The 252591-nt window shown below is 39.6% G+C and overlaps 1 protein-coding gene and 1 pseudogene across 1 annotated transcript; one reads left to right on the forward strand and one right to left on the reverse strand.

Moving 5' to 3' along the window:
* Positions 1-67968: 67968 nt before the first annotated feature.
* Positions 67969-230005, reverse strand: LOC110173710 (urotensin-2 receptor). Its single transcript, XM_055150629.1, has 4 exons — positions 229943-230005; positions 215626-216332; positions 176968-177346; positions 67969-68012 (listed from the first exon to the last, which is right to left on the reverse strand). Exons 2-3 carry the CDS (start codon positions 216313-216315, stop codon positions 176969-176971), a joined length of 1068 nt encoding a protein of 355 aa, XP_055006604.1. The 5' UTR covers positions 216316-216332; positions 229943-230005; the 3' UTR covers positions 67969-68012; position 176968.
* Positions 230006-235984: 5979 nt separating this feature from the next.
* On the forward strand, positions 235985-236102 carry LOC129407948 (5S ribosomal RNA; annotated as a pseudogene).
* Positions 236103-252591: the final 16489 nt, after the last annotated feature.

Raw genomic sequence — 252591 nt, forward strand, 5'->3', positions numbered from 1 at the left:
TCGTATCGTGGCCTACGTATCGAGATATGTATCGTATTGTGGCCTACGTATCGAGATATGTATCGTGTCGTGGCCTACGTATCGAGTTATGTATCGGATTGTGGCCTATGTATCGAGATATGTATCGTATTGGCAACTTCTTAATGATACCCACCCTTAGCAACATGTCATCATTACTGACCTAAAACAGTGAGTACATGGTCAAATATGTTGAATATTTTTGTTCTGTTTCTTACCTCGTGCGGTTGAATGCTGCTCCTAGTCTGTGTAGTTTTTCTTCTAAAGCAGTTGAAAACCCTGAGGAGAATCAAAAAACCCAAAAGGCCTCGGGCCGCAGCAACATTCCCAGGAGGGTGCTCAAGGAATGTGCAGATGTGTTCTAACAATAGACTGTACGAAGAAGTGGACTAATCGAGTGTGACGTCACCCACAGTGTTCAGCTCAGCTCACATGAACCTCATAGTTATGGGGGTGAATTTGAAGCCAGGTTCTATATTACGAATAAGATTTACTTTAAAGGACAAAATAGTGAAATAAAAACACCAGGATCATGTGGAACAGGTTAATACGAACATTTTAAAACCAAGGGACGACAATATTTTAATGTAAGTCAATGGGACCCAAAGTCAGAAGGAGCTGGAAGAGCCACATTAGAACTTCCCATTTGACTTCCATTAGCTATGTCTGTTTATTAAATATATCCAAATCTCACGGTACGATATTTACTGCAATATTCTGGAGAGGCTGATATAATTGTAGATTGGATACTTTTTTGCTTTTAAAATACCTTGACAAGATTTTGGCGTGAATTATTATATAATCTCAAGAATTCAAGTAAAAAACATATTTCTTCATGTTGTCTGCACTGAAATGAATCATGGGATATGTAGTTCCTTATGTTTATTGGCAACTGTTACCATGCATTTAAGCAAAGGATTGTGTAATTCGATATATTGTAATGCCCCACAGTATTATTGTGAAACATGATGTCATGATGTTTCAGTTACTGTTACATCCCTACTGTTTATATATAAATAGTCTATTTACAGTATCTATATTATATACAGTCTATGTACATATACAATTCATGTGCTCTAACTACATTTTAAACATCTCTCTAAGTCAAGCTACAGTTCCAATCTTAAGACTGCAACTATCATTCCAAAAAACCCACAAAAGTTTGGTAAAGGACCACATAGAGAGTGTTCTGCATCTCTATGTGAAGTGTAGGCTTTTCTGACTCTGACCTTTGACCAGAATGTGAGCAGAGTAGTGAGGACCACAGAGAAGATCATTGGAACCACCCTCCTACTGTTCAGAACATGACCCCAAAGCTCTGTCCTGTGACTGAAACATCATGAGGGACTTGTTACACCCTCATCACTGTCTGCTCTCACTGCTGACCTCTGGAAAGAGATTTTGCAGCATTCAGGACATCCAGGTTCTGTAGTTTTTAATCTTACGGCTGTCAGACTGCAGACCTCTTCTTAAAAGTATAGCCACTTTACTAAGCACTGCTGCACTTGATGATTTAAAGCAGAGGTCACCAAACTTTTTTTCTCTGGAGGCCACATTATCGCTCCTGACTGTGATCCTAACAGAATTGTTTGACGCTGGCGATGCAGATTATATTCTTTGAAACCCATAACCAAACCGCCATACTTTCTTTAAATATCAGACAAACTGCACAGTCCTTACACTGAACAAAAAAAAAAGAATGGGTTGTCCATTGTTCTTTGAAAACTCTGCACACTCTATCAACTTTTCGTACTTGAACACTCACCATTTTACTGTCTTTAACTGCAGTACAGAACTCTGGGCTACAGAACTCTGCACATGCATCGACTGTCACTGTTTGATCTCGAGCTTGTCACGTGACGAAAATTCAGCTGCAACTGTAAATATGTCATATAATAATTTAAATATAAATACTCACATAAATATATATTTTTTAATTGAAAAAAATCAACATAATACATGATGCAGACGTGTTATTATTTGCCAAAAAGTAATTTTTAAAAATAGGCCATGACAACTTTTGAGGATTGTCTCACGGGTCAGTGGCGTGGGCCAGTGGTGGGGTGTTACAACCCAGTGCTAGGGACAAAGGAAAGTAACACAAACCAGATATGATGTAAAGTAAATGGCTTTTATAAAGTGAATGTAGGTAAGTACAATAAAAAAAAAAAAGTTAAATCAGAATTTCCAAAGGTAACTAAACAACTCCTAAAATGGGGTAGGTTAACATCAAACAAAAAACAACTGCCCAAGGTTCTGAATAAACACACACTTTACAATAACAAATGGAAGGCAACTATCTCACGTCTGTCAGTGAGAGTGGCAAACTGAAACTGTCATCCAGCCGCCCAGAGGGACAGGCGCACAGCACTTTTATTGGTCGAGGGGATGGATGTGTAGGGAAGCGATTGGAGGAATGGGACATCAATCCTTCAACCACAGCACAATGGACATTGAAACCAGCTCACAGAGACAGAACCACGTCCCACCAATCAGATGGCAGGTACCACACAGGACATGGAAATATGGAACATACACGTGGTAAAACAAATGGGGAGCGCCAGGCGATGCGGAGCTGGAGACAGTAACAGGGGGCAGAGGGGCTGGGAGACCAGTCAAAGGGGAGTAGGATGACCCCTGATTTAAAGCTAAAAAGCATGCTTTTATATAATATTATGCTACTGATGTTTTAATTCTGTATGGGGAACAATCTCAGTCCTGTGTAAACTTTTGTATGTGACAATTACTGTAAATTCTGTGATAAAATAAGTCATGATTCTAAATGAACATTAGTGAGGGGGATATGTCTTACCCGTATGTGTAAATGACCAGAAGAAACGGCTCAAACTTCAGTAGCCGGACATCCATTCATACTTGATTGATAGAACTAACCCCACCCCCGAGAGAGTCTGAAATCTGCAGAAATCCTCCAAGACACTGACATGATACAGACAGAACAGAGGCTCTTTCTGCAGGAGACATGTACAGTAGAGTGTGGGGAGAGACGGGATGATGTGCCGAGGAAGATGCTCATTAGATTGTGTTTTGAACAGTTATTTTGCGCTTCATACACACACCCTCCTCATGGAAAACACACAAAGAAACGCAGATGATGCGGCTTTTAAGTTAAAGGCAAAGGCTGTGGAAGACGGAAACAGAGCTGCTGCAGGTGAGTTCGGCATCAGTGAGTCGATGGTGAGATTTTGTTGACGGCAGCGTGACAAACTGATAATCCAGTTCACTATTTACTTTTGTGGGAATTTTGGGGGGATTTGCTAAACTATATATTTTTGGAAAAGTTATAGTATATATTGAGTCAGAAAATCTATTTTTGCATTTGCCCAGATGTCTACATGGCGGCCATATTGAATTAAAAAAAAAGGCCTCCAAAAAACTCTTTTTGAAATATCTCAGCCTCTGAATAAATTGAAATGTTGATTTTAACTGCTAAACCCACATTTTCAGGGTCAGCGAAGCAAATGGTGCTAGTTACAAAGCTGTAAGACCTACCCACATTAACCCTTAGGTGCAGAAGTGGGTCAAAAATGATTCGATTTCATTGTAATATTCACATGTAATACTCCATGTTCCTCCACAAAAATGTTTTTTTTTATTTTTTTTATTATCCTGTTGAAATACATCAACAATATGGGTAAAACAAACTATAAACATCACATGCAGTTGGTCAGATAATTCAAATAGTTTAAAAGTAGCTAACATAAAATTTGGATGTTGCATGTCAACATACACATTTAGACACAATATGATTACGCAACATTTTTAATTAGACATTTTCTATACTTATCTTGTGGTTCGTCTTTCTGTAACTGCTATGACTGCAAAAAGACGACAAAAGATTTCAGAGGCGATAAAAGCAGACGGTCCGAATTTGAAAACGTTCTTGAAGACGTGGACACCTGCTACTTATATTCAGGTGCGGCTGATATATGTACAATATTTAAATTTTGTTAAAATATAGTTGATGCGATGTATATTCAGGTGCGCTCAATAGTCCAGAAAATACGGTAAGTCAGTCTAAGTAAGTCTAGTTTGATTGGACTGCTCTGTTTCACACAGTGTGAATCTGAGTAAACACTGAGTTCTCCAGATGTGTTTTTGAGATCTAGAGATTCCAGCCATGACACCTCAGTTGTAGTTCTTGGATTTACATACATTTTGAAAAATCTGTTTAATTTTCTTGCCGTGTACATAAACACAGTGACTTTAAGGTTCCTAGTGTGGCTAGAAACCATCTGTCCAAGAGCTAAAAACGAAAATACGTCCCAACATGTGTCCACACACAGCAGCTCCTCCTCTGCGCTGAAACGTATCCAAAGAGTTTCAATTCTTCAGTCGCACTTGAAAATAGATGGTACTTTCATATTTTTATGGACTGTTGAAACCAGAAGATCATAAATCGCAGCAGGACCAGCTCATAAAAGTGTAATATCTGTCTCATTTGTGTCAGCTCGTTCATCACATCCTCTTCTGTGGTATGAAGGATTGTCACCGTTTGCTCCTCTGCTCTTTGGCCGCAGTGCGACGAAAGGAGGTCATAACCCCAATTTACTGCATGTCCTTAAATAACAGTTAAATAATAAATCACGAGTGCAGCGTAGCATCGTTTATCACGGGAAATACTGTCTGCGATGCGCTGTCCTGGTCCTTATAACGTTATTGAAGACTGTCCCTCTGTTGGGCTACCATCCGTGCTACAAGATCCGAGCTTCTGCGTTTGAGTAATGGGCATGTCACAGTCAAGGTAAAGAGCATTAAAAGCATCGCTGGAGTTTGAGGTAACACCAGGACTAAACCGGGTTATACCAGGATTGAACAATACTGCTACAGATAGGATTTAAGATGAGTTTAAACAAATATTATAGAACAATTATCACAGGTACCGTATTTTTCGGACTATAAGTTGCACTTTTTTTCATGGTTTGGGTGTTTCCTGCGACTTATACTCCGGTGCGACTTATATATTAAAATTTTCAGACTGACAATCGCGAGAGGGCGCTCTAGGCTTGTGTGTCAGTATCTAGTACTACTATTACTCCTGTACCACTGTCACTTCGCAATCTACTGCGCATGTCTCCTGTAGAAAAAGCTGCTGTCTTGCTGCAAGTAGTGAAATATTCAGACGAAAATGGTAATCGAAAAGCAGAAAGAAAGTTTGGAGTGAGCGAGAAACTTGTCATTAACTGGCGAAAGCGGAGATGGAGAACACAGCTTCATGACAAACGGGAGGGTGCACCATGTTTCCTGGAAGTCACTGGATGAATCGACAAAGCCTGAACTTCAGTGACAATCGAAACTGTCGGGATTCAGAAAGGCCGGAATAATTCTAACTGGAACTGATGCTGACTCTGATGACAGTGACACAGAAGAGGAAGCGGTGCTCTGTTTACATCATGGATCTATGGTTTATCTCCAGAGGTCGTGCAGAAGTGACACCAAGGATGAAGAATTCAATGGATTTAGTGATTTGGAGTGAGATCGTGAGTTTGGTAAACTTATGTTATGTTGTTTATGCTGTAATTATCTGAATAACTGCTAACTATTCAGTCTGTTGTTCTCTATTCTAATGTTATTACTATAATTTGCCTTTCTAGATGAAATGTCAGTTCCAGGTCTCTGATTTTACAAAATACATTTCCCCAAAAAGTGTGACTTACAGTCCGGAAAATACAGTAAAAGGTGTTCATTGAGTTTGTTGTATAATTCATTTGATTCATTTGAATTCCATATTTGCTTATAAAACTTATGTTAATCCAATTTTCTTTTTACAGAAAAGAGCTGTAAGAATTGTCAGCGGACGTGGATACTCAACAACAGTGTTGGGAGTAATGCGTTATATAAGTAACGAATTAATGTAATGCGTTGCTTTTTGCTGTAACGCAGTAATGTGGCATTACAGGGAAAACATTTTAATATTTTCCTCGGCGTATACATTTTTAACCTGGATTGAAGTGGTAGGTTTTCGTTTTTCTTCATATGAAATCACTGTGATACCAGCAGCAGTGAAACGTCGTCGTTACGGTTCTGAGTGTCGGGACGGGCCCGGAGATGCACCCGCGTAGACCGTCGGGTGACCACGGGCAAAAGGACAGACGCAGAACTCAATGCTCCACAGGGCTAAACGCAACTGACGCCCGACTGCACTCTGAGGACGCCCTGCTCCACAGGCTCAGGGTTCTCTCAGGAGTGGTCCTAGGTTCCAAGTCCTAGTCCAAGATTAGTCCTGGTTTGGTCATGTTTTAGTCCTGGTTTAAACCTGGTTTAGTCCTGCTTCATTTCCGGTTTAGTCCTGGTTGAGTCCTGGTTCAGTCCTGGTTTAGACCTGCTTCAGTCCTGGTTTAGACCTTGTTTAGACCTGGTTTAGTCCTGATTCAGTTCTGATTTAGTCCTGCTTCAGTTGTGGTTTAGTCCTGGTTCAGTCCTGCTTCAGTCTTGGTTTAGTCATGGTTTAGACCTGGTTTGGTCCATATATGAAGCAAAAGTTCAGCATCTTCATTTGCTGATTGTTATTTGACAATCAACGACAGTTATTTTGGTGAGAGTATGTTAAAGTGCTGCAATAGTCGTGTAATGTCTTACATTTTAAATACAATAATTTTATAATGTAACTAAAGACTTTGAAATAACAGTAACAAGTCATAAATAACACATTACAGTTTTGAAGCAACTTACCCAAAAGTGCTCAACAAACCCAATATTTTTTCATCTGAAGGTGCTGAAATTCAACAAATTGGTAGAACTTCATGTTTTAAAAATGATGTTCAAAGCAAATCAGCAGATCTTTTCCACCAATCTCCAAAGAACATTTCCAAGGAGAGAAAGCCATTATACTTTGAAAAGACTTGAAATCTTGTAAAAAACACATGTTCAGAACAACAATGGAAAAATGTGTTTCAATCAAAGGTGTCAGTCGATGGAACAGTCGAAATGAAAAACTCAAAGCTTCAAAATCTATTCAAATGTTAAAAAAGAAATGTCAGACATGATGTGCCAAAAAGTATGAAGTATGAACTGTGCTTTTGTGTTCATTAACAAGTATTTAATATTGTGTATGTCACGTAAATAAGTTGCTTATGAATGTAGTGTGAACTGTTGAAGTGTTAGAAGTGTTTTACTTTGTGTGAAAAGGGGGCAGATATTAAGTCTATATTTCTTTCTGCTTCTTTTCATTCACATTGATGTATGAAACCATGATTTTGTATTCATCTTTCACAGTGGTGTAGTGGGGAGTTTTTAAAGGTTGTATGGAGGATTTTTTTTGTTTCAAATTATCAGTGATAGCATTATAGAGGTGCAGTAGCCTTGTAATTATGATGACCAAAAAAAAGACAATAAAAATTCATCAACTCGGGACGTGGTGGGGCTAAACATTTGCCAATAGATAACGACACTGCCTCGTTATCTGTGAGCTGACAGGCTGTCAATCAAACTCCCTACGTTTCTAGCATAACTGACTTGCCTGCGCGCTGCCATTGCGTGGTTTACGTACGACTGTCACACAGTCCACAGATGCACAGACGCTGTTTACTCCACCAACGCAACAGTTCTTAGCGGCTTTTTTTGACCTATATCTTCCTCGCAGTTCGCACAAAGTTTGTTGCAATGGCGACAAGAATCCAGGAGCAGTTAGCCGCAAAAGAAAGTCCGTTTTTGAGATCGCTGAAAGAAGAAGACAAGGGGAAAAGCAGCGAAGCCAAACTAAGGTGATTCTTGGAGATTCATTCCAGCGATGGCGCGACTGAAGCAGACGAAGGGTCTAAAGACTGACGCACTGGTCCACAAATTACTCCTGGACAGGAAACTTCTGCTTATTATGAAAACGTACTTTATTTCCAAGAGCTAGTCAAACGTTTTTCAGGACACGAAAGCGATATCCTATGTCTGAAAACGTAATTTTCAAGGCAAAGAAAGAGTCCGCTTGCTGCTGCGTGTTGTAGCTAGTTCATTCACACTGAATCTCCGCGCAACCTCTGCACCCCTTTCCTGCTCCTGTCCCCGCTGCCCGTTCCGCTCTTCCCCCTGCTCCTCACTTCTCCGGGCACGGAATCTCCGCGCACCGCTCCCCTCTCCTCTCCTCTCTCTCTCCCTGCTCCCTGCTCCGCTCTTCTCCCTGCTCCTCACTTCTCGTCCGCGAACGAAATCTCCGCACACCCGCTCCCCCCGCTCCTCACTTCTCCGTCTTGCCTAACCAACACTGTAGTTAGTTGTTTACAAGTCATGTGCAGTTCACCGGCTGTAAACAAACCTGTTTCTGGCGTAAGGAGGAGGAGGGAGGAGGCGTTTCTACGTAGGAGCTGTAGGGGAGGGGGGTGGTTTCACGCATGCGCAACATTTGAAAAAGGACAAACAGTCGCTGGATTTCTCGTTCCTTGGAAAATCCTCTATACAACCTTTAAGTGGGGTACAAGATTGGTGACATCATCGATCCCCCAAACAAACATAAAGGCTCAAAATGATGTGGAATCATGTTATCATAGACTACAACACATGAACCAGGACTAAAACAGGTCTAAAACAGGACTAAACCAGGACTAAAAGAGAAGAAAACCAGGACTAAACCAGGTTTAAACCAGGACAAAACCAGGACTAACCCAGGACTAAACCAGGTTTAACCCAGGACTAAACCAGGATTAAACCACAAGGAAACCAGGTGTAAACCAGTACTGAACCAGGTCTAAACCAGGACTAACCCAGATCTAAACCAGGTGTAAACCAGGACAAAACCAGGACTAACCCAGGACTAAACCAAGTCTAACCCAGGTCTAAACCAGGACTAACCCAGATCTAAACCAAGTCTAAACCAGATCTAAACCAGGTCTAAACCAGGACTAAACCAAGTGTAAACCAGGACTAAAACAGGTCTAAAACAGGACTAAACCAGGACTAAAAGAGGAGAGAACCAGGACTAAACTAGGACTAAACCAGGTTTAACCCAGGTCTAAACCAGGACTAAACACGATGAAACCAGGTGTAAACCAGTACTGAACCAGGTCTAAACCAGGACTAACCCAGATCTAAACCAGGTGTAAACCAGGACTAAACCAGGTTTAAACCAGGACTAAACCAAGGAAAAACCAGGACTAACCCAGGACTAACTCAGGACTAAACCAGGTCTAAACCAGGTCTAAACCAGGACTAAACCAAGGCAAAACCAGGTGTAAACTAGTACTGAACCAGGTCTAAACCAGGACTAAACCAGATCTAAACCAAGACTAATCTTGGACTTGAGAGCGAGAGAGAGAACCCCAATTTTGTGGAGCAGGGCGTCCGCAAAGTTCAATCGGGCGACGGTTGCACTTAGCCCCGTGAGGCGCGGAGCTCTGCACCGGTCCTTTCACCTGCGGTCACTGAACGGTCTACACAGGCGCACCTCCGAACCCATCCTGACACTCAGTCCTGGTTCGGTTCTGGTTTATTAGTGGTTTAGACCTGGTTTATTCCTCGTTTAGTCCTCCTAGATTCTGTCCTGGTTCAGTCCTGGTCTGTCATATGTCATGTCTCTATAGGACAGTAGTGCAGATATCATGAGTCTGTGCAGGTTGTTTTCACTGTCGCCAATAGTTCTGGTTGTGCTATTTTAAACTTGTGAATTGAATCGACAGCCAACGCAGCATATTTAGATCAGTGTTGCCTTTTACTTGCTATATTTGTCCAAAACAACAAGTTACAATTAGGGTTGCTCTGATACTGATACTGGTATCGGCAACACCTCTGATACTACACAATTTTCAGGTATCGGTATCACAGAGTATTCGGACCAAATCAGTTGCTGTGGGAATTATTTTCTGTGTTTTTTTTTTTTTGTTTCATTCATGTTAATTCAATCATGCAATATGGAAGGGGTGTAATCTTCTTGTACATGTGTCATAAAGAGAAGTCAAGGTCTGAACTTTAAAGTGTCAGTGAGGTTGGGACATGTTATGATGGACTTTGTGATGTATACGAGACATAAAGAGGGAGTGTCTGAACTCTTTAACATATGCCAATGTATGATAACACTGTCTGGGTCAAACATTACTGTGAATTTCCTGCAAAAAACAGTTATCGTTAGTCAATATTTTGTCGAGATGGTCGAGTATAAAGCTACTTGCTCTGCTGTAACAAGGAGATCTCTTTTAAGACTCTTTTCAGTCCCCTCCAGGAGAAGCTGACAATTCTAACACACGTTGTTTACTCTGCAAAATTAGAAATGTGCAACGAAGATGAGCTTTTTTCTTTTTACAGGCCTCGCTCTGTGATATAAAGTGACAAAGTAGAAAAGTAAAAGTGCTTAAATCAACAAGCTCATTATACATTTGACTCTACTGCTTTAGTCCTCAAAATCTCATTCTTGTAGATTTTCTTTACAGGTTGCCTTTTAGTGGAGTTATTTTTTGCTCTTGCGCTGTAACAAAATTCACACTATGCACTATCAGACTGGTATGAGTATCGCTGAATACACTAAAGCCAAATATCGGTATCAGAGCCCCCAAATAAAACAATAATAATTACATTTTAATGCTCAGAGTCCCGCTCTCTTTGTATTTCATATCCTGTAAAACACTTTGACTTACTTTGTGTACAAATTGTGCTGTACAAATAAACTTGCCTTGCCTTGCCTTTGCTCCGAGCGCTCACTCCCCCTTCAGAGCGCTATCTCCACACACGGCGTCAGGTTTGTGAAAGTGTATTGTTCTGTATCCTGCTTTTGTATATTTATGAAAAATGATTGTGCGGGAGCATAGGTTGTGTAGGCTCGTGGGCGGAGCTTTGTACAGAATCGCGCTGCTGTCCAGAAGGAGGTCAAATAGGTCAGACTAAAAAGGGTGTACCGGAAAAAAAACTAAGAACAAGATGGACTAAAACAAGTCTGTAGTGGGATTAAACAAACTCAGCAGATTGGACCAAAGTTTTAATCAGAATTAAACCAGGACTACAGGGCAGACAAAAGCAGGTCTATTTATACTAGGGATGTAACAATATCCAAGTCTTTCGATACGATATTTCTACGATATGCATCCCACAGTACGATATTTTAAAAAAGGTTTACAAAACTGTGGTAACACTTTATAATAACTACACCTTATTTAGCCTTAATAAAGCATGAACAAAGGCTTAATTAATAATGAACAAAGACTTAATTAATAATGATTCACACTTAGTAACTACTTAATGACTACCTTAATTCACACTTGGACTTAATTTGCCTGTGCTGTAAATAGTTACTCATAATTATTTCATGCTTAATTACTCATGAACTAACGATTTGAGCATTTATTAATGATTAGTAAACTATGAGAGAATGATTTACTAATAATACAATGCAATGATAATTCAGGCAGCTGTTATCTGTTAGTTAAGTCTTTTTGAGAGCTTTTCTAAAGTGAAGACAAATCATCCTTTATTAAGCATTTACTAAGCGTGAATCATAATTAATTAAGTCTTTGTTCATTATTAATTAAGTCTTTGTTCATGCTTTATTAAGGCTAAGTAAGGTGTTACTATGCTACTTTTCTATCAAATTTCAAATAACATTTAAAAGTGCTTAATAACAGTTATTTATTTAAGTAGATTGAACAGAAACAAAGCAAAGGATCATGGGTAATGTAGTTCTCTCTGTTTTTTAGTTAATGCTGCGACATAACTATGAATTTGAGCAAAGAAAGTTATAATTTGATATACTGTGATGGCCCAAGATAATATTTTGAGACTTTTGACAATACGATATCACGATATCATGATATTTCGGTTATTGTTACATCCATCATTTATACTTAGAAATAAAATAACTGGACTAAAACAGGACTTAAACCAGAATTAAACCAGGTCTATGTCAAGATTCAAGTGGGACTACGGTATTTTACACACTATTAGTTGCTCTGGATTATAAGACGCACTGTTGCTGTTAAATGGTCTATTTTCGAACTTTTTTCACAAATAAACCGGACTTTAAACGAAACACAACAGTTGGATGGGTCAGTGGGACTTTGTTTGTGGCGTTCACGGTGACTCTGGGCTTTGTTCAGTTGTGGCGTGTAGGGAGGGGGCTGTTGTCGGCGTGTTCGCAGTGACTCAGTTGTTCAGTCGTGTCTAGAAGTGGCACATTGCACTCGCTGTTTCGGTTCGTTCCTCCGTTCCGTTCCTCGTCGGCGTGGAGTGATGAGTGCTGTACGGTCACTGTCTGCTCCGTGTGTGTTTGCGTGCGGCTTTGTAGTTTACTGAAGTCGTGATGGGACACCTGAGTGGATTCGTGTACAGGATGCTCTGGATTGCGGGGCGCGCAGTCGTTTTTTGATGGAGTTGGAGGCTTAAGAGCGCACCATATAGTGAAGAAAATACGGTACTTACTGGACTAAACCAGGTCAAATCTTGGATTGTTACAAACCGAACTAAAAGAAAAATACACTACAGGCTGGACAAAAGAGGTCTATGAAAGGATTCAACTGAGAGGATGCATAAAATAAACCAAGAATAAACGAGGACTAAAGTTCTACTAAATGAGGATTGAATGACAAATTTATATCAGAATTCAACTAAAGCAGGTCTGTCAATACTAGAAAGTATGAGGATTAAACCAAGACTAAACCAGAACTAAACCAATACTAAACCAGGACTAAACCAGGATTAAACCAATACTAAACCAGGACTAAACCAATACACCTTTTTACCTTTTAAATTACTGGTACTAGAAATAAACTAAGATGAAATCACATACTGAACGAAACCAGATCTAAACCGGATCTTAACCAGGTCTAAACAGGGACTACAAAAGTACAGATTGGACTAAAAGGACAGTATTAAACCAGAAAAACAGGCCAGGAAAACAGGTCTATACTAGAAATGAACCAGGACTACAAAATGGACAAAAATAAGCCTAAAAGCATAAAGGCTGTACTGAACCAGGATTACACTACTGGTGTGGCAAGACCGGCTTTGAGGGTCTAGGCTGCAGGTGCTCTTCGTTTCATGGTGCTGAGCTGGTGGACTATTTAAGCGCTCCCTTCTCAGTCGCTCCCCCTTTTGCCCACACGCACTTCCGGGTCTCTCCTGGTGGCCGCTCTGTCCTTCAGCTCAGGTAAATTCCAATTCGTAAGCTCCCATGCACGTTATGTCCAAATTTACAGTCACTTCTTTTAGTGCCGCTGCCTGGCCTGTGCTCGACACCGCATCAGTCCCTCGCTCCACTGAAGTCCGTGCGCTTTCATCTCTTCCGACAGGTAATACACGCCTCCATTCGTTCAAGCATGCCCAATTTCTTACCAGTGTTTTTTATTAGTTCCTCGGGTGTCAGCCCCTCGCTCAATTGAGCCCTGCTGTGCGCCGCTGTGTCCCCTAAACCATGGCGGCAGGTAAACAAAGCCCTACTTTAAAGTTATACCTGTGCCAACCAACCTCTAAGTTGTCTGTTTATAGCTCGTGCCGGTCCTCGTTGTTCGGACCACGTCTGGAAGCTATGGCAAGCCAAACTGTTCACATTTACGCATATATTTAATGCATTTAACACCTTATTTGATGCGTATTACAACCTTATTAAACACGTCGAATTATTCTTATTTAACGCGTCAAATTATGCCTCCCAATAAATACCTCCCACTGCTGAGTTTGTGTGTTTCATATTGTCTTCCTTTGACAATTGTATAGGGACAATTAAATAATCAGTTGCTTAATGAGCGACATACTGAAAAGATAAATATGTTGAATTGCACGACAACTGTTTTAAATTTGATAAATGACCATTTACACAGTGTAAGGTTTATTTTTTAAGAGTAACGAATGTGTATAGGGAAATCGGTGTTGGACTGTTCTGGACTCTTTGTTTTGGTCAGTGATTGGCTGAAAGCAGTTTAAATTCATTGACTGGGAAAAACAGTGGGAGGAGATCTATATCATATGTAGAATCATTTGACGCACTAAATAAGAATAATTCGACACGTCAAATAACAACAATTTGATGCGTCAAATAAGGTGTTTAAACGCGTTAAATATGTGCATAAATGTGAACAGTTTGGCTTGCCATAGGAGCAGTAGTAGTTCTGCATAAAATTGTCTTTGATTCAGCCTGGGGTTGCGCACTTTCACTTCCAACCGCGGTATGTGTTCTTTAGCCCACAATCTTGTACTGCACGCTCAATTTAACTTTTTAGGTGTCAGCCGTGGCCTGCAGCGGCGTGAGTTCACCGCCTCTGCTGTTTTGTTTCTGCTCTTTGTTTTGCTTTCACTGTTTTTTTTTAAATGTTTTTTATGTTTGGTGTTTCCTCCACTGTCTTGTTTTACTGTTTTGCCTATTTTTATTGCTGTAGCTACTTTTAAGGACCTTAAACTTGTGTTTTAAAATAGAAAAAGAGTGTGTAAATGATGGAACGTGGTTCTCTCCCTCTCTTTGATATGCTTACCTGTGCGCATTACATTTAGACTATTTCCCTAAACTAGGGTGGCATTGTTGCAACAATTCATTTATCATAAAATTTATAACATTCCAAATTGTAAACCCCTCGTTTGCCACCACACTGGGATTATAGTTACCCTGTGTCCTCCATCTGAAATGAATAAATGACATTATTTAAGTATGTTCATGTAGTAAGAGAAATAAAATGATTCATAAATCAGTACATTATAACATATATCAAACAGGACTCGAGAAATTAAAGGTCCTCTAGTACACAAAATGTTCTCTTGTGAGCTTTAAGTCATGTTAGATTGTAGTTACCTCCCCAAAAACAGACCTGGAGTTGTGTTTTGTTTCATTCAAATTTATCTGAGTAACTCTTTCTACATCTCCAAAGCTCAAAAATGCTCTGTTCCACCTTGTGATGTCATGAAGCGGTGGTTCTTTTCCCTTTTGTTTAGCAGAGATCGGCAATTACTGAAATAATTCTAGTGAAGGTGTGTGGAGTTTAAAAACACAGTGAGGCACTTCTGTATTACCACATGACATCACAAGGTGGAACAGAGCACAACTCAAAAAGAAAACACAACTCCAGGTCTGTTTGTGATGAAGAAACAACATTATAACAGATCAGAAAATAACGTAATATGGGTCTTTTAAATCACACCACTTTTACCTAACTGATCAATAGTGTTGGGGAGTAACGGATTACATGTACCGCCGTTACGTAATCAGAGTACAAATTATGAGTAACTGTATTCCGTTACAGTTACTGTTTCAATGAGTGGTAATTGGATTACAGTTACTTTGCTGAAATAAGTGGATTACAAGGCGGTATTTTCCTGTTTTCACATTTTGTGCTACATCCCATTTATTAATTTTTTTATTTCGGTAATTTCCGCTCATTGCCTGAAGCCCAAACAGAACGCGACAATAAGAGCGATGGAAACGTCATGTTAAAGTTGGCGGTGTCAGTCACACAGTGGAAGCAGCAGTGCATTGGTAAAAACGCATTTGTGTCTTGGAAATTCTTCTCCCGATGTGAGATAAATATATAAAAAAAACAAATATAAAATCGCCTACAACTTAAATGTGAAACCGGAGCTACTGGCACTGGTGAAAACAACCTGCATAGACTCATAATATCTACACTACTGTCCTATAGTGACCTGCGACATGAGGGGACACACACACACAAACACACACAAACACACACACACACAAACACAACACAAACACACAACACACACCTTCATCATCGTCATCAACCTGAGAACCCGCGGACCACGTCTCCTTCCGTAGATTACAGCGCGGACACCGCCGTCTCGTGTGCCGCGTGTGGACGTGTTTTCTCGCGTAAACCGCACTTCCTCCTGTGCGCCTCTAAACCAGAACTAACACCAGGACTAAACCAGGACTAACCCAGGACTAAACCAGGACTAAAGCAGGACTGAACCAGGTTTAAACTAGGACTAAACCACGACTAAACCAGAACTAACACCAGGACTAAACCAGGACTAATCCAGGACTAAACCAGGACTAAACTAGGACTAAACCACGACTAAACCAGAACTAAAGACCTGGTCTAGACCAGGTCTAAAAATCAGGACTAAACCAGGACTAAACCAGGACTAAACCAGGTCTAAACAACATGACACCTAACAGTAGGTTGACATAATTTAAGGTGATCTCATATAATTTCTCTATCAATAATATTTTTTAATCTGGTGAAGGAAAGTCTGATCTTGTTACTGTCTTTTAACAGACAAAACCTCTTATATTAAGATCTCGTGGTCTTTGTTTCTCTACAGTAAACAGTTGTTTATTCATGGAGACTTGGGCTCAGACAATTTGAAGACAACAAACAAGAATTTTCAGGATGTGGTTGCGCTACATTCATGTCGTTTAAAAAAACATGACAATATCAAGTAATCCAAAGTAATCAGATTACGTTACTCACTTTAAGTAATTTAATGGATTACGTTACAAATTACATTTTGGGGTGTGTAATCTGTAATCTGTAGGGGATTACATTTTAAAAGTAACCTTCCTAACACTGCTGATCAAACTACAAACAATATATTTAGATCCCTTTTTATGATTAGTTTCTCAGCATTATACAGATTCACCCTGATATACATCATTTAAATAAGAATAACATAATTTCCATAAACGTAACAATTTTCACTGTCTCAATAAACCCAATTTGACTGATACGCGTCCAGAATTAGTTGTAAATATTCTATTATCACTCCCAGGAATTGAATTAGCTCCAGTCTGTATATTAATCCCTTCTCCCATTACATGTAATCTGTTTCTTTGCTTATCTTCCTGTTTTCACAACGCATTTCCATTAACGCTGTTTCCTCTTTTCGGAAGTGACTGCAGTCAGTAAAAAACAAAAACAAGTTTCATCTGCAAATAATAAAAGCTTTAAAAGTTTTGATAAAATGTACCTGTCACTGATGTGTGATAATATTTGAGTGGGGCTGGTTCATAACGAGCGATGAGGCGCCGCCCTCCCAATCAATCATGCAAATCTTTAAAACTATTTAACATTACATAAAGAAAAGAAAGAGAGGTCGAGCGCTTCACTGGGTTTTAAAAGAGTAAAAAATAACAGTACATGTGCTCTACGAGGGTTAAAAAAGTGCTTATAGAACAGAAAATTACCCTTACAGGAAAATGTAAAAATGGGTAAGGTACAAACCCGAGGCACTCTGACTGAATATATTAAAAGTTCTTTATTACATGAAGGGTACGGAAGCCGAGAGGGGTCACAACAAACGCAAAAGGCACAACAAATACAAATGCGACAACACAACAAAAAGTCCACAACAAACCAAAAAATGCCACAACGGAAATGACCATGGGACTCTATTTTAATGCAAACGCAGTGTTGGGAAGGTTACTTTTAAAATGTATTCCCCCACAGATTACAGATGACATACCCCAAAATGTAGTTTGTAACGTAATCCATTAAGTTACTTAAGGTGAGTAACGTAATCTGAATACTTTGCATTACTTGATTTGCTGTATAGAAGCAAAGACGAGGAAATCGTAACATAAGATATTTTGTCTGCTAAAAGAAAATAAAAAGCCCAGACTTTACTTAATTGTATTAAAAATATTATTATAGAAGAGGAGACATGGTCCATGAAGCATGGTTTAGTCCTGTTAAATCCTGTTTTAGGCCTGGTTTAGAACTGGTTTAGTCCTGGTTTAGTCCTGTTAAATCCTGTTTTAGGCCTGGTTTAGAACTGGTTTAGACCTGGTTTAGTCCTGCTTTTGTCCTGGTTTAGTCCTTGTTTAGACCTAGTTTAGACCTGGTTTTAGTCCTGCTTTAGTTGTGGTTTAGCCCTGGTTTAGTCCTGGTTTAGTCCTGTTAAATCCTGTTTAGACCTGGTTTAGACCTGGTTTAGTCCTGCTTTAGTCCTGGTTTAGTCCTGGTTTAGTCCTAGTTTAGACCTGGTTTTAGACCTGGTTTAGTGTCCGGCAATGAGTGGAATTACCGAGAAAAAAAAAAAGAAAAGAGGATATAGCAATATTAGTCTCCAAACGTTAGATAAATGTTGACTATAAATAACATAATTCACAAGAAAACATATCTTAATCTGTTAGTTTCTTAATTTTCGGTGTTTCAAAGTACGTAACTGAGCTGTTCGGGTGATCTGAAAATAGCCCCTCAGCTCTATTTAAAGTCTATGAGAGAAATCTGTCCAAACAGATCAGCACATTCGTAGTTCCACTGCATTTGAGCGGCGTGTGTGAGGGCGATCAGATCTATAGCCCATAACCCGAACTCTATAGTGACTGTGTTATTATGATGCAGCAGCAGCAGCTCGCCCTGTAAACACCTGCAGAGCGTCCCCTAAACCCCCACACTGCAAGTCCACATTACACCTGACAATTACACCTGACAGCCTCACATTACACCTGACAATTACACCTGACAGCCTCACATTACACCTGACACAAGGTGAAAGGAATATGTGCAAAAGAACAGCTTTGACTGAGTACAAAAAGGCTACGTTCAGACTGCAGGGCTTAATGCTCAATACTGATTTTTTTGTGAAATCTGATGTTTTTGTGAGGTCGTTCACATTTCCAATTAAATGTGACTTGTATGTGATCTCCAGTGTGAACATTAAATGGCCCAAAAGTGTCCCGCATGTGCACTGGAGACACAATGACGTCAACCGCAGCGAGCGTGCTCTGTGTTTATGGAAGTTGTCCAAACATGGACGCGAGCATTGAGCACCTGGAGATTTTAAAGTTCCTCTCGTACCGGAGCCAGAACATGAACAACTTACTTGTTTTAAGGAGGAGATTGAGAAGGAGAAGGACGAGGTTTTTGGTCGTGGTGTTTTGTGGACAGCGGCAGCGACGTTCGTAGAAATGAACGTGTGGATGTGGAGACGGAGCCAAGAGTGGTGAGTGGTGATGTGCTTCACTTCAGTGACACAGAGTTCATTAATAATTTTCGCCTACTTCAGCGCAGAATAGTGACGTTTGTGGCTTGTTGATAATGTGTAGGTGGATGAATGCACTTTGGCTGTTCAGACTGAAGTCACATGTCAAAAGATCAGATATGTATCAGTTTCAGGAGCACATATCCAAGTGGCCTGGGTTGCACATTTGAAAAAAATCGGATCAGCCAGACTGTCATTAAAAGATCAGATACAGGTCACATAGGGGCCAAAAAATCGGATTTGGGTCACTTCAGGCTGCAGTCTGAACGTAGCCATAGGGTTTGATGAACTTTTACTATAAGAGGCAGAAGTTAGTGGAGTTTGCCTTGTGGCTGTTGTAGCGTCGTTGAAAAGGGTATTTGATTGCTGCTTATTAAACACGCCAAGACAGTCTGTGCTGACTTTAAAATGAACTGGGACATAAACTCATGACAGAGGAAATAAGGATTACACAAACACAGATGCGTTCGGACAACAGCATGAAGCTGCAGGGACACCCATTCATTCAATATAACACTCCAGGGCTTGACATGAAGCATTTACAAGTACTTGACCGGGCAAGTGGCTATAATTTTTTACTTGCCCGACACCCAGACTTACTTGCCCTGAAAAACAAAATGGTGCTCAGTTAATTATATATTTTTAAATATGTGCACAGGCTAGTGTCGTAGTACTCTAGACTGTTTTTTTTAGGGCCTGGCTCAGCACAACATGCTCCTGGGGCAGATCTGTGTCGTGTGAAAGAGCCCAGGTCCAGAAATACTGTTAATTAATGCTTTAAAATTTGCTTTTGAAATCCTCGTGTTTGCCCTGGTCAGCCTGTACAGAAGGTGAATACAAGTCTGTTCAGCTGTTAGGGCCTGGCTTGACTGCACGCACATGTCGCTCTATGACTTTTAGAATGTATGGAAAGTGAATGAGGACGGCTTCACTGCAGGTGCTAGACGCACATATGGAGCAACGCGTCCTGCACGCGTAGATTTCAGAAAATAGGATCCATCCTATTTTTTTTGACACTCTACGCGTATCCCCATCAAAATACACAGAGAGCATGAATCTTTGGTTGTATTTGTGCCTTTACCGTCAGGACAACGTGCTCCTGGGGCAGTTCTGTGTCATGTAAAAGAGCCCAGGTCTAGAAAGACACTGCGTGTACCCTCTCGTACCAGCATGTATCACAGGGCAGGTTAAACTTTTTAAAACATTCTACCTGCCCATCTGCCTCACGTCATCTGCTCCTTCTTTTCGCGCTCTCGCTCCTCCCTGCATATAGTGCAAACAGGCTCCCTCTTCAATGCCCACAGATTAGAAAAATAATACTAAAACGAATCCAAATTTATGTTACATTGTTGGCACAAAGCAGCACTACTGCTACATGTGGTTGAAGGTTGTTTGTCACGACATGCGTTTGGTAAATGTGGTAAATCCCACTGCAAAACCAGTAAGTGAATGTAACTCCAGTTAGAAACTTGACAAAACGGGTTTAAAAATCCTACCCACTTTATTCACTTTGAAGCAGTTTTGTGTAAAATACCAATGGAAGTTTTCTTAAAGAGAGGGTTCTCAAACTGTGGGTGAGAGTCTAAAAAAGGGCAGTGTTCAGTACAGCAGTACAGTTTGCTTGTCTTAATTTAATCTTAAATTAACATTTATCAGATAAAATGGAGATAGATTTCTAAAAATATTGATATATATGTGCCAAAATAACTGTAAAATACAAATAAATGTCAAAAATTACATAGATGGTCATGATTTGGTCTCGATGGGCTGTGGTCTTGGTCTCGACCCTCAGAGGTCTTGGTCTTGTCCTGGTCTCAGGACCCTGAGGTCTCGGACAGGTCTTGGCCTCAATTAATGCAGTCTTGACTAGAACTCTAGCACAGGCATATAAAAACTTTTTTTTTCATATGAATACCAACATAACATGACCACAATGACTAAATGGTTTGAGAGAGTGGGGCAGAATCTCAAATATATAAAACAAGTTTAAATCATTTCATACTACACTCCACAGTGTAAATATGGAGGGAAAAAAAGAAGCATAAATGAAAAAGTGTCCAAATTTGTATGTATATGAAGATGAAAACGATTATCATTGGTCTTCTCATTAAATTGTTCTCTCTTGTATCCACTCAGAGATCTAAGAGTGCCTCAACGTGTCTCAGGTTGTCAGACCCATATGGGCAGGTGACAACTAGAACTAATGTGATTATAGATAAATATGACAGAACATCTATAGTCCTGGTTGCTGTCATCTGGGACCAATGCTGGGACCAATGAGCAAGTTAATCTGAAACTGTGATACATATTGCCTTTTGCAGTGTAACATTTTGTAATGCAGTATTGCCCCACATATGTAATGGAGTTACACTACTTTGCATTACTTCTGATTTTAAATGCCAAAGTGAACAAGGCAAACGTGCACGTCTTATCTCTGGTCCGGTTCTGTTGATCCAAAACTGACTCATACAGTTTTTATGAGTGAAAATTATACTATATACCCAAAATGTGTTCCGAACTTTTGATAATAACCTGTTCCCTGTTCTGTAAATAAACCTAGTCACCATATAGTTTCCTGCAGTATTTCTAACAAACACTGTGACCTTTCAGTCTTGCTCAGGGAGGGTTTGTTATTACAACAAGCGCAATCAGAGACAGCAACCTGGTCCCCCATGAGGCATCGGTGGGGGCAGTTCATCACCATGGAAGCAGTTTATGAGGAGCCCAGCCCATACCCCGGTTATGTGTATGCCAATTTGTGTGATGATTAGGTGAATATTTTAGCCCGCAGATGGTTCAGAAATTGCCGAAATTGCTGATCCTTTATAATGGCGTGACCTTTTCAATTGACCCGTGTGACCTCAAATGACCTCGGATTGTCACCAAACTGTTTTTGCTGCATCGGGGACGGGGACTTGACCCACGTACCAAATTTGGTGACAATCGGTCCATAAATGGTGGGATTATCACAGGTGGACAGACACACAGACACACAGGGTGAATACAAAACCTGGTCAGCCCTTCAGGGACCAGGTATTAATATCTTACTAATATTGGTAGTTGCCTGCAAAATGTCTTTTTTGTGATTATTATATTTATTTATACAATTTTATTGTTACTGCCACTAATGAAAATGACTGGTCCTAATACTGACCCCTGTGGGACTCCTGTACTATAGCAAGTAACGCCTCATAATTGCTCTAATGTTGTTTATACATTTATTTTTGTGTACAGAATAATAAATTATTACCTTTTAATTAAAGAAGGGAGTAGTGCACTTCTGTGGGGCATTAACTGCTAACACAGGTCTTCATGTTGCCTTGTATTTTGTATTGTTTTGAAAATGCTATATTCACCCTGTTTCAATATTTCATAAATTCATAAATGTTTCATACATTTCAGTTCTTGAACGCCCCCTCCCTTTGCTCTCCATGGTAAGAAGAAGAAGAAAAACACACACTCCCTCTTTAATAATGGCTCTCATAATTCCAGTAAAGCACTTTGAGATGAATCTAAACTGTCAGCAGATCCAAAAAGGTGTAGTCAGCATGTCCTAACCTCCTGTCCCACACCCCACCCCCCTCCTGCACCAGAGCACCCCAAGGTCTCAACTGAGCACCTGCAAGGTCAGTGTCATCTGATATATACAGGATATAGACAGGAAATCCTCAAGGGAGAAAGTACAGGTTATTCCTAAATTCACTCGCAAATAGTCATAGAATCCTGTGTAAATGTGATTATTATTGAGAGTACGATCGTGCAGATGAAGTGATGTTTAAAGGTCAGTTTGGGGCTTCCAAAGAGGTGATTCTTATGTGATATAAAAGAAGGAATGAGAAGGAGAAAAGAGAGGAGAGGGATGAAGGGAGCTAAGGAAGGAACTTAAAGTGGGACTAAACTCCCGTCACAACCACATTTCAAGTAGAGCTGCTAAACTTGGCAGTACCTGGAGGACAAAAGGGGAGAGTGACGGGGAAGTGGGTTATGTATACAGTTAAGTAGAGAAAGAAGTCAATTTAGTGTTTAGTTCCACTTTAAAATAACTATAAACTGCTTCAAATGTGTCCTAAATATGCTAAAATATGCTAAAAAAAAAAACCCATACAATATTATTATTCACTTTCAGGGTGCGTAACTGTGGTGGGACGTCAGGGCCTGCAAGGCCTTCTCTGCTGGCCTAAAAAAATATCTGAATCACAGACTGATGTGAATTAGTTTAAACCAGGTCTAAACCAGGTCTAAACCAGGTCTAAACCAGGACTAAACCTGATCTATACCCGGTCTAAACCAGTATTAAATCATTACTAAACCAGGCCTAAACCCGGTCTAAACCAGGACTAAATCAGGACTAAACCAGGACTAAACCAGGACTAAACCAGGTCTAAACCAGGACTAAACCAGGACTAAACCCAGTCTAAACAATGTCTAAACCAGAACTAAACCAGGTTTAAACCTGGTCTAAACCAGGACTAAATCAGGACTAAACCGGAGCTAAACCAGGTCTAAACCAGGATTAAACCAGGACTAAACCAGGACTAAATCAGGACTAAATCAGGTCTAAACCAGGACTAAATCAGGACTAAACCAGGACTAAATCAGGACTAAATCAGGTCTAAACCAGGACTAAATCAGGACTAAATCAGGTCTAAACCAGGACTAAACCAGGACTAAACCAGGACTAAACCAGGTCTAAACCAGGACTAAATCAGGACTAAATCAGGACTAAACCAGGTCTAAACCAGGTCTTAACCAGATCTAAACCAGGACTAAACCAGGAGTAAATCAGGACTAAACCAGGTCTAAACCAGGACTAAACCAGGACTAAACCAGGTCTAACTAAGGACTAAACCAAGACTAATCTTGGACTTGAGAGAGAAAGGAAGAACCCTGAGCCCGTGGAGTAGGGTGTCTGCAAAGCACGATCAGATGACAGCAGCACTGGGCCCTGTGGGATGTGGAGCTCTGCGCTAGTCCTTTCATCTGCGGTTACAGTGTCTGCAGTGATGCAGTCGCTGTATCGGACAAAGCTCTCGATTTATCGTCAATCTATGTTCCTCCCCTCACCTATGGTCATGGGTTTTGGGTGATGACAGAAAGGACAAGATCACGGATACACATGGTTGAAATCATTTTCCTCCACAGGATGGCTGGCTGCTCTCTTAAAGATTGAGTGAGGAGCTCAGTCACATGGGAGGAGCTCGGAGTAGAGCTGCTGCTCCTCCATGTTGAGAGGAGCAGTTGAGGTGGCTCGGGCATCTGTTCCAGATGTCTCTTGGGCGCATTCCTTGGGAGATGTTCCAGGCATGTCCCACGAGGAGGAGGCCCCTAGGAAGACCCAGGACACGCTGGAGGGACTATGTCTCTGGGCTGGCCTGGGAATGACTTGGGGTCCCCCCGAGGAGATGGAGGACGTGTCTGGGGTGAAGGACATGTGGGAGTCCCTACTTATACTGCTGTCCCCATGACCCGGCCCCAGATAAGTGGAAGAAAATGGATGGAGGAGTGGAAAAATACCAGAGTGCTTCCAATTTCAGCAGTTGCAAAGAAACTGAGTAAATATAAGAGCCACGGCCTACGATGAGGAACAGTTAGATGTTTATAAAAATAAACCATTATCCATTTATCGGTGCACCAAGTTATATCAATATGATACATTTGCAATAGCAATTAACTAAATTTTACTTATTATCCACAATACACAGAATTCTGAAATCCCTTGGCGAGTTACTTGAAAGGGGGTGGAGAGCTCCTGGTAGCTCCCGAGCTACAGGTTGGAGACGCCTGGAATAAAACATATGTTGTATGGTTTTAGCTTTCGGAATCACGCATGGGATCACACAAGTGCCACCTCCAGAAGATTAGATGGGGTTACTTTAGGATCTCACTACTAATATCATAAAATGTACTTGTAGCTGTGCCTACACTGCTGTGTCTTGAGTGGGACAAGTGTCTTACAAGGACACAGTAACAGCGTGAGCAATTATGGAACCAGCTACCCTGTGGTTAATGTATGATTGTTCCAATACTTCGCTGCCACCTCCAATTGTTTATCCATAAAATATACAATCGTTCAAACCTTTTAATATGGAAGCAATTTGTGCCCTTTTACTGCTCCCCTTTCAGGAGATTTCTGCACCCACGAGTGAGTACATCTGTGAAATGTCACCCTGGATGTTGATGATGGCTGAAAGCAGAGTGGAAATCAATTCAAAATAACAGCTGACCAATCACAAAGGCTCCTGTAACAGGTAAGATCTCTCGATAGGTTCTTATCATGTATTGCACCTGTGTTTTAACAATAGAAATGTGCTCTGAAATGCATGGGATTATTGAACTATTTTTAAATGTCCTGTATCACACAAAATGTAACCCTGTGAGCTTTGTAAGAATGTTGTTACCTCTTCAAAAACAGACCTGGAGTTGTGTTTTGTTTCATTTGCACATGTTTGAGTAACTCTTTATTATTAGTCTACATCTCCAAAGCTCAAAATGCTCTGTTCTTGTGATGTCATGAAGCAGTAGTTTTAACAATTAACAGCTCCTTTTACGTTTAGTTCAGTAGAGGTCAACAATTCCAGGTTTGAAATTATCCAAATGATTCTAGTGAAGGTGTATAGAGTTTAAAAACACAGTGGAGCACTTCATGTATCACAATATGACACCACAAGGTTGAAAATTTTGTATTTTCTCAGCCTAAATATGCAGTTTGTGTGTTAAACATGTGTGGCTACGTTTACATAATGATTTTAAATTTTACATTTTTATTCCAAGTTCATTAATCTGAATTAAATAGTTTCGAATTAAAATATTCTCCTTTGAGTTTACATGGACATAATAATTACCTGGTCTCCAAAGGGCTGACCAGGTTTTGTATTCACCCTGTGTGTCTGTGTGTCTGTCCACCCACGATAATTCCGCCATTTGTGGACCGATTGTCACCAAATACGGTATGGGGGTCAAGCCTCCATGCCCGATGTCGCAAAAAAAAAAAAAAAAAAAGTTTGGTGGTCATTTGAGGTCACACGGGACAGTTGAAAGGTCACACCATTATAAAGGATCGGCAATTTTTGCAATTTCTGAACTATCTGCGGCTTAAAATATTCATCCAATCATCACACAGATTGGCACACATATAACCAAGGTACACTGGATGTTGAAACCGGTGAAGGTCACTTGAAGGTCACTTGAAGGTCAAGGTAACCAAAGTTAAATATGTGAACAGGAGTGTCTCAAATCTCAGAAAAATTATCATCTATTTATAATTCTATGCATTTGTATAGTAAAATATGAATAGATAATCACTCATTCTAACTGTTCCTTTCTCTTAAAATTCTAATTGGAACAAAAATAATTTCCATTTCTTCTTTTTCTGGTGATACACAACACACTGATCTACAGTCACACAACTAACAGATACACAACTCATGAAAAATAACATTTTGGTTACACACTTGTAAACACAGACATTCTCATGTGTGACCAATATCACACAAATGTTCATGGGCCTGTACAGATACACACATTACATTGTGGATATAATGATCATGTAATATGGGCTGGACTCCTCATAAACTACTTCTGTGGTGATGAATTGACCCCACTGATGCCTCATGGGGACCAGGTTGATATCTCTGACTACACTTGTTCTGACTGAGGTTTACATGGAAAACAGTCAGTCAAATAAACCCTAAAAACATAAATTGCCTTTATGTATCTGTTGATTACTGTTGGAACATACCATATTTTTAGGGCTATTAGGCGCTCTGGATTATAAGGCGGACTTTCATTAAATGGTGTATTTTTGAACTTTTTTCACAAATAAACCGCACCGGGCTTTAAAGGAAACACAACAGTTGGATGGGTCAGTGGTTTTGTTTGTTTGGCACGTTCACGGTGACTCTGGGCTTTGTTCAGTTGTGGCGTGTAGGGAGGGTGCTGTCTGGGACCGCTGGATCGTTGGCGTGTTCACAGTGACTCAGTTGTTCAGTTGTGGTTAGAAGTGGCACATTGCACTCACTTTTTCGGTTCGTTCCTCCGTTCCGCGTGGAGTGATGAGTGTGTATGCGGGTGTTTTTCGCTGTGCGGTCGCTGTCTGTTGCATGCGTGTTTGCGTGCTCTGCGGGTGGTGCGGCTTTGTAGTTTAGTTGTGCTGGGACACCCGAGTGCAGGGGTGCTCAATACGTCAATTGCGATCTACCAGTCGAACGCCAAGGTCGTGTGGGTAGATCGCCGTGTCTCGTCTCGGACTCGCGATTGGACTCGGTCTTGTCTCTCACTCAAGGTCTGACACTCAACAAGTGTGATCATATTTCATTACGGCCGCTGCTGTTGGCAATAAACTTGTAGCGGGGGGCAGGAGCGTGTGGGGCGTCTCAGTGCAGCCTGTGCGCTCATTTGAAACCCGCGGAGACTCTAAGGCACATCACAAACTAGAGATGCGCGGATGGGCTATTTTTTCATCCGCAACCGCGACACAAAACTCATCATCCGCCCGCTGTCCATTTTGCACTGAAGGTTTTCAAAACTGCACCCGCCGCCATCCGCCGATTGATTTTAGATTTTAGAACAATCATACAGCAAACAAACTAAGGAGCCTCGATAAAAATGCAAACTCTATAGCTCATTCATTCCAAAATTCGCTCAGCGTGTATGTTCGCATTCTTAATTGTCCGTAACAACCCCAGACTTACCTGGTTTTCTTGCGCAGCTAATTGACTGACAATGTTTTCCGACTAGGCTGTTTTTGAACCTTCTTGCCTTCGTGTTGGATGTTGTTACATTCTGAACATTCTGCCATTGCCCGATGTTATTTCAAAGTCATAGCCTCACTCCATCGGTCTTTCTTTAAGTTTTAAAAACCCCGAGTGGCAGTCTAATGTCTGCGTGTTTTAAAATATATCTGATATCGAAAACAAAAAAAAATGCATAACTAAATAAATATGGCCCTATAGCCACTTACGTGTTAGCAAACAGCTGAAATAAATTAGAAATAATAAAATAAACTGCATATAATATGTGCCTCGTAAACCTTAGGCATCAATAACCCGACACAACCTGAACCTTCAGAACATAAAAACGAGGTCAAATGGGCTAATTGGGCAATGAGACTCGTCTTTTCAGATGTACGTAACAATACTAACAATAACTTTTTTTTTTTTTTTTTTTTTTGTAGTTAAACCGCCACCCGCCTGAATTTAATTAATTAAATTAAACGGTAATGCAATTTATCATTTATGAAATATCTGAATAAACATATTTAGTATTATTTGTATTATTATGATAGTATGAAACATTCCAGACAAAGCAATAACATCTCCATGGACAAGGACATTTGACGGGCCCTCTGCCAGAAAAGTTACACAATGCACATTTAACCTTTTTTAGCCCACGGTGTAACTTCACCTACAGAGTGTAATACATTCCTGGCCAGGTTCCAGACTGTACGCCAGGGTGATGGATGATTTGACGCACCGTTTGGGGACTTGGGGTGACTGGACAAGGGCGGTCCGGCTATTTGTATTCCGCGTCTATGTTGTTGATGTTTCGGCGTGGTGGGATACAGGATTACGGATCTGTTTTGGAAGCCGGGGTGACGTGCCGTGAGCCTGCTGGAGGTCAATGAAAATGGAGAGGACAGAGCCAGAGTGGAAGACGCACTAAAGAGAAATGTGATGGTGTCGTTTGGTCCGTCTGGTGGGTTTGGTCAAATATCTTAATTGAGCTGGTGTTTCCCAATCCGAGTATCATTCGTTCATTCATTTTTTCAATATAAAACCAAAATTAAGAAAACGAAAAAACAACTGTTTTCTTCATTATTTGTCTCCAAAACCAAAATTAAAAGAAAGATAATGATTTGTTTTTTCAGCTTTCAATTTTGTGTTTAAATGAAGAATGGAAAAAACGGATAACGGCCGTTTACGTGACTTCCTGGACTGCGATGCCAGACTTTTGCGCCGCATACGGACTGAACCAGGACTGAACCAGGTCCGGGACCAGACCGGAACCAGACTGGGACTGAGACTGAGACCAGACTGGGACCAAAGCGGGACTGAGACCAGACCGGGACCAGACCAAGACTGAGACCAGACCGGGACCAGACAGGGACCAGACCAAGATTGAGACCAGACCGGGACCAGGCCGAAACTGAGACCAGACCGGGACCAGACCAAGACCAGGCCGGGACCAGACTGAGACGGAGACCGGGACTGAGACCGACACCAGGAAGGGACCAGACCAGGACCAGTCCGGAGGCTCAGAGCCCACGGCAGGGCCGGAGCTTGAAGCTGAGACTCGGACCCCACGGTGGCTCAGAGTCAAAGCTCGAAGTCCACTCTGGTCCCGCTCTGGTCCCGTTCTGGTCCAGTCTGTATGCAGTGCAAAAGTTCGGCATCGCAGTCACGGAAGTCATGTTGTCCGTTTTTTTCCATTCTTCATTTAAACACAAAATCGAAAACTGAAAAAACTAATCGTTATCTGTTTTTTCAGTTTGGTTTTGGAGACAAATAATGAAGAAAACAGTTGTTATTTCATTTTCTTATTTTTGGTTTTATATTGAAAAATGAATAAACGAATGATACACGATTTTTTTCCCAACAAAGGTGCGGGGGAAACTAATGCTGCTTTCAAGTGCGTGTTGGGCAGTTCGGACATCCAGAAAATAATGTAAAGCTTTGAGCTATTCTGAATATTTAATGAGTCACAGTTGAATAAGAACATCAATACTTCTATTTGAAATAAAAGGCTTGTATCATTGGCAAATAACAAGAGAAAAGTGGAAGCAGAGACAGAAGCAAAATCATTTACATAGACATAATAGAAGAAAACAAGACCTGAAGACTTTACTAACTTGTTGTTTAGCGTAATGTAGTACTTTTTGTGCATTGATTTTTCGGGGTGTGCAAGTCACTGAAACCCAGAGGTGAAGTTTTAAAGAGTAACCTGTCAGTCAGGTCGAGTTCAGCCATTCATCACAACAAATGCTTTTGACAAGAATACTTCCCGTACGGTCTAAGTTTGGAAACTGTGTCCCTAAAGGACACCAGAGAAGAATGAAGAGTGAGTCAGGGGCAGGAGGGAAAAAGAGACACAAGCCAGAGCAGGACATGAGGACAGCATCTGAAGGCATGACCTTTGGACTTTCATAACAGTGATTTTTATGACATTTTTATCTATTTGAGGTAGATCTGTTGGTCATCTCATTGAGGGTTCCAAGTTTGTGGGAATACAATAAATATAATTTAAAAATTAATATATAATAATAATCAACATTTCTTGAGCTTTTACATGTTTGCACTTGTACAATAAATTCCTGTATTTTTACATGTGATCCATATTTTTAAAAAAGCATCAATGGTGAGACATTAAATAATAAAGTGTAGCTAAAGTAGTCTTGAAACCTAGGGGAAGCTAAAACACTTCCCAAAAGACACATCGTCCTGCTTGTCTTGTATAAATGTGGTGTCTGAGGAGTTGACAGTGGTGTCAGAGGGGCAGATGGCGCAGATTGGCAGACTCACTTCAGTAGGGCAGCTGTGACTACAACGACAGTTTACCACCACCAGTCTGGAATGAATGAATAATGCACAAAACACTAAAGCAACTTTGAGCATGTAATGTAATATGATTTTCTAATTAAAAAAACAAAAAAATATATATAATTGATTATCGTCTCTTATTTGTTATCGCGACTGTGTCCAAGTAATTTTTCTTGTGGGTCAATAAAGTCTGTGTAAGTCTATCATCGTTATACTTAAAGAACACATATGGTGCATTCTTGTGGCTTTAATTCTTTTTTAAACTTGTTTTGGTCATCTTGAGGTAAGTATTTCACTTAAAATAATATCTACATTTGGAAATATAGTTTATGAACCTTTACAATGAGGTATTTAGACACTGGAGCCCCCCTCTGCTATCAGCAACGGAAATTAACAGTTAAAAAGTAAACAACTGAAGTCTCTTGAAGCTCCTCTGTAGCCTGATTCATCAGCTGGTTTCACTTCACGGAAATCGTCTGATTCCTAATGGTGCGGCATTAGGATTCATTCACTTGACGGTAGGCGGGTATGTTTTTTATTTAACCAATCGCTGCTATTTGGTTATGACATATGTAATGTGCTGCTAACAGGGCTAACCGATATATCAAGCTTTTCCCCAATCCCGTAGGAAGAAGGACAATAAAGTCGTTCCCCTTGATAAAATTCACCAAACTCTTTGTTCCGGCTTTAAATCCTAGATCTCGGGAATCGTTGCCAAAACAGAATGTATGACTCTGGTGTCTGAACTCGCACCTGGGTTCTTGCAAACCGTCTAGTGCAGGGGTTTCCAACCTTTTTCCTTAGGTGAGTTACCTTTATGAAATGAGAATGCCAGAGAGCTACTCATTGTAGCGGTCGAAAGAAATTGAGAAAGTATAAGAGCCATGATGAGCCTTAGACGGAGTACATTTAGATAATTATTAAACATAAACTGTTATCCATTTATTAGTGTACATATTAGGCATCAAAATGAGACATTTACAATGGTAATTAATCAGATTTTGGTTATTAAGCACATTACATATGATTCAGAAACCTCTTGGAAGGGGGTAGAGAGCTACTGGTAGCTCCTGAGCTACAGGTTGGAGATCCCTGGTCTAGTGTATTCTGATTCCTGACCTAGTCGCTGGAAAGAAATGAAATTGAGCAGAGGCACTAGGTGGCACCAGCCTGGTTAGATTCTTTGTGAATGATATGCTAATAGATGATCTGCCATGTGTTCGTTCTTAACACAATTTGACAGTAGAATGAATCCGATGGTTGTTTATGGACTTAAAAACTGTGTAGAAGAAATCTGTTTTTTTTTTTTTTTCGTCTATGACACAACTAAACTGTGAAAGGAGCATTTTTGAGGCTCAGAAAAGACAACATTGGATTAATGAAACAAAACGCAAATGAAACAAAACACAACTCCAGGTATGTTTTTGATGAGGAAACATTCAGCATTTGTGTTCTTTCATTATAATGATGATAGTCAAAGTTGCTGTTTTGAATGGATCCAGACTAGAAACAGAAAACAGAATATACTCTCATACATGATCTATTATCTATATTTGCTCTGACAGTGCAGAAGTAGTCGCTATCATAAAGTGCACTAAAGCTTCTCCTTAAAAGCTTCAGAAGCCAAGGACAGAGTATTTCTCATAATCGCGTCCATAGCTCTCAGTGATTTCCTGTATTCTCTTCACGTCCGCAGTACAGTGAAGAAGACTAAACGTTCCTCTCTTTAAAAGTACATTTTCGGTATGGATTTGCCCGAAGATTAAGTGGATTTAAAGTCAAATAGAACTGAGTCCAAGTGCTCAAACTGAATCCAGGGCCTTATCACAGCAGGCGGTCGGACGGTGAATGGATTTGTAGCTTTTTTGGAAAGATACAGAGTGGAGTGGACGGTTCAGAAATAGCTTGGGCACAATTTGGCTCCATTGACTCTGGTTCCAATTGATTTCTATTGAAAAACTGTCACCCCTCTCTCTATAACCACTGCTGGGAGCCTTATCTTTTTTGTTTCTTTTTGTGTATTTGTGTGTGTGTGTTAGAATGTTTGTTTTAACCACAAACCACCAGTATCTAAACCAGAACCACCTGTCATTAGATTTTTAAAAGTCTCTGGGAATCATTACTAGAATTTACTCTGCTCAAACTACAAAATTCGGATTCTACTGTGTAAGGTTCAAGTTTGTTAAGCTGCCAATATAATGTTCCTGTCCACATGAAAGAAATATCAGGGTAAAGTTTGAGGTCTATGAATGGGTATGAATGCTTTATGTGAATTTAAACTACAGTATTATTCTAGCTAAAAAAAAAAAAAATATATATAAATATAAAAAATAAAATAAAATAAAAAATAATAAATTAATTAATAAATACATAATGTGTATTTGGGCTCAGAACACTGCAGTCTATAGTAATAAAAACAAAACATGGGCTTCAAATACGACTTGATGTATTATTTATTTTGTTTAAATTTTTCCAGTAAATGGGTAGAAAGCCCTGATATTACAAATACAAAAGTGAAAAAAAAAAAATTATTAAACAAGAAATAAAGAACAAGAATATATCAAAAACTAATATTGAAAAATGAAATCAACAACCAGTTATTTGCTATTTTAATGTTTATTTGACTTTCACTGTGACGTTTGGGAGAAAGCACCACAGTTCTAGATCTTCTGGATTCTCTCTGGTCTCCTCGTCCAGTTGGTGAAGTTGGTTTTCATCTCTCCCAACATCATCACGTCGATCTCTAGGGTTCCTTCAGTCTCTTCATACTCGGAATCCTGAAGATCTTTCAGTGCTGTTGGTTGGACGTCATCTTGCTGTCAGGTTAAAAGTTGTTAGGTTTTGATCCAATGAGGTTAGTTTGGTTTTCTGTTAATTTATTGTAACATATTATTTATTCATTTATTTGTATAGCACAATTCGTACACAAAGTAATTCAGTTTTGCAGAATAAGAAATACATTAAAATCATAATAAAAACAAATCAAACATAAATAATCATGTTAAAATAAAAAAAGAGAGACATAAATTAGAGAGAAGAGTGCGGAATGAAAACCTTTCAGTTATATGCACAGTCAAACAGAAATGTTTTGAGCCTGGATTAAACAGCGTCACAGAAGAGTCTGTCTCACATGTTCAGACTGTTCCAGGTTTTAGCTGCATGAACCTGAAACGCTGACTCCCGTGTTTAGTCGTGACTCTGGGCACCAGCAGGAGGCCGGTCCCTGAGCTTCAGAGTGTGAGATGGTTCATATGACACTAACATGTCACAGATGGACTTTGGTGCTCGGCCATGGAGACACTTGTACAAGCAGAGCTGCTTTAAAGTCTATTCTCTGAGGCACAGGAGCCAGTGCAGAGACCTGAGCACAGGACGCATGTGCTCGTACTTCCTAGTTGGAGTAAGGACCCGAGCTGCAGCGTTCTGAATGTTCTGCAGCGTCTCACAGCTCGTTTGGAGAGACCAGTGAGCAGAACATTACAGTATCTAACCTACTGGAGACAAACACATGGATAAGTTTCTCCAAGTCTGATTTAGACAGTAAACCTTAGATTTTTGCTATGTTTTTAGATGGTAAAAGGCTGCAGATGTTATTGATTTAATGTGGCTGTTAAAGTTTACGTCTGAGTCCATTATTACCCCTAGATTTCTTGCCTGATTTGAAGGTTTTAGAGCGAGAGACTGGACTGGAGGTGACTGCTGACACTGTCCCTTTGTTTCTGTGGACCAAACACTATGACTTCAGTCTTGTCAGAGTTTAGCTGGAGAAAGTTGTTTTGCATCCACACACTGATCTGTTGGATGCAGTGACCAAGTGACTCCACTGGTCCATAGTCTCCTGCTGCCAGAGAGACGTAGATCTGAGTGTCATCTGCATAACTGTGGTACGACACGTTATTGCTGCTTATTAACTGGCCTAATGGCAGCATGTAGAGATTGAACAACAGGGGGCCCAGGATTCAGACTACAGTTTAGTTTGTAAACTATTTGTTTACAAATCAACTACTCCTATTAAATTTGGTTTAGTAGCAGTAGTTTGGTAAGTTTAAGTCTGAAAGTCAAAAAATCAAAATCTGAAAAAAAGAATCAGAGTAACTGATTATTGATAGTTGATCTGCCCCAGGGCGACTGTGGCTACAATAGTAGCTTGCCACTGCTGAGTGTGGTGTAAATAAACAATGAATTGTAAAGTGCTTTGGATATCTTGAAAGGCGTTGTATAAATACAAAGATGAATTTAATTAATTAATTATTTAATTAAAAGTCTGAAAGTCAAAAGGTCTGAAAAAAATCTGAATAAGTTGGGTTTTGGTGTTTAGATGATAGGACCATTACCAAACCTTTACCATCTTGAAAATACAACGTACAGTGCGGAGTACAGCCGCTCCAGCGTAGATGGGAGAGCCTCCTGATGCCTTCTGTCCTGCTAGTGTCTTGCACCATCTCCAAACAGAGAAGGAGCCTGTCTGGGCCAGAGCCAGCAGAATCAGAGTCCTCAATGGCAAAGTGATCTGGCCTATCTTCATTGGTGTTTGGCTCGTCATTATTAAAAATAAGAATTTCTGGTTCCGCTTTTAACTCTGGAGGTTGCTTTGAGTCCAGATGTTGACTATTGTTTATCTCTTCCGGTTTCAGAGGAGCTAAAAGATGCTCTACCACAGGGGTGCTCACACTTTTTCAGCATGTGAGCTACTTACAAAATGACCAAGTCATAATGATCTACCTAATACAAAGCCAAGCAAACTGCACTGAAACACTCTGTGCCCCTTTTTTGGACCCTCACCCACAGTTTGAGAACCCCTTCTTTAAGAGAACTTCCTCTGACACTTTACACAAAACTGTGGAAAAAGTGAAGGAAGATTTTTAAACCTGTTTTTTAAAGTTCCAAACTGGAGTTTCATTCTTTTCTGGTTTTGCAGTGATATTTACCAGCCTCTGCACATTTACCAAACCAAACGCACATCGTGACAAACACAGATGCATTTGTGCACTTTTGTTAGACAAACTTCAGCCAAATGTGGCAGTAGGTCTGTTCTGTAGATCCGCTCTATGCTGTAGACCTGCTTTGTGCCAACACTGTAACACAAATTTAGACTGGTTTTTGCTTCACGTTTGGTCTTGCTCTTCTAATCAGCCGCACTGTGGGAGGGGCTTGTGTTCGCTGTACGCAGGAAGGAGCGAGAGCGTGAAAAGGCGAGGGGCGGCGTGCTGACGTGAGGCAGATGGACAGGTAGGATGTTTAGGAAGTTGAACCTGCCCTGTGATGCACGCTGGTACACGAGGGCACACGCTGTTGCAGACGAGCCGTGCATAGGGAGCGTGTGTGTTTGTGATGCGCCGTAGAGTCTCCGCGGGTTTCAAATGAGCGCACAGGCTGCACTGAGACGCCCCACACGCTCCTGCACCCGCTACAAGTTTATTACCAACAGCAGCGGCCGTAATGAAATATGATCACACTTGTTGAGTGTCAGACCTTGAGTGAGAGACAAGACCGAGTCCAAACGTGATCGAGTCTGAGACGAGTACTAAGACACGGCGATCTACCCACACGACCTTGGCGATCGACTGGTAGATCTGCGTAGAGCACCCCTGCTCTACCAGATCAGCCAAATTCTGATTGCTGCACTATCTGCCATATCTGATGCTGCTAGTTAATTCACTGTACAACAACTCACCCTTAGGTAACAGATAAACCTCTGACTTGTGAATCATCATATCACTGCTGCACTGTCTTCCTATGACCTCTTGTATGAAGCTGATTTTATATTTTATTAGTCATCTTTCCATTTTATTTTGACTTGTACATTTACATTTATATAATTATGCTTTATTTAACACTTGTCTCTTGCTCTTTTTTTGCTACTTATTTAGAATGTATTATTACCAAATATATATTTTGTCCCTTTTGTTATTATATTTATTGTGATGTGTGAGCTACTGTGTCCAGATAATTTCCCTTGTGGATCAATAAAGTTTGTCTAAGTCAAAGTCGAAGTCTGCATCTTCACTAGTGTAACCGGGTGGTTAGACTATTTTCTGACTGTAGTGCGTCCGTGAATGCGTCCACCTGTCCGTCGCTGCGCGTGGTTCCCGGCGTCACTGATTACGCGATTAGAAAAGGCTGCGCACGCCGTAGTGGGGCAGTCGGGGCTTTTGTGGCTTGCAAATGCGGCGCGTGTAAGTACCTGGAGTTGTTCCTTCAGTGTTTTTCGTAGAACTTGTTTTAATGTGCTTTTTCTGATTAAATCTAAAGGTGTTGTCTGGGGGAGGCGTAGATGCTCCTAACGCGCTCCCGGTCCCCATGAAGAATACGCCTAGTCTAGAAACCAGGTAGAGGCTCTGGGTGATGCATGTTTGGGGTTGGCGGCATTTGTTTCAGTGTTGGGAAGGTGACTTTTAAAATGTAATCCCCTACAGATTACAGATGACACACCCCAAAATGTAGTTTGTAACATAATCCATTAAATCACTTAAAGTGAGTAACGTAATCTGATTACTCTGGATTACTTGATATTGTCATGTTTTTTTAAATGACATGAATGTAGCAACCACATCCTGAAAATTCTTGTTTGTTGTCTTCAAATTGTCTGAGCCCAAGTCTCCATGAATAAACAACTGTTTGCTGTAGAGAAACAAAGACCACGACATCTTAATATAAGAGGTTTTGTCTGTTAAAAAACAGTAACAAGATCAGCCTTTCCTTCACCAGATTAAAAAATATTATTGATAGAGAAGTTATTTTTTATATGAGATCACCTTAAATTATGTCAACCTACTGTTAGGTGTCATGTTGTTTAGACCTGGTTTAGTCCTGGTTTAGTCCTGATTTTTAGACCTGGTTTACTCCTGATTTTAGACCTGGTTTAGACCAGGTCTAGACCAGGTCTTTAGTTCTGGTTTAGTCGTGGTTTAGTCCTAGTTTAAACCTGGTTCAGTCCTGCTTTAGTCCTGGTTTAGTCCTGGATTAGTCCTGGTTTAGTCCTGGTGTTAGTTCTGGTTTAGAGGCGCACAGGAGGAAGCGCGGTTTACGCGAGAAAACACTGTCCACACGCGGCGCACGAGACGTCGGTGTCCGCGCTGTAACTACGGAAGGAGACGTGGTCCGCGGGTTGTCAGGTTGATGACGATGATGAAGGTGTTTGTGTGTGTTTGTGTGTGTTTGTGTGCACGTCCCCTCATGTGGCAGGTCACTATAGGACAGTAGTGCAGATATTATGAGTCTATACAGGTTGTTTTCACCGGTGCCAGTAGCTCCTGTTTCACATTTAAGCTTGTAGGTGATTTTATATTTGTTTTTTTTATATATTATCTCACATCGGGAGAAGAATTTCCAAGACACAAATGCGTTTTTACCAATGCACTGCTGCTTCCACTGTGTGACTGACACCGCCAACTTTAACATGACGTTTACATCGCTCTTATTGCGCGCGTTCTGTTTGGGCTTTCAGGCAATGAGTGGAATTACCAAAATAAAAAAAATAAATAAATGGGATGTAGCACAAAATGTGAAAACAGGAAAATACCGCCTTGTAATCCACTTTTTTCAGCAAAGTAACTGTAATCCAATTACCACTCAGTAACTGTAACGGAATACAGTTACTCATAATTTGTACTCTGATTACGTAACGGCGGTACATGTAATCCGTTACTCCCCAACACTGCATTTGTTGGAGTGTATTAATCGATGTATCTCTGTGTGGCAGATTACGCTGCTGCTGCTAGATTCTGCTCGCAAATTCTCAAACTCTCAAATTCTCAAAGTCCAAGTCCTTTTAAATGTTCTCGTAAAGTGATTCTGTAGGTTCTTTTACCTGTAGTGGAAGTAATCGCTATAGTGATCGGCTGGGGGGGTGCAATAGCGGATAGTGCACTTTAAAACATCTAAAGTCCTAACAGTGAGGCCACGCACCTAGCACTTTGCATCTAAAAATGTGATTGTGTATCTTTTTAAAAGGAAATGTGTAAAATGAGCTTTTTTTAATATTAACTAAAATAAAGAACTATATATTTTTCCACTTTAATGCCTTTTGTCCTGTGTTTTAGCCAGACTTACCTGTGTTGTAAACTAATAATAATTAAATAAATAAAAGTGGGGAACCCCTTTTGAAGCCCCTCTCTGCTACACTAGAATAATTTCACTAAAGGTAACTTGAAAACTACTTCATGACATCACAAGTTGGTACAGAGCATTTTGAGCTTTGGAGATGTAGACAGACTAATAATAAAGAGTTACTCAAACATGTGTGAATGAAACAAAACACAACTCCAGGTCTGTTTTTGAGGAGGAAACAATTTTCTAACAAGATCACAAGAGTCAATGTTGTGTAATATACGAGCTTTAAATTGTAAAATGTACAATACTGATACAAAGAGAAACATGTTCACAAAGCCACTGCCAATAAACACAGTGCATGATAGTGTCCTCTAACCTACTGCAGGTACATCGTGTTCTCTTGTTTGTATTGATTTTGCAGCTTTCGACATCAGTGTCAGTAATGGGGTCCCTTTAGTAAACACTTGCGCTGTGGGAGGTGCGTGCGGATTACCCAGGCCTGCTCAGGTAAAGGGACGTGTCTTTGTTACTATGGAAACCCCCCGGTAAATCCGTTCAGTCCAAATGAGTGAGTGAGTCTGAGAAGAATGGGTATATGAGATTTCCTCCAAAAAGAAAAAAAAAAAAAAAAGAAAGAAAAAATGAAACTGATATTTGAGGGGGATTGATTTCGACCATTACCATAAACTTCCTTTATAAATACAGTGTAGAATATCATGTTAGAATGTTTTTTTTAAGAACAAGTCATATACTGTAAAATCAACATGGATCCTAATGTTGTGAGTTATTTCATATGGATTTTAAAGAACACATACTATGCAGTTTGACTTCAACTTGAACTTCAACTGAAGGCCCTCCTCTGCTGGAAGAGTAAAGGAAGACTTCTCTGGGACATAATCTTTATAGCCTCTGAGTACGTTTACACTGAAACGAATCACCGTATCACCGGAAACGATCTGCGTCCAGACACGTCGTTTCTGTGTCTGCAAGCCTTCCCTATCCACACAGCTTTGAGCATATTTGTTTACGTTTTACAGACACGAAACTTAAAACCACATGGCTAATTTGCATAAACTAAGCAGCTCAAAAAACAGCTCACTATTGTGCGCTGATGCGGTTCAGTTTCTGTCTGACTAAAGAACACGACTCAGTGGAATATGAGTGTTCTTTCTGTGACAGAGGGGTGTTCTGCTGATGGTGAGTCTGTTCTGTGCTTCTATTGCGTTTGAGATGGTTCATGTTAAACTTTTCAGAGATTATATGTCTGCAGGTCGTACACACAGACTGTATATATGAATGGACATATATTCTAGCCCAGGGGTGGGCAAACTTTTTGGCTCGCGGGCCACATAGGGTCCTAAAATTTGACTGAAGGGCCGGACAGAAGACAGGACATGACGTGTTAAGAGCTCGGCTCCTTTGCATTCGTATTCACGCTCATGTAGGACACGCACTACACGCTACAAGTTTGACACGTAAGATTCAGAACACACGATAAGTGAATAGATCTGCTCCACTGCACACCACAGGCGAACATGAATCGTGAGCGATTAGGTCTCATTGAGAAACAAAGCCCACACCACAAAGATGCACGCGAACACACCTGCGTCTGCAGAAACACCAGACATTCCATGCGTCAAGATTTATAACACAGTGTCTGTGAGTCTTTCATCTTTGCTTTTAACTCACTCAAAAGGGAAACAGTGCAGCCTTATGTCTTGAACAGTTCTACCTCACTCATGGTCCGAATACGGCACCTGAAAATAACTCCTGTAAGAACACTTTCCCATAAAGCATTGCGGCCAACATAATACGCCGCACCTCAATATATATAGTGCGCCATCTACTGGGAAATACTGGAAATGCAGGAAAAATAAAACATCAACAAGGTTTATTATTGTAATTTATTCCAGTTCGGCGGGCCAGAATAAAAGGTTTAAAGGGCCACATACGGCCCCAGGGCCGTAGTTTGCCCACCCCTGTTCTAGCCTCTTAGCATATTGGGGGTGAATTACTTCACGGTGCCTAGACCTACGTCAGAATATCAACGTTTTCAGGCGTCCAGCACTTTGTGGACTTGATGAATTCGTGGGAGCTGGAGGCACCAGATCGTTCTGTCTCTGGAGCCATTTTCAATCGGATTAATGCGAATGAACACTGCATCCACAACAAAAATGACTCAGATACGTACTAGTGTGAACATGGCTTCTTTTTCAGCTACTTCAATTTCTGCGCAATTGATTTGGGGATTTGGTGGTTGAGGTTCCTCTTTGATTACGAGTGTAGGTTCTTTGTTCTCCTGAGTGTGTGCGTTGTCTATCAGATCTCCATGGTTATCAGGATGATGTGTTAAATTCGTGACTGTCTCAACATTTCCAGTAGTATCTCCAGTTTTCTCTATATATTTTTCAGATGTCGTCTTTTTTCCTTTCTTTTTCTTAGGGATGATGGGTGGGTTCAAACATCTGGCTATAAAATCTTCCATATTGCAGTCACTGTCCATCAAATCACAAAGAAGTTTTGAAAATCATTTGAAAATGTGGGTCTCCAAAATGTGCTTTTCCTCAGATTCCTCGGATTAGGTGTGCATTTGGTTGAGGGGCCAATGAGAGGTGACACGAGATAGACGAGACAAGATTTTCACCTGTTTACATTAATCAATTCAATTCACGATTTCGATCTCTTGAGTAATTGGTTTAATTTTACAATATTTTTCAGACACTAAGGCTCACTTAAAATCATTTAATCTTCTCAAAAATCAACAGTGTGCCTTATAATCCGGTGCGCCTTATGTATTAATTCTGGTTGTGTTTACTGACCTCGATTTTATATTTTAGAAGGCGCTCAAAAATCTGTCAAAATGCTTTGGTATGACTTTGGCAAGCTACGAAGCTGCACCACTTGATGGATTGTCGGAGCATTATGGCTACTGTAGTCAGGAGCCTCGCGGAGTAAGTCGTGACCTTTAGTCCTACACTCAAAAACAAATGTGCGCAAAACTGCATTAAACACATTATTACTCAATGTATATTTGAGTATCGTAGAAAAATAATAATAATAAAAAAAAAAATGTTACTATCCACCCACATTCACATTCATAATCCACATTCACCAAGACAGGGAGGCAACGTCGGGCGAGTTACGCCACGATCTCGCAATCGAACTCTCGCACCTCCACGCACTTAACTCTACGACCAAAACCCGTTCAACCACTCACTTGCACTCCTCACAGACACTTCCCCTCTGAACTCATCTTCTGGTCGTATGAGCCACTTTACTACCGTGCGTGAGGAACTGTGCCTATTATGATGTCATTATATAAAATCGATCTGGACATACACTACCGTTCAAAAGTTTGGGGTCACTCACACAATTTTGTGTTTTCCATGAAAAGTCACACTTATATACCACCATGAGTTGTAAAATTAATAGAACAAATAGTCAAGACACTGACAAGGTTAAAAATAATGAAGCTGCCAGTTGAGGACCTGTGAAGCGTCTATTTCTCAAACTACTGACTCTAATGTACTTATTCTCTTACTTAGTTGTGCAGCAGTTCCTTCTACTTCTCTTTCTACTCTGGTTAGAGCCTGTTTGTGCTGTTCTATGAAGGGAGTAGTTCACACCTTTGTAGGAAATCTTCAGTTTCCTGGCAGTTTCTCGCATGGAATAGCCTTCATTTTTAAGACCAAGAACAGACTGAGTTTCACATGAAAGTTCTCTTTTTCTGGCCATTTTGAACGTTTAATTGACCCCACAAATGTGATGCTCCAGATACTCAACCTGCTCAAAGGAAGGTCAGTTTTATAGCTTCTCTAACCAGCTAAACTGTTTTCAGCTGTAATAACATGATGCACAAGGGTTTTCTAATCAACCATTAGCCTTCTGACACAAGGCGCAAACACATTGTATCATTAGAACACTGGAGTGACAGTTGCTGGAAATGGGCCTCTATACACTAGGGTGACCAAACGTCCGTTTTTCCCCGAACATGTCCGTATTTTGCGTCATGTCTGGGGCGTCCGGGTTTTTTTTTTTTATAAAGTGATGCAAATGTCCGGGTTTTCAGTACCGCTCATTAAACTGAGCGTCTCTCGTAGCGTTTGTGACTCAGAAGGAGCGAGTAGACACAAACAGTCGGTCAGTCTGCAACATACCGAAGCACAAATGCGCATTAACAATGACTTGTACAAGAAATTCTCCGTTTTCCATCCCGGTCGGGACAAGTGGGAGGCCATGTGCACAGGTTGCGAGGTGAGAGTGCAGTGTTCCCTCGTTTATCGCGGGGGTTATGTTCTAAAAATAACCCGCGACAGGTGAAATCCGCGAAGTAATCAACAGGTGCACCCCTTTTTACTTCCTTCTTAAAACTTATTGCTGCTGTCGTCCTTGTGTTATTTTCCTCCAAACTGAAGATTCGTTTATTCCATACTGGAGCCCAACAGCGCAGAGTCCCGCACGGGTCCATTTTTGGAGACCCCCAGTACAACACCGCACCCGCGCAGTACAACAACGCAACCTTGCAGTACAGGACCACACCTGCCTGTTAACCCGAGATAATATCAAACTTTTGCTCTGCCTACGCCACGGACTGAACCAAGACTAAACCAGGACTAACCCAGGACTGATTCCAGGACTGAAGAGGAGGACTAATCCACGACTGAACTAGGACTAAAACAGGAGTAAACCAGGACTAAACCAGAAGTGAAACAGGACTCACCATCAGAACGGGCTTGGAGGTGACCACAGGAGAAAGGAACACCTCACGGAGTTAAACGCGGCAATCGCCCGATCGCGCTTTGCGGACAAACTGCTCGGCGTTTTCTCTCTTAAGTCCAAGATTAGTCCTGGTTTAGACCTGGTTTAGTCCTGACCCACACGTGTGTAATTACTACCCGCCTGTAATACACAATACGCGTTCATACACTGTAAAGAATTGCAAAATTGCACAAAAAAAAAATTAAATCCAGGTGTCCGGGTTTTCACAAATGGTAATATGGTCACCCTACTATACACCTATGTAGATATTGCACCAAAAACCAGACATTTGCAGCTAGAATAGTCATTTACCACATTAGCAATGTATAGAGTGTATTTCTGATTAGTTTAAAGTTATCTTCATTGAAAAACCTTGAACGGTAGTGTATAGATTGATTTTTCCTTTTTTTGGACATTCAAAACTTGATTGTTCTAATTTGTAAATATATAGTCTACCTCACTGAACTATTGTGAATATTGTTTTTTTTTTCGCTGAATGGCCTCTCACTCATTGTTTTTTGTCTTTTGTCTATTTTCTAATACATGGTACCATCAAAGCAGTTCAGTCTCTGCCTCCTCTCTCCCTGAGCCGCACTTAGTCTTCTGGTTTCTAACCCATCGTTATTACACTTATTAACTCATAATTACACAGTTATTACATAGTATAAAGGTTAATACAGTAGCCTACGTCATTTTTTACTATCCTATGCAGTGTATTTGCTACACCTGGGCTAACGGATCAGTCTCAAGTGTCGTTTGTTTGTTTCGCTTAATGCGCCTTATAATCTGGTGTGCCTTTTAGTCCGAAAAATACAGACATACTTAACCAATATATAAAAGATATATATAATAGATGTGTTTAGGTTATATGTTGTGAATGGGTTTCATGTGTTGATAGAGTTTTGGCAAAATTAAGTCATTTTCATCAGCTTTGGATTTATTAAAAACTAGACAAAACTGGACCTGCTCGTCTGTCCTCTCTGTCGCTCTAGCTTCTTTCCCTCTCTCCCTCACTGCTGCCTCACTTTAAACGAAGTTATTATGGATGAAGAAGGTCTAACTATCTCATCTTTATGGATCTCATCTGGATCTTTTTCAAATAATGTCTGAAAATCGCTGCATGCTCCGCACTGTCATCTAGGTGAATTATTTAATTATTATTATTCTTGTAATAATTATTATACCTGTAGCTCAGGAGTTACCAGTAGATCTCTACCCCCTTCCAAGTAGCTCTCCAAGGGATTTCTGAATTATACATATTGCACTGAATAACTCAAATTTGATTGATTACAAGCCTATTTCCATTGTAAATGTTTCATTTTGATGCCTAATTTTGTGCACCGATAAGTGGATAATGGGTTCTGTTTTGTAGACATCTAACTGCACTTCGTCTTCAGTTTACCATGGCTCTTATATTTACAACAATTTCTGGCGATCGCTAAAATGAATAGCTCTCTGGCACTTTCATTTTATAAAAAGTAGGTCATGGGAGGAAAAAGGTTGGAGACCCCTGGTTAAACACATTTGACTATATTATTTCGTGATGTTTTTCAACCAACTTTAGCACTGATTTTCTGCATCAATATTGGTTCTACCACGATGAAATAAAAACTGTGATAGACTTTAAAGTCTTTTACAAGTTTCTCGTTTATGTCTATGCCAAATGCAAAGAAGACGCAGGATCAAATCTCACGAGATAGATTTTCTCGTGACAGTTTGATCTTGCCAAAAGAAGATCATGTGTCTACTTGAACAGTTTATGGTGTAAAAACTTTAGGACTTTGGAATAAAGTAGTTTGCATGTAAAGCTGAGGGGCCTGTGGGATTTCAGTATGACCTTTTCCTCTTTAAATATTGTCCTCTATGATAAATAATGCATAGCTTTAAAGTCCTAGAGTCTGATTCAATCCTCGAGGTGTCATGGCGACCAAAAGGGACCGAGCTGACAGCGCTTTGATCCTCCCCCTGATAACACCGTTCAACATTCTGACAGATACTTGGACTTCATTTCAAATTTACGATGGGAAACGTTTCAAAGGATGTAATTCAAAACTGGGTGTTGTACGGCGTTTTTATTCAAGGAGAAACTGAATTGCTATTAAAGGGCATGTGTCTTGCGCAATAAGCTTTTATGGGCTTTTAAAACCGTTGTTTTTTTTGTTTTGTTTTGTTTTTAACGCTCATCTTCAGCGTGCTTAGAGTTGTTTTGCAATTGACTCATGCATGTCTGAGGAATCCTGTATTTTGCTTTCAGGAAGTATTTGCTTTCACATACCCCAATAGCCGCCCACAACTATGTATTCACTTGCAATGTTTGTGGAAAAATTCTGAAAAATGTTGTGACAAAACTGTTCATAAGTCAAAACAAGTTAATGAAAATCTGCTGCGCGGTACAGTGAAATGCCACCATGAAGTCCTGCACTTTTACACAGGAAGCCACACTTCTGTTTCTGTTTTTTGAATATGTAATGTACTAGATTGTAAAATACCAGTGTTGGGGTAACGCTTTTGTTATTAACATATAAGAGTACCGGATCTGTGTGATTCTGGAACTGCAGAGCAATACGGGAAGCCTGTATCACAATACTGATACCGATTACTTTGGTTTAGCATAGTGTTTTAGTCAAGACCGCACTAATCGAGATCAAGACCAGTCTGAGACCACAGGGTCCCGAGACCAGGACAAAACCAAGACCTCTGAGAGTCAAGACCGAGACAAGACCGAGACTTTTAAAGGTCGAGATCAAATCAAGACCATCTTTGTCATTTTTGATATTTATTTGTATTTTATAGTCACTTTGGCACACATATATATCAGTGTTTTTCATAAATCTATCTCCATTTTAAGCAAAACTGTACTGAACTGTGTTATGTCAACTATGTCCAACAAGGGACACAACGAGTATAAAAGAATCCTTGAGGCAAAGTAGGTTTGGCAATTTTTATTTTTAGGCCAAACATTCACCAATACGTGTACAGGAAACAAACAAAAGGTTGGTGGGAGGAGGCGTGTGCCAGTTATGCCAAATGAACAAATCAAAACATATAACAAAACAGGCCCTAACTGAAAACTAGGCTACAAAAATAAAGAAATCCAAAAGCCTAGCCTACCTGATCTAAAAAGGAGAATTTGGCTAACTCAAAACAACAAGGGTGGCAACAACTGATAAACTAATGTGTCCAACAAAGCAAATGTACGTGATGCAACTTACCTAACCAACCTCCCTTTTTTGGACCCTCACCCACAGTTTGAGAACCCCTTTTTTTAAGAGAACTTCCACTGGCACTTAACACAAAACTGTGAAGAAAGTGAAGAAAGTGGATAGAATTTTTAAACATGTTTTTCAAGTTTCTGGATTTACATTCTCTTACTGGTTTTACAGTGGGATTTACCAAACATACAGATGCATTTGTGCACTGGTATTAGACAAATTTCAGCCACATGTCGCGGTAAGAATTTATTGCCGACAGCAGCGGCCACGATCACACTCGACGAGTGTCAGACCTCCAGTCCGATACAAGACCGAGACAAAGCTCCATCAAGACGAGACAAGACCATAAAATAATGTCTCGAGGCCAAGACCGGTCTTGAGTTCTATGACACTAGTTTAGCATTATGACACATTTTATATTAAAAGTTGTAAAGAGGAGTCTCCGAGGGAAGAGAAAAACAGCGACTGTCCTTTTTCAAATGTTGCGCATTGACACCCGGCCCTCCTCCACAGCTCCCTAAGTAGTAACACCTCCTCCTTCATGCTTGTTTACAGCTGGGGCACGTTGAGAATTGTTGAAGTTTCAGCGACCATCATGTCAGTCTTTAGATCCTTTGTCTGCTTCAGCGCACGCCATCGCTGGAAGGAATCTCCAAAAATCACCTTAGTTTGACTTTGCTCCTTTTCCCCTTCTCTTTTTCTTTCAGCGTCTTCAAAAACAGACTTTCTTTTGCGGCTATCTGGAAGTAGATTCTTGTCAAACTTTGTGCTAACAGCTACAGTTTGAAAAAGCAACTAAGAACCTCTGTGTTGGTCGAGTAAACAGTGGTGTAGCCTTGTTATCTCTATAATGCTACTCTGAACTTTCATTGGCAATTTGAAACAAAAAAATTCCTACATACAACTTTTAAATCCTCAAAAAACTAACACACTTGTTTCAAAATGGGACTTAAATCTTTTCACCATGTTATAGTTTTTCTCCCTCACTTGTTTTTGTTGTATTTGGAGTGATTCCCGCATGTTTGAGCAGTCTGTAAATGCTTATTTTCAAGACACCATATTACCAATCACTGCCACTGTCAAATACCCATGCAAATGTAACTCACTACCATGATCTGCAGATATCCACAGGAGGGGCCGACAGCTGCACAGTTTTCTAACATGAAAGACAGCAGACTTGTTTCTTTTATGAAGTAGTTTTAGATGAATATTGTAAAACGTACAGACTATAACATTATGATCTACAGATGTCATAGAGCATAACTACAGAGCAGACACAAGTACAATACTGTATGTCTTCTTTAAAGGGCCCATCTCATGCAAAATAACTCTTTTCACATTGTATCTTCTGCACATAAACAAGCACAATTTGGGTTTTGGAACATCCATTACACAATAGTTATGAAATCTTACTGATTTCTTGGAGTCAGTCACAGACCAGGAACTATGAAAGGCCGACTCTTGCTCATCCCCCGCCCGTCCTGAGAAAACACAGGCTCCGCCCTCCAAACGTGACGTAGGCGACGAGTGAGCCGCCCTTCCTCCACCATCTCAGGGAGGGAGGGGGAGACAGGCGTGCGCCCTGATAGTGGTAGGAATAAACTTTTATTCATCATGGAGATACAGCGCGTTCAGCCGCATGTGTTGGACCCGGAATTGGACGAGGACTTTGAGGTGCATGAAGAGCAAGCACCGCGTCGACATCAGCTGAACATTACTGATTGGTAAAGTATTAATAAACACTAGTAGATAAACTTATTATATGATGTGGGGTGGATTCGGGTGCGAAGTGTTTTCTGCTACATCAAACGCGTCATAGGTGTAGCTGCCGTATCATCGTTGTAGCAGCTTTAGTTCGTTGTCACGTGGGAGGGTGGCAGAAATACGCTGCAATTTGTTTAAAAAAAACGCCAAATCAATCTAAAAAACACTTTAGTGACATATACAAGGCCCACACATCACTCTTAGAAGGTAAGCTCTGAAAAGTTGATTTTGCATGAGATGGGCCCTTTAATGTCCAATCTGCTGTACAGTTTTTCAAAATGCTGTGTCTAAAAGTATGTATCTGTAGAGATGTAACAATAACCAAAATATATTGTACTATCAAAGTTGTCACTATAATATCTTGGACCATCACAATATATCAAATTACAAGTCTCTTTACTTAAATTAAGAGTTATGGTGCAGCAATAGTTAAAAAACAACAGAGAACTACATAGACCATGATCCTTTGCTCCATTTCAGTGCAGACTACAAGAAGAAATAACACTTCTAAGCACTTTTAAGTCTTAGTTCTTTGGATTGGTTCTTTGGATTCTTTGGTCAAGGCATTTTAAGAGAAAAAATTAGCAGATTAACAGTTTTTTTCTCAGCCTCCTCAAAATATTGTAATAAATACTGTACAGTGAGATGTACATCGTAAAAATATCGTACAGAGAGATTTGGATATTGTTACATCCCTAATTGTGAGTCTCCCCACCATATCGTGAACTTTCCCATGATATTGCAATAAATATTGGAACGTAAGGTTCATACCGTGAATGATATCTTATCGTGAGACTTGGACAACGTTACACCCCTATGTATCTGACTTGTGCCTCTCCGATTTGATCCAGGGCAGGAGCTTATTAGGAGTTTGAGCTGTGCACATTTGTGTCATAGTCTTAAAATGTCCCATATTAGGCTATTTTCTGATTTATGATGTAATGTTTCCTCATCACAAACAGACCTGGAGTTGTGTTTTATTTCATTCACATTTTTAACGGACAAACCCTGAATATTTAGACTGTTAACTGTGTTTTTAAACTCCACACACCTTCACTAGAATCATTTGGAGAATTTAATTCCCGGAATTGTCAATCTCTACTGAACTAAAGGTAAAAATGTAGCTGTTAACTTGAAAACTACTTTGGAGGACTTGTGTAAATGAAACAAAACACAACTCCAGGTCTGTTTTTGATGAGGTAACAACATTATAACATGTCTTAAAGCGCACAAGAGTCAGTATTGTGTGAGATCAGACCAGTAACAGCGTCATTATTTTCTCTGCTGATAGAGACTGGCAGCTAGTGTTAGTTTAATTTTCCCTCTTAATTACTTTTTCACATCAGTAATGAGTTTTTGTGTAGATCCAGCTGCCCAGAGGCTGTCCTGCTCCATCTCCAGAGCACGAACAGCAACAGGAGCCAGAGCCTTTTGGGCACAGAACACACAAACACACAACCACACACACAGCTGTCCTTATGTCTGCTCTAAAACTTTGGATTTTACTCATGAACTATTTTTAAACTTAAAGAGGGGACAAGGTACAAATCTGATTAAGCATTTTTGACTTTTCTACCATGTTATAACGTTCCCTCATCAGAAACATGCCTGAAGAGGTTTTAGAGTCATCCATGCATGTTTGAGTCATTTAGCGCACCTGTCTTACGCTGTAAGATTTTGTGCAGGGCTCCACCCACAACTCTATGTCATCCACGCTCCCACACGACAACTCTCCTTAAATATACAAAAGCACAGTACAAAACTGAGGGGGGAGACTCAGGCTATCTTCAGACTGCAGGGCTTAATGCTCAATTCGGATTTTTTTTTGTGAAATCTGATGTTTTTGCGAGGTCGTTCACATTTCCAATAAAATGCGACTTGTATGTGATCTCCAGTGTGAACTTTAAACGGCCCAAAAGTGTCCCGCATGTGCACTGGAGGACATGACGATGTCAACCGCAGTGAGCGTCTCTGTGTTTACGGAAGTTGTCCAAACATGGAGGTGAGCATTGAGCACCTGGAGATTTTAAAGTTCCTCTCGTACCGGAGCCAGAACATGAACAACTTACTTGTTTTAAGGAGGAGATTGAGAAGGAGAAGGACGAGGTTTTTGGCCGTGGTGTTTTGTGAGGCAGTCCGCTGAAAGGAACGTGTGGATGCGGAGACGTAACCAAGAGTGGTGGGACAGCGATGTGCTTCGCTTCAGTGACACAGGAGTTCATTAACAATTTTCGTATGACGAGAAGAACGTTTGTGTACATTTGTCGCTTGTTGATAACGTGTAGGTGGATGAATGCGCTTTGGCCGTTCAGACACTGAAGTCACATGTCAAAAGATCAGATATGTATCAGTTTTAGGGGCACATATCCAAGTGGCCTGGGTCGCATTTGAAAAAATCTGATCTGTGTCGTTCAGACTGTCATTAAAAGATCAGATACAGGAACATAGGGGCCAAAAAATCGGATTTGGGTCACTTCAGGCTGCAGTCTGAACGCAGCTTCAGACAAGTCAAAAACAAAAGTGAGACTTATGAAACATGTTAATACATTTTCGGCAAATAACCATCCATCCATTTTCTTTTGCTTATCTGGGGCTGGGTTGTGGGGGCAGTAGTCTAAGCCCGGACTCCCAGACTTCCTTCACCCCGGACACTTCCTCTAGCTTCTCCGGGTAGACCCCAAGGTGTTCCCAGGCCAGCAGAGAGACATAGTCCCTCCAGCGTGTCTTAGATCTTCCCCGGGGCCTCCTTCCAGTGCCAGGTGTCTTGTTGATTAGAGCAACCTTTAAAAACTGTTCCAGTTTAAATGCCGTCAATTTGAGCTCCTGTGGCAGAAGTAGAGTAACAAGTCACATTTAAAAGTTTATTGGTTTTACTGTATGTTTGGATCATTTAAACATGTAAGCATCGGCATGTGTGTGTTAGATTTGCAGCAGAGTATCTACGTTAGATGATTGAATAATTTTGACTTAATATTTGATTTCACCATTATTCTTTTCATTACATCGTATTTTATTTTGTTTGTCTAACTTTGTTCACCAAGGAGCTGTATAAATAAATTATCACCATATTATAATAGGAAATTCACAATGTACCCTGTGATATTTATTTAATATAATGTTTTCAGTGTTTCCAGTCATTTCTTTCTCTTATATATAGTGGGAGCCTTATTTGATAGAAGATATCTGCCTGTCGAAATGAGCTCCTCTGCCCAAATTCATATAAATGAGTGAATAATGGTGATTCTACAATAGGAGCGTTATTCGATGGTTAAATTGGCCTGTAGATATGTGCTTCCTTTAGTCAGAGCCTATTTGAGCAGAGTACAAGTTTCCAAATGAATTACCTACGAATATTTATATAAATGAGTTCAAATTTGACATCACATCACAAAAATTGGTTTATATCACCTAAAAACATAGCCAGAGTCCGCCCCATTCTCTCTCGGGCCAACACAGAGACGCTGATGCTTTTATCACCAGTCGAATAGACCACTGTAATGCTCTGCTGTCTGCTCTTCCCAAAAAGAGTATTTCCGGTTTGCAATTATTACAAAATCCAGCAGCACGTGTCCTGACGAGGACCAGAGGGCGGGACCACATTGCACCAGTTTTAAAATCACTGCATTGGCTCCCTGTGTGTTTCAGGATCGATTTTAAAGTTCTTTTACTGTTTTTTAAATGTCTTAATGGTCTTGGGCCTTCTTATCTTTCAGAACTGCTTTTACCCTACAAACCCTCGTGGACCCTGCGCTCAGCAGCTCCTGGTCATTCCCAAACTCAGGACACACACTCACGGAGAGGCGTTTTTTCAGTACTACAGCCCCCGTCTATGGAACTGCAGCCGGAGGAGCTCAGGGCCAAAGAGAACGTTCATGTTTTTAAGAGCAGACTCAAGACCCACCTTTTTAGCTTTTCTTTAGAATGAAATCTTATACTTTTACTTGTTTCTATTGTACACATTTTGTTACATTTATTTATTTTAGGCATATTTTTAGGATATGCAGTGTTTCCTCTGTAGGAGCGTCTGCATCAGGAGCAGGGGTCAGCTGTGGCTGCTGGGTCTGTCCCGTGGGCTCCTGGTGGAGAGTTGGTGTTTGGGCTTCATCTCTCCCCTGGCCCCTGTGGTGGTTCCTGGTGGTGGTGGACGTCTCTCTGCTCCTGGTGCAGACGGCTCCTCTGATGATGCTTTCGCCTGTATTCAGCCTCACATTTTACTATGTGCTGTTTTATAGTTTTTTTAGTTTTATGTATTTTAACATGTTAATATATGTGTGCATGTGTGCGTGTGTGTGTGTGTGCGTGTGTGTGCGTGTGCGTGTGTTTGTGTGTTTGTGTTGTTTGGTTGTGTGGAGTCGGGCAGCTGTGGGGGTTGGGTTGGTGGGTGGGTGGAAATGTGGGATTGTTTTTAATCTCTGTAAAGCACTTTGTGTTACATTTTTGTGTGAAAAGTACTTTATAAATAAAGTTTGATTTGATTTGATAACTATGGTGTGAAGTCTGATCAGCGTGTGCAAACAGCATCAAACCTGCATCTCTAATCCAAAGAAATATTTTGTCAAACTAGGGAGGTTAGGCTTTATTGGATCTATACAACTCTATACAATCTCGACAGGGCAGCGTGAATCGATAGACGTCACTGTCGATTTAGGCTGCGGGGAGCTCATTTTGACGGGGCAGCATATTTCAGCAGAACACCGAAACACCCCCACAGAGAGGCGCCCAGGAGTCGCCTGAGTCGGAGATGCCTGAGGAGTAGTGGCTCTACTCGGAGCTCCTCCCGTGTGACGCTGTTTTCTGCAAATCTAACATTTTCAAAACCATAAAAGGTAACATGGTGATCTAAATCTAAATATGTGTTAGCGGTTAAAACCCCTTAGAAGTGTAACACCCCCTCATTAAAATTTTAATTCTCCAGGGCAGTAATGAATAGCTGAAAACTTACAGAGATCCTCTCAAGCCAAACATGTTATTTTGAACGTTTTGCTTGTCATATTTATATCCTCACTTCGACTGCACACTAATTAGCAGAGTGTGTTAAAATTAAACCAGAAAGAAGAAAATACTCCCACACCATGACACATCCATTCCAGAAGGACAGATGTCTCTTTGTACTCGCTTGAATAGAAGTTTATAAAAGAACTTTACAAAACATGTCTGGGAGGTAGATGAAGAGCAGGCCTGTAGTCTAATGTTCTGATAGTCGATTAACCTTTTCAGATTAGTCGACTAAAAAGAGGATGTGGCAAAAGTTCTCAAAACTATTCCGTATTACATGTATCTAACCTAAACTGCACTCACAAGACTACACCTGCAGGGGGAGTTCATGCAAAAACTACTATTGATGCAGAAAACCAGTTCTAGGAAAGAAAGTAAATAAATACACTTTACAGACTGCCTTTTCTTCTCTGTCCCATCGAAATGCTTATCATCTACATAAACGGAAAAGTCGCCTAATATACATTTTGGTCCAGTGGTGGAAGGTAACAAAGTACAAAAGTAAAAGTACAATACTTAAGTACAAATGTTAGGTATGTGTACTTTACTTAAGCACATTCTACAGTGGATACTTTTTATTTTTACTTCATTTGAGAGCAGGTATCTGTACTTTCTACTCCACTACATTTCAGTGCTGGACTAGAAAGTAAAACATACTTTTCTTTATGGTTTTAGACCTGCTGAAAAGCCTCAGACTTATTTTTAGCTCGTTTAATCTGAGTTTCCATTTCAACTTTGAGCAAACCAGATACACAGAAACAGTTAGAAAAATTAAGAAAGCAATTAAATCACATCAAATCAGTTGAATTATTTATCAAAATCACTACATTTCATCCTTTAATTGTTCTAAAACTCTCTGCAAAATACTTAGTTTATATGATGACGGTCTGAACAGAAGATGCACTTTTTATTCCGCGTTTAGACCAGCATTTTCGGGAGGAAATCTGCATGCATATGGTGACGCAAAAGTGTGTGGAATTTGATTGGGTATGCTTAAAGCAACAAAGGCATCTTTGGACATACGGAAGTTTTTACACCACACATTTTCATCAGCTACTCCACAAAGTTGTCCCACGATCGACTGGTTCTCCACGTCTCGTCCATATCCGTCTGACTCACCTGCAACAAACTGGTGCATCCAGAATTTGACAGAGGTGATTGCAGATCCTTCTCTGTTCACTAATAGTATCTCTGCAGATTCAGTACATTTGTTGCGATGTACAGAATGTGCTATACATATTCCTGTAAGTTTATTAGAGCTGCCAGAGCAGCTTGAAGATCGTCAGACATGGAAATGATCTGACATGTTTGTTTCTGTGTACTGTATGTATGTGATATCAACGCGTACGCAACGTGAGCAGATCTGACCAGAGTTTTGCATCTTGGGCAGTGTAGACGGAAAGACTACAGCAGAGCCTATTCAACTTTTTCCACTATGGAGGGTGGTCTCAGATTTTTGCATTTTTAAGCCCCAAAAACGCTGTCACTGTCTAAACGAAAGGCACTTCCGATAAAATATTTTGCCGTTTTTACCCTCATGCAAACAGACCCTTACTCTTAAAGGTGCACTGCACAAATGTTTGTTTGGGGGCACATCACCTGCTTGGTTCTATGTTTCTATTTATATTTCATTGCTCTGCTTCAAATGTTCCACAGTATGACATTAAACAGGTCTACCTTACATTTATCCAATTACAGGTGGTTTTATATCTCAAAGATATCTAGAAAAAACAAGCATTCTGGTTTGGTCTCCATGAAGATAGAAAGCTTTAATACCACACTGTGAAACATTTTAGACAAACTTGACAAACTGACTGGGTTTTACTTGTGTGCAAACTTATGATTTAAAAAAAAAAAAAAAGAATAAAGAATAGCCCTATATTTTGTTCCAGGAAGAAGAGGAGGAGGTGCTGTATTAGTGAGGACTGTTGCGAGAGACTGCCCTGGTGCATTATGGGTCACTGATGTTGCCATGGCGCTTGAGGGTCAGATTGTTGCTGGCTGATGGTTGGTTGGACATTTTTGACCTGATGTATAAAAACTGTGTCAATGTTTTGATGTGGTATTTTTGGAGTTAGAGTAGAACTGTGACTCATTCATAGACTCACTCATGTTCATTTTATATTTTAATGGACATAGTTAAATCATTTTGGAGCAAATTCTTCCCAACATTGTTTGTACTGTGCCATAATAAAGAACTTTTCCCTTCACCTCTTGAAACCCTGTGTTATCATACGAGGACATTACATTTTTGCCTCTTAGCACCATGTTGCTCTATTTTTTTTAAACTTTGACCTGTTAGCCACATTGAGAGACACTGCCCGCACCACATTCCGGTGATATCACAACATTATACCAATTTCAGTGAAAGAAAAATGGCGGGAATATCAACCAGTTCCCAAAACAAAAAGCAGTAAGGTAAAGTTTATATCAAAATTTTATTATCGAAACCAATGTATTTATGTATAATAATGTCTCTATCTTCATTTGGCATTAAAATTTGACACATTTTAGGAATCAGAGCAGACTAGAGCATCAGGAAATGTCATGTCCTCGTTTGAGGACATTGGGACTATAATGTTATTGATTGTACCATGTTGTTAGCTGAACTTGAATGAGTTTACTAGTGTTGTAGTCAAGTCACTAATCAAGACAAAGACCAGTCCGAGACCACAGAGTCCCGAGACCAGGACAAGACCAAGACCTCTGAGGGTCGAGACCAAGACAAGACTGAGACTTTTAAAGGCTGAAAACCGAGACAAGACCGAGACCAAGCACAATCAAGACTGAGTCCAAATGTGCTCGAGTCCAAGTCGAGACCAAGACTGTAAAAAAGTGGTCTTGAGGCTGGTCTCGAGACCAAGACCAGTTTACGACACTAGAGTTTACAGTTTTAAATAGTTAATTAAAGTGGTACATTTGCTTGTGTCATACAGTAAGATTGACCCATTCTCCTCATATGCGAACATCGTTTTTTGCAAAAAACACTTCCTGTATAAAAACAAAGTTTAGTCATGATACTTATTAGGTCCTACTTATCCCAAATAGCAAGGAGAAATTAAAAAAAAATGCACACCAGAAAAAAACTTGGGTCTCAAGAGGTTAAAGGGCCCATATTGCGCAATTTTCTGTTCTATGTTACGTCTTCAAAAACACACCTAGAGTTGTATTTTGTTTCATTCACACATGTTCGGGACGGTTGGGGTTTGTAAAATGAGCTGTTTGTTTTTCCCGTATCCAGGGAGCGTGCGATGGACATTTGAACCGCTACAGTTTTTTTTTTACACAATACGTGGCAGCAAATGTAGAAGAAACTTCGAGGAAATCAATACAAGGGACTGCTGGATTGTGTGAAATGAACTGTTTGTTTTTCTGATATCCTTGGAGACTGTGCAAGAGGCGAGCTAAGGAGCTATGGACATTTGCAATCCTACACCATGTGTGGCAGCAAATGTGTCAGAAGATCTTCCAGAAGAAACACTTTGAGGGAATGGACCATTTCATCACCAAAAAACCAGCGCGGAGAAAGAACGAAGCCTTTCCTGTTGTGTTCACCTGGCGCCCCCTGGAGGCTGCTGCAGCAAAACTGGAATTTCCTTCAGGATCAATAAAGTATCTGTCTGTCTCTCTGTCTGTTTAACTCACAAACCCTGTATATTTGAGTTCTTCTCGTGAACAGAAAACACTCTGTTTCACCTTGTGATGTCGTAGTAATACAACTGTGGTGTTAAAGTGTGTATGACAGGTTTCTCTCATTTTGACTTAATTTGGTGGGATAATAAGTGTTGTAAATATAAATTATAGTTTTAGACTGATCAAGAAGCAATCTCTGGGGGAAAAAAAGTTGAAAAATAGGTTGAAAAAAACAGGGAGTTCTATTTCAGAGAGTTCCACATGGATGACATCATGGTACGAAGAGTTCTATCTAAAATGTTAGTAACAATGTCCATGTTAGAAAAATTTTTTTTATGTTACTTTAAACATAATTTCAACAAAAAAAAGTGTTTTGTTATATGTTTCTGTGTACATTTAAGGAGTAAGCAACACTGGGCCAAAATCCAGTGTTGCTTGGAATTCCCTAGTGTGATGTCATGCTTTTCAACCGGGAAGTCAAATTTGAAACCCGAAAAAACTGCCAAACTGGAAATAAATGTATAAAATAATTTTATAAAATCTTAAATATAATGATCTTACGTACATTTTATTACAAGGAGTAGTCAACCTGTCCTAGATACTTTAAACTCAAGACCTGGGACTTGAAAACCACCACTTCATTCCATTTCTAGCTCACAAGAGTCAATTTTGTGTAATGTGGGACCTTTAAGTACGACTGACCCAGATCAGTCTACTTAAAACCTCCTGGATCCTTAAAGACACAACATTTGATCCACTGATGCGCTCACCTTTTATTTTTTGTTATATATCTACCTTGTGGTAAGTTCGTTAAGGTGTGAATGAAACAAAACACAACTCCAGGGGGATGTCCATCAAAGTGGCTTAACAAATCCAGGCTTATCCTGAAATCCTGAGATAAATCTAGCTCCATCTTTAGCTTAAGCCTCAAGTCATTCCATGATAGAAATAAGCCTAGGTCTAACCAAAGGTGACTCTGGGAAGACCAGAGCAATGGAGCAACGACATCACAGAACATCTGACTAAGGAGCGCACATGGACAAGAGTTTGATTTGGACCACGGAACTGATCTGAGGAGCAGAATCACTCCTGCTCCCCCTCTCCTCTCCCAGTCGCTCCACTGGTAGAAAGGAGGCTGATTGTGAAGTGTGGAGCCTGGTTAATATGCTCGGGGAATCAAGTTGCCTCACCCCTGCCCGATGTGCGGTGGTACACGCGGAGCTTAAGTGCCGCTGTGCGTAAAAGTGAAGCTGTAATGGAACTCTTCACATGTAGCCGAACAAGAAATGATCAAATCTGTGCCAAAGTGTTTGCAGTTTGACAGGGAGTGAGAGACGAGGGAATGAAGAGAGAGAGAGACAGACGATGATGAAGAAGGAACGAACAGACAGAACCCACAGTCCTCCTCAGAGTCCAATCCAGCGTCTGTCTGTGTGTAAAAGCTGCACTGCTCCTCACAACACACACATGTGCAACATCATTTAAACGAAATAATGACCATAGGCTTTTATATGGTTTGTGCAGCATCCACACACACCTGTGTCCCGTGTGTAGGAGCGTATGGCCTGTAAAAATCTCAAGAGACACGCAACTATAAAAAAGTCACTTTTTCATCTGTATCAGACAGAGACAGGTGTTCTAACACAGATGTGTGAAGCAAGAGCTGAAACTTTAGACTTAACTGTTTCTTTAGACCACAGGTGTCAAACATAAGGCCCAGGGGCCGGATCCGGCCCTCCAAAACCTTTAATCTGGCCCTCGGCTGATTTTCTACTAAAATATTTTAATTATATTTTCTATTAAAGTATTGGTAATTTTATGCACCGCTTAGCATAGCAGCGTCTCCAGCGTCTCTGTACGTGGCCCCTCCCACCAGAGCAGCACAAATGAAGACTTGTCCCTTTCCAAACGCTCTTAAAGGACGATCGTTTTGACTGTTAACCGTGACACCCTCATCAGAAAAATGTCCAACATGAGAAAAGTGGAGCTGAGTGCAGGATTTTTCAAGAAATATTGACTTATTCCTATTTTCATACAAGTTATTGTTAAAACATTGTGTTGAAATTGTATTTTTCTTAAAGTTTCAGGTTGTTCATAATATTATAATATTTTGTAAAAGTAAGAGTTCATCAGTAAAAAATATTTTTGTAATAGATTTTTGTTTCTCTGCACAAATATTTGAACTTATTGTTATTTTTGGGGTTTATATGACATGAGTTTTCTCATCCGGCCCCTTTGGGATCAAAGTAGGTTGGATACGGCCCCCGGACCAAAATGAGTTTGACACCCCTGCTTTAGACGTTCTTGGAGACAAAGCTAAAATAATCTGGACAGTTAGGCTGCGTTCAGACTGCAGCCTGAAGTGACCCAAATCTGATTTTTTGGCCCCTATGTGACCTGTATCTGATCTTTTAATGACAGTCTGAACGACACAGATCCAATTTTTTCAAATGTGACCCAGGACACTTGGATATGTGCTCCTAAAACCGATACATATCTGATCTTTTGACATGTGACTTCAGTGTGAACGGCCAAAGTGCATTCATCCACCTACACGTTATCAACAAGCCACAAACGTAACTATTCTGCGCTAAAGTAGAATAACATTGTTAATGAACTCCGTGTCACTGAAGCGAAGCACATCACCACTCACCACTCTTGGCTCCGTCTCCACATCCACATGTTCCTTTCAACGAACGTCGCTGCCGCTGTCCCACAAAACACCACGGCCAAAAAACCTCGTCCTTCTCCTTCTCAATCTCCTCCTTTAAACAAGTAAGTTGTTCATGTTCTGGCTCCAGGTGCTCAATGCTGCGTCCATGTTTGGACAACTTCTGTAAACACAGAGCACGCTCGCTGAGGTTGACATCGTGTCCTCCAGTGCACATGCGGGACACTTAACGTTCACACAGGAGATCACATACAAGTCGCATTTAATTGGAAATGTGAACGACCTCACAAAAACATCAGATTTCACAAAAAAATCGTAATTGAGCGTTAAGCCCTGCAGTCTGAACGTAGCCTAAGTCTGGTTCTGATCAGGTTTGTTTCTGGGTGCTTGTTACTGCGGCAACTCAGCGTCACCTCTGGTCAGTCACTTTAGTGGACTGGAACTGAAGCTTTGATAAGCCTGGATTGGCCAAATAAGCCAGACTTTCACTTTAGCTCGCTTCATGGAATATCCCCCAGGTATGTTTGTGATGAGGAAACAACATTATAACACACTGTACATCAAAAAAAAAAAAAAAGTGTAATATGGACAGTTTAAAATAAAAACTAAATAATAATAACCTCAGAGCATTTTCTTGGCGTAGATGGCACAAAAGAGGAGGAAAAGCCGGCTACTGTTTGGTTGACAGTGATAGGAGGAGATATAGCAGACTTTATGTGGAGAAATGCTGATGTGTGAACTTCAAAAGCCTCACGCACACTCAGTAAAGCCATATGCACAGTTTTCTTCTCTTCAAACACATGACTCAGAGGCTGCTCATTCTGGGCTTCTTAAAAGGAACCTTCAGGATTGCAAAAACATAGTCAATGACTGTTATACTGTTCATAAATAATTCATAGCAACTCATAACTTTAAGATTAGTTTTCCAGGCCAGTAACGTGGTAACTTAAAGGGCCCATATTAGGCTATTTTGTGATCTTTTATAATGTTGTTTCCTCATCACAAACGTGGTACAGTGTAAAATAATGAAATAGATTAAGCTGTGTATAATCAAAGTTTTAGAAATTGTCCTACTAACTTAATGATATCAAGTTGCTGTAACATGTTCTTCTTTTTGATTCATTTTAACTTTTTTTTTTTTTTTTTTTTAAATGAAGGGACTTATTGTGGGTAAAAGTGAGCGTCTAAAACATAGATGAGGTACAACTTGGTAGAATTAAGTAATTAAAAAATAATATGTAAAGTGTGTATAATGTACTATGTGTATAGTATAATGTGTAATGTAAGTATGTGTGTATTATTAAACTATATACATATTATATAATATTGATCAGACTAGTAAATTCCTCCTGACTTTCACATGAGGGACCTGGGTTCAAATCCCCTCCCTTAGATACTTAGCAGCTGGATGTACTTGATTGTGTGTATAATCAAAATCAGGGGTCTCAGACTCGCGGCCTGGGGGCCAACTGCGGCCCTCGGAAGGATTTTTTGCGGCCCTCCAGTTAATTCCAAAGAATAATGTCAGTGTGGCCCACGGTTGATGTACGCACAATCCCACCCCCCTACCGCCAGCCGCACTGACAGATGAAGCTGCAATCGGTGCCCATGCAGATTCACAACAACAGATTATTAAGGCAACTTACATCCCAAAACTCAACTTACAGCAGTTGTGAAGCAACGAGTCTAAGTGGATCTGTTAATACGAGTGCACGTGCACATACACGTGCACGTACGGCGTCACCGAAGAACCAAAACAAACCACACACGGTGGTACACGTGTGCGCACTTCACTTTACGCTCCCACAACCACAGTATCAGAGCACAGAGGAGGCGCTGACACAATCCCCCTGTTCATAAGTATGGGACCTTTATTGGAGAGTAGTAGTAGACGTATTAGTTTAAACTTACGTTCTGAATACATTTTCATGTTCTGAACTGTTATTAAAGATTAAGAAAGTGTGTTGCATGTTGTTCTTTCTCTCTCTCTCTTTTTTTTCGTGCAACCTCTATTTATCGAATACTCAATGCGGCCCAGCCTCACTCAGACTTTATCTAATGTGGCCCCCAGGTAATTTGAGTTTGAGACCCCTGATCAAAATCATGAACTACATACACAACTGAAAATTAATTCAATTATTCCAGTGGCTTGAACTTTCAATTTTAAGTCATAATAAATGAAACTAATTGAGTTGCCTTAACAGAAAACTATGAGTCAAATTAACTGCAAATATCTGAGCATTTTAAATTCAGCTGTTATCAAAAGATACAAGTAGCAAGTCATCCAACCTTTTAAGTTTTGGAAGATTGTGACTTTTAAAGTGCATCAACTTAAAATAACTGAGGCAATCGATTGCCTCATTTTTTTTTTGAGTTCTGGTAACTTATTCGGTTTACAGTGAATACAGGAAGTGCTCCATTGTGTTTTTAAACTCCATGAACCTTCACTAGAATCATTTGGACAATTTCAGTCTTGGAATTCCTGATCTTTACTGAACTAAAAGTAAAAGTAGCTGTTAACTTGACAGCTACCACTGACATCACAAGGTGGAACAGAGCATTTTGAGGTTTGGAGATGTAGACAGACTAATAATCAGAGGTTACTCTGTGTGATTGAAACAAAACACAACTCCGGGTATGTTTTGGATGAGATAACAATGTTCTAACTCATGGTTTAAAGCTCACAAGAGTGAATTTTGCGTAATATAGGACCTTTAATGAGTTACTTCTACTGTAAAAGTAACACTACTTAACAATACACAAAATCTTTAATACAGAGAAATCCTGTCAAACTGAAAATGTTACTTTCAATCTTATGCTTGTCCATTTTCAGATTCATTTATGCTCCATCTGTGCAGATCTATGCATTCTAAACCATCATTGCATTTATACTTTTTACTGTTTCTAAAGTCAAATATGGATTGACATTTGTTGGAAAAGAGCCAAGAAGATGAGGCGAGAGAAGCATTTGAGTTTTTCACTTTTTATAAAGTTCTGCGAGTACTTTTGTGCTGTGCTCACTTGAAAAGTAGAAGATCAACCTCAAGTGCTCTTTGGAGTCTTTGTCTAGTAAGAAACACACTCACCTCTGACTCACCAAGACACTGACTGGAAGCATTTCTTTCTTGAGTTGAAAAGATTAATAACTGTTAAAAGTTCTTCACCTGTCACCAGTTCTGTTCTGTTAACAGTGTTTTTCTGGTTAAAGGGCCTATTTTACACTCAACTAATTCTTATGAGGTTTGAGCCGTGTTATAAAACTGTTACCACCTCCAAAACAGACCTGGAGAGGTGTTTTGTTTCATTCACACGTTTAAGTAATCCTGCATTATTAGTCTGTCTACATCTCCAAAACTTAATGCTCTGTTCTACCATGTGTTGACACGTTGTTGTAATTTTGAAGTTAACAGCTACATTTTTAACACCTACAAGTGTTTTCTGTTTGACAAAAGCGCTCAGCCTTAATATGCAGGGTTTCTGTGAATGAAACAAAACACAAGTCCAGGTCTGTTTTTTCATGAGGAAACATTACAACATAGATCAGAAAATAAAGTAGCATAGACCCTTTAAAGACATATTATGTAAAATGTACTTTATCGAGCTGTTAAGCATTGCTCTTTCATTAAAACATACTTGGAGTTGTATTTCACTTCATTTGCCGGTTGCAGTAATCATCTGTAAAAAGTCTTTTACCTCTGAACCTGACTGAATACTCCATTTGAAATTCCCAGGATAGAAGCGTTGCAGTTTTAAAGGCCGTAAGTCATCGCCAGAGGCAAGGTGGACGTGTCATAATGCATAATATTCTTTTTTAATGATATACTTCTAAAAATAACAGAAAATCAAATTAAAAATGTTAGGTAGGTTTGCCACGTTAGCTTGCCCTCTGGAATGAACTTTACTTTTGGGTCGGTCTTGTTCATACACACCGCTCATCATTCACCCCAAACACATGAGATACGTGAGAGGCCGTCAGCTGCTCAGAGAACTTATGAAAACATGCTCTAAGCTCACTTCCCTGGTGTTATATGTGACTTTTATTTCACCTATGGCTAAATACACCATGAGAGTGACTGCAAAGAAAAAGGTTGTTGTGTAACAGACCCGGACTCACCTGCACAGACAGACCCAGACCCAGACTCAGACCTGCAGACAGACTCAGACTCACCTGCAGACAGACCCAGACTTATCTGCAGACAGATACAGACTCACATGTGCAGACAGAACCAGACTCACCTGCAGACAGACCCAGACTCACCTGCGCAGATGGACCCAGACTCATCTGCACAGACAGACCCAGACTCACCTTCGCAGACAGATACAGACTCACATGTGCAGACAGACCCAGACTCACCTGCAGACAGACCCAGACTCACCTGCGCAGACAGAGGCAGGAGGACACGTGTCTCTTAGAAGATAATCCAAATTTCCTTGTCAGACAAACGTGTCAAACAGCAGCTCTACAGTGTCCATTCATACAAATATACATAACTGAATACTTTTTACTTCATTCCAAGCACTGTTACCACACAGGGTACTGCGTAGGTCTGCCCAAGGTCAGCCACGGTCACAGCACACCCGCTCTGCTCCAGTGAGAGAGAGGAGCAGCTCCAGAGTGCACACCTCTTGACGCGAATGCTCTTTTCCGTCGCCCTAACTAGTGACAGTGTGAAAACCACCTTACTTAGAATGTTTTGTTTGTCCTTTTTGCTTTGTCACTGCACTGCACCCCAATTAGAGAGAAAAATGAACCAAAGGAAATACCCCGCATTGTTCCTAGAAAGAAAAATAAATGAATAAACTGAAATCAAAAGTTGAAAACAGTTATTATCTTAAAACTGTCAGAACTTTTGAAATTAAAATTCTCAACTTTTTCAAACTTTCTTCAGCGATCGTCTGACATATTTGTTGCACTGTTTTGCTTTGAGAGTTAAATTACACTTTGCATCACAGTACAGCGTTAGTTTATGTCACTTTTTACTTTTTTATTGGATTTTATGAGAAGAGACAAAAGCACTCAACGATGCCTTCCAAACCATGTGCGCTGGCCAGTCACTGTTTATTCAATTACATCTCTGCGTGCGTCACCTTCGGAACATCTTGTGTTTTCCTGATAACGAAAGCGCCCTTTGGCATAATGCGGTCTAATTTCAACGTTACTGAAATTTTAACCATTTCGCTTTAAGGCCGGTTTCGCGAAGGTCTTTGTTCTCGGTTCAAAAACATGCAAATTGCAAAAGAAGTCGTAACAAGGCCCCTGGGTTGGAAAATGATCTTTTATTGTGCCAGTTTTACAAAGAAGTGAAGCAAAACAAAATATATTATCTCCTGAAAGGGTTGTTTTGTAAGGTTGCCGGTTCCTGGCGACGGTTAGTTGATGCTGCTGTTGCGTCCTTGTGCAAGTCACACTCTTTCCCACTGTGACGTTGGTTTAAGAGGACACCATTTCAGTCAATCAACCCCCAAATACGTATCGTGATCGGTTTGTAAAGCAGAGATATCTCCAAGACACTGTTGGTGGGCCAGAGGAGAAGACGGCGAGGCTGAAGAGGGCCAAGGTTCTGCTGCTGCGGTGAAGATTGGGAGTAGGTGAAGTCCTTGAAAGTTGGAGATTAGAATGGATTTAAACATCGATTTTAAGTGAGAACACATATTATGCAAAACGTACTTTTTTTTTAACCTTTGGAGTTGTATTTTGTTTCGTTAAAGAGGGAGTATTACGCAAAATTTACTTTGTCCCTCATCGAAAACATGCCTGAAGAGGTTTTAGATTCCATCCATGCATGTTTGAGTAATTTAGGGATCGCTCCCGGGTCCCTTTCGAACCTTCCTGTAAGATTCTGTACAATGCTCCGCCCACAAGCCACGACATTTCTCCATAAATACACAAGAACACGATACAAAACTGTACAACAATTCACAAAACCGACGCGATGCGCACTCCAATTGTAATGTAATGCGCTCTGAAGGAGGAGTGACTTAGTACAGAGAGCAAAAGGAAGGGGTCTGAAACTTATTTAACAGGTTAATGCATTGTTTTTTGGTGAATATAACATTTTCTAAACAATAAAAAGGTAACATCGGGATCTAAATATTACGTGATAGCAGTTCATAACCCACAGAATAAGCCTGTCACAATAACAACATTTTGAAGTTGAAGTAAATATACACGATAAACGATAATATTACCTCTGACACAATAACCCAAGAGCAGATTTAAACCACAAAAACGATCCGAAATGTACAATATTGTTCAAAATCATGAGCTGTAATAAATAAACAGCAGATTTAGTTTGCATCTGTCATGAGTCAAAGTTAAACCTTTTACAGCTTTTGTCATATAACCAAAAAAAAAAAAAAACTAAAAATTTCCCAGTAGTGCAAAGAAAAAGTACACATGATAAATATTGAACCCAAAAACATATTGTTCCATGTTTCATATACTGAACGATAAGTCAATGCCCAGTATTATCATGACAGGCCTACACTGAAGTAAAATACCCCTCTATGACCCAAGTTTTTTTCTCTTTTCACTCAAAACTGCTCTGTTTGCATACTGGCCGGTTTGTTGCATCATAGAAAAAAAAAAAAAAACATCACCAGACTCATTCTCTGGTCAAGTTGTGTTAGGACTTCATTTGTTTACTTTCTAAATGTTAAGTCTCATTGTTGACAGCAGAGGGAGCTCCAGAGCTTAAAACCTGTTAGGAAATGTGAAATATGAATGTCTTGGCGATGAAAAGCATGTTTAGAAGAAAAACTGAAGCCACAAAAAGCATAATATGTGTTCTTTAAGGGCCCGTTTACACATACACGAGTATTTTTAAAAACTGAGACATTTCCCTTCGTTTGTGCGCATAAGCAGAGCCGGGCCTGGTTAGGACTTGGATGGGAGACCAGCGGGAATTCCAGGTGCCACAGTGGGGCGCCAGTGACAAAAATTGTCATTGTGTCCTTAGGCAAGACACTTCACCCACATTGCCTAGTATGAAAGTGGTGTGCGTGATGGTGGTGGTTGGAGGGGCCGATGGAGCAGATTGGCAGCATCGTTTCCATCAGTCTACCCCAGGGCAGCTGTGACTACAGTAGTAGTTTAACACCACTGAGTGTTGAGTGAATGAATAATGGACTGTAAAACACTTTGGGCTTGAAAGGCGCTATATAAATCAATCAAATAATTAAAAATGTATTAATCTTTCTAAAAACTCCAGCTAGAGTGGAGATTTTGAAAAACTATGGTTTGGCGTTTTCATGTAAAGTGAGATAAATGAAATTTTAGGAGCTGATGTGCCAAAAGTGTGACCAGTGTTTCCCTTTTGCTCTGATGATGATGATGATGATGATGATGATGGAGCATTCAGAGCAGCAGTCCCATTTCTTGTGTTTGCACTTTTCATGTGTTTGCATTTGCACACAGCTGATGGATCATATCTATCGGCACAGGTGAATGAGGTTCAGAGATCAGCAATTTTACCGCTTCTTTAAGAGATCTGTGGAGAGGCGAGCCCGCTCAATAATTCATGTTTTTCAAGATATTTTTGAGTAATATTTACAACTGTAATAAAATAAATGCTACAGGTTTAAATCTAATCCAGGTGCGGCCCAGAGGTTTGGTGTAGTTATGACGGCGCTCGATGGTGTATTTATGCAGGTTGATGTAAACAAAAAACTTTTGAAAACGATGCTGTGTGCACGATGTTATTTTGGAAAACGGAGGGAGGGAAATATTCGTTTCTCATCATACCCGACTATGTGTAAACGTTGCCTTAGAAGCAAAGTTAGCAGTCTGTGATTGGTTGACAGTGACAGATACAGATAATTGGAGGTAGGAATAAAGTGGAAATAGTGACTAGTTGTAAGATTTTGTTTTAAAGGATACGAAACTTAAAGGACCCATATGACGCTATTTTCTATTCTATATTATAATGTTGTTTCCTCTTCACAAACAGACCCAGAGTTGTCCTTTTGTTTCATTCACACATGTTTAACACACAAACCCTGCAGATTTAGGATGAGCTCTTCTCTCAAACAGAAAACACCATGTTCCACTTTGTGATGTCATGTGGTAATACAGGAAGTGCTCCTCTGTGTTCAGTAGACATTCAATAGAATAATTTGGATAATTGCAGCCCGTGTGAATGAAACAAAACCCAACTCCAGGGCTGTTTTAAATGAGGTACCAGCATTATAACTTAAACTCAAAGCTCACAAGAGTCAATTTTGCGTAATATAGGACCTTTAAGCATTCACTAATTGTATTTTTGTCATCTTCATCTCTTTTATTCAGTTCATATAATTTATTTTCAGAAAAGGCAACGCAAACAATAATCTTTCCAAAAGCGTGAAGTCTTTTCACCGAAGCACACCCCAGCGCAGAGTCCAAGTGTCTCTGAACATTTACAATAAGTGACTCCTCTTCCTCCAATGTCTAAACAAGGGTCCCCGGGCAGGTGCACTGGTCCTGACAGGTGTCCCCCCGGCGGTCGTGAAGGATGGGTCGGGCGCAGACGGGAAATTTCCCTGAGGAGACAAACAGGAAATCAGATAAATCGGAAGAAGTGGAAAAAAAAAAAAGTCACATTTTCCACATTTTGATATAGCGCTTTTCCACCTTCAAGGCTCAACGCGCTTTACATCAAGGAACCGCTCACCCATTCACACACACATTCACACAGAGGGGTTAAGTGTCTTGCCCAAGGACACAATGACGGCATTCATCTTTGAGAACTGGAATCACAGCGCCAGTGGATCTGACTGCTCAACCAATGATGTTTATATCGAGAGCGGGATTCGAACCACCAACCTATAGATCAGTGAAAAAAAACAAAAAACAAAACAAAAACAAAAAACAAAACATCTAAGCTACTGTCACAAAGTTGAGTAGTAATAGTATTAATATTAGAAATGTAGTATCTGTCATTTGTGATGAGATCCATGTTTTCAGTGTCAACAAAGAACGATATGGATTAATTCTATTGTTTATGGTTGGTTCTATTGTCTGTTGTTTATTACTTTTGCTTTGGAATGTCATGTTTTAGAACTTAAAATTATGCCTAATTAGACATAAACATAATTTTATAGCCTCGCTGCTCAATTTACTTATCTGGCACAGCTCGTCATCGACTAACACCAGAGGGAATTACCACAGTGAAAACAATTAAACTGACTAATGAAGAAAATGTCCGGACAAGTTAAAGGTCCTACATTATACCAAGCTTTAAGTCATGTTATAATGTTTTTATATTCTCAAAAACAGGCCTGGAGTTGTGTTTTGTTTCATTCACATATTTGAGTAACCCTTTATTTTTAGACTGTTTGCATTTCTAAAGCTCAAAATGGTCTGTTCCACCTTATGTTATGAAGTGGTAGTTTTCAATTTAACAGCTCCTTTTACCTTCTGTTGATACAGGAAGTTCTGGGGTTGAAATGATCAACATAACTCAAGTGAAGGTGTATGGAGTTTAAAAACACTTCTTGTGTTACCACATTTGTAAACAATTACACTAGAAATTTCATAATGCACTGTAAGTTTGTATGTATATATGTATGTAAATTTGTATGTAAGCATGCATGTACGTATGCTTGTATGTTTGTATTTATGTATGTACTTATGTATGTGTCTGTATGTATATACATATGTATGTCTGTAACTATGTGTGTATGTGTGTGTGTATGTATGTGTGTATGTATGTGTGTATGTATGTATGTATGTATGTATGTACCTATGTATGTGTGTATGTATGTATGTGTGTGTGTATGTATGTATGTATGCATGTATGTACCTATGTATGTATGTGTATCTTTGTATGAATGTATGTATATATGTATGCTTGTATGTATGTACCTATGTGTGTGTATGTATGTGTGTGTGTGTGTGTGTGTGTGTGCGCGTGTGTGTGTGTATGTATGTATGTACGGGTGTATGTATGTATGTATGCATGTATGTACCTATGTATGTATGTATGCTTGTATGTGTGTGTGTGTGTGTGTGTGTATGTATGTATGTACCGATGTATGTAAGTGTATCTTTGTATGTATGTATGTATGTGTGTGTGTGTGTGTGTGTGTATGTATGTATGTATGCATGTATGTACCTATGTATGTATGTATGCTTGTATGTGTGTGTGTGTGTGTGTATGTATGTATGTATGTATGTATGCATGTATGTATGTATGTATGTATGTATGTATGTACGGGTGTATGTATGTATGTATGTACCTATGTATGTATGTATGTGTGTGTGTGTGTGTGTGTGTGTATGTATGTATGTATGCATGTATGTACCTATGTATGTATGTATGCTTGTATGTGTGTGTGTGTGTGTGTATGTATGTATGTATGTATGTATGCCTGTATGTACCGATGTATGTAAGTGTATCTTTGTATGAATGTATGTATATGTGTATGCTTGTATGTATGTGTGTGTGTGTGTATGTATGTATGTATGTATGTATGTATGTATGTATGTATGTATGTACGTACATATGTTTGTATGTTTGCATGTATGTATGTATGTGTGTATGCATGTATGTACCGATGTATGTAAGTGTATCTTTGTATGAATGTATGTATATATGTATGCTTGTATGTATGTGTGTGTGTGTGTTTGTGTATGTATGTATGCATGTATGTATGTATGTATGTACGTACATATGTTTGTATGTTTGTATGTATGTATGTATGCATGTATCTGTGTATTCTCTAGCCTTGCTTCTTAAATGTGACTAACGCTAAATAGTTTTGACTTGTTTTCCATGTAGCACAAGCAGAACTCGCCAAAACTTTGGTCAGACCCAGCGGAGAGAGAAACTTTCACATCTTTCACTTCCACAAATGCACAAATCGCTTCTGCAGTACATTTGTCGGCATTGCCATGTTTGGTTTGGTTCTTCTGGGAGCTTCACTTTTACCTCCTGCCCAAACCACAGCGCTAATCTGCGGATGGTCCAGTCTCCGAAACAGCAGCGGGAGCCTGACAAGCGTGGAGTTTGTGAAACGAAAAACATATCGAGAATTCATCTTGTTGTACGAAATTACTCCTTTCCACTGATCTGACCTGTAACTTGGTCTAACGGTGTAATCAGCTTGTCTCCATGGAGATACACAATCCTATAAGTGCACAGCTTTTCTGGGGGGAATGTCCGCTACCTACTTTACTCCATGAAGATGTTATCGCTGTTGCTTGGAATGTTGAGGTGAAACATATCCGTCTAGCATTTACGGGTGCTTCTAAAGTTCAAAAATACAAAAAAATACAAAAAGTCCTTCTTGTAACCTGCTTGTCTCCCTCATAATAGATGTTTTTAATCTATACTGCTACTATACTATATTATCTCCGTGAAAACAAGCAAATGTCAACTTGCAGAATTCTAGACAAAGCAATTACATGACTCAAACATTGGAGTAAATGAGAAGGGAAAACAATAATAGCATGATTTAATAGCCTAAATAGTTAATTGTTGTAATAAGTCTGCTTTAAATGGCAGTAAAAAGCCTTCCTTGTGCGCAAATTGTCTCTGTATTTTGTATGGAATTTTTGTTGATGACATAAGTAGAGGAAGTCTATTTTAGAACTCACTGCTTCTTCATAAATTTTGCACTTTTCTTTTCAGCTTTTTTTCAGAAACTGCCACTTAACTGATGTAAAACTACAATAAATACATATCCCACCAAACCAAGTAACAATTATAAAAGTCTGCTTATTTTAACTGACCTATATTTTCTGATTTGTGTTATCAATGTTGTTTCCACATCAAAAACATACCCGGAGTTGTGTTTTGTCTCATTCACACATGTTTAACACATAAACCATCCAGTTCGAGCAGTCTGTTCCATCTTGTGATGTCATGTTTGGATCATTTCAGCCCTGAAATTGCACATCTCTAGCTAAGGTAAAAGGTAGCTATTAACTTGAAAAAAAACAACAACTTTTTACTTTTTGTTGAGTGGAGACTGAAAATTCCAGAGCTGAAATTATCCAAAAGATTCTAGTGAAGGTGCATGGAGTTTAAAAACAGAGTGAAGATAGATATTAACTTGAAAACGACCTCTTCATAACATCTCAAGGTGGAACAGAGCATTTTGAGCTTTGGAGATTAAGGCTGCATTCAGACTGCAGCCTGAAGTGACCCAAATCTGATTTTTTGGCCCCTATGTGACCTGTATCTGATCTTTTAATGACAGTCTAAACGACACAGATCCGATTTTTTCAAATGCGACCCAGGCCACTTGGATATGTGCTCCTGAAACTGATACATATCTGATCTTTTGACATGTGACTTCAGTCTGAACGGCCAAAGTGCATTCATCCACCTACACGTTATCAACAAGCCACAAACGTCACTATTCTGCGCTGAAGTAGGTGAAAATTGTTAATGAACTCCATGTCACTGAAGTGAAGCACATCACCACTCACCACTCTTGGCTCCGTCTCCACATCCACACGTTCCTTTCAACAGGACGTCGCTGCCGCTGTCCCACAAAACACCACGGCCAAAAACCTCGTCCTTCTCCTTCTCAATCTCCTCCTTAAAACAAGTAAGTTGTTCATGTTCTGGCTCCGGTACGAGAGGAACTTTAAAATCTCCAGGTGCTCAATGCTCGCGTCCATGTTTGGACAACTTCCGTAAACACAGAGCACGCTCACTGCGGTTGACGTCATCGTGTCTCCAGTGCACATGTGGGACACGTTTAATGTTCACACTGGAGTCACATACAAGTCGCATTTAATTGGAAATGTGAACGACCTCGCAAAAACATCGGATTTCATAAAAAAATTGGAATTGAGCGTTAAGCCCTGCAGTCTGAACGTAGCCTTAGACAGACTCATAACAAATGGCTACTCAAACATGTGTGAATGAAACAAAACACAGCTGGCTATGACTTCTTGGGTTCTTTTTAAAGATAATACAGTAAAGTGTATTTACCTTGTTGACATGTTGACTGTCAGAAGTCTGTCTACTGTGTTTACTGTATTGCCTTTAAAAAGAATATATAAAATACGTAAGAAGACAAAATGAACATCTTTGTCTTAAAAACTCCAGGTCTGTTTTGGAGGAGGTCCGTGGACTGTAACAGACTGACAAACTGTGTGTGTTTATCTGTATGTGAGAAGTGCTCTGCTGCAAATGAATTGCCCTCTGGGATCGATAAAGTTTTCTGAATCTGAGGATGCAGTTATAAATAGGAGATAGATGATGTCTTAGGCCTCCATTTCTGTTCAAAGATGGATTGTCTTTCCGAACAAAAATAGCCTCTTCAGCTCCGCTCTCAAACCATTTCTTTTCTCTGGCTCAGATCTGTACCTCACTGTTCTCAAAGGAGTGACCCGAGGCTTTTAGGTGGAGATGCACAGCAGACTGAGGTCCGCTATTGCTTTCTCTGAGTGGCTGTTTTGTTTATGCAGTGTCCACCAGCAATGACGTAGACAAAGTATTCCTTCAAAAAACTTTTGTACAGTTGACGGAATCGAGTTTCTCCTTTGATAATGGACCTTCAAAGTTAGTTGAAAGAACAGCCTGGAGTGCACATTGTAAATTTTACTCCGAAGAGTGTTGAGTGAAAACAGTGATGTATTCGGTTCCTGGGAGAATCATCTGCATTTGTGAAAAGGAGGGAGGATCGTGTGACAAGGAGATCTGGCCAAGGGCAAGAGAGACAGCAGCAGATGTAAAAGATACTTAAAATACACGAGCGAAACAAACAACACAGGTGAGTACTATTGTCACGATACTAACATTTAGATACTGATTCTGATAGCACAGTGATAATAAAAACCCTCTTTCATTAAACAACAGAACATGATTTTCAACATTAAAAGGCCATTAATTATCCATGGGTGTACACTAGTCTATGTGCCCTTCTCTTGTTGTTCTTAGACAGTTCCAGATCATTCTAAAGCGATTCAGGAAAGCTTCTTTTTGTCGTCTAAATGTGACTTTTTTTAGTATCAATATCTGCTGAAATGAGTATCAGTTTTGATACAAGTTTTAGTATTGATTAATATCTGATTTATGATATTTTTGACAACCTTAAAGGTGGGTCATGTAGCCAAAAATGATACTCATGGAAGAGAATTGTAACTACAAACTAAACAATATTGTAATGTATTTGAGGAAACTACTACTAACTGTAAGAATAACTGTCTGGGCATAACATTTGATTTATCAGTTGAAGTTAAAGGGCTCATACCTATTTTTTCCCATGTATTTGAGCAAAAAGTTTTTTTTTCCCAGTACAGATATATTGTATAAGCAGCTCTTGAGGTTAATATAATTCTGCTGCATACATCTAAATATAAAGCGTTTTGATGTCTGATAATCAGGAAGCTGTATTAGCATGCTAGTTGTTGTTAGTTTCAAGATCATGGTAAAACTCCAGTCTGGTTTCTGTGAGTTGTAAACGGCCAAATATGATGTATAAATGTTACGTTTTCAAGACGGTACAGAACCTTTAATGTTCTTGAAATGGAACAGCTTTAAACCTGAGTACAAAAATTTAAAACACAAATGTTTAAATCATTTCATATTTCATACTGTCAACGTACAATATTGTCATAGTGGAACTAAAACTTTTACTCTAGTAACAGTCAAATATATTACTCAAGTGGGTAATAATCCACATCCGAAACCACCACATAAAAAATAAAATATATATTCTGAATCAGTTGAATCGATTGTTAATGGTTGTTTTTACAAAAATAATTTACAAGCTCAGCATCCGTGCTCCACGGCAGCAGAAAGTGTGAACGCTGCACTTCCTGTACTATTGGGACAGGCTCATATCCACACCAATACAGTCTGTACAGCAAAAAAGCACACGAGCAACATCCGCCCGGAGATGTCTATAGGCACTGCTCATTTAATCTACCACTACTGCCATAAATCCCTTTGTCCCAGGTATAATTTACTCTTAAAATGCTGCTTCCCAGATGACTACCTGATTTATAGTTTAGTTTAGTAAACTTAAAACACAGAGCTCGTTCTTTTTAAACTTTTTGTAGTGGTCTCTATTTATATACTGTGCCATCCTAGATATGGAAAATGTTTGTTCTCTGCTGCCAGTGTAGAGGACCAACCAGAGGGACAAATGTGTCCTCTCCATTTATAGAAACAGGCAGAAAAGATGATATAGGACATAACATGAGGGTCAAGGGGCGTGGTCCATGCACACAAACATCAGAGCAAACACAGTGGCACAGGCTACAACAAAATGAGAAACACTGATTCTTTAAAACATAATTATTACATGTTATAACAACTTGTGCTTCTAATTTTTAACCAATCAACTTTTACTTCAAGTATATAAGTGCAGTTTTGTTGTGGTGTAACCATCACACTCAGTGCTCTGCTCGGCTGTTGTGGCTGTGTCCCATAACAAACCATTTATCAAGGAAGAAGACCTGCAGTGTCCAACAGAATGAATCTGATTCACCGTGGCACCTGCTCTGTGTGGTCAGGACGCGTGAGCTCCTCTTGTTATTGTTTCATTATCTGAAATGCTGCCTCTGCTCTGTGCAGTCTGAGCCAGGGCTAACGGAGGCCTATGTCTACAGTGACTGTGTTAGTGCAGTCATTTGACACATTTGACAGGAGCGTTGGGAGTAGGTGCACTCTACAGTGGCCCTGTGCCAGGTTAAATGAAGCGGGTCCACGTGTGCCCCTGTGCCAGCCCGGAGATCAGGCTGAGGTAAGTGTAAGTGTTGTAAAGCTGTGTATGTGGAGGCCAAATGATCAAGAACGCTACACACACACGGGAATTCAGAGGAGAACTATTTACAAGGCCTGTCTAAGTTTAGTCAGTTTGTTATGGCTGGAAATAGTTAGGTCCACCACACTGACCAGGTTTGACTCAAGAATTGCCCCATGAAAGTTGTTGTCTTGCAATTCCACACAAACTGGAGAATAAATGTCTAAGCACAAATTGTACGAACATGAAAAAGTAAGCAGATTAAAGTGTTCAAGTACCCAAGTATTTCACACTACACTTTAAAATAATGAGTTAAAAGTGTGTGATCTTCATGAAGATTTGTGATGACCATAACAAAAGGAGCATAATGTAACTCTTTTGGTAGAGTTTGCCATCTGCTTGTCTCCACCGAGATGTTCTTGCTCAATCTGGATGATCCACAGTAGGACATTGATCTTATTTATGTCTGTGGACGCAAACAAGCGAAGTTACAAGTCAGATCTGCGAAGAGACAAATCAGCTCACAGTAAGGACAGGCTGTATCAGATTTTTCCCATATAATAAAGTATAAGAGCAAAGTTTTAAAAGAGCGTCTCCACACCTTGATACTTCACCGTGTCCCTCTCTCTCGGGACCAGGCAGTATGGGAATGACATATTTCTCCACACTGCACTAACTTTTTCCATTAGGGATCAGTCTGAGCTGGGCACAGTCTGTCCTCTCACTGCAGGTACATTTTATTGATAGAGCTGTGCACGAGCAGTCACTCTGCCCTTGCTCCGCAGTGATCCAGGCGTGACGTGAATACTGTTAGATTCACACATTCGCCACGTATCAATACAGAAAACAAACTGAACAAACTGTACTTTTCCACAACTGGTTTACAATGCTCTTGATATGTTTAAAGAGAAAATACATAAATTACAAGAACGTGGTGGCGTTATGAGTGTGTCAGAATAATTGTATTATCCCATATTTGCTAAATACTTGTGTGATATTCTAGGCCTATGAGTTAACCATTTATGTACTACAATTCTTTGATTTATAATGTACCAATCACTTGTATGAAAATGAATAACCTCTGTGTGTTTGACAACTGTGTGCAGTGTCCTATCGCTCTAGTGAACCTCGAGATGATTCCTCACATGAAGCCAACTTCCACTGTCACACATGCAAGAGTTATGATGGTGTCTGTCCATATCTAAGGCACCACCTGATTGTTAATCATGTTTTATGTGTTTGGACTATGCATAGCTGCACCAGTTTCTTATTATGTCTTGGCTGTTTCCCCTTCCCCTTGAGAATTATCATTCTGTAACTAGGGCCTCCTAATGAAATAAAAAGAGGAGAACGGCCTTGAGTCATCAGAACGTGTGGAGACTGTTGGTTTTGATGCCCACTCTCTGCCCGTTCTCCTCGCGAGTAAAACTGAATTAATCTCTTGTCTTTCTTCTTGTTTACAATGTTTAGATAAACCTAACAGAGTGTCACAAAATTATGTTGTGTGATATTTGAACATGCTGTCAAAGTTCTTACGCCTGATAATTCCATGTTGTCGTGGTTGGAGGACTGACACCCCGCTCCTCCAATCCCCTTCCTGAATCTGCCAAAACCTCGCCCAATAAAAGCTGTGTGCGCCTGCTCGTCCTCGCGGCTGGACCACAGTGTCAGCTCGTCTTGTTCTGAACCAGACGTGTCTCTCGTTCATGTAACGTGTGCACTTATGTAAACTGTCAGTCGAGTCAAGTTTGGGTGACTGCCAATTTGACTTGGCCTCGGATATTTGTATATTTATTTAAATTTATCTTTACGCACTTTATTCAAGAGTCCCTTTCTGCTGTTATTTATTTTTACTTTATTTATGTAAAACTTGATCCTCATTTACTTTATACACTGGAAAAAAACTGTATCTACCATATTTTAATAAAAATAATAATAATGCATCAGTTTTAAACAGCGCTTTTTTGGACACTCAAAGACACTTTACTGTTGATTAATTATTCATTCTCTCCAGACCCAGTGGCGGTAAGCTGCTATTGTAGCCACAGCTGCTCTGGGGCAGACTGACAGAAGCAAGGCTGCCAATCTGCATCCAATCACCACCAACACCCATGCACGCACCACTTTCATACACAAGGCAATGTGGGTGAAGCGCCTTGCTTGAGCACACAATGGCAGTTTTTACGATTGGCGTCCCACTGTGGCACCTGATTTTCCCAGTGTTCTCCCATCCAAGTACTAACCAGGCCCGGCCCTGCTGAGCTTCTGAGATCTGACGGGATCAGGCTTTGACAAGCTGGGATGGCCACAAGCCTCACACTATAGGGCAAACTTCAAAGCCTTTCATTTAATCAAAAACGACTGCATGCTTTATAATCCAGAGCGCCTTATATATGAATTTATTGGGTGTCTTAGTACGACTTTAGTAAACTACAAAGCCGCATCACTTGCAGCATCACAGCTCCCGTAGTCAGGAGCATCAGGAGTAATACATACTGTGATTCAAAATAATACAATATCAAAATGCACCTGTCAAGAGACCAACTTTAAACTCAAGACTATTATAAAGTGAAAGTGTGAGCTGTGTGGGAGCAGTGGATGAGAGAAGGAGAACACACATTCACCAAGACAGGGAGAGAGCACCGAGCGACTGCCAAAGGACCGTGAACGCCTGGGCTAAGGATCAATATCAACTGTGGTCCGAGCTTTCACCAAGAATCATCACTGAACTGCCAGGGAACAGTAACCACACTGACTCGGATCATGACGAGAGGGATGTGGGCGTGCTGGACTCCGTAATCACCCAACTGTTTGAACAATCATGAATTATTGTGAATACTCGAACAATTTTTTTCTTTTTATGCGTTACAATTGAACAAAGTTGAGAGTTATTGTGAACATGTTAAATAAAGTTTGACTTATCTAACTGTTGTGTTTCGTTGAATGCGCGTTATAGTCCGGTGCAGTTTATATGTGAAAAAAGTTCAAAAATAGACCATTCAATGACCCTATAGTGCGGAAAATATGGTAGCTCAGTTAAAATAACTTAAATTAAGAACATTTGACTTTTATTTCAGTAGATTCAACTTGACAAGTCAAATTATCTACCAGTGGAATAAGTGTGTTTTTCTTAAGCAACATTTTTGTTTCTTATTTTCAGTGCAAAACGTTGTTATTCTTCTTATTTTAAGTGCAGCAAGATGTATTTTCATATTTTAAGAACAAAAAGTCTTATTCCACTGGCAGATCATTTTACTTGTGAAGTGAAATTTACTCAAATCATGATCAAACTTTCTTAATTCAAGTCATCGTAACTTGACTATAGTTTGTTTTTTGTGGTGTAAAAGCCACTTCACTTGCATTCTTTAAAATCTTGTTTGGGCTATTTTCCTTTGTCCCTTGCACTGGTTTGTAACAATTATACTGTTTGAAAACTCCAGAATTTATAAGCTCAAAAGTGCTCTTGACTGTTTTTGGGTTTTATTCTCCCAGAACATTGTTTATATTACATTATTAAATTACTACAAAATGCCAAAAATGTTCATGGGATTTGTTCTTCACAGAAAACATTTTGTGGAAGCCAAAAATGTTCTTAAGTTGTTCTTACTGGGCGTCATGCATGAGGCCCAGTAAAAGTAAAAGGCAGTAAAAGTTTAGACTGACCTACCCACTGTGAGTAAAAGTAGAAGAGACATGATTACAGAAATGAGTCCAACATTTTTGCTTCTTGCACCTCTCCCTCAGATTTGTTTTGTCCTTTAAATTCACAGTTGGGCAAGTTATTTCAAAACTGTAATGTGTTATTTATGTCGTTGTTACTGTCATTTCAAAGTCATTTGTTGCATTACAATATTACTGTGTTTAAAATGTAAGACTTTGCAGGACTACTGCAGCACTTTAAGTTCTCACCAAAATAACTGTGCCAAGATGCTGAACTTTTGCGCCGTATATGGACTAAACCAGGACTAAACCAGGACTAAAGAAGGACTAAACCAGGACTAAACCAGGACTAAACCAGGACTAAACCAGGACTAAATTAGGACTAAACCAGGACTAAACCAGGACTAAACCAGGACTAAAGGAAGGACTGAATAAACCAGGACTAAACCAGGACTGAACCAGAACTAAACCAGGACTGAAACCAGGACTAAAAGGACTAAACCAGGACTGAACCAGGACTAAACCAGGACTAAACTAAACCAGGACTGACTGAACCAGGACTAAACCAGGACTAAACCAGGACTAAACCAGGACTAAACCAGGAACCAGGACTAAACCAGGACTAAACCAGGACTAAACCAGGACTGAACCAGGAAAACTAAACCAGGACTAAACCAGGACTGAAACTAGGACTAAACCAGGACTAAACCAGAACCAGGAACTAAACCAGGACTAACCAGGACTAAACCAGGAGGACTAAAGACTAGGAATAAACCAGGACTTGACCAGGTCCAGGACTAAACCAGGACTAAACCAGGACTGAACCAAAGCCAAACCAGGACCAGGACTAAGAAGGACTATAAAAGGACCAGGTAAACCAGGACTAAACCAGGTCTAAACCAGGACTAAACCAGGACTAATCTTGCACTAGGACTTGGAATCTAGGACCGCCCCTGAGAGAACCCCGAGCCTGTGGAGCAGTGCATCCGCAAAGCGCGATCGGGCGTCAGCTGCTCTTCGCCTGGTGGAGCGTGGAGTTCTGCGTCGGTCCTTTCGCTCGCGGTCACCCAACGGTCTACACCCGTGCATTTGGAACCGTAATGATGCCGTTTCAAAAAGGCATTGTGACGCACGTTACTGACATTTGTATCAAGTAAAATATTAAAACATTTTTTCCCTGTAATGCCACGTTACCGCGTTAAAGCAAAAACGAACGCATTACAGTAATTTTTTTATAACGCGTTACTCCCAACACTTTTTAAAATACAGATCACATAATAACAGATGTTAATGCCTGATACTCACCTTACTTAGTCTTACTTTTTTCCACAAATAACCATTTTTATATTTTTTACAACTATCAGATGAACACATGGAGCACAATCTACGGATACAGAATACAGAATGGAAGATAAAACAAAGCCCGTCTCTGTTTTCTCCTGCTTTGCTTTGATGTAATGACCTTTAAATAAGATGGAAACAGATTTTGGATTATCATCGGTCGTACAAAGTCAATGAAAACAAAAATATGATTCAACCTGGAGTAATGCGCATCCTACGAAGAGCCATTGTTCGCGCTATCAAAGCTTCTCCTGACGTCACAGAGTCATAACCTCAAACTTAATGCAACGCCGGTACATAGTTGTTTTCCTAAAGCTCCCTTAAAGACTACCATGCGCCGCAGAGATTAGCAGTGACATTTGTGGATATTAAAGGCTGTAATTATCACGTACTAAAGGTTTTTTCAGGCCAACGCTATGGTCGGGTCGAATGATGTCACGGGTAAACGAAACAATAACACAACTGTAGTCTAATGCGGAATCGACAGTGTCCATGTCGGCTTCACGGAGCAGGTCTGGAATAGCAGTTGTTACAAGAAAAAGATAATAAAGTTCATTCTAAGTTAAGATAGATATAGTTAGATATTCGTTAAACCCGTTGTCATCAAGATTTCAGAGTCTAAGTTTTTCACAGGATCAGCGAACGAAGACTTTTGCCGGACCGGACTTTTGCTCCACTACGAACGTGCGAACGAGCGGAATAAGAAGACGAAAGAACAAGGCAGAACATTTCATAGGTAAGATTTTATTTTGTAGGACTATGATACTAAATGTTGTGTTTTGAAACCAAACGGATTGAACCCAGATGGACTGAACCCAGGACTGAAGCAGGACTAAACCAGGACTGAACCAAGACTGAAGCAGGACTAAATCAGGACTGAAGCAGGACTTAACCAGGACTGAACCAGAGCTGAACCAGGACTAAACCAGGACTAAACCAGGACTGAACCAGAGCTGAACCAGAGCTGAACCAAGACTGAACAAGGACTAAACCAGGACTAAACCAGGACTAAACCAGGACTGAACCAGAGCTGAACCAAGACTGAACCAGGACTAAATCAGGACTGAACAAGGACTAAACCAGGACTAAACGAGGATTGAACCAGGATTGAACCAAGACTGAACCAGGACTAAACCAGGACTAAAAGAGAGCTGAACCAGGACTAAATCAGGACTAAACCAGGACTGAACCAGGACTACACCAGGACTAAACCAAGACTGAATTAGAGCTGAACCAGGACTAGAACAAAACTAAACCAGGACTGAACCAGAGCTGAACCAAGACTGAACCAGGACTGAACCAGGACTGAACCAGGACTAAACCAGGACTGAACAAGCACTAAGCCAGGACTAAACCAGGACTAAACCAGGACTGAACCAGGACTACACCAGGACTAAACCAGGACTGGACCAGAGCTGAACCAAGACTGAACCAGGACTAAATCAGGACTGAACAAGGACTAAACCAGGACTAAATGAGGACTGAACCAGGACTGAACCAGGACTAAACCAGGACTGAACAAGCACTAAGCCAGGACTAAACCAGGACTAAACCAGGACTGAACCAGGACTACACCAGGACTAAACCAGGACTGGACCAGAGCTGAACCAAGACTGAACCAGGACTAAATCAGGACTGAACAAGGACTAAACCAGGACTAAATGAGGATTGAACCAGGACTGAACCAGGACTAAACCAGGACTAAACCAGAGATGAACCAGGACTGGAAAGGGTAACTTATAGAAGTGTATATCTGTTCCAGATCTAGATGTTGGAGAAGTTAAGATCAAATACTGTAGAATGGTTGGTGGTTTGCTTCCAGTTTCAGCCAGTGCATATTCGTGTTGTGTTATTGAGCTGTGAAGGTGTCGACTTTATGGAGCAGGTTGTTGGAGACGAGCATCATGTGTTTCGCCTCAGTACATACTGTATATATTGTAAAAGCAGCTTTATAGAGATTATTACTTTCACTGAGAAGAAGGAAAAGCATTGTTAGCATGCTAGTTATTGTTAGCAGAAGACCTCTCCTCTTATTTGGACCAAAATATACACTATATATCTTCTTTTGTCTGAGATCAATGCAAGTTTAGTGGTTTTCTTGTTGATTCTGCTTAAATTTGCATAATTTTCGTTCTTGCCATGTTTGTTTCGACACAAATTGCCCGTGCGTTTCTCCAGGGTTTCCCAGGTTTGACTCCCCCAAATTTAAGACTTTTTTAAGACCTTATTCAAACAAACAAAACAAAAAAATCTAATTGGATGAAAGGAATAAAAATAAACCAACAAATAAATACATTTTATTTATCATACCACTCATTAAAGACGATCCCTTACAAAACTTTTTTTTTTTTTTTTTTTTTTTTTTTTTTATGGGAGAGGGGGAATAAAAGGAAGAAAAAGAGAGAAAAGGAATTTCAGTTGAATTAGCCACAATGTGTCAATGTAAAGTGGCCTAGCGGTATGTTTATGCTGCACTACCATGTTACTTTTGTTTCATTTGCCAAATTTGTATTAGTGTGTGTGGTCAGGCGGAAATGGGGGCTTTTTTTTTTGTGGTTTTGTATTTGTTGTGGGTGTTGCTTTATGTTTTTGTAGTTTATTTTATGCTGAATATTGTAATTGTTAAATGTTGATTGTTGTGTTTTTAAATGTTATATTCTGTTGTCCTTAATAATAATAATAATAATAATAATAATAATAATAATAATAATAAAAAAAAAAAAAAGGTTAAGTGGACCTTTTTAAGACCACTTAAATGAAAATTAAGACCAACATCACACCCACGAAAAACACCAGGTCTAATTCTAATAATGACCAATCAACTACGGTATATCTAGAATCTAAGGCTACGTTTATATAATGACGTTCTGAACAGAAGATGCAAAAGTGGTGTAGCGTCTTCCCTTTTTATTTCACATTTAGACAAGCGTTTTCGGAAATCTGCTTACATACGGTGACGCAAAAGTGGAAGTGTGGAATTGGATTGGACGGCTCAGTGATGACGCTTGGTGGTGATGTATGTGACGTAAACGCGTACGCGACCTGAGCGCATCTTACCAGAGTTTTGCGTCTTGGGCAGTGCAGGCGGAACTGATCGTTTACTCACTGCCGCCGGCGCTAAAAACCAAAGTACTGTTTACGAATACTCCAAATTAGACGTTCATTCACGTTACGTTATTTCACATTGTTGTTTTTTTTCCCCTCCCTCCATTTAACATAACTTAACTGCAGCTCGGTTGAGTAAACAAAAAAAATATTCAGTAACACTTTATAATAACTACACCTTATTTAGCCTTAATAAAGCATGAAGAAAGACTTAATCAATAATGAACAAAGACTTAATCAATAATGAACAAAGGCTTAATTAATAATGCTTCATGCTTAGTAACTACTTAATTACTACCTTAATTAGCACTTAACTTGCACTTAAATTCACCTGTGCTGTAAATAGTTACTCATAATTATTTCATCCTTAAGGAACAAAAAGGAGAAAGGACATAACCTCAATCCTTGCATCTTTGCACTGGCTTCCTGTTAATTTTAGAATTGATTTTAAGATTTTATTGTTTGTTTTTAAAGCTATGAATGGACTGGCCCCACAGGACGTCCCGGGCGTCCAGCTCCAGCTCTTGGTGCCTAAGATGAGACTTAAAACCAGAGGGGACCGGGCCTTTCTCTGTGGTCGGCCCTAAACTCTGGAACGATCTGCCGCTTCATGTTCGAGCAGCACCACAGTGGAGAGTTTTAAGTCTCGTCTTAAGACCCACTTTTATTCTCTGGCTTTTAACACCGCGTGAGTTGTTGCTCCTCTGTGTCTTTTATTTATTTTTATGTGTTTTTATTGGTTTTACTGATTTAATTTATTTATTGGTTTATTTATTTCTATTCTATGATTTTGTTATATATTTTAAGACTAGTATTATTTTAGTAGTTTATTTTATCATCTTATTGTTGTTATTTTTATGTATTTGTGCAGCACTTTGAAAACAGTTTGTGAAATGTGCGATAGAAATAAAGTGGATTGGATTAATTACTCATGAACTAACCTTTCAAAAGCTTTCAAAAAGACTTAACTAACAGATAATAGCTGCCTGAATTATCATTGCATTGTATTATTAGTAATTAGTAATAGCTTACTAATCATGAATAAATACCCAATTTTTTACTTAAATATACATTTACAAATACAACACAAATGTTAGTTCATGAGTAATTAAGTATGAAATAATTGTGAGTAACTATTTACAGCACAGGCAAATTAAGTGCAAGTTAAGTGCTAATTAAGGTAGTAATTAAGTTAGGGATGGGCATTCGATGAAATTTTCTTAATCGATCGTCGGAAGAATTAACGATCGATTATCGATTAATCATTAACGTTTTTATATTAAAATGATCATCATTATTATTACTATCTGCACTACTAATGTGCATAAATAAATTCAACTTTACGACATATAAACCGTAACGACTCTAGAGCCACATCAGCCCGTTTGACATTAGAATGTGTTTAATGCAGCTAATTTGCATAAATTAAGCGAAGATAAAACTACAGCTCTTGTGTCGCTGATGTGGTTCAATTTCTGTCGGATTAAAAGACATGACTCAGTGGAATACAGGTTAGTGTGACCAGATTTGCGTTTGTCAAACCCAGGACACCGTACGGGGGGAGGGGGGCGGGGCCTCGTCATCGACATTGCGCGACTCTCACCTGGCAAAACTTTTTCCCACTGGACACCGAAACATATGTTCCTGCTTTATACACTGTGCACATGGACTCACACTTGTCCCGGACGCAACGGAAAGTGTGGAATTTCTTGTACAAATCATCGTTAAATACGCATTTGCACTTCAGTACGTTGCAGACTGACCGACTGTTCGTGTCTCCTTCTGATGCAGAGATCTCACATGTACAGACCTGTTTGGTCACGCAGCAACCTACATTCGGTTTGTCGATTAAAATGAACGTAATTGATGAAATTCTAAATGATCAACTATTGATTAATCGATTAATCATGCCCATCCCTAAATTAAGTAGTTACTAAGTGTGAATCATTATTAATTTAGTCTTTGTTCATGCTTTATCAAGACTAAATAAGGTGTAGTTATTTTAAAGTGTTACAAAATATAATATAATATAAAGACTTGGACGTTTTAAAGACTTAATTTAGGAACTTTAAGACCTTTTTAAGACCTCGCAGCTACTTTGTTCTCTGGTTAATCCACCTGTCAGTCACACCCAACTCAAATCGCGAAGACAGGACACGGCTCCAGATCCATTCGTCTTTGTAAAGTTTTGTCAAAATGTGCAGTTGTGGCTGGACAGGAAAATTGACCGGTATCCAGTGTAATGTTTCCTGTGTGTGAGTGAAACCTGGAGTCATTTTTGAGAGTTAACTAAAGTTTGACAGATAAAATGAATGCTTGTGTCTTTTCTCAGCTGTGCCTGTTGGCCGGAGCAAAACCTTTTCTATCCAAAAGCAACACAGAAAAGGCTAGTTGTGCTCTTATCAATTCTTTCATTGTTCATACAGGCTTCATTTTTCACCTTCTGTTTCGCTGCTGCTGCTCGTTCAGACAAATGCCGTGGTGGAAAAAGTACTGCAAGTGTGTACCTAAGTAGTAGTAAGGTTACATGTACTCAGTTACAAGTATGTACGAAAACTACTATTCCAAGTACTAGTTTATTTTTATTCTTATAGTTTATTATCTATAGGGCCTATATTAAGTTATTTTCTGATCTAATTCTAATGTGTAACACTCTGATCCACCTTGTGATGTCATGTGGAAATACAGGAAGTGCTCCACTGTGTTTTCAAACTCAGTACATCTTCACTAGAATCATTTCCATATTTTCAGACCTGGAATGGCCCATTTCTACTGAACAAAAGGTAAAAGGTAGTTGTTTACTTGAAAACTACCACTACATGACATCACAAGGTGGAACAAAGCATTTTAAGCATTGGAGATATCTACAGTAGTGTCGTAGTACTCGAGGTCAGTCTTGGTCTCGTCTTGGACCCGAGCATATTTTGACTTGGGCTTGTCCTGGACTCAAGCGCATTTGGACTCGGTCTTGTCTCGGACTCGAGCGCATTTGGACTCGGTCTTATCCCGGACTCGAGCATATTTTACTTGGTCTTGTCGCGGACTCGAACACATTTTACTTGCTCTTGTCTCGGACTCGAGCGTATTTGGACTCGGTCTTGTCTCGGTCTTTATGGTGCTTGGTCTCTGGCGCAAGGTCTGAAACTTGATGAGTGCGGTTACATTTCATTAGTCAGTAAATGTGCAGAGGCTAAATATCACTGCAAAATGTTATTTAATTGTTATGAACTTGAAAACCCACTTTGTTAACTTGTTAACCCAGTTGATTAAGTTTGAAGTTGTTTTCTGTAAAGAATGGATTCTCAAACTGTGGGTGAGGGTCCAAAAAAAGGGTGCAGAGTGTTTCAGTGCAGTACAGTTTGCTTGTCTTATTTTAACTGAACAGTAATCAGATCAAATGGATATAGATTTATAAAAAACACATATATGTGACAAACATGGTCGTGATTTGGTCTTGATGGGCCGTGGTCTTGGTCTTGTCTCAGTCTCGACCTTTTAAAGTCTTGGTCTTGTCTCGGACTCGCCTCTCAGACGTCTTGGTCTTGTCCTGGTCTCAGGACCCTGTGGTCTTGGACTGGTCTTGGTCTCAATTAATGCCGTCTTGACTACAACACTAATACACCTGAATAATGCAGGATAACTGAAATACATGTGAATGAAACAAAACACAACTTAAGTTATTATTGCCTGAATACATTTATTTGCTGCTCTATCCACCTCTGCTCTTCAAACACAGACCACTACTGTGCTAACCTCCTCCAAACACTACAGCAACAATATACACTTAAAGTAATACAATATGCACTTATATTACACAAAATGGACTCTTGTGAGCTTTAAATCATGTCAGAAAGTTGTTATCTCCTCCAAAACAGACCTGCAGTTGTGTTTTGTTTGATTCACACATTTCTGAGTAACTCTTTATTTTTAGTCTGTCTACATCTCCCAGAGGTGGGACCAAGTCGTTTTTTTGCAAGTCTCAAGTGAGTCTCGAGTTCTGACCTCAAGTCCGAGCCAAGTCCCAAGTCAAATACAGGCAAGTCCAAGTCGAGTCTCGAGTCACTGGTCCATAAGTCGTCTGCTTTGAGCTTCAAATCATTTCAAGCCTTTAAACCAAAATTCCAAATATAGTTTAGATTTTTGGATTTTATATAATTTTTAAGATAAATTGTACTTAAAAAATCATTGTATATTTAAATATGAGTATTTAAAGAGTTTATAAGAGTTGCAGAAATGTAAATTTTTCTTTTTTAAATGTCTTGACAAGATCTTAGTGTGAATCATTGCAGTCAGAATAGAAAGAACTCAGATTTAAAAGTGTTTCTCAAGTGTTGGCAGACCTCAAGTCCCAAGTCACTGACCTTCAAGTCCAAGTCGAGTTCCAAGACTTACTCCATTTTAGTCCAAGTTCTAAAAACAGTGACTCAAGTAGGACTCGGGTCCAAGTCACGACTTGCAAGTCCCCACCTCTGACATCTCCAGACCTCAAACTGCTCTGTTCAAGTTCAAGTTAACAGCTACTTTTAACCTTTAATTTAGTAAGGTTTGGCGAATTTAGGGCTGAAATGATCTAAATGATTTAAGTGAAGGTGTATGGAGTTTAAAAACACATTAGACCACTGTATTACATGACATCACAAGGTGGAACAGAGTGTTTTCTGTTTGAGAGAAGAACCTAAGTGTGCAGGGTTTGTGTGTTAAATGTGTGAATGAAACAAAACACAACTCCAGGTCTGTTTTTGGTGAGAAAACATGTTAACATAGATCAGAAAACAGCGTAATGCTTTAATTTACCTTTAATGCAGCAGGGACAGACGTGTAATATTTGCTTTCCAAGAACTGAGTCTGCAGATACTGTGATCGCGTGTGCGTATATGTATGTGTGTGTGTGTGTAATTGTGTGTTTACAGGTCATGGCGAGTGGCCCACATCCTGTAGTTAAACACAGAGCTGAGAGATTTGTTCTGCCCTGGGGGACCACGGAGAGCCGGAGAACTACCTCCACCGACACGAGCACAGGGACTCAGTGTGCGCGGAGGAGGAGCTGCGCTGTTTGCTATAAATTCACTGACTTTGACACAACAGAAAAAGGGAGGGATACGCTCGTACACCGAAGAAATGTTCACAGGAGAGTTCAGGTTTAGGTTCATCAACTAATAATTTACAGATAGATATAAATTAGGTCGATATTTGCACTTTTTACTGTATCCGTTATCAGGTTTAACTTCGGTAGATGCAGATATTATGTTTGGAAAACCACCTGCTTTAATATCATAATCAATATAACTTGATTTTTTTAATGCCATGCTGCTCCACACTGCAAAAAACAAAATCTAGTCAAGTTAAGATGACTTGAATTAAGAAAGTTTGATCATGATTTGAGTAAATTTCACTTCACAAGTAAAATTATCTACCAGTGGAATAAGACTTTTTTTTGCTTAAAATATGAAAATACATCTTCTTACACTTAAAATAAGAAACAAAATCGAATGTTGCTTGAATTAACAAAAACACACTTATTCCGGTAAAACTTTATAAGAACTACACCTTATTTAGCCTTATTAAAGCATGAACAAAGGCTTAATTAATAATGATTCACGCTTATTAACTACTTAATTACTACCTTAATTAGCTCTTGCACTTAATTTGCCTGTGCTGTAAATAGTTACTCATAATTATTTCTTATTTCTTATTTTATTTATTTGTAAAGGGACAGTACATATTCATGAACATTAAAAATGTAAATATGTAAAGATTATAGCCAACGTGGCTAATTTCCATCTTCAGTCCCTCGGTAGGTTGATGTAAAATCATCTATAGGACGAGGAAAAGTACAGCAACAATCACACAAAAGTACACAACACCAGCACACTCACTGTACACACAATTAATTTCAAACTGTTCATTTCATACTTAATTACTCATGAACTAACCATATGAGCATTTATTAATCATTAATAAGCTATGAGAGAATGATTTACTAATAATACAACGCAATGATCATTCAGGCAGCTGTTATCTGTCAAGTCTTTCTGAGAGCTTTTCTAAAGTGAAGACTAATTATGCTTTATTAAGCATTTACTAAGAGTGAATCATTATTAATTAAATCTTTGTTCATTATTAATTAAGTCTTTGTTCATTAATTAAGTCTTTGTTCACTGAAAAAAATACCTTGAAAACATGCATCCTTTGAGTGTTCTTGCTTCCTCACAGATCTGATCTGTTATTTGGCCTGGTGGTGCCGTCTCCTTGTATCTACAGAGTATTCATAAGACTAGAACGTGGTGAAGGGCCCATATTATGGTATTTTCTGATCTATCTTATAAAGCTGTTTCCTCATTTCAAACATAGCTGGAGTTTTGTTTCATTCACACATGTTTAACCAGAGCTGGGTGATATGGATCAAAAAATATATCTCGAAATGTTTGTGCTCTATCTCGATATACGATATATATCTCGATATCTGTACAGGAAAAATAACCCAAAAACAACTGAAAAAACAAATATGCCCAATTCCACAAGGTCTTTTTTTAATCGAAGTACAAAGAGGCAGTTCATGTAAAAACAAAGTGCTTTTACGACATAAAAAATTTTTTTAATTAAAAATCCCTGTATACAAAAAATAATAAATTATGGTAACAATTTAACATTTTATAGAAATGAAACTTAAACCACCTGGCTCATTTGCATAAACTAAGAGGTCGAAAAAAAAAAAAAAACAGCTCACTCAGCTGTCTCTCTACAGAGTAGGCAAACAAATGAAGCATTTTATAGCATTAAATCATATATAAGATATGTCAGAATCCATTTTGATATATTTAAAATATCAAGATATCGCCCACCCCAATGTTTAACACACAAATCCCGAATTTTTAGGCCGTGTTCCTCTCTCAAACTGAAAACACTCTGTCCCACCATAACGCAGAACGTGCACTAGAATCATTTGGATCATTTCATCCCTGAACAGTCGATCTTTACTCATCTAAAGGTAGCTGTTAACTTGAAAACTATCATTACATCACAAGGTGTAACAGAGCAACATTTTGAGCTTTGGCGATGCAAGAACCCTGAAAGTTGTAGACCGCGCACCGGCCAATCAGCGAAGAGCTGTGAAGCCATGACTTCACACTCAAGCACCTGTCTGGGTCCCTTTGGTGGAACAGCACAACAGTAAACAAAGCAGTTGAGATGGATGTAGACGATACAAACTTCACATTTATTTATTGCACCTTTAATTTGTTCACCTCGCAGAAACAGCAGTGATTGACGACAGACATGTTCACTCTCTGCTTTGTTTGCTGTTGTGCTGGCAATTACTTGGACACCCCTGAGTGTTACGTATGTCACAACCAAATAACGATTGGTTAAATGAAAAAAGTACCCCTTTACGGTCGAGCGAACAAATCCTAATGCTGCGAGGTCAGACGGTTTCCTTGAAGTGAAACCGTCTGACGAATCAGGCTAATTTTCCAAAGTGCTGCACAGACAAATTACTACAATAAAAGTATCATATTTAAAAACAATAAATAAAAAGTGTTTAAAATGCGTAAAGCTAAAAAGACACAGAGGACCCCACAATGCACGCGATGTTAAAAGCCAGAGAATAAAAGCAGGGTCTTAAGACGAGAGTTTAAACTTTCCACTGTGGGGGCTGTTTGGACATGGGGGCAGAGCGTTCCAACCTCTAAGAAGGTCTTGTCCCCCCTGGTTTTAAGTCTCGTCTTTAGGCCCCACGAGCTGGAGCCGGCCCACGGACCTCAGAAAGCACGCGGGGGAGTAAATCTGGATGAGGTCCTAGACGTACTATGGGGTCATTCCATTCAAAGCTTTAAAAACAAACAATAAAATCTTAAAATCAACTCTAAATCGAACAGGGAACCGGTACAAAGACGCAAGGATTGGTGTGATATGTTTTCATTTTTTGGTTCCTGTTAAAAGTCGTGCCGCGGAGTTCTGGACTAACTGCAGACGGGAAAGTGTGTTTTGAGAGACGCCCGTGTAAAGAGCGTTGTAGTAGTCCAGTAGTAGTAATAATTAGGGGTGTCAAATGATCGCGTTAATTGCGATTAATTAATTACAGTCATATTTAGCACGTTATGTTTTTGAATCGCGTTAATCTCATTTTTAATCTCTAACTTTAGTGTTTCTGTATGCGAGTTGCTTTATTATAAAACCTGTTTTTATGTGTTGTTGGGACAACAACACATACACACAAAAAAAAACACATTTATACATTTTTTTATTTCGGTAATTCCACTCATTGTCGGAAAGCCACACAAAACACGCGCAGTAAGAGCGATGTAAACATCACGTTGGCGGCGTCAGTCGCACAATGGACGAGGTCGAACAGCCAGTAGAACAGAGCAGCAGTGCACAGGTAAAAACGCATTCGTGTTTTGGAAATTATTCTCCCGATGTGAAATATAAAAGAAAATAACAAATATACGCCTACAACTTAAATGTCACTGGTGAAAACAACCTGCATAGGCTCATGATGTCTGCACTACTGTCCTATAGTGACCTGCCACATGAAGGGACACGCACTCAAAAACACACAAACACACACAAACACACACCTTCATCATCGTCATTAACCTCAGAACGCGCGGACCACGTTTCCTTCCGTAGACACTGCGCGGACACCGACGTGCTCCCGTGAGCCGCGTGTGGATCGTGTTTTCTCGCGTACGCTGCGTAAACCGCGCTTCCTCCTGTGAGCCTCTAAACCAGAACTAACACCAAGACTAAAACCAGGACTAATCCAGTCCAGGACTAAACCAGGACTAAACCAGAACTAAAACCAGGTCTAAACCAGGTCTAAACCAGGACTAAACCAGGACTAAACCAGGTCTAAACCAGGACTAAACCAGGACTAAACCAGGACTAAACCAGGACTAAACCAGAAAACTAAACACAGGACTAAAACAGGATTAATCCATTCCAGGACTAAACTAGGACTAAAGTAGGACTAAAGCAGGTCTAAACCAGGACTAAAACAAGGACTAAAACCAGTGATCTCATATATAAAGCATTTCTCTATCAATAATATTTTTAATATGGTTAAGGAAAGACTGGACTTTTTATTGTCTTTAAGTAGACAAAAGTTATTATGTTCAGATTTCCTCGTCTTTGCTACTTTACAGCAAACAGTTTCTTATTCATGGAGACTTGGGCTCAACAGCCAATTTGGAGAGATTTGTTAAACAATAAATGACTTTATAAAGTCACTTTTTTTGTTCTATATTAGTCTTTTGATCTGCCACAATAATGTAATAATGAATTTAAATGAAAATACCTCAAATTGAAGGCTTTTCTCAGCAATTTTTAGGTGAGATTAAAATTAGATTAATTAGATAAATTAATTACAGATCATAATTAATTAATCTCTCAATTTTTTTAATCGCATGACAGCACTAGTAATAATCAAGGGTTACTCAAACGTGTGACTGAAAAAAGCATGCGTAAAAGCTCACAAGAGTCAATTTTGTATAATATAGGACCTTTAAAGTTTTCAAAGTATATGTGTGTACTGGTATCAGCTCTAAAAACCCTGGACTGATGTATGTCTTACGTAAAATGCAGGATCTTATTTGATATTACCACAAAGTTGAACAGAATGAGAAACACAGCATGGGTACATTTGTTGTTGTCTGGGTCATACACAGGTGGTTTCACTTGAAAAAACATGGGCACTTCAAAATGTAGATGTCTCCACGGGCAATCCAAACAGTGGCACTCTGTCTATTTAGAGAAGAAGCTTTTATTCCATCTTATCTAAAAACGCACGCACCGACTCATTTCCGTCAACATGACTTCCACAATAACCCATGTTTTTCCAGTTATCTGCACATCAAAAACATACCCACAAGAGTGTTTTGTCGTCTGTTTTATGCCGACCTGTTTTGATTTCTGCTTTTACGGAGCTGAGTAAATGAGCTGTTGGTCAGATTAGCACCTTGTTTTTTCCACATGTTTATTAAGTCTTGTTGGGAGCACTTCAGCATTAAGATAACCAGGGCCACTAGGCAAAGGCAGGTATTTTCCCTCCGTGTATTTGTGCATAATGTGCCTCAGTACAGATACAGTATACTGTATAACAGCTCTTGAGGTCAGCATAAATCCACTGTCTGTTTGCATCTAATTAAAAAGTGCACTTAGCATGCTGGTTGTTGTTAGCATTACTGTGATGGTAAACACTAGTTTGGTCTCTGAAAGTTGTGGAAAGAGCTTATAAACTCACAGTGAAAGTTTAATTGAAAAGGGACAGAGCAGAGAGCATTGTTCAGCATTTAAAATAGTAACCGGTGCCATGTCTCTAAACCATCTTGCCAAGGGCTAATTTGCAGACCTGGGGCTTCATTTGTAAAGCTCACTTATGCATAAATCATTGTGTACTCGCTTGAGATTTATGAAACTCCTCCTAAGCGCCGTGCTTTGCTTATCTTTATGGCAGTTTGGGACCTGCTGTAAGCTCGATGCAAAGTCTGGAGACACGGGGAAAAAGTGACACTTGTGGAGAGGAGCAGAGTTTGCACTCGTGAAGAGAGTTTGAGGAAGGTTTTGATCAGGAAATCATCAGAAAATCCACATATATAATTAAATACATTCAGATTTGCACATTTAAGCAGAGGTTAACCAAAACACAGAGAAGGGCTGTTTATTCCACTCATTATTCTTTACATCACACATGACAAACTCAGGCCTGGTGGCCAAATGTGGCCCCCGAGATCATATCAAATATGTATTAGAGCTGGCCCCACAGCTCCAGAGGCTATAGAGACATTATTTATTTAACATTTTGTTATTATTTTATATTATGCTTTTTCTGGATTCAATGTTTAAGCAAAACTATTATTAAACATTTATTTTAATAACAAAAAGGTTTAACATTACAGATCTTGAAAGAAAAGAAAACATTCAAATGTTATTGAAAATTTTCAATAAATATTTAATTTGGCCCACGACTTAGTCCCAGTTTGTAATTTTGGCCTCTGTGAATTTGAGTTTGATCACGTGGTGCTGCGTGGAAGCGTCCCCCTCCCTCTCTGTCCTGTGTGTCTCAGTCAAACCCACTGATTATCAGCTCATGTTTAGGGAAATCTCATTCATGAGTCACTTTACTCCTTTTCTATTGAGGTGGAGGTGTGGAGAGGGCGTGACATGACATGGGTGTACGTGCGCTGATTCGAGCTGCCTCTCTTGACCACTAGGAGTACACACTAGCTCAGGACAACTTCTACGCAGTCTTTTATAAATAAGACCCCTGGTCCTTATAAGACGCTTAGAATGCATAAGGAAAGTAAAGACATTTGTGAATGAACTCAGTCGTCCAGGTAGAGTCTGAAGCAAAGGAGAAATTCAATTGTGTCAGCTGAACAAAAGTTTCGATCCTAGATTCTTCAGTTCTGGTCAGACGCTGGTGGACACTGTCTTATATCTGCCTGAAAGGAGGAGTTAACTACACTGAAACTACTCTGAAACTAACACACCTACTTGTTTACAGTTTACTTGTTAACAGAATCATTCAGGCGTCTGATTGGTGCTTTCACATCTCTGAGCTTGGACAGAATATCACTAGTGTTTTCTTTGTTTTGATTTCGGTCTGAGGATGGAGTTGAAAATAGGAGAGAGGTAATGTCTGAACCTTCTATTTCTTTTCAAAGAAGGATTGTATTTTCTAACAACAATAGCCTCTTTAACTCCCGTTCTTTTCTCTGGCTAAGATCTCACCAAAAAATCCAAATCTTGTTTTTCTTATACATTGTGCTTGTGTCTGATATATCGTCATAATCTATGACACCAGTGAACCATTATGTTGTAATTAGCACACACAAGTATGGACATATTTTCAATCAATATGGTGTTTTCTTTATGTTTACAGGTCCTATATTACACCAAAACTGACTCTTGTGAGCTTTAAACCATGTTAGAACCTTGTTACCTCCTCAAAAACAGATCTGGAGTTGTGTTTTGTGTGTTTTGTCATTCACACATGTTTGAATAATCCTGTATTATTAGTCTGTCAAAGCTCAAAATGTGCTTTTCCACCTTGTGATGTTATGAAGCAATAGTTTTCAAGTTGCTATTTTTTACCTTTTGGTTAGTAGAGAATAGAAATTGAAGAATTTTGAAAACATAATAGAGCACTACTACCAGACTTTCTTTCTGCTGCTCGATTACCGTTTTAAATTTTCAATAGTACTGAAGTAACGGTGCGATCAACTGACATGATACAGACAGGACCGAGGCTCTTTCTGCAGGAGACATGTGCAGTAGAGTGAAGTGACAGTGGTACAGGAGGAACAGGAGCAGCAGATACTGACACACAAGACTAGAGCCTCTTGCAGCTTCAGTGTGAACATTTTAATATATAAGAGTGTAAGTCGCAGGAAACACCCAAACCATGAAAAAGAGTTTGACTTATAGTCTGAAAAATACGGTGTATATCATTCAAATATTCATCCCAAACTGACATGTTGTATCAAATTATCATACATTATTTGTTTCATTATTAAGGCAAAATAATACAGGTTAGACCAGACAAAAATTTGAGGGAAGGGCTGGACCAGGAGCAGATGGATGGAGTGGAGAGAAAAAAATAATGTCCTGTTTTAGTCCTATTCTAGACCTGGTTTAGACCTGGTTTAGATCTAGTTTCGACAGTTTAGTTTCTGGCAACGAGTGAAATTACCAAAAAAAAAAAAAAAAAAAAAGGGGGGGGTATAGCCCAAAATGTGAAAACAGGAAAATACCACCGTGTAATCCATTTATTTCAACAAAGTAACTGTAATCCAATTACCACTCACTGAAACAGTAACTATAACTGAATACAGTTACTCATAATTTGTACTCTGATTTCGTAACTCCGGTACATGTAATCTGTTACTCCCCAACACTGTATATGCATAACAGAGACATCAAATATATGAAGCAGGACGTATGGAATTACACGGTAAAGAAAAATGCAAAAACCTAAATATGTTTAATATTTCAGATTCCTCAAAATCTCCCCTTTTGCTTTGTTGACAGTGCCGCAAAGCCTTCAGCCTCTCTCCGTGATCTTTATCATGTCCCCTGCAATGGTTTTCACTTCAAACGTGCGCCGTGTCGGGGTTCATTAACGGAATTCCCAAAGTGTGCAAAGCAGTGATCAAAGAGTGGCTTTGTCGAAGAATCTAACATCTAAACTGTTATTGTGAACTCAAAAGACCCACAGAGAACACACACACTTGCAAGGGCTTGTACGGGGTGTTCCTATAATTATTTTAATGAGCACGTCCTACCTGTTTTATTGACTGACAGTTGTGCGTGTCAACAGGGGAATTACACTTTCACTGTGCTGTTCTGACAACTGAAAATCCATGCGTGTAGCGGCACGGTTTATGACATAATGTTAATGAGATTTATTACAAATCATGAACTTTGGAAATGACAGTTATGAAGCTATTATCTGACAGTTCTGACCAGGGGTGGGGAAAATAATAATATGTGTAGATGCATGAATGGATCAAATAAAACTATTTTGAATCAATGCAGACACTGCAACTGAATGAATTTTAAATTGAACTGAAGCCGTTGCTCTGTCGGTTTATTTTCACTCTGAGTCCTCTCTTCCCTCCGCTCACTCAGAGCAGAGGAGACACAGAGTGTATGAGCAGAGCACAGGACAGACCTCTGCTGTCCTCAGAGCTGTCCTCTGTCACACACAGACACACACAGACTTCTGTTCACTGTTTGTCTGTCCATTTATTTTGTTTTGAGTTTTCAGGAAAAGACGTTTACAGTAGCTCTGTTGGCCTGTACTTCTGTTAACTCTGTGAGGACAGATGTCCCAGCAGAGGACAGAGGTGTGTTCCTGGAGAGGACAGAGGACAGAGAAGTGTCAGTGAGGAGGACAGAGGGGTATCAATGCAGAGGACAGAGGTGTGTCAATGCAGAGGACAGAGGTGTGTCAATGCAGAGGACAGAAGACAGATGAGTGTCAATGCAGAGGACAGAGAAGTGTCAATGCAGAGGACAGAGGTGTGTCAATGCAGAGGACAGAGGTGTGTCAATGCAGACAGAGGTGTGTCAATGCAGAGGACAGAGGTGTGTCAATGCAGAGGACAGAGGTGTGTCCCAGCAGAGGACAGAAGACAGATGAGTGTCAATGCAGAGGACAGAGAAGTGTCAATGCAGAGGACAGAGGTGTGTCCCTACAGAGGACAGAGGTGTGTCCTGACAGAGGACAGAGGACAGAGGTGTGTTTCTGCAGAAGACAAAGGTGTGTCCCTGCAGAGGACAGAGGACAGAGGTGTGTCCCTGCAGAGGACAGAGGACAGAGGTGTGTCCCTGCAGAGGACAGAGGTGTGTCCCTGCAGAGGACAGAGGACAGAGGTGTGTCCCTGCAGAGGACAGAGGACAGAGGTGTGTCCCTGCAGAGGACAGAGGACAGAGGGTGTGTCCCTGCAGAGGACAGAGGACAGAGGGTGTGTCCCTGCAGAGGACAGAGGACAGAGGTGTGTGGACTGTAGTTTGTCTTGTAAAAGTCTGCAGAGGAGTTAAAGAGAAACATGAAGTGCACTAACAGTGACTCTGTGTTGTTATTAGACCAGTATCTCTCCATGCAACTAAACAAATCCCTGTCACAGAAAAACGATGCAACTGACCATTTAAATAAACTAATTCTGTTAAATTAAAGTCATTTCTTCATCCTGTAGCTCTGCACATAAATAAAAAAGTATGCACTAAAGGTAGTCATTAGTGTTTTTGAACTGGAGATGTTCGAGGCGCCATCCAGAAGTCATGTTCAATCTGAAGAAGAGTCCTGAGGAGCCCTGAGGGAAGCGAGTCATGTAGCAGTTATGATAACACTGTAATCATCTAAATGACTCTACTTTGTTTACATAACTGTGCACACTCTTCACACAACTTTATGAATCCCACAGGGGCAATTAGATCATCAGAACAGAAGACATCCTGCTCGGGGTCGCACAGCACATACAAACAAACGCTCGTATGGTTTTGATATTTGCCAAAGAGTAATCCATCAATATTTCACTTCCACTGACACTTTCTTATACTGGAGCAAATACAACTCTTAATACTTTTATTTCTAGTGCCATTTGTCCACTAAAACACAGACTTAAGAAAGATTTATTAAGTTGTTGTTAGCATTCATGCTGCTGCTAATCGTTAGAACATAATTATATAATAGAGTATAATGTTGCATTAACTCCCTCAAGGAAATTGCATTGAGGCCAATTGGAGTTTGAATTGAAAACTGCACTGTAAACATATACAGGCCGATACAAGCCAGAATGAATGTTGAATACTTTCACAGAATACGGCATGTGAAGCGTGAGAAATCACTCCTGTTCTTTAAATATGGAAGCACATGCACTTTTATTTTTACCCAGGTTTAAATAATTTGCGCTTGGAGGCAGTAGATGGGAACACTCTCCTCTGTGCTGTCACTCTGCAGGTTTGCCCTGTTTCTTTTGAGCTAATAAAAGTCTATTTACAACAGCACAAAATATGAAAATAGACTGAAAAAATACACGCATACAAGAATCTCAGACTTCCGGTCATTGCGCAATTCATACTGGGAAGGATTTTCTGAAAAAGTGAGCATCAAACCTCCATGTTTGTTTTCCCAGTGGGATGTGTCTATTGACAAAGTCGATCTTTTCTAGTCTTTTGAACCATATCACTTTTGTTTCTGGTTCTGATATTGTCATATTTTAGTTTTGGGATTCAGACATCATTAATAGACACTTTATTAAAAAAAAAAACTTGCCCCCTGCTGTATGCAGTCAGTAGTGCATGCACGAAAATGAGACACAACTGTACACAAGCCCAAGGAGTGGTTCAACTGGAGCATGCAACCTAGTTAAGGCTGCGAGCTACAGGCATCTTTAGGTACCAATTTTAAAAAGACCCCCCTTTTAGAAATACTATTAATTGTGTGGTTGTTGGATCCTAACAGCGGAAAACGGCTCGAGAAATTGGTTTGCCAACTCCATAAATGCAAAAGGGAATCAGATGTGTGTGACTGCAAACCTCTGTTCACACTGTTTCCCTTCCCAACGGAATTGAAAAATAGTGAAAGGTGAAGGCGATGGGCAGGATTGATCCACAGGAAAGATGAAAAAGGAAACCTTTGACTGCCTAAATTATCCTGAGTTTGCAGCGAACATTTTGTACGTGGAGCGATATCAAAGCAGGATCCCGTTTGTTAATGGAGAGGAGCAGAAGACAAACAGACTGAGCTGCACTTTCTTGTTCTTGTGGTTTTACAGCAACATTAAGTCTTGGTCTCTTTGCAGTGGAAGGTGTTTCTTGGTGAACAGCTGGTGCCTTTTGCTTTGGCGTTGACTTTTAAAATTCATAACCAAGACTGAGTGAGGGATCGGGATTTTGCTTTGTTGGCGCTGCACATACCAAATGTTCTCTGTAAACTCGGGATGATTTAGGCAGTTAAAGATTACCTTTTTCGTCCTTCAAGTGGATCAATCCTGCCCATCGCCTTTCACTATTTTCCAATTCTGATGGGAAGGGAAATAGATTAAACAGAGGTTTGAGTCACACACATCTGATTCCCTTTTGCATTTATGGAGTTCGCAAACCAATTTCTCGAGCCGTTTTCCGCTGTTAGGATCCAACAACCACACAAATCCGAATCCCAAAGCTAAAATATGACAATATCAGAACCAGAAACAAAAGTGATATGGTTCAAAAGATCGGCTTTGACAATAGACACATCCCACTGTAAAAACATACATGGAGGTTTGATGCTCACTTTTTCGAAAAATCCTTCCCAGTATGCATTGCGCAATGACCGGAAGTCCGAGATTCTTGATGCGTGTATACACATCCAAGTTTGTTTCATTCTCAGTACATGGACAGGCCTCATGTGAAGCTCAGAACCTCCACAATTCCATCCCTGAGCTGATTGTCTGCAGGGGCTCAGTTACTAATACTTAATGACTGTATTTAAATGACTATATTTTAAAGAACTAAGTAGTGTAAGGCATTACTGTGACAATACCTGTAATTAATATATTTAGTAGACATGACTTCTGCAGTAGATAAGTACTTCAGAGGCACAGAAGCAGAGAGAAGCAGAGGCTATAGCTGCATTGTGGGGAGGTTACCCATTTCTATATATTTCTATTTCTATTGTTGGTGTTTTACCAGTTGAGACAGTTTAAACTCTTTGTTGAGGCAATAACTAGTAGTAGTGTAGTATACAGACTGTAAAACAACACACTTTTTATACACTTTTCTCACACAGGACACTTACAAGCCTTTTTGCATCCTTCTTGAAACTTTGCTGTCGTCCTTTTGTTATTTTCCTCCTTCTTTATGGAACGAACTGAAGATTCATTTATTCCGTAATGGAGCTCTACAGCGCAGAGTCCTGCACGGGTCCATTTTTGGAGACTCGCACCCGCACTCGCAGTACAACACCGCACCTGTCCTTTAACCCGAGATTGTATCAAACTTTTGCGCTGCCTACACCACGGACTGAACTAAGACTAAACCAGGACTAACCAAGGACTGATTCCAGGACTGAAAAGGACGACTAAACCAGGACTGAACTAGGACTAAACCAGAACTGAAACAGGACTCACTGTCGGGACGGACTCGGAGGTGACAGCAGGAGTAAAGAGAGCTCCACACCTCACGGAGGTAAACATGGCAATTGCCGGATCATGCTTTGTGGACACCCGGTTTGGGGTTCTCTCTCGTAAGTCCAAGATTAGTCCTGGTTTAGACCTTGTTTAGAACTGACCCACCCGTGTGTAATTACTACCCGCCCGTAATACGCAATAGGCGTTTATTAGAGATGCGCAGATGGGCTATTTTTTCATCCGCAACCGTGACACAAAACTCATCATCCGCCCGCTGTCCATTTTGCACCGAAGGTTTTCAAAACCGCACCCGCCCGCCATCCGCCGATTGATTTTAGATTTTAGAACAATCATACAGCAAACAAACTAAGGAGCCTCGATAAAAATGCAAACTCTATAGCTCATTCATTTCCAAAATTCGCTCAGCGTGTATGTTCGCATTCTTAATTGTCTGTAACAACCCCAGACTTACCTGGTTTTCTTGCGCAGCTAATTAACTGACAATGTTTTCCGACTAGGCTGTTTTTTGAAACCTTCTTGCCTTCGTGTTGGATGTTGTTACATTCTGAACATTCTGCCATTGCCCGATGTTATTTCAAAGTCATAGCCTCACTCCATCGGTCTTTCTTTAAGTTTTAAAAACCCCGAGTGGCAGTCTACGCTATAATGTCTGCGTGTTTTTAAATATAACTGATATCGATACAAAATAGACAGATCATCTCAGCCAGATGAACCTTTATTGAAATCAGGCAATGCCCTCTTTATATTCCAATTGAAATAGACAAGAAAAAAATATGCATAACTAAATAAATATGGCCCTATAGTTACGTGTTGGCAAACAGCTGAAATAAATTAGAAATAATAAAATAAACTGCACCTCGTAAGGCAGGTCAAATGGGCTAATTAAGGATATGACGTACACTTCATACTACAAGCATAGACAATGAGACTCGTCTTTTCAGATGTAGGTAACAATACTAACATTTTTTTTTTTTTTTTTTTTTTTTTAGTAGTTAATCTGCCACCCGCCCGAATTTAATTAAAACATAATTTTTCGTCACGTCATCCGCCCGACCCGCGGATTAACCGCGGATACCGCGGTTGTAACCGCAATCCGCGCATCTCTAGTGTTCATGCACTGTAAAAAAAAAAAAAAAACAACAAAACAACAAGAAACAGCGAAAGGTGAACTGCGATATATACCAAGGGATAACTGTATTACATTTTTATCAAGTAACTAATGGGTAACTAATTACTTTAAAAAAAATGACTTCCCCAACACTGCAGTTAAGGAAGAAAGGATACAGAGTTCTCTTAGGTTTAAACCAACTGGATTTCAGAATTGAAACTGGCAACGCAAATGAAAGTGTCGTATGAGGCTCATTCTGCTTTCTTGATCGGATAATCATGAGAGCCAAAACACCCACAACATAACCACCTTTGTCATGTTCCTTATTTCTGTAATGAATAATTACATAATGAATCACTAAAGTGGTAAACAGTAAAAGCTACAGTTGAATACTGAATGAATGAGGCCCACTACTCTGTTAGTGTAAACCCCTTCAAGGTCAAAGGTTACTGACTTAACTCTTCATAACGGACACTATCTCTCCTGTCCACCGTTCTGAAGGAGGTTTAGGACAATAAGATTAAGAGCAGAAGTCGATTAAAGACGCTGCATTATTCCCATCAAGGTAAGTCAAAGTAAATATAGATAAGCGGGACCGTACATGACAATACAGTCTGATGGGGTCAGTGACGTCTGTCTGTGATGAGAAAACCCATTCTTGATTCCAATCCCCAAAATGAGGTCCCGTCAATGTAATCAGTGTTCAGATATATGGCCAATCAATAACGCTTTCAGGAGCCAACGGGAAGAAGTCCAGATGACCTCAGCGCGGTGACCTCAGCGCGGGTCACCTATGGATTTGATCTACACGTTTTCAGACTAATGCAAATTTATGTCCCTCCATTAAATGTTGAGCAAAGTGACGGTCAAATAAAATACTCAGAATTAAAGTTCATCTGACTTTTGACATTTTGGACTTCTGATTTTTGTTTGGTGGGATCGTACCTGTCATCAAGATTTATCATAGTTTTACATCAGTGAAGTGGCAGTTAAAAAAAAAATACAAAAAGTATACAGAGCAGTAAGTTCAACGCTAACGTCGTCATCATCAACATTCAAACTTTATATAACCTATTCATGAATAAAAAGCTGCATTAGGTAACTTTTGGATGGTGATGGATGGTCTGTCACCAGCTTGTCTCCACAAAGATGTGCTGCATGGCTTGAAATTTTGCTCAGTTTGGCATTAAACCAATCTGTTTCCACCTTCCATCCATTCATTCATTTTCTTCTTTTTATCCGGGGCTGGGTTGCAGGGGCAGCAGTCTAAGTCTCCTCGGCTATGTTCACACTGCAGCCTGAAGTGGCCAAAATCAAATTTTTTGGCTTCTGTGTGACCTGTATCGGCTCTGTTAATGACACAGATCCGATTTTTTTCAAATGTGACCCAGGCCACTTGGATATGTTCTCTTGAAACCGATACATATTCGATCTTTTGACATGTGACTTCAGTCTGAACGGCCAAAGTGCATTCATCCGACCTACACGTTATCAACAAGCCACAAACGTCACTATTCTGCACTGAAGTAGGCGAAAATTGTTAATGAACTTTAATGTCACTGAAGTGAAGCACATCACCACTCACCACTCTTGGCTTTCTTTCAACGAACATCGCTGCAACTGTCCGACAAAACGCCACGACCAAAAACCTCGTCCTTCTCCTTCTCAATCTCCTCTTTAAAACAAGTAAGTTGTTCATGTTCTGGCTCCGGTACGAGAGGAACTTTAAAATCGCCAGGTGCTCAATGCTCGCGTCCATGTTTGGACAACTTCCGTAAACACAGAGGACGCCCGCTGCGGTTGACGTCGTCGTGTCCTCCAGTGCACATGCGGGACACTTTCGGGCCGTTTAACGTTCACACATCACATTCAAGTCGCATTTAATTGGAAATGTGAACGACCTCGCAAAAACATTTTCACAAAAAAATCGTAACTTGAGCGTTAAGCCCTGCAGTCTGAACGTAGCCTTAGACTTTCTTCAACCAAGACACTTCCTCCAGCTCCTCCAGGGGGACCCCAAGACATTTCCAGGCCAGCCGAAAGACCTAGTACCTCGAGCGTGTCCTGGGTCTTCCTCTGGGCCTCCTCCCGGTGGGATGTACCCGTAACACTTTCTGGAGGTGTCCAGGAGGCATCTGAAACAGCTGCCCTAGTCACCTCAACTGGCTCCTCTTGACGTGGAGGAGCAGCGGCTCTACTCCGAGCTCCTCTCGTGTGTCTGAGCTCCTCACCCTATCTCTAAGGGAGCGCCCAGCCAACTCATTTCAGCCACTTGTAACCGCCATCTTGTTTTTTCGTCATTACCCAAAGTTCATGACCATAGGTGAGGTGAGGAACATAGACTGATCTGTAAATTGAGAGCTTTGCCTTTCGACTCAGCTCCTCTCTTCACCACAACAGTCCGAGGGGACACCAGAAAGCCAATTTACAAGCCAGGTTTGTGGAGACGAAACCTTGCATTTTTATGAGAACCATAGGCTGTATACGTAGCCTAAATGCACGCCCACTTCCTGCCAAACCAGCGATGTGGCGGGAAGGGATGTCACCCTCAACAGCCTCGCTCCTGATTGGGTCTTTGGTCGCCATGACACTCGCGGTCATAATTCCAAATATGGAACTCGCCTCCAAATTCACCCACATAACTGCCCGTCTCAATGAGCTTCATTTGACTGGAGCTGAACGCTATCGGTCACACTCGCTTTTCTATGCAATCTATGGTAAGAATGCACGTTTTTAATGCCATACTGTGGAACATCCTCAACATAAAAACAAACCAAGCTACACAGTGCACTTTTAAATTTACTGTGACCATTTCTGTATTTTCATAATAAAAAAAAAATTATCTCCCTATATACGTTTTGTTGCAGCAGGCTGATAAGCAGACTACAAAGACCATGATCCTTTGCTTCACTTCAGGCAACATGACAAATACACTAATTAAACGCAATTTGATCCATCTTGCAAAGGAATTTACGAGAAAAACTGCAATTCCATGAAATCTGGATTTACTTCATGTTAATTATTATCGCTTCCATCATCACCAAAAAATGCTCTCGTGATTAGTAATGGCAAATTGTCACTTTCCCCCCACCATCTGGAGTAGTACTTTTGTTGTTTGTAATTCTGCTATGGAGATAGACTGTACTCAAACAGTCATCGTAAATGCTGTTGTAAAAGTCCCATTTGGGGAATGAATTGCCAGTAGCCATTTCATCCAAATCTCAGGCAGCTGAGTCAACTGCTGCTACGTGAAGGAAAAGTCCACGAAGAATCATATTAAAGAGCTGATTTTACACAGTTTTCCGATCTATGTCCTCATCACAAACAGACCTGGAGTTGTGTTTTGTTTCAGTTACACATGTTTAACGCACAAACCCTGAATATTTAGGCTGAGTTCTTCTCTCAAACTGAAAACATGAAACTGATCTCCTGCTGTGATACTGTATTTTTAAACTCCACACACCTTCACTAGAATCATTTGGCTGATTTCAACCAAGGAAATGCCAATCTCTACTGAACAAAAGGTAAAAAGTAGCTGTTAACTTGAAAACTACCTCTGTTTGATGACATCACAAATTGGAACAGAGCATTTTAAGCTTTGGAGATGTAGACAGACTAATAACGCAGGATTATTCCAACATGTGTGAATAAAATGAAACACAACTCCATGTGTGGTTGTTTTTGAGGAGGTAACAACATTCTAACATGACTTAAAGCTCATACGAGTCCACTTTGTGTAATACAGGAACTTTAAGTCATTTATTTTTATATTGTAGAAGTGGTTTAAACCTTCCAGACCAACGGTGTCGTATACGATACCTGGGAATATGTTTTATAGAACCACGCATAACTTTCCAACCATAAAAGATAGAAACTTACTGTTTTTGCGACTTTCAGAGCGTATTTCCAGCATTATCGGAAAACTGGTGTTCAATAGGAACTTTGTTTTCCGCCAAACGCATGCGCTACATCCACTTTCATTGGGCCAAACTTTGCCTTCGCAGCGGCCAAAGTTAAAAACTGGGACTAAGTCGTGGGCCAAACTAAATATTTACTGAAAATTTTCAACAACACTTGTATGTTTTCTCTTCTTTTGAGATATGTTAAACCTTTTCTTATTTAAATAAATGTTTAACAATAGTTTTGCTTAAACATTGAATCCAGAACAAGCAGAATATAAAATAATAACATTTTAAATAAATAACGTCTCTATAGCCTGTCTGTAGCAGGTGAGTGAAAATGTTCGATGCTCTGAGCGTCTGTGTTCGTAACAACTGAAAAAGTCGCTCTAAGTGCCGTTATTTCTCAAATAAATGGCAAATTACGCATCTTGGTCATTGCGTAATTGTGCATCCCTTGCTAAATTTTAGTATTCGGGTGTTGTTCTTTCCGTTGTCCAAGTAAGAAGTGTTAAAAGTCACACTATTCTTTGTCTTATCTTTCCTTTGAGTTGCCATTGACATATCTAATGGTTATGTCACATGTTAAGCGTTTGATCATCTTCACTTGTACTCAGATGCTCATGTAAAGGTGTTACATTTCAATGCTAAGAAAGTCAAACGACCAGTCAGACTGACCTAAATGCAAACTGTTCTTGGAAAGGGCTTGGACCTCAGAAAGTATTAAAGTGTTGTTACCCCACTGCTCTGGGCTCAAAAAACTAAACACTAAACCAAAACTAAACCATCCTAGACAGTCTTCTTGTATGTTTTAGTATCACTTTACAGATAATTTCCACAACAATTTATTTGAAAAGTTTGTTTCACTCAAAATGTACACATCCAAATGTAATAAACCCCATGGAAATGCAGAAGTGATGTGGCTCTGTGCCCTGGACCTGACACCAGCTGTTTCCACGACTGACACCAGGAAAGTAAAGGGGCAATTGCACTTTTTTGTTTTGTTTTGAGGCAATAAGTATATTTTGAGTTCACTTACACACTTGATATTTTGCAATTTTGTAGCTAAGGCTCTAAATTAAGCATTTTTTTAATTCCAAAAAAGTTGTTTATACATGTTTGCTGGGCATTTTGTATGAAAGAGTGTGAATTTTATTTTCCTTTTTTTTCATTTGCATTTCTGGTCCTGTCGCTTTTATTACAGCCATATGACCAGTGTCGGGAAGGTTACTTTTAAAATGTAATCCCTACAGATTACAGATTACATACCCCAAAATGTAGTTTGTAACGTAATCCATTAAATTACTGCTGTAGAGAAGCAAAGACCAGGAAATCTTCACATAAGATGTTTTGTTTCCTAAAAGAAAATAAAAAAGCCCAAACTTTACTTTACCGTATTAATATTGATAGAAGAGGAGGAGACATGTCCACACAGCATGGTTTAGTCCTGTTAAATCCTGTTTTAGTCCTGTTTTAGTCCTGGTTTAGACCTGGTTTTAAACCTAGTTTAGACCTGGTTTAGTCCTGGTTTAGATCTAGTTTAGATCTGGTTTAGACCTGGTTTTAGTCCTGGTTTTAGACCTTGTTTTAGTCCTGTTTTAGTCCTGGTTTAGATCTAGTTTAGATCTAGTTTAGACCTGGTTTAGGGCTGATTTAGTCCTGTTTTAGTCCTGGTTTAGTCCTAGTTTTAGACCTGTTTTAGATCTAGTTTAGACCTCCTGGTTTAGTCCTGGTTCTAGACCTGTTTTAGATCTAGTTTAGACCTGGTTTTTGTCCTGGTTTAGTCCTGGTTTAGATCTAGTTTAGATCTAGTTCAGGCCTGCTTTTAGTCCTGTTTTAGTCCTGGTTTAGTTTAGTTAGGGGGGGTAATCCATTTATTTCAACAAAGTAGTAACTGTAATCCAGTTACCACTCACTGAAACAGGAACTGTAACTGGATACAGTTGCTCATAATTTGTACTCTGATTACGTAACTTCGGTACATGTAATCTGTTACTCCCCAACACTGCATATGACACAACTACAGCAGCAGACTGTGAAATAACAGGTTGTACTGAAAAAAAAAGGATGTATAACACTTCATTAGGGGGTAGATTTGTGAGTTTTAATAGCAAAATTAAGAAAAAAAATCCAGGCGATGACAAATGTACTAAAATTGCCCTTAGGTCTGGAAGGGTTAGATCAAGACGAAAGCATTTGTAAGTATAGACGGAACATGTCTTGTAACCATAAGACAACCCGGCGGTCAAGGTTCCCCTTAACGATCAAATAACCACATTTCCATTTGATTCAAGCTTTAAAAGCGCGAGTAATAACACAACCATAATATAAAACACTACTTTGAAGGAATTTATGTCCAAGCATGTCATATTTTCCATTAGGAGACTTCAATATCTTTTCACTGGCTTTGATGAGAAAAATTAACGTTTTAGAAGTTATATTTAGGCAAGGAAATGAAAAAAAAAAAAAAAGTTATGAAAGCGCACCATTAAAAGTCTAATTGCTTACTTGGAAAAGGTCATAAATATATTTCCACAGAAAATTGGCGGGCGTCTAAGTACCATTCACTAAAATCTTTTGATCAGCTGACTGGATGGCGGAATTATCAGCTTTTAGCCAGCGGCAGAGGAGATTAAACGGGCGATTACTGGCTACGTTGGTCAGTATGATGTAAATGAAAAAGTTAGCGACCTTGATTTTCCTAATGTAACTATTTCATAAGGTTATAGCTTTGAATCAACGTACCATGTGTTTTGTAATACATTCATACGCAAAATAGATTTCAAAGTGAGTTTTATATCGTTTCTGTGCAGACATCTGGTTTAGAATTTGGAGTTAAAGGTTTGATATGACACAACTTTCACTCTTATGAGCTTTAAATCAGGTTAGAATGTTGTTACGTCATCAAAAACTTACTCGGAGTTGTGTTTTGTTTCACTTACACATGTTGGAGTAAACCTTTATTATTACCGTAAAATCCGAACTATTGAGCGCTCCTGAATATAAGCGGCAGGTGTCCACGTCTTCAAGAACGTTATTAAGTTCGGGCCGTCTGCTTTTATCGCCTCTGAAAGCTTCTGTCGTCTTTTTGCGTTGAGTCAGTTCGTCGCGCTGCCGTCGCCAAAATCTCACCATCGACTCACTGACGCCGAGCTTTGTTTCCTTCTTTGACAGCCGCATCAATCGCCATTAGCTTAAAAGCTGCGTCATCTGCGTTTCTTTGTGTGTTTTCCACGAGGAGGGTGTGTGTATGAAGCGCAAAATAACAGTTCAAAACACAATCAAACTAGAATCTTTCCTCCTCAAACTAGAATTCACCCAGTCTCTCCTTGTACTCTACTGCGCATGTCTCCTGCAAGAGCCTCTGTCCTGTTTGTATCATGTCAGTGTAGGATTGTAGGATTTCTGCAGAGTTCAGATTCTCTCGGGGGCGGGGTTAGTTCTATCGATCAGGTATGAGTGGATGTCCGGCTACTTAAGTTTGAGACGTTCCTTCTCATCATTTACGCACACGGGTAAGACGTATCCTCCTCACTAATGTTCATTTAACATCATAACATAGGCTATGTTCAGACTGCAGGGCTTAACGCTCAGTTCGGATTTTTTTGTGAAATCCGATGTTTTTGCGAGGTCGTTCACATTTCCAATTAAATGTGACTTGTATGTGACGCCAGTGTGAACATTAAACGGCCCAAAAGTGTCCCACATGGAGGACACGACGACACCAACCTCAGCGAGCGTGCTCTGTGTTTACGGAAGTTGTCCAAACATGGACGCAGCATTGAGCACCTGGAGATTTTAAAGTTCCTCTCGTACCGGAGCCAGAACATGAACAACTTACTTGTTTTAACGAGCAGATTGAGAAGGAGAAGGACGAGGTTTTTGGTCGTGGTGTTTTGTGGGGCAGCGGCAGCGACGTCCATTGAAAGGAACGTGTGGATGTGGAAACGTAGCCAAGAGTGATGAGTGGTGATGTGCTTCACTTCAGTGACACGGAGTTCATTAACAATTTTTGCGTACTACAGCGCAGAATAGTGACGTTTGTGGCTTGCTGATAACGTGTAGGTGGATGAATGCGCTTTGGCCGTTCACACTGAAGTCGCATGTCAAAAGATCAGATATGTATCAGTTTCAGGAGCACATATCCAAGTGTCCTGGGTCACATTTGAAAAAATCGGATCTGTGTCATTCAGACTGTCATTAAAAGATCAGATACAGGTCACATAGGGGCCAAAAAATCGTATTTGGGTCACTTCAGGTGCAGTCTGAACGCAGCCTTATTTTATCACACGACAATAAATATATTTAGCTACTGGAGTGCGCTGACAATATAGTTAGCTAGGGCTGTAACTTCATATTAACCCTCGATGTGCCAAACAAAGAATCCGTCCATATATTCACCGCATCGTTTTATTAACCGCAGGGTTCAAAGTGTGAGAAAAAAGTAGCGGCTTATAGTCTGGAATTTACGGTAATCTGTCTACATCTCCAAACTAAACATTTTTTCCATGTTGTGATGTCATGAACTGGTAGTTTCAAATGATTCTAGTGAAGGTGTATGGAGTTTAAAAATACAGGGTATTTTTTTCCTTCTTGCTCAGGCAGGTAAACAGACTGTTACAATAGTCTAATCTCGAGGACACAAATACATGGATCACCATCTTTAATATGATGATCTTTAGAAGTCATCATGCCAAGTTTAGAAATGTTTCACAGTTGGAAAAATCTAATTTTAAATGAGTTGCTTAGCCCTATAATGCCATTTGTATCATATTTGATACACAACATTCTGAAACCTCTGCCCACCCATATAATCAATATCTTTCCTGAAGAACCTTTTGGATCCAATTAAAAACTTGTCAGCTGCCCCTCGTGGGCTTTTGTTTTCAGTAAATAATAGGATCAGCGTAGACATTTTCAAAATAGCTGCATTGGTGGAGGTGACTTTCTTTGTTTTTGGAAGAACAACTTTGTTTTGAAAAGGTTAGTGAAAGAATTGCCAAAATACTGTTAGTGATTCTTCAATATTAACATTTATTTTCTTAGATTAATCTATGAATGAAGTCTTATATAGTCATATTTTTACCTCATTTTGTAGAAAAAACTTGTTAAAATTATAATTTGTATTTATTTATTGTTATTATCATTTTGTTGAAAGGTCCAACAAAGAGTTAAATATCAAAGAATCAGAATTTTCTGTCTATTATTTCCTGTGTCAAGCTTTATAGGGTTAGGGTGGTGTTCTAAAGAATAAAAAAAAAATGACATAATTTTACAGGCCTATAATTTAGGCAATTCTTGTTGAAATAACCTCAAATTTCCATAGAATGTATAGAAACAGATCAAGATTTTATATTTAATATTTTATTTTGTTATGTTTTCAGGTTGAGCCGTTCACTCCCAAAGAAAAGTCATTTTGCATTTTGGAATCTGCTCGGACACATATATAATCCTTTAGCCCTGCAAAATCAGCCTTCCTCTTTACATTTTTTGTACCAAGTCCAAATTTGTTTGCCTGTTGGTGAAGTTTTTCAAAAGTTTGCATTGAAATACTGCACAGTCTTGGGTGAGTGTGTGCGAGCCAATTCTAAAGCCCTATTCACAAGGGATAAGTACAACCTGGGGACGTCTGGTAATTTGTAAATTACTGCCCCACCTCTTTGTTACAGCACATTCGCACGGGATAAACAAAGTCTGTAAATGACTCTATTTTACTGACACTGATACAAAGATTGAAAGAGAAAAGATGCAGAATGAAAAGAAAGAGGCGCAACTTTACAACAACAAGAATTGAGATGCAAATTCACACAGGACTAGTATTATCACCGGACGTCTGTGTTTGGTGAATTATAATTGGTCATTTGAGGCGGAATTTTTACTTTACAAATTACAGACATGGTGCATTCACATGGGATTAAGATCTCAGGCATCCTCCGCAATTATTACAAATCATCCAAAGGTCCACAGGTAAAACTAATCCTGTGTGAATAGGGCTTAAGACGCAAAATAACTTTTCTTTGGGAGTGATCAGCTCAACCTGGACACAGAAAAATAAAACATTCGGTATAAAATCTTGATCTATTTCTATACATTATATTCTGTGAAAATTTGAAGTTACTTAATAAGAATTGCCTAATTTATTGGCCTGTGAAAAGATGTCAGATTTTTCAGGACACCCTGTACAGTATCACAACATGACATCACAAGGTGAAACAAATGAACAAAACACAACTCCAGGTCTGTTTGTGATGACGAAGCGATTATAAAAATAGCGTAATCTGGGCCCTTTAGTGGAGGAGTTCAAGTATCTCGGGGTCTTGTTCACGAGTGAGGGGAGGATGGAGCGTGAGATTGACAGGTGGTTCGGTGCAGCGTCGGCAGTGATGCGGTCGCTGTATCGGACCGTTGTGGTGAAGAAGGAGCTGAGCCCAAAGGCGAAGCTCTCGATTTACAGTCAGTCTACGTTCCTCTCCTCACCTATGGTCATGAGCTCTGGGTAATGACCGAAAGAACGAGCTCGCCGATACAAGTGGCCCAAATGAGTTTCCTCTGCAGTGTGTCTGGGCGCTCCCTTACAGATACGGTGAGGAGCTCAGTCACGCGGGAGGAACTCAGCGTAGAGCCACTGCTCCTCCACGTCGAGAGGAGCCAGCTACGGTGACTTGGTTTGACTCATTTGTTCTGGACACGTCGCACTGGAAGGAGGCCCCGGGGAAGACCCAGGACATGCTGGAGGGACTATGTCTCTGGGTTGGTCTTGGAATGCCTCAGTGTCCCCCCAGAGGAGCTGGAGGAAGTGTCTGGCATGAAGGAAGTCTGGGAGTCCCTGCTTAGACTGCTGCCCCCGCGACCCGGCCCCGGATAAGCAGAACAAAATTGGATGGGCCCTTTAATGTATTTTTGAACGATGAAATATTAAAGGCACTGGATCTGAGTTTTACTGTCCTCGAAAGTCAAAAAGCTTGTTCATTTTAAACAGTTTGTCGTGGTCTTAAGTAACCAGTTACCATCACGTTGAAGCTGACAACAACTAGCATGTTAACTACACACTTCCTGTTACTTGAACACTTTATAATAAGATGCAGACAGCACACGGGGGACTTGACCTCTTGACCTCAAGAGCAGCTTATATAACATATCTGTACCTGCATCTGCACATTTCTGTATATTGATCAAATACTTCAGTTACTTTAAAGTGAAAGTTGATAAAGCTACTTCATTGCAAACTGCAGCCAGATCTCACTAGGCACCAGTGTAATTCTTTGGTCTCTTTTTCCAAAATGTTCCACTTTGCTATCACAGCAAGTCCAGTTGAACTTTTTGTACTGCCTGTGTTTAAGCAATTATTTCGCCAGTCTTTCCGCAAAATCTGAAATCACCAACTGTTAAACAAGATGGTCTGAAAATTACTACGAAAAGCACAATTTTCTAAAAAGTTATTATTGCAAACACTATCCTTTTTGGAGTTTCCAAGTTAGGAGCAGTACCACGGGCGAGGTGGGTATAAAATGGTGCCCAAGTTTAAAAAAAAAAAAAAAAAGAAAATTGTAACTTTTGGCAGCAGATACTTAGTGCACAACGTGTGTTTTGAGTCCACACTTGAGTAGACCGGCTCTGCTATTTCACTGTTTATTTTATACGCTAATGGCTTGATAAGATAGTCCCTTTATTGTGTCCCGTGAGATTTTGTTTTTTCTTGGAACATGACATTTTAACATGTCAACATCCACCATTAAACGAAAGTAGGAAACCAAAAAAAAAAAAAAAAAAAAAAAAAAAAAAAAAAAAGCGACCACAAACCATCAGGGGGCCTTTCAGTTGTTGGAGCTTTCTACCACACTCCCTCATCAAAAACGATACTGAAGTGGTTTTAAATGTCATCCATGCATGTTTGAGTAATTTAAAGATCTCTCCTGGGGCCTATTCAAACTCCCTTTATGGTTAGCTGTAAGATTCTGTGTAAAGCTCCGCCCACAATAGCTCACACAAACCAAATGTAGATAATTATGGGTCGTATTTTTAGAAGATAATGATGAATTTCAAATCTTGTATTTATGGAAATTAGAATGGATTCATTTTGATTGTTTAAATGTTTAATATGATACAGATTATTTTAAGGAGACACAGTTAGAAATGAAATGTTGTTAGAGTTGGTTTAATGCAGATAGTTTCTTTAAGATATTTTTGTACCGACTCGAGGACTGCAGATGGAAAGAAGCTTGTAGCTAAATCTGGCGCAGAGCATCTTTTCTTTCTGAGATGAATGTTTTCTGTGCACTGTCCTTGTTTTCAGTAAATAAAAAAAAAGCGTATATTTTAGTCTATAAGTCGCACTTTTTTCATGGTTTGTGTGTTTCCTGCGACTTATATATTTAAAATGTTCACACTGAAGCGTTGAGAGGCTCTAGTCTTGTGTGTGAATATCTGCTGCTCCTGTTCCTCCTGTACCACTGTCACTTGGCTCTACTGCACATGTCTCCTGCAGAAAGAGCCTCTGTCCTGTCTGTATCATGTCAGTCGATCGCACCATTCCTTCTGCACCACTGAACATTTAACATTTAAACAAACTTATAAAGATGACTGAGAAGACTGAACACAAATGCCCCAAAAAGAAAATCATATTTTGCGGATTACAAGTTGCAAGTTGTGAAATCTGCAGCCGAAAACAATAAGCGAGCAGCAGAAAGAAAGTTTGAGCGAAAAGAATGAGCGAGAAACTTGTGACACTGGGAGGATGCACCATGCAACTTTCCTGGAAGTGATTGGATGGATGGACAAAGCCTGGACTTCAGTGACACCGAAACCATCCTGTCGGGATTCAGAAAGACCGGAATAATTCTAATGGTGCTCTGTTTACCTCCGGAGGTCGTGGAGTTGCTCAGAAGTAACAGCGAGGATGAAAAATTCAGTAGATTTAGTGATTTGGAGTGAGATGGAGAGTTTGGTAAACTTGTTCTGTTCTGTTGTTTATGTTATAGTTTATCTGAAGAACTGTTCATATGTGACGTTAACAGTCTGTTGTTCTCTCTTCTACTGTTATTACTGAAAATTGACTTTCAACAGGAAATGTCAGTTCCTGGTCTCTGATTTTATCAAATAAATTTCCCCCCAAAAGTGCGACTTATAGTCTGGTGCGACTTATCATCCGAAAAATATAGTAAAAGCATGCTGATTGTATTGTGACAGCGCTCTGAGGAGGAAGTGACTTAGCGGGGAGAGCAAAGGGAGGGCAAACTCGAGCATCAAAAATGAAAGTGAAACTTCTAAAACATGTTTATCCATTCTTTTTGGAGATCATAGCATTTTCAAAACAATAAAAGGGAACATGGTGGTCTAATTATGTTATGTGATAGTAGTGACGTGAGATACACCCTCTTTAAAGTTGCATTTTGTAACTTTTCTGATGGAGGGTTGATCAAATGCTTTTCTCTGTGGAGAAGTTGTTTCTTTATCTGTGATGTATCACAGTATGGCCTTAAACCTTTCTTCATGGAAACTTAACCCAAGTTACAGGTCAGTTCTGTGGAGAGATGACCCTGCTCACAGTCAGAATGCTTGTTTTTTTTAGGTATTTTTGAACTATAAAACCACTGTAATTGAATAAATGTAAATAGAGCTCTTTAATGTCACACTGTGGAACATTCCAGGCAGAGCAGTGACATATCCATAGTAGGGCTTGGTGTCATTCAGAAGTTGCCGATAGGAAACATACCTCAAGACATAGGCCATGATACCATACATCTCGATACACTGAGCTTTCAGTTTAATACATATTATTATAGTATATTTCAAATGGATTCAATACAGTGCAATACAAAATTATATCTATATCTGTCTGTTGTTTTTAATTATTCTATTGTAATTTTTCTGTTGCATGTGAAGCACTTTGTGCTACATTTCAAATGTATGAAAAGTGCTATACAAATAAAGTTTGATTGACTGATAAATCATGGTTATGATACTAAAAGTCTTTGTTAAACGACTTCTTGAGCAAAGTTCATATGAAACACAAACATTTTAATCCTCAAAAGAGTGAAAATGTCAAATATGTCACATAAACGAATTTCCCTCCTGTAAACGAGCAACAAAACTGTAGCTCTGTAACAAAATAATTTACTAAACTACACCAAAAAAATACTCTTGGTGATATATCGATACAGCAGCCCACGATATTGATACAGTATCATCACATTAAATGATACAAATTCATGATATTTTTGCATACAGAAAGTTGCAAAAAGTTACATAGTGCACCTTTAAATCCTACATGTGCTGATTTGATGACATATTTATTAAAACGTTTGTGCAAGAGTAGCCTGAGATGTTCCTTTTATTCTATTTTATTATTTCTCACTGAGTTTAACAGATCGATTGCTAATGGTACAAGTAAACGTTTGCCATATTACTCAGTCGATAAGACGTCAGGATGCATTTTAATCCTCCTCAAAACCTCAACTCATCGATTCCCTGACTTTAAAGAGTTTAAATAGACTTTATTTTACTTCTTTGGGGTATTAACTGCTAACACAGAACATATTTAGATTATCATGTTATCTTTTGTTGTGTTTAAAATGCTATATTCAACGAGAACAACGTATTCAAATGCAATATCGGTTCCACGCGTTTTCTTTCAGAGTCTCCACTCCCTTTGCCCTTTTGGAGTCTCCACTCCCCCTTCAGAGCGCAATCACAACCAATCAGTGTGCATCCTGCTAATGAAACGACAGCACATTGCATCAGGTTTGTCAAACATTTGTGTAGAGTTTGTTTGTTTGTGTATATTCTTGGAGAATTGTCGTGTAGGAGCATGGATGACGTTACCTGACCAGTCAGTCACGCTTTTCAACAAAACTTTACAAAGACGAGTGGATCTATTTGTCCATTTGAGTCAAAAACAAACACGGAAAAAACAACATGACTTTTTACGTTTCAGACACAAATTAACAGCTGGTTGGATTGTTTCAAGTTTGATGGAGGATTTCGACGCTCTACGGTCCGGTCCTAGTCGCTTCTCTTTAATCAAGACGGGACTGGCTGGTTATAGGGCCCAGGAGAGATCGCTAAATTACTCAAACATGCACGGATGACCTCTAAAACCTCTTGAGGAATGTTTTTTGATGAGGGAAAGTTATAACATGGTAGAAAACTCCATAAAGTAGATTTTGCAAAGTACCTACTCTGTAAATTCCACCTAGACAGGATAAAAACAACAGATTTCTTCCCTCTGAGGTCCTCTTTAATCACGGGTGGGTTTTGAGTAGAAGTATCGAGCACTTAATGGTGTCTGGAGTAAGTGATGTGGAATGGAATGCACACTGCACACGTGGAGTGAAGAGTTTGTATTTCCTGTTTCTGTTGGATACTTCCTTCCTGTGCTCCAGTAAGCACTTGAGGTTAGCACGCTTCTGCAGTCTGGTCTTTACTTAGTGCAAGGTGAAAACTGTGCCGCAGGGCCACAAGGTGCATTGTGTAACTTTTCCGGTGGAGGCTCCGTCAAATGCTCTTCTCCATGGAGATGTTATTGTTTCATCTGTATTGTTCCACAGTATGGTAATAAATCTTTCTATCTTCATGGAGTCCAACCCAGACCAAGTTACAGGTCAGATCTGTGGAGAGGCGACCCTGCAGTGGAACATTCTAAGCAGAACAATGGCATGTTCTCACCAATGTGCTGACGTTGTGGCCTAACAGCTAAACCATTACTGTCAATATTAAAAACACACAAATTTTACCCAAAAATTAATATGTATTTAGTTAGAAATGCCCTTTGAACTTAGCCAGGCTGGCGCCACCTGGTGTCTCTGCTCAATTTCATTTCTCTCCAGCGACTAGGTCAGGAATCAAAATACACTAGACAGTTTGCAAAAACCCTGGAAAAGCAAGTTGGGGCACCAGCCAATCAGCGAAGAGCCATACATTCTGTGTTGTCAATGATCTCCGAGATCGAGGATTTAAAGCCGTAACAAAGAGACTGTTTTGTTTGGTTTTATCAAGGGCAAAGACGTTATTGTCCTTCTTCCTATGGGATTTGGGAAACGCTTAATATACCAGTTAGCCCCGTTAGCAGAGCTTTACATATGTCATGATCAAATAGCAGCGACTGGTTAAATGAAAAAAAGTACCCGCCTACCGTCGAGCGAACAAATCCCAACGCTGCGAGGTCAGACGGTTTTTAACCCTCACACTCTCCTCGGGGTCAAATTGACCCAAATAATTTTTTTTCCGTCCCGCTCTCTTGGGGCAGGTCATTCAGACCCAAAAATGTTTATCTGAAAATGAATTTTTGGGTCTGACTGACTGGCCCCAAGAGAGCGGGAAAAAAAAAAAAATTCTTTGGGTCAATGTGACCCCGAGGAGAGCGTGAGGGCTACAAAGTTAAACAGGCTACTTTGAACTTCCATATATGACCAATATGGGTTTGGCATTTTGACATGTGAACGTGTGGGGGAGAGAGTGATGAGGAAGTGAGGTGGAGCGTCTATAGACTACAACTATTTCACAGCTTCAGCAGCGATTTCAAATGTCCAAACTGTTGATTTTGTTGTTTTGATGCTTATTTGAATTTATGAATTCTACTGTCTGCCCTACTGTATCTGTCTTTTGTCGTTGTATTTATGAGGACCCCCTCGAAAACGAGATGGCGAGACATCTCAAGGGGCTTATCCTCCTAACAAATAAATTCAAAATAAATTCAAAATGTCCAAACTCACATGAACACATTCAGTGAAGGAATATTTAAGTCAAACGCTGATCGAAATAAGCGGCTTCTTTTGTCTGCCTCTTTTCACGATTGCGGACTCACAGTAAATAACGAGGGAGGGGTGCTGGTCATGGAGGTCAGGGGGGTGACGGGGGTCTTGAGCCCTGCGCGGTGACCAAGTGCAGGGCTGTGACACAGGCCCATATGGAGGCACTGGGGCTGTTACATATTGAGACACAACTGCAGCCTGGAGAAAGTCTGTTAGACTCAATAGACACTGACTCTACAAAACTCCTCACAGTCATATGTTTATAGGAAATTATTTAAGAAAATATATCACTTACAATCATGGAGGAATTAGAATTTTTTGTTGCATTATCAGAGGGATAATATTCTAAAACAGTAGAATTCTTGTTTTTACGAGTGCTTCTGAACGTTCGGGAGATTTGTTCATCCAGAAGAACATTTTCAATTAAGAAAAAGTTTTGAGAATGCCAATGTGACACGGTGGCCTTTCTGTGTGGAGTTTGCATGTTTCTTCCTGTGTCTGGGTGGGTGTCCTCTGGTTTCCCCCATCAACCCAAACCATGTTACACAGGTCTCCAGGAAGAATAGCCAAGGTCAATTAAATACAATCAATCAATGAACCTGCCCAGGGACTTTAGCATTGGTGCTACAAACTGGTACAATGTTAAGGTACTCTCCTGTTGAGGTTAATGTAAAAACTGTGTGCTGTCCCTGTCTCATTAAATTAAAGTAAATAAATTAAAAATAATAAGTAGGCCAAATTTGTTCGTTTTCCCAATCTGGCCATTTAGGTTTAAAATTTTACTTCCTGGTTGCAAATTGTGCCATCTCACTGGGAAGTTCCTAACTGTTACCTAGCAAAACTCCTCTAAAAAACCTAGAACATATTATCTGACAAATAAAAAGGTAAGAAAACACCTTTACTTTGTTGAACTCCTGTTAAAGTAACAGTAAAAGAAAATGTTTCCGTGTATAAAACATTTGGATGGAATTCTCCCAGAGTGATGTCACCAATATGTTTAGAACTCTCTTTTTTATTTCTTGTCATTTTCAACATATTTTTGAACATTTCTTCACAAATTACTTCATGATTTGAGTAAAACTAGAGAACCACACACACTTAAATATATAGTTTGATTATCTGGAACAATCTGGCGCTTTGAAAATCTGATAAAAATGCTCAGGTCTTCTTCTGTCTTTACATCCTGGTGCTCAACTATAATCCGCAATCTCTGAAACTCCATAAAGTTTGTTCATTACGGCCGACGCTCTTAGATTCTATAGTAATCCGCTCCACACAGTATGGCGTGTGGAGGTGCATGCTGGGATTGCATGATGACCGCTGCAGGAGCTCTATAGGCACTCCACGGGGAACTACAGGTCAGTCTTGCGAGAGTCTTTGGTTTCTTTTTGCAATCATGTCCACTTTCCTCCTTGAGCACAATGGTCGGGCACAGCAAGTCCAGCGGAGCTTTTTGTGCAATTGTCCCCGTCCCCGTGAAACCCGAAATGACCAAGTGCTCAACGCGAGGGGATGCCAATCTATTTTTGTGTATCCTACCGAGATCTCCATTTTAGCGGCATAGTCTACAAATTTGTGAGGTTGTTACGCCGCTAAAGGGTATTGTGCAAAATAAAAAGGCTTTTCTCTCATCAAAATCATGCAACAAGTATATGAGCGGTTTGTGGTTCACTGTAAGATCCTGTACAAAAAAAAAAAAGATACAAAACTGTTGACAACGACTTGACCAACCTGACATGATGTGCTGTAGTTTCATCTCGCTTTGAAGGGGGAGAGAAAGTAAGTCATATGTTGTTTTCTCTTAAAAAAATAAGCAGTAAATCTATTGAATCTACTGTATTTTTCTGACTATAAGTCGCACCAGCCAAGAAATGCGTAATGAACAAGAAAAAAACATATGCAAGTTGCACCGGACTATAAGTCTCACTTTTTGGACCAGAGACCAGGAACGGACATTTCATCTTGAAAGTCAAGTTCTAGTAATAACAATAGAAGAGAGAACAACAGACTGTTAATGTCCGAAAAATACATTTGACATTTTCTTAATTTCTTTTTTTTTTTGTTTTTACATTTTATCCACAGAAATAGTTTCTGATGACCAAATTCTGTTTTGTTCTGCTAAGCTGTTGCCATTTTAACCCTCACGTTCTCCTCGGGGTCACATTGACCCGAAGAAATTTTTTCTTTCCTTCCCGCTCTCTTGCGGCGGGTCAATCAGACCCAAAAATTTAAAATGAAAATAAATTTTAGTTTTTTTTTTAGTCATGGGTGTTTTTTTTTGTTTTTTTTGTTTTTACTATAATCTTCCATGATTTGTTATTAAACTAATGTCCATGGAGAATGTTCCAAGGTGTGGTTTTAACCGTCTGTTTTATGGACTCATGCAGGCCACCTCCAAAAGGTCACATACTGTAGCTTTAAATAAATCAAAGGTGGCTTTTTATTTATAGTTTTCTTCATTATTTTTCACTTGACTGACTCTCTATAATCGATTACAGACTCTCCTCACATGTGAACTCATCTGTGCAGGACAGATAAACTAATTAAAGGTGATTAAAGGTACACTGTGTAACTTTTCTGTTTTATTGTCCATCAAATACTTTTCTCCACCTTTCTATCTTCATGGAAAGCAAAAACAGATCATATCTGTGGAGATCTTACAGTCAGAATGTATGTTTTTAGGTATTTTTGAGCTATAAAAGCACCTGTAATTGAGTAAATGAAAGGTAGAGCTGTTTAACCTCCGAGCCTGTCCCAACAGTGAGTCCTGGTTCAGTCCTGGTTTAATTCTATTTCAGTCCTGGTTTAATTCTCCTGGTTCAGTCCTGGAATCAGTCCTAGGTTAGTCTTGGGTTATTCCTGGTTTAGTCCTGGTTCAGGCCTAGTTCAGTCCTGGTTCAGTCAGTGGCGTGTGCGGCGCAAAAGTCCAACATCTCATCAATGTTTCTTCTGCTCAGTAAATCATCCCTGTGAAGTGATGAATCGAGTCACGTCTGTGAATTCAAATTCATACTGAAGAAAGTGTAACCGTTTCATTTCATTTCATGATTGTAATTTCTGAAGTCGTAACTTTTTAATTTGTTTTCTGATGGCTGCTTCAGTTAGAATCCTTTTAATTTGTGTGTGATGTTAACGGGTCCGGGCAGGTGCAGGTTTAACTTTGATAAAATCACGGGTGCTGTGGGTGCATGATCTCATTACGCTTATTTATTTCTAGGGACCCAGAAGAAAGAATGAAAACCTGTGTTATTGAGTAATGCAAGACAGATACGTTTAATGCCATATCGGGAAGTTCCAAACAAAGCAACAACATCTCCATGGAGACTCGCAGATACACAGTGCACCTTCAGTCCAGCTCCTTCGACTCACTTCAAAGAATCGGTTCTTGGTACACGATCTGAGCCAAACGACCGTCCGCCGGGCTCCAGTCGCAGCACGCACTCATCAGGTTAGTATTTTTCCTTTCTTCTAAAATGCGAGTGGAAAACAATGAATGAAGTGTGGTAGCAAATGATTTTAGGTGTTATGATTTCCTTCTGTGAGTCAGCGGGCAGATTTTCCAAACGCTACACGGCCAAGAGTCTCCGTCCAAGAATAGCAGAGGTGCAGCTGCTATATCCACTGATTAGCTAATGAATAATGAAAACGACAATACAGGAGCCTGGAAAGGACATTTTACTGTCCGCTGTTTTTATGGTTGGCTGAACGTTTATCTGTTTCTGTGTTTTCTTTGCCCAGATAAAGAATTCCATCAGGCCGACATGCTTTATCTTTTGGTAGTTTAAAGGTTGGTAAGAAAATACTTCTTCAGAATAATGTGTGAAGTAAAACAGACACAAAAATGTATTTAAAGGTCCCGTATTACACAAAATTTACTTCTGTGAGTTTTAAGCCCTGTTATAATTACCTGGTCCCCAAAGGGTTGACCAGGTTTTGTATTCACCCTGTGTGTCTGTTCACCCGCGATAATTCCGCCATTTATGGACCGATTGTCACCAAATTTGGTACGTGGGTCAAGCCCTCATGCCCGATGCAGCAAAAAAATAGTTTGGTGACGATCCAAGGTCATTTGAGGTCACACGGGTCAGTTGAAAGGTCACACCATTATAAAGGGTAAAGGCAATTTCGGCAATTTGTGAACCATCTGCGATCTAAAATATTCACCCAATCATCACACAAGTTGGCACACACATAACCGGGGCACACTGGATGTGAGAGGTTGAAACCGGTCAAGGTCACTTGAAGGCAACCAAGGTCAAATATGCGTTTTTGTTCATAACTCCGCGAAGGATCGAGCTAGAGCAACAAGAGTGGTCTCAAAATCTCAGAAAAATTATTCTCTATTTATAATTCTTTGCATTTGTATAGTAAAATATAAATAGTTTTCGAGATAATCACTAATTCTAACTGTTCCTTTCTCTTAAAATTCTAATTGGAATGAAAATAATTTCCAATTCTTTTTTTTTCTGGTGATACACAACACACTGATCTACATATACACACCTAACAGATACACAACTCATGAAAAATGACATTTTGGTTACACACTAGTAAACACAGACATTCTCATGTGTGACCAATATCACACAAATGTTCATGGGCCTGTACAGATACACACATTACATTGTGGATATAAAGATCATGTAATATGGGCTGGACTCCTCATAAACTGCTTCTGTGCTGATGAACTGACCCCACTGATGCCTCATGGGGACCAGGTTGTTGTCTCTGATTGGCTTGTTAGGTATGCAACGATACAGTTTTCCCATGAATAAATACATATCGATACATGGGTCATATCGATTAGATTTCAGTATGTTTTAAGATGCAAAAAAAAACAACCATGTAATTTTTTCTACTGATGAGTGTAATATAATATATTTTATAAAACATTACACACATTACACACAAGACACTACGGTACAACTCCAGTACAGCTATAGTTATATATATTTGAAGTGTTTTAGTTCATTTGGCTCAGTGATTTGCAGCTCAGAATTTGTATTCAGTGAAAATAAGAACTCAGTTTTCAGGCTATTTTATATTTTATAATATACCAGTCTGCTCTTAATATAGACTGTAGGAGCTACACTGTCAGACTTTTCATTTTTTGATGATGACTTGAAGATTTCTTTTCCTCCTGAGTCTGTCTCTCACTGGGTTCATATCAGAATGTCTTCCTCACCAAGGGATTTCGGAATTAACACACTTACTGTGTTGAATAACCAAGCATTGATTAATTATATGCCTATTATCATTGTATTATCTTGAATCCTTTAATACTAACTAATAAATGGATTTTTTTTTATTGTTTTAGGCATCTAACTGTACCCAAAGGCTCACACTCTTTCTTATAATCGTCTCAACTTCTTGTGGCCGCTAAAATCCTTGTGGGCTGCAAGAATCACTCGCACTCACAGATGTGCATGTTTTGTTTTCCTCGTTCGCATGCCAAAATATTTGCTCGCAAATACACTACTAGTTTTTGAACACCAAACATCTCCCCTGATAAAACTGTGGTCAGCCAGGAAATTCCTCTAGAAACTGGTGAAGGTTTGTCTGCAAAAAAGGTCAAACTTTCGAAGATCCCAAGAAGGAAATCTTCACTAGTGGAGAACAGAACATCTAATGGCTCAAAACGCATTTACCAAAGACAAGAACTTGATGAGGAGGTGATACAGCGACAGCCTCTTCCAGGAGACCACAGACCAGCAGTACACATTGTTTGGGATGAACCAGAGGAAGAAAACTCACTCTGTAGTTCTTTTGGCTTTTCTCTTTTTAAGCCAGTTTTAAACTTCATCGTTTCCAGTCCAGACCAGTCCCCAGTTTCGGATGTATCCATGGTCAGTTATAAAGTGGGACTGGTTTCTTCTCCTAAGACATGATTTTCTGCTGTGGCATGGTTAGAATCCTCGCCAGGATTCTCAGGCACTGCATTACTATAGTCGAAGTTGTAACTATCAATGCTACATCAGTCAAAATATTTAGATCCTGTCCTGTCAATTGGTGGTCTTCTCGGATGGGAATTTCTGTTGTTGGTGGGTTGGTAGATGTCTCCTTCTCAGGACAGGTCATTTCTGATGGAGGAACGACCGACAGTTCAAAGACCGGCTCTTCAGTTCCTAAGAGGGTTGCAAGAGAAGAACAGAAAGCCAACTCCTCGTTTGCACTTTCAGAACTTGCATTCAGACTTTCTCCTGAATCATCCTCTTTAGTTTCTGAAGTGTTCTTTCTGTGACAGAGGGGTGTTCTGCTGGTGGTGAGTCTGTTCTGTGCTTCTATTGCGTTTGAGATGGTTCATGTTAAACTTTTCAGAGATTATACGTCCGCAGGTCGTACACACAGACCGTGTATATGAAAGGACAAATATTCTAGCCTCTTAACATGTTGGCAGTGAATTAGCTACTTCGCGGTGCATAGACCTACGTCAGAGTATCAGCGTTTTAAAGGCATCCGAGACGGCGTTCTAGTCTTGTGTGTCAGTATCTAGTACTACTATTACTCCTGTACCACTGTCACTTGGCACTCTACTGCACATGCCTCCTGTAGAAAAAGCCGCTGTCCTGCTGCAAGTAGAGGAATCTGGGGCCAAAATGGTAATCGAGCAGCAGAAAGAAAGTTTGAAGTGAGCGAGAAAATTGTGTGGGACTGACGGAAACTGGAGATGGAGAACACAGCTTCATGGGAACCGGGCGGGTGCACCATGCAACTTTCCTAGAAGTCACTGATTCGACAAAGCCTGGACTTCAATAACAACAGAAACCATCCTGTCGGGATTCAGAAAGGCCGAAATAATTCTAACCGGAACTGATGCAGAGTCTGATGACAGCTCCACAGAAGAGGAAGCGGCGCTGTGTTTTCATCATGGATCTATGGTTTATCTCCAGAGATTGCTCAAAAATGACACCGAGCATGAATAATTGAATGGATTTAGTGATTTGGAGTGAGATGGAGAGTTTGGTAAACTTATGTTATGTTGTTTGTGCCATAATTATATGAATAAATGTTAATACGTTAACACATTTCTTTAACATATTAACACCTATTTAGTCTGTTGTTCTCTATTGTGTTTTTATTACTATAATTTGCCTTTCAAGATGAGGAGAGCCACTTATAGACTGAAAAATATGATAATTTATGTTTCATAGGCATCTAACTGTTCCCCTCTAAGGCTTGTCATGGCTCTTATATTTATCACTCAAATAAGTAGTTTTCTGGCATTTTCATTTTGTAAAAGTAGCTCACCGGAGGAAAAAGGTTGGAGACCCCACTTAATATAGTTTAAAGGTGAAAGTCCCCTTGAAAAGAATGAGATTGTCACTTAACCTCAAGTACCAATGTAACAAAAGTGGGGTTTAGCAGCATTTCGAGGCAAAAGTGAGCAGGCAGCTTCATGAAAACACACACCGGTTAAACAATCATGCTTGTCGTGTGCAGTGTGTCCTGTGTGCAGTGTATCACATCTGCTTTGTGTGTGCTAATTATGATAACAAAGCTCAAATTGTTTTAACAAAGTGAGCTTTCGGGCCCCGGGGCTGCAGTGTTTGGAGAATTTGGTCGTCATTTTCAAAAATTGTGCAATGTTTAGGAAAATGGGGGCGATTTATCATGAATATTGTCTTATCAAATGTGAAAAATTGTAAAATAAATATAACCTAACAGCTGTTTAGATTCCCATGGCTCTCGTTATAGTGGATAATTTATGGTAGCGCGCAGTGCCAAGTCCCAGATAGCTGTAAAATGAGGGTTTGTCACCGGGTGCTTAAGTGTTTGTGTCACTATGATTAAAATCACGTTTCAGGGAATTCAAACGACAAATTAGATATAAGTGGATTTGGTGTGAGTTTAGACATCAGATCTGCAAGAGAGGTGATTATGAGTAGATGAAGAGTGCAGTACTTAGAGGCAAAGAACAGTAGTTAATCTTGCACATGCTCAAACAAAGATCAAAATGACAGTTATGAACACAATTATTTGGATTTGTTATTACTATTCTGTTCGCTTTTAAAGAAGACATATTGTGCTTGTGTCAGTTAGAATGGCGATATTCGATGACAATATTTAAAATCGTAATATCCAATTAAAATAACTTAATTAAAGAAACAAGTACGCTGCGTTTCATGTTTGGAAATGTGTCCCATGGGAACTGACGTCACCGTAAACATCATCTCAACAAAGAGATGTGAAGATTGCAGAATTTTAAAACATTCCTGCTACCAAATTTGCAACACTGGCCACGTTTACAAGATGTTTTTTCACTCCGAATTAATTGTTCTGAATTAAACAGTTTGGAGGGTGCACCATGCAAATTTCCTAGAGCTCATTGGATGGATGGACAAAGCCTGGACTTCACTGACAACCGAAAACATCCTGTCGGGATTCAGAAGAGCCGGAATAATTGAACTGGAACTGATGCTGAGGCTACGTTTACACTGAAACGAATCACCGTATCACCGTATCGGAAATGATCTGCGTCCAGACACGTCGTTTCTGTGTCCACAATCTTTCCCTATCCACACAGCTTTGAGCACATTTGGTTACGTTTTACAGAAATGAAACTTAAAACCGCATGGATAATTTGCATAAACTGAGCTCTCAAAAAACAGCTCGCTATTGTGCGCTGATGCAGTTCAGCTTCTGTCAGACTAAAGGACACGACTCAGTGGAATATGAGTGTTCTTTCTATGACAGAGGGGTGTTCTGCTGATGGTGAGTCTGTTCTGTACTTCTATCACATTGGAGATGGTTCATGTTAAACTTTTCAGAGATTATACGTCTGCAGGTCGTATACATAGACTGTATATATGAATGGACATATATTTTAGCCTCTTAGCGTTTTGGCGGTGAATTACTTAGACCTACATCAGAGTATCAGTGTTTTCAGTTGTCCACACAGTGCCGGATCAGATCCGTACGCAAATGAATTCATGGGAGTTGGCGGCACCAGATCGTTTCGTCTCTGGAGCCGTTTTCAATCAAATGAGTGTGGACAAAAACTGCATCCACAACAAAAACTCGACTCGAATATGTACTAGTGTAGATGGGGCCTGATTTTGATGACAGCTACACAGAAGAGGAAGAGGCGCTCTGTTTACCTCCGGAGGTCGTGGAGTTGCTCAGAAGTGACACCGAGGATGAAGAATTGAATGGATTTAGTGATTTGGAGTGAGATGGAGAGTTTGGTAAACTTGTTCTGTTCTGTTGTTTATGTTATAGTTTATCTGAAGAACTGTTCATATGTGACGTTAACAGTCTGTTGTTCTCTGTTCTATGGTTATTACTAGAACTTGACTTTCAACAGGAAATGTCGGATCCTGGTCTCAGATTTTCTAAAATAAAATTTCCCCAAAAAAGTGCATTTTATAGTCCCGTGAGAGTTATACCGTATTTTTCGGACTGTAAGATGCTCCGGAGCATAAGTTGCACCAGTCAAAAAATGCATAATGAAGAAGAAAAAAACATATAGGCGAGTTTCATTGTTGACAAAAGTGCGTGCTGCATGCTGGGAATTATTTTGGTCGGCGGCAAGAAACACTAATTCAACATGACGGACGGAGCGAGAAAGCACGTAAAGGGTATTGATCCCGGTTATTTATCCACTCTAACGGCAGAGGACCCAAGACCATTTGACCAGAAATTGGTCATAAGCCAAAGACATAGGCCATGGATGCCAAATCACCCTTTTCAACCCCGACAAAAGGTGGACCAAACCAAATTTCTGGTCGGAATCGCCAACTACCTGGACAAATATTCACTTGGGCGATATCCACAATGACTTGGTGGAAACTCCTGGGCCATTCACAGCAGAAAAGATGAAAACCTCCAAGAGTCTCGATGTGTTGTTGAACTTGTTGGAGTCCACGGTTTGTTAGGATCTTCTACGTTTGCTCTGCGGATGTTTGAAAGCCGTTTAATTCACCGTTAGTGGTTCTTTTCACTCAGAATATGAAAAAGACATTTTCCTTCTTCCGTGCTTCTATTTGTGCATCCGATAATGCAGCAGGAATTTACCATTATCGATTGGGATAAATACGCGAGGTTACGCACTGTGTTTGACGCTACCGTGTTTCTTGCCTCCGACCAAAATATTTCCCAGCATGCAACGCGGGCTTTTAATAACAATGACGTCAGCTGAAACTCGCCTATATAAGTCACACTTTTTGAGGTTCATTTATTTTATAAAATCAGAGACCAGGAATCGACATTTTATCTTGAAAGGCAAGTTCTAGTAATAACAATAGAATAAAGAACAACAGGCTGCATAGGCATCTGGTATGTTAATGTAACATATGTTAATAGTTCTTCAGATAACTATAGCATAAACAACAGAACATAAGTATACTAAACTCTCCATCTCACTCCAAATCACTAAATCCATTGAATCCACTGAATTCTTCATCCTCGGTGTCACTTCTGAGCAACTCTGTGCAACTTGGTTGTCACTGACGTCCAGGGACGGCGACCCTCCCGGTTGCCGTGAAGCTGTGTTCTCCATCCCCGCTTTCCCCAGTCCCTCGCAAGTTTCTCACTCACTCCAAACTTTCTTTCTGCTGCTTGATCACCATTTTCTGCTGCATATTTCACTACTTGCAGCAGGTCAGCGGCTTTTTCTGCTCAAGACATGCGCAGAAAACTGACACCCAAGCCTAGAGCCTCTCATGGCTGTCAGTCTGAAAAATGCAGTGTTGGGAAGGTTACTTTTACAATGTATTCCCCTACAGATTACAGATTACATACCCCAAAATGTAGTTTGTAACGTAATCCACTAAATGACTTAAAGTGAGTAACGTAATCTGAATACTTTGGATTACTTGATATTGTCGTGCTTTTTAAAACTACATGAATGTACCAACCACATCCTGAAAATTCTTGTTTATTATCTTCAAATTGTCTGTTGAGCCCAAGTCTCCATGAACAGACATTTGTTTGCTGTAAAGTAGCAAAGATGAGGATCTTAACATAAGAAGTTTTATCTGCTAAAAGAAAATAAAAAGTCCAGTCTTTCCTTAACCAAATTAAAATATTATTGATAGAGAAATTATTTTTATATGAGAAATGAGAAATTTATGTGAGTATGTCCACCCATCTGTTAGTGTCATATTGTTTAGACCTGGTTTAGTCCTGGTTTTGTCCTGGCTTAGACCTGGTTTAGTCACGGTTTAGACATGGTTTTACTCCTGGTTTAGTTCTGGTTTAGTCCTTGTTTTAGTCCTGGTTTCGCCCAAAATGTGAAAACAGGAAAATACCACCATGTAATCCATTAATTTCAACAAAGTAACTGTAATCCAATTACCACTCACTGAAACAGTAACTGTAACTGAATACAGTTACTCATAATTTGTACTCTGATTACGTAACTCCGGTACATGTAATCTGTTACTCCCCAACACTGGAAAAATGTTATATATAAGTCGCACCGGAGTATAAGTCGCAGGAAACACCCAAACCATGAAAAAAAAAGTGACTTATAGTCCGTAAAATATGGTATGTTTTTTTCTTCTACTCATTTTTAACTGGTGCAATTTATACTCCAGAGCGATGTATAATCCAAAAAATACAGTAAGTGTAAAGCATTATTAATATTAAAATTATTCTGTGATGCTAAATCCTAAAAAAATCCTAAATCCAAATCCTAAAAAGCTGGGAGTGTGACAAACAAACACAGGGTTGAACAGCAATGCGGCGTCTTGAAAATAAGCGATTAAAGATGCTCAGACATGCACGTATCCCTCCAAACCCAACTCCGAGTGGGTAAAAGAGAAGGGAAAACAACTAAAACATGCTTAAAAACTCTGAAAAGGTATGCGTAACAGATCTGCCTTGAGAACTTTAAATAAAACACATTTCTGTTGGGGATCCAGGTTTCAGTCTGAATGAATAAAACTATTTCATAATAAAGGCAGAATCGTACATGTGCTTGTGTTACTGAAAACATTCTTGGTCTGATTCACAAATAGCTGCTCTGGGACACAGGGAAAAAAAAGTCCACAAAGTGTTCCCAGTTCCTACTAACTGTGAATGCGTGTGAGCAGATGTGACAGCCTCGTGTACTGAGCGGGTGATATATTGGGTCGACATTTGCACATTTTAGCCATCTCCAGTTTACGCCGATATTTTGTTTAAGCTGGTCACCTGATTAAAAGCCTAATATCACACCAAACTGACTCTTGTGAGCTTTTAGTCATGTTAGAAGGTTGTTTCCTCCTCAAAAACAGACCTGGAGTTGTGTTTTGTTTCACACATGTTTGAGTAATCCTGTCTTATTTGTCTGTCTGCATCTCCAAAACTCAAAACGCTCTGCTCCACCTTGTGACTGACAGAAGAACTGAGCCTAAAACACAGGTGTCAAACATGCGGCCCGGGGGCTGGATCCGGCCTCCAAGACCTTTAATCTGGCCCTCGGCTGATTTTCTACGAAAATATTTGAATTAGAGTTTCTGTTAAAATATTGATAATTTTCTGCGGTGCTGAGCATAGCAGTGTCTCCAGTGACTCTGTGCGTGGCCCCTCCCACCAGATGAGCACTATTGGGTCCGGTCAAGCGGTAACGGAGGGAAACAGGGGCAGATGTTTGACATTCAAATGTCTCTTATTCAGAAACTAGAGGAACTATTGAAATAAGTAAAGTATCAGAATGTAGGAAAGAGTTACACTCCAACAGGGTCAAGTTAAACCTGTGATATTCTTTCAAGTTGTTGACAAAAAATTTTAAAACTCATGTCGGTAACAGAGGGAATGAAATATGCAGCACTTTTTGGGCAATAAATCCAAACAGTGATAACTCTTGGTTCTCACTTCCATATCCTTAACAAACTGGTTTGAATATTTGCTTCATATAGTTTTCTACCATATGGTACAAGATTAGGTTGAAAAACCTCTTACTTTTTGACTCATGAGATTTTTTATTAAGAAAGGTCATGGTAACGGAGGGAAAAGTAACGGAGGGAAAATTGTGAAAACAAGTAGAAGGAGCAGGATTTTACATCATTTATCAGCTTTTTTCTTCCGAATACTTTAATATTACTTCAAAATGAAAGGAAACTATTTCTATAAAATATGTCAGTCCTTCCAAGCAAATTTTTATAATTTTAAATACTTTTTTTTTGGAAAAATCATGTACCTTCATCAACAGTTCAAAGATGGAATAACACAAGATATGATGAAATACATCCATTTATTTACATGATTTGCAGGTCTTTGAAATTTGGGAAATAATTTTTGTTCCATGTTTCATACATGGTCTGTTTAAAACATATGGAACTTTAGAACCAAAAATGGTACAGAAAAAAGGTCAACAGTTTCATAAACTAGAGTACATATGTATCTGTTCAATACATTTTTATATCAGATGCATTAACTTGAATTTTTGGCCTTGCTGTTTACTTCTGCTTGACTGGGCCCAAATGAAGACTTGTCTCTTTCCAAACGCTCTTAAAGGACGATCGTTTTAACTGTTGACTGTGACACCCTCATCAGCAAAATGTCAAAAATAAGAAAAGTATTACTATTTGTATACAAGTTAATGTTAAAACATTATGTTGAAATTGCATTGTTTTTAAAGTTTCAGGTTGTTCATAATATTATAATATTTTGTAAAAGAAAGAGTTCATCAATTAAAAAAGATTTCTGTAATAGATTTGTGTTTCTCTGCACAAATATTTGAACTTATTGTTATTTTTGGGGTTTATATGACATGAGTTTTCTGATCCGGCTCCTTTGGGATCAAAGTAGGTTGGATACGACCCCCGGACCAAAATGAGTTTGACACTCCAGGCCTAAAACATGTCAGAATGAAACAAAACTCCAGGTATGTTTGTCATGGGGAAAGTTTATAACCTAAATCAAAAAATAGCATTATATAAGGTATTAGGGATGTAACAATAACCGAAATATCATGATATTGTATCACCAAAGTTCTCACAGTAATATTGCAGACCATCACAATATATCGAATTACAAGTTTCTTTGCTTAAATTAGGAGTTATGATGCAGCAATAGCTAAAAAAAAAAAAAAAAAAAGAGAGAGAGAGAGAACTACATAGACCATGATCCTTTGTTCTATTTCAGTGTGAACTACAAGAAGAAATAACAGTTCTAAACACTTTTAAGTCTTAGTTCTTTGGATTAAGTCTTGTCAAGGCATTTTAAGAGGAAAAAATTGCATATTCACAGTTTTGTTAACCTCCACAAAATATCGCAACAAATATCGTATTGTGAAATGTATATCGTGAAAATATTGTACAGAGAGATTTGGATATTGTTACATCTCATATCGTGAGCTTTTCCATGATATCGCAATAAATATCGTACCGTGAGGTTCATACCGTGACGATATCGTATCGTGAGACTTGGATATCGTTACACCACTAAAGGGTATCATTTGTTCCTTAAATTTCTAATTTCCTTTCCCTCTAATTTCTAATTTCCTAAATTGTTAAATTTCAATTAAGAAAGAAAAAAAATATATAATGGGAAAACAGTTTGATTTTTCTGTTTTAGTGTCAAATTTTTAGTGTTAAATTTTTATTTAAAGTGTATTTCAGTTAACACCAATCAAAAAAGAGTCTCAGTGCCTATTTTAATTTTGATATTTTATTCTCTCTGGTTTATTTGCCCCGGAAGTTCTGCTGCAGTGTCAACCATGGATCTATAATTAAAAAAAACAAAACAAAACAAAAAAATATATATTTTTATTATAGTTTTGTGGCGTCAACTGAACAAAGGAGAGTTTATCACCTCATTGCTTCCTGTTTCTCATCATGGATTTCAACAAAGACTTTCTAAGATGTGAAAGTAAAGGCACTGCTATAAAAGAAGACAACATGTTTGTCCACAAAAGGGCAAAGATTTTACAGGCAAATCCTTCTCGCAGCAGAACCTCTGGAGCAACTCAACCAAAGAGAATAAAATATCTTAATTAAAACAGGCACTGAGACTGTTTTATTATTATTTGGTGTTATTTGAAATAAACTTTCATTTAAATATAGGAAATAGAGGTTGAAATCTGAGGTCGGAGTAATGAAACAAACTGTTTTCCCATTTTATTATTTTTCGTTTTCGTTCTTAATTGAAATTTAAAAGAACGAATGGCACTTGAATGAACAATGAACTACTTCTGTTTTTCACATTTTGAAGACAGTAAAAGGGTGCTGCACCTTAAATTCAAAACACTACAAATAAATAACTTGGCAATAAATAAATTATGATCGCGACCAAAACTAGAATGTACTTTTCATCGGCCTCCCCGCATGGTCTACGTTTTGTTCTGCTCAACCGCCCAAAACATAAAAAATTTATCTCCATCTTTAAATGTATTTTTCTGAACATTTTAGCACGCTGAAGCAGAAAAAACATGATTGTTTTAGGAAAAAGGTGCAGTGTAACTTCACCTTTTTGTTTCTATAGATATGTCTTTGTGCTGTCTGGAATGTTCCACAGTGTGACTTTAAACAGCTCTATGTTACATTTATTCAGTTACAGGTGGTTTTATAGCTCCAAAATACCAAGAAAAACAACATTCTGACTGTGAGTGGGGTCGCCTCTCCACAGATCTGACCTGTAACTTGGTCTGGTTTGGTCTCCATGGAGATAGAAAGGTTTAATGCCATACTGTGAAAAAGCCGTGTATCATTCGTTCATTCGTTTTTCAAAATAAAACCAAAAATAAGAAAACGAGAAAACAACTATTTTCTTCATTCTTTCTCTCCAAAACCAAAATGAAAACAACAGATAATGATTTTTTTTTTTTTTTTTTTTCAGTTTTCGATTTTGTGTTTAAATGAATAATGAAAAAAAAAAACGGATAATGGACGTTTCCTGTTTCTGTGACTTAAACTCAGATGCCGGACTGAACCAGGACTAAACCAGGACTAAACTGGTCACAGTCCTGGTCTCGGTCTCGGTCTCAGTCCCAGTCTCACTTCTGGTTTCAGTCCCAGTTTGGTCCCAGTCTGGTCCCGGTCTCAGTCCCCGTCACAGTCCTGGTCTTAGTTCTGGTCTGGTCTCGGTCTGGTTCCAGTCTCAGTCCTGGTCCTGGTCTGGTCTCGGTCTCAGTCCTGGTCCTGGTCTGGTCCCGGTCTCAGTCCTGGTCTTGGTCTGGTCCCTGGTCTCAGTCCTGGCCCTGGTCTGGTCCCGGTCTCAGTCCTGGTCTGGTCCCAGTCTCAGTCCTGGTTTTGGTCTGGTCTCGGTCTCAGTCCTGGTCCTGGTCTGGTCTCAGTCTCAGTCCTGGTCTTGGTCTGGTCCCTGGTCTCAGTCCTGGTCCTGGTCTGGTCCCGGTCTCAGTCCTGGTCTGGTCTCGGTCTCAGTCCTGGTCTGGTCCCGGTCTCAGTCCTGGTCCTGGTCTGGTCTCAGTCTCAGTCCTGGTTCAGTCCTGGTCCAGTTTAAGTCACGTAAATGGGAAAACTGAAAAAAAAAGTAACTGTTATCCATTTTTTCATTTTTGTTTTGGAGACAAATAAAGAAGAAAATAGTGTTTTTTTCATTTTCTTATGTTTGGATTTTGAAAAACGAATGAACGAATGATACACAGATTGTGAATCATTCCAGACAAAGCAATAACAAAAAAAATGTGTGAAGAAAATCATCTTGACGGATCCTCCACCAGAAAAGTTCCACATTGCACCTTTAAACTCGTGGATGGATCTCGCGCTCGGAATTCTAGTTTGATGCAGTCTGTTACCTGCGGGGCATATTTTATTATCCATATATATTTTTTTAAAAGAAAACAGTTTCTGCTCTTCTATCCGTGGCATTTCTCAAGACACTTTTTCCAGCGATGTTTTATGAATGTGGTGCGTTGTTTGGAATCACAATGTTTTCTTATACAACAAAGTGTGTGATGTGAAAAGTGAATATTTTAAAAGGTGGAAATGATTTTTTATAAATGCCTCAGAAGTCAACTCATCATGTATTTGCAGTTTATTTTTTTTGCTTGTTATCATGCTATAACGAAATCGAAAACATGCCTGGAGAGGTTTTAGATGCCCTCCATGCGTGTTTAAGTAACTTAGTGATCTCTCACGGGCCTTCGTCACCCATACTCCCACATGATAATTCTCTACAAATATACAAAAACATGAAACAAAACTGTGCAATCTGTGTATTATTCATTCTTTAATTAATTTTTCAAAAAATAAATAAAAAAATAAAAATAAAATAAGAAAAAGAAAAAAATAACAGTGTTCTTCATTTTTTGTCTTCAAAACCAAAATGAAAAAAACAGATAATGATTTTTTTTTCAGTTTTCGATTTTGTGTTTAAATGAATAATGGAAAAAATGGATAACGTTTCCCGTTTCTGTGATTTTAACTGTGAAGGTGGACTTTTGCACCGCATACGGACTGAACCAGGACTAAAACAGGACTAAACCAGGACTAAACCAGGACTAAACCAGACTCAGTCCTGGTCTCAGTCCTAGTGTCAGTCCTGGTGTCAGTCCTGGTGTCAGTCCTGGTCTGGTCCTGGTCTCAGTCTCGGTCTCAGTCCTGGTGTCAGTCCTGGTGTCAGTCCTGGTCTGGTCCCGGCCTCAGTCTCGGTCTCAGTCCTGGTCCTGGTCTCTATCTCAGTCCTGGTCTGGTCCCGGTCTCAGTCTCGGTCTCAGTCCTAGTCCTGGTCTCGGTCTCAGTCCTGGTCTGGTCCCGGTCGGTCTCAGTCCCGATCATCCAACAGTGTACGCGGGGGCACCTTGGGGCCCATCCCAACACTCAGTACTGGTTCAGTCCTGGTTCAGTCCTGTTTTAGTCTTGTTTTAGTCCTGTATTAGTCTTGGTTCTGTCCTAGATTAAACCTGGTTCAGTCCTGTTTTAGTCTAGTTTTAGAACTGGTTTAGTCCTGGTTCAGTCCTGGTTTAGTCCTGGTTAAATTCTGATTTAGTCCTGGTTTAGTCCTGGTTCAATTCTGGTTTAGTCCTGGTTTAGTCCTGTTTTAGACCTGGTTTAGTCCTGGTTCAGTCCTGGTTTAGTTTAGTCCTGGTTTAGTCCTGTTTTAGTCCTGTTTTAGTCCTGTTTTAGTCCTGGTTTAGTCCTGGTTTAGTCCTGTTTTAGTCCTGGTTTAGTCCTGTTTTAGTCCTGTTTTAGTCTGTTTTAGTCCTGGTTTAGTCTGTTTTAGTCCTGTTTAGTCCTGGTTTAGTCTGTTTTAGTCCTGTTTAGTCCTGGTTTAGTCCTGTCCTGTTTAGTCCTGTTTTTAGTCCTGGTTTTAGTCCTGTTTTAGTTTTAGTCCTGTTTTAGTCCTGGTTTAGTCCTGGTTTTAGTCCTGGTTTAGTCCTGTTTTAGTCCTGTTTAGTCCTGGTTTAGTCCTGGTTAGTCCTGGTTTAGTCCTGGTTTAGTCCTGTTTTAGTCCTGGTTTAGTCCTGGTTTAGTCCTGGTTTAGTCCTGTTTTAGTCCTGGTTTAGTCCTGTTTTAGTCCTGGTTTAGTCCTGGTTTAGTCCTTGTATGCGGCGCAAAAGTCTGGCATCGTATTATAAGTCACAGAAACGGGAAACATCCTTTGCCCATTTTTTTCCATTTTTCATCTAAACCAAAAATCTAAAACTGAAAATTTGGAGTCAAATAATGAAGAAAATAGGTGTTTTTTCATTTTCTTATTTTCGGTTTTATTTTGAAAAACGAATGAACAGATGATACACGGACTGTACACGACTACTTCACAAACCTGACACGATGTGCGGTAGATTCATTAGCGGGATGCATGCTGTTGTGATGGCGCTCTGAAGGGGGAGTGACTTAACATGGGGAGCAAAGAGAGGAGGGACGAAAGTGAAACTTCTAAACCATGTGAACACGTTGTTTTCGGCAAATATAGCATTTTCAAAACAATAAAAGGTAACACGATCTAAATATGTTATGTGTTGGCAGTTAATACCCCATAGAAGTAAAAAAAAAAAAAAAACTCTTTAATGAACAAAAAGCAGAACGAGAATAATTTAAAAGGCAGTAATAATTTTCTTTGTGAGTAAATATATTAAGTATTGTCTCTGCTGATTAAAAAAAAAAAAAAAAAAAGACGTTATTATGTGGTCCATTTGTGCTGGGAGGTGCCTATGACAGGTTAGACTATTTTATTTCCTGGTTCTTCATAAATTTCTTGATTTTTGTCCAAAAAAAAATTTGAAACTGGTATTATTATCCCACCACAATCAGAAAAAACTAGATCATTATAAAAATCTTGCAGAAAAGTGCTCAAATCTGCAAACTGATGATGCGTTTGAGTCATTAAGCCAGAAACTGTAAACTTTAAATCAGCGAGAATTCTTGTAGTTGTTGACATTAGTTCACCCACTGTGCAGGAGTATTCGCAAGGAAGCGGCTGAACAGGCAAAATAACACAGAAACTATCAATATTTGAGTAGTCGGATATCAAACTTTAGTCATGTTGGACTTTCTACCTCAGAACCAGCGCAGTGTTCTGAAATGTTACCAGAGTTTCCACGTAGGAATTCAGAGATCGTGGGGCGTTCAGTGTAAATTTACAACAACCTGGAACTCGAAAACCTCCGAGGACGAGTGGAAAGCAGCGTTAGCCCTGTCAGGAGCAGAATGTGAGGGCTGTGTTTGGCAATTTGTGCATGAAGATTCCAAGGAGGAGCTGAAACGAGGATCTCCTGATAGTTCCAGAGCTGCAGGGTGGAGGCCGCCGTGCTAAGAAGACATTATTTCGGTTTTCCTCGCCTTAATCCTTTAGCTCTCCTCTCTCTCCTCTTTAACTTCCCGTAGAAAATATTTGGCCTTTGAAGCGACATCATATTTAAAACTCGGCTTTTTGAAATTATGGCTAAGTCAGGTTTTCAAAGGTGCATTGTGTATCTTTTCTGGAAGATCGGCCATGACCTGCTTTACTCCTTTAAGATTGCTTTGTCTGAAATATTTCACAGTAGGGGTGGGCGATATCGCAAAATTTTAAAAATATCGAGATATTTTTTAAACTCGATATGGATTCTGACATGTCGTATACATCGATATAATGCTTATATTCAATTAAATTCAACATATTCAATCCCGCCTCCTTGATTTTGCTGCTTGCGTCTCATTCTCTCCTCACTACCGCCGTGAATGTCGAAAGTCGGTGCCAGTGAAAAGCTTCTAGCACCACGAAACCTTTTCCTCCATTTACAGACAAAACCATCAGCAGAACATCCACTGTCACAGAGAGAACACTCATATGAACACTGAGTCAGGTCCTTTAGTCCGACAGAAGCTGACGCAAAACTACATTAAACACATTATAATATCAAATGGGCTGATGAGACTTTAGAGTCGTTGCTTTATATGTTGTAAAGTTTAGTCATGTAAAGTTTATTTATGCAGAAGATTTTAATGAATAATCTGCTGCAGTGTCACTTGTACAAGAGTATTTGGAAATGTTGGGTTTGATGGTTTGATCTGCAGTGGATTGTGGGAAACCTCAGAGCTCCTTACGCTGGTGAGGAACATGGATCTGTTAAAATAAGGAACCTCCTGAGCTTCTTCTGCTCATGGTTATCATACGGTTAACAGTTAATGCAAAGATGAGCTTGAGTTGAGTTGTTTTATTTATGAATGAAAAGAAGTCAACATGTATTAGTTCTTTTATTTTACTGTTAAATTAGTATTTATGTACTTAGGGATTTTTTTTAGAATTTTAAATGTGGTAAAAGCACTTTGTTCCTATATGAACTGCCAACCTCTTGCACTTCAATAAAAAAAATAAAAAAAAGACCTTATGGAATTTGGGGGGTTGTTTTTCCTGTACACATATCAAGATATATATCGTATATAGAGATATAGCAAAATATTAAAATATTTTTTGCTCCATATCGCCCAGCCCTATTTCCCAGTATGGTTTTCTATCATATACCGGGTGCCTCCTATGGCTTCCTATTGTCACAGAGACCAAGACCAAGTTACAGGTCAGGGGCCTCATTTATAAAGCTCACTTACACACAGAGGGGCCCAGTCAAGCAGAAGTAAACAGCAAGGCCAAAAATTCAACTTAATGTATCTGATATAAAAATGTATTGAACAGATACATATGTACTCTAGTTTATGAAACTGTTGACCTTTTTTCTGTACCATTTTTGGTTCTAAAGTTCCATATGTTTTAAACAGACCATGTATGAAACATGGAACAAAAATTATTTCCCAAATTTCAAAGACCTGCAAATCATGTAAATAAATGGATGTATTTCATCATATATCTTGTGTTATTCCATCTTTGAACTGTTGATGAAGGTACATGATTTTTTTTTTTTTTAAGTATTTAAAATGATAAAAATTTGCTTGGAAGGACTGACATATTTTATAGAAATAGTTTCCTTTCATTTTGAAGTAATATTAAAATATTCGGAAGAAAAAAGTTGACAAATGATGTAAAATCCTGCACCTTCTACTTGTTTGCACAATTTTCCCTCCGTTACTTTTCCCTCTGTTACCATGACCTTTCTTAATAAAAAATCTCATGACTCAAAAAGTAAGAGGTTTTTCAACCTAATCTTGTACCATATGGTAGAAAACTATATGAAGCAAATATTCAAACCAGTTTGTTAAGGATATGGAAGTGAGAACCAAGAGTTATCACTGTTTGGATTTATTGCCCAAAAAGTGCTGCATATTTCATTCCCTCCGTTATCGACATGAGTTTTTTAATTTTTTGTCAACAACTTGAAAGAATATCACAGGTTTAACTTGACCCTGTTGGAGTGTAACTCTTTCCTACATTCTGATACTTTACTTATTTCAATAGTCCCTCTAGTTTCTGAATAAGAGCTATGTGAATGTCAAAAATCTGCCCGTTTCCCTTCGTTACCGCTTGACCGGACTCAGAGGACAAAATAATGACCGGACCTGAGAGAAAACTCTTTCCTCAGATGGAGCACAAGAGCCGGGATTTGGTTTAAGGAAGCAGTGAGACTAAACGCAGCTTCAACACTTTTACTTTTGTCTTTACTCACCGAGCGTCAGAGTGGCCCGAGTCTGCAAACGACATGAAGCCTACTGGCCGAACCTGACCCGAACTCAAAATAATCCCTACATTTTTGTGTAATGGGGTACTCTCGCAAATGAGAGCTGTATAAAGAAAACAATAATGTCTCTAGGAGTACGCACTCGCTTAGGGACATTCCTGCCCAGTCCTTTATAAATGAAGCCCCAGATCTGTGGAGAGGCGATCTCACTCACAGTCATAGTTTTTTCTAGATATTTTTGAATCCACCTTTAATTGAACAAATGTAAACATAGAGCTGTTGAACGTCACACTGTGGAACATTCCAAACAGAACAATGACATATCCATAGAAACAAGCAGGTGACGAACCCCCAACCAAAAATCTAATTCAGAAATCCTTTGGCAAACTACTTGGAAGTGGCTGGAGAAGTCCCGGTTGCTCCAGAGCTACAGGGCGGGGACCCCTGTGCTAAGAAGACACATATTATTTTAGTTTTCCTTGTCTTCTTCCTTTAGGTCTCCTCTTCCTCCTTTTCCCGACAGAAAATATATCCAATATCCAAGTAGCACCAGATCTTTTTTAATAGGACGACACTATTTCTATTCATGAGTTTCAGACACGCAGTTCCTTCCAGATTTGAAGGACTTTGTGAAATCCCATAAAGGAATATATAAAGAAACTGTAAAATATTTTGATTTGAATTGCTTACAGGTGCACATAACTTTTTAAAATGTATTTATCGATTATTGACAAACCGAAGGAGACCAGACCCCAGCAAACACACTCATACAAACTAACAAAATACAGCCAAAGGGGCACAAACAACTCCACAAAGAACTCAAACCACATTTAGATGAGCCTATGTACTATGGAACTTTGCTGGTTGAGCGTATACCACCTCCTTGTCACCATGGAGACGTCATTGCTTTGCCTAGAAGTTCCACAGTGGCACATTAAGCAAATCTGTCTTGTGTATATTCAGTTGCAGGTGTTTTCATAGCTTTAAAGTACTAAGCAAGGTCTCATTTCCACAGATCTGTCAAGTAATTTTGGTTGGAAATGCCATTTGCTTGTCTGTCTCCATGGAGATAGATAAGTTTAATGCCATACTGTGACATTCCTGCCTGCTATGGCCACGAAGGATTGTTGCTATAGATTAAAACCTCATGAATACTAGTCTTAAGCAAAGATAGATAAAAGAACGGAGTAGTGGAAGGTAATGAAGTACAAAAGTAAAAGTATAATATGTAGGTAGAAATATGTCATTGCTCTGCCTGGAATGTTCCACAGTATGACATTAAACAGCTCTACTTCACATTTATTTAATTAGAGGTGGTTTTATAGCTCAAAAATACTTAGAAATACAGACATTCTGATGATGAGCGGGTCGGCTCTCCACAGATCTGACCTGTAACTTGGTCTGGTTTAGTCTCCATGAAGGTAGAAAGGTTTAATGCCACACTGTGAAACATTCCAGACAGATGGACTTTCCGCCACAATAAATTTCCGCAAAATACTTTAACTTTTTAAGTATGAATGAAGGAATGAATGTTCATTCGGACAGTAATACACAGAACATAAATAAGACATGTAAATACATAGATAAAGTAACTATTTCTATTCTATAATAACAGGCAAAATAAATGTTACGCCGAATTTTCCTTGTGTCCGAAAAAGGAGTGGGAGGAAGTAAATACTTATTTAACCCCACCCCTATTTTCTACCGTCCAAAATGAACAAAGAACACATATAGTCTTCTCATGTCCTGTACAATATCAGCAATAATTGCGCAGTACCCGCATTGCAGTACAAATCTAACAAACAACAACAAATATATGTATATTATGTACACAGATATAATATATACATGAAAGTACATTTTAAAACATGTACTTTAATACTTTTACTTTGACTATTTGATTTTTGTTCATGTGAGGTAGAGCTGTTTAATGTCATACTGTGGAACAGGAGTCACCAAACTTTATTCTCTGGGAGTCACATTATGGCTCCTGACTGTGACGGGGTCGGGGTCGGGGCAGCTGCATAACACAACTGTATGATCCTAATGACGCAGATCTTTGAAAACCGCCGCACTTTCTTTACATATCAGACCAACTGCACGGTCCTTACACTGAACAACAAAAATAATCGGTTGTTCACCGTTCTTTGAAAACTCAGCACTCTCTGTCAGCTTTTTGTAGTTTAACACTCGCCATGTTGCTGTCCTTAACGGCACTACAGAACTCTGAACTACAGAACTGTGAACTACAGAAGTCTGAACTACAGAAGTCTGCACGTGACTGTCACCGTTTGATCTCGAGCTTGTCAGGTGATATCATTATTTAAATATAAATATAAATACATCATATAAAATATCAGTTTCATATCAACTGAAAAAAATCTACAAAATACAATGCAGATGTGTTATTATTTGCCAAAAAGTAATACAAAGGAAAAAAAAATATTCCAAGACAACTTTTGAAGATTGCCTCATAGTGTCAGTTCACGTGGTGGGGGCAGAGGGGCTGGGGGGCCGTCGTCAGCCCGGTTTGATGACCTCTGCTGTGGAACATTTCAGGCACAACACTGACGTATCCATAAAAACAAGCAGGTGACGGACTCCCAACCAAAAAGTTATTACATAGTTATCATGAGATCTTATTTTTGTTCTGATAAAGCTCAAAATGACTCTTAAACTGTTCAGGAAAGCTCAAATTCGGCCTTAATAACCATGAAATACTTGCTCAGATGAATATCTACTTTCGATATTAGACTCAATATCGATTAATATCTGACTTTTGATACTTTTGACAACACACATACACTGTGAGCATCCTAATTATTCACCGTGATGAGTTTGTAAGCGCTCTTCACTACACTTTCACAACTCCTTCGCAACTTTAAAACCACCAGCACTTCCTAATTATCGGACATTAAAACTCACTTTCTAAATCAGACAGAATAGAGTGTTCGTGTTCTGTTGGACTCATCATTTTGGCATCGATCCCTCTGTACCACCATCACTCACACACTACTTTCATACGTGGGTGGCACGGGACATGTGGGTGAAGTGTCTTGCCTAAGGACACAATGACAGTTTTTGTGTCTAGCGCCCCCCTGTGGCACCTGAGTTTCCCAGAGGTCTCCCATCCAAGTACTAACCAGGCCAACCCTTACTTAGCCTCTGAGATCTGACGCGATCAGGCTTTGACGAGTCGGTATGGCCACAGTTCTTATATTTCACGCAGAACGGACTCTTGTGAGCTTTATGCCACGTCACAATATGATTTCATCTAAAAAACACCCAGAGAATTCTTTTGTTTTTTGTTTCATTCATACATGTTTGAGTAACTCTTTCTTATTAGTCTGTCTCCATCTCCAAACCTCAAAACGCTCTGTTCCAAAATGCTCTTATGATGTCATGAAGTGGTAGTTTTCAAGTAAACAGCTCCTTTTACCTTTAGTTCAGTAGAGATTGGCAATTCCAGGGCTGAAATGATCCAAATTATTTTAGTGAAGGTGCATAGAGTTTAAAACAAGAACGAGAATAACTGAGCTTAAATATTCAGTTTTTTGTGTATTAAAAAGAAGAAACAATATTCTAACACAGATCAGAAAACAGCATAATTTGGGCTCTTTAAAAGAGACCTGTTCTAAAAAATGGACTTTTCAGAGCTTTTAATCGTGTTATAGTTGTTTCCTCTTCTCATTTACCATCTAGAAGTTGTATTTGTAGGGATTTGTGCATGTTGGAGTAATCTTTAATCACTTATTTGTATTCATTTTCTCAATCAGTGATATGTGTAGTATTCATAGTCACTTTGGTACAAATGAAAAAAAAAAAAAAAGTACTGCTGGCTAACGTGATGTGGAGATATCATTGAATTGCTTGTGTTATGGATCTGTTGATGTAAACACGGGGAGATGTGGACGTGCCTTGTAAAGACCTAGCTTTAATAAACCTAAGATTTCATTTTAAATGCAGTACCTGTGGTTTTCTGTAGTGTGCGTGATATGAGCCATTTACACACCGGCACTAACAAATCTGTAACACCGACTCTGTTCGTGATGATGTTTACAGTGACGTCAGCTCCCACTGGGCACTGAATCTTTCTAAGGCTGTAGTCTGCAGATTAATTAAGTGGTTTTAGATGACTATTGAGATTTATAATGTGTAAATAAAAACATACTGTATTTTTCGAACAATAAGTTATACATCATACAACTTATACTTCGTTGCAACTTATATATTAAAATATTCACACTGAAGCCATGAGAGGCTCTAGTCTTGTGTGTCAGTATCTGCTGCTGCTGTTCCTCCTGTACCACTGTCACTTTGGGCTCTACTGCACATGTCTCCTGCAGAAAAAAGCATCTGTCCTGTCTGTATCATGTCAGTCGATCGCACCATTTCTTCTGTACCACTGAAAATTTAACATTTAAACAAACTTATAAAAATGACTGAGGAGACTGAACACAAATGCCCCAAAAAGAAAATCATATTTTGCAGATTACAAACTGCAAGTAGTAAAATCTGCAGCCGAAAACGGCAATCGAGCAGCAGAAAGAAAGTTTGGAGTGAGAAAGAAACTTGTGACACTGGAAGGATGCACCATGAATTGACAAAACCTGGACTTGAGTGACACCAAACACCATCCTGTCGGGATTCAGAAAGACCAGAATAATTCTAACTGGAACTGATGCTGAGTCTGATGACAGCTACACAGAAGAGGAAGTAACGCTCTGTTTACCTCCAGAGGTTGTGGAGTTGCTCAGAAGTGACACCGAGGATGAAAAATTCATTGGATTTAGTGATTTGGAGTGAGATGGAGAGTTTGGTAAACTTGTTCTGTTCTGTTGTTTATGTTATAGTTTGTCTGAAGAACTGTTCATATGTGACGTTAACAGTCTGTTGTTCTCTCTTCTGTTGTTATTATTACTAGAACTTGACTTTCAACATGAAATATCCATTAGGGGGTTCTTTGCAGCCCACAGAAACTCTCCCAACGCACCCACACGCCCATTGCCCACTGACTTTCACACATTCCCTTCACGAACATTTTATGCACTTTACCTCCCCTCTGGATAACCGGTCAAATCCAGATGTGGGTTCCATTGAACTGTGTGTGAGCTGGGTTTAAGATTTTTGTGTTCTTGGTTGTACTCACCACTGATGGACTCTCAATATACTCTGTGCAATCAAATACTGCCTCCATCATGGTTGGACTCTCGATATACATTGCATTTCTCTACTGATGGACTCTCGATATATATTGTCCTGCTACTGAACTGTTCATTGAACTGTGTAAATAACTGAATGGCCATTCACTCCGCACTGTCTATGTTTAAATGTTGTATGTCAGTTCATTACTTACATATTCACTGTTTACTTGTTTCTTTAATATTTGGTATCAAACACCAAAAGCAACTCTCAGTCTCCTGTCACTCTCTCCTAGAGCCGATCACTAGTCTTCTGGTCACTAGCCCATATTAACACTACTACCTTATTACAGCAGTAGCTCAGTTGGTAGAGCATTCGCCCGCTGATCTGAAGGTTGGTGGTTTAATTCCCACTCTCGACATAAACATCGTTGAGCGGTCAGATCCACTGACCCACAGGTTGGCTGATGTGAGTCCACAGATGAATGCTGCTGTTGTGTCCTTGGGCAAGACACTTAACCCACCCTGCCCACAGTGTCTGTGTGCACTGGTGTGTGAATGTGTGTGTGAATGGGTGAGTGGTTCCTTGTTGTAAAGCGCTTTGAGTGCCTTGAAGGTGGAAAAGCTCTATAGAAAAATTTGACCATTACATTTTTCTATTTTATGTCGAGAGTGGGAATCGAACCACCAACCTTCAGATCAGTGGTCGAATGCTCTACCAACCTTTTACTACTGTGCCCAGTTCTATATATACCATATCTACTGACACAGGTGTTACACTGGTCTCTGATTTTATATAATACATTTCCCCCAAAAACTATGACTTACAGTCTGTTGCAACTGATATATGTTTTTTTCTTCTTCATTACAATTTTTTTGGCTGATGCGACTTATATTCCGAAGCGACTTATAGTCTGGCAAATCTGGTAATGATCCATGGGTGTTGGACAAGCTCAAGCACAATATGTGGTCTTTAAATGTTCACATTAACCTGCTCTACATTTTTATTTTGTGACCCATGCTACTCCGGGAAACTGAAAGTAATTAGCTTGACTAAAATGCCAGTAAAGTCTCATAAAGATACATTTGTCCAGCGTAGTATTGTTGTGGTCATTTATAGTCTGTTGGTTGCCAGACAGCACTCTGGTAATCACAAAAACGGTTCAATTTATTAGCCGAGCTCAAAGATATGAAGGCAGTGGTAAATATTGGATTTTTTCCCTCCCTCAATTACTTTACCGTCTTCAGAAGCTGTCAAAATGAAAAAGGAGAACATATCAGGACAAGGTATAAAAAGTCAACAGGACGCCGTAACCCCGTGCTGTGTCAATATCTTCTTACGACTTGTGGTTATGAATCGTGAGCGTTTTTATGACTTAAGGTGTTTTTTCAGCAAATATCATTTTCTGGAGGTTGAAAATCCAACGTCGGATCAACAAGGTATAGCACATATTTAGGAGAGACACAGGGCTCGACCGCAAAAATGTCACAGCGGGAAATTTCCAATCACACTCCATAACCTGATTACCCTTCACCCCTCGTGCTCCTGTTCCAGTCTGCTGCGCTCATCTCAGATTTGCAGCTCTGTCCTTCCCCCCCGAGACGCTTGCGAATGTGCCATCTTGGAATGTTCCGGTTGAGATGGTCAGGACAGGCCAGGAGAACATGTGAAGAACACTTTATTGTCCCCACAGAGAAGTTTGTCCTCTGTATCTGACTCGTCCTTCAGTCCTGCTGCAGGAGCTGTCAGGATCTGTCTACCTCCAGATCTTCACCTGGTCTTGGTCAGGACCACTTTAGCTGGAGGATCTGACCTATGCTCAGTGTCGGGGTGCAACAGATTACATGTACCGGTGTTAGGCAATCAGAGTACAAATTATGAGTAACTGTATTCAGTTACAGTTACTGTTTTAATGAAATTAATGGATTACATGGCAGTATTTTCCTGTTTTCACATTTTGGGATAAACCAGGACTAAAACCAGGACTAAACCAGGACTAAACCAGGTCTAAGCTAGGACTAAACCAGGACTAAAACCAGGACTAAACCAGGACTAAATCCAGGAGTAAAACCAGGTCTAAACAATGACTAAACCAAGACTAAATCCAGGACTAAACTAGGACTAAACCAGGACTAAAACCAGGACTAAACCAGATCTAAACTAGGACTAAAACCAGGAGTAAAACCAGGACTAAACAAGGACTAAACCAGGACTAAACCAGGATTAAAACCAAGACTAAAACCAGAACTAAACCAGGTCTAAACAAGGACTAAACCAGGACTAAAACCAGGACTAAACCAGGACTAAAACCAGGTCTAAACCAGGACTAAACCAGGTCTAAACCAGGACTAAAACCAGGACTAAAACCAGGACTAAACTAGGACTAAACTAGGACTAAACCAGGACTAAACCCAGGACTAAAACCAGGACTAAACTAGGACTAAACCAAGACTAAATCCAGGACTAAACTAGGCCTAAACCAGGACTAAAACCAGGACTAAACCAGATCTAAACTAGGACTAAACCAGGTCTAAACAAGGACTAAACCAGGACTAAAACCAGGTCTAAACCAGGTCTAAACCAGGACTAAAACCAGGTCTAAACCAGGACTAAACCAGGTCTAAACCAGGACCAAATCCAGGACTAAAACCAGGACTAAAACTAGGACTAAACTAGGACTAAACCAGGACTAAAACCAGGACTAAAACCAGGACTAAACTAGGACTAGACCAGGACTAAAACCAGGATTAAACCAGGACTAAACCAGGATTAAACCAGGACTAAACCAGGAATAAACCAGGTCTAAACCAGGTCTAAACCAGGTCTAAAACCAGGTCTAAAACAGGACTAAACCAGGACTAAACCAGGTCTAAACCAGGTCTAAGCTAGGACTAAACCAGGACTAAAACCAGGACTAAACCAGGACTAAACCAGTCTATGTTTTGTTTTGTTTTGTATTGCTGCAAAATGACCAAATAAACTACTACTTCTACTACAAAACGCTGTACAGAAAGGCCAGGGTGACCCGGGAATTGAACCTGGAACCTTCTTGTTGTGAGCTGTGAGAGCTTGCTGGTTACCAATAGCACTGTGACTGAGTGGCTCCCTTCATTACATCACAAAGTGGAACAGAGCATATTGAGCTTTCATGTATAAATGAAACAAAACACAAGTCCAGGTACAGTTTTTGAGGAGGCAACGACATTCATATAACGTTGCAAATAAACTTAAAAACAAACCAAACTCTCAAAAATATTGGTAAAGTAGAAAGTATTTAGGAACAAGAATATATGAATAAGTATCTTTTGTCTAAAACGTCGTCTAGAACCCAGTAATTGTACGAGGACAAAAATAAAACTCATTTCCTATCTCCACAATCGCGTGCGTCACTGATTCATTCCTTGCAAATAAACTGGAATAATTCAGAAATTTACAAGTACAGCCGATAACGAAGAGACAAACGAGCTGTCACACCGACGTCACTGCAATTTGTGCCATAGCATGAGCAGCAACAGACACTAAACATATGATTTAACAGAGCGTGAGAGATGAAATATTCAGCGGGAAGTGTCTTGTGAAGAGTTTACGCAAAGATCATCACAGAGGAGGCAATGTTCTGCAAAAATGTGTAGTGTACTTGAACTTTTTTTCTCCATTTTGTGACCAAGTGAGTGAGTTATTAACAGAGCTCTCAAGTTTTGATGAGTGCTGGGGGCGAAGACACGGGGGCCCGAGACGTTCATTAAAAAATGTCTGATCTACTGTGGGGGAAAAAAAGCTAGAAAGACGATGGTTTTGCCGTTTTCGAGATGTCAAGACACGAGACTGGGATGAGACGACTGACTATAGTTATGCGTTTAACCATGTTATAACGTTGTTCTCTCGTCGAAAACATGCCTGAAGAGGTTTTAGACATCATATATGTTTCAGTAATTTAGCGATCTCTCCAGGGGAACTATCAAAACCCTCCTTACAGTAAGCAAGAAGATTCTGTACAAAGCTCCGCCCACAAGCCTACATCACCCATGCTCCCACACGACAATTCTCAATAAATTTACAAAAACATGATACAATACTGTACACGCTGATTTTGTTGTGATAGTGCTCTGAAGGGGGGGTGATTTAGCACAAGGAGCAAAGGGAGGGGGTTATCAGCAGTGTTGGGAAGGTGACTTTTAAAATGTATTCCCCTACAGATTACAGATTACATACACCAAAATGTAGTTTGTAACGGAATCTATTAAATTATTTAAAGTGAGTAATGTAATCTGAATACTTTGGATTACTTGATTTGCTGTAGAGAAGCAAAGATGAGGAAATCTTCACATAAGAAGTTTTGTCTGCTAAAAGACAATAAAAAAATAATGAAAAGCCCAGACTTTACTTAACCAAATTAAAAATAGTATTGATAGAAGAGGAGGAGACACGGCCCGCACGGCATGGTTTAGTCCTGCTAAATCCTGTTTGAGACATAGTTTAGACCTGGTTTTAGTCCTGGTTTAGTGCTGTTTTAGTCCTGGTTTGGACCTGGTTTAGACCTGGTTTTATTCCAGGTTTAGTCCTGGTTTGGACCTGGTTTTAGACCTGGTTTAGACCTGGTTTGGACCTGGTTTAGACCTGGTTTTATTTCAGGTTTAGTCCTGGTTTAGACCTGGTTTTAGACCTGGTTTAGACCTGGTTTAGACCTGGTTTGGACCTGGTTTAGAACTGGTTTTAGTCCAGGTTTAGTCCTGGTTTAGACGTGGTTTAGTCTTGGTTTAGTCCTGGTTTAGTCCTGGTTTAGACCTGGTTTAGACCTGGTTTGGACCTGGTTTTATTCCAGGTTTAGACCTGGTTTGGACCTGGTTTTATTCCAGGTTTAGTGCTAGTTTTAGACCTGGTTTAGTGTGCGGCAATGAGTGCAATTACCAAAAAAAAAAAAAAAAGGGATATAACCCAAAATGTGAAAACAGGAAAATACCTCTGTGTAATCAATTTATTTCAACAAAGTAACTGTAATCCAATTACCACTCACTGAAACAGTAACTGTAACTGAATACAGTTACTCATAATTTGTACTCTGATTATGTAACTCTGGTACATGTAATCTGTTACTCCCCAACACTGATTATCAGAGCATCAAAAATGAAAGTGGAACTTATAAAATGTGTTAATAATACATTGTTTTGGGGTGAATATAGCATTTTCAAAACAATAAAAGATAACATGGTGATCTAAATATGCTTAGCTGTTAATAACCCATAGAAGTATTACACAAAATCAATCTTATAACATTGTTCTCTCATCAAAATACAAAAATTCAAAAAGGTTTATTGTCAATTCTTCATACGAAACATATGAAGAATTGAAATTGTGTTTCTCACTTCCAAGCGCATGAATAAATACTACTAGATGGAAAAGGCTCACTGTTCTTTGGGGAAACACAAATTCGTACCTTCCTGGCCTCCTGGTGGTCAGTGAGAGTTTAGAATCCTAAATCCTGAAGTTTGGTGGATGAAGCTGTTAGTGAGTAGCCTGATTCATCAGCCCGTTTCACTTCATGGAAACTGTCTGACCTCACAGAATTAGGATTCATTCGCTCATTTTGGTCCCGGGGCCGTATCCAACCTACTTTGATCCCAAAGGGGCCGGATCAGAAAACTCATGTCATATAAACCCCAAAAATAACAATAAGTTCAAATATTTGTGCAGAGAAACACAAATCTATTACAGAAATCTTTTTTAATTGATGAAATCTTACTTATATTAAATATTATAACATTATGAACAACCTGAAACTTTAAGAAAAATGCAATTTGAACACAATGTTTTAACATGAACTTGTTTGCAAATAGGAATAAGTCAATTTTTCTTGGAAAATCCTGCACTCGGCTCCACTTTTCTCATGTTGGACATTTTGTTGATGAGGGTGTCACGGTCAACAGTCAAAACGATCGTCCTTTAAGAGCGTTTGGAAAGAGACAAGTCTTCATTTGTGCTGCTCTGGTGGGAGGGGCCACGTACAGAGACACTGGAGACACTGCTGTGATAAACACCACAGAAAATTAACAATATTTTAATAGAAAATATAATTTTAATATTTTAGTATATTTGACACCCCTGGTCTAGTGTATTCTGATTCCTGACCAGTAGCTGGAGAGAAATTAAATTGAGTGGCGCCAGTGAGTCTGGTGCTGGGCTCCTGTACTGCACTGTACTGCACTGTACTGTACTGTACTGTACTGCACTGTACTGTACTGTACTGTACTGCACTTTACTGCACTGTACTGCACTGTACTGCACTGTACTGTACTGCACTGCACTGCATTGTACTGCACTGCACTGCACTGCACTGTACTGTACTGCACTGCACTGCACTGCACTGCACTGCACTGCACTGCACTGTACTGTACTGTACTGTACTGTACTGCACTGCACTGCACTGCACTGCACTGCACTGCACTGCACTGCACTGCACTGCACTGCACTGCACTGCACTGTACTGTACTGTACTGCACTGCACTGCACTGCACTGCACTGCACTGCACTGTACTGCACTGCACTGTACTGTACTGTACTGTACTGTACTGCACTGCACTGTACTGTACTGTACTGTACTGCACTGTACTGTACTGTACTGCACTGCACTGCACTGTACTGTACTGTACTGCACTGCACTGTACTGTACTGTACTGTACTGCACTGTACTGTACTGTACTGTACTGCACTGTACTGTACTGTACTGTACTGTACTGCACTGCACTGTACTGTACTGTACTGTACTGCACTGTACTGTACTGTACTGTACTGCATTACTCACAAATGGGCTGGCTTTATGGGTGAGGTGGGTGGTGTGTATGCGGGTGAGGTGGGTGGTGTGTATGCGGGTGAGGTGGGTGGTGTGTATGTGGGTGAGGCGGGTGGTGTGTATGTGGGTGAGGCGGGTGGTGTGTATGTGGGTGAGGCGGGTGGTGTGTATGCGGGTGAGGCGGGTGGCGGTGTATGCGGGTGAGGCGGGTGGCGTGTATGCGGGTGAGGCGGGTGGCGTGTATGCGGGTGAGGCGGGTGGCGTGTATGCGGGTGAGGCGGTGGCGTGTATGCGGGTGAGGCGGGTGGCGTGTATGCGGGTGAGGTGGGTGGTGTGTATGCGGGTGAGGTGGGTGGTGTGTATGCGGGTGAGGTGGGTGGCTGCTCGCTCTCTCCACAGCAGCACCGTCGAGGCTCTGTGGTGGGTGTCGGGTGTGGCTTCATGCCTGAAGAGGTTTTAGATGTCATCCATGCATGTTTGAGCAATCTAGGGATCTCTCACGGGCCCCATTCGAACCCTGCTTGCACAGCAGTGTTCTGACCATAGCTCTTCACCAGTTCATCTAATCCAGTGTAACCTGTTCTGATATTTATTTAAAATGCTTCTCATTTTTGGTATTTTAATAACACAAGTGGTAGGATTTTGTCCAGTTCTTAATAAAAACAATAACCAGGGTTCAGAAAGCGCTGATTAAGGACAATAATAACTGTGTAATCTGTTTGTAAGAGTCAGATTCCACAAACAGGACTTATCTGTGTCCTCAGATGAGAGCTAAACATGTTTGAATATTGCTTTTACTGATAACAACTGTAATGTTGATGTTTTCTTAATTACAAAAACATGGAGCGTTATAGCAAAGATGTTGATGTTATAATTTGGTGTTTTGATTCTCATGATGATTATCCAGTCAGAAAGCAGCAGGAGTCTCACACGACTTTCTCAGTTGGGTTGCCAGTTTCAATGAAGAAATCCTTTTTTATTATTAAAGCAAAAGACAGAGTAATGTGTTTTGTCAGTTATTTTGTGTTTTATTTTTCAATGCATTCATGTTTTGTCCAATAAGAACTTGAATGTCATCAGGATAACCCCAAGTACTGAGAACATTTCACAATATGAAACCTCAGAAGGGCCTAGTGCAGTGTATTTTCTAGCCCATCTTATATAGTTACTTATAAAAAAAAAAAGCACTATGTAATGAATTTAAATGTCCTATAATATGTCCTGAGACAATTTTTTCTTGGCTCTCAAGCTATTTAATATGTAGTGTGTGGTTTAAAGGATCTTAGCATGAATAAAGACGTGTAAACCTGCACATATTTCATTTATTCACTGTACTGAGCACCAGTCTACTGCCCTTGATGAGGCCTGTGCTTCGTCTTTGTTTAGATATTTGGCCCTTGATTAAAAAAAAAGTTTGGACACTGTGGGGCTAAACTGACTCTTGTGAGCTTTAAGGAATGTTTTAATATTCTCAAGAAACATACCCTGAGCTGTGTTTAGTTTCATTCATGCATGTTTGATTAAGTACTATTAGACCAGGGGTGTCCAAACTTTTTTCATCAAGGGCCACAAATCTAAACACAGACGAAGCAGAGGGCCGATCGAGGGTTGTAGACTGGAGCTCAGTACAGTGAATAATTAAAATACGTGCATGTTTAACGCGTTAGAATGAGCCATCAGTCTTTATTCATGTTAAGATCCTTAAAATCACACACTAAATATTCAATATCGACTTTATCCAGGTAGATTAAAAAAAAAAAATAACTTGCAATAAAATGGTAATTTGCAAGGTCATTTGGGCCAATTCTCCTGCAAGCCTGAGGGCCAAGCAAAATTTGTGTGAGGGCCGCATTTGGCCCGTGGGCCATAGTTTGGACATGCCTGTATTAGTCTAAAAGCTTGAAATTTTGTGTCACCTTGTGATGTCATGAAGTGGTCGTTTTCAAGTTAACAGCTACTTCTTACATTGTGTTCAGTAGAAATGGGCAATTCAAGGCCTAAAATGATCCATTGAACTGATGAGTTTATAATCCCTCAGTCGTCCAGGTAGAATCCTTGGCAAAAGGAGAAATTCTGTTTATGAACTGGACAAAAGTTTATTTTGGCTGAACTGACAGACTGAAGAAACAGCTTAGATGAGCTGCAAAATGTATTCAACCAAAATAAACTTTTGTCCAGTTCACAAATTGAATTTCTCCTTTTGCCATCCATTGAAGTGTATTGAAGGTGTATGGAGTTTAAAAACACAATGGAACACTTCCAGTATTACCACATGACATCACAAGGTGGAAAAGAGCGTTTTTTGTTTGAGAGAAGTCAGATTAAATATGTAGGGTTTGTGAATGAAACAAAACACAACTCCAGGTATCAGATGAAGAGAAAAAGTAGAGCACTTCACCAAAATTAAAAATACAAGATACAAAAGGGCCCAGTCAAGCAGAAGTAAACAGCAAGGCCAAAAATTCAAGTTAATGCATCTGATATAAAAATGTATTCAGCAGATACATATGTACTCTAGTTTATGAAACTGTTGAGCTTTTTTCTGTACCATTTTTGGTTCTAAAGTTACATATGTTTTTAAAACAGACCATGTATGAAACATGGAACAAAATTATTTCCCAAATTTCAAAGACCTGCAAATCATGTAAATAAATGGATGTATTTCATCATATCTTGTGTTATTTGATCTTTGAACTGTTGATGAAGGTACATGATTTTAAAAAAAAAAAAAAAGCATTTAAAATGATAAAAATTTGCTTGGAAGGACTGACATATTTTATAGAAATAGTTTCCTTTCATTTTGAAGTAATATTAAAGTATTCAGAAGAAAAAAGCGACAAATTATGTAAAATCCTGCACCTTCTACTTGTTTGCACAATTTGCACAAAACATACTTATTTCAATAGTCCCTCTAGTTTCTGAATAAGAGACATTTGAATGTCAAAAATCTGCCCCTGTTTCCCTCCGTTACCACTTGACCAGACCCAAAATACGAGAGTTCATTTTGAAGTCTCAACAGAATGGAGCCATTATTGGAAAACATACAAATGGAAAAGGTACAAACATGAGGCACACTGATTGAATATATTAAAAGTCCTTTGTTATCCACGTGTTTTGTCCAGGGGCATGAATGTGGAACAGGACTCCAGGATGATGTGATGAGGAAACAACATTAGAACATTGAGTACATCAGAAAACTATAATCTGGGCCTTTTACGGGAATACAGAAGCTGATTTATCACTTGACGTCACAAATACAAGAGATTCTGTTTTTCCCCTCACTCAATAACTCTCTCAGTATCTGCGATGTGTGTGTGATAGACGCTGTGATGGACAGTGTGCAGATGTTTGCCACGGTGAACTCACCAAATGGAAAGCTAAATGAATGAATGGGCAGATCTTATCGGATTAACTGTGCGGTTGAGGCAGACGCACAAAGCTCTGTTCAATGTCCACACAAATTAACCATAATGTAGTACTTTCTTTATGCTACCGTGTCATTTTATACTTGATAAAGCAAAAAAGATCACTTTAATGTACTTGTCCAGATGAGTGTCTAGTTACAGTATTACTTTTAGTATCTCTTAATATCTAATATACTTTCGATAACACAAATACGTTCCGATCATCCTAATTATTCACCACTCTTTCATAACTTTAAAGCTAACCACAACTAGCATGCTAAACACGCACTCCTGATTATGAGACAATAAAAAATAATGGAAAATCTGTGTTGTTTTTTTTTCTTTCTGAAATTGTTACAAAGGCTACGTTCACACTGCAGCCTGAAGTGACCTGTATCTGATCTTTAATGACAGATCTGATTTTTTCAGGTCACTTGGATATGTGCTCCTAAAACCGATACATATCTGATCTTTTGACATGAGACTTCAGTCTGAATGACCAAGTCACATTCATCCCACCATCAGGCTCGGCGTCTCGTCAATGGAGGGAAAACAAGGTTGGAGAGTTTATTAATATTTGGGGGGGGGTCGCTGTATTCAGGCCAAATTGGAGGGGTCTTGGAGGGAACCGGGTGGTTTTGGAAATGATTGCCAAAGAAATGTCCTGGTTCCAGTGTCAATGAAAAATAAAGAGTCTGCGAGCCAAATACAAGGAGGATGAAAGTCTCAAACATGTCCTGTCCATTTTACCAAGAACTGGACCATATTTTAGGAGACAAGCCCAGCGTTTAGGTGACTTCCCTAAACACTGAGGATGCCCGCTGCATGTGACGTCGTCGTGTTCTCCAATGCACATGCAGGACATTTTTGGAGCATTTAAAGTTCACATTGGAAATCTCATACAAGTCGCATTTAATTGGAAATGTGAACGACCTCGCAAAAAAATTGGATTTCACAAAAAATCCAAATTGAGCATTAAGCCCTGCGGTCCGAACATAGTCAAAGAGGCACTGACTGCCATAAAACAGCGTTTGAGCTGTGTGTTTGGACCAGTGTGAACACAACAGACACACTCTGGAGTACTTTTGAACCTAATCGTGTGCTTTCAGGATGCTCCAGGTCTCCCAGCACCTGCTGTCACATTCTGGAGAGGAAGTGTAGTGTGAAGGTGACCCACTTTTCTCCACACGCTCCTCACGCACGCAGGTTTGACTAAAGCACTTGTACTGGTGTATTAATAATGGAGTATATATTTAACTGCAACTAACAAGTACTTTAGTTATTGATTCATCAGCACAGACTTTTTTGATTAGTTCAAAAGTGTTTTAAGTCTTATCTTAAGAGTCACTTTTATTCTCTGGCTTTTAACACCTCGTGGGTTGTGTGGTCCTCTGTGTGGGTTTTTTATTTCTTTATTTATTCTATTTATCTATTTTATTTTATTTTATTAGTACTGCTTTTATATATTGATTGATTGATTTATTTATTTTTTATTGATTTTATTATTATTTTACTTTTATTTTTTATTTAAAAAAAAAGAAAAAAAAGGGGGGTTTACATTGCTATATAAAGCACTTTGGAAACCGTCTTGTTTATAAAATGTGCTATACGAATAATGTTGGACTGGGCTGGAAAGTGCAGTGGTCCAAAGTCGTCAGTAAAGTTCTCTGTCTCTGAGGGGCAGTTTAAACACCTATAGAGCAGTAAAATACAATAAGAACTGAAAAACTCAAACAAAAGTCTCAGTGTAGCTCAACAGAGAGTAATATCCCTCAGGACAAAAGTGTCTTGCAGCATCACAGCAGCCTCCGGGGGGCGCCAGGTGAGCTCTGGAGACACAAGATGAAAATCTCTCCTAAGTATTTCTCTCTCTCTCTGCTCTGTTGTTGTTTTAGTCCTATTTACTGTTTTATTGTAAAATGTATGTAGCATTTCAGAGCTGGGTGATTAGGATAGGTAGCTTGCAGGGTCCCCATGGATACAGAAAAAATAAAAAAAAAAACTGCTTAAATCACACAGTCAGTAGTCCTTATTTTCTGTTCTTTTCTTAGTGAAAATCCCAAAATGCTGAATGTTAAAAAATGACCCTTATTTACCTTCATATGCATCATAAGAATCCTAATTATTCACCGTGATGAGCACTATAAACACTTTCACAACTTCCAGAGAACAGAGCGCACTTTTGCAGCATCTAGTAAGTTAATGTGCACTTCCTGAAGAACAGACAACAAAACAGTTTATAATTAGATGCAGACAGCACACTCAGAACTCCTTATAAAATATATCTGTACTGGGGAGAGACACAGTTCACTCAGATACATGGGAAATCACCATTTGAGATCCCGAAACATAAAATTCTACAATAACAACCTCCTACAAACATTTCTCAGATAAGACTAATCTTGCTTTCGGCGATCGTGCCCCTATGGGTTCACTTTGGCTGTGGAAAAGAACGTCTTAAAATCGATCTAATCCTGGGAACATGTAAGATACAACATCTGAGCTACAGAGATGATCCAGGTTCATATTTTCAACAACAAAATAATATGTCAATAAACAGCCCTGGCCTCTGCTCCTGTGTTCCTCTGGCGTGGTCTGGGAGGACAGCTCTGTCAGATTGAAGAAGACCTTTGAGCTTTGGATATTGCTCACACGGAAAGACAATACAGACGGGAAATCAAGCTAACACACTTTCATAACCAAGTGCTCTCAAAGGGAGGCACGGGCGTCGCTGGTGGTTCAGGTGGGAGTCAAACATCTTCAGGTAAGTAAACAGTGTGGGGAGTAACAAATTACTGTAATGCATTGCTTTTTGCTGTGATGCAGTAATGTGGCATTACAGGGAAAAAACTGTCATATTTTACTCGATACAAATGTCAGTAAAGTGCATCACAATGCTTTTTTAACCTGGATTGAAGAGGTGGGTTTTTCTTCATACAAATTTGCTAAAAATACCGCGATATCAGCAGCGATGAAAACGCAACATAGACCGTCAGGTAACTGCGGGCGAAAGGACCGGCGCAGAACTCCACGACGATAACAGCAGCTGACGCCCGATCGCACCTTGCAGACGTGCTGTTCCACGGACTAGGGGTTCTCTCAAGGGTAGTCCTAGATTCCAAGATTAGTCCTGGTTTGGTCCTGGTTTAGACCTGGTTTAGACCTGATTTAGTCCTGGTTCAGCTCTGGTTTAGTCCTAGTTTAGTCCTGGTTTAGACCTAGTTAAGTCCTGGTTTAGTCCTCGGTTCAGTCCTGGTTTAGTCCTAGTTTAGTCCTGGTTTAGACCTAGTTTAGACCTAGTTTAGTCCTGGTTTAGTCCTCGGCTCAGTCCTGGTTTAGACCTGGTTTAGTCCTGGTTCAGTTCTGGTTTAGTCCTGGTTCAGTCCATATATGGCGCAAAAGTTCAGCAGTTATTTTGGTGAGAGTAACTTAGAAGTGCTGCAATAGTCTAATATATTTTAAACACAGTAATATTGTAATGTAACAAATGACTTTGAAATGACAGTAACAAGTCATCAATAACACATTACAGTTTTAAAGTAACTTGCCCAAAAGTGTAAGTAAATGAATATACTTTTTTTTTCCGTATTTGTTTTATCATGTTTTAAAACCACGTGACCAACAAAATGTCATGATTCGTCGACAATAACATCAATCAATCAGACATACACGTGCATTTGTGTTTTGAGATAGTGAAAATGTCTCTGCTGGACGAGTCTTGAGACAGCGATGGCAGCGACTTTGAGTTGGGAGAGAGTGAAGAGTTTGAAAGGGAGGAGGAGGAGGAGATTTGTACCTGATGATGCATTGGACTGAGCCCAGGAGTGAGATTTGTGGCTAGAAGGGGAGGACGAGGACGAAGGGTTTGGTGGGTTTCAGGTGGACTGGAAGACGGATGGATACCGACCCTGAAATCCCAAGCAATTCATTCACAAACTGGAGCCGAAGGAGCCAATTCCAGTGGATGCAGCCCCCCTGGATGTATTTTCACAAATTTTTACGGATGAATTTGGGGACATGCTGGTGACAAACCAGCGGCCAGCACACCATCAAACTCCAAGTGGAGCCCCATCATGAAAACAGAGATGAAAACCTTTGTCGGTCTCTGCTTAACTTTTGGAATCCTGAAACTAGCAGCACGCCGGGATTACTGGAGGCAGAGCAAGCGGCTGCACCACACACAGGTCCCTAAGGCCATGGCACCGGATCATGGAGGTAATTATTTGTATTCTTGCGCTCTCTTCCGAGTTCCTATGTCTTACGCGTTGCACTGCAGTATCAAAACTGCAGTTTTTTTCTACAGTGTCACTGCAGTATACTACAGTATTACTGCATAATGCAATATTTTGGACACAAAAATATTGCAATACTGCAGAAAAAAGCCGTTTCCCTGTTATAACCTGCAGGGTTGTTTTTTGTTTGTTTGTTTGTTTTGTTTTGTTTTTCCATACGGGTAATGCACTGACATCTCCCTCATGGCCAGTAGTGATAGTGGTGCTATCGCCTTCTGCTACTACTACTACTACTACTACTACTACTACTGCTACTACTGCTACTACTACTACTACTACTACTACTACTACTACTACTACTACTACTACTACTACTACTACTACTACTACTACTACTACTACTACTACTGACTACTGACTGACTACTACTGACTACTACTACACTCACTACTACTACTGCTATTGGATCACAAAGTCATATGGATATAGGAAATAATTTAAGAAAATATATCACTTACAATTATGGAGGAATTAATTTTTGTTCTTACAGTGCTAAGTGCTGTTTGTAGGATTTGTTCATGAAACTTTTTCTTAACTGTTGTTTTCAGTTAAGAAAAACTTTTGTGAATGCAAAAAGTGTTCGTAAGAAGGCCTTAAAGGGACAGTTTGGAGTTTTGGACATAGGACCTCATTTCCTAGTGAGCCAGAAAGTTGGAGACGTGTGGAGACACTTTTTTAAATATTCCATCCAGTCCTTGTATTTGCAGAGGTCACTGGTGCTAGGCTAGTGCATGTCAATGGCCATAGTTAGCCTGACACTAAAAACAGTCTTACCCACTCCACAAAACACCCGAAGTGAATCTATTATTGACTGTCCAAGTAAATGTCTGTGTCTATAGAATAATTTTAGAAGTAAAACCAACCTTGCATTTGAAGGATTTATGTCAGCAGAGGCGAGTTGTACTTCTGAACAGAAATCTTGGCAGCGGTGAAGTGATATATGAGAAAATAGTCCCTCAACATGCGACGTTTGATGTGATGCAAAGTTTGTTTTATTTTAAACATTATTCTATCAACACAGACATTCACATGGACAGTCTGGTGTAATAATAGATTTTCTTCGGGTGTTTTGTGGAGTGGGTAAGACTGTTTTTAGTGGCAGGATAACTATGGCCATTGACATGCACTAGCCTAGCACCAGCGACCTCTGCAAATACAAGGACTGGATGGAATATTTCAAAAAGTGTCTCCACACTTCTTCAATGCTCTGGCTCACTAGGAAATGAGGTCTTATATCCAAAATTCTGGACTGTCCATTTAAGTACAAATGTGTTCATAAGAATGTTTCATAAATGAAGCCCAGTGTTGTTGTTTTTTTTTTTTTTTTTTTCAGTTTTCCACCTCATGAGCAGCCATATTTGTTTTGATACAGCTGGACCATGCTTGTCTCTGATTGACTAATCCACTTGTCCATCACGCCCATTTTAAAGCAGGGAGCTACACTGATGACTCACATGTTCATCAAGTATTGAAGAAGTGCGTGTTCTAGATCCCAGACAAACAAAATCCATGTCACTATAGCTTCACGTTCATTGCATTTCCCATGGTATAAAATATTTATTCTCGCTGATGCTGCATCCTCTCCACCCACTTCCATAAATAAACAGTCCATATGTCTCTGTTTCCTGTGAACTCTGCAGGGAACATGTTTTCAGAACAGCACAAATCAGATCCATCTATTCATTTTTCCCATGTATTTGAGAGAAATGCATCTTGCCCCAGTGGCTCTTGAGGTCAGTGTTAGTCTGCAGTGTTCTGTCTGCATCTGATTAGGAAGCCTTTTAGTGGCTGATAATGAGGAAGTACATAGTGAGCATGCTAGTTAATATCAGCTTTCTCGTGACGGTAAAACTCCGCCCTGTGCTCTGAGAGTTGTTGAAAAGCGCTTGTAAACTCATCGTGGTGGATAAAAGATGCACTGTGTAACTTTTCTTGTGGAGGGTCTGCCAACTGTTTGTCTCCATGGAGTTTTTTTTCTTTTTTTTTTAATGACAATAGAATAATAAAGACACAAAAAAATATTTTTTTTTTTCCATTGTTAATAAACACTTATAGTCACAATACTTAACTAATATTATTTTCATCATCATTTTTACTTTTTACTGCAATCTCAAAACATAATTTTAAAGGCATTTTCTTTTTCTTCCTCCCTTTATTTTCCTTTCCTTTTTTTGATTAATAATAATAATAATGTTGTTGTGTCCTTTGGCAAGACACTTCACCCACATTGCCTAGTAAGAAAGAGGTGTGTGTGTGAGTGATGGTGGTGGTCGGAGGGGCTGATGTCATAGATTGGCAGCCTCGCTTCCGTCAGTCTGCCCCAGGGCAGCTGTGGCTACAGTAGTAGTTTACCATCAGCGGATGTGGAGTGAATGAAAAATGCTCTGTAAAGCACTTTGGGTATCTTGGAAGGCGCTATATAAATGCATTGCTTACTATTATTATTATTTATGCATTATCTTCTTTTTTTAAATAAATTATGAATTGTCTTTGTTTTAAGAATGACCTATATTTCCTTTATTAACTATATTTTAGGTGTCCATGGAGCTGTTATCGTTTTGCCTGGAATGCTCTCGGAACACTCATCTACCTTCATGAAGATGAGCGGAAATTAAACCAGGCCAAGACAGAGGTCAGATCTGTGGAGAGGCAGATGTAACAGTGTGTAATGTAACGGTGCCTGTTTTTCATGGTGTTCTTAAACTTGTCTATTTTGCATTTATTCCATTACAGGTGTTTTTATTGCTTAATGGCGAACTATGGAGGAAAACAATCACATCCCCGTGGAGACACACACACGGTGGATATTCTGACTTTGACGACAGCTACACAGAAGAGGTCGCGCAGTTGCTCAGAAGTGACACCGAGGATGAAGAATTAAATGGATTTAGTGATTTGGAGTGAGATGAAGAGTCTAGCAATATGTGACGTTAACAGCCTGTTTTTCTCTGTTCTATTGTTATTACTAGAACTTGCCTTTTCAAGATAATTTCCCCCCAAAAATGGTCACTTACAGTCCAATGTGACTTATATATGTTTTTTCTTCTTCATTATAATTTTTTTTTTCCTTCTGTGACTTATAATCTGGAGCAATTTGTCCTAAAACTAGTCCGAAAAATACGGTAGTTCTGTTTTTCACATTTTTGGACAGTAAAAATCAGATACATGGTCTTTATGGAAATATAGCAACAAAAGTATAGAATATGTTGATAGAATAATTTTAGAAGTAAAACCGGACTGATATCACCTAGCATCTATCTTACCTGCAAAGTAAAATTCCACTGCTGCTGAGAAAATAGTCCCTCAACATGCAACGATTCATGCGACGCAAAGTTAGTTTTACTTCAAACATTATTCTATCGACACAGACATTTGCATCAACAGTCTGGTGTAATAATAGATTTTCTTCGGGTGTTTTGTGGAGTGGGTAAGACTGTTTTTAGTGGCAGGCTAACTATGGCCATTGACACGCACTAGCCTAGCACCAGCGACCTCTGCAAAAACAAGCACAGGGTGGAATATTTCAAAAAGTGTCTCCACACGTCTCCAACACTCTGGCTCACTAGGAAATAGGGTCCTATGTCCAAAATTCCAGACTGTCCCTTTAACTTGGCTCGGTTTGAGTTTTTACAGTGCATTGCGTACTAGTCCAGACTGAAATCCCGTCTGTAGGATTTATACTACACCACCTCCTCCTCCTCCTTCTCCTCCTCCTCCCCAGCAGGGCAGTCTGAGCTCCTCTCATTACTTTTAATGCTTTGGAATTCTTGTGGCCTCTGTATCACCGTGACTCCGCGTGCAGTCTGAGGTAACGGTTAGTTTATTTTAGTCTCACTTGGGAAACAGAGGAGCTCATGTATCATTTAAAGGCTCCATATTTTCTGATCTATGTTCTAATGTTGTTTCCTCATCACAAACATACTTGGAGTTGTCGTAACAGAACATTTTGAGCTTTGGAGATGTAGACAGACTAATAAAAGTTTGTGAATGAAACAAAAAACAACTCTAGGTCTGTTTTTGAGGAGGTAACAACATTATAACATGGCTTAAAGCTCACAAGAGTCATGAATGTGTTATATCGGACTTTTAAATCACTCTTCTTTCTCCTCGAATTGAAAATGTTTAGTGGTTTGCTCATTAATTCTGCACTAGGACTGAACATTTTATTTATTTAACTTTTATTGCCACAAATCAATTCCCATCGACAGTGTGGTGAGACCTTTTCCCCCTCTTTTCTAGAAGAAGAATAGAAAAAAAAAAAAAAAAAAAAAAGGCATGTTAGGGCAGTCAAGTCAATAATTGGACCCCACCTGTTTTCAAAAGTTGGCACCTTGAGCTGTACTTGAGCCGTTAACTGTTCCATTGTATAAACTTGTCTGATTTTTGATATCCACTGATACGAGTCATATTTTGATCATCAGAATCGTTATCTGGACTATACAGCAGAGGTGGGGACTAGCAAGTCATGACTTAGACTCAAGTCAGACTTTAGTCACCATTTTTAGTAACTTGACTTGATGAAATGGACTAAGATTTGGGACTCGACTTGGACTTGAAGGTCAATGACTTGAGAAGCACTTTTAAATCTGAATTCATTCTATTCTGACTGTAATGATTCACACTAAGATCTTGTCAAGACATTTAAAAAGGAAACATTTACATTTCTACAATTCTTATATACTCTTATAAATAACCATACATAAATGTACTATGAGTTTATAAGTACAATTTATCTCAAAATGTGTGAAGAATCCCTCAGTCGTCCAGGTAGAATCCATGAGGTTTAAACTAACTTTTCCATGAGGAGAAAACTAACTTTTGTCCAGTCGACAAACTGAATTTTCTCCTCATTTATCTCAAAGGTTATATAAATTGTAAAAATCTAAGCTACATTTGGTACTTTGGTTTAAAGACTTGAAGCTCAAAGCAAACGACTTGGACTTATAAGCCAGTGACGCGAGACTCAACTTGGACTTGCCTGTATTTGAGATGAAGAAAAAAAGGTAGCGCATTTCACTGAGTCTTAAAGGAGAAAAAAATAACAGTACGGGTGCTCTAAGAGGGTTAAAACAGTGGTCTTAGAATAGAAAATGACCCTTACTGAAAAATGTAAGAATGGGTAAGGTACAAACCCGAGGCACTCCGACTGAATATATTAAAAGTCTTTTATTGCATGAAGAGACGCCAACGCATTTCGACCAGCAAGATGGTCTTCGTAAATACACTCAATTAATCACATGACAACATCATATGACAAAGGTTCATCACTTATAGGCGAGTTTCAGCTGACGTCATTGTTATTAAAAGCCCGCGTTGCATGCTGGGAAATATTTTGGTCGGAGGCAAGAAACAGGATAGCGGTCAAACACAGTGCGTAACCTCACGTATTTATCCCCGATAATGGTAAATTCCTGCTGCATTATCGGATGCACAAATAGAAGCACGGAAGAAGGAAAATGTCTTTTTCATATTCTGAGTGAAAAGAACCACTAACGGTGAATTAAACGGCTTTCAAACATTCACAGAGCAAATGTAGAAGATCCTAACAAACCGTGGACTCCAACAAGTTCAACAACACATCGAGACTCTTGGAGGTTTTCATCTTTTCTGCTGTGAATGGCCCAGGAGTTTCCACCAAGTCATTGTGGATATCGCCGAAGGGAATATTTGTCCAGGTAGTTGGCGATTCTGACCAGAAATTTGGTTTGGTCCACCTTTTGTCGGGGTTGAAAAGGGTGATGTGGCGTCCATTGATGCTTATGACCAATTTCTGGTCAAATGGTCTTGGGTCCTCTGCCGTTAGAGTGGATAAATAACCGGGATCAATGCCCTTTACGTGCTTTCTCGCTCCGTCCGTCATGTTGAATCAATGTTTCTTGCCGGCGACCAAAATAATTCCCAGCATGCAACGCGCGCTTTTGTCAACAATGAAACTCGCCTATATAGTCCTCATGGTTGGCCAACCTTTTTTTGTTTTGGGGGTTGCTTGCTGTCTTTTTCCTATTGTCATGTGATGTTGTCATGTGATTAAGGACTTTTAATATATTCAGTCGGAGTGCCTCGGGTTTGTACCTTACCCATTCTTACATTTTTCAGTAAGGGTCATTTTCTGTTCTAAGATTGCCTGTATCTGACTTGGGACTTGACTCGGACTTGAGGTCAAAAACTTGGGACTTACTTGAGACTTGCAAAATGATGACTTGTTCCTGCCTCTGCTGTACAGACTTTAAAACGCACATGAAAAAGAACTTTTACAACAAATAAAGTGGCATTGTGGAATAAAAATGTCAAATGAATTACCTGTACTTCACTTTATTCACTTCAGTCTCCATATTTCAACTTTTATTTGGTGGATAATGTATTTAAAAAGTCTCATTAATCGTTTAAGCAGTCGCCCTTCTGTAGAGATAAATAAGTGTAATGCTTGTCATGCTTTGGAACATTCCAGGCAACGTCTCCAAAGAGAGAAGCTGGTGAAGGACCCTCCAGACAAATTGCACAATACACCTTTAAATCATTAAAAAAAAAACAGGCAACCTTCTGAACAGCTCTTTGGAATAAACATATGCAAACCATTTGGGTCCATTTTAGATGATTAGTCATACGCTGGATGTCTGCACTTTTTATTCCCAAGTCCAAGAGTACATCGCTAACGGCGCAAGATAAAAACAATCCACATTTCACGTTGAATCATGCTTCCTATGTCTGCAACAACAACCGATTGGATTAGTAGAATTCACTTATCCTTAGTACCAGACTATAGACAGAAGAGCTCATTCTCCATCAGGCTCCTGCAGCTCCGGAAAACAGTGACAGGTACAGGACTGCATTCATACTATAATGCTCCCTACAACTGTACAACAACTCATCCTTATGGAATAGATAATACTTCATACAACTGTTCAACAACTCACCTTTATGTAACACATAATACTCCTACAACTCTACATCTCACCCTTATGTAACAGATAATACTCCCTACAACTGTACAACAACTCACCCCTATGTAACAGATAATACTCCCTACAACCATACAACTTACCCGTATGTAAAACATAATACTCCCTACAACTGTACAGCAACTCACCCTTATGGAATAGATAATACTCCCAATAACTGTGCAATAACTCACCTTTATGTAACAGATAATACTCCCTACAACTGTACAACTCACCTTTATGCAGTTGATAAAAATATAATATATAATAAATATAAACAAATATAATTATATCATGGGCCAAATTTGGCCCCCGGGCCTGAGTTTGACATGTCTTTCATAGATAATACTCCTGACAACTGTACAACAACTCATCTTTATGTAACATATAATACTCCCTAAAACTGTACAACAACTAACCTTTATGTAACAAATAATACTCCCTACAACTGTACAACAACTCATCTTTATGTAACATATAATACTGCAGACACCTGTGCAATAACTCATCTTCATGTAACAGATAATACTCCCTACAACTGTACAGGAACTTACCCTTATGCAGTTGATAACCTTCTGTCATGTCAGTCACTACTTCATCTTTGCACTTTTTCTCACCTTGCAGTGGAGTGGTTGGCTGCTTTTGTTAAATGTTTTGCTTTTTGAACTCAGTTTTTAACATCATATGGGATTTTAACTAAGAAGTGCAGCATGTGCAGTTCAAGGACACAAGTAAGGAACTGTTAGATTTTGTGAGATGAGCTGGTTGTTTTTCCCGTATTGAGGGAGATCGTGAACCATTTCATCACGAAACACCAGAGCGGACTAAGAACGAGGCCTTCCCTGCTGTGTTCACCTGGCTCCCCCTGGAGGCTGCTGAAGAGGACACTTTTGTCCAGAGGGCTGTTTCTCTCCTTGAACTGTCCTGACACAAATCTACTGACCCTCCCTGACCAGTTTGTCCTTCTGTTAAACTGCACTGTGACACAAAAGCCGACTGAAGCACTGTGGAAATGCTGCAGCAACTTGAATGTCTTTCGAGATCAATGAAGCATCTTTCGGTCTCTCTCTTCTTGTATACAACTAGGACATATTTGAATGACTATATTTCTCTATTTTATTTTGACTTGCATATATACCTTTATATAATGATGCCTTATTTGACACCTGTCAAAATTGCTACTTATTTCAAATGTATTATTACCATTTATACTTTTGCTCTTTGTTATTACTGTATTTTTCGGACTACAAGTCGCACTTTTTTCATGGTTTGGGTGTTTCCTGCAACTTACACTCCGGTGTGACTTCAATGTTAAAATTTTCACACTGACAGCCACAAGAGGGCGCTCTAGGCTTGTGTGCTCCTGTACCACTATCACTTCGCACTATACTGCGCATGTCGGCTGCAGAAGAAAGAGGAAGAGCCACTGTCCTGTCTGGTATCATGTCAGTCAATCACACCATTAAGTCTGTATCTGACAATTTAAAATTTAAACAAACATTAAGACAACTGAAACCATCCTGTCTGGATTAGGGAATAATTCTGTTTGGAACTGATGCTGAGTCTGACGACAGCTTTACAGAAGTGACACCGAGGATGAAGAATTGAATGGATTTAGTGATTTGGAGTGAGATGGAGAGTTTAGTAAACGTGTTCTGTTCTGTTGTTTATGTTATAGTTTATCTGAAGAACTGTTCATATGTGACGTTAACAGTCTGTTTTTCTCTGTTCTATTGTTATAACTAGAACTTGCCTTTGAAGATGAAAAATCGGCTCCTGATCTCTGATTTAATAAAATAAACTTCTCCCAAAAAGTGTGACTTATCGTCCCTTGCGACTTATATATGTTTTTTATTCTTCATTACACATTTTTTGGCTGGTGCGACTTAAACTACAGAGCAACTTATTGTCAGAAAAATACTGCATGTTAAATTGTGATATGTGACCTACTGTGTCCAAATAATTTCCCTTGTGGCTCAATAAAGTTTGTCTAAGTCTAAGTCCTGTCATGTTTTCATTGTAAATTAACATGTATTTCTTTCCCATGTCCCATTTCCTTCTGGTTACGTTCACTGTGCTTATGAGGCCAATGAAAACTGTACACATAAAATCCAAGGTTGCGCTTTAATGTAGAGCACTTAGGAACGCAAGTGGGAAACTGGCTGGACTCCAAATGTACAGTAAAAATAAGTGCGGCCACTAAAACATGATATAGCAATCTTTATGGTTCTGTATGTTCGGAAAGTTGAAAGGCGCTTTGTGTTACTTTTCCGGCGCAGGGTCCGTCAAACGCTTTTCTCCATGGAGATGTTATCGCTTTGTCTGGAGTGTTTCACAGTGTGGTGTTAAGCCTTTCTATCTTCATGGAGATCAAACCGGACCAAGTTACAGGTCAGATCTGTGTAAGGTAGAGCTGCTTAATGTCATACTGTGGAATATTCCAGGCAGATCAATGACGTATCAATAGAAACAAGCAGGTGACGGACCCCTAAACAAAAACTTACACAGTGTATCTTTGTAAAATAAGAAAAAAAGTTGTGATTTCTAGATTTGAAAAATAATTTAAGCATTGACTTTGAGACAGTAACACGGATAGTTTCATAAACTAGTGTTGTCACGATACTAAAATTTTAAACTCACTGTCGAAACTAAGGAAAAGATTTGATACTCAATACCGATTCTGATACTTGTTCTGATACTGCTCAAAATCATTTTTATTTTTATTTTTTTTATAATTTGTCAAGTTGAGGGATTGGATACCCAACACATTCACAACAAGACAGACTTAACTAAACAAGCATACAAAAATTTATAACAATAATAATAACAACATAATAATAATAATAACAATAACAATAAAAAAACAACAATAATAATAATTTTAAAAAGTACAGAGTTTCTCGATGCAGTGTTTGCATGTGTGTATTTACATTTTTAAGGCTGTCAACTCAAATTTACATGTATATATTTTCTAATCCCTTCCCATATCTTTCATTCATTTGTTTTTGGTAACCCCAAAATGCGTTACATTATACAAACATTTACATACACATATATTTTGACATTGTCCAACAGTATGATGTTCTTATTTTACTGTGCTTTGTCCAAACAGGTTTTTGCCACAGTCCATAGGTCAACAGTCTGTTTGGTTTTTGTGTCCAACAACTCAGCAGCTGCTCCATAGAAATGAAATCCAAAAAGTCTTTATACCAATTGTCTGTGTTGAAGCACTTATGTTTGCGTTCCTTCCAGTTCATCATAATAATACGTTTTGCTGATAAAAAACCCAGTGATAATATGTGGTCCAGTATTTGAGATGACAAATCTTGAGTTCTTATTCCAAATAGGCACAGCATCGGGCCTGGAGAGATCTGCACATCAAACATATGAGACAGACGATCTATTACAATGCTCCAATATTGTTTCACTTCAGGGCAATGCCAAAGCATGTGTATGAGCGTGCCCTCTGCCCCAAAACCGTGCCAACAGAGTTTAGATCATTTGTTATCCATTTTGATGATTACTAAATCATTCTAAAGCAGGGGTGCGCACACTTTTTCAGAATGCGAGCTACTTTTAAAATTACCAAGTCAAAATCATCTACCTACTTCAAAAATGCTAATAATTTATTAATAAATATATTGAGAACCACCAAACCAAACGCACATCGTGACAAGTACAGATGCATTTGTGCACTTTTTTAAGACAAACTTCAATTACATGCAGAGGCGGTGCTACCATTAGGCAAAAGTAGGCGGCCCCCAAACAATTGTCCTTGCCTCTAATGGCTGAGGTCTCCGAGCAATTTGATTTTCAATCAATATGACATTAAATGAGAGTAGTTTACTTTAAAAAAAAAAAAAAAAAAAACACCATTAAAATAGTATCTGATTGTTAAATCTGTTTTAACTGTCAAAGCATTCCCCCCTTTCACATTAGAATGGACTAGTCAGATTGATCTACATTTAAACAATCATAGCATAATCATAAATGATGGATGTAAACAAAAATATAATTGTACTAGGAAAAAACATAAAACTACTTTCAGCTCTGGCTATCTAGTAAGCTACCTAACTAATAAGATCAGTATCCAATCCACCCTCAATTCAAATAGAGACATGTGTGTCTCAAGGACAATGGGGGAAAAAAAAACTAATTATAAACATAATATTAAAGTGAGGACTGCAAACTCAAGTTCGCCTAGGGCCCCAGTGATCACATGTCTCGGTAGGCCTGTTCTGGGTTGATGTTCTAATCAGCACATTGAAAGACAGACAGATAGATAGATAAGGAGTTTTAAGAAGTTTAACCTGCCCTGTGATACAAGCTGGTACACGAGTTTATTGCCGACAGCAGCGGCCGTAATGAAATGATGTGATGTAATGATGTTCTCACTCGTCGAGAGTCAGACCTCGAGTCCCAGACAAGACTGAGTCCAAACATCTGAGACGAGACCAAGACCATTAAAAAAATGGTCTCGATACTACGACACTATGATCGACCCACACTACCTAGTAGATCACGATCGACGTATTGGACACCCCTTTTCTAAAGCTATTCAGGAAAGTTCATTTCTGTACTGTGAACAGTGTTGGGGAGTAACAGATTACATGTACCGGAGTTACGTAATCAGAGTACAAATTATGAGTAACTGTATTCAGTTACAGTTACTGTTTCAGTGAGATTACAGTTACTTTGTTGAAATAAATGGATTACACGGTGGTATTTTCCTTTTTTCACATTTTGGGCTAAATCCCCTTTGTTTTTTTTTTTTTTTTTCAGTAATTCCACTCATTGCCGGAAACTAAACCAGGTCTACACTAGATCTAAGACAGGTCTAAACCAGGTCTAAACCAGGACTAAAACCAGGACTTAAACCAGGTCTAAAACAGGACTAAAACAGGATTTAACAGGACTAAACCAGGACTAAACCTTGCCGCGTGGATGTGTCTCCTCTTCTATGGATAATATTTTTAATTTGGTTCAGTAAAATCTGGGATTTTTATTTTCTTTTAGCAGACAAAACATCTTACGTGAAGATATCCTCGTCTTTGCTTCTCTACAGCAAATCAAGTAATCCAAAGTATTCAGATTATGTTACTCACCTTAAGTAACTTAATGAATTATGTTACAAACTACATTTTGGGGTATGTAATCTATAATCTGTAGGGGAATACATTTTAAAAGTAACCTTCCCAACACTGACTGTGAATGTGACAAACGAGTACCTACTGTAGTTTCGATACCAGATTTGGTATGGATTCTTATCTGAACTTCGATACTTTTGACAACTCTATTATAAACCCAGACATACCCTGCGACGGAGTATTTTTACCATCTCTAAAATGCTTACATGCTGTCAGGGGGTGTCCGTGCGTGACTCAGTGTCCCCTGCGTGAACTGTATTTATTTTTAATGTAACTTTGCACCATAGGATTATAATGGGGACAGAAGTGGGGGACGATTAAATGTGAGTTAAACTAGTGGAGCTTTAGTGTACACAGGGCTGCATCTGTTTACATAATCGTGTTCCTTGTAAACAGCAATCTAACAGCAATAAAAACTCCAGTTCCCTTAGTTCGAACTCTACGAACGTGTTCAGAAACGCACGGGATTCTTCTTTTAGTCTACGAATTCAGGTTTCTCCATTTGAACTCTTTCCCCGTTGGACGCAGACTAGGATAGAGCTCAGAATATGAAAAGAAATAAAAACTATAATATCTGCCTTCACTGAAAACAACCTCATTTGCATAGACTCATTGATGTCTGCACTACTGTCCTATAGTGACCTGCCACATGAGGGGACACGCACACAAACACACACAAACACAAACACAAACAAACACACACAAACACAAACACACACAAACACACACAAACACACACCTTCATCATCGTCATTAACCTGAGAACACGCGGACCACGTTTCCTTCCGTAGACACTGCGCGGACATCGCTGTCCTCCCGTGAGCCGCGTGTGGATCTTGTTTTCTCGCGTACGCTGCGTAAACCGAGCTTCCTCCTGTGCGCCTCTAAACCAGAACTAACACCAAAACTAAAACCAGGACTAGTCCAGTCCAGGACTAAACCAGGACTAAACCAGAACTAAACCAGAACTAAAACCAGAACTAAAACCAGGTCTAAACCAGGACTAAACCAGAACTAAAACCAGAACTAACACCAGGACTAAAACCAGGTCTAAACCAGGTCTAAACCAGGTCTAAACCAGGACTAAACCAGGACTAAACCAGGACTAAACCAGAACTAACACCAGGACTAAAACCAGGATTAATCCATTCCAGGATTAAACTAGGACTAAAGTAGGACTAAAGCAGGTCTAAACCAGGACTAAAACCAGTGATCTCATATATAAAACATTTCTCTATCAATAATATTTTTAAGACTGGACTTTTTATTGTCTTTAAGTAGACAAAAGTTATTATGTTCAGATTTCCTCGTCTTTGCTACTTGCTACAACAAACAGTTTCTTATTCATGGAGACTTGGGCTCAACAGCCAATTTGGAGAGATTTGTTAAACAATAAATGACTTTATAAAGTCACTTTTTTTAATCTATATTAGTCTTTTGATCTGCCACAATAATGTAATAATGAATTTAAATGAAAATACCTCAAACTGAAGGCTTTTCTCAGCAATTTTTAGGTGAGATTAAAATGAGATTAATTAGATTAATTAATTACAGATCATAATTAATTAATCTCTCAATTTTTTTAATCGCATGACAGCACTAATTATAATATAATAATAAAACTCTTCCCCATCAGTGTGTGTTCAGTATTTGTCATCTTTGTTACTTTCTCGTGTGCAGAGCTCCTCATAAGAGTTTGTTTCTGTAGCGATTCTGTCATACATCACATCTTAGAAAAAAAGACTGAAATATTTTAAAGGACTCGCCTGAACAACATCCAGATTTCAAGGCAATTTTGGTTCATAATCGAGTATAAAGTCCCTGATAGTTTGTTTGGATATCGCAGGACTCCACACAGACGCATCAGCGGCATTCTCATCTTCGTGAGTTTCACTCTCCGAAAGTCTATCGCTATCACTGTTTTCCACTTTATAATCAACTGCATCATCACTTTGGAATCTATAAAAGTCACTTTCTCTAAACTTATCCATAAAATACGTCCGCTCCTCATTATTTCTAAAACTGTGCTCCGCAGCACCGCGATCTTTCCATTGCACGTGTTTCGTGTTGTGTTTTTTCCAGAAGCTACAATCATAACTACTTCGATTAACTTTGGAAAAAATTGGCGAAAACATATCCTTAAATCCTATTGGTCAGTCTAGTGTGGGTTGTAGTGGCCCCAACCTATCGCAGCCTATGTTTACATGTTAAAAACCAAGCCTTTTCTCATGGTCGTCATCACGTCGTGGTGGTGGTACAGCGGAGGAGTCAAAACACGTCATTAAGGAAACAAGGGGGGTCGTCAAATGTCGTCTTCGTGGGGGAAAGAGTTAAAAAGAGAATTTATGTGCAAAGATACATCGTAGGTTTTAACACAATTTCACAGCATCAGGGGAGATTCAGGAGATCATCTTACGCCAATTTATGTCACAAACAAAACAGAATTCAACTGCAGATGATCAGTTCCTTCCAAAAGCATTGAGGGTTTAGTCTTTCTACTTTGTCTTTTTATCTGGAAATAGTTTGCAAATGACTTAAAACGAGCACAGACTGTTCTCCATCTAAACACTGGAAGCTCAAAATAACTTGAAAAATGCATTAATATTTAGTTACCGCACGCAGGGAAAGTTTCAGACACGTAGCGGCCGTTTCCAGGTGTTTCTTAGCGTCCATTAAGTTTGACCTCGATGTTAACCACAAGTTCTAATCATAATTCATCAGCATTTAATGACCACCTCACTGCAAAGAAGTGTGAATTTGTACAATGTCAAGTGTAGTTGTGTAAATGTCGGACAGGGCAGGTGAGGACAGCTGAGATGTTTGAACAGTATATGGGACCGAAGTTTGTTTGCATGAGGAGGAACATTATTGTTTACATTAAGAGCAAAACCAACTGACGCTTTGCGATGACGTCACGCTGGGGATGTTCTGCATATATGTTTAAGGCGGAATGTTCCGAGGTGTTCATGATCACACAATGCACACATACACAGATACGTTTTAAGATAGTCTGAAAGGTCAAGAACAAAAGCAAAGTGATCAATACGAGCGTTCACAAATCATCTCACCTGTAGTAGTTCTATGTAAGTCAGTTCGTTCTGGTCAGATTGTGCTAAATTAAAGCTCAGTTAAAAGTCTAACTCTCTAAATAGCAGACAGAGCAGTGCCGATATTCAGCATCACCCCCCAGAGAATGTTAATGACATCAGCTGCAAAGTGTCAATATAACCACCACGTGTCTGGCAGGAAGTGTGCTAGAATTCGAGATCTTTAAAGGGTCCGTATTACGCCATTTTCTGCTCTGCTTGAATGTTGTTTCCTCATTGAAACAGACCTGAAGTTGTGTTTTGTTTCATTCCCATATCCGTATTTAGGCTGAGTTCTGCTGTCAAACTGAAAACACTCTGTTCCACCTTGTGATGTCATGTGGTAATACAGGAAGTGCGACACTGTGTTTTTAAACTCCATACACCTTCACTAGATTCATTTGGATCATTTCAGAGCAGATATCACCAATCTCCACTGAACAAAAGGTAAACTGTAGCTGTTAACTTGAAAACTACCATTTCATGACATCACCAGAGCTGTTTGCAGTTCGGCCAGAATGATGCCGGTGCTGGTTTGTGCACCAGTTACAGTGGGAACCAAAGTTCTTCCCGGTGAACGACCCGCGTTCATACCATTTAAGTGAACCTATGATGTATGATCAACAGAGGATGTGGATTTGCTGCTAAATAAAAACAAGGCCATACGAAAGCAGATGTCACATCAAGGAAAATAACAATCATGGATCACAACATGCTACAACATCTGCTGTGAAGAAGGCAGCAGCACCGCCCAATCCAAAGATGGAAGCTTACCAGGCGAACACTGATATAGCACAAATATTTGGTCTCCACAATCTTCTTGTCATTTGATTTCTCCATCATATTCCTCACACACACATTTTCTTTGTTGTTTATTTTACCGTGTGTGACCCGGATGAACCTGCTGATGTCTGGTGTGTCGTCACGATTCGCTTGGAAGAAACAAGTTTTACCTGGTTCCCGAACGCTCTGATTTTCAGCATGAACACATCGGTTGGTTAAAGATTAAGTGCGAGAATTGGCTCTCTGTTGGCCTGAAAACGCTAAAGGTGGAACAGAGTATTTTGAGCTGTGAAGATGTAGACAGACTAATAATAAAGTGTTACTCAAACATGGGAATGAAACAAAACACAACTCCAGGTCTGGTTTTGAGGGTGTAACATTATAACATGACTTAAAGGTGCATTTCTGGCGAATCGTCCATCATTTTCTTGTTTCTATGGATATGCCATTGCTCTGTCTAGAATTTTCCACAGTATGGCATTAAACAGCTTACATGAATTCAGTTACAGGTGGTTTTAGAGCTCAAAAATACCTAGAACAACACACATTCTGACTGTGACCTGGTCTGGTTTGGTCTCCATGAAGAAAGACAGGTTTAATACCACACTGTGAAACATTCCAGACAAAGCAGTAACATCTCTATGAAGGCATCTGATGGGCCCTCCCCCAGAAAAGTTGCACCTTTAATGCTCACAACAGTCAGTTTTGCGTAATACAGGACCCTTAAACCTTTTCGCTAATCTAAAATCAACACACATAAAACTCCCGTCTCACCTCACAGGCTGCTGTTGTGGATGCCTAGCGATGCCGTGCGCGTCAGCATGAAGCTCTCGGTGCACTGCTGGCTGCTGGCTGACGGCGACCTGCGCGGTGACCTCTGGAAGCGTCCCCGGCGGCTGAAGTAGCTCCCGGCGGACCACGTGCGCTTGTGTTTGCGTAGGTACTCCTTGTAGTTCTTGGTGAGCAGCGTGTAGAGGAAGGGGTTGATGCAGGAGTTGGAGTAGGTCAGGCACGTGGTCAGGTAGTTGATGTTGCGTTTGGCGCGGTTGGACAAAGACAGGGACGGGTGGAACTGGCACAGGAGCTGCCACACCCAGAAGGGCAGGAAGCAGGCCCAGAAGAGGAGCACGATGGTGAAGATCAGATACAGCACCTGGACATACACAGGGGACAGATACATGTTTAAAGTGAGCTAGAGAGAAAATCAGGACTATGTATTTGATTCTTAAATTGTTGCAGAGATTTTGAAATGTTATCCAAAATACACAGTCAAAGTTTAATGACTTTCAGGGTTCATACGGTCATGGAAATTGTGGAAAAGTCATGGAAATTTTGTATCTCTTTCACACAACCAGCATTCTGTGAAGTTCTCATTAGGCTATTATGATTATTTCTGAACGTCTGCGCCTTTTGTTTAAATGACAATTTCAGTCACTCATATTACTGCAATACCTTACCGCTTCTGTATCACTGCCTATGGGTGTGGTCGTGGGTGTTCTGGTGAGGCTCTCCAAGTCCAACACGCGAAACATAATAATACGCTTTAAGTTCAGACGTAATGTCAAATCCGAGGTCCAAGTAAGAGTAGATAAGAGAAGATAATCGAACGCAGGGTTAGACTGATATTTTCTTGTTTGTGGAGGAAATTATTAGCCAGGCTAGCGCCACCTAGTGTCTCCACTCAAGTTCATTTCTCTCCAGTGACTAGTTCAGGAATCAGAATACACTAAAGTTGTAGATCACGCACCGGCCAATCAGTGAAGAGCTGTGAAGCCGTGACGTCAAACTCGTCGCGCCTGTCTGGGTCCCTTTTGTGGAACAGCACAACAGTAAACAAAGCATCGAGATGGATGTAGACGAAGACAGACATTCTGTGTTGGCAACGATTCCCAAGATTGAGGATTTAAACCCTCTCCAGGCAGGCGTTGCAGATGTGCAACAGCTAAATGCCAATTACCTACTTACTCCACATCTATATTTTCTGAGCCTTTTTTACTCAGGAGCCTTTTTTCACATCCATGCTGATAAACGTGGACGATGCAGACTGTGTAAGAATGGCTACACGCAAACGGCCTGCCAGAAGTGCAAAATACTTTTATGCTTTACAAAGGATTGTTTCTTGGAGTACCACACAAAAAGTGATCTATACCAAGTTGTTTTCATTCTGTTCTGCCCACTGTAAAGCTGTTACACTGTGCTTTATGTTTTCATTGTTATGATAAGTGGTATGCAAATAAAGTTAGCGTTCATATCATTTTCAGTCTTTAGTGTTAATTTACCACACCGGACCAATGTTGCAAATCTGCCAGAAGGTCTCTCTCAAAAAAAAGTCAGGATTGTACATTACTACCCCATATAATAATTTTCCCCAAATATCAGATTTTTCCTGTTACTAAAAATGTATTTGAGCCTGTTAAAATAGATGACAATAAATGCACTGACAGGATTTTGAATGTTAAAAAACTATAATACCAAAACCATAAGTTGAGTTGAAAGGGTTCACATTTCATATTTAGCCCAAAAAGTCTGATCAATTCTACACATGTAGGTGCCGTAAAGTCATGGAAAATTTACTTTAGGTCATAAAAAAGTGATGGAAATTTGGTCAGTGAAAGAGTGGGAACCCTGGACTTTTCTGACAGACCCCCAAAACAACCCCAAAGATGTGATAGTTGTCCACTGAATGAGTAGGATATGTAGACTTTCAATTTGAAATGTTGTAAACGTGACCCAGATACATGGTAAACACATGTTCAGATATTTATTTTACTTACACTTGTTCTTAATTACACTGGAAATGACAGACAAGTTGTTTATGTTACGTTGACAGTTCCAATGCTGAAATACAGTTGGTTCAAAGCTAAAATGCCTCCCTCTGATCTGAACGGTCACTCCCTAAACCCCAGCATCTGCAGCAGACATGAGTCAGTGCTAGTGCAGCCTGTGCAGCTCAAGGAGGGAGTTCTGGAGGTTCTGAGCTTTCACATGAGGCCTGTCCATAAACTGAGAATGACCATGTGTTCTGAATTAAAAAGTTCAGAATTAAAATATTCTCCTTCAAGTTTACATGGAAATAATAATTGTGAATTGAGGTTTACATGGAAAATCACCTTTATTTAATTCTGCTCAGCGTCTGGGGGTCATTAAGGGTTTTGATTGGACAGGGACGAAGACCGAAGACCGACCGAAACACACACTTCAGCTGCTACCGGCTTTTTTGTCATGTCGGTTTGTTGTTACGCCAAAGACACAAACATGATCCAAACTTTTTTCGCAGTCGTTCCAATGATAATGAAGTAGCAGGTCAAGAATTCTCTCGTCACGCTTTACGTCTGTCAACTGAGGAAGAGAAAGGAAGAGGGTCGGAGAAGAGAGGAAGAAGGTAGAGCCCTGCACTGCCGCGGGACCCGACGCAAAACAGTGCGATGCGGGACACATTTTGAAAGCTCATCGTGTGCATAGGCAGGAGCGGGTGGGATGATAACCTGCAGTCCTGCAAACTAAATATGAGAGTAAAGTAAAATGTACAAATGATTCATCTATGCCTATCATACATCATTTGTGCTGGATATTTTATTTGGCATTAATAAAAAAACATTTTAAGCAGCTGTTAGCGTGTTCCGTGGAAAATGATGACTGGAATCGATCGATTAAAATCACACAGAATTTATTCTCTATTTCACAAGGTGTCAAACATACGGCCCGGGGGCCAGATCCGGCCCTCCAAGACCTTTAATCTTATATTTTCTATTAAAATCTTGTTAATTTTCTGCAGTGTTTATCACAGCAGTGTCTCCAGTGCCTCTGTACGTGGCCCCTCCCACCAGAGCAGCACAAATGAAGACTTGTCTCTTTCCAAACGCTCTTAAAGGACGATCGTTTTGACTGTTGACCGTGACACCCTCATCAGAAAAATGTCCAACATGAGAAAAGTGGAGCCGAGTGCAGGATTTTCCAAGAAAAATTGACTTATTCCTATTTACATACAAGTTCATGTTAAAACATTGTGTTGAAATTACATTTTTCTTAAAGTTTCAGGTTGTTCATAATATTATAATATTTTGTAAAAGAAAGAGTTCATCAATTAAAAAAGATTTCTGTAATAGATTTGTGTTTCTCTGCACAAATATTTGAACTTATTGTTATTTTGGGGGTTTATATGTCATGAGTTTTCTGATCCGGCCCCTTTGGGATCAAAGTAGGTTGAATACGGCCCCCGGAACAAAATGAGTTTGACACCCCTGATCTATTTAATACAATTCTGATACAGAGCTCTGGGTCAAATCACTGTCCCTGATGGCCTACAGCTACACAGGACTTATATCAGGCGGTCTGAACGCCTGAGTTTCCCTCAACCCAAAAATATAAAACAACAACATGAATATGCAAATGATATGTTGAGCAAGTTCACGCCTTGGATCCTCCCTGAAGCCTCTCCGTTTATGGGGATGACCACCAGATTTCAATTTTAGCCAGGTCTGTTTAGTCTTGGTGCTAGCCAGGATGACCCCACGTCAGCTGCTCTGTAAAGAATGTCCTTAATAGTACACAACCTTCACAGCAGTATCTTTAAAAACATATATATCAGATTTCAGTGGTTAAACATTAACTCATTGTCGACTTCATTAACAATATATAATTTCAGTTTTTAATAACTGCATGTGGTACACGACACTTTATTACTTGATACAACCTTCACAGCCTGAACTTGCGGATGTGGTCTAATCTTGGATACATTTTAGACATTTCCTTTCCGCTTCTCTGTGTTTGACAGAGCTTAAGAAAGCGAACGTCCCCATCTTGTGGGATTTGTGGACAGAAGCAGGAATCTTACAAAAATTAAATTACATTTCTTTGTGGGCCGGAGCGGGACTGAAAATTCTGTTCCGCGCAGACTTCTAGAAAAGACAAACTGAGTCAACGGCTGCTCTACCTCAGCCCGCTCCCAAATCCAAAGAGAAGTGGATGAAAGTCCGAAGCCAGGACTGGTGGAACCGGATCGTCTGGATCGCGTCAGAACGGCGACCCAACGAGCATGTGCTGAACAACCGGGATTATTTTTAAGAAGAATAAACGTTTAAATGATCGTGGAATAAATTAATTTGGCTTTAAAATCGGAATAAACCACCTACTTACTTCAGAATTAAGTTGAATTCCGAATAATCATTTTCATTGCGAGTTAAGTGTTCACATTGTCTTTTTAAAGCGGAATAAATTTTTACTCAGAATTAAATTACTTTTATTTGGAATTAAAGCTCTCATGTAAACGTGGCAAATGAGACAAACTTGGATGTGTTGCTAAAGGTTAAAGTCATCGTATGTCCATGTTTTTTCACCGTTGTTCCTCGTCTTGATTAAGCCCCGTGTGCGCCTCATTATTTTTACGAGCAGCTTTAATAATAGCTTCCTTACATTGTGGTTCTCTCATATCTGCACAACTATATTTAACTCTGGCACGACGCTGGTTAAATGTGATAAACAATGGAGACAGTAATTAATGACATTCTCCATAGTCACACGCATCAGTCTGGTTATATATAGGTACGCACAAACAAAGCCGAGGGAGGGTACAACTGTGAAGGAACTGTACGTAAGATTTTGAGTTTAATTTCCATAAACATGACCTAACTTGTCCCCAGATATGAGGAAATATGTTCAAATTAAATATAGCTTCACTGATAACAATTGTAATCCTGATTTATTTAAACGATTGGACATGAAGGACATAATTTGGGTTTTAAATGTGCATTTGTAACTTTTGTAATTGCTTCATGTGGAATGTTTCGCAGTATGGTATTTAACTTTTGACAAAATTAGACCAAGTTACATGTAGGTCAGATCTGTGGAGAGGCAGTCGCTCACGGTCAATGAAACAAAGTCTGTGAATCATAAAGTGAAGATGCACTGATGGGGTGGGCCCTCTCTGCCTGCATCTTTTTCTTTCTCGTTTTACTGGTAAGAAGTGTTTCTTTGCCAGCTCAAATACCTCACTGATCAGGTTTTTGTTTTGTTTTTTTAAATGAAGCCATTTTTATGTACATACCTAGCTTAGTAATCGCACTTACTGTACTTGTATAGTGTACACTTGTGTATTTCAACTGCACTTGTAGGCAATTTGTACTTGTAGCTCGACTGTAAAATGTGTCTGCGCTCTCTCAGAAGATCTATATATTGTCCTGTTATCTCAGAGTACAATGTCTTGACTGTCAGTATTCTAGAGAATTTTGTTCCCTCAATATATCTGTATTTTTCGGACTATAAGTCACACTTTTTTCATGGTTTGGGTGGTCCTGCGATTTATAATCCAATGCGACTTATATGTAAAAATGTTGACACTGACAGCCATCAGAGGGCGCTCTAGTCTTGTGTGCTCCTGTACCACAGTCACTTCGCACTCTACTGCGCATGTCAACTGCAGAAGAAAGAGAAAGAACCACTGTCCTGTCTGGGATCATGTCAGTCGATCGCACCATTACTTCTGTATCAGTGACAATTTAACATTTAAACAAACATAAAGACTACTAAAACCATCCTGTCGGGATTCAGAAAGGCTGGAATAATTCTAACTGGAACTGATGCTGAGTCTGATGACAGCTACACAGAAGAGGAAGCGGCGCTCTGTTTACCTCCGGAGGTCACAGAGTTACTCAGAAGTGACATGGAGGATGAAGAATTGAATGGATTTAGTGATTTGGAGTGAGATGGAGAGTTTGGTAAACTTGTTCTGTTCCGTTGTTTATGTTATAGTTTATCTGAAGAACTGTTCATATGTGATGTTAACAGTCTGTTGTTCTCTCTTCTACTGTTATTACTAGAACTTGACTTTCAACATAAAATATCGGTTCCTGGTCTCTGATATTATAAAATATATTCCCCCCCAAAAGTGTGACTTATATATGTTTTTTCTTCTTCATTATGCATTTTTTGGCTGGTGTGACTTATACCCCGGAGCAACTTATAGTCCGAAAAATACAGTAATTTCAACAAGTTTCGGATTAGTCTGCAGGGCCTAACCTCTCCATTAGAAGACAGTGAAGACAGCCTGAATGTGCAGTACTGCAGTACCACAGTACACATGCAGTCCTGCAGTACCACAGAGGATCTCAACAGTCCTAATCAAACGTCTGTGTGTGAATCATAACTGCTCCTAACAACATTAAAGTTCTTATATTATGCATATACTAAATCTCCAAACATAGGAATATCTTGAAAAAGTTCTATATTTTTTGTTTGTCATTTCGGAAAGTCAAACCCATGTGAAATATTTCAAGAGATTATTTCTTACATTTTTATGACTGTGGTTTACAGATAATGAAAAATCTAAATTCTGTGTCTCAGAAAATTACATTAAAAATTATATAGAAAAATATTACATAGGCTCATCAGTTAATACAAAGGATATTTTAAACAGAAATGTCAGGTTTCTGAAAAGTATGTTCATTTCTATTAACTCAATACTAAATTGGGCCTCCATTTGGTATGAATTACTGCATCAGTGCCCTGTGGCATGGAGATGATCACCTGCACTGCTCAGATGCAATGGCCCCTGTTGCTTTGATATTTCATTCTATGTCATGAGTCTATATAATATATGGGTTTGACTTTTTGTGAGTGACAAAAAATATTGAACTTTTTCATGATATTCTAATTATCTGAGATGGACTAGTATATTAAACAGACTTGTGAGCTTAAGGCTCTGGCGACACAGGTTCAGCTGTGATTGAAGTACTTTTAAATACTTTAAAAACGCTGTGACTTTAAAGGTCCTACATTACGCAGAATTGATTCTCTTGAGCTTTTAGCCATGTTATAGGCGAGTTTCATTGTTGACAAAAGCGCGCGTTGCATGCTGGGAATTATTTTGGTCGGCGGCAAGAAACACTAATTCAACATGACGGACGGAGCGAGAAAACACGTAAAGGGTATTGATCCCGGTTATTTATCCACTCTAACGGCAGAGGACCCAAGACCATTTGACCAGAAATTGATCATAAGCATCGATGGAGCCAAATCACCCTTTTCAACCCCGACAAAGCCTGGACCAAACCAAATTTCTGGTCAGAATCGCCAAATATCTGGCCAAATATTCACTTGGGCGATATCCACAATGACTTGGTGGAAACTCCTGGGCCGTTCACAGCAGAAAAGATGAAAACCTCCAAGAGTCTCGATGTGTTGTTGAACTTGTTGGAGTCCACGGTTTGCGGATGTTTGAAAGGCCGTTTAATTCACCGTTAGCGGTTCTTTTTCACTCAGAATATGAAAAAGAAACATTTTCCTTCTTCCGTGCTTCTATTTGTGCATCCGATAATGCAGCAGGAATTTACCATTATCGGGGATAAATACGCGAGGTTACGCACTGTGTTTGACCGCTATCCTGTTTCTTGCCTCCGACCAAAATATTTCCCAGCATGCAACGCGGGCTTTTAATAACAATGACGTCAGCTGAAACTCGCCTATAACTTGCTACTTCCTCAAAAGTACGGAACTGTGTTTAATTTCATCCACAGATCTTTGAGTAATCCTTTGTTATTCATCTGTTTACATCTTCACTGCAGTTCCACCTTGTCATGTCATGAAGCTGTAGTTTTCAAGCTAACAGCTCCTTTAACCTTTTGTTCAGTAGAGGTGGGCAGTTCCAGAGCTGAAATGATCCAAATGCTTCTAGTGAAGAGCCTAAATATGCAGGTGTTTGTGTGTTAAATATGTGTGAAAGAAACAAAACAACTCCAGGTCTGTTTGTGATTAAGTGATCAGAAAACAATGTAATATGACCCCTTTAAGCCTAACCAACACCATTGCTGTACTGCAGGGCTGGGTATCATTCAGAAGTTGCCGATACGCTACATATCTTGATATATAGGCCACAATACTATTGATATATCTCAATACAGTGAGCTTTTGGGTCAATACGATATCTTGCAAATCAGTTCGATACAGTTCAATAAAAAATAAATCATGGCTGTGATACTAAAAGTCTTTTTTAATCCACTAGATTTGAGCAAAATTCATATGAAACACAAACGTTTTAATCATCAAAACAGTGAAAATGTCAAATGTGTCGCATAAACAAGTTTTCTTCCTCTGAACAAGTGACAAACCTGTAGCTCTGTAAGAAAATAATTGAGTAAAATACACCAAAAAATACTCTTGGCGATATATCGGTACAGCAATCCACGATATCGATACTGTACCATCACATTATATTGATATTTTAATATTTTTGCACACCCCTACTGTACTGTACCTTGTTTTTCTCTTCAGATTTTTGGATCGTCAAAAAGTTCGAACAATACATAGTGAATGGCAGGTTGTTTTCTTTCACTAAACCGTTTGTCTCGCTTGTAGGAGGATGTCAGGATAAATTTAGCCGTATCATTCAAGCGGGAGCCCCCCAACTGTTGAATCTGCATGTGCCGGAGAGTGGGAGTACACCACTTCTAATCTGGCAACACAATTTTGGGGACTTTTTTTCGTTTAAAGGTGCGTTGTGCAACTTTTCTATTCTATTGCTTTGTCTGGAATGTTTCAAAGTGTGGTATTAAACCTTTTTTTCTTCACGGAGACCAAGCCAAACCAATTTACAGGTCAGATCTGTGGAGAGGCGTCCACGCTCACAATCAGAATGTTGTTTTTCAAGGTATTTTTGAGCTATAAAACCACCTGTAATTGAATAAATGTAAGGTAGAATTGTGAAGCGTTCCAGGTGGAGCAGTGATCCAGTATCCATAGAAACAAGCAGCTGACGGATCCCCAATCAAAAAGTTACACAGTGCATCTTTAGGGCTGCAAGACTGAATGGACGCAATTAGCAAATAGTAAAGGCTGTAATTTTTTGTAGCAGCCAGTTTCACTTCATGGAAATCGTCTGACCTCGCAGCATTAGGATTTGTTCGATCGACAGTAGGTGTGTACTTTTTTTATATAACTAATCACTTTTTGCTCATGATGTATGTAATGTGCTGCTAACGGGGCTAACTGGTATATTAAGCTTTTCCAAAATCCCGTAGGAAGAAGGGCAGTAACGTCTTTCCCCTTGATGAAATTCACCAAACGTTCTCTTTGTTCCGCCTTTAAATCCTCGATCTTGGGAATCGTTGCCAACACAGAATGTCTGACTTCGTCTACATCCATCTCGACCGCTTTGTTTACTGTTGTGCTGTTCCACAAAAGGGACCCAGACAGGCGTGACGAGTTTATAGCTCTTCGCTGATTGGCCAGTCCGCGGTCTACAACTTCTGCGGTTCTTGCAAACCGTCTAGTGTATTCCAATTCCTGACCTAACCAGTGGAGAGAAATGAAATAGCTAATAATTTCCTCCACAAACAAGAAAATATCAGTGTAACCCTGCGTTCGATTATCTTCCGACTCCCACTTGGACCTCGGATTTGTCCAAGCTTGAAGAGTGTTATTATGTTTCGTAAGCAGTGATACGGACGTGGTAAGGTACTGCAGTAATATGAGTGACTGAAATTGTTATTTAAACCACCAAAGTGTCAAAACACAATTAAAACACTTCATATTTACTCGTCACAGTGAGCGTGTCCATCTAGTATTCTGACTCTGAATCCTTGCTCGGTCTACTTTTTCTGTTACTGAGTTCTGAGTCGCGCTTTCCCAGGAAAAGGGGCGTGTCGCTCGTGTCACTAGGCAATTTCCTCGACAAACCGACTTGGAAGGATAATCAAATGCAGGGTTACTCTACTACCTATTATCTAGATCTGCACAAACATGTTCCAAAATGTGATTCTTGTATTCGTTGCCATAAATCGCAAGTCAAAACATAAATCGCAAGTCAAAACATAAATCTCAAGTCAAAACATAAATCGCAAGTCAAATCTCACACAGCTCAGCCCAAGTGCATGAAGTTTCCATAAACTGTAATGTAAGAATAGTGTTACTTCAGTAAAATATCACTGCAGTATCAAGAATATACAGATGGGTCCGGTCAAGTGGTAACGAAGGGAAACGGGCAGATTTTTGACATTCAAATGTCTCTTATTCAGAAACTAGAGGGACTATTGAAATAAGTAAAGTATCAGAATGTAGGAAAGAGTTACACTCCAACAGGGTCAAGTTAAACCTGTGATATTCTTTCAAGTTGTTGACAAAAAAATTTAAAAACTCATGTCGGTAACGGAGGGAATGAAATATGCAGCACTTTTTGGGCAATAAATCCAAACAGTGATAACTCTTGGTTCTCACTTCCATATCCTTAACAAACTGGTTTGAATATTTGCTTCATATAGTTTTCTACCATATGGTACAAGATTAGGTTTGAAAAACCTCTTACTTTTTGAGTCATGAGATTTTTTATTAAGAAAGGTCATGGTAACAGAGGGAAAAGTAACGGAGGGAAAATTGTTCAAGTAGAAGGTGCAGGATTTTACATAATTTATCAGCTTTTTTCTTCCGAATACTTTAATATTACTTCAAAATGAAAGGAAACTATTTTCATTTTAAATACATTTTTTTTTTTTTTTTTTAAATCATGTACCTTCATCAACAGTTCAAAGATGGAACAACACAAGATATGATGAAATACATCCATTTATTGACATGATTTGCAGGTCTTTGAAATTTGGAAAATAATTTTTGTTCCATGTTTCATACATGGTCTGTTTAAAACATATGGAACTTTAGAACCAAAAATGGTACAGAAAAATGGTCAACAGTTTCATAAACTAGAGTACATATGTATCTGTTCAATACATTTTTATATCAGATGCATTAACTTGAATTTTTGGCCTTGCTGTTTACTTCTGCTTGACCGGGCCCAGATATTTGTACAGTAGTAGGAGATTGGAAATGTATAATCTTTGCTTCCTTCCATCCCCTTTTCAAACCACGCAGCTGTACTTTTGTTGTTATGTGAATTAAAAGTGCATTTCCCAAACCAAATGGACAGCGAGAACAAAACGGTTAGCACAGTTTGCAAATTGCGGGCGCTCCAGTGATTCAAATAATAATTTCCGTTGCAAACAATAACAGTTGTTTTGTCTCATCATGCCTCAGACCAGCTCACCCTGTCATTTGAGCTTCGATAAACATGTTGCGAAATGCATGGGATTCTTTTATTTGTTAGGCTGTTCGTTTTGGGCGGCAGTTACTCAGTTGGTAAGAGCGTTTGTCCACTGATCAGAAGGTTGGCGATGCGATTCCAGCTTCCGCAGATGAAAGCTGCTGTGTCTGTGTACCCTGGTGTCTGAATGTTGTTGTAAAGCGCTTTGAGTGCCTTGAAGATAAAAAGGCACTATAGAAAAATGTGTCCATTTACCACACTTATATCTCTCGAGTGTTAAACTGCACAACGTTTTAGAGTGTCCACCACCTGCACATTACCGCTCGAAATAGCCCAACAGTCTCACATTGAGCATCAGAGTTAGAGTTATTTGAACATTTAGTCTCCATACTCTCAGAACGTGTACATTTAACAAAGAAGGAAAGAAACTAAATTGTTAAAAACATTCAGTGTAGGAAGAAGGAGAGCTTACTTTAATCCTAAGTAAGTAAGTTTTTTTATTTTTTTATATAGCTCTTTTCACAGACATACCGTATTTTCCGGGCTATTAGGCGCTCTGGATTATAAGGTGCACTGTCATTAAATGGTCTATAGGTGAGTTTCAGCTGACGTCATTGTTATTAAAAGCCCGCGTTGCATGCTGGGAAACATTTTTGTCGGAGGCAAGAAACAGGATAGCGGTCAAACACAGTGCGTAACCTTGCGTATTTATCCCTGATAATGGTCAATTCCTGCTGCATTATCGGATGCACAAATAGAAGCACGGAAGAAGGAAAATGTCTTTTTCATATATTCTGAGTGAAAAGAACCACTAACAGCGAATTAAACGGCTTTCAAACATCCGCAGAGCAAACGTAGAAGATCCGAGCAAACCGTGGACTGCAACAAGTTCAACAACACATCGAGACTCTTGAAGTCTTTCATCTTTTCTGCTGTGAATGGCCCAGGAGTTTCCACCAAGTCATTGTGGATAATACCGAAGTGAATATTTGTCCAGGTAGTTGGCGATTCTGACCAGAAATTTGGTTTGGTCCAGGCTTTGTCAGGGTTGAAAAGGGTGATTTGGCTCCATCGATGCTTATGATCAATTTCTGGTCAAATGGTCTTGGGTCCTCTGCCGTTAGAGTGGATAAATAACCGGGATCAATGCCCTTTACGTGCTTTCTCGCTCCGTCGGTCTTGTTCAATTAGTGTTTCTTGCCGCCGACCAAAATAATTCCCAGCATGCAACGCTCGCTTTTGTCAACAATGAAACTCGCCTATTTTCGAACTTTTTTCACAATTAAAGTGCACCAGACTTTAAAGGAAACACAACAGTTGGATGGGTCAGTGGGACTTTGTTTGTCACGTTCACGGTGACTCTGGGCTTTGTTCAGTTGTGGCGTGTAGGGAGGGTGTGTCTGGGACCAACGGATTGTTGGTGTGTTCACAGTGACTCAGTTGTTCAGTTTGTGTCTAGAAGTGGCACATTGCACTCGCTTTTTTCGGTTCATTCCTCCGTTCCGTTCCTCGTCGGCGTGGAGTGATGAGTGTGGCTGCGGGTGTTTTTCACTGTGCGGTCGCTGTCTGCTCTGTGTGTGTTTTCGTGTTTTGCGGGTGATGCGGCTTTGTAGTTTACTGAAGTCGTGCTGGGACACCCGAGTGGATTAGGGTGCTCTGGATTGTGGGGCACGCAGTCATTTTTTTGATGGGGTTGGAGGCCCGGCCGGAAAATACGGTATGTCACAAAGAGTAGAGCATTTTTCAGTCACTTCATACCCTGGGGCAAACTGACTGAAGTGTGGCTGCCAATCTGCACCATCAGCAGTGTTGGGGAGTAACGGATTACAAGTACCAGAGTTACGTAATCAGAGTACAAATTCTGAGTAACTCTATTCGGTTACAGTTACGGTTTAAGTGAGTGGTAATTAGATTACAGTTACTTTGTTGAAATAAATAGATTACACTGTGGTATTTTCCTGTTTTCACATTTTGGGCTATATCCCTTTTTTTTTTTTCTCGGTAATTCCACTCATTGCCGGACACTAAACCAGGTCTAAACCAGGTCTAAACCAGGTCTAAACCAGGTCTAAACTAGGACTAAACCAGGACTAAACCGGGACTAAAACCAGGTCTAAACTAGGTCTAAACTAGGACTAAACCAGGACTAAACCGGGACTAAAACCAGGTCTAAACTAGGTCTAAACTAGGACTAAACCAGGACTAAAACCAGGTCTAAACTAGGACTAAACCAGGACTAAAACCAAGTCCAAACCAGGTCTAAACCAGGACAAAACCAGGTCTAAACTAGGACTAAACCAGGACTAAACCAGGACTAAACTAGGTCTAAACCAGGACTAAACCAGGACTAAAACCAGGTCTAAACTAGGACTAAACCAGGACTAAAACCAGGTCTAAACTGGATCCAAACCAGGTCTAAACCAGATCTAAACCAGGACTAAACCAAGACTAAACCAGGACTAAACCAGGTCTAAACTGGGTCCAAACCAGGTCTAAACCAGGACTAAAACCAGGTCTAAACTAGGACTAAACCAGGACTAAAACCAGGTCTAAAACCAGGTCTAAACTGGGTCCAAACCAGGTCTAAACCAGATCTAAACCAGGACTAAAGCAAGACTAAACCAGGACTAAACCAGGTCTAAACCATGTCTCAAACGGGATTTAACAGGACTAAACCATGCTGCGTGGACCGTGCCTCCTCCTCCTCTTCTATCAATACTATTTTTAATTTGGTTAAGTAAAAACTGGGCTTTTTATTTTCTTTTATCAGACAAAACTTCTTATGTTACGATATCCGAGTCTTTGCTTCTCCAGCAAACCAAGTAATCCAAAATATTCAGATTACGTTGCGGCCCTCAAACTAATTTTTCTTGGCTTCCAGGTGAATTGGCCTAAATTACCTCTTTTCTCCAAGTTTTTTTTGAAAATCTACCTTGATAAAGTGAATATTGAATATTTAGTGTGTGGTTTTAAGGATCTTAGCATGAATATAGACTGATGGCTCATTCTAACGCGTTAAACATGCACATATTTCAATTATTCACTGTACTGAGCATCAGTCTATGGCCCTCGATCAGCCCTCTGCTTCATCTGTGCTTAGATATGTGACCCTTGTTGAAAAAAGTTTGGACACCCCTGCTTTAGAAAAAAAAAATATATATATATATATATATATATAATATACTTCTACATTACATATACACACAAGTTTTTAATAACAATTCATTAATATCTGCTTTCCTGGTGGTACGTCTCTAAAAAGTTGCCTTAGTACATTTTTTCACAAAAGATTATTTATATATTTGCACATTTTTTCTCCAAATGCATTCCATAAATGTACTCCACTCATAGCCAAACTCATTTGTCAAACTGTTGTTCTTCTTTAATTGAACCTCATGTCTTCGTCCACAACCCCTTTGTCTCTCTTTGAATGGATTTAATATGTTGTTTGGTAGAAAGTTATTCCTTGCGTGAAACATTTTCAAAGCAGTTTTATATTTTACTAACTCAAATAACTTTAAGACTTTTGCCTGTGATATAAAAAGTGGCTTCAGGGTGGTGTTGCATGTATCTGTGTCTGTTTTATTTTTACCTGTGCTTTTATTGCTAAATAAAAACACACACAGATGTACACAGATCTGACCTGCTTGTCTCCATGGAGATGTAGAAATATGGTATTAAAGCATACTTCATCCTGGGTGTGTTTAAAAAGGGTGAATTAAAGGTACACGACGCAACTTTTATCGTCTCCATGGAGATGTTCTTGCCTTACCTGGAATGTTCCGCGGTATGCCATAAAACGTATCTATCTCTTATTAAGTGAAATGGCAGGAATGTTATTGCTCAAAAATACCTTAAAAACATTCATTCTCATATTCAGCGTAGTCGCCTCTCCGCAGATATTACCTGTAAGGCCTTGTGGTGTCACCTACTTGTTTCTTTGTAAATTGACACGTTTAATGCTATGCTGTGCAACATTTCAGATAAAGCAAAGATGTCTCCAAGGAAACAAGCAGTTGGCGGCCCTGTTAGGATAAATAACTAGGCTGAGGTGGTGTATAACTACTGCTATGATGTAACTCAGTGGTGCTCAATACGTCGATTACGATCTACCAGTCGATCTCCAAGCTCGTGTGGGCAGATCACAGTGTCGGAGGACTCGTCTCGGACTCGATCGCATTTGGACTCGGTCTAGTCTGTTACTCCAGGTCTGACACTCGACAAGTTCGATCATATTTCATTATTGCCTCTGGTGTCAGGCAGTAAACTTGTACCGGTGTGCAGGGGCGTGCGGGAGTGTGCGGGGGCGTCTCTCTGTAGCCTGTGCTTTTATTTCAACCCGTGGATAATGTGTGGCACATCACAAACTCACACGCTCCCTGTGCGTGCCTTGTCCACAACAGCGTGTGTCCTCGTGTACCAGTGTGTTTCACAGGGCAGGTGAAACTTTTTCAAACATCCTGTCTGTTCATCTGCGTCACGTCAGCGCGTCGCTCCTCACCTTTTCACTCTCTCTCTCTCCTCCCCGTGTCCAGCACACAGACTCCTCCTCAATCTCATTAGAAGAACAAGACAAAATGTGAAGCAAAAACTAAACTAAATGTATGTTCCAGTGTTGGCACAAAGGAGCCTACAGCACAGAAGGGCCCGGTCAAGCAGAAGTAAACAGCAAGGCCAAAAATTCAAGTTAATGCATCTGATATAAAAATGTATTCAACAGATAGATAAACAGTTTCATAAACTAGAGTACATATACTTTTTTCTGTATCATTTTTGGTTCTAAAGTTCCATCCGTTTTAAAACAGACCATGTATGAAACATGGAACAAAATTATTTCCCAAATTTCAAAGACCTGCAAATCATGTCAATAAATTGATGTATTTCATCATATCTTGTGTTATTCCATCTTTGAACTGTTGATGAAGGTACATGATTTAAAAAAAAGTATTTAAAATGATAAAAATTTGCTTGGAAGGACTGACATATTTTATAGAAATAGTTTCCTTTTATTTTGAAGTAATATTAAAGTATTCAGAAGAAAAAAGATGACAAATTATGCAAATCCATGCACCTTCTACTTGCTTGTGTAACCCACGCAAGTGAAAGTGCCCACCCCCTGTGACCGCGCCCACCAATAAGCCCGAAACGCCATATTACCCAGAATGCCTCTCACCACTTCCTGCTCTGATGCTCCTGCTGCCGCTCACTGTGGCTGTGCGCTGCTCGGGCTCTGGAGTCGGCTGCTCCGTGATCGCTCCAGATATCAACCTCTACTACTACTATTTCTACGTCTACTTCAACATGTTCAACCCTCCGCTCAGCGGTGAGTCATGTTGTTAAAAATCGCTCGTTCAAACTGTCACCACCCTAATTTATGTATTTTTACACCCGTTTTGGTGTTTATTTGTTTGTTTGTTGTTGAATGTAATGAATGAATGTAGCTACATAATTTGATATTGTTGTGCAACTGTTTATATTCTAATGGAATGCCTGAAAGGTAAATTAATTTAAAGGTGCACTGAATTTTGATACATTGAAATGTTATCCGAATGATGACAAATTTATTTATTAATCATGTTATTGCAATTGATGCTGTTGTAAACCACAATTGTGAAGTTTAGTTTGTAGCTTGTATGCTATTTATTATAAAACTGAATGTAATTTGGTTTTTCCTTTTTGACCTTGAGCAGGTCAGTTTTTTTTTTCCCCTCCCTTTGGGACAACCACTCAACTTCTACCACAAGGTGGGGTATTCAGAGCTCGCCATCACAGACTCACAGCTGAGGTGTTGGAGATCGAGCTACATATATATTTTTCACTCTATTTCACCAGATCTAAATTTCAAGAAAGACTTTTAAGAACTTTGATTCTCAGTCAATACGACTAGTGGACTAAAACTAAAAGAAAGACTCTCAAGAACTTTGATTCTCAGTCAGTACGACTAGTGGACTAAACCCCCCAAAAGACAATATACGATCTCACAGGACTCTCAGTTGAACTGAAGTTGTTTGTTTGGTTGTTTTTGTTTTGTTTTTCTTTGCTTATTATGTCATATCTGTCCTATTTATAATACATATATATATCAAAAGCATAAATAAGTCTGTATTCTATGGTTATTATTATTATTATTTCCAACTTAAAAATATAATACAGTTTCTCATATTATAAACTTTAATGTGTGTCCGCTCTTTCATTCACTTACCCTATGGCTCTTCAGCGAATCTACTTCTGAACAACTTAATATTGTAGTCAGACCGCCAAGCCAACTACACGTTACACTTGCACAATTTTCCCTCCGTTACTTTTCCCTCCGTTACCATGACCTTTCTTAATAAAAAATCTCATTACTCAAAAAGTCAGAGGTTTTTCAACCTAATCTTGTACCATATGGTAGAAAACTATATGAAGCAAATATTCAAACCAGTTTGTTAAGGATATGGAAGTGAGAACCAAGAGTTATCACTGTTTGGATTTATTGCCCAAAAAGTGCTGCATATTTCATTCCCTCCGTTACCGACATGAGTTTTTAAATTTTTTGTCAACAACTTGAAAGAATATCACAGGTTTAACTTGACCCTGTTGGAGTGTAACTCTTTCCTACATTCTGATACTTTACTTATTTCAATAGTTCCTCTAGTTTCTGAATAAGAGACATTTGAATGTCAAAAATCTGCCCCTGTTTCCTTTCGTTACCACTTGACCGGACCCAGAACAGAACTACCGCGACATGTGGCTGAAGAGGCACAAAGTCTAAACCACGGTCGCCTCCCACTATAGTTTGCGTATAAAAGTGATTGTATCGGCGTAAATATTCAGTCTCTGCATGGGAATGTCAGCGCAGACTCCTTGTACAAATATGACTTTGGAATAATTTAATTATCTGGACTTTATTTCTGTTTCAAGTGTAATTTTTATCTCAGCAGAAACTAACAAACACACGAGGAAATGGTTGTTCTCCTCAACAGCCCCTCCACCAGAAAAGTTCACTTTTTTTTTCTAGCTTTCTACCATGTTATAAAGTTGCCCCCTTAGATGTTATCTGTGCATGTTTGAGTAATCTAGTGATCTCTCCTGGGCCCTATTCAAACCCTCTTTAGGGTTAGGAGTGAGATTCTATGCAAAGTTTGGCCCGCAAGCCTATGTCACCCACGCTCCCACACGACAGTTCTCCGTAAATATACAAAAACATGATACAAAACTGTACACAACGACTTCACAAACCTGCGCTCTGAAGGGGGAGTGACTTAGCACGGGGAGTAAAGTGAGAGGAGATTCATAAACAAAACTGAAACGTATTAAACATGCTCATGGTTTTCGCCAAATATAGCATTTCAAAACAATAAAAGGTAACACGGTGATCTAAATATGTTAATACCTCATAGAAGTCCGTCATCTGCTTGTTTCTATGGATACCGGATCACTGCTCTGTCTGGAATGTTCCACAGTGTGACATTAAACAGCTTTGCCTTACATTTATTCGATTACAGGTGGTTTTATAGCTCAAAAATGCCTAGAAAAACAGGGATTCTGACTGAGGGACATCGCCTCTCCACAGATCTGACCTGTAACTTGGTCGGGTTTGGTCTCCATGATGATAGAAAGGTTTAATGCCATACTGTGAAACATTCCAGACAAAGCAATGACATTTCCGTGTAGACTCTGAGATGGATAAAGGATAAAAAAAAACGTGCCTTAACTTAAATTTAGAAACAGGATGTCGTGGCTTAAAGCAAAATGACAAAACCCACAGCAGGAATGAAAAAGTCCTTTAAACGTGAGGCCAGCGCCCCGAGTGTGAGTCATTACAGAAGGGCCAGCTCACATCCCATCAGACATCAGCCTCATTTATCCTACAGCCAATTTCCACCGCTGTAAAGTTGGACGAGCGCTTTTCTCATTTATTTTTGAACTCTTCTGAAGGAGAGCGGCGCTAAATGAAAGCGTCGATAAGAAGTCAGGCCTTTTGACTTCTGTTCTTATGACAGAGCTGAAGGCTGTGCATGTCCTCAGACCTTAAAAGAGGGAGTATTACACTTCTGTGTGTTATTCCTCATTCCCTTTGGTGTTATTCCTCATTCCCTTTGGTCTCCATGCTAAGTCACTCCCCCTTCAGAGCACTATTGGGTCAGGTCAAGCAGTAATGGGGGGGAAATGGGCAGATTTTTTACATTCAAATGTCTCTTATTCAGAAACTAGAGGGACTATTGAAATAAGTAAAGTATCAGAATGTAGGAAAGAGTTACACTCCAACAGGGTCAAGTTAAACCTGTGATATTCTTTCAAGTTGTTGACAAAAATTTTTAAAACTCATGTTGGTAACGGAGGGAATGAAATATGCAGCACTTTTTGGGCAAGTAGAAGGTGCATGATTTTGCATAATTTCTCAACTTTTTTCTTCCGAATACTTTAATATTACTTCAAAATGAAAGGAAATTATTTCTATAAAATATATCAGTCCTTCCAAGCAAATTTTTATCACTTTTAAATACTTTTTTTTTAATCATGTACCTTCATCAACAGTTCAAAGATGGAATAACACAAGATATGATGAAATACATCCATTTATTTACATGATTTTCAGGTCTTTGAAATTTGGGAAATAATTTTTGTTCCATGTTTCATACATGGTCTGTTTAAAACATATGGAACTTTAGAACCAAAAATGGTACAGAAAAAAGGTCAACAGTTTCATAAACTAGAGTACATATGTATCTGTTCAATACATTTTTATATCAGATGCATTAACTTGAGTTTTTGGCCTTGATGTTTACTTCTGCTTGACTGGGCCCTGTTACATTACAATCAGTGTGTATTTCATAATGAAACTACTGCACATATCATCAGGTTGGTGTAGTTGTACTGTAATAATTTGTATCCTGCTTTTGGGCGTTTATGAAAATGACTGTGTGTGAGCTTGGGTTTGTGAAAGAGATGTGGGTTCAGATAGGTGCAGGAGGGTTTGCTAGATTACTCAAACATCCGCAGCTTGTAAAACCTCTTCAGACATGTTTTTGATGAGGGAACATTATCACAAGGTAGAAAGTTGACTTTATATATATTTTTTGTTTTGTGCCAGTATGTAGGTTTTAGCAAAAAACAAACATAAGCAACTCAGACAAAGTCCTTCTCTGTCTCTGTGAACAGTTCCTCTCTTTCTCTGTGGACAGTCCTTCATCTTCTCTGTCTCTGTGCCTGTGGACAGTCCCTCTTTGTCTCTGTGGACAGTCCTTCTCTTTCTCTGTCTTTCTATATGTGGACAGTCCTTCGTTTTCTCTGTCTCTGTGCTGTGGACAGTCCTTCATCTTCTCTGTGTCTGTGGACAGTCCTTCTCTTTCTCTGTCTCTGTGCTGTGGACAGTCCTTCTCTTTCTCTGTCTCTGTGCTGTGGACTGAGGCTCCAACAATCCAAACACTTTTTCTCCTCACGATGAGGCTGAGCCCATGTTTTCATTGTGGCTCAGTTTGCGTCTGGTACGATGTTGCAGCGTGCACTTCAGTGCTCTGTATTGACTTGTCTTGTTTCACTCATTTACACTTATCTCTGATTATGAAGCCCCTTGTCGTCAAATAAACAGTGTTTTAAACCACAAAAAAACTGTGCAGTCATTTTCCCCAGGGGCTATGATCTGCCTGTGCTTGTGTTTCTCCACATCTGCTCCTAAACCCAGTGCAGCCCACAGCTCCCTGCCTGTGCCCTGTGCTCCGAACAGAGAACAGAGAGAGGACGAGTCACGAATCAGCGACTGCAGAGGGAAAGGAGGGATGTAAAGTTTATGTCGATCTCAGAATGAGAGATGGGACAGAAGGACATAAACAGAGAGAGATGGGTCTGGGGTCTGGTCATGATCTCTTCTCTGTAGATGATATTTGTGGGGACATGTCCACAGCCGTCGCACTTAAAGTCAGGCCTCTGTCTGAACTCTTCTCTACACCACACGCTCATACTGGCAGAGGAGGATCTAGACTTTGGTTAAACACCTCAGGCTGATCATTATCTGATTGAAATAATTGGATCTCAATTAGATTTAGAATGTTTATTGTTTATAACATTCATAATGTTTTTGTTTAAATGTAATTTCAATTTGCTTTATTAATTCTTATGCTGACACAAGCTCACCTGTCAATCACACCCATCTGAACGCACTTTCACTGTTTGGCACTGTTTGCTTGGAGCTGCCTTGGGCCCCGAGCCAAACACCAGGCCTGTGAGGGGAGGAAATACAAACTCACGAGCAAACGCACAAACTGTTCAGCAGAGCAGCACACACACACTGCGCTGGTGTGCAGCAGAAAGATGTTCGCTCTATTTCTGTTTTGCTCCAATGACAGCGTGGAGGTGTGTCTGGCCCCGCCCTCTTATCTCTACCTCTGCCATTTCAAGTACTTGGTGACATCACACAGCACTGCCCCGATTACAGCCAAATGTTTCGGATACAAACACCAGGTTAAAGGTTAAAGTGTGGATGTTTGACTCGTCACATCCCACGTTCCTCACCTCATAGGCCCAAACCCCCCCCCTCCCTCCCCCCCCTTTAGTCCTACAGGTACTGCCCCTCCTCCTGCCTCACCCTCCCCTTTCATCCTCTTTCTGCATTTGACCCACCGCTCCGGAGCAGATGTGGATCCCGTCTATTGTGTGTGAGTTTTATGAGGGAAAAAAGTACACCCACCCACATACAGGAAGGACACGCACACTTTTACAGAGCGCGCACACTTACGATCCAAAACATATCAGATAGCACAAATGTTATGTTTTTATTATTAGGCTGTGAGCATGCCCAGCGCTATGAGACACGGCTTTGCTTTAGTGAGTTTTATACTATTTATAGTGCCTCCTGTGTGTACACGTAAACCCGTCTGTTTGACTGCTCCGGGTTTGTGTACACTGTCAGTATGTGCTGCGTTTTCTAATACAAATATACCCACAGACCTGCCGCGCATCTGAGAGCTAAATCCATTTTAACGCCGTCACAAGTCCTGGTTAAATATACACATATTACGCGCTTTTCTGATCTGTTATAATGTTGTTTTCTCATCACAAACAGACCTGGAGATGTGTTCAGCCCTGGAATTGTTCTTTCTCTCTACTGAAATAAAGGTAAAATGTGTCTGTTCACTTTAAATCTACTGCTTCATGACATCACAAGGTGGAACAGAGTATTCAGAGCTTTGGAGATGTAGACAGACAATGAACATGGCTTAAAGCTCACAAGAGTCCATTATGCATAATATGAGACAGTTTAGACCACTCATTTTACTAAAACATAGTTACCATCATTATATTTAAGATTTGACTAAAAACTTACTTGCAAAGTAAGCACAGGTCATTCCATAACTGTTATCCAGCAACTATAATGTTGTCAAGGTCCATAACTTTGCACAATAGTTATTAGGGTTGTAACGGTTCATGTATTCGAGCTGAACTCTTTTGGTACGGGATGTTCAGTTCGGTGCAGGGCTGTGCACGAGTGAATTTGTGTGTTGTGTGTTTACATTCTGCCTCTACATGTGCAGCTACACGGAAGGATCGACTCTTTAATATTCACGAGGGAACTCGTCCGTGATTGGGGCAGTGTTTCCCGCAGAGCTTTATTATGAGCCGCTGGCTTGACAACAATTACCCCCCCCTTGACTACGCCCTCTGAATTATGTGGATCCTTGAAAAACTACGGTCGTAGTGAAAGGGGATTTTCAACCTCTGGGGACATTCTAACTGCAGCAGATCTGCGAGCAAAAATATGAAGATTGAGTAAAACTTTATCCTGGAACTGTTAGTGCTGCGCTTTCCTTTTTGAACAGTTTTATTTACTGTTAACAAGGAATTTTTAATTTTTTTTTATTTCAAACATTTCTTGCTTATTTGATAATATTTTATTTACCTCTTTATTATTACCAAGCAGCACTTTGCATTTATTTTACTTTCCCCTTTGTGTAATGTTAAAACAAATAGTTGGTTTAATAAACACACAAATAGACACCAAGCAAATGGTTTTTCATTTTGTTCCCATACTGCACCAAAAATGAACCGAACCATGACCTCAAAACCGAGGTACGCACCAAACTGTGATTTTTGTGTACTGTTACACTCCTAATAGTTCTGATTAAACTAATACAAGTAAATGACAACACCTGTATTTTATTAAAGAGGGAAAATAGATTTTCTTCTTTTGGTGTTAACTCATCAAAAACATGCCTGAAGAGGTTTACAGTCATCCATGTGTGTTTAAGTAATCTAGTGATCTCTCTATTCAAACACTCCTCACGGTTTAGCTGTAAGATTCTGTACAAGGCTCCGCCCACAAGCCGACATCACTCAAGCTCCCACATGACAATTCTCCATAAATATACAAAAGCATGATAGTAAATTACAAAGTGTGTGTACCAAACATCAAATTTGTGCTTTTTTTTTCCAAAATAGCCCAGCAAAAAAAAAAAAATAATAATAAAAAATAATAATAATAATAATAATAATAATAATAATAATATATATATAACAATAGTAATAAATAAAAAAAAAAAAAAAGTAGATAATCCAAACAGATAAATACATAGTCACAAATTTAAAAAATACATACACAACCATGCTAAGTTATGCATGTGTATGTCCATGTTTTTCCAAAATGACTGCCATGTTTGTTTGTTTGTTTTATTTTGTGGTTGAACGTGTCAGTTTACACCTCATCTTCTCAACGTGCAAGAATCGCAGGAGATCATTTACCCACTGATGACGTGCAGGAGGAATCTCTTCCTTCCACCTCAAGAGAATGAGGTGCCGAGCTACCAAAGAAGCAAAGGCTCCAGCACAAGAACAATGCTCCGAGGTGGATACTTCCAGGGGGCAACACACCGAAGAGCACAGTCAAAGCAGCGGAGGTCATTTTGATTTAAACAGGGAGTAACTTAATGACATAGGTAGAGGTATTTTGTTTTAGAACTTAAAGCTACTTGTAGGATTTTTCTACCTTTCTTCTCAACGTTTTTTCTACAAACTAACACTTAACCGACGTAAAACTATAATGAATCTTGACCACAAGTGCTATGCCCCCAAACCAAGTCAGAAATGGAAAAACATGAAAAACTGTCTGATGCACTTTAAAGCTTCTACACGACCACTGTTGGACAAGATAAGACAATATTACTGTGTTTAAAATGTAAAACAATTACACGACTATTGCAGCACTTTTTAAGTTACTCTCACCAAAATAACTGTGCAAAGATGCTGAACTTTGGCGCCGTATATGGACTGAACCAGGACTAAACCAGGTCGAAACCAGGTCTAAACCAGGACTAAACCAGAGCTGAACCAGAGACTGAACCAGGACTAAACCAGAACTAAACCAGAACTGAACCAGGACTAAACCAGAACTGAACCAGAGCTGAACCAGAACTAAACCAGAACTAAACCAGAGCTGAACCAGAGCTGAACCAGGACTAAACCAGAACTGAACCAGGACTAAAGCAGAACTGAACCAGAGCTGAACCAGGACTAAACCAGGACTAAACCCGGACTAATCTTGGTATAGGTCTTGGAGAACCTCGAGCCCGTGGAACAGGGTGTTCGCAAAGCGCGTTCGGGCGTCGTCTGCGAGTAACCCTGTGGGGCGCGGAGTTCTGCGTGGGTCCTTTCGCCCATGGTTACCCGACGGTCTAGGCGGGCGCACCTTTGGGCCATCCTGCACTTGGAACCGCAACGATGATGTTTCACCGCTGCTGATATCGCGGTGATTTTAGCAAATTTGTATGAAGAAAAATGAAAAACCCACCACTTCAATCCAGGATTAAAAAGAAAAAGCATTGTGATGCGCGTTACTGACATTTGTACAAATAGTACAGTAAAATATTATCATTTTTTTCCCTGTAATGCCACATTACTGTGTTAAAGCAAAAAGGCAATGCATTACAGTAATTTGTAACTTTTATAACACGTTACTCCCAACACTGGATAAGACACAAAATGGACTTGTGTGAGCTTTAAGCCATGTTAGAATGTTGTCAGTGTTGGGAAGGTTACTTTTAAAATGTAATCCCCTACAGATTACAGATTACACACACCAAAATGTAGTTTGTAACATAATCCGTTAAATTACTTAAAGTGAGTAACGTAATCTGAATACTTTGGATTACTTGATTTTCTGTAAAGAAGCAAAGACGAGGAAATCATTACATAAGATGTTTTTTAGTCCTGTTAAATCCTGTTTTAGTCCTGGTTTAGTCCTGGTTTAGACTTGTTTTAGGTCTAATTTTGGTCTAATTTAGGTCTAGTTTAGACCTTGTTTAGACCTGGTTTAGTCCTGGTTTTAGTCCTGGTTTTAGTCCTGGTTTAGACATGGTTTAGGTCTAATTTAGGTCTAGTTTAGACCTGGTTTTAGTCCTGGTTTAGACCTGGTCTAGTTTAGGTCTAGTTTAAATCTAGTTTAGATCTAGTTTAGACCTGGTTTTAGTCCTGGTTTTAGTCCTGGTTTTAGTCCTGGTTTAGGTCTAATTTAGGTCTAGTTTAGACCTGGTTTTAGTCCTGGTTTAGACCTGGTTTAGGTCTAGTTTAGATCTAGTTTACACCTGGTTTAGTCCTGGTTTTAGTCCTGGTTTAGGCCTGGTTTAGGTCTAATTTAGGTCTAGTTTAGACCTGGTTTTAGTCCTGGTTTAGACCTGGTTTAGGTCTAGTTTAGGTCTAGTTTAAATCTAGTTTAGACCTGGTTTTAGTCCTGGTTTTAGGTCTAGTTTAAATCTAGCTTAGACCTGGCTTAGTTTCCGGCAATGAGTGGAATTACCAAAAAACAGGAAAATACCACCGTGTAATCCATTTATTTCAACAAAGTAACTATAATCCAATTACCACTCACTGAAACAGTAACTGTAACTGAATACAGTTACTCATAATTTGTACTGTTGTTACCTTCTCAAAAACGGACCTGGAGCTGTGTTGTTTCATTCACACATGCTTGAGTAATCTTTTATTCAAACCGCTCTGCTTGTGATGAGGAAACATTAAAACAGAGGTCAGAAAATAGGGTAATACGGGCTCTTGAAATGTTAGAACCCTGGGGTGGGGTCCAATCTGCATTCCAAAAACACAAAACAGGAAGTAGCGCCATTTCCGTATTTTAAGTGATCTGCGTTTTATTTTGAAATCCTAATGAGTTCAGCAAAATGGAAGAGAAAGCGCTGTCCTGGCGTGCTCACCGTTATCCACTTGGACGGAGGTACCGAAAGCCCTCTGGTGCCGTAAACAAAGATGGAATGTTGATCCTGGTTGGCTCCCAGTTTTTTCCAATACGACGTGTACAAAGTGAAAATACGTTTGGTCAGACGTGAAGACAATAGTGGAGTTTTGACCCAGTGAGGAAAGCTGTAAACTGAAGCAAAGGCACTATACATTATCAAAATACTGGAATAACGGTGTCTCGGGGTGGAGGTGTGATCCCAGACACTACCACTGAACACACTATGTCCTTGGGCAAGACACTCGACCACAACAGCAGCTAAAATAATTGAAGTACACAGATGGAAAAAAAAACTTTAATGTTATTTACAGAGGAATAGATGAAAGGTGCGCTGTGTAACTTTTTGGTTGGAGGTCTGTCACCTGCTTGTTTCTATGGTTATGTCATTGCTCTGGCTGGAATGTTCCACAGTATGGCATTAAACAGAAACATTAAACATACATTTATTCAGTTACAGGTGGTTTTATAGCTCAAAAGTGCCTAGAAAAACAGGGATTCTGACCGAGGGACGTCGCCTCTCCACAGATCTGACCTGTAACTTGGTCTGGTTTGGTCTCCGTGAAGATAGAAAGGTTTAATACCGTATTGTGAAACATTCTAGACAAAGCAATAACATCTCCAAGGAGAATCATTCGCTCATTTGTTTTTCAAAATAAAACCAAATATAAGAAAACAAAAAAAAAAAACAAATTTTCTTCATTATTTATCTCCAAAGCCAAAATGAAAAAATGGATAACAATTTGTTTTTTCAGTTTTTCGATTTTGTGTTTAAAAAATAGATAACGTTTCCATGACATAACTGTTATGCCAGATGTTTGCGCCACATACGGACTGAACCAGGACTAAAACAGAACTAAATCAGGACTAAACCAGGACTAAATCAGGTCTAAACCAGGACTAAATCAGGTCTAAACCAGGTATAAACCAGGACTGAACCAGAACTGAACCAGGACTAAACCGGTCCCAGTCCTGGTCTGGTCCCTGTCTCAGTCCTGGTTTCAGTCAGGGTCTGGTCCTGGTCTAGTTCCGGTCTCAGTCCTGATCTTGTCCCCGGTCCGGTCCCAGTCTGAGCCCCAGTCTGGTCCCAGTCTCAGTCCTCATCACTTGACCAGGATTGATACCGGCTCCAGACCGGGTCCAGACTGGGACAGAAACCGGGACTGAGACCAGGACTGAGACCGGGTTTAGTCCTGGTACACCTGGTTTATTCCTAGTTCAGTTCTGGTTTAGACCTGGTTTAGTCCTGGTTCAGTCCATATGTGGCGCAAAAGTCTGGCATCACAGTTTAAGTCACGGAAACGGGAAACGGTTGTTATTCGTTTTTTTTCCATGTTTCATTTAAACACAAAATGGAAAACTGAAAAAAAAAAACATTATCCATTTTTTCATTTTGGTTTTGGAGACCCTTCACCAGAAAAGTTACACTATGACTGTAAAACTGTAAGATTTTGTACAAAGCTCCGCCCACAAGCCTACATCACGCATACTCCCACGTGACAATTCTCCATAGCGCTCTGTGGGGGGAGTGATTTAGCGCGGAGAGAAGATGTTCCGTACTGATAACATAGGTCGAGGAATTCCGTTTTAGAACTCAGCGCTACTTCTAGTATTTTTCGTCTTTTCTTCTCAACTTGTTTACCACAAACCGCCTCTTAATTAAAGCAAATAGACCACACATTATCAAAAGCTCATAAATAACGGTGTCTCGGGTTGGAGGTGTGATTCCCGGTACTGCCATTGAACACAGTTGTTATGTCCTTAGGCAAGACACACTCAACCACAACAGCAGTTAAAAGAACTGAAGTATGCAGATGGAAAAAACACACAAATGTTATCTACAGAGGAATGATTTAAGAATACAAGACGATTGCACAACTGGAGCTTTCAGGAGTAAGAAGACGGTGTGCTCATGCCAAAAAAATGACTATTTCTGAATGAATGAATACTGTCACAGCTTTCTACCGCTCTGTCGCTATTCTTTTTGAGTGCAGTGGTGGAATAAGTACTCAGTTTTGATACTTAAGTAAAAGTACAGAAACTGGAAACTGGAAAAAACCTTGACAAAAATGGAAAAATTGTGTTGGAAAGTACAGATCCCTGCTTTCAAATTTTAAACTATTTGTACTTCAGAATGTACTTACCACTAGTTCGGTGTAGAGAAATTCCAGCAGCATGAACAGTAAATATTACATGATGAGAAGACATTAACACTTTAGTCAGTCAGTCTTATGTACACACTTTGACTCCACTACATTTGAAAGACAAATACTTTGCTCAGTACACTCCTAATGACAGCTCACACATGATTCACAGACATAAGTCTAATTTGTTAATTCAACTTTTTTTTCATTGTTGAGTAGCTATTTACTATTTTTCAAGTTAGATTATTCTGCTATATTAAAGCCTATACAAATATCATAAAGTTTGGGCTACTCCTGATCAGATAATACCGTATTTTTCGGACTATAAAATCCTTTAATTTTCTCAAAAATCAACAGTGCGCCTTATAATCCGGTGCACCTCATGTATTGTGGTTGTGTTTACTGACCTTGAACTGATTTTATGTGGTACACGGCGCTCAAAAATCTGTCAAAATGTTTTAGTACGACTTTGGTGAACTATGAAGCCACACCGCATGATGGATGGAGCACTACAGCTACTGTAGTCAGGAGCCTCGCAGAGTAAAGGGCGAAGTATAGTTTTGCATTGACTCAGCACACACTGCTGCCGTCGCCTTGTCGCAGAATAAACACATATATTCCACTGAGCCATGTCCTTTAGTCTGACAGAAGCTGAATCGCATCAGTGCACAAGGAGCAAGCTGTTTTTTTTTCAGCGCTTATAGTTTATGCGAATGAGCCATGTGGTTTTAAGTTTTGTTTCTGTAAAAGATAAACAAATGTGTACAAAGCTGCATTAAACACATTATTACTCAATGTATATTTGAGTCGTCCTCGTAGGAAAAAAAAACAAACTTAAATGATCCACCCACATTCACATTCATCAAGACAGGGAGGTGACACCGGGCGAATTACGCCACAATCTGCCAACGGATTGTGGACACCTGGGTTAAGGATCAGTCTCAAGTGTCGTCCATTTGTTTCGCTTAATGAGCCTTATAATCCGGTGCGACTTCTGTATGAAAATAGCTGAGAGAATTCAACATTAAGCCAGTGATGTTAATTTTGTCTTCTTATATACTTCCTATATACTTCTTGGGTTCTTTTTAAAGACAGTGCAGTAAAGTGTATTTACCTTGTTGACATGTTTCGGCTGCTAGCTGCAAGCCATCTTCAGAACTATGAACTTTACTGCATTGTCTTTAAAAAGAACCCAAGAATTTAAAGAATTCAACATTATTGATATTGCGCCTGATGATCCGGTGCCTTATAGTCCAAAAAATACGGTACTTCAGCCACATAAAATATCAGACAGTGGGAAAATGTCCTAACTGATCGCCGTGGGAAAGAGTCATGTATTTTAAAAAAGAATATAGGCCAACCTACAGGAAAATACCTCATCTAAAACGAAGGCTGTGTAGGCCCTTTGTGCTTCATTCATTTGATCATGTAGGCGTTCTGCGGAGAACACTATGTTACCTTAAATAAATAACCAATCAAATTCATTGTGCATAAGATGACACTCACGCGGGTCAAACACACACATATGACGTATCGAAATAGCATTATTAAAAAGTGTCTGCAAACCGGCACGTCTGCATAGAGGTGTGTCATAAAGCTGTCATGTCTAAATAGAGACATGTCGTAATGACGGAATGTCAGAATAGGCGACGGATCCCGCTCACAGTACAGAAGGTTTGCCTCTGTACAGCTCGTGGGCAAAATCTGATTAGTCGGTTGGTTGTGACTTGACCTAATGTAATTTAGGAACCATTAACAATATCAGCAGATTAAAAAGCTTTGAGGCTGATTGAATTCCTGTTTGCAAGTAACTCATTCTAGCCAAATATGTCTTTCTAGACTAATCCAGATTTCAAAGCCGGATCTCACCTTCAGGAGGCCCTAAGTAAAATTTGGAGGCCCTTGTTACTTTAGTGATACTGGGGCTCGCCTACTGATTATTCACACCAACACGATGCACAGCTGCCATCATCTGCACTCCATCTGTAATCCCCACATCAGACAGTGAAGTACACAGGCTCCGAACACCAACAGACACAACAAACAAGCAAGATTATCAATCAGAGGATGCTGGGAGGGACACTTCCCAGAAAATTGTGAGGGTGGTCTGCAAATTAATACTTACATAAGACTTTGATTTATTATTGTGTGATTAGGAGCTAGACAACTTTCACATAGTTTCACTTCACGATCACGTTATTTGTGTTCAGTAAATGCAGGAGACATACATGAGTAAATAATTGGTGGGTGATTAAACATATTAATCTGTGAATAATATGCACGCAAATGTACAAATAAATCAGCACAACTCATTAAAATGCACGAAAACGCAAGCGCATTGCAGCTCGGTCGCGGGTCATTCTCTCGTCCAGTAAAGGCAAAAGTTTCTTCTCTCATTATGAACAGCGACGCTCTACAGTCTAAAGAGGCTGAATTGTTGGCGTGAGAGAAAGACAACAGACACCTGTGTAGTAAAATTACATCACACTGCCTTTGTCCTGTCTCTGAGACGTGATCATGAGTGATCGAGGGAGTGGTTGAGTGCACAAAGACATATTTGTGCTCAGGACCAAAGCAGGGCTGTTTTATCATAACTACAAGTGCTGTAGACACACGTAGGACCGACACACAACAATGATTCAAAAACTCATTCAGGACTCAGCAGGCGGAGCCTTTCGCAGCTGCAGGGCCATACGCAACTTATGTAGTCTGAGTATAGGAAGATCCAGCTCTTTTACAACAGTTTCAAGGTCGAGATCAGACATGTCAGACTCAGGCCTGGGGGCCAAATTTGGCCTGCAATATAATTATATTTGGCCCACAAGATCATACCAAATATGTATTAGAGCTGGCCCGCTGGCTACAGGTAGACTATAGAGACATTATTTATTTAAAATAAGGTTAAAGTGGGGTTCTATGTTCCGCACTCACACTTGCACACACAGACACATTCAAACCAGGTCACGGCCCAATGACGTGATCACACGGCACTGTTTGTTTACATGTCCTAAAGCTTTTAGGAGAGAAAAAAAGTCCAGCTACAGAAATATCTATTAAATAGTGAGTCAGATGTGCGTCCTCTAATGAAACTTCTTTTTATTGTATAAGTCCTTATAGAAGGTAAGCACAGACTGTGTGTTTTGGAGCGGATCTTGCTCACTGTTTTCCTCATATGAGTAAATCAGCGCACACACAGGGATCATAAAGTTAAGTCGTGTGTGTGCATATATGAGCAATCGTGCCGTGCTTTGGCCCACCTCTTCCAATCGGGCCAAAGTCCCATCAGTACTGCGCCTGAACACGATTCGATTGCACTCACACTGACAAAAGTACCAGGCTTTAGGGCCAAATCGTGCTTGGGCACATTTCTAAAGTGCTAGTGTGAGTGCAACCTTAGTGTATTTTAAAATGTTTGGACCCACTTCACATTTTCATTCACACCACTTATTTAAAATTATGAATAAAAAATAGTTTCAATACTTTTTTTCAATTTTAAAAGCAAATATTTCAGTATTTTCATTCAAGTATCTTTAAGTAATAATTTGACAGTGCTACTTATAGTTGTATTGGAGTAATACTTGACCAGGTGTATCTTTACTTTAACTCAAGTCATGAGATGCAGTACTTTGACCCCTCTGGTATTAGTGTGAGCATTTGGGACGATTTTGCCGAAGAGCTGTGATAGCAGACCAAGAACCACACATAAAAACTGTAGTATATGTTTAAAACACTTTTAGATACTTCTTCACTTGTACAAAAAGAAAGTAACAATAACCGAAATATCGTGACATTGTATCGTCAAAGGTCTCTTAATAATATCGTGGGCTGTTACAATATATCGAATTCCAAGTTCCTTTGATTAAATGCATGGTTTTATAGTAGTAACAGTTAATAACCATAAGGAACTACATATCCCATGATTCATTTCAGTGCAAACAATATAAGAAATCTGTGTTTTACTTTAATTCTTGGGATTATGACAGTACTGATTTGCACCAAAGTCCTTTTAAGGTATTTTAAAAGCACTAATTTTCCCAATTTGGACATTTTTTAGGTTTGAAATTTTACTTTATAGTCAAAAATCGTGACGTCACACTAGGAAATTCCGAAACTCCTCTAAGGTACGAAGAAATTACAAATACAAATATACGAAAATACTTTTATTTTGTTGAAATCCTGTTTAAAGTATCAGAAAAAATGTGTTTTAAAGTGTAAATTGTGCCGAACATTTGGATAGTTTTGGACAGTTGGATGTTTGAACGCTCTACTTCCTGTAATTTTCTACATATTTTTCAACTTTTCTTCACAAATTGCTTCTTGATTGATGTAAAACTATCATTTATATTCACAATAGTTACAATCACACAAAATGAAATCAAAATTCTGTCCTACGCACTTAAAGAAACCATTCAAAACTCACAAACATCACATCACTACGAAGTTAAAAAGGAAAAAACAAGCACAACTGAACCTGCAGATTGAAGAATATGGACGCATACAATTCTCTCAGGACAGACTATGCCTTCAGGTGAAAACTCAGACCCTCCCTGAGCTGCAGAGAGAGTCATTTTTGAGCTTTGACAGTTCTCATTTCAAAGTTGACGACAGTATCTCTTAAAAAAATGATTACTGTTTCTGCTGGGTTATTCGGTAAACAGAGTCCAGGCGGAATGCATATACACGAAGTCGTATTAAGCTTGATCCAACTGGACGGAATTATTTTAGAGGTTATTTTGGTGTATATGCTGACGTGGACGCGTATCAGAATGGCTGGTTGGACAAAAAATAAGAGATTAAGCTTTCCAAGAGTGGGATGTTGGCTTATTTTACACATGAGTGAACTACAATTTCCAAGGGACTGAAAAAAAAAACGGTGCCGGTGACTGTGGAGGGGCATCGTGGTGGGCAATATAGAAGACAGACTAGTGCATTTAAAGCAAGCATGTTTGAATGAAACAAAATAAAACTCAGGGGAATATAACGCGAATATGGCATTTTTATATTATGCAAAATGTATTATTTTGAGCTTTAAGCCATGTAATGTTGTTACCTCAAAAACAGACCTGGAGTTGTGTTTCGTTTAATTCCCACATGTTTGAGTAATCTTTTATTATTAGTCTGTCTACATCTCCAAAGCTCAAAACTAGAGGTAGGTTATGTATCATGACCTGCGCTGTCCGTTGTTGTATAATGTATGTTACTGTTAGTTTGCTGTGTCTGATGAGGAGAGGTCGGTGAATTTGTTTAAATGTTATGTTTTCGGGCTGGCTCAGTTTGTGTTGAAAGCCTGGGACCCCGGTATGAGGACACTTTATGTTTGATGTGTGGTCTGTCTGCTTATTGTTCCATGTGTCTTATAAGCCCATGCAGGCTGGGCACCAGCTAAATGGTGCATGACACTAAATAAGTCAAATAAACTAAAGTAAACTACAAAGACAGTAATACACAGGGCTCCCACTCTTTTTCACTGACAAAATGTTAAAACTTTTCCTTGACTTTTTTTAACCTAAAGTGAATTTTCTGTGACTTTATGGCAGCTACATGTGTAGAATTGATCAGACTTTTAGAGGTGTGAAGAATTCCTCAGCCGTCCAGGCAGAATCCACGGCGAGGAGAAAAATCTGTTTGTTGACTGGACAAAAGTTAATTTGGTTGAAGACGTTTCACAGCTAATCCAAGCTGCTTCTTCAGTTCTGAAGAACTGAGCTGCGAAACGTATTCAACCAAACTAACTTTTGTCCAGTCGACAAACTGATTTTTCCCCTCGCTAGACTTTTAGAGCTAAATATGAAATGTTAACCCTTTCCACTCACCTTATGGTTTGGGATTATAGTTTTTGAACATTTAAAATCCTGTCAGTGCATTTATTGTTGTCTTTTTTTTAACAAAAGGCGCAGATGCTCAGAAATAATCGTAATAGTCTAATGAGAACTTGAACACTGTAGTTGCATGAACAAGGTACTAAAATTCAATGACTTTTTCCAAAACTTTCATTGAATTTACAAAATTCCATGACTTTTCTAGGCCTGGAAAGTGACATTTTCAATTTCCATGACTTTTCCAGGATTTCCATGACCGTGGAAACCCTGAATGCATTAAAAATATTAACGCATGTTTGGCATTCTGTTTGCATGCCAAACAACATTTGTCAGAGCACGATGTCATGGCACAACAATTACACTGACTCACACAACAACAATGGGGCAGGAAAGCGCTGTGGGTCTGCCGGACAGTAAATTTAAATACCATTACAGTAAATACCAAAATGCAAAACATGTTGCAGCACAGAAACTGCTGGAGCTGTTCTGGTCCGAGCGCAAACAAGAGGCGTCAGCAGCTCAAACTCCAATAAATGACGGACTTCAGGAAGAAAATGAGCAAGGCAAATATTATTATGCGATTAATTAATAACAAAACCTGTAATTAATTAGATTTTTTTTTTTTTATTCAAGTCCCACCCTTACTCAAAACGCTTTGCTCCCCCTTGTGATGTCATGAAGAGGTAGTATTCGAGTTAACTGCTCCCTTTTACCTTCGGCAGAGATCGGCAGTTCCAGGTCTGAAATAATCCAGATGATTCTAGTGAAGGTGTGTGGAGTTTAAATACACAGTGGAGCACTTATGTATTACTGCATGACATCACAATGTTGAACAGAGTGTTTTCAGTTTGAGAGAAGAATTCAGTCTAAATATGCAGGGTTTGTGTATTAAACATGTGTGAATGAAACAAAACAGAAGTGCAGGTATGTTTGTGCTGAGGAACATTTACAACAGAAGTCAGAACACGGGCCTAATATGGGCATTTTAAGCATTTTGGAGATGTGTTATTTGTTGTGACAAATTATACTCTGATGTCATCTTGGTGTGTGGTTGCCAAATCCCAAAATCAAAACCCTGCAACCTCAACTCACCCTGCAGTACAAAATTACCAGGACAGAAAATATGACATAAGCCTATATTACTCGTCTGTATACAGAGGTGGACAGAGGGAGTGTGACGTCACCCACAGTGTTCAACTCCACTCAAATGAAGCTCACGTTCCATTGAAGAAATAGAAATTGATTTACAGACAAAATGGTGAAATAATAACACAAGGATCATGTAAAACTGGTTAATATTGTCAATGTAAGGAGAGTTTTTTGGTCAATTTAGCATATATACTTTCACATTTCGCACACAATTTTCGCAAAATGTATTTTCCTCTCTTAGGGACATAAGGATCAGCCCTGAAAGTAGCACCGACACACACCAAAGTCTCCAGTCTTACCTTGAACAAGATTATGACAAAATGTACAGAACAATCTTTGATATCTTATTCCAAGTCTGATCAGTTTAAGTTTTAACCCAAAAAATTATGCAAAATTTGAATTTTTAGGCAAATTTTTTGTCAGATCTAGTTTACTCAAATACTAAATAAGCTATCCAGAATCCCATCTGCTTTTTTTTTTTTTTTTTTTTTTATTTACTATGGCAAAAAAAAAAAAGCAACATATTTAAACCTGGTTCTTTCCATTTTCCTAAAAATTGTAAATTTTGGCTGTTTTCCCACATTAAATGCTTTATTTTTATATGAAAAAAATTACATGATGAAAAACTTATAATATGTTTTTTCTTACAATTCTGGGAGTAAACTACAGGAGGAGTTTCAAATTGATATTTCTAAACTTAAGATTTTTTTTTTTCCCATTCACCTTGCCTTAAGACTAAAATGATGAGGCTCACAGCAGCAGTTACAGATAGAGAGGTGACAATTTTTCAATGTTAAGTCAATTGGAGCCAGAGTCAGTGGAGCTGGAAGTGCTCCCATGTTCACTTCCTATTTGGAAGCGCGTTACCTATTTCCATTTATATATATATGGATTTGTAAGTATATATACTGCCCTACAAAGGCAGAACGCCGTAACATCATGTTTGGTCAAAACTGAGTTCATGTCATTTTGTTTGTATTTGAGAGCCTTTACCATGTGAACAAATATCTTGAAAAATATTGAGCTCAAAATTGACCTTTGACCCAGTCAATTCCTGTTCTCTGCCTTTTTGTCCTGTGTCAAATATAAGGAGTTGTACAAAGGCAAAAGGCAGTAACAGTACATGTCTTGTTAGTAATTTAGTTCATAAATATATTTTATTTTAAAATCAAACAACTCACCATCTAACCCTTCTTTTTGTTGCATCCTTGGCACAGGGTCAAAACACAATCAATTAATAAACCTTTGTATTCAATTATACTTAAGTGATCTTTTATGTGAAAGTATTTTGTGCATTTATTCATACTATACATACTTTACTGCAAAGTAAAGTATGTACATCTGTCAAACTGTTTAACTGTGTAAATGTCGCTGCACGATCTTGATCAGCACTAAACAGCAAATCCAAAGTTCTTCTTAACAAACATGATGACAAACCTTAGCCTTAGTGAGGCGTTCTTATAATGGATGGAAGTCTGGGGAATATCAAGCAAATGTCAGTTATTGCCTTTTGTTTTTGCATGACTCCTTATTTTTGGCACATGATACAAAGGCAGAGTACAGGAACTGACTAATAAGGGGCAAAGGTCAGTTTTGAGCTCAAGATCAGGTATGAAAATCTTTCACCTTTTGGCAAAATTTGCTGAAATGAATGTAGAAAATGACAAAGATGGTCTTGATTTGGTCTCAATGGGCCATGCTCTTGGTCTTGTCTCAGTCTCGACCTTTAAGTCTTTGTCTTGTCTTGGTCTCAACCTAGGAGTGGGCGATATCTTGATATTTTAAATATATCAATATATTTTTTAAACTCAATATGGATTCTGACATATTGTATATATCGATATAATGCTTATATTTAATTCTGATTTCACTCATTCACTCGTCACTACCGCCGTGAATGCCCAAAGTTGGTACCAGTGAAAATCTTCTAGCACCACGAACCTTTTCCTCCATTTACAGACAAAACCATCAGCAGCACATCCTCTGTCACAGAGAGAACACTCATATGAACACTGAGTCATGTCCTTTAGTCGAAAGAAGCTGAACCACATTAGGAGCATGTTGTTTATGCAAATGAGCCATGCGCTTTTAAGTTTTGTTTCTGTAAAATGTAAACACGTGCACAAAACTGCATTAAACACATTATAATGTCAAACGGGCTGATGTGGCTCTAGAGTTGCTATGGTTTATATGTTGTAAAGTTTGATAATGTAGAGTTTATTTATGCAGAAGATTTTAATGAATAATCTGCTGCAGTGTCACTTGTACAATAGTGTTTGGAAACTTTGGGTTTGATCTGCAGTGGATTGTGGGAAACCTCAGAGCTCCTTACGCTGGATATGAACATGGATCTGTTATTAAAATAAGGAACCTCCCAATCTTCCTCTGCTGAAGGAGCTAATGGTTATGATTATGGTCTGGATAACAGAGTTAATGCAAAGATGAGCTCGAGTTGAGTTGTTTTATTTATGAATGAAAAGAAGGATATATGCATTATTTATTTTATTTTACAGTTAAATTATTATTTATGTAATTAGGGATTTTTTGTAATCTTAAATGAGGCAGAAGCACTTTGTTCCTACATGAACTGCCGAACCTCTTGCACTTCAATAAAAAAAAATACCTTGTGGAATTTGGCATATTTGTTTTTGCAGTTTTCAGTTTTAGGAGGTTATTTTTCCTGTACAGATATCGAGATATATATCGTATATCGAGATATAGCAAAATATATCGAGATATATGTTTTGATCCATATCACCCGGCCTTACTCCACCCTCGGAGGTCTAGGTCTGGTCTTGGAACAATGTGGTCTCAGACTGCTCTTGATTAGTGCTATTTTGATTACAGACTACAGAGGCCACGTCACCTTTTTCACCCCTGATCCATTTTCATGTCTGCAATGTTTTTCACGTACAAATATTTCTTCATTATAGCAACTAGTTGTCAAATTTTGGGAGCCCTGTCTATTATACTTTTGTCTGGACAAAACATAAACATTTAAGTCATTTTTCTCAGTTTCACACCGTGGCGAGTTAAGGTCTTTTACCTTTGTAGGACAGTATGGTCGATGATTACACCCACCTTTTGATTGGGAAGCTTCTTGGTCTGTTTGAACGTCACCGTCTGTGAAATCCAGTAGGTCCTTGCGAGCTGGATGTACAGGTAGCCAATGATGAGCCCTGGTGCGACTATACTCGTGCAAAACAGCAGCGTGATGTAAACTTTGTACGAAATCGGCGACAGCGTAGGCAAGCACATGGTTTTGTTCCCCACCGTCATGAGTTCGATGCTGACGATCGTCGGCAGCGTCAGCACAAGCGACGCCACCCACACCAGCAACGCTATCGCCTTCCGGTAGCTTTTCGACCTCTTTACCGTATCCAGAGGTTTCAGCACGGCGAAGTAGCGTTCTGTGCTCATGATCGTCAACGTGAAGATGCTAGCGTGCATGGTCAGGAAGTCGATGCTGATGAGGATCTTGCAGCCAGCATTGCCGAAGTACCAATCTCCAAGAAAGTGCGTACAGACGACGAAAGGTATGGTTAGCAGGTATAGCAGGTCGGCCAATGCGAGGTTTATGATATAGATGTACATGGACGCCGCCGATCGCATGGAGTGACACATGACGACCAGGGTGTAGATGTTGCCGGACACGCCCACGAGGCACATGATGGAGAGGATGGTGCCGATGGTGAATGTGGCGGCATTGCCATCGTCGGTTCTCATGGGGTCCTCGGTGGCGTTGGGGCCCAGGATGTCCACAGGTTCCATGAGGACAGTGTGTATCACTAAAAACAACCAGAAAACACAGTGGGTTAGCGCTTTTCTGGGGACACATATTTCAAAAGTCACAAAACTTTGTGACCCAAGTCAATAGACATTATTCATAAATAACAAAATAAAGGTGGATTTGACCATTATTGAACATTAATGAGGATATTTTCTGGTTGACTGAGTGATCGTGTCTCTCTGATCAAATAGTATTACTCACATTTTAAACAATGAAAAACAGTAAATGAAGCAGCAATAAAAGGATCCATAAGTCGACTATTTGGACATTAAATGTAGCCCATTTCTTTTTCTTTTCAACATTCAATTGAACCAGCAATATTAGAACAAAATAGTCTGTAGAACTGTATATTGCAGATCTACATGTAGATTGTGACAAGGCATCCCCAAAAAGAATCTCTCGTGACCCACCTGAGGGACCCACCCATTGTAACCCAGTCTTTGGGAAACTATGGGTTAGAGCAGGGGTGTCAATCTCAAATTGACAGGGAGCCAAAATTAAAAACTGGGACTAAATCATGGGCCAAACTAAATATTTATTGAAAAATTTCAACATCTGTATGTTTTCTCTTCTTTTGAGATATGTAATGTTTGAACCTTTTCTTATTAAAATAAATGTTTAATAATAGTTTTGCTTAAACATTGAATCCAGAACAAACATAATATAAAATAATAACAAAATTTTAAATAAATAATGTCTCTGTAGCCAGCAGCTCTAATACATATTTGATATGATCTCGCCGGCCAAATATAATTATATCGCGGGCCAAATTTAGCCCCCGGGCCTGAGTCTGACATGTCTGGGTTAGAGGGACTGAACATTAACAGAGAGAAACTAGCTAAGGAGCAGCTATGGACCTCTGAGATGCTACCGACTTTTTACACCAAATGTGGCAGAAGATCTTCCTGAGGAAATACTCCAAGGAATAGCCCATTTCATCACCAAACAAAACAACACAGTAAAGTGAGAGTGAGGCGTGGACACTGGTGTGATGCCCAGGCTGCAGGACAAAGGGAGGGGACACTTTTGTCCAGAGGGCCTCAAACTGTCCTGACACAGTTCTCTGACCCATCCTCCTGTCAAACGGCAGTGAGACAGGAGAGGTTTTAAATGATGGTGGCCTGTGTAGTTCGTGTGCTGGTAATCTGCCATCTTTGTCTCTATATGAAGATGTAACAGCTCAGCATGGGACGTTCCACAGTATGCTATTACATTTGCATTTCTTTCTTGCATTTACTCATTTACAGGCAAAAAACAATCACAACTGTACCTGGGCTCAGTGTCTTAACCTCCATATTCAGAAATACAGACACATACAATTCTCTCTGGACAGGCCAGGCCTCATGTGAAAAATCTGAACCTCCAGAATTCCCTCACTGACCTACAGAGGCTGAACAAGCACTGAGTCATGACTGGCTGAAGACGCTGGGGTTTAGGTAGAGATCATTGAGATCAGAGAGAGGCTTTTTTGGTTTAAACCAACTGGATTTCAGGATTGGAACTGGCAATCGAAATGAGAGACTCGAGAGGCTCATTCTGGATTATCAACTTGAGAACCTGAACACTAAATAATAACATAAACTAGTGATCCCCAAACTTTATTCTCATTAGGACCGGTAATAAACATAAACATTTTTTAAGGGACCACTGGAGGGAGCAGTCCCAGAACAAGGCCTGGATTAGTGGTTGGGGACCCCTGACATAAACAACTTGTCCAGTGTTTATGTAATTCAGATTAAATACAAATTAAAATCAGTAAAAGCTAAATTTGATTTGTGTGATGTGATGTTCATGACATTTTAATCTAATTCTTAATACAGTTTCTTTAATGACTTAATAACATTCTTCTAAGTATTCTTACAGTGTGTGGGCTCGCCTCTCTACGGATCTGACCTGTAACTTGGCTTGGTGGCCATACTGCAGAAGCAAGCAAAGCAATTACATTTACACACAATTCCATGCTCACACTGACCCAGATTCAGAGTCAATATATGTAATACCTGCAACAGCCCATTTCACCAGCAGGGGGAGTGGAGAGAACATATCTTGTATAAAAGAGGAGATTAAAATTTGTAATTAAATAATGTTTTATGTAAAAAGTTTTGACAAATATTCGTTAAAGAGTGGAAGAGAATCCTTTGGCTTCGTCGCGCTCACTCTCAAACACATCATGACTTGTTGGAAAATAAATGACATTGTTTGTTTTTAATCTTTGAGACAAGTAAATCAAAATTTTAAAAGTACTTGGACAACTCGGCTCTGTTTTTGGCCACATTAGTGTCTTTTGAAGTTGAAAGAGAAAGTGGTTATCTGTAAAGTAAAATCTGGAAAATATGTACGAAAGCAGACAAACAAAAAAGTCAGTTAAGCGAAGTTACCTAATAAGGTATTAGGTAAAGATGGAAAAACCTGCACTGGCACAGCACTTCATTATATGAGGTGGGGCCGACACGCTCTGACCACCACTTAAAGGAGCTGTACCTGATTTTTGTTTTGCCCTAACCTAAATGTGTCTTTCCCCAGTAAATAGGTCAAAATAAGTGTAAGCCGTGCACTGTCTGCATCTAAAGTGTTATATTACATTGTCCGATAATCAGGAAGGGTACAGTTAGCATGCTAGTTGCTAGTCAGCATTTGATATTTAGATTTTTTTGAATCCCCATGAGCTGATGTCCATGACACCAGGTACTCTTTCTGGGGTCCACATATGGGCCCGGTCAAGCAGAAGTAAACAGCAAAGCCAAAAATTGAAGTTAATGCATCTGATATAAAAAATTTATTCTAACAGATACATATGTACTCTAGTTTATGGTAAATGGTCACATTTTTCTATACTGCTTTTTCACCTTCAAGGTGCTCAAAGCACTTTACAACAAGGAACCACTCACCCATTCACACCAGTGTACACAGACACTGTGGGCAGGGTGGGTTAAGTGTCTTGCCCAAGGACACAGCAGCAGCATTCATATGTGGGAGCTGGAATCACACCAGCCAACCTGTGGGTCAGTGGATCTGACCACTCAACCTGTGACGTTTATGTAGAGAGCTGGATTCGAACCACCAACCTTCAGATCAGTGGGCGAATGCTCTACCAACTGAGCTACTGCCGCCTGAAACTGTTCACCATTTTTGGTTCTAAAGTTCCATACATTTTAAACAGACCATGTATGAAACATGGAACAAAAGTTATTTCCCAAATTTCAAAGACCTGCAAAATCATGTAAATAAATGGATGTATTTCATCATATCTTGTGTTATTCCATCTTTGAACTGTTGATGAAGGTACATGATTTTTCAAAAAAAAATGTATTTAAAATGATAAAAATCTGCTTGGAAGGACTGACATATTTTGTAAAAATAGTTACCTTTCATTTTGAAGTAATATTAAAATATTTGGAAGAAAAAAGCTGACAAATTATGTAAAATCCTGCACCTTCTACTTTTTTGCACAATTTTCCCTCTGTTACTTTTCCCTGTTACCATGACCTTTCTTAATAAAAAATCTCATGACTCAAAAAGTAACAGGTTTTTCAACCTAATCTTGTACCATATGGTAGAAAACTATATGAAGCAAATATTCAAACCAGTTTGTTAAGGATATGGAAGTGAGAATCGCTAGTTATCACTGTTTGGATTTATTGACCAAAAAGTGCTGCATATTTCATTCCCTCCATTACCAACATGAGTTTTTAAATTTTTTGTCAACAACTTGAAAGAATATCACAGGTTTAACTTGACCCTGTTGGAGTGTAACTCTTTCCTACATTCTGATACTTTACTTATTTCAATAGTCCCTCTCGTTTCTGAATAAGAGACATTTGAATGTCAAAAATCTGACCCTGTTTCCCTCCGTTACCACTTGACCAGACTCATATAACACAGAACAACAACACAGAAGACACTTACAAACAAAACAGTTGCACAAAGATTAACATCATCAAAAAAAAATAAATAAAATCTTAATAGAATTCATTACTGATTACTGATTGCGAAGGGCTATAAAACAGTAAAATAGTTCTTCACTTTTTTTTTAAAACCTTGATTTGTTATTAGCTGTACTAATCTGAAGAGGAAGCGAGTTCCACTCAACCATGGCTCTGTACATCACTGTACATTGACCCGATTTTGTTCTAATCGGTGGGACAGTTAAGAGACCTCTGCATATTGTTCACATTTGAGCTTAATGTACCTCCTCAGGCACATTAAACAGAACTGTGATGACAGACCTCTCAATGCATTAGGTAAGTGCGGCATAACTTTGGACCACCGCAAACCTTTTCAAATGAACTACTACTGATACAGCATGATGGGTGAAGCGTCTTGCTCGAGGACACAGCAGTAGCGTGCGCTGTTCTGAGCCTCGTCAGTCATTAGACCAATCAGTGCTTACATTATCCATAGTTAAACAGCTTTAATGGCGTAGGTGCGATGTTTGCCTTCGAGGAACAGGGATGTAATTTTGTCATTAGTAGTGGTGTTGAGAAGACATACTGTACACTGTGTGGATAATTATTAGGCAATTTATGAGGGTTAATTTTATAATTGAATAACTACACCGCTCTAGGTCAATTTAAAACTTTCCTAAACCTCAAACCTGAATATTTAATTGAGAAAGTAAAAGTGAAGTTTTGGCTTTGGAGAAAATCCATGTGTGCCGAATTATTACGCATTTTCCAACATTTTCCATTCTTACTTGTTTATTTTCATTTGTCAGAATAGAAAACAACTTCAAATTTACAAATCAACCTTTTTGACATTTCAAAAAACAATCAGCGACCAGTATAGACGTCCTTCTTCGATGCGTGCGATGGAGCGTTGTCTTGGATAAAAATCATGGACCTTTTGAATGTGTCTTCTAAAGACTGGCAGCAGGTTTTGGAGTTCACTTTGAGTCCATCTGCAACCCGAAAAGGTCCAACAAGCTCGTCTTTAGTAATACCAGCCAATGCCAGTACCCCACCTCCACCTTGCTGGCATCTGCGTCGAAGCGGAGCTCTGTGCCCATTACTGATCCAACCATCTGGTCCGTCAACATTCACTCTCATCTCAACGGTCCATAAAACCTTTGAAAAATCTGTCGTCTGATATTCCCTGGCCCAGTTTTGACGTTTCATCTTATGTTTCGTGTTCAGTGGTGGTGGGTTTTCAGGCTTCCTCACCTTGGCCGTGTCTCTGAGCTCTGAACACCTTCTACTTCTTGGCTCTTCTTGGCTTTCCAGGTAGTTTGCAGTTTTGGAATATGACAGCGCTGGAGGATAACGGGTTTCTGATAGCTTCATGTTTGATCCTGTTCTTGCAGTTAATTTACGATCTTTTTTCCTCAACGCACTTCTTGCAAAACATCCAACAAAACGTCTGAAGGTTCTGCGATCACGCCCCAATATCTTTGCAAATACAAAAGCGCTCATCCCTCTGAAAGACTTTTTACAATTTTTAACTTTTCAGAGTCCGTTAAATCTCTTTTTTTGGCCCGTCTTGCCTGAGGAAAAGAAGCTGTCTAATAATTCTTCACACCTTGATATAGGGTGTTGATCTCTTTAGGTGACACCCTCCCTCCTTAGACAAACACACATCACTGGATCTGCTCAAATCCAATAAGAATTCAAGTTTATACAGCTTGGAACTGGAGAATAAGCATCAAAATCATGTGTAGATAGAACTTCAATAGACTGTTGGAATGTGTGGTCATGTGTGTTAGTCTTTAGAAAGAAAATATTCTATCTATTTTAGTCGATCGAATGTATTTTACTGAGCTGTTACTAACTGTATAAGAATGTTCCAGAGAACCAAGCTCCATTCTTTAAATACAGCCTTGAATAGAATTGTTAAAGGTGCAATATTACGCAAAATTAGATTGTTGTTACCTCCTCAAAAACATACCCAGACACGTTTCCGTAATCCTGTGTTATTAATTCTTAATCTTATGATATCATTAAGTGGTAGCTTTCAAGTTAACAGCTTCCTTTTAGTGTTGTTCAAGACCGCACTAGTCGAGTCAAGTTCTTAACTGGAGTCACTTTCTTTTACCGGTTTTGTGCTGGTAACCTATTTACCAGCCTCAGCATGTTTACCAAATCAAATGCCAATTGTGACAAATATAAATGGGTTTGTGCACTGTTATTAGGTCATATCACAGTCAGGTTATTCTACGTGGACACTGTGGCTTTTTGTTTCATCGTGCTCTTCTAATCAGCGTGCATTGAAGAGGGAGCCTATGTGCGCCATATGCAGGGAGGAGAGAGCGAGCGAAAAGGCCAGAAGCGGCGAGGAGCTGTTGTGGACAAGCCTGGCACTGGGGCCATGTGTAGTGATACGTGCCACACAGTGTCTGCGGGTTCCAAACAAGCGCACGGGCTGCTATGAGAAGCCCCGTGTACTCCCGCACGCAGGTACAAGTTCGTTGTCGACTGTAGCGGCCGTAATGTGATCACATTCCACAAGTGTCAGACCTCGAGTCCGTGACAAGACTGAGTCAAAGCGCCTTTGAGACCGAGACAAGACTGAGTCCAAATGTGCTCAAGTCCGAGACGAGAATCAGACCATGCAAAAACTGTGGTCTCGAGGCTGGCGTCGAGACCAAGACCAGTCTCGAGCACTACGACACTACTATCTTTTACCTTTAGTTCAGAAGAGATTAGCAATTAAAGTGCTGAAATTATCCAAATGATTCTAATGAAGGTGTATGGAGTTTAAAAACACAGTGGAGCACTTCCTTTATTACCACATGACATCACAAGGTGGAACAGTTAGTTTGAGAGCTCAGCCTAAATATGTAGAGATTATGTGTTAAACATGTATGAATGAAACAAGAGGAAACAGCATCATACACTAGTACAGACATGTCAAACTCAGGCCCGGGGGCCAAATTTGGCCCACAATATAATTGTATTTGGCCCGTGAGATCTTATCAAATATGTATTAGAGCTGCCCGCCGGCTACAGATAGACTATAGAGATATTATTTATTTATTTATTTTATTTATATTCTGCTTGTTCTGGTTCAATGTTTAAGCAAAACTTTTATTAAACATTTATTTGAATAAGAAAAGGTTTAACATTACATATCTCAGAAGAAGAGCAAACATTCTTGAAATTTTGCTATAAATATTTAGTTTGGCCCATGACTTAGTCCCAGTTTTTAATTTTGGCCTCTGTGAATTTGAGTTTGACACTCCTGCACTAGTAGATCAGAAAAGAGCATAATATTGGGCATTTAAACACACTTTTGGTCACCTTGGGATAAATATTCCACATTTTCTAACTTAAAATAATGTCTGTATTTGGAAAATGAACTTTATAACCCTCTGCTATCAGCGATGTGAATAAATAAACAATTGAAGTCCTTATCTCCAGTGAACGCTGTACTAACAGAGCCTGCATTTGCATTTGTTTTGAGCACAATTTAACCGTAGAGTCCAGTGATGGTTTATTGACTTTAAAACTGCGTAGAAGAAGTCTGGAGTTTTATCTATGACACAACTAAACAGGCAAATGCTAACTGAGTGTTTTGAGTGTTCACAGAAGGCGACTTTGGGTTGTTTGTAAAGTGTCTTTTTGACGAGGGAACAGAGCAGTTGGCACGCGTGACAGTCAAAACAGGAGTCGAGTTAAATACAACTTTGAGTGGGTAAATAAGAAGAAAACAACATGATTAAAAGGTTTAAAAAGTCAAGTTCTTTAATACGATTTTGATCAAAGGATGTTCAGAATGTTGGTAGCTTGAACATGGCCGTATCTCTGCATACCAGTTACTAGAATCTAAAACAGGCACAGTTGATGAAAAGTACCACCAGCTGTAGATATTTCTTATCAAGATCTCAGCTCAAGATTTAGAGCTGCACCTGATTTTTACTGTCGTGAAAACAGAGCTGGTTAATTTTTAAGTTTGCAGAGGTCCAAAGTTCTACCTCACTGACTTCACTGAACATCTTCATTGTAATGCATAACAACAATAACACTGTGTAATAGCTCACAACAGCTAGCATGCTAACTTCCACTTCCTGATTACCGGAAAATAAAACACGTTACAGCAGGGTATAGGTGAGTTTCATTGTTGACAAAAGCGCGCGTTGCATGCTGGGAATTATTTTGGTCGGCGGCAAGAAACACTAATTCAACATGACGGACGGAGCGAGAAAGCACGTAAAGGGTATTGATCCCGGTTATTTATCAGTGTTGTGCAGGTTCACACTTTTCATGAACTAGTTCAAAGTTCAGTTCACACTTGTTCAAAGTGAATAGTTCACGTTCATAGTTCACAATTTTAATTTTGAACTAGTTCAAAGTTCAGTTCATTTTATATTTGGATGAGATCTGTAAATGAAAGGCTGCATTTATTTTTCAAACTGACTTCTAGTTTACAACAACTTTACAAGATCCACTGTTGGACAAGTGACTTTAAAACTGTAACGTGTTATTTATGACTTGTTACTGTCATTTCAAAGTCATTTGTTACATTACAATATTACTGTATTTAAAATGTAAAACATTACACGACTATTGCAGCACTTTTAATTTACTCTCACCAAAAGAACTGTTAAGATGCTGAACTTTTGCGCCGTATATGGACTGAACCAGACTAAACCAGGACTAAACCAGGTCTAAACCAGGTCTAAACCAGGACTAAACCAGAACTGAACCAGGTCCAAACCAGGACTAAACCAAGTCTAAACCAGGACTAAACCAGAACTGAACCAGGTCTAAACCAGGACTAAACCAGGTCTATACCAGAACTGAACCAGGACTAAACCAGAACTGAACCAGGACTAAACCAGAACTGAACCAGGTCTAAACCAGGACTGAACCAGGTCTAAACCAGGAATAAACCAAGACTAAACCAGGACTGAACCAGAATTGAACGAGGACTAAACCAGAACTGAACCAGGACTAAACTAGGACTAAACCAAGACTAAACCAGGACCAAACCAGGACTAATCCTGGACTAGAACTTGGAATCTAGGACCGCCCCTGAGAGAACCCCGAGTGCGATCGGGCGTCAGCTGCGTTTAGCTCGGTGGAGCTTCTGCGTCGGTTCTTTCGCTCAGGATCACGGTCTACGCGGGCGCACCTCCGGCGTTTCACCGCTGCTGATATCGCGGTGATTTTAGCAAATTTGTATGAAGAAAAACGAAAAACCCACCATTTCAATCCAGGTTAAAAAAGCATTGTGACGCGCGTTACTGACATATGTACCAAGTCAAATAATATGCACGCGGAGCAGCACGTCCTGTGCGTGTAGATTTCAGAAAATAGGATCCATCCTATTTTTTGACGCTCTACACGAGCGTCCCCGTCAAAATACGTTCATGCACAACACTGTTATTTATCCACTCTAACGGCAGAGGACCCAAGACCATTTGACCAGAAATTGGTCATAAGCATCGATGGAGCCAAATCACCCTTTTCAACCCCGACAAAAGGTGGACCAAACCAAATTTCTGGTCAGAATCGCCAACTACCTGGACAAATATTCACTTTGGCGATATCCACAATGACTTGGTGGAAACTCCTGGGCCATTCACAGCAGAAAAGATGAAAGACTTCAAGAGTCTTGATGTGTTGTTGAACTTGTTGGAGTCCACGGTTTGCTCGGATCTTCTACGTTTGCTCTGCGGATGTTTGAAAGCCGTTTAATTCACCGTTAGAGGTTCTTTTCACTCAGAATACGAAAAAGACATTTTCCTTCTTCCGTGCTTCTATTTGTGCATCTGATAATGCAGCAGGAATTTACCATTATCGGGGATAAATACGCAAGGTTACGCACTGTGTTTGACCTCTATCCTGTTTCTTGCCTCCAACCAAAATATTTCCCAGTATGCAACGCTGGCTTTTAATAACAATGACGTCAGCTGAAACTCACCTATTATGGCATCACTAACAGACTAACAGGTGAAGTTACAGGCATGATCTGTGCAGAGGCAAGCCCGCTTACAAGAAGAATGCATGTTTTTCAAGATGTCTGTTTACACATGTAACTGAAAAAAATAAAATAAAAAGGCAAGATACATATCTTTAATGCTATACTATGGAAGTTTCCAGGTAAACAATGACATTTCTATGAACACAAGCTTGAAGTGGGCCCCTGCCAGAAAAGTTACACAGTGCACCTAAAGTAAGTTTAACACTGCACGAGAAGACCACGACCCTCAAATTCACAGAGGCCAAAATTAAAAACTGGGACTAAGTCATGAGCCAAACTAAATATTTATTGAAAAATGTCAACAATATCTGCACGTTTTCTCTTCTTTCGAGATATGTAATGTTAAACCTTTTCTGATTCAAATAAAAGTTTAATAATAGTTTTGCTTAAACATTGAATCCAGAACAAGCATAATATAAAATAATAAAATTTTAAATAAATAATGTCTCTGTAGTCTATCTGTAGCCAGGGGGCAGCTCTAAAACATATTTGATAGGATCTTGAGGGCCAAATATAATTATATTGCAAGTCAAATTTGGCCCCCGGGCCTGACTCTGACATGTTTGCACTAGGTTCTATGCGATGACTTAAAAGTTGATATGCAAATTATTTATATACTGTATTTTTGTCTTTCATTAATCATATCATTGGGCCTCTTTCATGAAGTCAATGCAGAAATTCTATTGTTTTAGAATATTATCACTCTGATAATGCAACTAAAAATTTTAATTCCTCCATGATGATAAGTGATATAATTTCTTAAATTATTCCCATTAAATATATGACTGTGTGATGCAATAACATTTATGTTTTGTAGAGCATGTAGTTTAGTGGGTCTAACAGGCTGCAGTGAGTCTCAGTCTGTCCCAGCCCCAGTGCCTCCATATGGGCCTCTGTCACAGCCCTGCTCCTGGTGACCACACTGGACCACCCCCTGAACTCTCATGACCAGAGCACACTCTTAAGCACCCTCACCTCAGCCCTTTTCCCTCACTATTTACCAAAAGTGTGTTCATGTGAGTTTGGACATTTGAAATCACCGCTGAAGCTGTAAAACAGGCGTAGTCTGTAGACGCTCCACCTGACCTCCTCATCACTTTCTCCCTCGCACTTTCACGTGTCATAATACTAAACCCATATTGGCCATATTTGGAAGTTCAGAGGGAGTTTCTAATTAAATACATATTCATTTTATATGTAAATGAGATGTAAAAGAGCATGGAGGTGTTCTTCGCTGGGTGTTGATAAATTCAGCGCAACTTCACTTAAGAAGGAGTTTGTCTGCTTCAGAACGCTTTGTGAATCTGGGGCAGAGTTCTCTCAGCACCTTCTTAAAGTGGAAGTCAGGGTTAGTTAGGGTTAGGGCTAAGAAAAAATTCATGAATGAGGCTCATTGACTCCAAAACTAGAAGACGGGTTTGCCATTGTGAGATACGGCCAGTGCCTTGTCAGAGACCTATGCAGGTTATTATTTGATTGTTACAAATGTATTACATCAATTATTTATTGATTTATGTCTTTCGTTGTCCATAGACATATCTTTTGAATAGCATTTGCTTGTAAATTGACTCTGAAAGTAGAAGATGTTCAGGTTTAAAGGGCATCAACGTTACCTCAGTGAGACAGGACCAGTGCCCTCTGTGCTCTATGAGAGAAGTTGACTTTATAAATGTATTATGTAAATGATTTATGTGTGTTGGTCTTCCTTGGTTCTTAGCATTTACTTCCAAACTCGCATGGTCTCATGGTACACTCTGAGTTTTTTATTCTATTCATGTATTATGCTTGTTGTTTATTGATTTATGTCATTCATTATCCATAGTAGGGACGGGCATTCGATGAAATTTTCTTAATCGATCGTTGGAAGAATTAACGATCGATTATCGATTAATCATTAATGTTTTTACATTAAAATGATCATCATTATTATTACTATCTACACTACTAATCTGCATAAATAAATTAAACTTCACGACATATAAACCGTAACCACTCTAGAGCCACATCAGTCCGTTTGACATTATAATGTGTTTAATTCAGTTTTGCTCAACTCTCACAGAAACCAAACTTAAAACCACATCACTAATTTACATAAACTAAGCGAAGATAAAACTACAGCTCTTGTGTCGCTGATGCGGTCAATTTCTGTCGGATTAAAAGACATGACTCAGTGGAATACAGGTTAGTGTGAACATATTTGCGTTTGTCAAACCCAGGACACCGTACGGGGGAGGGGAGGTCGGGGCCTCGTCATCAACATTGAGCGACTCTCACCTGGCAAAGATTTTTCCCACTGGACACTGAAACATATGTTCCTGCTTTGTAAACTGTGCACATGGACTCACACTTGTCCCGGACGCAACGGAAAGTGTGGAATTTCTTGTACAAATCATCGTTAAATACGCATTTGTGCTTCGGTACGTTGCAGACTGACCCACTGTTTGTGTTTGCTCGCTCCTTCTGATGCAGAGAGACACATGTATTTGGTCACGCTACGTACAGCAACCTACATTCGGTTTGTCGATTAAAACAAACGTCATCGATGAAATTCTTAATGATCAATTATCGATTAATCGATTAATCATGCCCATCCCTAATCCATAGACATATCTTTTGAACAGCATTTGCTCAGGTTTAAAGAGCTCCAAGTTTACCATTGCAGTATAGTAAGTAAGTAAGTAAGTTTTTATTTATATACTGCTTTTCACAGACATATGTCACAAAGATGCTTTACAGAGCATTATTCAGTCACTTCAGACCCGGTGGTGGTAAACTACTATTGTAGCCACAGTTGCCCTGGGACAGACTGACAGAAGCGAGGCTGCCAATCTGCGCCATCGGCCCCTCTGACCACCACCAACACTCACACACACACACTTTCATACTGAAAACTGACATAAGACCAATGCCTTCTATGTTCTATAAGGTTTACAAATCTATATTCAAATCTATATCCAAATTTATATTCTATAAGATAAGACTTTACAAATTATTTCTGCTTGTTTGTCTTTCATTGTTGTTGACATTGTTCTTAGTCCAGAGCCATATCTATTGAATAACATTTCCTTCAAAATTCCAAGTGCACCATTGCAATAAGACCAAAGCTTTCGATGTTCTGATTGTTTTTAGCTTTTACTTCCAAACTAGAAGATCTTTTACACTTCTTTCTGATCTGTGTTCTAATGTTGTTTCCTCATCACAAAAATACCTGGAGCCGTGTTTTGTTTCCTTCACACATGTTAAAAACACACACAAAAAAAACTTCAAATTTAGACTGAGTTGTTCTTTCAACCTGAAAACACTCTGTTCCACCTTGTGATGTCATGTAGTGATACAGGAAGTGCTCCACTGCGTTTTTACACTCCATACACCTTCACTAGAATCAGGTGGATAATTTCAGACCAGGAATTGCCAAAATATCTACTGAATTAAAGGCAAAAAGTAGCTGCTGTTAACTTGGAAACTACTGCTTCGTGACATCACAAGGTGGAACAGAGCATTTTGAAATTTGGAGATATAAACAGACTAATAATAAAGGGTGAGTGAATGAAACAAAACACAACTCAGGGTATGTTTTTGAGCATTAAAACACAGATTAAAGCTCAGAAGAGTCAATTTTGTGTAACATAGAACTTAAAAATCAAAAAATTTAAAAGCGTAAAACAACAAAAACAACATTTTAATCCTTACCTGTCGCACTGTGCCAAATATGTCAAGAGCTGGCTGCACTTCCATTGTTACTTTGCACCTTAAAATTTCACGCTCCATTAAAGTCCTGCGGGGAATGCCTTCGAGAACGCAAGCAGGTGTATCAAAACATAACAAAACAAATCATAAAAATCACATCAAAATTCTCCGGAACTCCAGAAATTCCATAGAAGTAGATTTGTAGATTGGTGTGTGAATGAAGACAAAGTTCACTCAGTATACTGTCACAATCAAATAAATCAAAAGTGATAATGAGCAGGATCTATTTTTTGTCAGAATGTAAAAAAAGAAAAGGAAAAAAAAAAAAAATGGAGCTGTTTAGGATTACGGAACGCCAACAGTAAAGGCTGTGGAGAATTCCCGTTGCCGGAGAGTTAGGTCGCGTGTGCAGGAGCTGTCTGCAGCGCATGAAGGAGAGAGAGAAGAGGAGGGCTACCACGGCGACAGGCATACACATAGTGGGAGGGGCTAGGAGCGCGGGGCGAGCGAGGCATGCGGGAAATGCTCTCTCTCTCTCTCTCTCTCTGTCCGCTCCCTCTCTCTCTCTCCTCTAACCTCAACAGAAGACAGAACAGAGATATTTGGAACACCAACCGTTTGTGAAGCGTTTTTACTCCAGTTTTAGTTAGTCTTAGCTCAAACCTGCGTAGATGCTTCGGTTTTGTTTGATTTCACGCCCGGTTTAGATCTGGTTTTCATTTGCTTTAGTCATGTTTTCCGTTCGGTTGATTCAGACCCCGATGTGGCCCAGTTCTGACAGGGAGCGTATTTTACTTCTGAGGGGTATTAACCGCTAACACATCACGTATTTGGATCACCGTGTCACCTTTTATTCGTTTGGAAGACTGTACGCAGAAATGGACATAACTAACGCTCTAGATCAGATATGTCAAACTCAGGCCGGGGGACCAAATTTGGCCCGCGATATAATTATATTTGGCCCGCGAGATCAAATCAAATGTGTGTTAGAGCTGCCCGCCGGCTACAGATATTAATTTAATAAGAAAAGGTATAACATTACATCTCGAAGGAACAGAAAACATGTAGATGTTGTTGAAATTTTTCAATGAATATTTAGTTTGGCCCAACTCTTAGTACACTCTGAGCTTTTGATTCTATTCATGTATTATGCATGGTGTTTATTAGTTTATTAGGTTCATTTGGTCTTCTGATATTTTATGTTATTACACAGCAAAAAGTGGAGTGTTAAAATTGACTCTCACAGAATCAACTTTAACATTTTCTCAGAGTTTATATGAGTCCAATCTGTTCTAGAGTTCATTTAACATCTTTGGAAATGTTAATTAAGTAACACTGGACCAAAGTTCCTGTTTAACCCCGAAATCCAGAATTATATTAATGTTTTGAGAGTAAACAGATAACACTTTGTAGAGTTATCCTGATTTAGCTAAACAACACACATAGGTGTTTTATTTTATTTTTACTTTATTTTAGTTAATTTAAGATGAAATTATGTACAAAACTGGTTCAAACTGGTCTTCTCTCACAAGAGTTTGAAGTGGTGAATGGGAGGAGCCAAATTAACACTAAGAAAAGTTAAAATAACACTAAGGGAAGTTGAATTGACACTAGAGGAAGTTGAATTAACACTAGAGGAAGTTGAATTAACACTAGAGGAAGTTGAATTAACACTAAAGGAAGTTGAATTAACACTAGAGGAAGTTGAATTAACCTCAACCACATCAACTCTGACAAATAACCCCAGCTAAAACCCCCATTTAACTTTCAAATAGTTAAAATAACACTTTTGGTGTTAAAAACTACTTTGAAATATTTTACCCTAAAATTTTGACCCTCCAGTTTTTGCTGTGTAGGTTCTTTTTTCAGACCTAGAGTTTTGTTTCATACCTGATAGTTTCGACTGCTCACTAGCGCTCTTCCTCAGAGTCACATGATGTTGCTGTGATGTGTCGGTCAGCTGATTAAAACAGGTTTTGGTGCTGTTTTCCTACCGGTGGAGGCAGGACGACAGCGCCACCTGCAGTCCGATTTCTTCATGACAGTATCCCAGGTGTGTGAGAGTAAAAAAGCCCCCTCGTCCTGGTTTATAGTCCCGCGGGCACGTTTCCGTATTTCGATTGCCTCTTTAATCCAGCGGCGATGTTTGTTTTCCTCTGTCCCAATGATGTTTGCTTTGTCCCAGTCCATAATGTGGTTCTCTCTTTTACAATTGGTCAGATTTGAGTTGTTCCTGTTCTGCTTTGTGTTTTGTTGCTCGTGTGAACGCCTTCGCTGTTTCCCCGATGTATGTTTTATTGCAGGACATGCAGGGTATTTCGTATATGACATTACACCGGAGCATAAATGTAATGTCATATACGAAATACTCTGCATGTCCAGCAATAAAACATACATCGTGGAAACAGGGAAGGCGTTAAGTACACGAAAAAAGGAACACAGACAGGTGTGCACACGAGCAACAAAACACAAAGCAGAACAGGAAGAACTCAAATCGGCCATTTCTGACCATTATGGAGTGGGTTGGAGTCCGGGACAAGGGGGCTTTTTTACTCTCACACACCTGGGATACTGTCCTGAAGAAGTCTGACTGCAGATGGCGCTGTCGTCCTGCCTCCACCGGTAGGAAGACAGCGCCAAAACCTGTTTAAATCAGCTGACCGACACGTCACAGCAACATCATGTGACTCTGAGGAAGACCATTAGTGAGCAGTCCAAACTGTCAGCTATGAAACAAAACTCTAGGCTTGTTGTTTATTGATTTATGTCATTCATTATCCTTAGACATATCTCTTGAACAGCATTTACTCCAACATTATTTCAGGTTTAAAGTAAGTAAGCAAGTAAGTTTTAATTTATATACTGCTTTTCACAGACATATGTCACAAAGACGCTTTACAGATCATTATTCAGTCACTCCATACCTGGTGGTGGTAAACTACTATTGTAGCCACAGCTGCCCTGGGACAGACTGCCAGAAGTGAGGCTGCCAACCTGCAATCATTTTCAATAAATATTTAGTTTGGCCCAACTCTTAGTCCCAGTTTTTAAATGTGGCCCTCTGTGAATCTGAGTTTGACACCTTTGCTCTAGACTATTGTTTAACAAAGACTAGGTCGCGACTAGAGATTTCTTACTTTTTTTTTTTATTGGGTCACCTTGTTGAGATGTGCATGCAGGTCTGTAATATAGTTTTGCACTCTCCTCCTGACTGGAACACACTACAAAAACACAGACAGGCCCACCTATCTCTTTTTGGCAGTATTTTATTTTTGCTTTGTTGTTTGAGTTATACAATACACAAAAAAGAAAACAGTAGAAAACCAAAAACGCCATGCCCACCCTGTCACCACCAAACACACAAAAAAGGGAGGATGCTTCACACAATAGTTCACATAGACAGACAGAGGTCATTTGAGGTGACATTCACATAGTAACATATCATATTTTCCACACTATAGGGCGCACTTAAAAGCTTTCAATTTCATCCAAAAACGACTGTGCTTCTTATAATCCAGAGCGCCTTATATATGAATTTATTTGAGTGTCTTAGTACGACTTTAGTAAACTACAAAGCCGCACCACTTGCAGCATTATGGCTCCTGTAGTCAGGAGCATCAGGAGTAATACATACTGTGATTCCTTTTAATATCAAAATGCACCTGTCAAGAGACACGCTCACAACACCGACTTTAAACTCAAGGCTGTTATAAAGTGAAAGTGCGAGCTGCGTGGGAGCAGTGGATGAGAGAAGGAGAACACACATTCACCAAGACAGGGAGACAGCGCCGAGCGACTTACACCACGATCTGCCAATGGATCGTGGACGTCCGGGCTAAGGATCAGTATCAACTGTGGTCCGAACTTTCACCAAGACCAGAATCATCACTGAACTGTCAGGGAACAGTAACCACACTGACTCGGATAATGACGAGAGGGATGCGGGCGTGCTGGATGCCGTAATCACCCAACTGTTTGAACAATTATGACTTATTATAAATAAAATAAGTTGAGAGTTATTGTGAATGCGTTAAATAAAGTTTGACTGACTTATTTCGTTTAATGCGCCTTATAGTCCGGTGCGGTTTATTTGTGAAAAAAGTTTGAAAATAGACCATTCAATGACAGTGCGCCTTATAATCCAGAGCGCCCTATAGTGCAGAAAATACGGTAATCTAACAAGAATCTAACAAAAAATATTATAAGCCTTTCTGAAGCTGTAAGTGATTTTTTCCAAAGGCACACAGCTGTTCATTTCTGAGTACCATCTTGTAATGGGAGGGGAGAATTAGACTTCCAGGTGACTGCGATGTATTTTCTTGCCAGTGCCAATGAGATTTCCCAAAAAAAATATTTTGTGTTTATTTAATAGTTCAATGTTCTCAAAATTTCCAAGCAGGCAAAATTCAGGATCAAGAGGTATCAAAGTTTTTGTGATTGTGGATACTTTTGCTTGGCAAAAGTCAAACCAGGAACATTTTACTTTCACACATGTCCAGGTGCAATGCAAAAATGAGCCCAATTCTACAGAACATTGGAAACATTGATCAGAGAAATCTGTTTTTGTCTTGATTTTGTCTTTGTCTTGATTTTTGTCTGGAGTTAGATATAATTGATGAAGGAAATTATAGTGTCTACGTCTATATTGAGCACTGATGGTGGCATCTTGACATAAATCTGATCAAAAATTATCTTCAATTGTAGTGTTTAAGTCTGACTTCCAACTTTCTTTAGACCGATACACGGCTGGTTTAGGACATTCTTTTATCAACAAAGTAAACATCTTAGAAATAAATGTATATGGTCCACCATCATGTAGCAATCGTTCAAATACTGCAAGTTTGGGCAATGAATGTTTTGTATCATTTATAATCTTTTTTTGTAATTACTTATTGACTATTTTGTTCCAATATTGCTGGTTCAGTTGAATGTTGAAAAGAAAAATAAATGGGCTACATGTAATGTCCAAATAAGCGACTTATGGATCCTTTTATTGCTGCTTCAGTGATTGTTTTTCATTGTTTAAAACTTGAGTAATACTAATTGTTCAGAGACACGATCACTCAGTCAACAATAATATATCCTCATTAATGTTCAATAATGGTCAGATCTACCTTTATTTGTGATGTGATTTACCAATAATGTTTGTGAAGGTTTGTGACTTTTAAAATATGGGTCCCCAGAAAAAAAGTTTGTGAAACACTGCTCTAAACCCAAATAGGAAGTTATCTAGTTAGGAAGTTTATCCAGGTCCAAATAGGAAGTTCGCATACAGGCTCTTCCGGCTCCTTCTGATCTTGGCTCCCATTGATTTACACTGGAATATTGTGTCCCCTCTCTTTGTAACTGCAAAATGTTCGTGTTATCCCGCTCTACATGATTCTGATGTTTTTTTCCAGTATTTTCAAATAAGGTGTTTGCTTGGTGTTGCACATGAAAAATTAACATGTTACACTAATATTTCTCTATAGTCCGGTTCCTTATATTCACTTTTTAACCTTAGTGGGAATCTTTGGGGGATTTGCTAAACTATATATTTTTGGAAAGATTATTGTGTATGGAGTGAGAAAATCATTGTTTGCATTTGCCCAGATGTCTATATAACGGCCATATTGATTTTTTTTTTAAATGTCTGCCAAAAAACTCTTTTTGGAATATCTCAGCCTCTGAATAAGTTCAAATGTTGCTTTTAACAGCTAAACCCACATTTTCAGGGTCAAGGAATCAAATGGTGCTAAGTACAAAGCTATAGGTGAGTTTCAGCTGACATCATTGTTATTAAAAGCCCGCATTGCATGCTGGGACATAATTTGGTCGGAGGCAAGAAACAGGATAGCGGTCAAACACAGTGCATAACCTCGCGTATTTATCCTGATAATGGTCAATTCCTGCTGCATTATCTGCATCTTCTGTTCAGACCGTCATCATATAACCGTAGCCAAAGTGTGTGGTAAAATCCGTGGTGTTCAGATGAAGGATTTGGCCTCTGTGTGGAGACAAAGGGTGCTCCAAAAGACTAAGCCCACCCTGAGCCAGCCTATCCTAACTTGTGGCCATACCGGTTTGTCAAAGCCTGATCCTGTCAGATCTCAGAAGCTAAGCAGAGCCGGGCCTGGTTAGTACTTGGATGGGAGACTGCTGGGAAAATCAGGTGCCACGGGGGGGCGCCAGTTGCAAAAACTGTTATTGTGTTAGTCAAGGCACTTCACCCACATTGCCTAGTACGAAAGTGGTGTGTGTGAGTGATGGTGGTGGTCGGAGGGGCTGATGGCTCAGATTGGCAGCCTCGCTTCCATCAGTCTGCCCCCAGTGCAGTTGTGGCTACAGCAGTAACTTACCACCACTGGGTATGGAGTGAATGAATAATGCTCGGTAAAGCGTCTGAAAAAGAGTAAAACTGATGCAGTATTATTATTATTAGTAGTAGTTAGTAGTAGTAACCATGTACAGTTTAGCAAATGCCCTCTGACAGATGAGATGTCACCCCACAACAAAAGACCAACCACTACACTAAATCTTGTATTCCTTCTACTGTAAAGCTTTTAAAAGGAGAGTAAATTTACTGTTGTGTCCCCTGGTGCACAGGCTGAAGTTTGAATGTACGGCGTGTGTTGTATGTTTTTGATTTTCTATTTTATTTGATCTACTTATGGATTGTGCAGGACCAGAGATGTGCGAACTGAACTGCCCTTAGGGATTAATTAAAGTTGTTGATTGATTTATTGATGATTGATTAGTTAAGAGGCAAAATGTTTCCCAAAATCGCCATCGACATGAATGGGATTCCCGTTTAACTGAAAGTGCCACCATAAAAAGAGCAGTTTAGGAGCGTTTAGAGACAAAAGTAAGCGGTCTGGAATAAGGTGAATAGAATATGGCTCCGAGTTGTTAACATCATGAGCTTCATTTGACCGGAGTTGAACGTCACACTCATTTAGTCCACTTCTTTATACAGTCAATAGCCCAATTCACACGGGATAAATAGAACCTGGTGACGTCTGGTAATTTGCAAATTAGCGTCCCACCTCTGTGTTACTTTCAGTGCATTCACACGGGATAAACGAAGTCTGTAAATGACTCTATTTTACTGACGCTGACGCAGAGATTGAAAGAGAAAAGAACATGGAATGAAAAGAAAGAGATGGAATAGGCACAAATTTACAAAAACAAACTTTGAGATGCAGATTCTCACAGGACTAGTGTTCTCAACTGGCATCTGTGTTTGGCGAAATATAGTCGGTCATTTGCGGCGGAATTTTTACTTTACAAATTATAGACGCATTAAGATCTCAGGCATCCTCCGCAATTATTACAAATCACCAAAGGTCCACAGGTAAAACTAATCCCATGTGAATAGAGGTTATGGTTTGAAAATGTTGTACAGTAATAACCAGAAACATTGTGTGTATTAATATGTTTAATAAGTTTCTGTTTAATTTTGATGCTATCGATAGAAATGACAGCACATTGCATCAGCTTTGTGAAGTTATAGTGTATTGTTTTGGTTTGAGCGGTCAGATCTACTGACCCACAGGTTGGCGGTGTGATTCTAGTTCCCACTGATGAATGCTGTAGTTGTGTCATTGGGCAAAACACTTAACCCGCTTTGCCCCCAGTGTCTGCGTACATCGGTGTATGAATGTGTGTGGGTGAGTGATTCCTTGAGGTACAGTGCTTTGAGTAGCCTGATTCATCAACCAGTTTCATTTCATGGAAATCGTCTGACCTCACAGCATTAGGATTCATTCACTCGATGGGAAGCGGGCACTTTTTTTAAAATTTAACCAATCGTTGCTGTTTGGTCATGACATATGTAATGTGTCAAATCTTGTAGGAAGAAGGGCAATAAGGTCTTTCCCCTTGACAAAATTCACCAAATATTCTCTTTGTTCCAGCTTTAAATCCTTGATCTCAGGAATTGTTGCCAACACAGAATTTCTGTCTTCATCTACATCCATAAACTTTGTTTACTGTTGTGCTGTTCCACAAAAGGGACTCAGACAGGCGCTTGAGTTTGACATCATGGCTGACTGGCCGGTGCGCGGTCTACAACTTCCTAGGTTCTTGCAAACCGTCTAGTGTAGGGGTGTCAAACATACGACCGGGGGCCAGATCCGGCCCTCCAAGACCTTTAATCTGGCCCTCAGCTGATTTTCTACTAAAATATTTAAATTATATTTTCTATTAAAACATCTGTAATTTTATGCGGTGCTTAGCAGAGCAGTGTCTCCAGCGTCTCTGTGCGTGGCCCCTCCCACCAGAGCAGCACAAATGAAGACTTGTCTCTTTCCAAACGCTCTTAAAGGACGATCGTTTTGACTGTTGACCGTGACACCCTCATCAGAAAAATGTCCAAAATGAGAAAAGTGGAGCTGAGTGCAGGATTTTCCAAGAAAAATTGACTTATTCCTATTTGCATCCAAGTTATTGTGAAAATGTTGTGTTGAAATTGTATTTTTCTTAAAGTTTCAGGTTGTTCATAATATATATATATTTTGTAAAAGAAAGAGTTCATCAATTAAAAAAGATTTCTGTAATCAATTTCCATTTCTCTGCACAAATATTTGAACTTATTGTTATTTTTGGGGTTTATATGCCATGAGTTTTCTGATCTGGCCCCTTTGGGATCAAAGTCGGTTGGATACGGCCCCCGGACCAAAATGCCTTTGACACTCCTGGTCTTGTATATTTTGATTCCTGACCTAGTCGCTGGAGAGAAATGAAATTGAGTGGAGGCACTAGGTGTCGCCAAATGCTTTGAGTGCTCTGAAGTTGGAAAAAGCTCTGTAAAAAAATGTGACCAAATGTGACCACATTGTTTTGAATAGGGCCCAGGATCGATCGCTAGATTACTCAAACATTCACGGATGACGTTTAAAACCTTTTCAAGCATGTTTTCGATGAGGGAACAACGTTAAATAACATGTTACAAAGCTCCAAAAAGTCGATTTCGCACAAAACGCTAGTCCAGACCTGCTTTAGTCTGGTTTTAGTCCTGGTTTAGTCCTTGTTTAGTCCTTTATTCTTCCTCTCCCCCTCTCTCTGTCTTCCCCTCGCTCCCCGACCTGCTCGCCTCAAGGTTAAACATTCACATACATAAAGCTTTTCTATTTTCGAGACACTGAAGAGCGTCACATCAAAAACCATTCACCCGTCCACTTACCCATTCATACACCAGTGTACGCAAGCGACGGGGGTTACGTGTCTTGCCCAAGGACAGAAAAACAGTATTTATCTGTGAGTGACGTTGATGCTCAGAGGTACAACCAACCAATGTCCATGTTATTCTTTCTGGTTTAGTTCTATTTAGTTCTACCCCCAAAAAAAGCTTGTTATTTTAATTTTGGTTAAGTTTACTGAAAAAAATTAACAAAGCAAAACAAACTAACAAAAACACTGTATTTCATTTCTACTCTTGAACAATAAAAACATCTGTGGTGAAATAATTGCTAATGGTCTACAGACATGAACATAGACAAACAAAGCATGAGGGGAAAAAAACAGACTGGATTAGAACTGCCAACCCTCCGTATCCTAGGGCCGTGCACTACCAGGAATTCAACCACAGCGGCAACATCAGTCTTTAAGTATGTGTTATATATTATCTTATACCACAAACAGTCAGATGAGGGGACAGAGTGAAGGACTACAGCAGAGCGAGTCCTACTGCAGATTCTCTCAAACATTCCCCGGGCTCAGTGGAGACATATTTGACCCCTTTTTGTGTCAGTTATTTCCACAAATTATATCTTCAACATCGACTTTTACAAATATATATTGTTGTAAAGTGACTATTTAAAGTGGCTCATGTTACATTTTTTTCTGTTCTTTGTTATAATGTTGCTTACTCATCACAAATAGACTTGGAGTTGTGTTTTGTTTCATTCAAACATGTTTAACACAAAAAACCCTGCATATTTAGGGTCTAAAATTCTTCTCCTCAAAAGAAAAAAGTCTGTTACACCTTGTGATGTCATGTGGTGATGCGGGAAGGGCTCCACTGTGTTTTTAAACTCTTCACTAGAATGATTTGGATGATATAAGCCCCAAAATTGCTAATCTCTACTGAACTAACAAGTAAAAACTGGCTATTAACTTGAAGACTACCGCGTCGAGCTCGTCCCAACAGTGAGTCCTGGTTCAGTCCTGGTTTAGTGCTGGTTTAGTCCTGTTTTAGTCCTGGTTCAGTCCTGGATTAGTCCTGGTTCAGTTCGTGGCGTGTGCGGCGCATAAGTGCGGCATCTCGATCAGTGTTTCTTCTGCTCAGTAAATAATGCCTGTGAAGTGATGACAGTCGAGTGTGTCTGAATTCGTATTCATATTGAAGAAGGCAAAAGTGTTTCATTTCGTTTCATGATTGTATTTCTTGAAGTTGTAACTTTTCAATTTGTATTCTGATGGATGCTTCAGTTGGAATCCTTTTAATTTTTGTGTGATTTACTGGTATGCGTTTCATTTTGATATAATGGTGGGTGTGGTGCTGTACTGCACAGATGTGGGCGGTGCGGGTCTCCAAAAATGGACCCGTGCAAAACTCTGTAGTGTCTTACCCCAACTGTTTTACAGATTTTTTTTTTTTCATACACCTTTGGAGTGCTTACCTGTCGTATGCACTGCATAAATATACATACATAAATACATACACATACACATCTAAAATATCCAGTACATATATTCAATATAAATATATATATACACATACATACACATACAAACACATGCATAATACATATATACATACATGCACAAATATATTCGTGTATGGTTGTACAAACTAATGATGATAAAGAAGGTACAAAGTTTATCGTTTATGATGGTACAAAATAAACATTAATGAGAATGAAAAAAAAAGCAAGAACTGTTTGTTTAGTTTTATGGTCATTACAGCACCAGGCCTCCAGTTTGTTGACTTGTTTTGTGTGTTTTAGGCTACGTTTATATGATGACAGTCAGAACAGAAGGCACAAAAGTAGCATTGCGTCTTCACTTTTTTATTCCACATTTAGATAAAATCTGCATATGGTGACACAAAAGTGTGTGGAATTCGATTGCCTATGCATGTCATCTGACATGTTTGTTTTTGTGTACTGTATGTATGTGATGTAAACACGTATGCAACGTGAGCAGATCTGACCAGAGTTTTGTGTCTTGGGCAGTGCAGATGGAAACTCTACGATGGAGCTTATTCAGCTTTAACACTCTGGAGGGTGGGTTCAGATGTTTGCATTTTTAAGCCCCAAAAACGCTGTCACCGTCTAAACGAAAGACACTTCCGATCAAATATTTAGTTGTTTTTACCCGCGTTCTCATGTACACAGGCTCTTAATTTCCATCTTGTTCCCATGGATTCCTGCTGTGAGAGCCCTGGTCTCTGATTGGTGGAGCTTGTCTACGCCCACCTCACCTGCAGCCTCCTCCCCCTATTTAAGAACATAACCAGCACTTGTTCGGGGCTGTTGGCCTTTGTGGTCAAACTGCCATCTTGAGTTTGTCTGTGTCTCACTTTGTTTGTACTAGTACGTGTCCGACTTTGTTTGTGTTGAGACACTTGTTTAGTTTAGTTCTGTTTTGTGCCTTTTTTGTTTTGTCACTCGATTCTGTTTGTGGGTTTATGTGGTTTTACTTTGGGGCACTTGTGTTTTAGTTCTGTTGTGTGTCCCTTAGTTTAATCACTCGTTTTTGTAAAGACCTGCATGACCCGTTTTTTGCCATAAAACTTGTTAGATGTTAATCCTGTTATTTTATTTCTTAGTTAAGGTTTCGTTAATAATAATAGTGATGAAGAAGAACTCAAGTTTATCATTTATGAACGTTCAAAGTACACAGTAATAAGAATGAAAAAAGTAAGGATTCTGTTCTTCATTTATGGTCGTACAAACAGTGTTGGGGAGTAACAGATTACATGTACCGGAGTTACGTAATCAGAATACAAATTATGAGTAACTGTATTCAGTTGCAGTTACTGTTTCAGTGAGTGGTAATTGGATTACAGTTACTTTGTTGAAATAAGTGGATTACACAGAGGTATTTTCCTGTTATTACATTTTGGACTACATCCCCCTTTTTTTTCCCGTAATTCCACTCATTGCCGGACAATATACCAGGTCTAAACCAGGTCTAAAACCAGGACTAAACCAGGTCTAAACCAGGACTAAAACAGGATTTAACAGGACTAAACCATGCTGCATGGACCGTGTCTCCTCTTCTTCTATCAATAATACTTTTAATACGGTTAAGTAAAGACTCTGCCTTTTTATTTTCTTTTAGCAGATGAAACATCTTATGTGAGGATTTCCTAGTCTTTGCTTCTCTACAGAAAATCAAGTAATCCAAAGTATTCAGATTACGTTACTCACTTTAAATAATTTAATGGATTCTGTTACAAACTACATTTTGGGGTATGTAATCTGTAATCTGTAGGGGAATACATTTTAAAAGTCACCTTCCCAACAATGCGTACAAACTAATAATAATGATAACGAAGCACAAAAGTTTATCGTTTATGTGCGTACAAAATAAACCAGAATGAGAATGGAAAAATGTTTTAAAAGAATCTGGACTTTTAATCTGGTTTAGAAAATATTCCATTTGTTTTCGTCCTGGCTTGGTTGTGTCGTTCCCCTCTCGCTCCGTTCTCCCCTCTAACCTCTCCGCCATCTATTTTCATACAGAAGCGAGCAGGATGCAGGCCAAAACTAAATACCAGACACAACACATGTAGTTGTATCAATCAGCGCCCAAGTGACAGCCAACGCATTCTGGGCTATTACCGCTCAGAGCCACGGTGCATTATGGGTAACCGGTGGAGCGTGCCAGGGTCAGTGTCACCAATATCTCACTGGGATCATGAAAACGCATTGTGGTTAGTTCCAGTTATAGCATCATGTCAGCACTGGAATTCAAATTATACTGATGTTTTTTTATTTTATTATTTTATTGTATTTGTATTTATTTTTTCAAGGAGGCTTATTCTGCAAAATCACCTTTTCATTTCCTTCTCACTTCCCCTCGCAGTGTTGCATTTGGAGCATCAAACGAGGTTCATTTGGTCTTCTGATAATTTATGTTATAAGGTTCTTTTTTCAGAGCAGGAGTTTATTTTCATACCTAACAGTTTTGACTGCGGCCTTCCTCAAGTTTATAGTTGGATTAAGGAGGCGATAGAAATACAGAAACGTGCTCAAGGGACTATAAACCGGCACGAGGGGGCTTTTTTACTCTTACACACCTGGGATACTGTCCTGAGGAAGTTGGACTGCAGGTGGCGCTGTCGTCCTGCCTCCTCTTGAAGGAAGACAGCGCCAAAACCTGATTAAATCATCTGACCGGACACGTCACAGCAACATCACGTGACCACTCTGAGGAAGACCGCAAGTGAGCAGTCGAAACGGCCAGGTATGAAAACAAACTCTTAGTCTGAAAAAAGAACCTAATAACATGTATTTGGAGTGATTTGTGCATGTTTGAGTCATTTTTATTCTTCGGTATAGACCTTTTTCACAACGTCCTGAAGTGTCTCGCTGTAGTTTTGCGGAATTTCCGGTTAATGGTTTTCTGTGGCAAAAAGTCTGGCCTATTTTCCACCAGCTTCATAAATCTGCCCTATCACCAAATCTTCAACCAACAAAGTCCACGAAGGATAAACATTCTTCCATGAAAAATGTATCCACAACTACTGAAATAAGAAAGACGAAAGCTTAAAGGAAACAACGACAACGCATTAGTGAGCTACTGAACAAAACTAACATTATGGTCATGAATAAAACATAACTCAGACTGATTCTAAAATTAAAAATCAATAATTGATATTTAATCAATCAATTAATATTGTAGATATTAGCATAGACAGAGAGATTTGTGCAGATTGAATGCAAGATATCTCGAGGATACAATAATGCTGGACCTTGTTGGTTGAAAATTTGGTGGTTTATGAAGTTGGTGGTGAATACACGAGACATTTACACAGACATTTTGACACAGAAAACCATTAACTGGAATTTCTTCACTGGGGCACTTCCGGCCATTGTGAAAAAGCTCTATTCAAGAGGACATTGCTCTGATCATTTTCCCTCACACATCCCCACTGTGACGTATGCACTGCCTTCTCCAATAAAATATTCTTAATTGTTGTTAGGCGTAGGATAAGTCATTTTGGTACAAATGAGAAAAAATGCTACACACTTACCTGATGTGCATAGGACGGGCCAACAGCTGCATGGTGCATGGCGTTCACAGCGATGTCTTCTTCCACTGGGCACCGCAGTTTTCTAACGTCCGATGTACACTGACCAAGTGCGGTGTGGTTCGGTGCTCGCATGGATCCAGCAACGTTTGGAAAGTTTATAAAATCAATGCACCCTGACCTCTGATATCTGCGTCCTGACACACTGACCTCTCCTCCCTGCCACACTGACTTCTGCCAAACTGACCTTTGCTCCCTGCCGGATCTCTGCCACACTGACCCCTGCCACACTGACCTCTGCCACACTGACCTCTGCCACACTGACCTCTGCCACACTGACCTCTCAACACTGACCACTTCACGTTGCCACACTGACCTCTGCTACTATGTCCTTTGCTCCCTGCCGCACTGACCTCTGCCACTCTAACCTCTACCACTCTGACCTCTACCACTCTGACCTCTGCCACTCTGACCTCTGCCACATTAACCTCTACCACTCTGACCTCTACCACACTGACCTCTGCCACATTAACCTCTGCCACACTGACCTCTGCCACACTGACCTCTGCCACTCTAACCTCTACCACTCTGACCTCTGCCACTCTGACCTCTGCCACATTAACCTCTACCACTCTAACCTCTGCCACTCTGACCTCTGCCACATTAACCTCTGCCACACTGACCTCTGCCACGCTGACCTCTACCACACTGACCTCTGTCACTCTGACCTCTGCCACTCTGACCTCTGCCACATTAACCTCTACCACTCTAACCTCTGCCACTCTGACCTCTGCCACATTAACCTCTGCCACACTGACCTCTGCCATACTGACCTCTGCCACTCTAACCTCTACCACTCTAACCTCTACCACACTGACCTCTGCCACTCTGACCTCTGCCACACTGACCTCTGCCACATTAACCTCTGCCACACTGACCTCTGCCATACTGACCTCTGCCACTCTAACCTCTACCACTCTAACCTCTACCACACTGACCTCTGCCACTCTGACCTCTGCCACATTAACCTCTGCCACGCTGACCTCTGCCACTCTAACCTCTGCAACGCTGACCTCTGCCACACTGACCTCTGCCACTCTAACCTCTACCACACTGACCTCTGTCACTCTGACCTCTGCCACTCTGACCTCTGCCACATTAACCTCTGCCACACTGACCTCTGTTACGCTGACCTCTGCCACACTGACCTCTGACCTGACCTCTGCCACACTGACCTCTGCCACACTGACCTCTGTTACCTGACCTCTGCCACTCTGACCTCTGCCACGCTGACCTCTGCCACTGACCTCTGTTACGCTGACCTCTGCCACACTGACCTCTGCCACACTGACCTCTGTTACGCTGACCTCTGCCACACTGACCTCTGCCACACTGACCTCTGTGCCCTTCCACACTGACCCCTCCGCCTTGCCACACTGACCTCTGCCACTTCGACCTCTCCACCCTGCCACACTCACCTGTGACCTCTACACCTGCCACGCTGACCTCTGAGGGCGCGGGTGTGGACGAGCCGTGAGTCTGCGGAAAGAATCAGCCAGATGCACGTTTTCGCCGGACACCGCGGTGGTCTGGAGCGGTAACCCAGGTAACCGGCCCAGTACGTACACTCGCACTCGTCAATGTAAACCCGACGTAACATGGAAATCAGCATGTTTCTTGTCATTAAGTTATTTATAAAGTCGTTTTAGATGAATATGAAGATCTAAAACGTCCAAAATAAAACAGAATGATCCACGGGTGTCATAGATTATAGTCCCGGCTCGTCTCCATGGAGATGATGGTTTCCCTGGAATGTTTCAGGGTCTGACATTAAACGTATTCATCTTGCCTTTTGTCTTATATTACATTGATTTTTGTTATATCTTAGAGGTTTTTATATGAACAAAAATAATGTTACACACACTGACCCTCATATCGAGACCGCTTATACAATACCTGTAATAATTCTGGGTAAGACATTTTGCTGAAATACATGGAATAAAATCAGGTGCGAGTGCCTTTTAACACTATTGCTCAAAGAATGCCAGACACAGGAAACCAAAATGTAGTCCAAGCTAAACGCTAGCTTTAGCCATTCCAGCTGTGTGACTAATCCTAAGCTACGCAAACAGACAAGAGCGCGAGACAACACACAGACCTAATTCACTTCAAATATTTAATTTGTTTGGTGATTATAGCTGGTAGGGTCTAGAGTATTTGAGCTACTTTGCTGTCAAAACATATTTTTTGCCAACTTAAGTAACTAAAATTGACAGTTAACTGAGGATAAAGCTCATAGAAACTGTATTTAAAGGCTCTGTACCAAATGTTTCCACTTTATTTGAGCAAAATGTGTCTTGCTCCAGTACGGATTTATTGAATAAGCAGCTTTTGAGGTCAATGTAAGTCTGCTGTGTCATGTCTGCATGTTATTTATTTATTTATTATTTATTTATTTTTTAATGCTTTTTCAAGTTTTTAACAAATGTATATAAAAGAACACTGTGGGGTTCTACAAAATAAATATAATTTTGACCACCACCTCTCAAATTGACCAGCTTTCAATCTCAATACTGTAAACCTCCTCCATTATATCTATCCATGTCTGCATCTAATTTTATATTATTAATTCTTCTTCTTATTATTATTATTATTATTATTATTATTATTATTATTGTTGTGTTTATTATTATTATTATTATTATTATTATTATTATTATTATTATTATTATATATTTTTTTATGCTTTTTCAAGTTTTTAACAAATGTATATAAAAGAACACTGTGGGGTTCTACAAATAAAATAAAATAAATTAAATTAAATACATTATAAATCGGAGTGAGCTTTGTAAATATAATTTTGACCACCGCTTCTCAAATTGACCAGCTTTCACTCTCAATACTGTAACCTTCCATTATATCTATCCATGTCTGCATCTAATTTTAAAGAGTTTTATCGTCCGATAATCAGTAAGTGAACCGTTAGTATGCTAGTTGCTTTTTGCGTCGCAAAAACAGCAGCGGCAACATTAAGTGGAGTCAATATAACCACCCTGGCTTTCGAATTAAAACACCCAAATGCAGTTTCGGAGAGGCCAGAGGAGGTGATTTTATTTCCGTATGAACTTGCTTTGTCCGATAATGAGTAAGTGAACTGTTAGCATGCTAGTTGCTGAGGGCAACACGTCACACATCTCTGGAAGTTTTGAAAAGTGTTTATAAACTCATAACGGTGAATCGTTAGGATGCTCTGAATGCGTAAGGGAAGTGAGGAATAACTTTGGACCACTGCAAACTGTTAAAAATAAAAGCCCATGAGACTATTCTCTATAAACATACAAAAGCATGATACAAAACAATTCACTACGACTTCACAAACCTGATGTGATGTGCAGTGCTTACATCGTAATGTGATGAATGTAATGTGTGCTCTGAATGGGGAGTGGCTTAGCGTGGAGAGCAAAGGGAGGTGGGACTCCGAGTTAAACTCATTAAACATGTTTTTGTTTTTCTCAATGAATATAGCCTTGTCCAAACTGTTAAAGGTAACATGGTGTTTAAATGTGTTATGGGTTAAAGGGCCCATGTTACGCTATTTTCTCATCTCTGTTAAAATGTTGTTTCCTCATCACAAACAGACCTGGAGTTGTGTTTTGATTCATTTACATGTTTAACACACAAACCTGCAGATTTAGGCTAAAAATGGCCACTCATTCAAGTCAATGGGCCAAGCTCAAGACAAGGCATGTCAAATGTATTTGTATAGCATAATTCATACACAAAGTATGTGCTTTGCAGAATAAGAAATACATTAAAATCACAATACAAACAAATCAAAACATAAATAATCATCATAAAATTAAAGAGAGAGAGACATTAAATGAGAGAGAAGGGTGCAGAATGAAAACCATTCAGTTGTACACAGCTAAACAGAACAGTTTTGAGTCTGGGTTTAAACAGAGTCTTAGTAGAGTCTGTCTCACATCTTCACGAAGACTGTTCCAGGTTTAAGCTGCATGAATCTGAAACTCTGACTCCCCGTGTTTAGTCTTGACTCTGGGCACCAGCAGGAGGTCGGTCCCTGAGCTCCTCAGAGTGTGAGATGCTTCACATGGCACTAACATGTCACAGATGTACTTTGGTGCTCGGCCATGGAGACACTTGTTACACAAACAGAGACGCTTCAAAGTCTGTGAGCCACAGGGGGCAGTGCAGAGACCTGAGCACAGGACTTATGTGCTCATACTTCCTAGATGGAGTAAGGCTGCAGCGTTCTGGATGTACTGCAGCGTCTCACAGCTCGTTTGGAGAGGCCAGTGAGAGGCTGTTACAGTAGTCTAATACTAAAGCTCAATGGCACATGTCTCCAGATTAGCCTAGCCCGGCTAGGTACTTCCAGAGGCTCCCTGCCCATTGAACAAGTGCAGTAGTGCTCTTTTCTCCAGTGAGCACATGTCAACACACACGAACACTTGCAAGGAACACAGTCTTGTGTATCACGTGATCACTTTGAGTAATCAGAGCGAGAGGAGATAGAGTGGAGTCAGAGCAAATGATTAAAAAAGTTTTTTTTTCTTTTTTAAGACAAACGAATTTTGAACTGAGAAAGTTTATTATCTGAAAATAGGTTAAAATCTCCATGAAATCCAACGTTTTTGAAAACTGTAGGAGGCCTGTCAGCCGAACACAAGCAGTTTGTGATTACATTGCGTTCTGTGGGAAAAATGCTTTCTGGGCTGGAGGGATTTTTTTCAGTGTAGTTCCAGTGAGTGGCCACTATGCCAACTCGCAACAGCTACAAGCAGCAGCAACACTCTATCCAGTTATTTGAACAGATCCATGTTTTTTAAACTCCATCGACCTGTATTACAATAATTTGGATAATTTCAGCTATAGAGTTTTGAATCTCTACTTAACTGAAGGTGAGCATTTTGAGTTCTGTTACTCAAACATGTGTGAATGAAACAAAACACAACAAAAAATTAATACCATATAGAAGTAAAATACCCCATTTTTTTATGTCAACTTGTCCTAAAGCATCCTGGTGTAGTTCTGTCTCCAGACTTTCTTGTTTTCGGTGATCCACAGATTTACAAATTACTGTTTCTATTTGGCTACTACTAGTACACTGAAATAATATGAATAGATGCTAGCACTTCTCTATAAAATACAGTATTTTCAATAAATTAATCTAGGTGTCTTGTACTGACTCCAGGATTAGGCTGTCTCATCAAAACCAGTCGAACAACAATTGCACAGATCTACCTAAACCAGCACGAACATGCCCCCTTCATGGTTCACCGCAGTAATAAGCAAATATAACCACAACTACAAATCATTTCAGCGAATCTTATGAAGTTTGTATCTTGTATTTTCAAAGGTTCTGCAAGTTACATGAGGTAAAAGTAGCAGAATACCTCATTTGAACCTCATATTCGCATTAAACACATTCGAAGATATTAAGTGTTTTCTAACCTTAAATAACCTCACTCCACTTCATTTTTATTGCGAGAACGGCCATAACAATAAGTGGAGTCCATATAACTACCATGGCAGCAAAATTAAAGCACTGAAATGCAGTCTGAGAGGCCAGAGGAGGTGACTTTCTTTCAGTATTTGCTTTGTTGCTGTGCTTTGGAGCAGGTAGCCTTGTGTGTGTTATGCTTGCAGGATTGCGGAGGTTTCCAACCTTTTTAGCTACTTTTACAAAACGAAAATGCCAGAGAGCTATTCTGTCCTACAAAGGCGCAAGACCTTAACTTGTCAGAGTGTGAAACTAAGAAAAATGACTTCAAAGTTTCTGTTCGGTCAAGAGTAAAGTATAAAAGGCAGAGTTCCCAAAATTTGACAACTAGTTGGTTTAATGATGAAATATTTGTATGCGGAAAATATTGAGCTCAAAATGGACCTTCGACCCTTATTTGGTAAACACTGCACTCTGCAAAGGCAACGAGTCGTGCAAAGGCAAAAAGGAAACTTATCATTTGTCATTATTTGCTTGATTTTCTCAAGACTTCCACCCATTCTAAGAACACCTCACCAAGGTCGAGTCATCACGGGTTGGTTTGAAGTGGAGTTCATATGATTAACTGAGATTCAGGAGCAGGACCACGCCTCAGCCGCCCTCTCCTCCTCACCAGCGAACCGCAACTTGCTTCGACCACACCTCTAATTTCCCACAAGTCTGTTTGTAGGAGCCTTCCCTTGTTCTTGTATCTTGTTTTTCTTTCAGCCATAAGATTCCTACGAGGGGTGTCCCGATCCGGCTTTGCCAAATGAAGATTGAGACGGAGTCCTCATCCACCATTCTCCATCCCACCTTGTACATTAGCAATAAACCTCTTCTTCACACTATGTCACTGTGCGAAAAATATTGAGCTCAAAATGGACCTTCGACCCTTATTTGGTAGCCACTGCACTCTGCAAAAAACGAGTCATACAAAGGCAAAAAGAAAACTTATAATTTCTCATAATTTGCTTGATTTTCCCAAGACTTCCCCCCATTCTAAGAACACCTCACCAAGGTCGAGTCATCACGGGGTTGGTTTGAAGTGGAGTTCAGTGAGATTAAGGGGTATAACCACACCTCAAACGCCCTCTCCTCCTCTCCAGCGAACCACAACTCACTTCGACCACACCTCTAATTTCCCACAAGTCTGTTTGTAGGAGCTTTCCCTTGTTCTTGTATCTTGTTTTTCTTTCAGCCATAAGACGCCTTACGAGGGGTGTCCCGATCCGGCTTTGCTAAATGAAGATAGAGACGGAGCCCCCACCCAGCATTCTCCATCCCACCTTGTGCATTAGCAATAAAAGTGGGATGGAGAAAAATGCAAAAAAATTTTGAGGTCAAAATGGACCTTTGACCCTTACTTGGTAGTCACTGCACTCTGCAAAGGCAACAAGTCCTGCAAAGGCAAAAAGAAAACTTATCATTTATCATCATTTGCTTGATTTTCCCAAGACTTCCACCCATTCTAAGAACACCTCACCGAGGCTGAGTCATCATGGGGTTGGTTTGAAGTGGAGTTCATCCGATTAACTGAGATTGAGGGGTATAACCACACCTCAAACGCCCTCTCCTCCTCACCAGCGAACCACAACTCACTTCGACCACACCTCTAATTTCCTACAAGTCTGTTTGTAGCAGCCTTCCCTTGTTCTTGTATCTTGTTTGTCTTTCAGCCATAAGACGCCTACGAGGGGCTTTGCCAAATGAAGATTGAGACGGAGCCCCCACCCACAGTTTCCACCCAGGCATCTCCACCCCACCTTGTACATTAACAATAAACTTCTTCTTCGCACTATGTCATTGTTGGTGTGGTCCTTGCTAGTGAAATGATATAGAAGTACTTTAGATTTCCTGTTTTCTGCTGATCAGGATCGTGGGGAGGCACTTACACAGTTAAAGTTTGACATACAAGTGACTTTGCAGTATAGTGTGTACAGTATGAATAAATACAGCAAATACTTTCACATTAAAGATCATTTAAGTATAACTGAATACAAAGATATATTTATTGAATGTGTTCATATCCTCTGCCAAGGTCACAACAAAAAGGAGGAGGCCTTTTGTCTTTTGCCTTTACAGGACTCCTTTATTTTTGTCTCATGACACAAAAGCAGAGTACAGGATCTGACAAATAAGGGTCAAAGGTTGAATCCAGAACAAGAATCCAGTTGGCCGATAAGCTCTGTCAATATTTTTTGAGTCAATTTTGATTTTTCTCCCTCAAAATATGTAATTAAAATTGACTACAAACCCATAAGAGAGCAGTGTAGCAGGTCAGCCAAAACAAAATATCAGCCTGTACTGGAGATTGAAGGATGATAGATAATACACTAAAAAGTCCAAATATTGGTTGGACTGGCCAACAAATATAAAGTGTATCTCATTGTTTCCCAAAGACTGGGTCATGACTCTCAGGTGGCTCGCAAAAGATTTTTTTGGGGTCGCTTTGTCACAGTCTGCATGTAGGTCTGCAATATACAGTTGTTTATATGGATCTATGACCTTATTGTCATTCTGGATCAGCATTTCGTCAGAATGTCCTCAGTAGGGCCTGTATTTCTGTGCTTATTCCTTTCACTACTACATATATGTGTGAATTGGGATTTTCTGTTCTCACAAAAATGAAGACAAAACACAGAAACAGACTGAATGCTGTTCTGCTGTTGCGCTCTCCTCCTGCACCCAGACTGGAACATGCTACAAAAACACAGACAGGCCCGCCTACCTCATTAGAAATGTTGAAATGTTAAGACATGTTTAGTATCATTTCTAATCTTTTTGTAATTATTTTATTGAATATTTTGTTCCAATATTGCTGGTTCTGTTGAATGTTAAAAAGAAAAAGATATGGGCTACATTTAATGTCCAAATATGGATCCTTTTATTGCTGCTTTAATGACTTTAATGTTTTTCATTGTTTAAAACTTGAGGACTGTATTTTTTGGACTGTAAGTCGCACTA

This window comes from Boleophthalmus pectinirostris, unplaced genomic scaffold (assembly GCF_026225935.1).
Source record: "Boleophthalmus pectinirostris isolate CB_2022bp ecotype Guang Dong unplaced genomic scaffold, ASM2622593v1 HiC_scaffold_14, whole genome shotgun sequence".
NCBI classification, from domain to species: domain Eukaryota; kingdom Metazoa; phylum Chordata; class Actinopteri; order Gobiiformes; family Gobiidae; genus Boleophthalmus; species Boleophthalmus pectinirostris.

Coding starts and splice junctions, on each gene's coding strand:
- LOC110173710 (XM_055150629.1), bottom strand. CDS start 216,315: ATGGAACCTGTGGACATCCTGGGCCCCAACGCCACCGAGGACCCCATG. Junction 177,347..215,625: donor AGAAGCTTCCCAATCAAAAG/GTGGGTGTAATC, acceptor GTGTATGTCCAG/GTGCTGTATCTGATCTTCAC.